General features: G+C 47.2%; 1 protein-coding gene and 1 pseudogene across 1 annotated transcript; one reads left to right on the forward strand and one right to left on the reverse strand.

Annotated features, from left to right (window-relative positions):
• Positions 1–76,770: 76,770 nt before the first annotated feature.
• On the reverse strand, positions 76,771–76,844 carry LOC146797079 (small nucleolar RNA SNORA17; annotated as a pseudogene).
• Positions 76,845–102,542: 25,698 nt separating this feature from the next.
• SLC35A2 (solute carrier family 35 member A2) lies at positions 102,543–223,928 on the forward strand. Its single transcript, XM_085629708.1, has 4 exons — positions 102,543–102,703; positions 191,744–191,926; positions 203,320–203,471; positions 220,678–223,928. Exons 1-4 carry the CDS (start codon positions 102,640–102,642, stop codon positions 221,347–221,349), a joined length of 1,071 nt encoding a protein of 356 aa, XP_085485834.1. The 5' UTR covers positions 102,543–102,639; the 3' UTR covers positions 221,350–223,928.
• The last annotated feature ends 64,430 nt before the right edge of the window (positions 223,929–288,358 follow it).

Raw genomic sequence — 288,358 nt, forward strand, 5'->3', positions numbered from 1 at the left:
CCCTGCTGATGGTGCCCAGGGGTCAACTGACACCTCTACTTACCTGCCCAGCTGTTGGTCACCTTCATCCAGCCTCCTGGTGTGAGGTTGCAGTCTCTTTGTGCGACCAAGATTTCCATTGGCCAAGGTTGGGCGCCCACTACTGATTTGCACCCTGCACCCGGCCGCCGATGTGCCGCTGGTGGTGTAGGACTTGTGCTGACTTGTGGCCTACCCTGTGCTTGCTTGAATCCCCAGGGCCTTTGCTCTGAAACCGGGGGTAATTACCTGCACCTGCACCTCTTGTGAGTGCCCCCAGTGTCCATTGACTAACATTGGGCCAAGTGACCTTGGCACTCGGCCACCCCAGTGCCGCTGGTGGTGCATTACCTACCTTGATCTGACCCCTGCTGCCTGTTGGTCTAAACCGACGAAGACTGGATGTGTAAGTCGAGTACTTACGTGTAAATGTACATCACGGTTTCCTTCCGTAGGATTGCATTGAATTTCTTCCTTTTGCACTAAATGTCTATCTGTTACATTTGCTAAGTTTTCTGCTGTTTGATTGACATTGGCCAAGTATTTTTAATACTCCTGTAAAGTAATTCTATGCCTTTACAACCCACTACCTTCTGTATTTGAAAGGTTTTGAAATCCTTAAAACTGTTAATTACCTTCAACTGAGTTCCTCTTGGTTCTAAAATAAAAGAAAAAAGTAATAACTATTTATACAAAACAATTGTTCTGGATTCTGTCTTTGAGTGTGTGTAATCATTTCTTGCCTGAGTGTGTACAACAAATGCTTAACAAAGCCCTCTGATAAGCCTGACTGCTTGACCACACTACCACAAACAGAGCTGTTAGTATTATCTACTTTACCCTCTGTAGGCCTCTGTGGATCCACTGGACTTTGTGCACACTATACCTTACTTTGCTATAGTATATACAGAGCCAGCTTCCTACACCATTGTTTATAATGTAACTTTCTGTGGAAGGAGGAAACTGATTTTACTTCCTGAGAACTGAATCTTTCTAGCAGGGAGTTGGGAGAGAATCAGTAAAATGGCAACACATGTTTCATGGCTCCATTTTCTGTTTCTGCTGCTACAGCGTGCTTATTAATTAGCATAAATAATTTCCACATGTGTAAGATTTGTGTACTTGTTTTATTTTGTATTTCTAAAGATATATCTAATGTTTATTTCGTTTATCTATATTTATTTTATTTTATTTAGGAGTGGGTACAGTAATCTCAGTATTTCAAAGGCCAACACTTCCCTTTTGTGCGTTACGTAAGAGTGGGAATAGTAATTCTGACCACACCAAACTCTGACACTTTCACTACTGGTACTTACGCTGGAGCGGGAATAGTAAATCTGAGCACACCAAAATCCGACACTTTCACTACTGGTACTTACGCTGGAGCGGGAATAGTAAATCTAACCGCACCAAACTCCGACACTTTCACAACTGGTACTTATGCTGGAGCGGCAATAAGAAATCTGACCACACCAAACTCCGACACTTTCACTACTGGTACTTACGTTGGAGCAGGAATAGTAAATTGGAGCACACCAAACTCCGACACTTTCACTACTGGTATTTATGCTGGAGCGGGAATAGTAAATCTAACCGCACCAAACTCCGACCCTTTCACAACTGGTACTTATACTGGAGCGGCAATAAGAAATCTGACCACACCAAACTCCGACACTTTCACTACTGGTACTTACGTTGGAGCAGGAATAGTAAATTGGAGCACACCAAACTCCGACACTTTCACTACTGGTACTTACGCTGGAGCAGGAATAGTAAACCTAACCACACCAAACTCCGACACTTTCACTACTGGTACTTACGCTCGAGCGGGAATAGTAAATCTGAACACACCAAACTCCGACACTTTCACTACTGGTACTTACGCTGGAGCGGGAATAGTAAATCTAACCGCACCAAACTCCGACACTTTCACTGCTGGTACTTACGCTCGAGCGGGAATAGTGAATCTGAACACACCAAACTCCGACACTTTCACTACTGGTACTTACGCTGGAGCGGAAATAGTAAATCTGAGCACACCAAACTCCAACACATTCACTACTGGTACTTACGCTGGAGCGGGAATAGTAAATCTGAGCACACCAAACTCCGACACTTTCACTACTGGTACTTATGCTGGAGCGGCAGTAAGAAATCTGACCACACCACACTCCGACACTTTCACTATTGGTACTTATGTTGGAGCAGGAATAGTAAATCTGAGCACACCAAACTCTGACATTTACACTACTGGTACTTACGCTGGAGCGGGAATAGTAAATCGGACCACCCCAAACTCCGACACTTTTACTACTGGTACTTAAGCTGGAGCGGGAATGGTAAATCTGAGCACACCAAACTCCGACACTTTCACTACTGGTACTAACGCTGGAGTGGAAATAGTAAATCTAACACTACTGGTACTTACGCTGGAGCAGGAATAGTAAATCTGAGCACACCAAACTCCGACATGTTCACTCCTGGTACTTACGCTGGAGCAGGAATAGTAAATCTGAGCACACCAAACTCCAACACTTTCACTACTGGTATTTACGCTGGAGCGGGAATAGTAAATCTAACACTACCGGTACTTACGCTGGAACAGGAATAGTAAATCTAACACTACTGGTACTTACGCTGGAACAGGAATAGTAAATCTAACACTACTGGTATTTACGCTGGAGCGGGAATAGTAAATCTAAACACACCAAACTCCGACACGTTCATTCCTGGTACTTACGCTGGAATGGGAATAGTAAATCTGACCACACCAAACTCCAACACTTTCACTACTGGTATTTACGCTGGAGCGGGAATAGTAAATCTAACACTACCGGTACTTACGCTGGAACAGGAATAGTAAATCTAACACTACTGGTACTTACGCTGGAACAGGAATAGTAAATCTAACACTACTGGTATTTACGCTGGAGCGGGAATAGTAAATCTAAACACACCAAACTCCGACACGTTCACTCCTGGTACTTACACTGGAATGGGAATAGTAAATCTGACCACACCAAACTCCAACTCTTTCACTACTGGTACTTACGCTGGAGCGGGAATAGTAAATCGGACCACCCCAAACTCCGACACTTTTACTACTGGTACTTAAGCTGGAGCGGGAATGGTAAATCTGAGCACACCAAACTCCGACACTTTCACTACTGGTACTAACGCTGGAGTGGAAATAGTAAATCTAACACTACTGGTACTTACGCTGGAGCAGGAATAGTAAATCTGAGCACACCAAACTCCGACATGTTCACTCCTGGTACTTACGCTGGAGCAGGAATAGTAAATCTGAGCACACCAAACTCCAACACTTTCACTACTGGTATTTACGCTGGAGCGGGAATAGTAAATCTAACACTACCGGTACTTACGCTGGAACAGGAATAGTAAATCTAACACTACTGGTACTTACGCTGGAACAGGAATAGTAAATCTAACACTACTGGTATTTACGCTGGAGCGGGAATAGTAAATCTAAACACACCAAACTCCGACACGTTCACTCCTGGTACTTACGCTGGAATGGGAATAGTAAATCTGACCACACCAAACTCCAACACTTTCACTACTAGTACTTATGCTGGAGCAGGAATAGTACATTTGACCCAAAGTCCAACACTTTCCCTGCTGTTACTTCGGTTGGAGAGGGATTAGTGAATTTGACTTCTGCAAGTTTATTTTAGTTTATTTAAAAAAACAAATTAAGGTACGTTTGTATTGATTTAATTTTTGAAGTAATTTTAATTTACATGCCTGTTGACCTTTGATTACATACCCTAGAGGATGACGGTTTCTGGGCTGTTAAGTGTACAGAAGAGGGACCCTCTGTTAAGAAATCAAGGTTCCAAGGGCAGGGAAAATACAGCAATGCAGCGAAAGTCCCCTTGGTAACCAATTGAAAATAATACATACAAGAGATGGATATAGGCCAAAAGAACATGTAAATAGAAATAAATGCTTTATTTGTATTCACAATTAATATGATGAATCTGATTAAATTCCTGATATCACATGTAGAATGTGTTAACAACAAGAATACAATGATCTCACAGCACTTCGTTCATATGTCTAGGTTTCTGGCCTGTTTCCAGGTAGCCTGGGGACTAGTTAGGGCACTTCCTCCTCAAACAGTGGTAAGACTTGGTCTTGGAGGTCAGGGCCATTGCTGTGTTTCCCTGTGCCTGAATCCCTGTGCCCATGATAGCTGACCATCTGCCAGGCACCTATCCACTCCGAGCTGTTGAGGCAACATCTCGTGAGAAGACGCAGATCCGAGCTGACGCACCGCGTCCTGCTGTGTCCTTTCACACCCCTTCCACTTTTTCCCAGATACCCACCCATATTCTCATCAAACCTAACTGGTGGTCTTGAAATGTCAGGAGCAGGGTTGACATCTGAGTCCTGTGACATACTTGACAAACCATGACTAGCATATTCTCACCGGCTGTTTGTGTTGTCTGTGTTCTTTATGTTGGTCTGTGACTCTATGTATGTCTGAATGATGGTCTGTGACTGTATGTATCTCTGAATGATGGTCTGTGACTGTATGTCTGAACGATGGTCTGTGACTCTATGTATGTCTGAATGATGGCCTGTGACTGTATGTATGTCTGAATGATGGCCTGTGACTGTATGTATGTCTGAATGATGGCCTGTGACTGTATGTATGTCTGAACGATGGTCTGTGACTCTATGTATGTCTGAATGATGGCCTGTGACTGTATGTATGTCTGAATGATGGTCTGTGACTCTATGTATGTCTGAATGATGGCCTGTGACTGTATGTATGTCTGAATGATGGCCTGTGACTGTATGTATGTCTGAACGATGGCCTGTGACTCTATGTATGTCTGAATGATGGCCTGTGACTGTATGTATGTCTGAATGATGGTCTGTGACTCTATGTATGTCTGAATGATGGCCTGTGACTGTATGTATGTCTGAATGATGGCCTGTGACTGTATGTATGTCTGAACGATGGTCTGTGACTCTATGTATGTCTGAATGATGGCCTGTGACTGTATGTATGTCTGAATGATGGTCTGTGACTCTATGTATGTCTGAATGATGGCCTGTGACTGTATGTATGTCTGAATGATGGTCTGTGACTGTATGTCTGAACGATGGTCTGTGACTCTATGTATGTCTGAATGATGGCCTGTGACTGTATGTATGTCTGAATGATGGTCTGTGACTGTATGTATCTCTGAATGATGGTCTGTGACTGTATGTCTGAACGATGGTCTGTGACTCTATGTATGTCTGAATGATGGCCTGTGACTGTATATATGTCTGAATGATGGTCTGTGACTGTATAAATGTCTGAATGATGGTCTGTGACTGTGTGTATCTCTGAATGATGGTCTGTGACTGTATGTCTGAACGATGGTCTGTGACTCTATGTATGTCTGAATGATGGCCTGTGACTGTATGTATGTCTGAATGTTGGTCTGTGACTCTATGTATGTCTGAATGATGGTCTGTGACTGTATGTCTGAATGATGGCCTGTGACTCTATGTATGTCTGAATGATGGCCTGTGACTGTATGTATGTCTGAATGTTGGTCTGTGACTCTATGTATGTCTGAATGATGGTCTGTGGCTGTATGTCTGAATGATGGTCTGTGACTCTATGTATGTCTGAATGATGGCCTGTGACTGTATGTATGTCTGAATGATGGCCTGTGACTGTATGTATGTCTGAATGATGGCCTGTGACTGTATGTATGTCTGAATGATGGTCTGTGACTGTGTGTATCTCTGAATGATGGTCTGTGACTGTATGTCTGAACGATGGTCTGTGACTCTATGTATGTCTGAATGATGGCCTGTGACTGTATGTATGTCTGAATGTTGGTCTGTGACTGTGTGTGTCTCTGAATGATGGTCTGTGACTGTATGTCTGAACGATGGTCTGTGACTCTATGTATGTCTGAATGATGGCCTGTGACTGTATGTATGTCTGAATGTTGGTCTGTGACTCTATGTATGTCTGAATGATGGTCTGTGACTGTATGTCTGAATGATGGTCTGTGACTGTATGTATGTCTGAATGATGGCCTGTGACTGTATGTATCTCTGAATGGTGGTCTGTGACTGTATGTATGTCTGAATGATGGCCTGTGACTCTATGTATGTCTGAATGATGGCCTGTGACTGTATGTATGTCTGAATGTTGGTCTGTGACTCTATGTATGTCTGAATGATGGTCTGTGACTCTATGTATGTCTGAATGATGGCCTGTGACTGTATGTATGTCTGAATGATGGCCTGTGACTGTATGTATGTCTGAATGATGGCCTGTGACTGTATGTATGTCTGAATGATGGTCTGTGACTGTGTGTATCTCTGAATGATGGTCTTTGACTGTATGTCTGAACGATGGTCTGTGACTCTATGTATGTCTGAATGATGGCCTGTGACTGTATGTATGTCTGAATGTTGGTCTGTGACTCTATGTATGTCTGAATGATGGTCTGTGACTGTATGTCTGAATGATGGTCTGTGACTCTATGTATGTCTGAATGATGGCCTGTGACTGTATGTATGTCTGAATGTTGGTCTGTGACTGTATGTATGTCTGAATGATGGTCTGTGGCTGTATGTCTGAATGATGGTCTGTGACTCTATGTATGTCTGAATGATGGCCTGTGACTGTATGTATGTCTGAATGATGGCCTGTGACTGTATGTATGTCTGAATGATGGCCTGTGACTGTATGTATGTCTGAATGATGGTCTGTGACTGTGTGTATCTCTGAATGATGGTCTGTGACTGTATGTCTGAACGATGGTCTGTGACTCTATGTATGTCTGAATGATGGCCTGTGACTGTATGTATGTCTGAATGTTGGTCTGTGACTGTGTGTGTCTCTGAATGATGGTCTGTGACTGTATGTCTGAACGATGGTCTGTGACTCTATGTATGTCTGAATGATGGCCTGTGACTGTATGTATGTCTGAATGTTGGTCTGTGACTCTATGTATGTCTGAATGATGGTCTGTGACTGTATGTCTGAATGATGGTCTGTGACTGTATGTATGTCTGAATGATGGCCTGTGACTGTATGTATCTCTGAATGGTGGTCTGTGACTGTATGTATGTCTGAATGATGGCCTGTGACTCTATGTATGTCTGAATGATGGCCTGTGACTGTATGTATGTTTGTATGTTGGTCTGTGACTCTATGTATGTCTGAATGATGGTCTGTGACTCTATGTATGTCTGAATGATGGCCTGTGACTGTATGTATGTCTGAATGATGGCCTGTGACTGTATGTATGTCTGAATGATGGCCTGTGACTGTATGTATGTCTGAATGATGGTCTGTGACTGTGTGTATCTCTGAATGATGGTCTGTGACTGTATGTCTGAACGATGGTCTGTGACTCTATGTATGTCTGAATGATGGCCTGTGACTGTATGTATGTCTGAATGTTGGTCTGTGACTCTATGTATGTCTGAATGATGGTCTGTGACTGTATGTCTGAATGATGGTCTGTGACTCTATGTATGTCTGAATGATGGCCTGTGACTGTATGTATCTCTGAATGGTGGTCTGTGACTGTATGTATGTCTGAATGATGGCCTGTGACTCTATGTATCTCTGAATGATGGTTTGTGACTGTATGTATGTCTGAATGATGGTCTGTGACTGTATGTATGTCTGAATGAAGGTCTGTGACTGTATGTCTGAATGATGGTCTGTGACTCTATGTATCTCTGAATGATGGTTTCTGACTGTATGTATGTCTGAATGATGGTTTGTGACTGTATGTATGTCTGAATGATGGTCTGTGACTGTATGTATGTCTGAATGATGGTCTGTGACTGTATGTCTGAATGATGGTCTGTGACTCTATGTATCTCTGAATGATGGCCTGTGACTGTATGTATGTCTGAATGATGGCCTGTGACTGTATGTATGTCTGAATGTTGGTCTGTGACTCTATGTATGTCTGAATGATGGTCTGTGACTGTATGTCTGAATGATAGTCTGTGACTCTATGTATGTCTGAATGATGGCCTGTGACTGTATGTATGTCTGAATGTTGGTCTGTGACTCTATGTATGTCTGAATGATGGTCTGTGACTGTATGTCTGAATGATGGTCTGTGACTCTATGTATGTCTGAATGATGGCCTGTGACTGTATGTATCTCTGAATGGTGGTCTGTGACTGTATGTATGTCTGAATGATGGTCTGTGACTCTATGTATCTCTGAATGATGGTTTGTGACTGTATGTATGTCTGAATGATGGTCTGTGACTGTATGTCTGAATGATGGTCTGTGACTGTATGTATGTCTGAATGATGGTCTGTGACTCTATGTATGTCTGAATGATGGTCTGTGACTGTATGTATGTCTGAATGATGGTCTGTGACTGTATGTCTGAACGATGGTCTGTGACTCTATGTATGTCTGAATGATGGTCTGTGACTGTATGTATCTCTGAATGATGGTCTGTGACTGTATGTCTGAACGATGGTCTGTGACTCTATGTATGTCTGAATGATGGCCTGTGACTGTATATATGTCTGAATGATGGTCTGTGACTGTATGTCTGAATGATGGCCTGTGACTCTATGTATGTCTGAATGTTGGTCTGTGACTCTATGTATGTCTGAATGATGGTCTGTGACTGTATGTCTGAATGATGGTCTGTGACTCTATGTATGTCTGAATGATGGCCTGTGACTGTATGTATGTCTGAATGATGGCCTGTGACTGTATGTATGTCTGAATGATGGTCTGTGACTGTGTGTATCTCTGAATGATGGTCTGTGACTGTATGTCTGAACGATGGTCTGTGACTCTATGTATGTCTGAATGATGGCCTGTGACTGTATGTATGTCTGAATGTTGGTCTGTGACTCTATGTATGTCTGAATGATGGTCTGTGACTGTATGTCTGAATGATGGTCTGTGACTCTATGTATGTCTGAATGATGGTCTGTGACTATATGTATGTATGTCTGAATGATGGCCTGTGACTGTATGTATGTCTGAATGATGGTCTGTGACTGTGTGTATCTCTGAATGATGGTCTGTGACTGTATGTCTGAACGATGGTCTGTGACTCTATGTATGTCTGAATGATGGCCTGTGACTGTATGTATGTCTGAATGATGGTCTGTGACTCTATGTATGATGGTCTGTGACTGTATGTATGTCTGAATGATGGTCTGTGACTGTATGTCTGAATGATGGTCTGTGACTCTATGTATCTCTGAATGATGGCCTGTGACTGTATGTATGTCTGAATGATGGCCTGTGACTGTATGTATGTCTGAATGTTGGTCTGTGACTCTATGTATGTCTGAATGATGGTCTGTGACTGTATGTCTGAATGATAGTCTGTGACTCTATGTATGTCTGAATGATGGCCTGTGACTGTATGTATGTCTGAATGATGGCCTGTGACTGTATGTATGTCTGAATGATGGTCTGTGACTGTGTGTATCTCTGGATGATGGTCTGTGACTGTATGTCTGAACGATGGTCTGTGACTCTATGTATGTCTGAATGATGGCCTGTGACTGTATGTATGTCTGAATGTTGGTCTGTGACTCTATGTATGTCTGAATGATGGTCTGTGACTGTATGTCTGAATGATGGTCTGTGACTCTATGTATGTCTGAATGATGGCCTGTGACTGTATGTATCTCTGAATGGTGGTCTGTGACTGTATGTATGTCTGAATGATGGTCTGTGACTCTATGTATCTCTGAATGATGGTTTGTGACTGTATGTATGTCTGAATGATGGTCTGTGACTGTATGTCTGAATGATGGTCTGTGACTGTATGTATGTCTGAATGATGGTCTGTGACTCTATGTATGTCTGAATGATGGTCTGTGACTGTATGTATGTCTGAATGATGGTCTGTGACTGTATGTCTGAACGATGGTCTGTGACTCTATGTATGTCTGAATGATGGTCTGTGACTGTATGTATCTCTGAATGATGGTCTGTGACTGTATGTCTGAACGATGGTCTGTGACTCTATGTATGTCTGAATGATGGCCTGTGACTGTATATATGTCTGAATGATGGTCTGTGACTGTATGTCTGAATGATGGCCTGTGACTCTATGTATGTCTGAATGTTGGTCTGTGACTCTATGTATGTCTGAATGATGGTCTGTGACTGTATGTCTGAATGATGGTCTGTGACTCTATGTATGTCTGAATGATGGCCTGTGACTGTATGTATGTCTGAATGATGGCCTGTGACTGTATGTATGTCTGAATGATGGTCTGTGACTGTGTGTATCTCTGAATGATGGTCTGTGACTGTATGTCTGAACGATGGTCTGTGACTCTATGTATGTCTGAATGATGGCCTGTGACTGTATGTATGTCTGAATGTTGGTCTGTGACTCTATGTATGTCTGAATGATGGTCTGTGACTGTATGTCTGAATGATGGTCTGTGACTCTATGTATGTCTGAATGATGGTCTGTGACTATATGTATGTATGTCTGAATGATGGCCTGTGACTGTATGTATGTCTGAATGATGGTCTGTGACTGTGTGTATCTCTGAATGATGGTCTGTGACTGTATGTCTGAACGATGGTCTGTGACTCTATGTATGTCTGAATGATGGCCTGTGACTGTATGTATGTCTGAATGATGGTCTGTGACTCTATGTATGATGGTCTGTGACTCTATGTATGTCTTAATGATGGTCTGTGACTCTATGTATGTCTGAACGATGGTCTGTGACTGTGTGTATCTCTGAATGATGGTCTGTGACTGTATGTCTGAACGATGGTCTGTGACTCTATGTATGTCTGAATGTTGGTCTGTGACTCTATGTATGTCTGAACGATGGTCTGTGACTCTATGTATGATGGTATGTGACTCTATGTATGTCTGAATGATGGTATGTGACTGTATGTATCTCTGAATGATGGTCTGTGACTGTATGTATGTCAGTTCAGCCTGTTGATCTGTTCCAGTTCAGTTCAGTTCAATTTTCTTTTTTCTTTAATGAAAACTCAAACACACCATTAATACAATAAAATACAAATCAATATTATCAATTTTTAAAATGAAGAAACAATACATGAAATGTACATACAAGCGGGCCCTCGCTGCAAATAATAAAGTTGTGTTAGTGTAAAGAGTGTACCAAACCCAATTACTGTTTCCAATTTTGTTAATCATCAAATTAAGAAAATTGAAAATGCAGGCACAGAAACGATTAGCGGCACCGGTGTTGTCTTAGACCTGTAGTACCCAGCCACCTATGCTGGACCACCCTTCAGATGGCCTCCTCAACGTCGTCGCCAATGGACAAATGCATAAAAGCCGACTCAGGGTTTCTGCGTTTCAGTTAAGGAACCAACAGCAACCATTTGTTTCTTTACTAAGGCCTCTGGTTTCAAAACATTTGAATACACCAATGTACAACAACGTGAATCCCACGAAACCAACACCGATCAAGGGGATCAGAAATTCGAATAAATATCTTTGGGGACCAAGACTTAGGCCAGAGTCACAAAAACACTCCCCTTTGGGTAGCTACAATTCCATCACATTCATACTCAAAATAGGAACCTTTTATTACCAAAATATAAACAACATTAATCCCACAAATCCCAGAACTTCAATATGGGTCAATGGAACCGCACATATTTATTTTTTATATATTAAAAAACGTGAAATCATATATATATATTCATAATCCGAAATGCGTCGGCTGGAAGTACGGGGAGTTCACCTGCTAACCTATGTTGAGGAGCAGTCCTGGGTGTGCCAGCCACATAGGGGTAACCTGGATAATTATATATATATGTATATATGTATATATATATATATATGTTTACAAAAAAGAGAGTTGCCCCTGTAGGTGAAATGCTCGCAACAGCCGGTTGATCCTCACGAAAGTAGCTTCATAGGAATCCTTTTCCCAGCCAAACATGCCTGACGCAAGCTGCGTTTCGGACCACCGCCCTCATCAGACGCATTACGTGGTTAGAATGTCAAATGCACCAACGGAAATTCCTTCTTTTATTTTGGTGATATGGAAATCCAAACTGCAAGTGCAGTGCTTCATGGGAACCGTAGTGCAAAGTTATAATAAATTAAGCCCAAGTGGGCCGACATCGCCACTTCACCCGCAAATTATCAAATGGCGAGGACTCCATAGAGGCAGCTTTCTTTTAATACGAGTCCGGTTGTGCCACACCTGTCCGCCCAAATAAGCAGACTGTGGCCCTGCTACAATCCAGCAGTGGTGCATTTCGCGACCGGGCTGGCCGCTAATGTGTTTACAAAAAAGAGAGTTGCCCCTGTAGGTGAAATGCTCGCAACAGCCGGTTGATCCTCACAAAAGTAGCTTCATAGGAATCCTTTTCCCAGCCAAACATGCCTGACGCAAGCTGCGTTTCGGGCCACCGCCCTCATCAGAGGCATTACGTGGTTAGAATGTCAAATGCACCAACGGAAATTCCTTCTTTTATTTTGGTGATATGGAAATCCAAACTGCAAGTGCAGTGCTTCATGGGAACCGTAGTGCAAAGTTATAATAAATTAAGCCCAAGTGGGCCGACATCGCCACTTCACCCGCAAACTATGAAATGGCGAGGACTCCATAGAGGCAGCTTTCTTTTAATACGAGTCCGGTTGTGCCACACCTGTCCGCCCAAATAAGCTGTTGCGAGCATTTCACCTACAGGGGCAACTCTCTTTTTTGTAAACATATATATATATATATATATATATATATATATATATATATATATATATATTACCTACTGGCGGTCGCCAGTAGGTAGTTATAGTTAGGACCACGTTTCCATAGGAAATCCGCAACATTCTATTTTGAATAACTTTTGCGCCGGTCGACGAATCCTTGCGAAGTTTTCAAAATAGGTGGGGCGCTACGCTCCGCTCCTACCCTGAAAGTCTCGGGGCGATTCGTCAAGCGGGGGCTGAGATAAAAGGGGGGTCCCAAAACGCGTTTTTCCCATGCATTTTTCCATAGGACCTTTAGACACAGCTACAGCCCGAACGGCTGAACAGAATTACTTGAAATTTGGCAGAGAGGTAGTCCTCAGGTCAAGGAAGTGCCTTTTGTAGGTTTGGTGTAAATCTGTTCAGTAGATTCTGAGAAAATAGCGTTTAAATCAATATATATATCTGAGCCAGCTTACGGTGCGCTTACGGTGCGCTTACCGTACGCGTACGGTGGCGTGCGCGAGCGCGATTCTGATTGGCCCTTAGATCTTAGTAAACATTCGAATCGGTCGAAACCAGGAAGCGGCGGCCGCCATTTTCTCTCTCGCACTCTGAGTGGGGAGCTGATAAACAAATGCCCAAAACATATAAAGGGGCTGTTTAGACAGCGCCCATGCACATAACCATGGTAGTTGAATCTTCAAAGATCCCCCAAGGCAAAAAACGGTAATTTTTTATTTTTCGAAAATTTCACCGATTACGCTTACCGTACGCTTACCGTACGCGTACGGTAAAAAAATTTTAAAAAAAAAGAAATCCACACTCTCTCCACCTCGTGTGCAAATGGTGGCCGAAGTCCACCATTTGTGCATGGCATATAAGTGCTGAGCATTTCCCAAAAAAATTTCAACAGATTACCTAACTTTCTCCACCCCGTGAGCAAATGGTGGCCGAAGGCCACCATTTGTGCATGGCATATAAGAGCTGAGCATTTCCAAAATAAATTTCAACAGATTACCTATCACAAGGAAGCGCATAATATGTCCTCCATGTGCGCACGGTGCGCGAAGCGCATCGTGCGTACATGGCCCATCTAGCGTAACGTGGGCACGCGGTGCGCGTAGCGCACCGCGTGCCCACCGCGCGTGCACGGCACTAACTGCGTAAAGTGGGCGCGCGGTGCGCGAAGCGCACCGCGTGCTCACTGTGCGCGCACGGTGCGCGAAGCGCACCGTGCGCGCACGGAACGAACTGCGTTAAGTGGGCGCGCACGCCACGAATGGCGTAAAGTAACTTAGCATTTAAAAAACCGTACAAATTCACTGAAAAAACCATAGGTTTCCCACACGTTATAGTTAGGAATTAGCATTTAAAAAACCTTGCAAATTCACTGAAAAAACCATAGGTTTCACACATGTTATAGTTAGCGGAAATTTTACTGATAAAAAACCAATGAAATTCCCCCGTTATAGTTAGTGCAGGAAACTATAACTCACGCGACCGCAATCTTCTGCTGATGACATATGTGTCTTTATGAAAAAAAAATATTTGTAATATATGTATAGCTAAAAATTTATGGAAGAAGACATGGGCAAATAAGTGTCTAAATACAGTATTAGCATCAGCAGAGGATTGCGGTCGCGTGAGTTATAGTTTCCTGCACTAACTATAACGGGGGAATTTCATTGGTTTTTTATCAGTAAAATTTCCGCTAACTATAACGTGTGAAACCTATGGTTTTTTCAGTGAATATATATATATATATATATATAGATATGTATATATAAACAGAATTGATTCTGCAGTTTTATCATATCAATACGTTGTCCAAATTAGCACAAACACAGAATTACTAGAACACAATGTTTTAGCAGCAATACAGTTTGGGAGAACAAGCAAGAAAGTTATTTCTAGTCATAGAAGCACCACACCAGTCTGACACAAATCAATTGTTATATATAGAGATAACTTATTCTCTTATCATTTGTCTCATATAACAGTTGTCCCCAAAGATCTAGGGTGGGCTTTATCATCAGAGCATCGACTCGTTTCGGTGGGTACTGTTATTCAACCGCCACCTTCTTCAGGAAAAGAACAATAACTCCCAAAATTCAAATCCTGGTCTGCACTTTAAAATCTTCCAGAGAAATATATAATCCACGATAGGAACATTTCTTGATAACCGGAAGGGAATATATCTTTGCCTCCCTGTCCCACAAATGCCACGGGAATCTCCAACAGCCTTGTTGATAGAAACCCAGTAAAACTGGAAGACACTAAATGAATCCAGTCCCTTCAAGGCTCTCTTGGTGAGCGAAAGGCAGTTCTGGATGATATAACCTTCCTCTAAGTTCCTTTCTCCAAATTAGAAAGTCGCTACTGACTTATGTAGCGATCCTACATTAATATCTGCATTCAGAGGTAGAAACACGGGGTGTACGCCTCCGTGTGATCATCTTCACGAAACGCATCGATGCTCTGCGGACGAGACATCTGTCACAGTTGTGATGGAGTAACCCGTTCGCTGGGATCTAAATCAGGCCCTAAGTATGCAGTATAATTTCAAAAATGTTAACTTTTCGTGATCATCAATTATACTTAGAAATGTATTGTTTCCCTCAATACATTCTTTTATACATGTTCTTAACATTTTTGTCCATGTTCCAGACTCCCATAAGTGAACATTCACTACTAGGCTTTCTTTACACTTATAAAAGTTGTTCCGTTTTGTTGTTTGGTCTGTGTCGCATAAGATCCTGCCAGAGCTGAATCAGCGATGAACCAGGAGGTGGCATTTCTAGTCGAAGTCTATACTGAAGGCGCGCTTTCATGACCAATTTTCCACAGCCTCTCGGACCAAGCTGAAGCCTCATAAAAGCCTCCGGGGTGGAGAACCTTAAAAAAAACAATCGTCAACCCACAGATCACTAAGCTTAAGAGAAACCTCTGCTCAAGTAGGAGAGTCGTACAGCATAATCGGTGATACCTTTGCATTGAAGGTATTCAGAAGAGGCAATATAGGTTGTCCACAACAACGACAGCTAGCAGCTTTTACTTTTGTTTTCTCATTCATATGTTGGCCCCAAATTAATGTGGCATTTTAGGTGACACCAAGGTATACATAATTATGCACGGCATCAAATTCTATGCCGTCATTCTCCATGCAAAAATTGCATCTATGTCTTCCAATTTCTATTCAAGTTTGCCATTAAAGCATTATCAGTATTATAAGCTGAGAAACAGTCCAACAGATGATGCAAGAAAATGGGTGTTTGGTCTAGGAAGAGCAAATCATCGGCATACATTGGGATGCGAACCCGTACAGTACCGGGGTGGATTTCCCCCACAGTATATTCGCATGGGATGGGGTGGTGCTGAGGGAAGGAGTAGCTTTTTTTCTAGCAGTGGGAAATTCTTTATGCCCAACCCGTCAAAAAAGGGGGGATGAGACTTGGCCGCTGCAGCCGAAGTCTCATGCGATTTTGCTGGGCGGTTTCAGCAGCTGGAAAAATTGGGTGAATTTCTTTCACACCCCGTAAAAATGGATGGAGAAAATCCTACGCAGTAGTAATCAGGAGAAACTATTTAACACATAAAAGCATTTTTTGGTTTCGTTTCATTAGACTTATAATCAGGCCATCTACGGTGAAACATTTAACATTACTTAAAGTACTGGCAGGTCAGAAAGCTACTGATTAAAAGGACACATCTTTAAACCCTCCTTCATATCAAGTTTTTTGCAAACTGATCATTATTTCTCGTTCCCACTCTAACCCGTGTGTTGGATACAATTTAGTGATGTCTTTGGAAGACCCCCATCAATGCCCATGGCATCCACCTTCTTCCATAGCAGCCTGTGACTAATCCTATCAAACGCGGCTGTAAAGATTACTTCCGGATCGCAATGGCTTCAAAGCGTATGAGAAGCCACCATTGTCCTCCATACCCAAGGTTTTCCTAAAACCAAGTTGTTTAATGGGTAACACATCAGCATCTTCAATCCAGGCGGGAGGATAGATCAACAGAAGTTGTGCATAGGTTTCACTCTCCGTTTCCAGTAAAGCAATTAACCGCCAGTTGCCTGAATGGCATTTAACTCCTTTTTTTCCATAAACCGGGAGCAGGTGACTGCCTAAGCATGAGTCAAGAGCTTTCTAACACATATGGCCTGAATTAGATCTCGGAGGACGGGTTATTCGGTCAGAATGGTGACGGATATCTCATCAGCCTAAATATAAATCCCATTATATCCTATGGCATTTATATGTTGGTGGACAGGATATCCATCACCATTTTGACGGAGTAACCCGTCTACCTAAATCTAAATCAGGCCCTTATTGACAGACTGAAATACAACTAGTAACACAGTATCCTAGCAACCGACATCCACCTGATAAAAAACAACCGGGAACCCACCTGGACCTGGAGGTCTCAAGAGCTTCACCTGTCTTACTGCCCCTTCAGTCTTGGATGTCATGGTCTCCTATAATTCACCTGTTCAGAATATTATTTACGCCACATCTCGGTTTCATACATATGCTTCCCATAGAGAGAGTCAACATGCGATGCCCAAAGACCTTCTTTAACAAAGCACTCTAGCCATCCACAGACTTTTGACAACCTTTTGCTACAACTGTCTAAAAACCCTTAACATTTTTAACCACATGGATTCAATTAGCTTCTACCATTGTTTCCTCACAAATCTTGTTTTGTTAGGCCTCGCTGTCTCTTATACTCGTATTTACTCCTATCAAAAATCTTCGTAATAGAGATGCAACCTGACAAAAGTTGCATCTTATGGGTAAGGGACTGTTTAAGTAGTCTAATACACACATTGTTAAACCATGATGGGTTTAAGTGGTTTAACTTCGCAGTTGCAACACAAAATTGTAATCAAGAACTTTATTCCTCTCTCTTATTGAATTAATGGGTGCGGTGTGCTGCTGTATCATTATCTTGTCTCCCATTTAGGCTATAAAGTAAGAGACCTTATAAGCAGCTGACATCAGACTGTCCTAATTTACATTTCTGTTGCTTAATATATTGTGACTCCCTGATCCTAAGTGCCTCGTTCTGCACTTTAATCATGCGTGCCATAAACCAAATCGCCATTGAAAACCCCAGTCATTATTCAGGTTTTTGCCCATAGAGATTGACATAATTGTGCATGAATGCACTTAAAAGATTGAGCAGTGTTACCCTACCACAGGTATATAAACATTCCATTTATGAAAGAATAAACATGACCACATCTAGTCTGAACTGATACTCACTTACCAGACAAAAACCTTTATCCATCACTTACCAGCAAACAGACTTTATCCATCACTTACCAGCAAACAGACTTTATCCATCACTTACCAGCAAACAGACTTTATCAATCACTTACCAGCAAATAGACTTTATCAATCACTTACCAGAAAATAGACTTTATCAATCACTTACCAGCAAATAGACTTTATCAATCACTTACCAGCAAAGAGACTTTATCCATCACTTACCAGCAAATAGACTATATCAATCACTTACCAGCAAATAGACTTTATCCATCACTTACCAACAAATAGACTTTATCCATCACTTACCAGCAACAGACTTTATCCATCACTTACCAGCAACAGACTTTATCCATCACTTACCAGCAACAGACTTTATCCATCACTTACCAGCAACAGACTTTATCCATCACTTACCAGCAAACAGACTTTATCAATCTCTTACCAGCAAATAGACTTTATCAATCTCTTACCAGCAAATAGATTTTATTAATCACTTACCAGCAAATAGACTTTATCAATCTCTTACCAGCAAATAGACTTTATCAATCACTTACCAGCAAATAGACTTTATCAATCACTTACCAGCAAATAGACTTTATCCATCACTTACCAACAAATAGACTTTATCCATCACTTACCAGCAACAGACTTTATCCATCACTTACCAGCAACAGACTTTATCCATCACTTACCAGCAAAGAGACTTTATCCATAACTTACCAGCAAATAGACTATATCAATCACTTACCAGCAACAGACTTTATCCATCACTTACCGCAACAGACTTTATCCATCACTTACCAGCAACAGACTTTATCCATCACTTACCAGCAACAGACTTTATCCATCACTTACCAGCAAACAGACTTTATCAATCTCTTACCAGCAAATAGACTTTATCAATCTCTTACCAGCAAATAGACTTTATTAATCACTTACCAGAAAATAGACTTTATCAATCTCTTACCAGCAAATAGACTTTATCAATCACTTACCAGCAAATAGACTTTATCCACCACTTACCAGCAAATAGACTTTCTCCGTCACTTACCAGCAAACAGACTTTATCCACTACCACCCAAGATTCCGCAGTTCCAAGTGGCGCTGATCTTAATATCAACAGCCCTCCTTTGGTCCTACTTTAGTTTGGCGAGGGATTCGCTAAGCTTTCACAAGTTTGATATTCACTGTAGGCAAAAGCTGAAGGAAGCCAAACTTGTTGTCAACAAACGAAATAGAAAATAGCTAAATATTGGTTAATAACTGTAGCCCATAGTCGTTTCCCAAAACTGGAAAGTTCCCTGTCAATAAACACTATTATTCAGGACTTTCTAATTTAAAGTCCATACAGTTTCTCTGTGAGAGTGACATCATGAACAGCATGTGAGTGTGCAGCAGATGTTCCATCCTCCTCACCTAGAGAGACGGACTTCCTAATCTGTTTCCGTGAATTACTCTGACTATCCACATGCAATCCCTGGTAGTCGCCTCTGACTCATCATGGTTATCAGGATTTTTAATTTGTACCAAATGGATCATTCCGGCTTCTTTCGTATGACTGTAAACAACTTGACTATTATGTTACACACAGCTGGTACACATTATCCCTCCTCTGTCTTACTAGCATTACGAGTTCCAAACTTCTCATATAAAGTTAGGGTTTTACCTTCTTTTACAGAGACTAAAGCCCTTCTGTACTAATGTTTTACGCCAAAGACACTAAGGGGCATATTTATCAAGCTTTTGCAAAACCTAAATGAGATTTATCAAGCCACACACTGCCACTTTGAGTGGCCCTGAGTGACTTGATAAATCTAGAGTAACGCAACGCAGCGCAAATCCCATGCCTTGCGTGACTCTGCGGCAGTAAGGCGTTCCATGGGTGGAGGGTGGGTGTTCCCACACATCCATCCATTTGACACAATCCTAGATTTACCAACATTGGTAGGCCTGGGAATGCGTTGGAATTGTACGCCTCCCCATCAGAGGATTAACGAGGAGAAATATCTTTATTTCTCCTCATTGGTTCCTCATTCTCATTGTGCTGCATTCCGCAGCACACTTAGAACGAGGAAAATGCCTCTGATTATTTTTTTTGTGCAGGAAGGTGCACCTTACTGCACAAAAACAATCCTGCTTGCAATGGTGCAAGGGTGCCTGCATTGGCGCTAGGCAGCAAAAATGCATCGGAGCTAGGAAAGGACATGAATGCACCGTGTAATGGTAGACATGGCGCATTCCCGCCCTTTTCCTGTCGCGCAGTGCAGCGCAGCAAGGTTGCCTGCTGCGTGTCGCTGCGTGTTGCTGCATGAAGTTTTGATAAATATAGGCCAGAAGGAGTGAGAGCCCTTTGATACATCAGACCCCTAAGTTCTTGATGCTCAGCTGTGGCTTCTTCAAAATAACTGGGTACACGCATGACTGTTCTTCCACTTGGGTCCCCACATCCATTAACCGTTCATCAGAAGTTAAAAAGAGATCGTCTAACCGAGTGTCATGTAGAATTACTCTTATAGCCTTGTTCTGTGGGCGGCATCTGGGTGGCAGAAATCCTACTGTAGCGAGGTCAGATGACTTCACTACAATAGAGCCTAGCATTAAACGTAACAAAGTTCCCCAACTTGATATATCGAATTCTCCCTGAAAAATGTACATTGGTGTAAATACCAATAGCCTGACCAGTGCTTGTCTCTCTGCCTAGCTCCGGCCTTTCCTGGCTTTGGCGATCAATTGTTCAATAATGTCTGTGCTAGTGGATTCAGCTATAAAAAAAAATCAGGGGAGATCCTCCAGGTATCTGTATAAAACAGGTTTTGTTAATTGAATCACAGATCATTGGTTCTTTGTGTATCATTATTAGTGTGAAGTTAGTCTGGACTCTTATAGTCTTAAAACCAGACTATTTAGGGTATCATCTGTATTAATACCAGAATCTACCCCAATTACCTTGCCAGACAAACCATTGGAAAGGGAAACAAGTCATGTGGGTCAATAAATTTCCCGCCCAGTTTCATTATTACAGTTTCACCCTCTATGAGATGAAGATCCCCAAAAACAGTAGTGTCAAATAGGTAACAACTCTTTGCCCCTTTGGCCATACATGTAATAGTTGAGACATTACAACTTGGCAGACCATCAGCTTTCTGTCTAACTTTGTGCTAGTTAGTGGCTTATATGTCTGAATTCAATGAGTCATTTTCACTCTGTCTACATATGCCTGTATGTTAGGCCCTGCACTGTGATTGTGCCCTTTCTGAAGTGGTCTCCATGGCTTGGAGTCTTACATATTATTGGAGCCGTGTACACAAGTAAGTCATGGGCCTCCAGCTCTGCCTGTGTTAGTTTATGGGAATCAGCATGTACATTAACGATGCATGAGCTTCCATAAGTGATCCATGTTCTTCCTGTGCTCAAGTCAGCCTCCACACATTCCTTTTCATTCCATAGGTTCATAAACCCTTCCTTTACTGTTGGCACTTGGCTTTGAATATCTAAGCTGACATCCTTCTGCATTAGGTTTGCAAATGCAGCAACTCTTTCCTTTGTTTTATCATAAAGAGATTTATTAAGCCTTAAGATATCATGGCTCGCTATATTTAAGACCATCAGGTTACCACAGTCTGTCAACATTAGACACACTCCCTTGATCGGCTGAGTACATTCCGTTAACCTTTCTACAACTCCTATAGAATGCACCATCTCGGCCACCGTATTCGCTATGTTCTCTAAGACTACGATTTGGAGGTCCATTTGACCAGATTGTACAATGGCCATAGTAGTTAACATAAAAGTCAATTATGCAGTTGATGTTGTAGACACCCTTTCTTGTTCACTGGCCCCACCATAAGTATAACAGTTCTTCCGTTAGACTAAAGGCCCGATTTAGATTTCGGCAGGCGGGTTACTCCGTCACAACAGCGATAGATATCCCGTCTAATGAAATATAAATCCCAACAGTGACTGACATCCCCTCTGCCGCAATATAGATCCCATAATATCCTATGGGATTTATATTTTGACGGACGGGATATCCATCACCGTTGTGATGGAGTAAACCATCCACCGAAATCTAAATCAGGCTCTAAGATTGGACACCAAGCTTATTGGATGTGGCCTCCCTTCTGGAAACTTGTCTTATAAAACCCACTAACAACCCTCTGACAAGGTTAGTTGCTTTCACAACTAGATGTGACATACAATCCAGCAGTCATGAATTCACTAACTCATTCATTTGTCTGTCACGTTTAACTGAGCCTTTATGTCGGAGGCTTCTTTTCTGGCAGCCTCCAGGGATGAATCCAGGTCATCTGTTTGGCTCCGAGGATCTGGAACCCCCTTCCCCCCAATGTCAGGGTGAACCCTTCCACAGTCTCCTTCAAAAAAGAGGTCAAGGGGCTCTTGATGAAGAAATTTCTGCCTTAGCCTAGCCTAGCCCCCTCATCTGATTCTGGGACCTTAGCCTTGACTTTGTCCCAGCCACCTGGTTCTCGAGTTTGTCAGACAATTCTAAAATGTGTTTTTGTCGCTGTGTTGATTCTGTTGTGTTTGCTTTTCCCTCACGAGAACATTGGACACTTGTAGACGTCGACCTTGTCACTTTGTATATTCTGTTTTGTTTGCTTATACCCTTAGTGATGCATAATCTGTAAAGCGCTCTGATACCCTTGGCGGTCATGTTCACGCTATATAAAACTTTCAAAATAAAATAAAATAAATCTGTGAGTGAACCAACATCAAACCGTACAAATGCCCCCGTCTCCTAAGGAGCAGATGAGAACAAATTGTCCCTTAATTCGAGTGGAGGATGGTTAGATGCAGTGCCCTCCTTTGTCTGAATTCTAGCATTATTGAAGAGTTGAGGGGGTAAACTTTGGGAGACCGGCTCACAGACACCCCCATTCTTCTTTGTTTGGAGCTGTGTGCTTCTCTGCACTGCTCTAAAACACATAGTTCATAAAGTCTCTATAGTTGGGACATTTCTAATAAGTTTCCATGTACTGAATCCAACTTTAGTAGACGGAAACTTATTGGAAATGTCCTAACTATAGAGATTTTATGAACTACATGTTTTTTGACTAGGCTCTCATATTGAACGAATAAGAATGTTGCTTTATGTTTCCTTAGTTATACTTTATACACCATTTTCACACTGCACGAGCACTTTCTGAGAGCACCACAGCAGAAACCATTGTATACTTGATTGGTGCAATGTTTTCGTAAATGGACATCTATGTTTTTTAACTCCTGTGTGTGTTTTTGCAATATGTTTTTACAATGTCTTCTTTTCATACATATTAAGTGATTCCGACAGAACCATTTTCATGCGATATCCAGAGCCTAGGTTCTGAGGGACACAGGGTAACCCATAATAAAGAGCAGAATTGTTTACATATGGCACAGGGTATTGAGCAACCCATGGGCATGCACTGGTTATAATGAGATGTGCCATTCATGGGCAGGCACTGGTTAGAATGAGATGTGCCATTCATGGGCATGCACTGGCTATAATGAGATGTGCCATTCATGGGCATGCACTGGTTAGAATGAGATGTGCCATTCATGGGCATGCACTGGCTATAATGAGATGTGCCATTCATGGGCATGCACTGGTTATAATGAGATGTGCCATTCATTGGCAGGCACTGGTTATAATGAGATGTGCCATTCATGGGCATGCACTGGTTATAATGAGATGTGCCATTCATGGGCAGGCACTGGCTATAATGAGATGTGCCATTCATGGGCATGCACTGGCTATAATGAGATGTGCCATTCATGGGCATGCACTGGTTATAATGAGATGTGCCATTCATGGGCATGCACTGGTTATGAGATGTGCCATTCATGGGTATGCACTGGCTATAATGAGATGTGCCATTCATGGGCAGGCACTGGTTATAATAAGATGTGTCATTCATGGGCATGCACTGGTTATAATGAGATGTGTCATTCATGGGCATGCACTGGTTATAATGAGATGTGCCATTCATGGGCATGCACTGGCTATAATGAGATGTGCCATTAAGCTGGAATCCTGAGAGGTGACACCTGTCAGGGTGATCGAACAGTAGGCTGAGCGGTGACACGTTGACCACCTTTGACGAAACGGCATCTTACCGGCCGCCCCGACTAGGTGCACAGCTTCACTGAATGAGGCCTTCGAAACTGAACAAGATTCTGACTCCAGTCAGTCATTTACAGAATTACCCCAGAGTACAACAGCTGCTGTATGATGCAGAACGAACCGCCTTTTGTGAACGAACACTGAGTTCCATAAGAGGAGAACGTTTTAAATATTTACCCCACTTCTCTTAGTCTGTAGCTTTACCCCCTATTGATCTTCTTTTCCACAATCATTTGATTGAAAAATAGTTGAGTCAATCCACCTAAAAAGCTATTCTATGGCTCATGATTGGTAGGGACTCTGTTATCGCGGACCACGACAGTTGGGGTTTCACACTGGGAACTCCTTGACAAATACAATAGGAAGGGTTTTTACATTAAGAATGTAATGACAGACACTAGAGGAAGAGGATTTATATTTTGAACGATTTTACAAATACAATAGGAATGGGTTTTACGTTGTCACCTTTTTAGGTCCGGCCACAGTACGTGCTTGGTGTCTCCAGAAAGAGAGTTAACGTTCATGTCAATGAATACTTTGGGTCTGCTTAAATTGTTTGTTGGGCCTCTCTATGTTTTGTGAACTATTGGACAATCTCAATAGCAAGATGTTTTTCATTGTGAGTCTCGTGGCCAGTACAACAGCAAGGGATTTTACATTGTGAATGCTTGGCCAACCAAGGAGCGTAACATGTTCATCTGTCTGACAAATCCAATAGGAAGGGGTATAAAGCACATGTCCCTTTTCTTGCTCTGGCATCGGAAAGTGTGTGCTATCACGAGAGGCAGGTTTAAGGTTCACGTCAATGTATACTTGGAGTCAACCTAAAGTGCTTGATGGGACTCCCTAGGTATAGACTGCACCCTCATGCTTATTTATGTTCATGTTAAAGCCAATAGGTCTGATTTCTTTTGTATTAAATGTGGTGGCAAAGGCATTGGCCCTCTCATTTTTTTGCTTTGTAATGATTTGACAAAGATTATACGCTTAACCTTTTGAGTGTGGAAAGCCTCCTGTTTTCTAATAGGCCCAAATAGGATCACTGCTGTTTTTTTAGGATTAAAGTCTACTGCTATTCAAAATAAAGGAGAGGAGAGATTTGAAAGGGAAAGAAACTGTCTGGGAGAAGACCCAGACTTTCCAACTCACATGGTGTTACAGTGTGTCGCACGACATAGGCTCTGTTCATGCACTCTCTAAGTGAGGTCTGATATCACATGATGGGAGACAACGTGAGCTGGAACCCCCTGCACAGAATGGGTTTCCAGCCACAGCGTTGAGGCTGCACACAGATGATATCCATCTCGGGTTTTCCACCCTGCCTAAGACATCAGCAACAGCCTCATAAAACGTTGTTGTTTGTTTGGGGTACAGGGAGGGGGTAGTGGCTCTCAGACAGTGCTTGGCCAAATGCCCGGCTCCCTTTCCATGGCCCAACCCTCAGAAGCCCCCTTCTGGCTGGTCAGAGTACTAGAGTAAGGGTCCTGCTCCCTCCCAGACCCTGCCCTCTCCATGCCCCTTCCTCTCACTTCGAGATCTGTGGTCAAAGTTGGCAGGACAGAGACTGGTACAGAGAAGGAGGAGAACATCTCTGGGATAGTTATCAAGGGGAGCTCAAAGCAGAAGTGGGAGAGAGGGCTTCTGGGAAAGGATAGTAGCTAATGGTAGAGAAACTTCCTGGGAGAGGGAGTGCCCAAGGGCAGCCCAGAAAGAGGAAAGGTGCCCTAGTCATGGAAGATTTACCAGTGGAAGAAAAACATTCTGCTGGGAGGGGAAACTTGCAAAGAGGAGGGCGCAAATGACAGAATAGCTCTTCAGTCAGGAGTGGACGAAAAGGAGAAAAACTTCCTGGGAAAGGAGACTTGCCAAGCAAAGCCTAGAAAGGGAAGAGAGCCCTCAATAGGGAAAATGTACCTGGGGAAGACATGTTCCTGGGGGAGGAGTCTTCTCAAAGAGAAACCAGAAAATAGAGAGTAGTTCCAGTCACAGGGATTTACCAGGGGGAGGAAATATTTGTGGTAGAGCAGAGTTTCCAAGATAAGGGGAGAAAGAGAAAATTTACGAGTGGGAGAGAAAGTATCCGGGAGGCGATAGTTCTCAAAGAGGGAGAGGAAAGGGGAGAGTAGGTCCCATGAGAGGGGATTTACCAAGGAGAGGGAACTTTTCTGGGGGGGAGAGTTTCCAGTGGGAAGCCAGAAGGAGGACAGAAGCCCTCAGGAGAGAGAGTTTACAAGAGGGAGATGACAGTTCGAGGACAGGAGATTTGGGAGTGTGTGTGAGTATGCATGTGAGTGCAGAGATCGCTGAAGGCGGCACTCAGTGGCTATGGATGGAATGCTGATGGAGCAGCTGTTGAGATAACAACAGCTCAAGCCAGTCTCCAAACTACAGCGAGTCAAGTACCCAAAACAATAACGTAAACTGCAAAGTGACGAGAACTGATTCCTGCACCAGGGTGGAAGGAACATGAACCGGTCCACTTACATTCCACAAAAGTCAAATAATGCACCTCATGATCTCAGAAGCAGTGTGGAAGATCAGCTTAGACCACGACACCGGATGGGAATGGTGAGACGTGGGGGGGGGGGTCGGATTGAAAAAAAAAAAAAAAGGATTTTCCTGGAACGGCTGGTCGCTGCCTCTCCTCAGTCCTTTTCCATCTTCCTTCTTCCTGTCTCCAGTCCTGGCCGGCAGCAGGAAGGACCCGGGCACACAGGCTCCCCTAAGCCAATAACAACGCTGCAATGCAGTGTTGTGATTGGTCTGAGCTCGTGGTTCGGCGCTCACACGGGGACAAGGAGCCTGTGCATATGCCTCACCAGGCTGTGTAATGCAGCCTGGTGGGCAACATGCAAAGTGCGCATGACGGTTTGGCCAGGCCAAGAGGGCCGGCCAAACTGTCATGCGCGCTTAGGGAGTGTACACCACTCCTACCCCTGCTCTGGCCAGCCCCGCCCCACCACTGACTGCAATAGGAAAAATAAAATGATAATAACAATATGTTATTATCCTTTTATGTTCCCTTTTGAGAAATGGGGCAACTCTCCTCCACCTAAGCGGAGGAGCCGCCACTGATTAAAGAGAGACAATATTTTAGGGGAACACTTATAAGTCCATCTTCAGCATCGAGGGTGTGAAGGCAGAGGCACTCAATGCTAACTCAATGCAGATAAACCCCCAATGACACAAATATATCCTAATGGACACTATGCAAGGCTGCCCGGGGGGGTTGCGCAGCAGCCACCCTAAAAGGGCAGCCGCCTTAGTGCCACAGGAAGGCACTGGTCTAGTCCCTGGGCCACGGCCAGGGAAGACTTCCGGCCAACCCATTTCCGGGGAGGGGGGAGGGGACAGGGGTATTTAGGCTGTCCCCGCCCATCCTTCGCCCTCTTTGTCCCTCGCCTTGCATGCAGCAGCACAGCGTGGTGCTAAGCCAGGATACCCAGGGATGTCTTAGCGTTGTCCCCTTGAAGAACTACGGCGCCCCATTAGTCCTACGGACGGTTGTGGGTCTGAGCAACCGGGGGCTGCCAGAAGATGCTCCGCCCACCTCTTTCGGGGGGGCGTGAGTAAGCAAGTGGACTGGTGGTCCACGGATGGGAGGGGTGACCCCTCCCAAGATTTGGTATGCACCAATTGGCGACTGCCATGGTGTAAGTTAGGCTTATCAGACGGGCAGGCGGCATAGGGGTTGGCCTGCCCTGGGATCGCCCGTAAGATAACCCACCATGTTTGCATATTGGTTATGCTAATAAACCTGCAGCAATATTTCTCCACTTACAAAAGTGTTGTGTGGTTTATTAATGTATTATGTGTGTTATGTGACTACAGTTGCCGATATTGGCACTAAGATTAGGACTGACCAGTAATAACAGCAGCAGACTGCCCCAAAGAGACTATTGATGAAGTCACGAGAACAGCCACAATGACGCAGTCACCCATTATCCAAGGGCCTTGAGATACCGAATGGCAGGGCTACTCGGGAGGGGGGGCAGAAGATTTGGAAAATAAGGTGAGGGCAAATCACAACACTTGCAGACCAAGCACGGAAAAGCTGGCAGAAGGAAAGTAAACAAGGTAGCAAGTTATGCTAACATCCTGCAAGCGGTCAACACCGCCAACCATACTTGAGATTGTAAACAAAAATGTAATATAGCAAGTCTGGTTTGCTTTTCGGACACCGGCGGTCCAAGCCTGGAATCAGCTTCCAATCATCCTTCGCAGTACCAAAAATGAACTGCACGTTCGATGCAACTGAAAACCTGGCTCTGCGCATCAATATAATGGACCTTGATCTGCAATATCCGTCGTCTTTTAGCGCCGTGACACTCTCCAGAGCAGCTGTGCATTTTATAAATATGTTCATTCATTTAATTTAGTCACTGATATGCATGAAGAATGTTTTGTCCCACCTGCAAGTGGTGGCCTTTAAGAAATGTTAATAAAACTGTGGTCTTATAGCTCCAAAGACAGTCTCCTTGGAATAGTTGGTCACTGGTTACATGAACATTGGTAGGGTGGGGGGCTCGAGTGTGTTGTGTCCTCCCCAGCATCGGAGCATGCAAATGAACATACCACACATGGACGTCTGCAACAGCCGCCTTTATGCCTCAGCAAACGATCAGACTCTGCACTCTCATCATGTCATAACAGTTAATAACCACACCTTAACACCTCCCAGCAAGTTACATCCTTCCTCTGTTGAGTCCACCCAGAACCACAAGGGTCTTAGCGCACATCGTCCCACGACACTAGAGAGAGCACAGTTTATACCCAGAGACAGTGGTTTGTCACATGGGTGGTCAGGTCTCTGGTCTACACACCTGCCTCTTTGCTTTGCCTTCTCGTGCAGTGGCAGCGACCACAAACAAAGGGTGATGATGCGGGTGGAGAGAATGCGGGAGGGGTTGTGTCAAGCGGGGTGGTAGGAATAATATATTCATTTTTAAAAGAGTACCTGAAACCGCCGCCCACCTCCCGCATTGCATCACGCCTCCTCTCCTCTTCCTGGTCCCAGCAGACTCCCATCCAATCACCGTGCTGCAGAGCAGCGCAGGGATAGGCCTGAGCGGGCTGAAAAGCTGCGCCGCTCAGGTCAGGGAGTCTGTGGGGTTTCTCCAGCCCGGCTGCTCAATGCAGTCAGGCTGGAGAAACCTATGTGCACATGTGTGTTTTGGCCAGCCAAAACACATATGCGCACTTAGGGAATGCACATAGCACTGCTCTTCCCCCTCCTATGCTTCGGCCCCACCCCTCCCTACAGCGCTCTCTCAGAGCCGGCAACGACAATGATGCTAGAACATCCTTTTATTTGTCGTTCGCTGGCTCTGAGCCAGGCAGTGGGGCGTCGCTCCTCCACCACTGCAGCGGAGCCACTGCTGTTCTCTTCCTCCCTTTCTCTAAGAGGTGTGGCGCAGCGGCCAGGGCGACTGACTCCGGAATCTGGGGATCACGGTTCGATCCCCGGAGCCAGCGGCAGATTAGCCCAGCACCATGTGACTCTGGGCAATAGCTTGCTTAATCTTCCCGACGGCCCCCAGCGCCTAGAGACCCTTGCGGGTGATTGTTCGCGCTTTACAAAATGTGGATTAAAATGTGGATTTCTCTAGTCATGTTTTGCTTTCCTCTTCCACTCGCCCCTTTAATCCGGTCTCCCTCTCTCCAATCCGCTGCTCTCTTTTGATTCTACTTCCGCATGCTCCCTGTCTCCACCCTCTCCTCTTGCACCACTGCCCTCTGTTCTTTCAGCTCTGTGACTCTTCCCCTCTCTTTCCAGATTCTCACAACAGGACAATGACGCTAGTCTCTTTGTTTTACGCTTTGTGTGGTGCAGATGCTGCGTTTCTGGTTATAGTGTGTAAGCTTCACTGTCACATGTGCTGGTCTCTGTGAGGGATGCTCCAGGTCTACCCTGCGTTGGTGACATGCGCTGCACACTGACACCCAGGTGCTTGAGTAGCACTTTATAAAAATGCACAACAAATGCATAAATGCACGCAGACAAGAGAGAGCGATCACAAAATGCCTCAGTGGCAAGGCGAGGCCTCATCTGACACAGGTTGGACAAGTTCTTCGAATCCCTTCATAATACCTTCACTGACTCCAGTGTTGCTAGGCAACAGGTTCTTTCCTTTTCAAGGCGCCCAAAGAAGGCAAGCAAACAATGGTGTGTGCAAATACACCTGTCTTTGCTCAGTGCAGGAGTCACATCACAAACTGTTCTCTAGAAAGTTTCTAAGTATGACTCTCAGCCCCCCTTTCAGAGCCTGGACGTGCTCCCACAAGGATGTGGTAATGCCACCCCTGCAAACAGCTCGTGCACCCTTCGAGGCGCACCGGCATTCGCGCCGGCACATCTCGATCTGCCAGTTTTCTGCCAGCAATGCTGGCACCACTGAAAGGACACCTAACCGAAAAACATGCAAGAATATAGGGTGCTTTCAAGTTACTATAACCAACTATTCAGTGGCATAACATAGACCCCCTCAGTCCGGGGGGGGGGGGGAAGGGGGGTCCCCAAACTCCAGCGGCCCACTCAGCACAGTACCCTGACCCGAGAGCTCCTGATTAAGACCGGAGGAGGCACCTCCATATACCTTGCAGGGGGGCCCCCTCAGGTTTCATTATGCCTCTGCAACAATACATGGGCGTCGATTACGGTTATGGCCGTTCATGTAATTATGAGTAATTTGGCACAAAAATCCTACCGAGAGTAGCACAGGTCCCACAAACTTAGCTGGGACGAGTGACTGCTGCTGTCCATGTTCTGTTGCATTTAACACAGATTTCAATGTAATTACAGCACAGTAAATTATGGGAGTTACACTCACCCTTAGTATAAAGCCACATCCTAATGCCATAGTAGAACAGGGTGGAGCAGGAGGACAGGGAGGAGGTGGTGAACAGGGTGGAGCAGACGAACAGGTTGGAAGAGGCTGCGGTTACTAAGGTCGATTATACAACACCAGGGCAGAGGCTCTCCCATTCGGGTGAAATCTAAACAGGACGCACAACACACAGGAATTCAGCCCAGAAAGACTGAACATGGACTCCCCCAATGTCCTTAAAGAGAAAGAGGTAGCAATAAAAATATAAAATAGGCATTCTGTCAGTGGCACTGCGTGGAACATGTGGCCGCCGCATGGACTGCTGCGTGTTCCCCCAAAGCCAAGCAGTGAAAGCCTCTTACAGGACCTATATTACTTTTACAAAGACCTAAACAGGTTCTCTCCTGCCAACACAAATCTGAGGTTAAAGACACATAGAATACAAAGTTATTTTTACAATCATTTTATTTTTTTCACTTTTTAATTTTATGAAATAATCTGCAATAATAACATCAAGTACTTTATATACAGTGGACACATATTGCAAATAAATCATCAATAACAAATGTCTTATTCAAAACATGTAACTACCCCCACTAATTTGAACACACACAAAGAAGGAAGATTTCTCATCATACTCACTCCTACAACCATACATCAGTCATCCTCATACTGTTAAAATAGCAAAAAACATTCAAAAATTGTATAAGGTCAAGTGAAATCAGGTGGAGAGAAAACAAGCACTTTAATGATTGTTTCTGATGGTATTGAGTCTCCTGGGACCTCTCTATCGTGATGGTAGTATTTAGGGTCTTGGCCCCCAAAGCCCACATTCTCAAAATGGCTGTCAAAGACAGCTACCACTCTGCCAATGGACACTGCCCCATGTCGGGTGTCTGCATCGGGTGTCTCTCAAACAACTAATCATTATTCAGTGGTTTGAGACCACAATATCAGTTGCAAACCAATGATGCATAGCACTGCGACTTGGACGAGGGCGAGGAACATGCCCCCCGTCTGACAAATCCCAGTGCGTAGCAAATAGTATATTACAAGCTGAAAGCTATTTCTGACTCACAGTGTGCCTTTAATACATATCGACTTGAATTTTTGTGGTTGTAAAGCCTGTGAGTTTGCACTTAGCAAAATTTGCGACTGCAAAATGGCTTCAAAGAACAGGCTCACGTGTTGACTTTCTTCTTCTTGATCTGCAAATTGAAAATCTCATTTAGATCAGGTGAGTATTGTAAATTTCATCTGTTGGGGATGATATAGCCTCAAGTTCTGGTACACACAGCTGCCTTCTCAAGTGCCAGCAACTGAAGGGAAAATATACGAGAAAAACCAGGGATCGCATCAACTTCAAGAGCAGACATTACCAGTGAATGAACGGTTTTGGAAGCGTTGGCCAACTTTGGAAAGGAAACTGAGAAACTTTGCAGTCTTACTCGACTTCCACTCAAGCCTCTGACAAAGGCGGTGTTGTATGACGAAAGAGGAAAGACCGTGCAATGTTTCGCTAGAAGACCACAACTCCAGACACAGAAGCCTTGGAGACCTGATTTATTAGGTAGCAATTGTAAGTCAAACTGAGCCATCTTAATGTCTTTGTGAGGACCAGGAAAGCCCTATCGACTTGTATCCGGAGCAGTGTGCACAAGGGCCCGTTTCTCTCACTAAGAGACAATAGGACAGGGGTCTACAAACTGGGACTGGGCGCCCCTAGGGTGATCTCAAGGGTTGCCGGGGGGGGGGGGGGCTGCCAGGCTCTGGCCAAAGCCAGCTTTATGCTGATAACAGTGCTTTGTTTTAGGCGGGAAAAAATGAGTGTAGATAAGCCGCTCTGAAATGGGCCATTAGTAACATCTTTTGTCACTTATAACCTGGTTTGGAGAAGGTGTCAAAAGGGAAGGAACTCCAAATATTCTTCAAACCCCCCCCAGCCCCATTTCTAATAAGCACACGGTGGATACTTTTACACGTTAGTAAGGCCTGCCTGACAGGAATAGTATGTTTGGCAATCATGCATTTGATTGCATTTTTAAAACGGTAACAGAACTTCGCTGCAATGTTTAAATAAGTCTAGACATATTTAAACATTGCCAATTTAATAGAATAATTGTGAAAAATTCTGGGGGGGGGGGGCAATGATTTTTTTTTTCACAGTGGCGCAGCATTGAAAAGTTTGAAGCCCACAGCAATAGGAGCATAGGGAAGGGGGCGCTGTGGCAGTATCGGGGATGACCAACCTGGAGCAGATTACCTTGAAGGTGAGTCTGGTACTTTAACTCATTGCTGTCTCTCCTTCACATCTAGTTGAGACCCCAAAAACCTTCTCGGATAGATGTTGTCACTTTAAGATGTTTCTGTAGGACCACAGCATGGGTGCGAGCAACCGCCGGACAAGGAACTGAAACCAGCCATGGCAATCAGCTCTACCGGCCTAGGGGAGGGGAGGGGAGAGTGAGGGGAGGGGAGAGCACCACTCCTGCTCCCGCTTTTGATTTGGGCGGTCAATATTGCAGCATGGCTGCAAAACTGGCCCCCTGTAACAAAACCAGCCCCCACCCTTCCGGACCACAGGGAAAATGCCTGGTGCCTGCTACAGCCAGTCCGGGCCTGGTCTGTAAATGTAAAAAATCCGTATTTGTAAAGCGCGAACTACTCACCCTTACGAGTCTCAAGGCGCTGGGGGCTGTTGTGGAAATTAAGTGAGCTATTGCCCAGAGTCACATGGTGCTGAGCTGAGCTGCCGCCGGAGCCGGGGATCGAACCGTGATCCAAGTCAGCTGCCCTGGCCGCAGCACCATACCTCTCCACTCACTGTGAGCATCCCTTCACATGCCCAGGCTATCCCCCTTCTCATGCATGAACAGCTGTCACTACTGAGTTCCTGCATCTTGTTTTTATGATGCAGAGCTGAACCACATCCTATACACTTTGGGGATAGCTGGGTGGTTGTTGAGAAGGAGAATAAATAAATAAATAAATACTGATATTTGTAAAGCGCGAACAGCTACCTCACGAGGAGGTGTCCCGGCGCTATAGACCGCTGGGGAACCCATCCTGGCTATCCCTGTGAGATGGTCCCTTTCTGGGTATCTCCAAGGTGAAACCAGGCATTCCCAGCATCTGTGGGGGGCCGTTGTAGAGATGAGACAAGCTTAATGCCCAGAGTTGCCGAGTGTGTTCCTGGTAAGAGTAGGTACCGAGGCATGAATTATCGAGTCCGTTTTGACCCTGGTCCACAACCCTGCGGCATCGGGAACTGAACCCTGGTCCCTGGCCAATTCTCTGCTTACGGGTCTGCCGCCTCTAACCAGTGAGCCACACCTCTAATAGCGGTACTGGAAACACCATGAAGACAATTTTCCTTTGCTTGTGCAGACCCCTCTTCCTTCTTACAAACTGGAAACCCGATTTTAGCATTGAATCATACTTATGTTTTACACAGTGCTTCAAACTGCACTTTTACTATTTCTAGGAACAATAAATACCAAATGTTACTATTACCCAGTGCTTTAAATGGGAAAAAATAAGTGCAGGTACTCATTAATATGAGCTAGAGGCGTGGTGAGTGGGCGGGGCTAGGGGCGGGGCTTAGGGCAACATATGACGATACATAATGACTTCTACATCAGTTGCAGCAACTATGAAAAACACATGAGAAATGTGTTTATGTAACCAACACAGGTTAACTCATTACACAAAATGAAACCCAAAAAGGATGATATGTTAACAGTTTATCGTTCTGTAATATTTGCTGCTTCTTAATGCCATGCTGTTATGTGGCACAATACTATATGCTCTCAAGCGTGCACACACACGCACACGCTCTATCTCTCCACATTCCCTCTAAAATCTACTGAGTGTCCTGATTCTCTCCCTTTTATCTCCACTTGCCTCTAATCTTCACCCAGCCTATAAACTTCTCACTAGTTCTGCTCCTCTTTTGCTTACTCTCCACAAGTCTTACATTTTCTCCCTGGTTTTTCCGTACTTGTCTCCTGTTCACCCCTCCATGCTGCACTCATCCCCTAAATTCTGGAAAATTAAAGTTAAGAAATGCACCAGATTTGACTTTACAGAAATGTGTGTTAAAATACAATTTTTGAGACGATTCATGATTTCAAAACTCAACCACCTCACGTCTTTACATTCATGCCTACTCCTTCCGTCCTCAAAGAGAAGCAGCTCCTGTCCTGAACAAAAAGATGAAAAGAAAACCGGCTCTGGCGAAGGCAGAGGATTTTGTTGGGCTGTCACTGCTTTAGAATGGCCAGTGCAATCAATATCCTGACTGAGTGCCCGTCCCAACCCATTTACACACCTGATGGAGAGGGGCGGGTGAGGCTAAAGCACTTTCAGCAGAATAGTCCTCGGGCACATGATCGACAGTGAACGGTCTGTCTAGACCCTGCACTGTTAGTCACAGCGTGACGCACGGTAAGCCCTCTGCCCCCTGCAGGCTCAGGCCATTCACATGGGCGCTGCTGGAATCTCCAGCAGGGACTCAGCATGAGGCTTGGCGCTCCTACAAGCTCCTGAGAAGCAGAGCGGCATCTGCCCTGTGCTAGAGGAGATAAATAACCGGAGCCTGCAGTGCCATCTACTAGGGTACCGGTAATCTCCCTGGCGAATGAGAAGTGCCGGTACTGAGGGCCAGAAAATTCAGAAGTGCCGGTACTCAGTACCGGTGAGTACCGGCCCATTTAAAGCACTGGGTACCGGTACTCTCCCTGGCGAATGAGAAGTGCCGGTACTGAGGGCCAGAAAATTCAGAAGTGCCGGCCCATTTAAAGCACTGCTATTACCCAATTTAATGGTACTCAGTTTCATAACCTCAGAAGGGTTGGAGTTTGACGTTCCCAGCTGGGATTCAGATTTGTGAGCTACGGGTCACAGAAGATGTCCACAGTGAGCACTAACTCACTGAGCCACCTTGCTGACTTCATATTCACATAGACAGCTTCAAGCAAAGAATACGTGTAGACATAGCCAGGCAATAACAGCGCATATGCTAGAATATTACTTCTGAAGAGTAAAGTTTACAAAAAGTATGAGCAGCTACCTACCGTAGCTGTCCTACAAACTGAGTAATGGATGCTGTAGGAACTTGTAAGGAGCACCAGGGCAGACAGTGACCACTGGACTCAGACTGTGCCAATCAGAGCCTTTTACCACTGATGTCCAGGGATGTACCATTACTTTTGTGCAGTGGCGTAGGAAGGGGGGTGCGGTGGGTGCGGGCCGCCCCGGATGTCATCACTGAGGGGGGTGACCAAATGGCAAAAATATGTACGTATTTAAACTTTTTAGCTCAGTCAATAAACGTAACAAACTGCGGCTGAACTCGACGCGGGGGGTGACGCACTGGGTACTACCTGACTTTGCTCAACACTGCTATGGTGACCAAAACTAAGCCAAAAGTCCATCCCTTTAGCACTTGGCCCTAAGGCAGCAGAGTCGAGCTGTTCACGTCTCACTCGGGGAAGTGGGCTGGCATTAGAGACTCTGAACAAATCAGGTATCGAAGGTCGGACCTCAATGTCCAGCCAGTGCTGACCCTTTGGGAAGAAGAAGCACTTTACTCGAATCCCACTCCACGTAATCTGTACGTAACGTCCCAGCAGGCATCACGTGGTGCTGGTCATTGCCAGCACGTTTCAGCTGTCACTGGGGTGAGGGTCCAGGCTTTTCTACGACACAACCTATTTATGGGAAGCCTTGGGCAGCAGTTCACAATTAGTCTCTGAGATTTTCCTCTGCAGGGGTGTGGAATACAATACGTCTTTGTGGGCGTGTCACCTGGTTGGGGGCACCTCCTGGTTGGTCTGCACTTTGCTCCTTGCTTCTGGCTTCAGCCGAGTGCACAGTGCCCTTTGTTGTCCATTTGCACAGCAGGGACTGCAGACAACAGCTGCGTTCTCTGGTGTTTAAGCAGGGCAGCGCGGGCCAGCAGGGTGTGCACTCGGGGCCCATGGAGAGCTGCGACCTCTCGAGGCCCTTCCAACTCATGCAAACGCTGCCTCTATGGCATAGATACTCACAATCCTTTTCCCAGGGGCCACAATGTATGGTCTGTGGGGCGCCTGAAGGCCGCATTGATGGATGGGCGTGATGCTTGGGGGGGGGGGGTTATATGGTGCAGGATACTTTATTTGCTTCTCTTCCTTTCCTTTAGATAGCTTGCAAATAAAAGCTTCCTCATTTATTTAACATCTTTCTGAATGTTAGTGCTCTCTGAATTAAACAGCAGCCCAGTGTTGCTGTTAACCCAAGGGCCGCATGTGAAGGTTAGGAGGGCCACAGGCGGCCCCCGGGCCGTACTTTGCGTATTACTGCTCTACATCATGGTGTTACAGGTAAGTCGTGCAGCACCAGACACGAAGGCTCTGGTGGAGTTGAGGCGCTCACGGCTTAGTGGAACTTGTGCTTTGGGTTTTTCCTCGGGCCAAGAAAATAACTCACCACCCAAACAAGCGAGACGCCCACCCGCAATTGTAATGGTGCGTACTTAGATCCTGATGCAGGTGCTCCATTGACGTGGGTCTTCTCGGGCACTCTTGATATCCTTCATGGGGCTGCAGACTGCGGTCTGGTTTCTTCTAGACCCTTGGCACTTAGCTGCCCTAACGGAACTCGGATAGACTTGAGTTCCTCGGTACCCACCTTCCACAGGGGTACACAGTCTGTGTAGGGACGCCCGAGCCTCAACCTTGCAAAGTGGTGCAGGTCCTTCCATTGTGTAGCAGTGACGTCTTCGGCTCATCCTGCCATGTCTTATTCACTGCCCCTTCTTCTGACCACCATCTTTTAATGGACACCTCCAGGGTCAATCCTGAGCTATCGGTAAGCTCTGTCTCCAGAAGAAGGGACAAGGGAACCCCGCTGGGACATCTTAGTTGAAGTTTCCAGGTTTATGGTCCCAAAAGTGGCAAGGGGAGTTGGTAAAGAATACCCCAACCCTTGAGCCGAAGGGGTGCTTGGTCGCCACAACTGTGGAGAGCCTAGATCCCGAGTAAAGAAATAATGGCAGACTGACTATAAGTTTCTGCTCTATCTTTATACTAAATAAGAGACAGTAGTTGTGTATTACAACAGTCAGCTCTGAGACTGGTTCTAGGCAGTTGGCACTTTTGTTGATTTAACTCAAACTGGTCCAGCCAAGCTCTTTATTAGAAGATGCCAGCAGGATCATGGGCTGTTGCTGGAGGTATCTCAAAGGAAATACACAAAACAAAGGGGCACAAGAAATGCTGTTGCACTTGACTTCCTGCTCACCTGTCGGGGAAGGGGTTGCCCTTGCTGTGAAGGATGTGCCAGGAAAAGGCAGGAGAAACTCCTTAAGCTTCAAAGGGTCCTTAGAAGTCTGACCTACTACAAAGGTTCCCTGGAATGTCCTGGAGACCAGCAATTCACATCTGCAGTCTGGGCTCTCTCCAACTTAGGTACCACCTGAATGTAGTGAATATAAAATGTACTCCAGTGTCTCTCTGGCAACACACACCACACATATCCTCTAGTCTAGACATACAAAAGAGAAGACACAGACAGCAGCCATATCCCACAAGGATGGATGAATGAAAGAAGCACTCAGCTCCAGGGGGCTGGCAGAGCAATTTCAAGATGGTGGGAGAGGCTGGTAGCTGACTCTTCCTAGCACGGACAGGTAACAAAGGCCGGCCTTGCCACTATAACTCCATTGCTTCCACCACTGTAAGTGCTACAACCTTGTGATGTCGGGCCTAGGGCCTAGAAATAAGTCACTGGTCCACACGTGTAATGTGATAGTGGTCAGTGGAATGCCTGCCCACGCCCAGCGCCCTGGGCTTTTTATTCAAGCTCATGCGTGCCGTCCGTGGGGACGTCGGGCGGACCCAACTACAGCCACGCTAAAGGGGGGCGTGACTCTGACACACACACACGGACCCTCGGGCGATGGTTTGGTCCGTTGTGCAAACACAACATTCCTCCTTTACCCAAAAATGAAAAACAAACAAACATGCCGCCTAACGCGGCCCAACAGCTTTAACAGTCTCTATGAGTCTCATGAGGGAAAACAATGGAACAGTCTTACTTGGTCTTGGTGGAGGTGCAGCATACCATCACTCCAGGGGTTGACAGCGGGCCACAAAGTCTCGATACCGCTGGGATGGTCGCGGGCACGGGCGTAGATGGTATTTGCTCTGGCTGCGCCCGTCCGGTTGGGTGTGAAACATGTCCTCTGAACTGCCCGCCTCCACCGTGTCCGGGCGGCTTTGCGTTCCGTGTGGCACCTCCTCTCTCTCGGTTTGCGTGGTAGAACTCATTCCTGCACTCTCCGCCACGCGTGGCTCATCAGCTCCTGTGGGATTCCGAGGGCCGGGAGATGGCGCTGGTTGGTAGTCTTCTATCTCCGGAAGGTCTTCCTCCACATCATACGGGACTCTCTTGAAGAACAATACATTTCTAGTGACTTCTTCACCGCCCCTGATCGCCGTGATCAGGGTCCCTTTGACATTGGTGACAGTCCACGGGGCTAGCTCGAATGGCAGGCGGAATTTTCCTCCGGGGTGGCGGTCCTTCACTAGCACCCGGTCACCGACTTGGATCGTACTGTCAGCGGCTCTCCTCTTCCGGGAGGCTTCCTGGTTGGTCTTTGTTCGGTGTTCCGTGGAGCGGTTGGGTGGGTTTGGTGACGACTCCCACACGGGGTGGTGCGGGATGGTATCCCGGATTGCTCGGCTCAGACACAGGCGGCTCGGAGGGACTCCTGTGGTGCAGTGAGGCGTCAGCCTGTATTCGCACAGGAATTGGTAGAGAGCTAGCTCCAAGTTTAGGCCCTCTGCTAGGGCGATCTGAATAGTTTTGTTTAGAGTCCTCATCAGTCTCTCAACTTCTCCATTTGCTTGCGGCCACCTCGGGGTTATGCGTCGGTGCTTGATGCGGTGGGACTGCAGGTACTCGGCCAACTCAGCGCCGTTGAACGGTGGACCATTGTCCGTGCACAGCTCACCTATGAGTCCGTGGGTGGCCATGATTTTCTCCAGCTTGGGGATCACCTCCGTTGCGGCTGTTGAGGGAAGGATCTCTACCTCTGGGTACCGCGAGTAATCATCTACCACCACTAGCATGTATCTTCCTCCAGGTAAGCTGCCAAAGTCAGCACTGGCTCGTATCCATGGTGAGGTAGGGCCCTCTTCAGTGATTACGGGTGCTGGGGGGTCGGGTAGGCTGGTCGCCAAACACACAGGGCATCGCTGGACCGTGTCCTCTATCATCTTGTCGAGTCCCGGGAACCAGAGCTTGCACCTGAGGCGGTTTTTTGACTTGACGATGCCTTGGTGGGCGCCATGCACCAGGAGGGCGGCTTGCTGGGTGAGGCTGCTAGGCAGCACCAGGCGGGGGCCTCTCAGGAGACAGCCCTCGGGAGACACAGACAGTTCGTTCCTGACAAGGTGGAGTGCCTTCAGTGATGCTTGAGCCTCTGGCGTGCGAAAAGACGACGGACTTTGGAGCGGCTTCCAGTTTCCTGACGTGACCGCTCGGATAGCCATCTGGAGACAATCGTCCTCTTTGGTAGCTAGCGCCACTTCCTCCAGTGACATCGGCAGGGGTCTGGACCTTTCCACAATCATCCGGACATACTCCTCTGTGGCTGCAGCTTCCGTGGCTTCCGCGTCCGTAGCCGGGCGGGCATGTCTGGACAGGAAGTCGGCTGGGTTTCGGGCGCCTGGTCGGTACTCCACTGTGAATTGGAATTCTTGAAGCTGTAGTACCCATTTTTCTATCCGCGGGGGAGGGCGTGACGAGGAGCCCTGGAACAGCGGGACCAAGGGTTTGTGATCTGTGATCACCACGAACGGGTGTCCATACAGGTAAATGTGGAAGTGGCGGCACCCCCACAGGATGGCGATGGCCTCCTTCTCGATCTGCGAGTACCGCTGCTCCGTCGGTGTGAGGGTTCTGCTTGCATACGCGACGGGGGCCCACTCTCCACACCTCTGCTGCTGGGCCAGCACGGCCCCTAGGCCTGTCGGGCTGGCGTCCACTATGAGTTGTGACTCGAGCCGGGGATCGAAATACGCCAGGGTCGTGTCGGCTGAGAGCGCCTCCTTGGTTTTCTGGAACGACTCTTGCTGTGCCGGGCCCCACTCCCAGGTGGCGGAGGCTTTGGTGAGGTCGCGGAGGGGCCCAGTGAGGTCGGACAGGTCTCTGATAAATCTCCCGCAGTAGGTGACCATCCCAAGAAAACTGCGGACAGCCGTCACGGAGGTAGGCGCGGGGGCCGCGTGGATGTCCTTGACTTTATCCGGATCCGGGCCTTTTCCTTGGTCGGAGAATCGGTATCCGAAAAAGCTGATGTCCTTACGCAGAAAATCGCATTTGTTCCTGTGGAGGGTTAGGCCTCGCTCCTGAAGCCGGGAAAACACTGCTCGGAGGCGTCGGATGTGTTCGTCCAGGGTTGGGGCGTGGACTAGAATGTCGTCACTCACGTTTAAGACGCCGTCCAGCCCTTGTAGGACGTTCTGGATAATGTTCTGGAACACCTCCGCTGCGCTCGATATCCCAAAGTTGAGCCGGGTGTAGCGCCAGAGGCCGGCGTGTGTGGAGAAGGTGGTAATTGGGCGGGAGTCCGGGTGCAAGGGGATCTGGTGATATCCTGATCTCAGGTCCATTTTTGAGAACCACTTTGAGCCCGATAGCTCTCCGACTATGTCATCTATGGTCGGCGTCAGGTGGCGTTCGCGCCTGATGGCAAGGTTGGGGATGCGCATGTCAACGCAGATCCGCACTGCATCCGGCTGTTTCGGCTTCTTGGCTACTACGATGGGTGACACCCATGGGGTGGGTCCGCTCACTCTTTCAATAATTCCTGCCTGCTCGAGTGTCCGTAGTTCTGCTTCCACCTTGGGTCGTAGGTGAAACGCAATGCGTCGGTGCCGGAGGGCCACCGGGGTGACTGTCCTGTCGATGTGGAGGTGTATGGCGGGTCCTTTGAGACACCCGATCCCTTCAAACAGGGCCACATGTTCCTGCACCAGGTGGTCCAAGTTGCGGGTTTGGACGGTGAGTGCAAAGTGGATCAGACCCAGGTCTTGGGCTGTTCGGCACCCAAGCAGGAATCCCGTTCCTTCCTGTGACACGTATACTTTGGTTTGCAGCCGAGTGGTGTCGTGGGACAGATCTGTCCTGAAGGCCCCGCACAGGCGTAGGGGGCGATGGGTGCCGTAGGCGTATACTTGCACCCTCGTTGGATGGAGTGGCGGTGCGCTCCTCAGCGTCCGGTATACACTGGCGGCCATCAGGTTGATTGACGCACCGGTGTCGATCAGAGCGGCTACGGCCTGGTCTTGTACAGTGACTGTGCACATGGGTCCTGTCGAGGGCGTCGCTGCCAGGGTGTGGAGCATCCGCACGACATGCACAGAGGCTACGTCCGCCTCGTCGTCGTCGTCCATGTCGCTGCTGGTGGAGGTGCTGGGCAGCTGTCTTACCCTCCCAGGGGGGCCTCCTTGCTTCTTTCTTGACGTTGACAGGCACACACTCGCGAAATGGTTGGCTTTGCCACATGCGCTGCAGATTTTGCCTTGGGCCGGGCATGCTCCTCTGTGAGGTGTCACTCCTCCGCACCACCCACGGGCTCGGCCGGGGGACGGCTGGACTGGTCTCGGGTTTCTCCACTGGGGCTGCTTCGTGCGAGTGTCGGCCACTTCCGTTTTGAGGGCGCACACCGGCTCCGTTTTGATTGCGACCGCCGGCTTCGGCTCCATGTGCGCGGCTCTGGCCTTGGACAGTTCCTTTGAACGCCCTAGCGTGAGGATGTCACGCATGGGCATGTTGTCCGCCTCCAACACCCTCTCGCGGAGTTTGGACGACGCGCAGCCTTGGATGAACTGTGCCCGGATCTCATCGTCCGCATCGGGGAGAGTGCACGTGCTGGCTAGCTTCTTCAAACTGGCGTAGAAGACGTCTACCGACTCTTCTGGGAGTTGGCGGGCCTGGCGGAGCAGGAATCGTTCATAGTCAGCGCTTGCGAACGGTTCAAAGTACGCCGTGATAGCGTCGCGCAGCGTGGCGTACGTCATGGGCGGCCCACCTTCTACCACGTCTTTTGAAATGTCATGGATCGCCTGACCTCCGAGGTGTAGCAGCATGGCATGCCTCCGCACAACCGCGATGTCCGCCGCCACGAAGTAGTTCTCCAGGCGTTCCACCCACTTCTTCCACCGTGTGGCTTGAGACGGGGGGTGCCGGTGACTTCGAAGGGCTCCAGGGGAGGCACGTTGGCCATGGTCGCCGAGGATGGCTGCGGGGGGCGTCACTCGCTCTCTTCGGGGAGTCACACCAACCACCCTGGCGTCGTCCGTGGGCAGGTAGGCTGCGCTGAGGGCCAGGGACTTCTGGGAAGGTGGCAGGGTCGACCAGGGACCTTCCAGACAGCAAAAACGGGCCTCACGCGAGATGCGTGGGGAATGGCAGGCCCGGGCCTCGTGTTGCACGCGAGATGCGTGAGATTTGGCAGGCGGGTCCCAGCGCTCCGCGCGTGCAGGCTCCGCAGGACAGGGAGGCTTCCGGAGAGGGAGGAGGCAGTCGTCGGGGCCCGAGGGAGCCGCCGGGAGCACAGCCAAGCAGGTGAGGCCAGCAGGGGGACCTCGCAGGGCGTCCAGAGGCAGCGCGGGGGCCGGGTCTGCTGCAGGTGGTGTGAATCGCTCCTTGGGCAAGAGCGTGGGTTTGAGATCGCGCGATGGGGTGGCGAGACCACCTCGTCGCCAGTGTGATGTCGGGCCTAGGGCCTAGAAATAAGTCACTGGTCCACACGTGTAATGTGATAGTGGTCAGTGGAATGCCTGCTCACGCCCAGCGCCCTGGGCTTTTTATTCATGCTCATGCGTGCCGTCCGTGGGGACGTCGGGCGGACCCAACTACAGCCACGCTAAAGGGGGGCGTGACTCTGACACACACACACGGATCCTCGGGCGATGGTTTGGTCCGTTGTGCAAACACTACAAACCTGGCCAACTGGCATGTGTCCAGAACAGTAACAATGGTACAGATGGTGTGCCCCCACAGATTACAGAGCCCCAGCAAATCTGTTAAAAAAAATGACAATAATGTACCTGATCTGGCAGAATGAGAAAATAATTTTACGAACTAAAATATATGATTTTCGAGGGGGGCGTGGCCAACTGCCATGGGAAAAGGCTGCGCATTAGCTCGGCTCCAGCGTACCACTCCCGAAAAATCCGAAAATAGGCATCATGCCCCGAGCGTGAATCGCTGTAACAGAGGCCATGCGGTCCTAATAACTCAGGCATTCAGTGAGCCGAGTGCCGCAAAGATTGGGCGGGTGTAAGCGGAGTTTTGTCCTGATCTGGACCAGCGATGAGTGAGACATGGAATGCGCCACAACGAGCCCGGCCGCCCAGAGACGACGAAACCACGACCGCTGCAGAAATAGGACACACAACCAGTACCTGGACCCCGCGATCACCGAGAGACCGTCGCGCCCTGCAGGCTCCCTGCTTATGATCTGTGCGGCTGGCGGCCGCCATACTAAATGATATTCGACCCCCGTGGGTGGCTCCCGGGACCTGAGCTGCCACTGAGGAGCGGTGAGGATGCGCGCACACCTCCAGTGACGGCCAGAAAGTGAGAACTGCAGTGGGGGTTGGGCAAATTGCAAAACTTAATTGAGTGCTCCCCCCTCGGATATTGAGTGCAGGGCGGATTGGGCTCCCACTCAGTAGAGGTCTAACTGGTGCATTCCGACAGGCCGGACTGGGCCGTGGCCCTCGAGCAGGCGGCGGAGAGTAGCCAGCATGGCCTACATTCCTCCACTGGCATCGCATCACTCACCGAACAGAGAATGGCGAGCGACCGCGGCGGCCGCAATGCGATGCAAACAAAACTGGACAAATATGCGTGGCAGAAAAGCCAAGACGACGCACAGGAAACCCCGAAACCGGCTGGAGACCAACAAGACCCCACACTGCAAGACGTCTTGGTAGCCATAACGACCGTGCGCACATCCCTACAAAACCAGATCGATACCGTTGCCTCAGAGTTCTCACTGATTAGGGCTGACATGCGGATCATGAACAATCGTATCAAGGAGGTGGAATCCACATCTCAGGCCCTAACAAGGGATACCACCCTCCTCAAACGCCAAGTCGCAGATCTCCAGGCTGGCCAGGACAGAATGGAAAGCCAACTCGACGAATATGCAGGTAGGATTCAACGTAATAATATCCGCATACTGGGGGTCACAGAACAGCGGAGGGGCTGGCGGCGGATCTATTCGTGGAGGAACTGGTGATGCACCATCTTCAACCTAAGGGCCTGTCCAACTACTTTTCTATTGAAAGAGCACATAGAATACCGGGCGGAAAACCAAAACCCGGCGCGCCTCCCTGACCCATTCTGGCAAGAGAATTCAATTTCCGAGACAGGGACATAATACTCCATACAGCGCGAATGGCTCCCCCGGTCAGTTTTGAGAACAGTAAAATAAAACATTTTTCCCAGACATTACGCTTAAAGTGCAAAGGCAGCGCCACAGCTTCCTGGAAGTGAAACGCGCCCTGCGTGATCAACAAATTAAGTACGCCGTGTTGTTTCCGGAATTATTATGTGTCGAGTCAGAGGGAAAGACATGGTTTTTCAATAGCCCAGAGGAAGCATGGGACTGGCTCAATGGATGACGCACTGTCGGCAAGCGAAACAGCAAGGAAAACCGCACCAGTGGAAAGAAAGTCAGGCCAGGTTGCCAAGCAGGAACTTCGACGGACACCACAATGGCGCGCAAGGCTCACTGGATTTGGACCAGGCAGATGGAACACAACGTGACATTTGCTCACAGCCAAAGTTGTCAGACCCCTATCGCCCGTATCTGACACAAGTTTACCCTGGCGTTAAACTGCGTCATACCATAACTCTGGTGTCACTTGGCGCTATTGCTGGACGCTTCAAAGATATAATTACAGCCTGATATGGGGTAAAGTTACTTACTTGTTTTAACCAGTATGATGTCGCGTTTAGTTCTAACAACATGAGACTTAGGGAGTGGGGCTGGATCACGTTCCCCAATATTCCAGGGGTGGGCAATAAGCACTGTGCAAGGTTAGGGTGGCGGGAGGTTCAGAGCCCGCAATGCAGGGAGGTGGGGAGGGGGGAGGGGAAGGGACAATTTTGGGGGGTGGGCTTTGTTTGGTTAGTTTTTATTGTTATCTTATTGTGACAGCGGTGAGGGATGTGACATCATACAACTACAGCCTGGGCTACTGGCCTATTCACACCAGCGATTGAAAATTGCACATACGCCCTGGGTGAGAGGCGACCTAAATCACCGTATGAATCATGTCCGACAATAGTATGAACAGAACGCTCCGTATCCTCACTTGGAACGTTAACGGGCTGGGGGACAAATTAAAAAGAGGGGTTGTACTCCAATACATTAAGCGACAGGCCCCCGATATTGGCCTGTTGCAGGAGACTCATTTAATAGGTGGCACGTGTAAAGCATTAGATAGATGGGGATACCGATTGGCTGCTCATGTAGGCTTTACTTCTGGTTCGAGAGGAACCGGCATCCTTATTCGTAAACAATGCCCATATATAATACATAACACATGGGTTGAGGCCCAGGGTAGATTTGCTGTGGTGGCTGGGACATGGGGAGGGAGGCCACTTAACATACTTTCAATTTACGTACCCCCTGCATTGAAAAAAAAACACGCTAGCCGATCTGGGCAAGTTCTTGCTTAACCTCCCCATGGGCATTCTGGTGCTGGCTGGCGACTTTAACCTGACAGTAGATGGTCGAGTTGACCGACGGCCTCCTAGACGAGACACACATGACACCTCACACCGGAAGGATTTCCTCTCGGCCTTCGGCTTAGTTGATCTCTGGCGGCATTTTAATCCCCTGGCGCGCCATTTCACATTTCACTCAGGGGCCCACGGTAGTCAGTCTAGAATAGACCATCTGCTCACACATGTCGGTGATCTTTCTAATTTTACAGAAGCTAGGTGCTGGGTGCGCGGTATTTCTGATCATTTTCCTGTCCTTACCCAGATAGCACTGCCACATGAGAATAGACGCACTACCCTGACAATAAACCCATGGTTGTTTGAAGATCCCACACGTCAAAAGTGAAATATTAAAACGGGTGGATCACTACTTCACGGAGAACGCAAACACAGTTGATTCCCAACAGATCCTATTTGGAGCAGTTATTAAAGGCCAAGCCCTCTCATTAATGGCAGGACATAAGTAAGAGCTGAGGGTGGGGATAAAGGCCTTAAAACATGAGATTCGAGGGCTGGAGGATATGGTGGCAACTACAGACGATGATCTAGCCATACACACTCTTAGCATGAAAAGACAAGACTACAGACAGCTCGCAACAGAGGCAGCTAGATCAAAACAGAAAGCTACATTACACAAAATCAATGAGATGGGCGACAAAACGGAGAAATTGCTTGCATGGCTGGAGAGGCGGAAAGCCGCACATAGATGGGTGCCCCTCATTGAGGGGGAAAATCGAAAGTTGTTGAGAGACCCGCAAAATATTGCTGAGGCTTTCACATCCCACTTTGCCTCAAAATATTCCTCCACCACCACCACTACCCTTGCTGACTCCAGGGACCTCCTGGCCACCGTTCCAGTCACTGCTCTTTCTCCAGATTATCGTGAATCCTTGGAGTGTGATCCAACAGAGGAGGAATTAACACTTGCCATACGATGGATGAAATCGGGGAAAGCTATGGGTCCCAACGGGCTCCCACTAGAGCTGTTCAAGCTTGTGACCTCTAAGATAACACCTGCCCTCCTAGCTATGTACCTAGAGAGTTACCAGAATGGGTCCCTTCCTAGTGACTTGATGCTGGCCTCTGTGGTTGTTATACATAAGCAAGGTAAACTAGCGTTGAGGTGCGACTCCTATCGACCAATCTCACTGTTAACTGCTGAAGTTAAAATCCTCGCTAAGGTATTGGTCAACCGGTTAATTCCTGTCATCTGTAAGCCTGTACACCTGGATCAATCAGGCTTCGTGCCTGGTCGGAATACGGCCCTCAAAATTAGGAGATTGCATGGGGTAATGGGGAGGATTAGTACAATCCAAAGAAATGCTGCCCTGCTGTCATTGGATGCAAAAATGACATTCGATACAATCGAATGGCCTTACCTATTTGCTTCCTCGAGCGCATGGGTTTTGGCCCCACATTCATAAAATGGGTAAAATTGCTTTTTACAGGACCGACCACCCAAATAGTTGTCAATTAACACACATACCCGGCGATTCCGGTTTGAGCGGGGAACTAGACAGGGCTGCCCCTTGTCGCCCCTTATGTTTGCCCTGATACTGGAACCATTAGTGACTTGGGTTAGGGCCGACCCCATTATCAAGGGGCTGAAAAGGACTGAACACCACGAAGACGAAGTCTTACTATATGTCACCCAAACACCAACATCTTACAGGTCCCACGGCCCAAACAGTCGCAACTTGGCACCGAGCAACAAAAACACTAGGGTGGCACAAGAAAATAACACTGACCACTCCTCTATGGGAGACCGAGACTCGGCACGCTGAGTAAATGCCCGGGGTTTGATAAATGGGACGTAATTGGCATCTCTTCAGTTTGTGATCTCTGGAAGCAAAACAAGATAGTTCCATTTAGAGACCTACAAGAAGAATATCAACTGGCTGGGTTGGAGGCTTTCCGATATTTACAAACACGCCACGCTATAGCTACCGCTGTGATGAGCGGTGAAGCTTTGCCTGAGGCATGCCCACTCGAGGATAGACTCCTAACGGAGCCCATGTCACGTAAAGCAATACCCCTTACATACCGTAAATTAATAAATAATAAGCCAGACCTGTTAATACGTCTCCAGCAATTATGGGAAATGGATATTGGGAATCTGGAGGAGGACGACTGGCAGGAAGCACTTTCTTACCCCAGAGTAGTTGCCATTCCTATGAGGTTACGGTTAATTCAGCTAAAACTCCTGCACAGGACATATCTCTCTGCAAGCACGCTGGTTAAAATGGGACGAAAACCTGATCCTGGGTGCCTTAGGAGGTGCGCTAAGGAAGGCACCTTTTTCCACACACTTTGGGATTGTCCAAACATCTGCCCATACTGGGAGAGGATCATCTCCACACTTAAAGAGGTGGGTGGGAAAGACATCACCTCTTCCCCACGACTCTGCCTACTAAATATATGGGAGGCCACCGACCTAACCCAGACTGAACGTACGTGGGTCTCACTGGGATTCACCCATGCCAAGAGAAAAATTGCTCAGACTTAGGGGACTGGGGATTTGCCTGCATACCGGAGATGGGCAAATAATATGGAGAGTGCAATAATTGCGGAGAAAGAGGTATTTAAACACAGGGACCGTCCTAAGACATGGGATCAAAAATGGGCCAATGGAATGCTTGAGGGCTGATTTATGTGTTTCCCCAGCAGAGGAATTTCAAAGGGAAAGAGTGGGAATTGATCTTAACTCGAGCTAATGGTGTAAGGAAAATGCGTTTCAATCCGTAAGTTCCAATCAAACATTGCTGTACTGTTGTAGTAGCTAGATGTTATGTGACCTCGCATTCTGTATCAGTGTACTGTCACACTGTCCAATAACAAAATATAAAAAAAAGAATTATATTTTTTCAGAACATGACAATTAGCCACGGCCCATGCAGGTAAGGGCGGTGGGGCCAGGTGAGGGGGGATCTTGACAGACGTTGAGGAGGAAAAATTAAATACATAATTAATTTTCCCTCGTCATCGACGCTCAAAATCCCCCCACACCCCCACCCGCCCCCACACCTCTTACCTGGACAGGCCGCAGCTGATGACAATACAACAAACTATACAGCTGGCTGCAGTGGCTTTTTACCATCTTATCACCAGGAATACAAAGGCCACCTTCACAAGATTAATCATTGTTTTGCAAGCCTCATTTCATTGAACCACAAGGTCTTTGTAAAATCAGTCTATCTTCTCCCTTTGGTTGAGGTGAAACTCAGTTGAGACTTTAAGAAGGAAAAAAGGAACATCCAGGACTAACTGCCTCCTCTTTTAGGGAGACTGGAGGGAACTTTCAAAGAGAAAGCCTGAAGCTCACTTCCCCTTCCAGCTAAACTAGCAATCAAAAAGTTTACTTCCTAGGGAAGAGGGTCTAGGTTGCAAGATACCATTGTGACAAATCTGTATTGACTGTGACAATGCAAAATAATTTTGCCTCAATCTGTCTAAACTCACAACCCACCTCGAACAATACCCCATACAGAACAACACTAAATCGGGATTCAGAAAAAAAACAACATCACTCAGCGCAGCCACTGATGACATTCGAAACATCCTGGACCAAGGAGAACAGCAGCCCTCATCCTGCGCAACCTCTCCAAGGCATTCGACACGGTCCCCCACAGCGCACTCATCAGAAGACTCCAAAGACCTGCACTCAAATGGATCTGCGCCTTCCTCACTGAAAGAACCCAAAAAAGTCAGAATGCCATAAGAGACCAGGAGCATGATCTATGGGTCCCTCCAGGATCGCCTCTCACCCCTACCATGTTCGACGTTTCCATGACTCCACTGCCAACATCATCCAATCCCAAGGCATCACCCTCATCTCCTATGCCGACAACACACATCTTCCTACTTGATGGACAAGACAACCACCACCACAGCCAACTTCACCAATTGTATAACAATGGTTGCAGAATGGATGAGAATCAACTGCTTGAAGCTCAACTTCGACAAGATGGAAGTAGTTGTTTTCGGAAACAGGACTTCCCCATGGGACGCCACCAGGTGGCCAACAGCGCTAGGACCAACACTCAATGATTGCACCAGAAATCTGGGGATAATCCTGGATACCAAGCTGAACATGACAGTGCTCCAGCGGAAAAGGGCAAATTTACATATCCTCCCTGCGTCACAGACCCGTCATCACACTTACTCATTCACACACGCATTCATTGGTGAGGCCCATAACACCAACACTCACATGTCTCACTCTAGTCTGCACACAGGAGGGAAAGAAGCGCTGGACATGTGGGGGTACCTTGTTACCTATCGGGAGAAATTTCTTTACATTATATACATTATATACATCAGTACCTATAGAATCCTAACTTTAACATCAAGGCACTCCACCACTTGGTCGATGGACCAATTAGTTGGACTGGTTGATGGTGATTTAGAACCAGCTAAAACACATTTAAAGCTCCGGAACCTTTCGGTTAACTCTCAATACCTTATTAAAGAATCACAAACTCATTTCTTATTAATCAAAGTTTAGTTTTATCTAAATGAGTTCACTCTGTGTTGGCATATTCCGGATTACAGTTCAAATCATGTTTCTACTGAGCGATTTCTAATCTTTGATCTTGACCATAAATTGACATAACACTTATATTTACCTAAATTTGAATATTGGCGACCACCTCCAGAAGAACCCGTCAACCCACAGCAATAATCAAAATCCCTTCAGATGGAATCGTCCTTTTATAATCAAAGAAAACCCAGGTAAGTCCAGGAAATCTCCTTCAGCACGACGCAGTCCCCACGATTTAGCCAAGGGATCAAGCGATCGTGCCAACGAACCAACAATCCAGCAAATCGACTCTCCACACCAACAGCCTAACCCCTCTTCCCAATCCCTTTCTTTTATACCCTTTTCTCCTTACTTTTAGGACAATGCGCAACAATTTAGGGATAGAAAGTGTTCTGATTGGCTAAACCCTCTGAAAATTGCAAGTCTCTTTAATATTCCCATGTTTGCCTGTTTCCCATGAGACCGGGCATGACATTTCTCAATTGTATTCTTTTTGGTAGTTTCACAGGCAAAATTTCCAAAGTAACAACATGCAAGTTTTCCTGTAGAGGTCTTTCATTGTCCATCGGTCATTCACACTAGTTCTTATCTTGGCAGTCCTCCATGTTCCTATCGTTGACAAGGAACATCTCGGTTCTCGTCGGAGGTCGCTTGGAGATCTTCAGAGCCATCCGAGTCTGCGCAGTAGACATCTCGCTCACATGATGGTGGCCACTTCCGAACTCCATTTTAAGTACTGCGGCCTAGTAGGCCCGAATGCCAACTTAAGCGAAAATAAACATAACAGTAATTAATATATAGAAATGAAGATTCTAATGTTAAACCCGCACTAATCCCAATATATATTAGTATTTGCCTAGCTTGTAGCAACATTTAAAGCAATAATACTCACCATTCTGCAACACTGGAAGCACAAACCATCACAAAAGCACCATGAATCGTGCAATTCTCTATTTCACCGCATCCTAAGGTTAGTTTGCGTACCACAGTTTATCATTTAGTTAGTTGCCATGCAATTAGCATTTTAGTCCCGCGTGTATCTCGTGATTATTAAGGTGCAGATGTTGATTAATTATACCACTCCACACAATTAGTACAAGTTAATATTTAGAATGATTACGTAATTAATATTTCATGCAAAAATAGAGGAGGTATACAAAATGTTGCTTTACCTGCTCCATCAACAGCACCAGTCAATGCAGTGAGCACTACCTGCATTCACATCCTACGAATGCTACTAAAAATCTTCAGGTGGCTGCCACAGTACACCAGATGCACTGTCATGCAAGCACTCATCACAAGCAGACTAGACTATGGCAATGCACTCTAGGCCGCACCCTCCAAGCAGCTCCTACAGACTGTAGGGCATCTAGGACGCTGCCGCACGACTCACACTCAACCCTCACCCCACCTCAGAGACCTCTATTGGCTCCCCAGTCACAAACGCGGCCAATTCAATCTCCTCACACACACACATGCAAAGCTTTGCACAACGCTGGACAAGCATACCTGAACAGCCGTATACACTTTCACCCACCTGCCAGACACCTACACTCAACTTCACTCTCAGTCGCACACCCCTGCATTCACAAAGGCTGAGCGGGAGGTCGCTCTTTCTCCTACATTGCACCCAAAACATGGAACGACCTCCCACAATACATCAGAGCCTCTTTTTCACTTCTGAAGTTCCCCTAGAAGCTGAAGACCTGGCTCTTCAAATAGCTCTACGGGGGCCACACGCCTACACATCTGCTCAAGCGCCTGGATACCCTCACGGGTGATTAGCGCGCTACACAAATTGACATAACATAACACCTTTTCTGAACTAAGATGAGAGTCGGGCCCAAACACAGAGCCAAATCTTTCAAAGGCATGTCTGAAACACTGCAATATCACTTTGGGAGTAATGGTTATTCAACCACATCACAAAGTACCCTTAAGAGGCTGTAGTGGCTACTTGTGAGGACGAGTACTGTTTGTTTGCAACAGTGTCTTTCAACCTGACTACGTGCAGTTCCTGGTCACTACAGACTCTCAGGATTACACTAACTCTACACCTGGGGTTTGTGCCAAATAAAACTTTATCATTGAGGGACAACACATACCTTTATTCTTTTGTCCACTTTAAAGGTAGTGAATACAGCTTATATTTCTTAAAAGCTGGCAGAAATCTTGCAAACTATGCTGCCCATTACCAACATACCTTAGATGGACATGAGGGTCCATCTTGGGGATATAGCAGGAGTCTGACTTACCCCAAATTGATCCGATCATGTTTATGTTAGAAACGTGTACACCTTTGCTCCATCTTTAGAGCCATACAAGTAGTGAACAAGTCTCCTTACAAGAAAGGTCCATCAACAACAAGGAAAAACAAGCTTTGTTAGCTAAGGGAGGAATCTGTAAAATGCTTTCACAGAGCAGCAAACTTTTCAGCAGCATCTTTTAGCCCAGAGGAAAGGCAGGGGTTCTGGTAAATCCTGGATATCTGGGAGCTCAATGGTTGCATTCTTTATCAGCATTTTGAGATGGACGGTATCCGTCTTTTAAGAGACTTGCTAAGAGAAAGAGATTGGAAGGTTACCATTGAGCTCAAGAGCCATAGGGAGTGGTCCCTATATTCCATTTTAATCAGTAATTTCTCATGCTTTACTGGAGAGACCAAACCTATGAGCTTACTGCCCTACCCTTCGAGCTGTCTTCAGCCCCACTCTGCTTCCTCAAGGCAATTAAACCGTCAAGGAATACTTAAGATTCAAGGGGGGAGGTGTATGCTTGTTAATGTAGCTAGATGGCATGATTCTTACATCGCAGGATCAGCAGGAGTTGATGACTTGGTTTCATCATCAATGTAAAATTGCCTTTCAGCCCGAATCAACAATGGCGTTTTGTGGATTTCACATAGATTCTGTTTCAAAACATCTGTAACTTAAGACATCAAAGCCGACATCTATCAAGAAGTTGAGAGCAGTCCTGCTCCAGGATCAGATATTCCTAAATCTCCTTGCTTGGATTGCAGTCTTTTGACATCATCTAGCTAAGTGTTCCTCCCTGTCCTCCGGGAAAAGAAAACCTAAGCTCTTCGAAAGGGTCTGTCTTATTCATTTGAAGGAACCCAGCCTTGAATGGTAGTGCCAGTTTCTGGTCACTTTCAGATGTCATCATCAAATTGGATGCCAGCAGATGGGATTGTGGCACCAGATACAACTCCCTCTCTACACGAGGTCGGTGGTCTTAATGACGAGCTTGAGTTGCACATTAATTATCTGGAATTGCTGGCAGCCACATTCACCATGAAAACCTCCTCCCCTCTGAACAAAATCTACTATATCCTCTAGAAGAGGTACAATCTTTTGGCTATTTTACATACAAGTTGGGGGCATAAGATCCTGATGGAGATCACAAAGGACTTTTAGCAATACCGCCTTTAACACTGGTCGTCAGTGACAGCAGACTACCTGAATGAATACAAATATGTATAAGGTGCACATATACCTCAGATCGAAGTCTCCCGGCGCTACGATAAAGAATGGGAAATGCAGCTCCTAATACAGGATATGGTTCCATTGAATTAAATTATGATATTGTGCCAGTAGGTTTTTCATTGTTTCCTGAACTTTACGTCCGAAGTGAGAAAAGCAAGGCGTTCTATGCCCTACAAGTAGTACTGGGTTAAACAAATGTGATTACAGGCAGGAATACTCAGGATCTGAAAGAACCAAGCAATTAGAGGCTGAATGTGGAATTCTTACAGGCGTTGATTAGGAGTTGGGGACATTGACCCATCGATCTTTGTTACATCTTGCCTGAATCACAGGCGTTTATAGTTTCAGATTGGAGAAGACTTCCATCCCCTCCATTTCTGTTGATCCCAAGAATGTAATTGCCAGCCAGATGGCAAAGGGTAGATCTAGTCTTACAGATACCAGTCTAGAATGAACAGGTATAGTTTCCACTCCTCCTAGAGATATCATGGAGTCTCCTGATTGACTGTCCGACTACACCAGATGGCATCTCTTTCAGTATTCCTAGGAGAATTAAATATAATGTTAAATATATTCCTCATCAATAAACAAAGAAAGAGTGATTCCAAATGATAAGCATTACCTGAGTAGGCACAGAGTATTTTTAAAAGAACCCTCACTCACCAACCTAGTTAGTGACATGCTTCATCATAGGGTTCCCACCCGAGGGGCCGAGTGCCTCTCGGGTGTGCTACGATGCCTGATTACAGCGGAGCAGGTTTTTTGGACTGTGCAAGGAGTGAGAAATAACACTGTGAAGGTTAAAATTACCTTTACTTGTCCTGAACAAATTTAATAATGGAGAAGTAAGGTAAGATTAAAAGGTAGTGAGAGTGGATGTTTTAGTTGGTTTAATTGACCAATAACATCCTAGGTGAGTGATGGCTGGTCTACATGTTTCAGCCTCCTGACGCAATTTGCGAGGCTTTCGTCAGGACCAGGTGTGCCACGGGGGTATGCACACGCTGAGGTGCACCCTCATCTGTGGCAGAGTTTACCGTTAGCTTGCGGTTTTGGACCTTCAGTGTTGTCTGAAGGAAAAATAAATCTGAAAGAGAAAGCACGTATCAGGGTATTTACGCCATCTGGTTAGTTGACTGCGGCGCTGTCATATAAAAGGTGCTGACATATGTGCTGTTCATCCTTGTACTCAACGGGCTATAATGCCTATCGTGATAATCGTAAAGCGCATCGGTATTAGCACTATCCATTCAGTTTCAGAGATTATTTTTTTGCCAGGTATCGCGTAAATTCAGCAATTTATTCAGTGCACTGTGCTGTATTAAAATTCATGGGCCACTCGTAAAATACGTGTGGTTGATTTTGACAATCACATTGTGATTAAGAGGGAAATAATGAATCAAGACCGAGTCGGTGGGTGAGGTTGGTAAATACTAAAATGTGGGGGAGAAAAGGAAGAAAAGGCTTACATGGGCTGTAAACGAGTGATACCCCATGGATCCAAGCGGTGGGCTATTGTCACACACTGTAATAGAGGGCGAGATAGTATATTAGGCAAAAGCGGAAAAACGGCAAGTGAGGGAAATACCTCGAAGTAGGAGCATCCTGTTTGCGTAATCACAACGCCAAGTCCAAGCGCCCGCTCGACACCTGGTTCTAACCCAATCAGGGACCCCATGGATGCTGGAGGGTCCCTGACGGGTGTATTTAAACTTCTGTAGCTGTGTTCAGAGGCGTGTCGCGTCATCACGCAAAACGTGAACGCTTGTAGCATCTGCGTCGTCATGCATGCGTGTAGACGCGACTACCTTGGCAAAAAGGGACTAGAATGTTAACCCCATTCTGTAGTTAGTATACTGTAAATCTTTATTACCCAATGACAGGCCAAAAAAGAAGACAAAGATATGGCCACCGTGATTCGATGCGCAAACATGTCTCATAGGGTTGTGTGACGAGGAGGCCCGTACAGACGAGGATGGGAGCCTACCTCTGGTAACAGAGTGCGTGAACAATCCCCTCTCCCCTCTCTCCCTCCAGCAGCCTGAAGCCTGGAAAGCGGAACTTCACACACGAGCCTCTGGAGAAAAAGGGGGCCCATGTTTCTTTAACTGGGCCGAGTTCTCATCATGCCCAGCCTACACCGATGACGTAGAAAAGGAGAGGAGCTCAAATCCAGGAAGTAGGGAGAGTTGGGGGTGTTCCTTATCCAACGACGACAAGAACGAGAGGAGAGAGATTGCTGGGAATGAACGTGAGAGAGAGACAGACGACGGCGGAACGTCTGCGAGACCGACCCCGAGGGTACCGGAGCCTGGAGGCCAACGACTCTGCGACTCGCCCCGCCACGTTTCAGGAGAAGCGTGGCTCCAACAGGTACGAGCACGTATCTCGGGTTGGGCGGGACGAAAGGGGCTGACAAAACCGTAAAAGCCGACTTCCCTTATCCCCTATCCCGAACACCACCGACACCTAGAAGTTTGGAAAGAGCACTGTGTGTCTCCTCACTACCCTTCCCTCACATAAAGCACAAAGTGAACACCCGACTGATTCCAGTCTTCCTTTTCTTTTGTTTCTCATACGCCGTGTCACTGAGAGCTGTCCTCTGGAGTGGACCAGACGAGGAAAGATATTTCCTAGAGGCCGTGTGTCTCCGGAGAAAGAGTCGGACTCCCCCTTACCTTGCTATAGACCGGCGACTTATAGAAAAAGGGTCTTAAGACCAATAAAACCTTCGTTACCATCTACCGCTGTCTCTGTGTTTCCATCGGTCCTGCCACAGGTTGCCACGTATAGTGTCAATTTTTAGTAGCCACAAAATGGGAAGAATCACGTATACGTATAGGCACGACCACCTGGGTAAAAAAGGGAAACTTGGGGTTGCCTGCATACAATGACAATTAATAACTGTCAAAAAAGTAGGAAGAATAGGACTATTTCTAATGCCTGCATGAGGATTAAAAACAAGCATAGTGGAGTGGTGTGTGACATGGGCCAAATGATGATCTTACAAGTTGTGCTCTACTTTACACTAATAAAGTCTGAGAGTCTGATCTCTAACCTATCTAGCAAGGTTGCTCGGATGCACAGTCACTGGTATAGTGTGTGTTGTACGGACTGTGGAGATGTTACAACCGTCAAGTTCTTGGGGTTATAGTCTATAACCGCGAGCCTATTACCATAACGGGGTCTAATGGAATGACTGGTGTCAACTTACTTCCATCAAGGTCTAGTCCCTGTCTTGGGGTTATAGTCTGAAACCAAGAACCAGTTACCATAACGAGGTCTAATGGAATGACTAGTAGTCAACTTACTTCCGCATAACAGAATTCCAAGGGATGTTGTCGTTAAGCCCTTGTTTGTGCGTGGAAAGTCTGTAAATCCAGCACTGTTCTTTTTCAAACAAGAGTTTATAGGTATTGGGGCTTGGTTTGATCTGTTTAATTACAGTCCATTTAAGGTCATTAGTGTTATGATTATTCAGTAGGAAGTGTTCTGTCATGCGAGTCGTGTTCTTTTTACAGCGGATGTTACTTCTATGCTCGCAGACGCACTGCTTCACTTTCCTGCTGGTCATACCCAGATATCGGAGGCCCCAAGGGCATGTGATTAGATATACCACGTTTGTGGAATTGCAATTAGTGTGTGATCTCAGCATCCAGGTTTTGTTAGGCTCGAGATCTAGGTGTTTAGTGGGGCATGTCAAGTGAGAGACACTGGGGAGTCCCCATGCGTTCAGTACTGAGGGCTTGCGGTCACAGTGTGTTACTCTGGGGTGGGTGGACACCAGGGAGTCCTTCAAGCTTCTAGTTCTATTAAATGAGAAGATTGTTTTTTCCCATTTACTGTTATTTGTCTGTAAGATTCTCCAGTGCTTGTTGATCGATTTGGTCACTACATTAGACGCTGTGCTATAGGTGGTCACACAGGTCAAAGGGGTTTCCTTCGTGTGCCTCGGCTTATCTTCTAATAGAGCTCCCGAGGTTGGTTTCTGGCTCGTTTCTGGCTTTTGTTGAGGATTTTGTCCGGATATCCTCGATTTCTCTGTTTTTTAGTTAAATCTGTAGCTTGAGTTCGGTAGTCCTCAAGTTTGCTGCAATTTCTTCTTATGCGGAGGTATTGTCCGTACGGCAAGTTCTCTCTCAACGTCCTTGGGTGAAAACTAGAAAACTCTAGTAAATTGTTCTTGGCAGTAGGTTTATAGTATGTCCTCGTCTCGAGTTTGCCATTTTCTTTGGTGATGATTTTAGTCGAGGGCTCCCTCCCTCTCCCCCAGTGCGCGGCTACCTGGCATTTAGCAAATAACAGAAGTGGTGCATGTAGTTTGCGTTTCTTAATGGGCGTATCCTTGACGTAGCCCAGCAGTCCGAATAGGGGGGATGGTGATAGGGACACACCAATAATCTGATTAATTGATGTGAAAATCGTGGACCAAAATGAGGTAAGAGTTGGACAATCCCAGGCCATGTGTAGGAAAGAGGCAGGGGCAAACCCACAACGCCAGCAGCTCTCATCCTCTTTTAGCCCCATACAGTATAGTCCTATAGGAGTTCTGTAATACCTATGGAGGAATTTGAAATGTAGCAAACGGAGCCTATAGTTAGGTGATAACTCAGTAAGTTGACAGCAGCAATATGTCCATTGTTCCTCGGTTAATGGGAAAGGGAGCTCGTCATTCCATGCCTGCAACGCTCCGGGTTGCATCACTGGAGTAGTTCTTTGCATGCGTGTATAAAGGCGTGTAACAAGTTTGCGTGGTGACGGTGAATGCAGCAAATTTTCTAGGGCTGAGAGGGTTGGTGGGGGCGCCGTGAAGTTATCATGTAAAGCACGACAGGCGGGACGTAATTTATGATAGAGAAACATTTCAGCAATTGGTACACCCTGACCCTCGACCTCAACCGGGGGGTTCCTGAATGTGTTGTCTGGATAAAGGACCACAAACGTGTGCAATGTCAGCTTCTGTGCTATTGTCTTACTTATCCCGTCTTTGATGTTTGGCAACATTGGGTTTTGTGCTAATGGAATAGAAGGGGCATATAGTATCCGGGCACCCGCCCGTCTACGCAACCCATCCCAGGCCCAGCGTAGAGTTTCTGTTGTGTCAATGTCTTCTCTAGGGCGTCTATATGGCTGATATAACGCCATCTGTATAGGAACAGGCGCTACCGCGTCAGTATCTACTGCCACATGCGGTTGAAATGATGTTGGGTAAACCCAGTAATGTAAGAACTGTGCTTGCGCACAGAGTGCATATAGTTTCATATCTGGAGCGCCCATACCCCCCTGTGTTAACGGGAGGGTCAGTAATTCCCACGACACTTTAGCCTGCCCGCCAGCCCACACCAGGGATATCTTCAGGGAGCATAATGTTTTTTAAAAAGCATGCGTAAGTATGATCGGCAGATTAACAAAAAGGTATAAGAACGTAAGCAATACTACCATTTTAGCCAGGGCAATCTTCCCAGCCAAAGATAGCAGTAGCTTTGACCATATCGCAACCTTATCTTCCAGCCAGTTCACGGCACGGCCATAATTCAACCTCCACACCTCCTGCAGGTCACGGCTGATCCAGATGCCAAAATATTTAACCTTCTGGGCTTCCCATTTCAGCGGAAACTCAGAAGTGATAGCCTTAGTGTTATCTGTCAGGGGAAATATGACTGACTTAGCCCAATTAATGGATATACCAGCTAGCCCTCCAAATGTAATGAATTCTCTGAGAATGGGGTCCAAATTTATTGCGGGGTCTATAAGATACAAAGTGACATCATCTACATTAACGTGAGATGAGGAGGCTTCTGGTACTGAACCCAATCCCTCTGGCCGTATGATGTTGTCTTATACGTGCGGCTAGGGGTTCCATCGCTATTGCGAAGAGCAAGGGGGACAAGGGGCACCACTGCCGTGTGCCTCGTGAGATTGGGAAGGGTTCCGACAGGAGACCATTGACTCCTATTCGAGCGGTAGGCCTAGTGTACAATAATCGGATCAGGTTAATTAAAAGGGGACTAAACCCCATGCGGCCTAATATCGCAAAGAGATGTGGCCATTCCAGTATATCAAAAGCTTTAGTAGCATCTACAAATACCGCCGCAGCCTACACATCCGGGTGTAGGTAGTGTAGTACCGAAAAAACGGTCAGAAGATTATGAGAGGTAGACCTACCAGGGATGACCCCGACTGGTCCGGACGGGCAATATGGGGGAGCATAAGTTGCAATCTGTTGGCTATCAACTTAGCTAGAATCTTGACATCCACGTTAATTAACGACAAAGGTCGATACGAGTCGAGCTCCGTGTCGGGTTTCTCAGGTTTTAACAAGGTTGTTAAATGGTAGTGGCAGTTTCAGTCGATAACCTTTCAAGTATTTGCCCGGCGGTAATCGCCTCTTATACCACTCGATAATTTACCAATGAAAGAGGCAGGCGCCGGAGACTGGAAGGCAGGAAACAAAGTTTTATTCCGTCGGAGCAGAACACATCAGATCAGACAGCAAGGTATCGTCACGAGGTGCTCTAACCGCATCTCTGAGACCTGGTCTCTTATACACCGGTTTATTGCTTTATTACATATAGTACATTCTTGAGATTCTCTTGATGCCTGAAAGAACATCCCCTGAAGCCCCGGCTCAGATCCGATCCCACACATAGTTACAGTAGAGGTTCCCACCCTACCCGCAGTGGGAGATGGCTATCGCGCAGCAGGGAATTCCGCTAATTCCCGGGGGTGTGTGCAACCGGCCGGGTCTCAGGGGGTAGGGGCTTTGATCTACTGTAATCCCTTTGATGCGGGGTGTTTCCCTTACAGTAGGGGCAATAAACTGCATCCGCAGGGCTAGGTGATGGCCTGGGACCAGTTCGGACAATGGGGCGCAGAGGAAGGGGGTTATCAAAGGAGAGGCATGACCATGTATGGGTTGTCGGTCGGAAGTGGTTCCGTAGCAGGGTCGCGCAGAAGGAGAGGGTTTATGGCCTGTATGAGAGAGCGGGGGTGGCCGGCGCGCGGGGGATGCTTGCAGCGTCAGGGGAACGCGCTGGCGAGTGACAATGAGCGGGGAGAGAGTGGGGTGCCTAAAATGGCGGCCGTGCATTCGCTGTGCGTGGCGCTGGGGAGAGGCAAGATGGCGCAGATAATGTTCAGTTTGCACGCTAAATTTCCACAGTCCTCCCTTTTAACATATCTCGCCAGCTTGCCTGGCCGTCATTTATTCTTCGTTAACCTTCAGCTATAAAATCGTTAATGTCTTTCGTACATTCCTTAAAGATACAGAGTTTTTAGGGCATGCAGGAGTAATCTGACACATTTGCTTATAGTTATTTACAGGTGATAAAGTAGGCGAGGAGGTAGTACATACAGAGTTACAGTGTAGTCGTGTACATGGCTGGTGTTGTATGGATGTTACTATACAAAGTTACATTTCCTTAACTTCTCAGTGTACAGTCGGAAGTGATTGATGCAACACCATAAAAACTTGATAAGAAGATAGTTAGTATAAAAAGGTGGTTGGGAGAGGATTTTCGACTTTGACATGGGTTCTTCTTTCCAGTGTCCTTTTTATGAAGAGCTATCACTGGTAAGCTCTCATTGTTGTTCTTCTTTCGTTGGCACTGTTGAGCACCGGCGGTGGAGCTAAGGTCCAGCTCAAATCCAATTTCTCACGTTGCAGGGTGTGATCATTCATTGTTCTCCGATCACAGCCCTGTTCATTAACACAGTTCACCATAGGTACTTTGAGACAGGGTACCTGCCTTTTGTTCTTATGTGGGTAGGTCAGATTCATAATCCATATAAAAGATGGTGAGAGAGAGAAGGGTGTGACGTGCTTCGGGACGCCGAGGGAAGAGGGGGTGGAGTGGGATCAGATCATAAATGTGGACCAAGGGGAGCAGAATCTTCCAGCACTGGGCCCACCAATCGGGCCCGACGGGTTGAGACTTCAGGCACGCTGGTCGGTGAACAGGGGGTCTCGATGTAGCCCCTCGCGCTTATCATCCTGAAAATGGTGTCTCGTCCCACGCCCTTTTTGCTTCGTAGCCTCCCCCTTGGTCGATGTCATAGATGTTCCAAGGTCTGCAGCCAGGCTGTGCGTCACGTCCGACCCCTCCCTTCCGATGGCAGCACGTTATCTTTAAATGGGTACAAGAAACAAAAGTCTTAGAGAGTTGGCAGGGAAGACATTTACATACTTCATCCTCTCTCCCAACCACCGAGTAGTCGCGGACATGTTTTTATCGGTTGCTGCATGATTGGTGTCTTTTAACTCTGATGTTAGTGTGTGCGTTACTAATCTATTAATCATTGCTGTGGTGCAAGTTTCTGTGGGTGTCTCTGTCCATCGTCTGGCCCCCTAGGTGCCGATTCCTGCGCCCGATACTGGTTGCAGGGAGCCTGACATCTGTCAACCTTCTAGGCTATTAAAAATTCGAACCGGCTTCTCCGGCAGAGGCTCGTTCGTCTCAACACAAGTTTTGTTAATATATATATTTCCTTCCGAGGACTGCTAAGTTTATGAAAAGAAAGTGCGAGGTGCTACTGTCACGGGTTCATGAGTATCCATTTCGGGGAGGAACATAGGCTAAGCATTATTTTTGCTGGCGACAATAGGTAACCCTTTAACAGTTTAGGCGATGTATTATTAGTGAGGCGGCTAATATAGGGCTGGGGTTATCTTGGGAGGGCGGAGATGGTGTCCCTTAAAAACAAAAACCACTGACATATAGTCCCCGTGTTGAGGGTCAGATTGGGGGACATCAGTCGTCTTACCTGTCCTTTCTTTCTCAGCCGATTAGGCTCAACATTTGCAAAAAGGAGAGGTAGTAACGTGGTAAAGTATGGTCGTTTTGTTTCTGTCAATTTGTTCGAACACCACCGTGTTCAGGCCAATTATACACTTTACCGAAAAGGTATGTGTCGTTAATTTATTCAAGAAGAAAGAGGGCAAGAAAGAGCCTTTTTGTGAGGGAGGGGGAGAGAGAGAGAGAGAGAGAGAGAGAGGGAGGGAGAGAGAGAGAGAGAGAGAGAGAGAGAGAGAGAGAGAGAGAGAGAGAGAGAGAGATGTGCATCAAGTAGGCTATTTGGCATACATACGACACAAAACGAGAGAGACATGGGTAAGAAAATAGGCCACTTGGTGCACACACAACATGGAGTAGCATGGGTCTGTTCCATGTAAGAAAACACAAGCGGGGAAAAGACATAAATTCGGTGATCACGTACACACAAATGCCGGATAGGGTGTGACAGTACATGCATCAAGTGCAGAAACTTAAGATGGAGACTCAGGGCTACGTCGAGCATCGGGACCTCTCCTTTCCTGTCCTCTTTTTCTATGCTGCGTACTTTCAGTATTTTGTAGTTTATCCTAGGGGGTGTCGGACCCTTTATCCTCCTCCCTTTGATCGGTGGACGAGCGCTTCAATCATACAGTGACGCTCTCTTCAAGTGACCCAAATATAAAACGCATACACATTCATGCCGTATAATCGTAGTACACACGCACAATCATATCATACACTTTTTCATGTTCCTAATGGTGGTCTGTAACTTTACGCACTATCTCACAACGTTTGTCTATGTTTTTCCCTGATATTGAACTCGGTGCGGTCCATGTCCACTCCACTCTTCAGTCGGAACTTCGTTGTGACCTATAGAGGGGAAAAAAGAGGGGAGGGGATGTGCAGTATTCAAAGTACCCCAGCGCGCGCAGACACGAAAAAGTTCTACTTACCACGTACCAGGCTAGTCGCAGGAATGGGTGATACCACAGACCTATTATTCTCTTTGTCCGAGACAAAGATGCTCTAATTTATTTCATTTCCTAAATTCGGGTTCCCTTGTCATATATGCATTTCTCAATCGGTCGTGTATTAGGATGCAAGATACCATACCTTGCGTTCGGCATATACCCTGAGCTATGGTTGACCATGGTTTAACAACTCTTGGAAAAGATAGGTGTGATGGGTACAAATTCCGTCAATCAAAAAGATTCAGGCAAATGGGGACTGCATTATCTGTTTTCTATTGCTTGGGGGTAACAATCATTTATTCAAATGAAGAGATCTCTATCAACCTATGTGATTAGTCATGGCACTGATTCCGTAATTCTTTCAAGAGACCCTTTATTTAAAACAATGTCAGCATACAAGATACGGGCCTACAACCGTTCAGGCCGGCCACGTGGTGGGGAGGCGTCGAGTGTCATGAGCAACGCTACTACGGCATAAAATCGGTTCCCTTGCCGCCCCTCCCCGACCATCATGTGTGGAAGCATCGCATATATATATATATATCTGTTTACCACAAATGTCACGTGACTGGGACGCCACAAGGGTGTGTAGGCCTCTCCTACATCGGCGCCATCTTGGGGCGAAGTCGGGCCAGAGTACAGTCTAAGTCTTTCCATGAATTTGCTGTTGGACCAGAATCCCTTTCAGTAGTTCGAGAACTTTCGTTAGCGTCAATTTTTGCGTTAGCATGGCGTCACTGCGACCCCGTAGAAATGCCATGGTTCGTTCTTGGGGCGGGGCAGGAGGCGGGTTCTTCCGCCAACGCTTCGAACCAGTCTTTCTCACTGCACTAAGCGGAGGCAAGGTGGCTGCCGTCCGGGGCAAAGAGCAATGGCGGCGGTTTGTCCTTACCGGAAGTCCGCGGGAGTCGAGTGTCAAATGACTCCAGCCGATTCTGCAAGGCTGAGGGGAGCATCTTGTCAAGGGTGGGGCCCATGCCCAAGCAGACAAGCTTTCGAGTCCAGAATTGTCTCACGGTGGGCTTTAGGCCTGGATCCGGAGGAGTCGACCGCCGGAGTTCAAGGGCAGCAGTAGCAGCAGCTCTTCGGTACAGTCACCGGAGAGGAGTCAGCAGCAGTAACAGCGGCAGTTCGGATGGTACTGCCACCGGGGTGATTCCAGTAGCAGTGACGACAGCAGTTTGGATGGTATCACCACCGGGGTGGGTCCCCGATTACCTTGCTGCGGGGGCCCACTCCTCACGTCGGGTGCTAGCGGCAGTCCTGGTGAACCCGGTGCTTGGGTGGTTGCCTGGCGGCCGCGTGCAGGGGCGCCGGCTCAGCCGAACGGCGAATGAAGTGGCAGGGCGCAACTCAGCTGGCTAACGTGTGAAAGATGCGGTTGGGGTGCCCTCGTCTGCTGACGAGCCTCCACCTGGGGAGGCGGGGGAAGCCCGTCCGCGTCGCTTCCCCCGGCCAGGGCACCCCTCCGTTATTGAAGGAAGAAGAAAAGAATGGGAAGATCCACTCGACGTGGCAGGGTGCGATCCAGCAGACCGATGAAAAAGATGGTTGGGTGCAGCTTAGCTGGCCGGCGAGTCAAAGACGGTTGGGTGCAGCTTAGCTGGCCGGTGAGTCAAAGACGGTTGGGTGCAGCTTAGCTGGCCGGTGAGTCAAAGACGGTTGGGGTGCCCTCATCTGCTGGCGAGCCTCCACCTGGGGAGGTGGGGGAAGTCCGTCCGCGTCGCTTCCCCCCGCCAGGGCACCCCTCCGTTATTGGAGGAAGAAGAGAATGGGAAGATCCGCACAGCGTGCCAGGGTGAAATTCAGCAGGCCGATGAAAAAGATGGTTGGGGAGCCTGGCGAGCCTCCACCTGGGGAGGTGGGGGAGGCCCGTCTGCGTCGCCTCCCCCCGCCAGGGCATCAGCCCTTATTAAAGAAAGAAGAGAAAGCGGAAAGGCCCGCACAGCGTGGCGGGCTCCGCCTTGGGGTTGCCAGAACTTCGGCGCTTCGTATAGCCTCCGGCCTATTCGCACAGTCGTCCGCCACTGAGGTCAATGGATTTTTGCATGGCTTTTATAGCCCAAAGCCGACTAAAAGAACCGCCCAAAACAGGCCAATGTTGCAATTTCGAGGAAGGAGAGGCGAGGACGGTGTCACGTGGACGTTAAGGCTTTGGGATGGAGGTTGCAGCAGACTGTCATGTAAATAGTTGTTTTAAAACGTGTTTTAACCTGTTTACCCTGTTGGTGTGTTTGTTATATCCTATAAGTTATTAAAATGTTATAACTATACTACTTCGTTGGAGTGTTTGTACATATTTGCAATCTGATGACGAGCACAAGGAGGTTACTGTGCAATCGGAAAAATAACATAGCCCAATTGTGCGCGATCTAGCCCTAGTTTGGTGACGTCGATGGTGGGTGTCAGCAGGCTTCCGTTTGTGCGGGGTTTTGTCATGCTTATTGGGCGGGGTGGGCAGTAGGGCAGACATGTTTAGGTAGCGAGAGTAATGGAGTCGGGCTACCTCGTGGTCGTCTCGACCGTGAGCTTGACTCCTTCCCTTGGTTCCATATGTCCCACAAAGGGCTAACTCCTAGCGTTACTTTAGTTTTTGTAAGGTCAAAAAGGATCCTACCAGTGCCTTTACTATCTTGTCGATTCCTGTTCGTTCATCCTTCGCTAGCCGATTCATTCTGGTGGACTCTTTCTTTCTCATCTCTGGGTCGTCTAACGTTATAGCCGACGTTGTGTTCAGCACAGGAGGCTCGGCCGGCGCGGAGGCCGTGAGGACCGAGGCCCCTGTACTGCTTTCGCTCGTGTTCGGGGGTTGTAGGTGTTGCACTACTGACTGGGAGGGTGCATATGGAGGGGGCATGTAAATGATCGGGGGACCTAACAGTAATTCATCATTCGTTCGCTGCTTGGAGGATAACTCAGGGTAGAACAAAGAAGGGGTCCTAACAGCGTACTGGCCTGAGGTTTCGGGCTCCTGTCTTAGTTTAGTTTCCCTTCTCTCCTTTATGTCTTCTTCTAACTTTCTAGCGGCAAGGTGAGCTGCCTTTCGTAATTCCTTTTCTGCTTTTACTTCTTCCCTCTTTTTCCGTTGCGTTGCTTCTTTGCGCCACATGCCGATACTGTCAAGCATAGTAGGCGTCGTCTTATTGCTACGCAGAGCTATTTCTAGCGCTTCTATCTTATGGTCGTCGAAGGATCCCATCAGTGGCCACTGACTCTCGGGGTCCTTCTTTGTATATTTATGCCATAGCTTGGTATAAGCTACGGCGACTAGTCCATATTTAGTGAACATGTCCTTATTAGGGGTGCCCTCCAGTGGAGCCGGATGGTTCACCTCTAATAAGCGGTCCGGGCAGAACCAACTACCAATCAGTGGGGAGAAGATAGGCATGACGGGTTTCAACGGGGACAAAAGTCAGCACTACCTATCTTTTCACTGCTTGCAAAGACTAGACAGAATATCTCTATTCTTCGTTATTTGTAAGCAGAGAATACCTCCAAAGAACCAATATCGAACAACTAGTGTTCGGACAATCAATCAATCAATCAATCAATGGGAGATAAAGATAGGCATGACGGGTTTCAACGGGGACAAAAGTCAGCATTACCTACCCTTCACTATTTGCAAAGACTAGACAGAATATTCCTATTCTACGTTATTTGCAAACAGAGAATATCTCAAAAAGCACTATTCTCCAAAACAATCAATGTTCGGACAATCAATCAATGGGGAGATAAAGATAGGCACGACGGGTTTCAACGGGGACAAAAGTCTGCGTTACCTACCCTTCACTATCTGCAAAGGGAGAGAGAGAGAGAGTATTTCTACTCCTCCCCGTTTGTAGACAGCGAATATCTCAAAGAGAACAATCAATGAGCACAATCAATGAGCAATACTAGTATTTCCAAAGCTTTAAACAATCAATCAATTATTTCGCATTTTGTCGTGTATCACGACCTTACCCGGACCGCGTGGACAGTTTCTCGTCTTCCGCCTCCAGCGCCCGATCGTCCTCTACTCTCCGTATTTGCCGCGGCACTCCTGATGGTTCCCAGTCAGGACCGTAGATCACTCGAGAGAGGTCTGCTCGGAACCAGTGAAGTTCGGATGATCGGCTGCCAGACGAGGGTCTATTGGGCAGGAGTTCTCCCGATCGTTGCAGTCGTTCACTCTGTCGTCGGGACCTCTCCCACTGGATCCACGTGTCGCTGATGGGCCCCACGTTTGGGATGCCAATTGTTAAATGGTAGCGGCAGTTTCAGTCGATAACCTTTCAAGTATTTGCCCGGCGGTAATCGCCTCTTATACCACTCGATAATTTATCAATGAAAGAGGCAGGCGCCGGAGACTGGAAGGCAGGAAACAAAGTTTTATTCCGTCGGAGCAGAACACATCAGATCAGACAGCAAGGTATCGTCACGAGGTGCTCTAACCGCATCTCTGAGACCTGGTCTCTTATACACCGGTTTATTGCTTTATTACATATAGTACATTCTTGAGATTCTCTTGATGCCTGAAAGAACATCCCCTGAAGCCCCGGCTCAGATCCGATCCCACACATAGTTACAGTAGAGGTTCCCACCCTACCCGCAGTGGGAGATGGCTATCGCGCAGCAGGGAATTCCGCTAATTCCCGGGGGTGTGTGCAACCGGCCAGGTCTCAGGGGGTAGGGGCTTTGATCTACTGTAATCCCTTTGATGCGGGGTGTTTCCCTTACAGTAGGGGCAATAAACTGCATCCGCAGGGCTAGGTGATGGCCTGGGACCAGTTCGGACAATGGGGCGCAGAGGAAGGGGGTTATCAAAGGAGAGGCATTACCATGTATGGGTTGTCGGTCGGAAGTGGTTCCGTAGCAGGGTCGCGCAGAAGGAGAGGGTTTATGGCCTGTATGAGAGAGCGGGGGTGGCCGGCGCGCGGGGGATGCTTGCAGCGTCAGGGGAACGCGCTGGCGAGTGACAATGAGCGGGGAGAGAGTGGGGTGCCTAAAATGGCGGCCGTGCATTCTCTGTGCGTGGCGCTGGGGAGAGGCAAGATGGCGCAGATAATGTTCAGTTTGCACGCTAAATTTCCACAAGGTGATAATGATCGCTTCCCGCATCGTTTGGGGCAGTATGCCCGACTCTTGGGCCTCCTCGTATACCACCAACAGATGAGGCGCAAGCTCCTCCACATATATTTTAAAGAGTGCGGTTGTCAGGCCATCAGATCCAGGAGCCTTGTCTAGGGCATACTTTTTATTACCTGAACCACATTGTCTGGCAGGGGTCATTAGTCTTGTGTGTATTGTGGCGGACAGAGTAGAGCAGGCGCTGCTTAACTTCAGCCGTATCGCCCTAGGGAAGGCTGCGGTGGCAGATCAGGCCGCGCAAGCCCAAAATGGCGCCCACGAGTCTCAGAGCTCTTCGCAGTCTCATCACCGCTCCGGCTTACCCGCGTGCTGTAGCGCCGCACAACAGGGCCGCGCCTCGGGTCCGCCCGTCACTGCAGGCCCGTCCGTCACCGCAGCAGGAGACGTCCAGGCCAGCGGCCACTCGCCGATTTAACCAGGTGAGGCCTGTATTCCATCTGAGGGTCTCCTGCCGCTCAAGATGAAGCCCACATGTCTCGGAGCACCTCGTAGTCTCCTCCCCACTCCGGTCTATCCAAGGGCCGCAGCGCCGCTCAGCAGGGTTGTGCCGCGGGTCTGCCCAGCACCGCAGGCTCATACAGCACCGCAGCAGGAGGCGTCCAGGCCAGCGGCCACTTGTCAATTCAACCAGGTGAGGCCTGTATTCTGTCCGAGGCCACGGTCTTGAGTAGCTCGGGTCTCCCGCCGTGCGATGTCGGGACCCGTCCTCGTCTTCAAGTCTCTCACCTCAGGGCATGTATCTCATCGCCAGAGCGGGGTAGGCAGGCAAAGTCGGCGCCGCTTGGTGTAGCAGGTTTTCCGCTACAGGTGGGTAGGTTCCGGCAGGACCACAACTCCCTTTTTGTACGGATATGTCAAGGATAAGTTCTTGGCCGACGGAGCTCACTCACAGAGCGGCCATTCCGCAGCTCGGCAGGCCACGCCCCCTTCAGGCTTAATCTTGAAGGAATGTAAAGCAGCTTGTTTTACCAGAATATCACCTCCTAAATGACTACGTCAAAAGGAGAACGACACAGTAGTTGTATAAAAATATGTATTTATTAATACAACACTCTCTACTAGTCTCTATTCGAGACTAGTGCACAAAGTACACAATACTGAATCAATAGAACATTCGTAAATAGCTAATTACACAGCGGGCTCTAGGGGGAGACCGAACCATATACAAAAAAATGGTATAACAATAACGACTTGACTAGACACAGTGCCTAGAGCACGTAGAATCGCTGGGACCCCAAGGAACCACCCAGAGGAGTGACACAGGGAGCCCACGGAGTACGGGTGCAGTGTGGAAACACGAACACGTGCTCCGTACAACTCTATTGGAAAGTCACAGTTGTAAAGTTACAAGTTAAGGACACTTCTAAGAGGACTTCGAGCAAACCCTTTGGAACATAGGAGGTTCAAAGGCCAACCCACCAGTGAGTACTGAAGTACCCGTGAAACCTATCCCAGAGGAGCCGGGTGCATAGGGGTCAAGTGATGTTGGAAACCTTCGTTGTTTTCATTGGAGAGTTGCAAAGAAGTACTATCGCCAGGAGGGCGAAGAGTGTCCGGTGGAATCCAAGCCTGGATACAAGATAAGGGGAACCTGAAAGCAGAGGGGACAGAGTCTGGGTCACTTCAGGTGACCAAGGGCTCAGTAGTCAAATGCCCACCAATTGAGTGCTTCAGGAGTGAAGAAGGGTTGCTTGACTCTGCAGCCACGGGGATCAGGAGATGAGCTGTCCCACGAAAGATGTCGAGAGCTGAGGGGTCGATGTCCAGCTGGAGCACCAACAAGCCTTGGCAAATGCAACCTGTGCAGTCAGAGAAACAGGTTACGGTGTGGACCAGCAAGGTCCAGGGGACTCTCCAAGCAATGGGGAGTCAAGGCACGTCTGGAGCAACCAGGTAAGCCCAAGAACAAATAAGGTGACCCTCGCCAGGACCCACAGTCCAACGGACCAGGGATCGCGAGGAGACCTCAAGCAAGTTTGCAAAATACCAGCCCACAAGACACTCGGTGAGTGGAGGCCGGATATCTTCGGTGCAAATACTGCTCGGAGTCAGGACTACATGGAGTCCAATGCACAAGCTTGGAAATAGTCAACAAGCATATGCAACTGCAAATGTACGCGGTGCACAGGGGGTTCGGGTTGCACGGTCCCCACGAGGGATACTGGTTTCAGAGTCGCTGAGAGGGCAGATCTACTTCAGGGACCTTCGGAAACCCACCTCCTGTGTTGCTGAAATCTTCGGAGTCCTCAGGAGCTCGGGAGAAGCAAACCGGTCAGATGCGTTTAGGAGCCCGCTTTTGCAGGGGAGTAACTCCTTTACTCCAATGGAGATTCTTCAGTCGTCAAGCGTCGTACAGGCAGTCAAAGTACTTTGTTTCTTCTTAGCAGAATCTTGTCCAAGTAAAATCTAAAGTCACGTAGTCAGGTAACCCACTTTATACCCATGGGAAGGGGTGGAAAGATTCCGTGGACCCTCCTAGGGGAGGGGCAGGACAGAGGGGTGGCTACACCCATGTCCTTTGTCCAGTTTCGGGCCAGAGCAGGAGCCAATGGCTCCCAGAACTGGTTTGAGCTGGACTATGCACAGGGACACCAAATGTGCCCCCAGTGCAGACTTTCTGGCACTCTCAGAGTGCACCTACCCAGCCCCAAAACACCAAATCCTGTCTGGGAGGTGGTCACACCTCCCTGTGACAGAATGCCTATTATCATGCCTTCCTCTGCTCAAGCTTGGCTCAGCAGCAGGAGAGCAGAATCGTGTCTGTGGCTGGAAGCGTCCATTTTGTGCTGCCCAGGTCGAGAAAGCTGGTACCAAGTAGACCGGTGACCCACATATGTCCCTTTGGAAAGGTGGAATCATACCTCCCACACCAGTTACTGGTGTGGAGGTATGATTTCAAGGTGTTTGACACCAAACATGACATGTTTCTAAGCAGCGTTTTAAAGTTAGCATTTACCGCAAGGTTATAATGCACATAAATAAATATGTCTGGCTGCATCACAGACAACCCCGGAGAATGGTCTTCGAAGACTGCAGAGGGGCTCTGCTCATGCAAGGGCACCCTCTCACGTAAAACCCAGCCCCCTGCCTTCAGGATTGAAAAGGCCTGCCATAGGGGTGACTGATAGGTTTTTAAGAGTAGTGATTTAGAGAGATAAAGTGAACCTATATCTTAAGTAAGTGGTGCCAGCACCAGCTTACACAGTCTACTGTAGCAGGCCTGTCGTGTCATTTTGAAAGGTGTCTCAGGGGTGGCATAATACATGCTGCAGTCCCTGGGAAACCTCTGGGGTACCTAGGCACTGGGTACATGGTGTACCATATACTAGGGACTGATAAGGGTACCCCAGTATCCAATCTGGAGGGTACCTAAACTACATACATAGCAATTTAAGGGAGAAAACAGATAGACTAGGGTCCTGGATAGCAGGATCCCAGTCAGACTTGTCAAAAACCAGCAAAACACCGGGAAAAAAGTGGGTGTAACCATGCAGTCAGATTCTACCTTCCTACAACCCCTTTGACCTGTGTGACCACCTATAGCACAGCGTCTAATGCAGTGACCAAATCGATTAACAAGCACTGGAGAATCTTACAGACCAATAACAGGAAATGGGAAAAACCCCTCTTCTCATTTAAAAGAGCTAGAAGCTTGAAAGACTCCCTGGTGACCACCCGCCCCAGAGTAACAGACTGCGACCGCAATCCCTCAGTCCTGAACGCATGGGGACTCCCCAGTGTGACAGGGCATTTTCCATGCGGGAATTGCAGCGTCTGTCACTTGACATGCCCCACTAAACACCTAGATCTCGAGCCTAACAAAACCTGGATGCTGAGATCACACACTAATTGCAATTCCACAAACGGGGTATATCTAATCACATGCCCTTGTGGCCTCAGATATCTGGGTATGACCAGAAGGAAAGTGAAGCAGCGCATCTGCGAGCATAGAAGTAACATCCGCTGTAAAAAGAACAAAACTCGCATGACGGAACACTTCCTACAGAATAATCATACCACTAATGACCTTAAATGGACTGTAATGGAACAGATCAAATCAAGCCCCAATACCTCTAAACTCCTGTTTGAAAAAGAAACGCGCTGGATTTACAGACTTTCCACGCACAAACAAGGGCTTAACGACAACATCCCTTGGAATTCTGTTATGCGGAAGTAAGTTGACTACTAGTCATTCCATTAGACCTCGTTATGGTAACTGGTTCTCGGTTTCAGACTATAACCCCAAGACAGGGACTAGACCTTGATGGAAGTAAGTTGACACCAGTCATTCCATTAGACCTCGTTATGGTAATTGGTTCTCGGTTATAGACCACAACCTCAAGAACTTAACGGTTGTAACATCTCCACAGTCCGTACAACACACACTATACCAGTGACCGTGCATCTGAGCAACCTTGCTAGACAGGTTAGAGATCAAACTCTCAGACTTTATTAGTGTAAAGTAGAGCACAACTTGTAAGATCATCATTTGGCCCATGTCACACACCACTCCACGATGCTTGTTTTTAATCCTCAAGCAGGCATTAGAAATAGACTATTCTTCCTACTTTTTTGACAGTTATTAATTGTCATTGTATGCAGGCAACCCCAAGTTTCCCTTTTTTACCCAGGTGGTCGCGCCTATACGCATATGTGATTCTTCCAATTTTGTGGCTACTAAAAATTGACACTATACGTGGCAACCCTATGAGACAGGTTTGCGCATCAAATCACAGTGGCCATATCTTTGTCTTCTTTGTCGGCCTGACATTGGGCAATAAAGATTTACAGTATACTAACTACGGAATGGGGTTAACATTCTAGTCCCTTGTTGCCTAGGTAGTCGCTTCTACATGCATATGTGACGACGCGGATGCTACACGCGGTCACATTTTGCATGATGACGCAACACGCCTCTGAACAAAGCTACGGAAGTTTAAATACACCCGTCAGGAACCCTCCAGCATCCACGGGTCCCTGATTGGGTTAGAACCAGGTGTTGAGCGGGCGCTCGGACTTGGCGTTGCGAGTATGAAAACAGTATGCTCCTACTTTGAGGTATTTCCCTCACTTGCCGGTTTTCCGCTTTTGCCTAACATACGATCTCGCCCTCTATTCCTCTATTACAGTGTGTGACAATAGCCCACCGCTACCCACTTGGATCCATGGGGTAACACTCGTTTACAGCCCATGTAAGCTTTTTCTTCCTTTTCTCCCCCACGTTGCATTATTTACGAGCCTCACCCACTGATACATTATTTCCCTCTAAATCACAATGTGATGGTCAAAATCAGCCACACGTATTTTACGAGTGGCCCATGAATTTTAATACAGCACAGTGCATTGAATAAATTGCTGAATTTACGCAATACCTGGCAAAAACATAATCTCTGAAACTGAATGGATAGTGCTAATACCGATGCACTTTACGATTATCACAATAGGCACTATAGCCCGTTGAGTACACGGATGAACAGCACATATGTCAGCACGTGCGTCACTGCACCTTTTATATGACAGCGCCGCAGTCAACTACCCAGATGGCGTAAATGCCATGATATGTGCTTTCTCTTTCAGATTTATTTTTCCTTCAGACAACACTGAAGGTCCAAACCCGTAAGTTAACGGTAAACTTTGCCACAGATGAGGGTGCACCTTAGCGTATGCATACCCCCATGGCACACCTGGTCCTGACGAAAGCCTCGCAAAATGCGTCAGGAAGCTGAAACATATAGACCGGCCATCACTTATTCACCTAGGATGTTATTGGTGAATTAAACCAACTAAAACATCCACTCTCAGTACCTTTTAATCTTACCTTACTTCTCCATTATTAAATTTGTTCAGGACAAGTAAAGGTAATTTTAACCCCTGCGATGCTCATGACGAGCTGGACTCGTCATGGCACACAGTGGTCGCGTGGGAAATCCCTCTGGTGCGGGCACCAGAGGGATTCCCTTTATGCTAAAAGAGCCTCGGGAGCTGAGGAAGAGCTTCCCCAGCTCCCGAGGCCCCCGCCCTGGTTTCCCTGAAATGACAATCGGCACGCACGTCGCGCTGACGTCATTTCAGTGAACCCGAAACTGAAATGAGCCAAGAGGCTCATTTCAGTTTCAGTTTCTACAGGCTCAGGGGGCTATCTCAGCCCCCTGAGCACGTAGAAACTCTGAAGAGGTATCGTTGGAAAGGGGAGAATCTCCCCTTTCCAATGGTACCCCTCCCTAGTGGATCCCTGCTTGGGGGTCGCCCCAGGAGGGCGATCCCCAAGCAGGGATCCACCCACTAGGCAATAGGGAGGGGGGAGGGGGGAGCGGCCCCTTGGGCAAGGGCCTTTGCTTCCCCATAATTATTTTGGCACCATTAGTCTTTCTGCCCCCCCCCTGGAGGGGTAGAAAGCCCACTAGACACTAGGGATTTTGTTACGGGGTATTCATTAGGGGTGGGGGCTGCCCAAAACGGGCATGCTGATGCCCCCACCCCCGGGCACAAAATTAGTCTTTCTGCCCCCCCTGGGGGGAAGATGGGCAAGTAGCCCCCAATCTGCCCCCCGGGGGGCAGAAACCCCACTAAACGCCAGGGATTTTGTTTTTGCACCATTTCTTTTTAGGGTGGGGGCTGCCCGAAATGGGCACGCCAATGCCCCCACCCCACCACCATTACAGCCTTTCTGCCCCCCCTGGGGGGTAGATGGGGCAGTAGCCCCCAATCTGCCCCCCCGGGGGGTAGAAAGCCCACTAGACACCAGAGATTTTCTTATGGGGTATTCATTAGGGGTGGGGGCTGCCCAAAACAGGCATGCCGATGCCCCCAGGCCCCCGGGAACAAAATTAGTCTTTCTGCCCCCCCCCTGGGGAGCAGATGGGGCAGTAGCCCCCAGTCTGCCCCCCCCCCGGGGGGCAGAAAGCCCACTAAACACCAGGGATTTTGTTTTTGCACCATTTTTGTTTTAGGGTGGGGGCTGCCCGAAACGGGCACGCCAATGCCCCCACCACCATTACAGCCTTTCTGCCCCCCCGGGGGGATAGAAAGCCCACTAGACACCACAGATTTTCTTATGGGGTATTTATTAGGGGTGGGGGCTGCCCAAAACGGGCATGCCGATGCCCCCACCCCCCCCGGCCACAAAAGTACAGTCTTTCTGCCCCCCCCGTGGGGCAGATGGGGCAGTAATGTCCAATTTGCACTCCCGGGGGGGGCAGAAAGCCCACTAAACGCCAGGGATTTTGTTTTTGCACCATTTTTGTTTTAGGGTGGGGGCTGCCCGAAATGGGCATGCCAATGCCCCCACCCTCCACCACCATTACAGCTTTTCTGCCCCCCCCGGTGGGGGCAGAAAGCCCACATGACGCCAGGGATTTCTTTTTGCGCAATTTTGTTTTAGGGTGGGGCTGCCTGAATGGGCACGCCAATGCCCCCACCCCCCACCACCATTACAGCCTCTCTGCCCCCGGGGGTAAAAAGCCGACTAGATGCCAGGGTTAGTTTGGGGCATATTTGAATTAGGGTGGGGGCTGCCCAAAACAGGCATGCCCATGCCCCCACCCCCTCCCCCGCAAAAATGACAGCCTTCCTGCCCCCCCTGGGGGTCAGATGGGGGCATTAGCCCCCAATATGCCCCCCGGGGGTCAAAACGCCCAGTAGATGCCAGGGATTTTTTGGGCAAATTTTAATTAGGGTGGGGGCATTGGCATGCCCGTATTGGGCAGCCCCCTCCCTAATTAAAATTTGCCCAAAAAACTCCCTGGCGTCTAGTGGACTTTTAGCCCCCCCTGGGGGGCAGATGGGGCATTAGCCCCCAATCTGCCCTGCCGGCGGGGGAAAAATGCCCTCTAGATGCCAGAGTTTTTTGGGGGGCAAATTTGAATTAGAGTGGGGCAGCCCAAAACGGACATGCCCATGCTCCCTCCCCCGCAAAACTTTCAGCCTTCCTGCCCCCCCGGGGGGCAGATGGGGCAGTAACCCCCAATCTGCCCCCCGGGGGGGCAAAAAGGCCAGTAGAAACCAGGGATTTTTTTGGGCACATTTTTATTAGGGTGGGGGCATTGGCATGCCCGTTTTTGGCAACCCCCACCCTAAGTAAAATTTGCTCAAAAAAATGCCTGGTGTCTAGTAGGCTTTCTGCCCGGGGGGGGTGCTGAAAGTCCAATAGACGCCAGGAAGTTTTTTAGGCAAATTTGAATTAGGGTGGGGGCTGCCCAAAACAGGCTTGCCCATGCCCCCACACCCTCCCCCGCATAAATTACAGCCTTTCTGCCCCCCTGGAGGGCAGATGGGGGCATTAGCCCCCAATCTGCCCCCGGGGGGCAAAAAGCCCAGTAGACACCAGGAATTTTTTGGGCAAATTTTAATTAGGGTGGGGGCATTGGCATGCCCGTTTTGGGCAGCCCTCATCCTAATTAAAATTTGCTCAAAAAAATCCCTGGTGTCTAGTAGACTTTCTGTCCCCCCCCTGGGGAGCAGATGGGGGCATTAGCCCCCAATCTGCCCCGCCGGGGAGGGGCAAAAAGCCCTCTAGTCGCCTGGGATTTTTTTGGGGCAAATTTGAATTAGGGTGGGGGCTGCCCAAAACAGGCATGCTCATGCCCCCACCCCCTCCCCTGCAAAAATTGCAGCCTTCCTGCCCCCCCTGGGGGGCAGATGGGGGCATTAGCCGCCAATCTGCCCCCCGGGGGGGCAAAAAGCCCAGTAGACGCCAGGGACTTTTTGGGCAAATTTTAATTAGGGTGGGGGCATTGGCATGTCTGTTTTGGGAAGCCCCCACCCTAATTAAAATTTGCCTAAAAAACTTCCTGGCGTCTATTGGACTTTCAGCCCCCCCCCTGGGGGGCAGATGGGGGCATTAGCCCCCAATGTGCCCCACCGGGGGGGCAAAAGCCCACTTGACGCCAGGTTTTTTTTGGGGGTAGTGGGGCTGCCCAAAACGCGCATGCCCATGCCCCCACCCCCTCCCCTGCAAAAATGACAGCCTTCGTACCCCCTCTGGGGGGCAGATGGGGCAGTAGCCCCCAATCTGCCCCCCACCCCGGGGGAGCTAAAAGCCCAGTAGATACGAGGGATTTTTTGGGGCAGAGTTTAATTAGGGTGGGAGCTGCCCAAAACGGGCATACCAATGCCCCCACCCCCACCAATTACAGCCTTTCTGCCCCCCCTGGGGGGAAGATGGGGGCAGTAGCCCCCAATCTGCCCCCCCCCGGGGGCAAAAAGCCCACTAGACGCCGATTATGCTGGCTTTTTTATGTGTGGGGCTGGGGCCCTACGTTTTGGGTCCTTGCATGTCGCGGGTACTTGTGCCTTCCACACAAGTGAGGCACCATTTTTATCGGGAGACCTGGAGGAATGCTGGGTGGTAGGAAATTTGTGTGAGCCCGGTGATGCCACACTTTCCCACACAAAAATGTGTGAAAAAAGTGATTTTTTTCCAGCTAAAATTGAGGTTTGCAAGGGATTCTGGGTAAGGAAACGTTGGGGGATCCAAGCAAGCCATACATCCCTGGAAGCCCCTGGGTGTCTAGTTTTCAGACATGTGTGGGTTTGGTAGGTTTCCCTAGATGGCCGCCTAGCATGTGGCCAAAAACCCAGGTGACCCCCTAGGAAAACCAGGTGGTTTTCAGATAGGCAATTTTGATGTCGCCTCACTACGTTTTGGGCCCTTGCCTGTCGCGGATACTTGGGCCTCCCACACAAGTGAGGCACCATTTTAATCAGGAGACCTGGGGGAATGCTGGGTGGTAGGAAATTTGTGTGAGCACGGTGATGCCACACTTTCCCACACAAAAATGTGTGAAAAAAGTGATTCTTTTCAGCTAAAAATTAGGTTTGCAAGGGATTCTGGCTGAGGAAACGTTGGGGGATCCACGCAAGCCATAACTCCCTGGAAGGCCCTGGGTGTCTAGTTTTCAGACATGTGTGGGTTTGGTAGGTTTCCCTAGATGGCCGCCGAGCACGGGGCCAAAAACCCAGGTGACCCCCCCTTGGAAAACCAGGTCGTTTTCAGATAGGCAATTTTGATGTCGCTTCACTACGTTTTGGGCCCTTGCCTCTCGCGGGTACTTGGGCCTACCACACAAGTGAGGCACCATTTTTTATCGGGAGATCTGGGGGAATGTTGGGTGGTAGGAAATGTGTGTGAGCCCGGTGATGCCACACTTTCCCACACAAAAATGTGTGAAAAAAGTGATTTTTTTCTGCTAAAATTGAGGTTTGCAGGAGATTCTGAGTAAGGAAACGGTGGGGGATCCACGCAAGCCAAACCTCCCTGGAAGCCCCCGGGTGTCTACTTTTCAGAAATGTGTGGGCTTGGTAGGTTTCCCTAGGTGCCGGCAGAGCTAGGGTTCAAAAACTACAGCTAGGCACCTTGCCAAAAAAGGGTCATTTTTCAATGCAAGATTGAGGAGTGACCACGTTGCGTTTTGCGCCGTTTCCTGTCGCAGGCACTAGGCCGACCCACACAAGTGAGGTACCATTTTTATCGGAAGACTTTGGGGAACGTGGGGTGGGTGGGAATTTGTGGATCCACACAGATTCCAGAACTTTCCACCACAGAAATGTGGGGAAAATGTGTTTTTTTTTTTTACAGTTATTTAGGTTTGCAAGGAATTCTGGGTAACAGAACCTGGTGGGAGGCAGTCAAGTCACCCCATCCTGGATTCCCCTGGGTGTCTAGTTTTCAAAAATGTATAGGTTTGCTAGGTTTCCCTAGGTGCCGGCAGAGCTAGGGTTCAAAAACTAAAGCTAGGGACTTTACCAAAAAAGGGTCATTTTGCACTGCGAAATTGAGGTGTGTCCACGTTGCGTTTTGCGCCGTTTCCTGTCGCAGGCACTAGGCCGACCCACACAAGTGAGGTACCATTTTTCTTGGAAGACTTTGGGGAACACGGGGTGAAGGGAAATTTGTGGATCCACGCAGATTCCAGAACTTTCCACCACAGAAATGTGGGGAAAATGTGGTTTTTTGACAATTATTTAGGTCTGCGAGGGATTCTGGGTAACACAACCTGGTGGGAGGCAGTCAAGTCACCCCATCCTGGATTCCCATGGGTGTCTAGTTTTCAAACATTTATAGGTTTGCTAGGTTTCCCTAGGTGCCGGCAGAGCTATGGTTCAAAAACTACAGCTAGGCACTTTGCCAAAAAAGGGTCATTTTACACTGCGACGTTGAGGTTTGTCCACGTTGTGTTTTGCGCAGTTTCCTGTCGTGGGCACTAGGCCGACCCACACAAGTGAGGTACCATTTTTCTCTGAAGACTTTGGGGAACGCGGGGTGGGTGGAAATTTGTGGATCTATGCCGATTCCAGAACTTTCCACCACAGAAATGTGGGGAAAATGTGATTTTTTGAAAATGTTTTAGGTTTGCAAGGGATTCTGGGTAACAGAACCTGGCAGGAGGCAGTCAAGTCACCCCATCCTGGATTCCACTGGGTGTCTAGTTTTCAAAAATGAATAGGTTTGCTAGGTTTCCGTAGGTGCTGGCAGAGCTAGTGTTCAAAAACTACAGCTAGACACTTTGCAAAAAAAGGGTAAATTTTCCTTCACGTTGGGTTTTGAGCCATTTCCTGTCGTGGGCACTATGCCTACCCACACAAGTGAGGTACCATTTTTATCGGGAGACTAAGGGTAATTCAGATTTGTAAAGCAACTGTTATTACCTATTAATTTTTGATGCATTTCTCCCTTCCAAATGAAAGACATTGTGTAAAAAAGAAGTCCTTTTGAAAAATGACCAATAATTCTCATGCTAGTATGAGTATTCCCAATTTCGAAAATGTGCAAATATGTACTGTTTCTAAGCTCTATAATTTGTTCCCATTTCAGAAATACATAGGTGTCTTTCATACCGATTTTTCCATGTATACATTTTCCCACAATAATTGCTATATACCCGGTACATAATAAAAAGCCATTGCAAATTGCTGCTCAGTTTTTGACTCTGGGTTTGTCAGGTTCTTGGTGAACCTACAAGTCCTATAAATCCCCACAACCAGAAAGGTCCAGCGGATGCAACTGTATATTGCTTTCAAAGAGCTGTCATAATTAGAAGTTGCAGGTGAAAATGTTGACACCCAAAGGCTGTTTTTTGCAACTAAATTTCAATTTTTCCTATATTTAACTGTTAGTTTCTATAAAGAACCCTTGAAGGATCTACACAAAGGACCCCTTGCTGAATTCAGAATTTTGTCTACTTTTCTACAATGTATAGCTTTCCAGGATCCATTATTGCTTTCATACCCATTTCTACCATTAACTGGAAGGAGGTTGAAAGCACAAAAGATAGCAGAAACAGGCTATGTCCCAGAAAAATGCCAAAACTGTGTAAAAAATGTTGGTTTTCTGACAAAAGTCTGTCATTCCCTAAAAGCTTGGGAAATGGTGATTTCAGCCCCACAACCCCTTTTTTGATACCATTTGCAGGGGAAAACCCAGACGCTTTCATTTACAGCCTTTTTTCCCATTTTTCCCCCAAAAAAATTCTGGGACCCCCCCCCCCCAGGGGAATCCACAAACCCTGGGTACCTTTACAATCCCCATGATGTTGGAAGAAAAGCATGCAAATTTGGAGTGGATACCTTATGTGGTCAAAACATTACAGGGGCCTAAACGCGCACTACCCCAAATAGCCAAAAAAAGGCTTAGCACGGGGGGGGGGGGGACAGGCCTAGTAGCGAAGGGGTTAACCTTCACGGTGTTATTTCTCACTCCTTGCACAGTCCAATAAACCTGCTCTGCTGGAATCTTGCGTCGTAGCACACCCGAGAGGCACTCGGCTCCTCGGGTGGGAACCCTATGATGAAGCATGTCACCAACTAGGTTGGTGAGTGAGGGTTCTTTTAAAAATACTCTGTAACTCCTCAGGTAATGCTTATCATTTGGAATCACTCTTTCTTTGTTTATTGATTGACTATAAGGGGAAAAAGAGTGGCTCCACAATACTTCCCTTTCTCTCTCTGTGTTTATATAAAAAATATATTCCTTATCCAAATTTCCCATATGACTCTAAGCTTTCTGTAGTGCATTGTCTCTAAATCGGTGACGATTATACCATTGAGTTCAGAACAAATTAAAAGGGTCAACTCAGTGGCAGCCACCACATATCTAAAGTGATGGGCAGGTGGAGGGGGCGCATGGAGGGGCCGATGTGGGGGGGCAAGGGAGTGAGTGCTTGGGGGGAGTTCAATAATATATTTTTTATAAATGTATCTGAAGGAAAGCCTGCTTTGAACTGCTCCTTACCTGTCTTAAAACGTCCTTGGCACAAGTTAGACATAAATAATTTCTTGGATTTACTGTTAAGCCACAAGCCTCAGCTTCCACCCGATATTGATGATGCAAATACGGTTTTTCAGGATTGGCTGACGCAAGTTTTGGACAGTTACATCCCTGCCAAATTGAGTGTTAAAAAAAGAGGACAGTCTAATCCCTGGTTTAATGATTCGCTGATTAAAGCTAAAAAACACTGCAAACAACTAGAGCGCGCCTGGAGGCGCACTTATGATGTTGAAGCAAAAAATAAATACCGAGCGTCTATTAGGCTCTATCATAAACTGGCCCGGAGAGCTAGAGCAGAGTTTATAGCCGGTAAAATCTGGGTGAGCAATAACCCCTCTAAAACAATCATCACCCTGCTCAAGGTTATGAAGCGCTCTGGGTTGAAGGTTGACTCACCTCTCACCTCAATTCACCAGTGTGACGATTTGGCCAGTTACTTTTTGAATAAGGTGGAAAAGATATATAAGAGCTTCCCACCGGTCACTGGCATCACTGACCTTGTGGAAAGGCATGGGGATATTGGATCCACTGTGGTTAGAGTACTTTCGTCTTTTCCCCTGCTGTCTCTCACTGAATTTGAGTCCCTCTGTCTGAAAATTAAGTCAGGCTCCCTAGCCGACCCTTTGAAACCTGTCCACTTTCGTCAGTTTCATACCCTTATTACGCCAGTGAGTAGGGATTTGGTCAATCTATCTTTAACCGCAGCGTCCGTACCATCTGCGTGGAAGCACGCTAAAGTTATACCTCTCCTGAAGAAACCGTCACTGGATCCATCTGATCCGGGTAATTACTGTCCTATATCCCAGCTGCCATTTCTGGCAAAGACGGTAGAATCTCATGTAAATACTATTCTTACAGAGTTTTTTTGAGCAAAATGAAATCTTAGATCCCTCGCAAAACGGTTTCAGATCTCGCCACAGCACCGAAACAGCTTTGTTGGCAGTGACTGAAGAAATCCGTGGTAGCCTTGATGTCGAAAATTCTGCGGCCTTAGTTCTTTTGGATTTAAGTACCGCTTTCAACACTGTCTCCCACGTGATACTTTTAAATCCTCTTCAGGAGATAGGAATTAGGGGGTCGGCCCTGGCCTTGCTTCGTTCTTTCTGGGAGGGTAGATCCTTCTAGGTCATGGTGCCAGCTTTCCACTCTCTGGAGTACGCCCTGCAACAGGGGCTGCCACAAGGCTCAATATTGAGCCCCTTACTTTTTAACATTTATGTTCAACCCATAGCGGTTGTGGCTAAAAGTAGAGGGTTGTCGTTGGTGTTATACGCTGATGACACCCAATTGGTTATTGCCTTTTCTAAGAAATGTAACCACAACCTTGTGAAATTCAAGGAGGACTTGTTTGTGTACGCAGACTGGGTGGCTTCAAATTGCCTGCCGATGAATGCTAGTAAGTCAGAAATTCTGTTATTCGGGAGAGACCGTGACTTATGGTCGGAACAATATTGGCCAGACCGACTAAAACCAGCACCCCTGCCTAAAGAGGCAGTTAAGAATCCAGGCGTTTGTATTGATATTGATAGTGGTCTCTCCTTTGATATTCAATCCAAATCAGTAGCAGGGACCTGCTTTGGGCTCCTGCGAGGATTAAAACCTCTACTTGGTTTCTTTGATTCAAAAATCTGCCAGACCATTGTTCAGGCTACGATTTTATCTTACTAGACTATGGCAACTCTCTCTACTTAGGCGCCAATAAGTCCAGTATCTGGCGTCTGCAGAGAATACAGAATGCAGCAGCCCGTACTCTTCTTGCGCTACCGAAATCTTGCTCAGTGTCTAAGTTTCTACCTAAGCTACATTGGCTGCCAGTAGAAAAAGAATCCAGTTTAAAACGCTGTGTGTGGCTCATAAAATTCTGACTGAACAAGCACCGCCAGGGTTGGCAGATCTGCTAGCCTTCTATGTTCCGTGGCGCACTCTACATTCAGCTGACCAAGGGTTGGCTTGTATTCCCTGAGTCTTAAGAGCCAGAGCTGGAGGCCGCTGCTTTAGAACTCTCTCGGCCAGACTCTGGAACTCTCCCCCAGTCTCCATCAGAGGGATCCAGAATCACCTTGCCTTTCGCAAAGCCATAAAGACCTGGCTTTTTCCGGCGTAATTCCTCTTCAGCTTCTATACTCACATGTCTTTGGTTGCGCTGGGACGCCCCGTTGCTGGGGCAGCCATGCGCATTACAAATCTTATTATAATAATAAGCTGCCGGCCACCTCCCATGTCACGCCTCGGTGGTCTTCTCCCTTCATCCTTGTCCCAGCATTCCCTGGGGCAACATCAGACTCCCTGTGCAGTGAGTCCACGCACTGCTCTCATGCTATTATTTTCCTTTGCGGGACTCCAGCCAGGTCGGGTGGGGCGGGGCTGGGCTTGCCACCGTCAGAGGGAGCAGGAGTGGTTTGCACTCCCTCCCTAAGTGCGCATGACCGCTTGGCTGGCCCTCTAGGGCAGGCCAAACAATTATGCGGACTTGGGATGTACTCCACTGGACTGTGTTGCACAGCCCAGTGGAGAACATGCCCAGCCTCCCAGGTACTGCCTGAGCAGTCAAACAGGCCGCTCAGACCAATCACGATGCTGCTCCTGCAGCGTGGGGATTGGCTGGGAGAATCCGGGAGCCTGGGTGCTTCCGGTGACAGAGAGCGAGGACGGAGGAGAGATGTGCGGCGGCGAAGAAGATAAGTTTAACATTTTTTTCATGCCTCCCCCCACTTGCCCAAACACCCCCGTACAGAGGCAGCCGCCACTGGAATCCCTGTCCCTGGGAACACATTTTCCCACTACTAGGCTTACATTTAACATATCAAAGCATTCTTGGACTTGTAGTCCTAGTTTGTTTCAGTTGAACCAAATGTACAACCACACTAAACAGCAATGATTTTTAAAATCCAAGATTGGAATTTTCTGTTGCTGTAACATGGATCAATTTGATCATCATATGTACTTTCATCATCATCATATATGTGCTGCAATGTTACTGCATAGTTGCCAAGAGGTCCCATGTCATGTGTGAGACATTCAGCCAGTCCTTCTTTTCCCAAAAACACTTTGAATACCTAAACCTGACGTTTTGGTTTTGTCATTCTACTGCCTGGATTAAAAAAACACATGAATGGCGACTGCAGGTATGAAAAGAGGTCATGATTACCTAAAGGTTTGACATGGGCATTTATCAGAAGTTTTTTCCAAATAAAAACAAAGCAAACCGAGATTATGCACTAGGTAGATGGTGTCTGGTTAAGAAGCACACACTAAGGGCCCTATTATGATGTTGTTCCGAAAGCCTCCGACCACAGGTCGGAGGCTTTCCGACTGAAATGTAAGGTTTACAGTCAGACCGGTCGGAGTGTAAACCAGCCGGTCTGACCGACTGCCTTCCGACAGGCTCAAAGAGTTCATCAGCCAGTCGGAATTGCAAGGTAATCCATTAAGGACGGCGTTTCCGCTGTCAGGATTACGATGTCGGTTGCAGACAGCCTGTCCATGCCGGTCTTTCTGACATGGAAAGGCCATCAGAAAGTGACTTTGGGGGCCCCTAGCACGGCCCCTTTGCCTCCGTGGTCTACGGCTGTGGGCATAGGTGCCCCCCTGTAAATCCCTGTACCGGGTGCCTGCCACACGGTGCAGAGATTTACACCAACTCTAATTTCTCTAGGGGAGATTGTGCTGTGGTCAGTTTCCGACCGCTGCACAAGCTCCCATAGAAAAATGGGAGTCTGCGACCGCACCATGTGCGGTCGCATCTTAATAATGCAGTTGGGACTCCAGAGGTCGGTCGGTCCTTGTTCCGCTACGATGTCGGTCGGAGGCACCTCCGACCGACATCGTCATGAGGCCCTATGTGTTGTGTTTAGGCACTAAGCACCGCATAATTCCATTACACAGGACATGACCAAAACAAGCCTAGCAGCAGAGGGGTTAGGCTGTAGAGAAACCACTATTGAGAGGTGTCTGGGTAAACAGCCCTACTTTCAGCAGTCCACCGCAGCCCTACTTTTATTCTTCCCTAGCCCTTCTTACATTGGGAGCATATGGGCGGGATGTTTTCAGAAGAAAAATTAGGGGTATTTTTCTCATGCAGTTGTATATCCATGAAAGATATCTTCGATGGAAAGAAATCTTAACTAACATGACTTTAGTTTAAAAATAAACCATGAATCTCCTCCCTAAATCAGCGTTTTTGACATGTATGTGCCACCTTTGGCCTTCCTTCTACCCTTCTCCTGTATCCTCTCACTCCCTTCTAAAATACCCTCCTCACCAAAGTGCCAGGCATACGTTTACAGCCCAGTACACGATTCAAATACTGAATGTACAGGCAGCTGTGACTATTGGAATGTGGGACAGCTTGCTGTCTTCATTACCTCGTTCAGCAACACACCCACTTGAGCATTTATATTGAGAAACGCCTTGAAAATGCCCCTGTTATGTCACATCGCATCTGGCATAGGTAACTAGAACAAAAGTGTGGGTTTTGCAACCCGAAAATGTTATGTAATTACCCTGAAAGCATCTTCAGACATATTAAACAATTATCTGACACAATTAAAGATTGTATGAGAAAATAGTAACCAGTTTTTTGCTCAAGTCTGCATAGATTGCATTTTCTTTAGCCATTAGGATGGCATAGTGAGGTGCAAGTTCATTGGTGATCTGAAGGACATTTATGAGTAGCACAGCCAATGAAGTTTTATTTTTCATTGCATTCTGGGATTTGTAGTCCTGTTTTATCCAGTTATAAAATTGGGTAAACCTATTTTCTGCTAAACTCTACATAGATAGCATTTCCTTTAGCCATTAGGATGGCGCAGTGAGTTGCAAGCTCATTGGTGATCGACAACAGATTACCAACTGATCAGTTCCATTTGTGAGTAGTACATCCAATTCAGTTTTGTTTTTCATTGCATTCTGGGATTTGCAGTCCTGTTTATCCAGTTATATAATTGGGTAAACCTGTCCGACAAAATATAAATCAGAACCATTGTCATTAAAGACTGAATTTTGTTTCCTGAGACTGAAGCTCATTACCCAGCATTATATTCAAAACTGCTGCTTGTCAAGTGGGGGAAACAGCCTTTACCACGAAGGCATTTCTACGCGTTACGTTTACAACGGTACACGTACCTCGTAAACGTCTTCACAACGCGTATTGCTTCCACGACCGTCTTTACCACGCAAGCAACGTCATCACGGAACGTCTTCTTCCTCATCCGAAAAAATGCGTCAGTCCTTTTTTAGTGTTGGCGAAGACGTGAGAAAAAGGCAAAAAAAAGAAGAAAGGGGGATTGGGGGGGTCTCCCCCCCCCCCAAAAAAGAAAAAGCAGGGTAAAGGAAAAATCGAGGTAAAGGCAATGCGTAGAAAAAACATTCAGTTGTAACGCATGCGCAGTAAAGGCATGCGTTGCAACGGAATGCGTAGTAACAACATATATTCGTCAGTGGTTACTGTGCCACCTCCGTTAGAATGGGACAATGGAGAGAGTTTGCTGAAAACTATTCGGAAGCACTAGGTGGAGTGAAACTGTAATTAAACAGGAAGAAAGCGTTACTGATGAGTGCATTATGAAAAGAAGGTCAGCATGATATACATATGCTACCAGCTGCTGTGACTGTGCATGAGGGGTTATAGCAGGTGTTTAGAAAGAAGTCAAATTTAAACTTGAAACCAAGTTTGCAAAGTCAATCAATGGAGCCACGACAAATCACAAACTCTACACACAGCAACAGAAACCAGACAGTGGAGGGGTCTGTGGCAAGGTTAAGAGAGCTTGCCATGGAGTGCCAGTTTGGCAAAACAATGGCTGAATTGATTAAAGACCACCACTTAATTAAGCAATGTTACTGGAAAAAAATGCAAGAAAGGTTGTGGGCGGCAAGTAATCCATCACTAAAAGAGGGGCCATTGCCATAGAGAAAGTTGTGGAAGACTCTAACTTATTCATGAAAGGGATGTAATGCCAGGAAGGAAGAATAATAGAGGTAGCTGTAATGCAGGACATGTCCAGAGGCATATGATGGATATATCACCAGGTGCGAGTGGCAAAGGGGCAGCAGGGAACAACAAAATGAGCAACACACAATGATTGGTCCAAAGGTGTTCCAGGAGTGTGAGAGTAACTATCCTAATCAGACTCTAAAAATAGTTTTGCTGTGGGGAAAATGAGTAGGAAGTAAGGGACGAGGGGTCACTTTGCCTGCATGTACAAGGTGGGGAGCAGGAACAGATTAGGTTTGGTGGGAGTGAAGAGTCCGATAGGATGAAGTTTGTGGCAAATCTAGTAGAAAACGAAGAACAGACCAAGGGCTGTGTTTAAGATGAAAGGATGCGGAATAATCCTGATGAGGGATTGGGTTTCATGTATACAATAATTGCTCAAGTCATGTTTTCGTGGAGGTGGCTTAAGGTTAAGTTTCAGAGCAAAGATATAGACCTCAAATAATATTAGGGGTGGGGGACATTGATATGTTAGGATATATGTCGACCAACACTGTGCTCAGAACGTTGCACTTTGATCAAAAATACTTGGCCAGGACTGGATTGTTAATATTGGAATGGGTCTACCGTTATGACCTGCATACATTAATCACAGGGCACCAGATCAAGACAGGGTGGTAAAAAAATACAAATCTCGATGATATCCTGGGTAATTCCAAATCTGAGTTCAGGAGGCGGCTAACATTCTAGAACAGTATGTTAAAAAATAATCTTGGAAGAGGGTGCAGAACCTGTTAGGCACAAAGTTATGTGGGTGCCCATCATTGCGTAGAAGGAGGTAATGTGCAAGTTAGAGGAGATGGATCAGGGGGCTATTATTGAGCCTGTGGAAGCCGCAGAGTGGCTTTCACCAGTAGTCGTCATTAAGAAGGCTGGTGGCATGTTACAGTTTTACATGTGTCTACAGTCCCTCTCCTGGTATAGAGTGCTGAACAGTTTTCCCAAATTGAACTTCATTGAGACAGTATTGTTAATAAAAGGTGGAAGGTATTTCTAGGAGTCAGATTTGAGGCGGGCTTATCGCCACATCTAATTACATCAAGAACCAAGAGCCCTGACAACCTCCATTACTACGGTAGGCATGTCGCATTTCATAAGTCTACCTTTCTGCCTTGCTTATGCAGCAAGAGACTTCCAAACAAGTATGTCTGAAATATTTTGGGACCTGGATTGTGTTATATTTTTCCAGGATATCTTGGTGTTTGGGTAGACCACTGAAAAGCATAACATGGCATTAAAGCAGGTATTAGGTGAGTTGGGGGAAACGGGCATGACTCTATGCAAGTAAAAGTGTAAATTCTTGGTGGAGGAGGTGTGTATCTTAAATACACTATTTCAGCTGAGGTAAAAGGAATGGTAAAACACTTGAGTAGGGATGGTCCAAGATGACGTTTTCAAAAGGAATTAAGGAACCCATCATTAATGGCAATATTCAGATACCATTTGAGGTAAAGAAAGCCACAGTTGTGACTGTAGATGCTAGTGGCATTGGAAAATGGGTTTACTTTCGCAATATCAAAGTGAAACAAAGAAAACAGTTGCTTTTGCTTCTCAATCTTTGATCAAATCTTAAAGGAACCATTTGATTATTGAGGGATGAATGAGTGGAGAAGTGTGGCTCAATGGTTAGAGCGGCAGACCTCGATGCAGAGCACTGGTCCGGGACCAGGGTTTGATTCCTGCTGCGGCAGGGTCTCGGGCTATAAATTCCTTGGACCTGATATTCTCGCCTCAGTGCCTATTCTAATCATGGGTCCCACGCTGCAACTCTGGGCAATAGCTTGCTTAATCGCCCCAACAGTGCTGGGATGCCTGGCTTCACCATGGGGGTGCCCTGGAGTGGACACTTCACACGGAAAAAGCCAGGAAGGGTACCTACAGCGCTGAGATACCCCTAGGGGTGATTTGCACGCTATATAAGTACATATACATTTACATGCATTGGTGGTTGCAAGGAGCACAGAATACTTTTGCACTTGGAGAAGAGCAATTTAGACTCCATTCTTTACATGTTATCAATGCACAATTATGCATTTGTATTTGACATTATATTTACTGTGTGCCTTGATAATATTACCGTGTGTGAATGTAGGAGAGTAGGGTCTGCTTTCTATGTTCACCCCCACTTTTTGCTTTTGCTTTACTGGTTTTCGACTTAGATGTGGCTGTGGGCCTGCTAATCAGACACACAGCCCTGCTGTTCTCTCTCTAAATTGATACTATGTACTTTAGGTGCATAACCCATTTGGATAGGATCACCTTATTGGCCCCTGTACAGTGTACCTTAGGTACCCAGGGCATAGGTGTACCCTAGGCCTACCAGGGGCTGCAGCATGTATTATGCCACCCCTGGCCTGGCCTTCCATTATGACACAACTGGCTGATCACTCAGCTGGGGCAAGGCTGTGTAATCACTCCTTGCTTAGGTGCAGTATTCCTATACCTATCTTACATATAGACACATGTGTAACTATCAGCCACTCCTATGGCAGGCCTTAACAATCCTGGAGGCAGAGTGGTTGGTAACATGTGAGATGGTGCTCTAGCATGAGCTGAGCCTGTCTGCAGCTTTCGGAACCATGTCCTTATAGCTGTTCTATGATATAGCCTACCATATACTCTTAAAGTGCCTTATAATCTTAAACGGTTATGGTAACTATGGTTTGGCTTTATCAAAACATGTCGTGTAAGGTGTCTAACATTTTGGAATAATACCCCCATCCCATTTCTGGGGATGAGGATATTATCCCTCCCTTCTAGAGGGAGAAGACATGTTGTAACCTACTTACCCGGTTAAAGTTAACCAGAGCCCCAGCATCACAAAATGGATGCTGCTGCCACGACACAAGTCTGACCTCCTGCTGCTGGGAGTGATCCCGGCAAGGGAGGCTTGGACAATAGGTTTCCTGCCTTGGGAGGTGCGAGCACCACCCCAGACAGGCCTTAGTGTATTGGGGCAGGGAGGGATGAATGAAACAAGACACTGCCTGGGACACACAAGGTGCTCCATGCATAGTCCAGTTCAAACCGGTGCTGGGGCACTCCAGCCCCAGTCCTGGCGCGAAACTGGACAAAGGGAAGGGGGTGTAACCACCCCCCTCCCAGGTCCCACCCATAAGGCGTGACCTAGCAGGCAACCCAGCCCCCCAGATTAGTATAAGAGTGGTAGCTGGGCCCCAGGAGATTAGATTATCCTGAACCTGCAACTTGAACAGAAACTCTGGACCTTCGACATTCGACGAAAGAAGAAGACTAAAGAATCTCCCTTGTGGCCAAGGAGTGGCTACCCTGTGCAAACAGGCACCATCAAGAGACTACCCTTTGCTTTGCTGAAGTTCTACGAGGGACCGACTGCAGAGCCCGACCAGAGCCTTGACTTCCAGACTTCTCCGACCCTGATCCACATCCACAGCCGAGCTGAGATCCGTGGAGGCGACGAGAGACGTGGGACCGGCTACCTGGGAAAAGTGGCGAGTATCTTCCAGCGCAGCTTCTGAGGCACCCTCGAAGTTGTGCACCGGGGATTGAGAAGCCCCAACCCCAAGCACCATCTGCACCGAAGATCAGCCCCCCACACTCCACGAGTCCTGCGTGGGGCCCTTCTGCATTTTCCTGCTTGCCGCGTCTGTCCGTTTGCTTGCCCGTTGGCTAGCGGCCTTTGTGACGACACACCTTGAAATCTTCACTGCTGGTTTGGCTCCTCCTGACTGGCTCCCGCTTCTTTGCAAAAGAGAAGCACCCCAGACTTTCCTGGTCTGCACCAGAAGCAAGTCCTCCGTTCTTCATGGGTTCCGCTTGCCAAGGCTTGGTGAGTCCTAGTTCGACTTCAACGCCGCCGACAGCAAGAGCCTTCGTGGGACAGCTCGCCTCCTGGTCCTGGTCGTCCTCGACGTCTCCTGGTACCCGTGGCTGCAGCGACAAGCTTCACCTTTCACCTGCAATCTTCACAACATCGCCTGGTTCCTTCCTGGTTCCACGTGGTCACTGGCTAGTGACCCTGACTCTGTCCCTTCTGCTTGCAGGTATCCTCTCTTCTTGATCCCAGCCTTGGGATCCACCGGACACTCTTCACTGACTGCCTGTCAGCAACTTTCCTTCAGGCATCCATAAAAGTCCACGACGAAACCCGACGCAAGTTCACACCCATGCACCCGCAGCCCGTGGGCTAGGTAACTTGGGTACTTCGGTGCTCACAAGGGTAGTGACTATCCTAGGGTCTAGTTTCCGAGGCTCAACTCTCTAGCTGCTTCAGAAGTATCCTTAAACTGTTAATTTCTAACTGCTAGTAATTCTATCGACTTTTACGCATTACGCGTGAGTGTTTCCACTCTGCACCTGAATCCCGTGGGCCTCCCACTTCCTAACTGTTGCTAGTGTAGTGTAGCCCCAGCGATTCCCTAGGCCTAGGCCTATCCTATTTCCGTGACAGTGGTCCTTATACCACTTCTTTAGTATATGGTTTGCGTGGCCCTTAGGGCCTAACTGTATTACTTACCTGTGTGACTTAATGTATGCTTGAATAAGACTGTGTTGTACTTACCTCTAATCTCATAAAGAGTGCTGAGGGTTTGACTAGAATAAATACACTTTATTTTATATATATATCTGTTGTGGTGTCCTTTCATTTGGTATTCAAGGGATTATATATGGTATCACAGCTGGCTTCACATGCCATTCAGAGTTTAGCCTAAGACTGCTCTTGTCCATGCTACCACTAGGATAGCTGGTCTATAAGGTTGACTTTACAACCAATCACCATAAGGGTTGTTTGGACTGATGTAAGGTGTACACTAGAACTAGTGACATCATACATCAGGCCAACTTCTCACATTGGTGAGCAGCGGTTGGGATCTGAGCTTGCTGTTGTAATACCATTGTAATCTTGAGATACTAAATTGAAAGATCACACAGATATTGTTTAGGTACATATAACATAGATTATAATACTTAAGTCCTACTGGACTTAGTGGTTGTAGGTTGAAGGGAGTAACACACCCTGACTACAACTACTAGAGAGGTTTAGTAGAAACAACTAGTGTAGGTAGGTGCACACACCACACCCTCACTAGATCATGTCTCTGGGAGGAGATCAAGGAGATGCTCTCTCAGGAGGGGCAGGTCTGAAGAAGACCCCCTCTAGATATGATACCCTAACATTTCAGGAGATGAGACAATTGTGTACCTCCAGAAAGTTAAAACAGGGTGCAAACCCTACCCTCCTTCAGCTAGTACAACTCCTAGAGGAGTATGATACTCTTAGGGCCTCACAGGCCAGTACCCTAGGTACAAAGGAGGGTCTACCCACCACAGATGAGTCAGATGGGACTTCAGATGAAGAGGTAGACAGCCAGGGCCAAGTAGGAAGACTTAGCCAGGCTAACCTAAGCTTACATGGGAGTTTGCATGGGGTCCCCCCATACAGACCCCCAAGTGGGCTTAACCAGAGAAGCAGGAGAGACAGATCCCCTTCAAGGGAATCCATCCACTCCCATGTCTCTAGCATCTCTAATGCCTCTTCTCACAGGGGAATGACTTCCCCCGAGAGAAAGGAGCATGAAGCCAGAATGAGGGAAGCTAATCTGAGGATTCAGAGGGAAGAACTTGCCCTTGCCAAGGAGACGCTTGCTCTGGCTAGATAGCAAAAGTTAAGTGGGTCAGAACCCACTGGTGGCAGCAATATCCCTAAGGCTAGAGACAGGCACTATGATAATAGAAACCTGAGCAAGATTGTCCCTCCCTACAAGTGTGGGGATGACATCCACAAATGGATAACTGCTTTGGAGAGAGCTTGCAAAGTACAGCAGGTACCCCAAAGTCAGTGGGCAGCTATCTTGTGGCTCTCCTTCTCTGAGAAGGGTAGAGACAAGCTCCTCACAGTTAGTGATGAGGATGCAGACAATTACACTGTCCTGAAGAGTGCTCTAATTGATGGGTTTGGCCTAACCACTGAACAATACAGGTTGTTGTTCAGGGATACCCAGAAGACACAGACTCAGGACTGGACTGACTTTGTAGATTGTGCCACTAAGGCTCTGGAAGGCTGGCTAGTGGGAAGTAAGGTTAAGGACTATACAGGATTGTATAATTTGATCATGAGAGAACAAATACTTAACAACTGTCAAAACCAGCTACTGCATCAACACCTGATTGATTCTGATCTGACTTCTCCCCAAGAATTGGGAAAGAAGGCAGATAGATGGGTCAGGACTAGAGTTGAGCAGAAAAACCAGAACCAGGGCGGTGATCAGAAAAAGGCAGACCAGAAGGGTAATGATCAGAAACAAAAAGACCAGAAGTCTTCACCAGGCCCCCAAAAGGCTCAGGGGGAGGGTGGTCCCAAAAAGGATAAAAAGAAAGATGGCCAAAAGAAACCATGGTGCAACTATTGTAAGTCCAACTCACATTGGTTTAGTGAGTGCACCAAAAAGGATAAGCCCCCAGCCACCATTGCCCCTAAGGCAACTGTACCCCCTAGTCCAGCTGTAAGTGGTGGTTCCCAGCAAGAGGGTGTAGTAGGGTTAACCCTGGGAACTGAGGAGGATTCTGGCCTAGTCAGAATACCTACTCAGGCTGTTCTGATCTGTGATGGGGACTTAGCTTTGTTCTCTACTGTAGGCCCCAGTAACCTGGGCAAGTACAGACAGACTCCTTTTATCAACCAAAGAATGGCTCAGGCCTACAGGGACACTGGGGCTAGTGTCACAATGGTGACACCTGCCTTTGTGGACCCTGGACAGATCATACTAGGTGAGAATTACCTAGTGACCAACGCTAGCAATGCCACTACCTCCCATAGTGTGGCTATTGTTAACTTCTCCTGGGGAGGGGTAACTGGCCTCAAGAAAGTTGTTGTTAGTTCAGACCTTCCTGTAGAGTGTTTACTGGGCAATGATCTTGAAACTTCAGTTTGGTCTGAAGTGGAGTATAGGACCCATGCAGAAATGCTGGGGATAGATGCACATGTCCTTGCTGTGACCAGGTCACAGGCCAAAAAGTGCACCACTGAACAAGTGATGGATCCTGAAACTATGGACCAGTCACAACCCAAGAGAAAGAGCAGTAGGGTTAAGGCTGTGCCTTCCCCCCTGCCTCAGGTGGTGGATCAGCCCTCCCAGGAGGATGATTCTGAGAGCCCTGAAGGAACTGTCCTAAAAGAACTTGAACCTGATCAGGTTGAGTTTCTTGGGACAGGGGGACCTTCCAGGGCAGATCTGAGGCAGGCTCAATTAGACTGCCCCTCTCTTGAACCCCTCAGACAGCTGGCTGCTGCTGAGGCTGCAGGGAATGCTCAAGGTACCCATAGAGTGTATTGGGATGAAGGGCTACTGTACTCAGAGGCTAGAGACCCCAAGCCTGGTGCATCCAGGAGGTTGGTCATACCACTGAAGTTCAGAGGCTTCCTTCTTACCTTGGCCCATGATATTCCCCTTGCAGGACATTTAGGCCAGAACAAGACTTGGGACAGGCTTGTCCCTCACTTTCACTGGCCCCATATGTCAGAAGATACCAAGGAGTTTTGTCGCTCCTGTGTCACCTGCCAAGCCAGTAGCAAATCAGGTGGCACCACAAAGGCCCCCCTCATTCCACTACCTGTGGTGGGGGTTCCCTTTGAAAGAGTGGGCATAGATATTGTAGGACCAATGGACCCACAAACAGCATCTGGGCACAGATTTATACTGGTGATCGTGGACCATGCCACCAGGTATCCAGAAGCTATTCCCCTGAGGACCACAACAGCTCCTGTTGTGGCGAGGGCCCTGCTTGGAGTATTCTCCAGAGTGGGCTTTCCAAAGGAGGTCATTTCTGACAGAGGTGCCAACTTCATGTCAGGATACTTGACTGCAATGTGGAAGGAGTGTGGTGTGAACTACAAGTTCACCACACCCTATCACCCACAGTGCAATGGGCTTGTTTAGAGATTCAACAAGACCCTAAAGGGAATGATAAAAGGTTTACCAGACAGGCTTAGGCGAAGATGGGACATCCTTTTACCCTGCCTTCTGTTTGCTTACAGAGAGGTCCCACAAAAGGGGGTTGGCTACAGCCCATTTGAGCTTTTGTTTGGGCATCCTGTAAGAGGACCCCTATGTTTAGTAAGGGAAGGATGGGAGAGACCTCTCAGACAACCCAAACTTGATATAGTGGATTATGTACTTGGTCTCCGCTCCAGGATGGCAGAGTATATGAAGAAGGCTTCTAAAAACCTTGAGGCAAGCCAAGAACTCCAAAAAGCTTGGCATGACCAAAAGGCTGTGCTGACTGTTTACCAGCCAGGGCAGAAAGTGTGGGTGTTGGAGCCAGTGGCCCCAGCAGCACTCCAAGACAAATGGTCTGGACCCCACACTATTGTTGAGAAAAAGGGAGAAGTCACCTACTTGGTGGACCTTGGGACTCCCAGAAGCCCCCACAGGGTGCTTCATGTCAACAGATTGAAGGCATATGTTGACAGGGCAGACATGGGCTTACTCATGGCTACAGATGAGGGGCAGGAGGAAGAGAGTGACCCTCTCCCAGACCTGTTGACTCAGAACCCTGATGATGACTCAGTTGATGGTGTGGTCTTTTCTGACAGCCTCACTGTCCATCAGCAACAGGACTGCAGGCAGGTTCTGCAATCCTACAGACATATGTTCTCTCTGACCCCAAGTCAGACAAACTGGTGCACCCATGAGGTGGACACTGGTGACAGTCTGCCTGTGAAGAGTAAAATCTACAGGCAACCTGACCATGTCAGGGACTGCATAAAAGTTGAGGTACAAAAGATGTTGGAGCTGGGAGTCATTGAACCTTCAGAGAGCCCTTGGGCTAGTCCTGTGGTCCTTGTGCCAAAACCTCACACCCAAGATGGTAAGAGAGAGATGAGGTTTTGCGTGGATTACAGAGGTCTCAATGCTGTCACTAGGACAGATGCCCACCCAATACCTAGGGCAGATGAGCTCATTGACAGACTGGCAGCGGCTACGTTTTTGAGCACATTTGACCTGACAGCAGGCTACTGGCAAATCAGACTAGCTGAGAATGCAAAGGCCAAAACTGCTTTCTCGACCCCAGGAGGACATTTTCAATTTGTGGTAATGCCCTTTGGTTTGAAGAATGCACCTGCCACTTTCCAAAGGTTGGTGAATCAAGTCCTTACTGGGTTGGATGATTATTGTGCAGCTTATCTTGATGATATTGCTGTCTTTAGCTCCACCTGGGAGGATCACCTGGTCCACCTGAGGAATGTTTTAGAGGCCCTGCAAAAGGCAGGCCTCACTATCAAGGCCACTAAGTGCCAGATAGGGCAGAGCAAGGTTGTATACCTGGGCCACCTAGTTGGTGGGGGTCAGGTTCAACCACTGGAGAGCAAGATCCAGACCATAAAGGACTGGACTCCTCCAACTACCCAGACTCAGGTCAGAGCTTTTTCTTGGGCCTGACTGGGTACTACAGAAAGTTTGTTAAGAACTATGGGTCCATTGTGACACCACTTAATGACTTGACCTCCAAGAAAATGCCAAAGAAAGTTCAGTGGACAGTAAGCTGTCAAAAAGCATTTGATGACCTGAAGCAATCCATGTGCAGTGCACCTATTCTGAAAAGTTCAAACTACTCCAAAAAGTTCATTGTCCAGACAGATGCTTCTGAGTTAGGTGTGGGAGCTGTTCTTTCACAACTTAATATAGATGGTCAAGACCAACCCATTGCTTTTATAAGTAGAAGGCTGACCCCTAGAGAGAAACGGTGGTCAGCTATTGAGAGGGAGGCCTTTGCTGTGGTTTGGGCCCTGAAGAAGCTGAGGCCATACTTGTTTGGCACTCACTTCAAGATTCAGACAGACCATAAGCCCCTCTTGTGGCTAAATCAGATGAAGGGTGAAAATCCCAAACTTCTTAGGTGGTCCATTTCCCTACAGGGGATGGACTTCACAGTGGAACATAGACCTGGGACTGACCATGCCAATGCAGATGGACTCTCCAGATATTTCCACTTAGAACATGAAGACTCAACTGGTAAAGGTTAGTTTAATGTCCCTAAGTTTGGGGGGGTTGTGTAGGAGAGTAGGGTCTGCTTTCTATGTTCACCCCCACTTTTTGCTTTTGCTTTACTGGTTTTCGACTTAGATGTGGCTGTGGGCCTGCTAATCAGACCCACAGCCCTGCTGTTCTCTCTCTAAATTGATACTATGTACTTTAGGTGCATAACCCATTTGGATAGGATCACCTTATTGACCCCTGTACAGTGTACCTTAGGTACCCAGGGCATAGGTGTACCCTAGGCCTACCAGGGGCTGCAGCATGTATTATGCCACCCCTGGCCTGGCCTTCCATTATGACACAACTGGCTGATCACTCAGCTGGGGCAAGGTCGTGTAATCACTCCTTGCTTAGGTGTAGTATTCCTATACCTATCTTACATATAGACACATGTGTACCTATCAGCCACTCCTATGGCAGGCCTTAACAATCCTGGAGGCAGAGTGCTTGGTAACATGTGAGATGGTGCTCTAGCATGAGCTGAGCCTGTCTGCAGCTTTCGGAACCATGTCCTTATAGCTGTTCTATGATATAGCCTACCATATACTCTTAAAGTGCCTTATAATCTTAAACGGTTATGGTAACTATGGTTTGGCTTTATCAAAACATGTTGTGTAAGGTGTCTAACACTTTGGAATAATACCCCCATCCCATTTCTGGGGATGAGGATATTATCCCTCCCTTCTAGAGGGAGAAGACATGTTGTAACCTACTTACCCGGTTAAAGTTAACCAGAGCCCCAGCATCACAAAATGGATGCTGCTGCCACGACACAAGTCTGACCTCCTGCTGCTGGGAGTGATCCCGGCAAGGGAGGCTTGGACAATAGGTTTCCTGCCTTGGGAGGTGCGAGCACCACCCCAGACAGGCCTTAGTGTATTGGGGCAGGGAGGGATGAATGAAACGAGACACTGCCTGGGGCACACAAGGTGCTCCGTGCATAGTCCAGTTCAAACCGGTGCTGGGGCACTCCAGCCCCAGTGCTGGCGCGAAACTGGACAAAGGGAAGGGGGTGTAACCACCCCCCTCCCAGGTCCCACCCATAAGGCGTGACCTAGCAGGCAACCCAGCCCCCCAGAATAGTATAAGAGTGGTAGCTGGGCCCCAGGAGATTAGATTATCCTGAACCTGCAACTTGAACAGAAACTCTGGACCTTCGACATTCGACGAAAGAAGAAGACTGAAGAAGTTCCCTTGTGGCCAAGGAGTGGCTACCCTGTGCAAACAGGCACCATCAAGAGACTACCCTTTGCTTTGCTGAAGTTCTACGAGGGACCGACTGCAGAGCCCGACCAGAGCCTTGACTTCCAGACTTCTCCGACCCTGATCCACATCCACAGCCGAGCTGAGATCCGTGAAGGCGACGAGAGACGTGGGACCGGCTACCTGGGAAAAGTGGCGAGTATCTTCCAGCGCAGCTTCTGAGGCACCCTCGAAGTTGTGCACCGGGGATTGAGAAGCCCCAACCCCAAGCACCATCTGCACCGAAGATCAGCCCCCCACACTCCACGAGTCCTGCGTGGGGCCCTTCTGCATTTTCCTGCTTGCCGCGTCTGTCCGGTTGCTTGCCCGTTGGCTAGCGGCCTTTGTGACGACACACCTTGAAATCTTCACTGCTGGTTTGGCTCCTCCAGACTGGCTCCTGCTTCTTTGCAAAAGAGAAGCACCCCAGACCTTCCTGGTCTGCACCAGAAGCAAGTCCTCCGTTCTTCGTGGGTTCCGCTTGCCAAGGCTTGGTGAGTCCTAGTTCGACTTCAACGCCGCCGACAGCAAGAGCCTTCGTGGGACAGCTCGCCTCCTGGTCGTCCTCGACGTCTCCTGGTACCCGTGGCTGCAGCGACAAGCTTCACCTTTCACCTGCAATCTTCACGACATCGCCTGGTTCCTTCCTGGTTCCACGTGGTCACTGGCTAGTGACCCTGACTCTGTCCCTTCTGCTTGCAGGTATCCTCTCTTCTTGATCCCAGCCTTGGGATCCACCGGACACTCTTCACTGACTGCCTGTCAGCAACTTTCCTTCAGGCATCCATAAAAGTCCACGACGAAACCCGACGCAAGTTCACACCTATGCACCCGCAGCCCGTGGGCTAGGTAACTTGGGTACTTCGGTGCTCACAAGGGTAGTGACTATCCTAGGGTCTAGTTTCCGAGTTTCGACTCTCTAGCTGCTTCAGAAGTGTCCTTAAACTGTTAATTTCTAACTGCTAGTAATTCTATCGACTTTTACGCATTACGCGTGAGTGTTTCCACTCTGCACCTGAATCCCGTGGGCCTCCCACTTCCTAACTGTTGCTAGTGTAGTGTAGCCCCAGCGATTCCCTAGGCCTAGGCCTATCCTATTTCCGTGACAGTGGTCCTTATACCACTTCTTTAGTATATGGTTTGCGTGGCCCTTAGGGCCTAACTGTATTACTTACCTGTGTGACTTAATGTATGCTTGAATAAGACTGTGTTGTACTTACCTCTAATCTCATAAAGAGTGCTGAGGGTTTGACTAGAATAAATACACTTTATTTTATATATATATCTGTTGTGGTGTCCTTTCATTTGGTATTCAAGGGATTATATATGGTATCACAGCTGGCTTCACATGCCATTCAGAGTTTAGCCTAAGACTGCTCTTGTCCATGCTACCACTAGGATAGCTGGTCTATAAGGTTGACTTTACAACCAATCACCATAAGGGTTGTTTGGACTGATATAAGGTGTACACTAGAACTAGTGACATCATACATCAGGCCAACTTCTCACAGTGAACATTTAAACAAAATAATGAATTCTAACCACTGAGAAACTGAAGGAGAGGAGCACCAAAGCACAGACAGGCGAGGCTATCATAACGAAACACTTCCAACTCCGTTGACATGGTGTCACATTCCGCTGCCTCAGAGCATTCCTCCTTTAAAGGTGCTCCTTACCCCTCCTGGAATCAACACTCATAAGGGTCTTGTGATCAGTTCTCAAAATCACATTTTAATGCCCCAAATATAAGTGTGATGGATCTTTTTAAGTGGACTGGGACTGTCTGTGCTTTGGTGCTCCTCTCCTCCAAAGCACAACAGGATATGGATAGACAGGGCATGCAGGTCACCAGCTATCCTGTGCCCCTGCCATCACAAAGGCCTAGTGTACACCTGAGTTACAGCGTGCCAGACCTGTATACAAGAGCTATTGGCTTTCATTATCGCAGTTGTCAAGATGTTCACTTCTTCAATGAACTGCTTCCAAGTGAATACTGATAAGCCGGATTAGACAAATGCAAGATCCAGTTTATTTAATTAATATCTGCACTTTCTGAAGCCATTTGAAACAGACCCTCTTCCTTTTACAAACATAAACATACTTCAAGTTTTGATCCAAAAAGGTGCAGCACTTGTAAGGTGTAACCCTATTCTACAAATACAAAGGTAGTAAATTTGCTCGCCCTTTGGAGCAGTATTCTCTCTCAGGTTCGCTTAACTTCAGGTTTTTCTGAAGACGCTCTAGTTTATCCATTAGCTCAGACTCGATGGTCCTTTCCAGACGCTCTACCGTCAGCAGGACTCGTTTGAATGCCATTCATTGTCCCAGGAGCCACTCTACACGTGCATGGACTCGCTGGTGGGGTTCCTCGCCAGTGACGCGCAGATGACGTGGCACGCAAAAGCCGGAAGCAGGCGGTTGCCGAGGTGACGCCGCAGCAGGAGGAGGAGAGCCTCGGTGGGGCTCTCAGTCGCCACCATGGCAGCGGCTGAAGCGGCCGTGAGAGGAGAAACGAAAGAGCCGGAGCGGAGGGAGACTGAGGGTGAGAGTCATGGGACCCGGGCACAGACACACGACGGAGGACCAGCAGCTTGGGGCGATTGCACACTGACAGGGCGACTGAAAGCGAGGAAGGACTGCACACATAGGGCAAGAGAAAGGAAAAAAGGACAAGAGTCACAGGGCAAGAGAAAAAGAGAAGAGACTAATAGTGTGGCAAGAAGGCTGTGCTAACATTGCGAGAGGAGAGGGGCAAATGGGGCAAAAAAATGTCACTGCAAGAAAAAACGAAACTAAGACAGGACAATGGGGGTAGGGGGAACTATACTGGTACGGTCAAAGTAAGATAACCATTATTGCACTGATGGGAAGAAGAAAAAAATGAGCATTGGCAATGCCAATAGATCATGCCTTTGGGACCTTTTGGCACCGCCAATGGTTTTTAGTGATGCTGTACGCCAAGGGTAATCACAAACATTTTTCCCAAGAGCCAAGAACGATGTTCTGTGGTGTAGCTGAGGGCTGCATTGATATCGGCGGCGGGGGTAGGGTAAAGGTGGATGTAAGTTGGGTGTATGTGAAGTGGAGGATGTACATAGTGTGGACTGTCAGTCGTAGAGTTATTTTGAGGGTTTCATTCCATACTTCTCTATCTAAATTATGCCCCATCTCTATAGAAGAGACACAGATTTGACTATACTGTGCTATGCTGTATTGGAGCCGCTGTCCCTTTACCGCATTCTGGGGAAAGCTTGCTACCACTAACTTTAGTGATACAAATGTGCAAAGGAAGTAACTTGGTTATGGAATTGGGAATTACATAGAATCTTTATACTTTACAATTTTGTTATTCTTTAGTCTCTTATCTGTAAACATTAGGAATGCTTGGAAACGGGCTCAGTTAAGGTAGCAAGTGCTATAAAAATCCACTGGCCTGTCAAGACTTACACTATAAGTGTTTCTGGTGAAAAGAGATTTTTTGTTGATTCTTCAAATTGACGTTTGAAATGTTCGTGCATGCACTTCCTTTATTGCTTTTAATTATAATACTGTGTAGCATTAGAATATTGTGAAAAGTCATCTGAATGTGTCCCTGCACTTATTTTCTGCAGATCCTTATGAAATTATTTGTTTTGTTGTGATGTGAATTACAAATAGTATAGTAATCTGTAAAAATGCTTCATTGATGAAGACTAGTCTTTTTCAGAACTTGTGTGATAACTCTCAGCACTAAAGTAAAAGCTGAGAAGTGCACACCAGATATTTCAGTAAATGCTATTTAAATTATAGTGCGCTGCTTCCTTTAAGGTCTATGTAGAAATAGAATAGTTGAAAAGAAGTGTGCCAACAAGGGCTAACGCGTGAATTACATTTTGCAATTTGCTATAACAAATTTAATTAGTGTTACATCACTGTAGTCATAGGGATTGTGACAAATCCATGTCTTACACACAAAATCAAGAGTAGCCAATGTATTCAGCAAGATAGTGGTAAGGATAAGTGTGTGGTGCGTTTTGGAGCACTCTTCCACTAACATATCACTAAAGCAAGGTGGCTCATAAAACTATACAGCGCACAAACGATACTTTGTGAAAACAAAGACGCCTTTAAATCTTGTTTTAGTCATGTCACATTTGCTGTGTGCTTAAAGATAGAAGTCTTATGTCAGCGTATGTCTTCTTAGAAATTGCTGCTGATTTTATCCTGGAGATTGTTGTTCACTTTAGTCTGACTACAAGTTTGCAAGATTTTATAAAGTGAAAACTATCTGGCAATCATGCTGGAGTACATGGAGCGTAAACTGAAAGCCTGTAGGATGTCCGTTTTACATAACTTGAAAATAATCTGTACACATTTTTCAAAATATACCAGCTGCCAGGAAAGCACATTTTTCTGGTAATTCTGAAGTGTGTTGGAAAAAAAGATTTTGTAGGATCAAAACAATCACAACACTTAACTTTGATATATGCAAATGATAAATATTTAAATAAACCCGATTTCCATACATTATTCTTTTTACGCTACATAGTTTTATCGGTGAAACTGCATATCAGTGGGAAAGTTTTTGGCCATTTCAATGGGAAAAGTCCAGTGTGTAAATGACAGTGCTCTACCACATCATGCTGTAGTAGTATATCGATTGAAAGTGAGAGTTTTTAAACATGAACTGAGAAATATTTCTGCCTCCGCCCAGTGGACAGTGCTATTAGTGATCTAAGAGGCAAGCTATGTGCACCCTATATGGGCTAGATTCTTGTTATACAAGAAAGCAAAAAGACTCAAAACTTGGCTCTTTTCTGGACTCTGATTTTTATCCTGCTGATTCCCTCTCTTCTCCTTTCTTCTCACTCGGAGGTTCAGGTTCTAGCGCCGGGACACCCCCTTGGGGGTAGCTGTGCGCTTTACAAACTACATAAATAAATAAATAGTCTATTAAATCAAACAATAGAGTTTTGTGTACGGCATACATGCTGAACTCACATTTTTGAAGGTGCTTACATATGTGATAATAAAGAAAAATGGAACTCAGTGAAATAAAATATTTGCCTAGAATCCTACAAATTTAGACCAGAATATGGGCCAAGCGCATTACGGCTAGGTTTAGTAGATTTTTCAAGTCTCCAGACCCGAAAGTCTGGTATCATTTTTATGACTTCTCCAAGCCTGCATAAGCAATGGGCAGAATGCATTCCTAGATTACTCTTTCCGCAAGTCCCCAGTATGTCTTTGAAACCAAACACTTGCAACCTAAAAAGTGAACTATCAACTCCAGGAAATACAGACCCTCTCACCCCACAGGGTAAGAAAAATAGAAAGAACTGCACTGAAAAGGCAAAAGGAGGAGAGGAAAAATTCCAGTGAGGGCAATAGAAATTGTAAATATTTCAACTGTTTGTGCAAAAAGATAGTAAGTCACTCAGAACAAATAAAGGGAAGGGATGCACTGACGGGGAAAATAAGGAAATGAAAGATTGCACTGAGGACAAGAGAAGGAAAAAATGATTCTTTTGGTAGGGCAAGAGAAAGAAAAGTGCGACCAACACTTGGGGCATGAAAGGGGGAAAATATTCTGACATGGCAAGAGGAAAGAACTGCCCTAATGGGGCAAAAGGAAAAGAGAAAGGACTACATCGAAGGTGAGAGAAATTAACACAACTATACACTCATATCGGAACATGGAGAGACTACAGAGACAAGGCAACCAGAATATGAAAGGCTGCCATTGGACAGGAACAAAGATCTACAATAAGACAGTACTGAGGACGAGACTAACACTTACAGATCAAGAAAGTTATATAGACGGGGCCAGAGGCGTTCACAGACGTTGGTGAGATAAGAAACACTAGACACTATGATGGCTTGGCAAAAGAAAGACAGAAAGGACTGAAAGGACAGTGCAAGAGAATAGAGTGCTTACACTGTCAAGGTGAGAAACTCGCTAAAGTGGCAGGGCAAGTGGAGAGAAAGAACCTCAGTTACAGGGCAACAACCTAAAGGCAAGAAGTAGAGCAGCTACTATACTTATGGAAAGGAAGAAACCCTGCCTCGGGAATGCAAGAGATATTAACAAAGACTGCATCGACATAATAAGAATAAGAGACAGGACTTAGCTGATAGGGCAATAAAGCATTTAAGAGAGGAGGGCCTCAGAGTGAAAGAGCAACTGGCAGGGTAAGAGGGAAACCGCTACTCAGATAATACAATAACACACCACAATTAACAGGTTAAGACACAAAGGCATTAATAAAATGACAGCATTCGAAGTGGAAGACAGATTAGAATGAGAAAAAGTCAGAAAATTATTTACACTGACAGTAGAGAGAGAAAAATAAAGGACTAACTTGATAGAGCAAGAAAGCGAAAACGTTGGTGCCACTGATCATAGAGCAAACAAAAAGAAAGAAGGCACTACATTAGCTAGGCAAGAAAGTGTGTACTATACTGACCTAGGAGTTGAAAGTGAGTACAGTAGAATATACTGCAGTACCTCTTTAGACTGGCGTAGCATACCCATATTACCCAACCTGTTACAACATTCTTTAATATTTGTGATGCTTCATTTGTACATTTTAGTTGAATAAACATGGATCCAGTTCTGTTGTGGAGTATGTATTTGCTATGACTGGTTTGTTTTGTCAGACCTTTTAAAGTCAAGCTTTTTTGTACGTCGGTTACTGTGTTTTTTTTTTTGGATACCTCATGTTGTCACAAGCTGCAAAGTATGTGATAGGTTGATGCCCATCTCATAGTTTTCACTTAGTAACAGGAATCACATTGGAACTTTGACGTGCATAACTTTTTTATGAAAGTCTGGGATTTTCATTGGAAAATCTCTGAAGCTGGAACTTCTTGCTACTTCATATATGGTTCACAAAGGCCTAAGGGCCACCAACTATTTTACCATAAACATCAGGTCTAGTAAAACAAAGGCACCCAAAGCAGAATTGTAAAACATGTCTAATGTAGATACTACAGTATTTAAGCAATTGCAAAAACTACACATTGAGGAACTCTTAAATCAAGCTATTGTTAAGCAAAAGAAAAAAGAGGGCCCTACTAAAAACTCGGAATCAAAGGATGTCCAAAAGGATGAACAGGAAATACATGCAGTACTTTTGTTATCCTACCTTGACTCAGAGAAGCCAAATTAGATGCTCTACTTATCAAGGAAAGCCCAACTCCGAGCTTTTTTGTGAGAGAACTTGCAAACTGCACAAACATGTCAAAAGAATGCCCACAGTTTGGAGACAAGTCCAACCTCAATCCAAAATAAATAATCCTGTCAACAAATACCAACGGATCAGAGCATAGTGAGGACAAGAATGTAGAAGAAAGTCAAGGTGAGACCTGTGAGCTAACACCAGGCCCAGAGTAACCAAGCAATAAAGTACCCTAAAAGGAGCTGCAATTCACAGTTGCAGGAATCTTAAGTACCCAGCAACAAGCTCACTGAACACCCACTACCATGGGGTTTGAAGCAAAAACGTACGATCATTCTAAGACCTGAAGTGCAGATATTTTTCCCTAACTGTTAAGGCGCATATGAAAACAACGAACACGGATGAACCATTCCTATTTGAAACTCAGGTGTGATAAGGGCAGAGGAGAGTGGCATCCCATACCACGGCACCAATCTTCCTGAACATATAAAAGAACATGAAGCAATTGTTACCTTCACACTGTTCCACTGACCCAGAGGTCACTGCGACATCCCGAATAGAGAAAACATATTGCAACTGATTAAATCACTTCCCGGCCTGGATGTTGTGATTTCGTATGATATTATCGCTGTAAGGCTTCTAGACAAAAGAGCAGGAGAGCGTGGACAAACCAGCGGAGACCATTGTTCCACTCATATTCTAGTTAAGGACATATCATCATATGAGTGAGGCTTACTGAATTGGGGAATAAAAGTAGCAGCCGAAGAACCCAATCTAGAAGTTCTAGAAATATCTTCAAAGAAGCAGAGGATCACAAAACTTAGTCACCTATAGATCCACTCAAACCTGAGCTTAAATCATATAACGATGGAAAAAGACGTCATAATTCTCAGAAAAGTGCACTACAAACCCCAGGGCTCAAGTGGGCTAAACGATGAAGAATAGATGCTAAGGTGTAGCCCGATGCTCAGGACATATTGTTTGGGGTCAAGGACAACAGGTTTTTATGTGTATTTTGTCCTTGGGACAAGTAGGTCCAACCCCCTGCTGCACAAACCCTTTGACTGCTAGTTTGCAGTGTCTCATTATGGATCAGGGAAGGGCACTGTCTGCAGTTAAGGTAGTATTTTTGTCCATATGTTAATGCTGTTCAAACTTGTATTTATCATTCATTAATTGAAAGCCTTTATTATTAGGGCGAGCGCTCTAAGTAAATGTTGTAAGCTCGGACTGCACTACTGACAGTGGTTCCAGTATAAAAATGTGTACATACGTTTTTAAAGTTTAGCAATATGAAGCTATGCTTTATGCTCCCAGAATGCTCTCTTATTTGATGCAAATATTTGCAGAAGCTTGAAAGCAAGATTGATGATTCTTTGCTTTCAAAATAAAATGTTCATAAAAAAACGAAAGCAGGGGGGAAAAAAGCATTTTGCTAAACTACTATAAAATTTCAGGTACCATTTCTTTGCATCATCATTTTGTAACTTACTGCATGCTAGTATTTCCCACAAATATTAATAATGGGATATCGGTGTAGCCAGTTTCAATAATAGAAACAAAAATAAACCAGCATTGCCAAAGCCAATAGGTTTGAAATTGGTGGTCAGCTTTATAGTTTTGTCAATGTGGGACTTGATTTGGCATGGTTTTTGTAAATCCTTATTTGTGTGGGAGCTGCCAGGCCCTCGCCATTATAACAAACATTGGCAAAAGCAAAAATTGTTTTTGGTCTCAAAAAGCACACACTGCCACAGAAGTTACTGGCACTAAACAAAACTACTTTGTGTGCCGATATGCTCCTTGTGAAAGAGCACAATGCTGTCACTCACAATGAAGCCAGACGATACAGAGAGGCAGAATTTTAATAAACACAAAAGGTCACAGTCAACGCCAGACCTAATTAGTGGCCCAATTATTAAAGAAAGTCTCAAAAGTGCACCCATGGTAGATGTCCTTGCATTAAGTGCAGCTATTCGGCTTTCGTGAATTCCCAAGAATTTACAGAAGTAGGACAAGAACTAGTACTCCTAGAAAATATTTGTGAACTGCATTTTAGCATGAGTGAATATGCATTTGTAGATTTACTCATGTGAAAATCTGAGTGTTTGCAAGTTCACTTTCCCTTCAACCACTTTTTTCCCAACTCTAGAAGGTTTTCATCTGCCATTGTCAGGAGTAAATTACCAACGTTTCTCATAATGGGAAAAGATTAGCGAAGAGTTGTTGAAAACCCATAAAACATTCAAGGTAGTAGGTTTGCACAAACTCAAAAGGGCATTCTAACCCTGGAACTATGGTTTACCACTACCTTCAGCCCCAGTATGTAGATCTGCAGAAACGTGGCAACATAAGGGCATTGCAAGTATTCAAACACTGCTATGGTATGAACCCTGGCATAATCAGAGACCCTTTATCAGAGCTTTTATATAATGAGATTGCTGGCATAATTTATCGCTGCACTACATGGCACCAAAGGGGCAAGTGGATTTTGTTACAGGACAAGTAGGTTTATGAAGCAACCTGCCACATGTACAAGTACATATTTTATTAAATTCCAAACCCCTGAAGGTGTAATATTGCTGGGTGCAAACAAAAGCAGAAGGATGAGGATTGGAAAACTTTATAAAATTGTTTGATATAATGTTGTTTTCAAGCAACATGGGCCATGGAGGTCACCTTTATGGATGGCTACACTTCTTGCACTGTCTCAACAATCAACAGCAGGAAAGGAAGACCAAAAGAGATGGTCTTGGAATCTGGGTTGCTGTGGCCATTGTAGCCAAACTCCATGAATACTCAGCCCTCAGAAATGATGTTGACAGTAGGAAAAGGTGACTCGGTCCCTGATTATATACAATGTCTATTATCTGCCAAGTCCAAAGAAAACTCACTTGGCTCAACTTTCAAGACATTACAAAATGAGACCATGAACTGAAAAGAAAAAAACAATGGCTATGGACTTGGGACCATTTTTATCTGGCTTGAATTTTAACCAAAAACTGGATAAAAGTCTTGCTGGGATGGGCCTCATGAAAAATAGAGAATATATGGAATTTATCTTCGCTCAAGATGAACTGGATCAGAGGATCCAGAAAGGGGAGTCGATTTTCTGCCCTCTTGACAATATGCAGCTTATGTATGTTAAATGGCGCACTAAGTGTGACACCCCAACAACCATTGCCTTCAAGGGAAAAAACAGATCAGGCCTTTTTAACTATGTTAATTAACATTGAGCCCTGGGAAATGGCATTTGATATGAGTGTGCAGTAAAGATAGAAAGTGACAATGGCCCCCTCACAGTGCATCTAGATTTAGATGGGTTTATGTGGTTGCCATCGCAGAAAAGTGCATCTGGCTGCAGATGAGACGTACTAGTAGACTATAAAATGAAGACCGTAGACCTATGATCGCCTTAAACCATGCATGGAGGTATCTTTAGCAAAACAGTTCAGAGAAATTGTAGAGGAAGGAGAAGCTGCAAACCAGTTAGTAGCTGTTGTTTTAAAAAATTACTGTAACTTCACTACTCTCACCAACTTATAAGAAAGCATATGCAAACAAAACCTATAGTAATATGGGAAACCTGGACTAGTTCGACAGAAAATGCCTCCGGAAAAGCAGGAACTAACCCAGGCCATGAAGTGGCAACACACAACAGCGGCTTGCTTCAAACCATTCTTTTCTTCTCCTTTATTAACATTTTATACTCTTTCCTTTACAAAATTAACGTTGGTTTGTCTGCCATTGTTGATCCAAGATCAGTTCCCTAAGCAGGACATCCTGGGATCAATCCAAGCCTGTGGTACCCAGGTCGGAAGACTCACAAGATAGTAAAGGACTCGTGGTATAATCACCATTTTAGTCAACACAATGCAAGCCTTGATGGGCAGTTGCAGGGTCCACCAGAAAGACACACTGCTGTGCAGTGTACGCATCACTTCCCCCAGGATTGCCCTCCCTGATACGCATGATACACCTTGATTCCCAAATATTTAAGACCTTGGGATCCCACTTGATTCTAAATCTAGCCAACGTTGCATGCAGCCTCTCAAGTCCTGTCAAGACTGGGAAGGCACACTGCTTACTCCAGTTCACCCAGAGGCCGGAGCTCCATCCAAAGTGTTCTAGTAAGACAACGTTCCCCGGGACTCCAGAACTGGCATCCCACAAGTAAATAAGAATGTCGTCCACATACAGGGAGATAACGTTCCCCACCCTGTAGCGGAATTCCCCGCCCCATGCCCTCCTGCCTCAGCACACAGATAGACAGTTTGATTGCCAGTGCAAACAACAGAGGAGCGAGAAGTACATTCCTGTCATGTACCCTTGCCAGTCTCAAAGGGCTGTGAAAAATACCCTCCCATACACACCCGCACTCGAGGGCCTATGTATAGCAGAGAAACTCATTTATTCCAACCATCACGAGGGACATCCTGGACATGACCACCTGCAGGTAGTCCCAGCAAAGGATATCAAAGACTTTACGTATGTCTATATATAGAACTAGCGCATTGGGGAATTGCACCCCACCTATGGGTTCCAGGGCTTGGAAGAGTTGCCTAAGGTTCTCAGGGGTGTTAAGGTTGGGGATAAACCTGTTCTAATCCTTCCTCATGTATCAGTCCATGGAGGTGGGGCAGAAGCTAAATGGCCAGGACCTTATTAAGGATTTAATAACACAGGTTCACACATCCGTGGCGTCGCTAAGGGGTTTAGGGATGGACACTATCTAGGCCTCCCTGGTCATGTCAGGAAGAGAGCCCCACTCCAAGGCGCCTGCCTACATCACTGCCAGCTTCAGGACCAGCTGTGAGACAAGTGTTATAAAATTCAGCCGGGAGACTATCCGCTCCAGGTGTTTTGCCGCAAACCATGCAGTAATGGCTTCCCTGATTTCGGAGTTGAGGGCTTCCAACGCATCCCTAGCATCATCCAGAAGCCTCTACAGAGTCACCCAGCATAGGGAGAAATCCAAAGCCTCCCCCAGGTAGTGGGGCATCAGGCTAGTAGAAAGCCCAGTAATATGCTGCAAACGTTTCATGGACGTCTGTTTGGGGATCAAGCAGTTCTCCGGTTTGTGGCAACTCCACCCTCAGCGAGCACCCACCTATATTTTGGTAGTTTTCTTTACTTCTGTTCCTTTTTGGAATACAGCTGTCTAGCAGTTGTTGGCCAGTTGCATGGTCCTTTGCTGTGGTTGTCAGTGTTTTCCCTCATTTCACGTTGCTCTCATTCTCCTGCTCCTTAGTGTTTTCTTTGGCCTGGAGCTGCCTGTTTAATTTGTGCTTTCCCCACCTGTTCACAATTTACCATTAAAGATCCCTTCACCTTCAGTCCACCAATCATCCATCAGCACCACACCTCTCTCCATCCGTTATTTCACTGTTCACCATACACCCACCATTAACTCATCCATCAATCATTCATAATCTCTTCATCATCCACTGTAACATCACCATCGAGGCACCATTCATTCACCATTCATTCACCATTGACCATCCAGTCATACACCACTTATCCAATCACCTGCCTTAAGCCACTTGACGCAAGTAGGCCCTCTAATGATCATTCCGAAACTGGACTAAACATGTTGGAGGTGGCACCCGGAGCTGGAGGCAAAACTATTATCAAGGGCATTTTGGTGTGTGTAAATTGGTACTCTTATTCTATTCTTTTACAAACTCTTCCATGCCTTTGGGAATTGGCCAGAAAACTTCCTAAATGGGAATATTCAGGTAATATTCTTACGCACTTAGTGCCCCTTTTGCATGTTTACTGATATAAAGTTGGACTATTCACTAATTCATGTAAGGGCACGTCAAAATGTTCTCCTGTAGTACTACTTCCTGTACTCGTAAATGTTTTTGTGAATCAGCCCCAATATGTCTCCACTGATATTGGTTACTATACAATAAAGTGACCTTCAGATTGGGATCCAAAATGGCAGAGGTGTCCAACGAATTCAGGGGGAGTAGGCCAGGCGACGAGTCAAGTTATAGACACTTTTCTTTAGGAGGTGAGCCTTTTCGAAATAGTGTATTCAGCTTTTCGCGTTAAATGATGTGTACAATATACACATGTAATGCAGTCTGCCATTTGGTTTTGTTACCTCAACAGCTGCACTCAATGGGACCTTCCTTTTGTGATCGTTTTATCATATCAGCCTCTCCACTCTTTTTTTCCTTACGGCCTAGTCACTTTGTTTATCTGCATTGAGGCATTACGGTGGAAACTCGAAGATGTTCGAGGACAATAGAAGCTTGTAACAGTTCTGTGTATCCCTGGGAGCTTGCAGTGCCGGTGCATACTTTATCTGCAGTGTATGTGAGGGAAGGGTGTGCTGCTGCTGCACAAGCTGTATCCATTCAATGTGTGTGAGGAAACGGTCTGTGCTGCAGCCCCACTGCAGCTGTTCTATGTGAAGGGAAGGATGTGCTGCTGCACATTCTGTATCTGTTCTGTGTGAGTGATAAAACATTCAGTGCTGCTGCCAGTGCCTCAGCTGTTCTTTGTATGTGATGGAAGCATGTGGTGCTGCTGCACACTCAATGTCCGTTCTGTGTGTGTGAGGAAACGTTCAGTGCTGCAGCTGTCCTTCTGTCCGTTCTGTGTGCGTGAGGAAACGTTCATGGCTGCTGCCAGTGCTGCAACTGTCCTTTGTATGTAACGTAAGCATGTGCTGCTACTGCACATGCAGTGTCTGTTCTGCGTGTGTGAGGAAATGTTCAGTGCAGCTGCCAGTGCCTCAGCTTTACTTTGTGTGTGAGGGAAGCATATGCTGCTGCACACGCAGTATCTGTTGTGTGTGTGTGAGGGAACGTTCAGTGCTGCTGCCAGTGCTGCACCTCTCCTTTGTATATAAGGGAAGGGTGTACTGCTGCACACGCAGTGTCTGTTCTGTGTGTGTGAGAAAACGTTCAGTGCTGCTGCCGGTGCTGCAGCTGTCCTCTGCATGTGATGGGAGCATGTGCTGCTGCTGCACATGCTGTGTCTGTTCTGTGCATGAGGAAACGTTTAGTGCTGCTGTCAGTGCCTCAGCTGTCCTTTGTATGTGACGCAAGCGTGTGCTACTGCACATTCTGTGTGTGACGTAAGCGTGTGCTGCTGCACATGCTGTGACCTGTGTGTGAGGAAAGATTCAGTGCTGCATCTGTTTGTATATGAGGGATGCATGTGCTGCTGATGCACATGCTGTGTATGATGTAAGCATGTGCTGCTGTACATGCTGTCTGTTGTGTGTGTGTGAGGAAATGTTCAGTGCTGCTGCCAGTGCAGCAGCTGTCCTTTGAATGTGATGTAAGCTTGTTCTGCTGAACACGCTGTCTGTTCTGTGTGCATGAGGAAACGTTCAGTGCTGCAGCTGTCCTTTGTATGATGTAAGCATGTGTTACTGCACATGCTGTCCTGTGTGCGTGAGGAAACGTTCAGTGCTGCTGACAGTGCTGCAGCTGTTCTTTGTATGTAATGTAAGCACGTGCTGCTGCTGCACACGCAGTGTCCGTTCTGTGTGCGTGTGGAAACATTCAGTGCCGCTGCCAGGGCCTCAGCTGTACTTTGTATGTGAGGGAAGGGTGTGCTGCTGCTGTGTACGCAGTGTCTGTTCTGTGTGTGTGAGAAAACGTTCAGTGCAGCTGCCAGTGCGTCAGCTGTCCTCTGTATGTAACATAAGCATGTGCTGCTGCTGCACAAGCTGTATCCATTCAATGTGTGTGAGGAAACGGTCTGTGCTGCAGCCCCACTGCAGCTGTTCTATGTGAATGGAAGGATGTGCTGCTGCACATTCTGTATCTGTTCTGTGTGAGTGATAAAACATTCAGTGCTGCTGCCAGTGCCTCAGCTGTTCTTTGTATGTGATGGAAGCATGTGGTGCTGCTGCACACTCCATGTCCGTTCTGTGTGTGTGAGGAAACGTTCAGGGCTGCAGCTGTCCTTCTGTCTGTTCTGTGTGCGTGAGGAAACGTTCAGTGCTGCTGCCAGTGCTGCAGCTGTTCTTTGTATGTGACAGAAGCACGTTGTGCTGCACAGTCTGTGTATGACATAAGCATGTGCTGCTGCATATGCTGTCTGTCGTGTGTGTGTGTGTGAGAATATTGTGTATTGTGTAGTCGAATATTTACAACATGACGCCGATTCTATCAAACATTTCAAACAAGCCAGTGTAATATTGCTGAATAGGTTTCCTTGTACTCGTGGGGTTTTATTGTAACTGATTCATGTAGAGCCTGTAACCACCCTTAGCCCGTCCCCGCCACACTCGGAGTTGGTTCGTCTGTGGATTTTCTTGGTGACTCGGCTAGCGATAGGCCGGAGTGCAGTGCATGTATTATTTGTGGATGTATGACGTTACAACGCACACTTTTACAACGCATGCACTTACAACGCATTTTTTACAACGCATAATCCATTACAACGCATGACATTACAAGGCATGACACTACAACGCATTTTTAAAAAATACCTTTACAACGCATTACCATTACAACGCATACTACCTTTACAACGCATACCATTACAACGCATAATATTAAATTACATTTAAGGTAAGTATTAGATAGTATAGGGGTAAAAATTACTATTCTAACTCCAGGGGGTGCAACAGTAAGGTAAGTGTTGGATAGTATAGGGGTAAAAATTACTATTCTAACTCCAGGGGGTGCAACAGTAGGGTAAGTGTTGGATAGTGTAGGGGTAAAAATTACTATTCTAACTCCAGGGGGTGCAACAGTAGGGTAAGTGTTGGATAGTGTAGGGGTAAAAATTACTATTCTAACTCCAGGGGGTGCAACAGTAGGGTAAGTGTTGGATAGTATAGGGGTAAAAATTACTATTCTAACTCCAGGGGGTGCAACAGTAGGGTAAGTGTTGGATAGTATAGGGGTAAAAATTACTATTCTAACTCCAGGGGGTGCAACAGTAGGGTAAGTGTTGGATAGTATAGGGGTAAAAATTACTATTCTAACTCCAGGGGGTGCATCAGTAGGGTAAGTGTTGGATAGTATAGGGGTAAAAATTATTATTCTAACTCCAGGGGGTGCATCAGTAGGGTAAGTGTTGGATAGTATAGGGGTAAAAATTACTATTCTAACTCCAGGGGGTGCATCAGTAGGGTAAGTGTTGGATAGTATAGGGGTAAAAATTACTATTCTAACTCCAGGGGGTGCATCAGTAGGGTAAGTGTTGGATAGTATAGGGGTAAAAATTACTATTCTAACTTCAGGGGGTGCAACAGTAGGGTAAGTGTTGGATAGTATAGGGGTAAAAATTACTATTCTAACTCCAGGGGGTGCATCAGTAGGGTAAGTGTTGGATAGTATAGGGGTAAAAATTACTATTCTAACTCCAGGGGGTGCATCAGTAGGGTAAGTGTTGGATAGTATAGGGGTAAAAATTACTATTCTAACTCCAGGGGGTGCATCAGTAGGGTAAGTGTTGGATAGTATAGGGGTAAAAATTACTATTCTAACTCCAGGGGGTGCAACAGTAGGGTAAGTGTTGGATAGTGTAGGGGTAAAAATTACTATTCTAACTCCAGGGGGTGCATCAGTAGGGTAAGTGTTGGATAGTATAGGGGTAAAAATTACTATTCTAACTCCAGGGGGTGCATCAGTAGGGTAAGTGTTGGATAGTATAGGGGTAAAAATTACTATTCTAACTCCAGGGGGTGCATCAGTAGGGTAAGTGTTGGATAGTATAGGGGTAAAAATTACTATTCTAACTCCAGGGGGTGCAACAGTAGGGTAAGTGTTGGATAGTGTAGGGGTAAAAATTACTATTCTAACTCCAGGGGGTGCATCAGTAGGGTAAGTGTTGGATAGTGTAGTGTAATATTATGCGTTGTAATGGTATGCGTTGTAATGGTAGTATGCGTTGTAATGGAATGCGTTGTAAAGGTAGTTTTTAAAAATGCGTTGTAGTGTCATGCGTTGTAATGTCATGCGTTGTAATGGATTATGCGTTGTAAAAAATGCGTTGTAATGGTAGTGCGTTGTAAAAGTTGCGTTGTAAAGGTTGTTCCCCATTATTTGTCGCCGTGCATGGCATGGATGGGTTCAGTAGAAGCTTCATTGTTTAGTCTTAACTCAGCTGTTCTTTAAACTAACTGAGCCTTGCAGAGTGAGGTTTTGTATGTCCAGGGAAAGGCAGTTAATCGACCGTTTTATGCAGCGCCAACATACTGAATTCCAACTGCTTTTGAGAGCTTCGAGGCACGATAAACCGACGGAGGCAGCAGCCAATAACGGAATAATACGAAGAAACGAATTGTAGCTTCAAGATAGGGTTCCCAGTGGTAATGACTCACGAGCAGTCATTTGTTTTGAGCACAGTACCTCACAGTGACTTTTTTATTATATTTTGTGAAAAATTTAACAGCAACGTATATATAGACAAACAAGATGTCTTATACAGCGTTGCTCTTCAGATATGCTCAATAATGTAACATGTCATCCATGTTAAAAAATGATTAACAAAAATACATAAATATTTGATATAGTTACATTTCAGCACACACGGGATGATGTACAATGTGCAAATTTACTAGACAAAAGTAGCACTGCATTTACATCACACACTGCTAAACAAAATAAAAGGGCACATTGGTTGAAATGTGGTCCATTCACAGGTTTAGCATCGAAAACTGCCCTCCCCCAGAACCAGAGAGCAGGGCCCTGTCCTTCAAAAGGAACAAACCTTTCGATGATGCGCCCGTCAATCAAAGCACAGCCTCCCAGGGAGTGGAAAGCTTGCACACTAGCCGCCTTGATGAGGATAGGAAAGGCTGCAGTGTGTTCATACTGGGGCACGAACAGCCTCCCAGGGAGTGGAAAGATTGCACTCTAGTCGCCTCTATGAGTAGAGGGAAGGCTGCAGTGTGTTCATACTGGGGCACGAACAGCCTCCCAGGGAGAGGAAAGATTGCACACTAGTCACCTCTATGAGTAGAGGGAAGGCTGCAGTGTGTTCATACTGGGGCATGAACAGCCTCCCAGGGAGTGGAAAGATTGCACACTAGTCGCCTCTATGAGTAGAGGGAAGGCTGCAGTGTGTTCATACTGGGGCACGAACAGCCTCCCAGGGAGTGGAAAGATTGCACACTAGCCGCCTTGACGAGGATAGGGAAGGCTGCAGTCTGTTCATACTGGGGCACAAATAGCCTCCCAGGGAGTGGAAAGATTGCACACTAGCCGCCTCTATGAGTAGAGGAAAGGCTGTACTGTGTTCATACTGGGGCACGAACAGCCTCCCAGGGAGTGGAAAGATTGCACACTAGCCGCCTTGATGAGGATGGGAAAGGCTGCAGTGGGTTCATACTGGGGCATGAACAGCCTCCCAGGGAGTGGAAAGATTGCACACTAGCCGCCTCTATGAGTAGAGGGAAGGCTGTACTGTGTTCATACTGTGGCACGAAATGCCTCCCAGGGAGTGGAACGATTGCACACTAGTCGCCTCTATGAGTAGAGGGAAGGCTGCAGTGTGTTCATACTGGGGCATGAACAGCCTCCCAGGGAGTGGAAAGATTGCACACTAGTCGCCTCTATGAGTAGAGGGAAGGCTGTACTGTGTTCATACTGGGGCACGAACAGCCTCCCAGGGAGTGGAAAGATTGCACACTAGCCGCCTTGATGAGGATGGGAAAGGCTGCAGTGTGTTCATACTGGGGCATGAACAGCCTCCCAGGGAGTGGAAAGATTGCACACTAGTCGCCTCTATGAGTAGAGGGAAGGCTGCAGTGTGTTCATACTGGGGCACGAACAGCCTCCCAGGGAGTGGAAAGATTGCACACTAGTCGCCTCTATGAGTAGAGGGAAGGCTGCAGTGTGTTCATACTGGGGCACGAACAGCCTCCCAGGGAGTGGAAAGATTGCACACTAGCCGCCTCTATGAGTAGAGGGAAGGCTGCAGTGTGTTCATACTGGGGCACGAACAGCCTCCCAGGGAGAGGAAAGATTGCACACTAGTCGCCTCTATGAGTAGAGGGAAGGCTGCAGTGTGTTCATACTGGGATACGAACAGCCTCCCAGGGAGAGGAAAGATTGCTCACTAGTCGCCTCTATGAGTAGAGGGAAGGCTGCAGTGTGTTCATACTGGGGCACGAACAGCCTCCCAGGGAGTGGAAAGATTGCACACTAGCCGCCTTGATGAGGATGGGAAAGGCTGCAGTGTGTTCATACTGGGGCATGAACAGCCTCCCAGGGAGTGGAAAGATTGCACACTAGTCGCCTCTATGAGTAGAGGGAAGGCTGCAGTGTGTTCATACTGGGGCACGAACAGCCTCCCAGGGAGTGGAAAGATTGCACACTAGTCGCCTCTATGAGTAGAGGGAAGGCTGCAGTGTGTTCATACTGGGGCACGAACAGCCTCCCAGGGAGTGGAAAGATTGCACACTAGCCGCCTCTATGAGTAGAGGGAAGGCTGCAGTGTGTTCATACTGGGGCACGAACAGCCTCCCAGGGAGAGGAAAGATTGCACACTAGTCGCCTCTGAGTAGAGGGAAGGCTGCAGTGTGTTCATACTGGGATACGAACAGCCTCCCAGGGAGAGGAAAGATTGCTCACTAGTCGCCTCTATGAGTAGAGGGAAGGCTGCAGTGTGTTCATACTGGGGCACGAACAGCCTCCCAGGGAGTGGAAAGATTGCACACTAGTCGCCTCTATGAGTAGAGGGAAGGCTGCAGTGTGTTCATACTGGGGCATGAACAGCCTCCCAGGGAGTGGAAAGATTGCACACTAGTCGCCTCTATGAGTAGAGGGAAGGCTGCAGTGTGTTCATACTGGGGCACGAACAGCCTCCCAGGGAGTGGAAAGATTGCACACTAGCCGCCTTGATGAGGATGGGAAAGGCTGCAGTGTGTTCATACTGGGGCATGAACAGCCTCCCAGGGAGTGGAAAGATTGCACACTAGTCGCCTCTATGAGTAGAGGGAAGGCTGCAGTGTGTTCATACTGGGGCACGAACAGCCTCCCAGGGAGTGGAAAGATTGCACACTAGCCGCCTTGATGAGGATGGGAAAGGCTGCAGTGTGTTCATACTGGGGCATGAACAGCCTCCCAGGGAGTGGAAAGATTGCACACTAGCCGCCTCTATGAGTAGAGGAAAGGCTGTACTGTGTTCATACTGGGGCACGAACAGCCTCCCAGGGAGTGGAAAGATTGCACACTAGTCGCCTCTATGAGTAGAGGGAAGGCTGCAGTGTGTTCATACTGGGGCATGAACAGCCTCCCAGGGAGTGGAAAGATTGCACACTAGTCGCCTCTATGAGTAGAGGGAAGGCTGCAGTGTGTTCATACTGGGGCACGAACAGCCTCCCAGGGAGTGGAAAGATTGCACACTAGCCGCCTTGATGAGGATGGGAAAGGCTGCAGTGTGTTCATACTGGGGCATGAACAGCCTCCCAGGGAGTGGAAAGATTGCACACTAGTCGCCTCTATGAGTAGAGGGAAGGCTGCAGTGTGTTCATACTGGGGCACGAACAGCCTCCCAGGGAGTGGAAAGATTGCACACTAGCCGCCTTGACGAGGATAGGGAAGGCTGCAGTCTGTTCATACTGGGGCACAAACAGCCTCCCAGGGAGTGGAAAGATTGCACACTAGCCGCCTCTATGAGTAGAGGAAAGGCTGTACTGTGTTCATACTGGGGCACGAACAGCCTCCCAGGGAGTGGAAAGATTGCACACTAGTCGCCTCTATGAGTAGAGGGAAGGCTGCAGTGTGTTCATACTGGGGCATGAACAGCCTCCCAGGGAGTGGAAAGATTGCACACTAGTCGCCTCTATGAGTAGAGGGAAGGCTGCAGTGTGTTCATACTGGGGCACGAACAGCCTCCCAGGGAGTGGAAAGATTGCACACTAGCCGCCTTGATGAGGATGGGAAAGGCTGCAGTGTGTTCATACTGGGGCATGAACAGCCTCCCAGGGAGTGGAAAGATTGCACACTAGTCGCCTCTATGAGTAGAGGGAAGGCTGTACTGTGTTCATACTGGGGCACGAACAGCCTCCCAGGGAGTGGAAAGATTGCACACTAGCCGCCTTGATGAGGATGGGAAAGGCTGCAGTGTGTTCATACTGGGGCACGAACAGCCTCCCAGGGAGTGGAAAGATTGCACACTAGTCGCCTCTATGAGTAGAGGGAAGGCTGCAGTGTGTTCATACTGGGGCACGAACAGCCTCCCAGGGAGTGGAAAGATTGCACACTAGCCGCCTTGATGAGGATAAAAGGCTTCAGTGCGTTCATACTGAGGTACGACTGAGAGCTCTTTGGCTGAGGCGGAAGTGGGCTGTGACAGTGCTCAGATTACAGGCTCATTCCTTCCTGGGCCTCTGTCCTGTGTGTACACAGTGATGGGTTGTAATCACCAATTCTGATTATATACAACACGTTCATAGGTGTCACTCAATCATATCAAACTGCAAACAAGTACTCACAAAGCCAATGTGTCTGGTATGTTGTAGTCATGTTGCGACCCTTGACCTTGGTTGAGGCCGGTCGCTCCCCACGCCGTGCAGCTCCACCTGACGGCGCCCGCCATTGCCGCTGCTGAGAGTCTGTGCTTCAGGGTTCGAGACCTCCCTGGGTTGCTGCTTGTCGCTTGGTATTTCTGGACAGTGGTGCTGTCGTATTTACACTTGTATTTTCATTTGTATTTCATTGTATTGTATTTTTTGTTACTTTGCCTGTTTTGCCCTTGCTCTGTAACTGCCCGTTACACTGTTCACGCCGTTCCCCCTCCTGCCGCCGCCCCCTGCGTCCCCACCCCCTTCTCTCACTTCCCTTCGCCTTTCCCGCCGCTGCGCGGCAGCGAGCCAGAGGCGCGCCAAAGCCAAGCCCGTCTGCGCCCGTCCGCGCCTGCACTGCGCCCAGCGCCAGAACCCCTGGACCCCGCGAACGCCACAACACCAGACTCCGCTACAACGCCAGCACCCTCCACGCACTCAACACCGGACGAAACCACACCTGCTTCCAGGCCGCCCCGAAACAGACCCACGGACGTGGCCTTCCTGACCGAGACCTGGTGGAACGACTCCTCGACACCCGACATCGCCATAGCCATTCCGGACGGCTACAAAATCACCAGTAGGGATCGCGCCAACGGAATCGAAGGAGGCATAGCCATCGTCCACCAATCCACCCTCAAGGTCACCACCAATGCAGATGACACACTCTACTCCGCCGAACACCTGCACTTCCGGATCCACACCGACCCCAACACCACCCTCAGAGGAACACTCCTCTACAGACCCCCCCGAACTCAGTTCAGCGACTCCATCGCTGACCTCGCCAGCACCCACGCACTCACCTCCACGGACTACATCCTCCTCGGGGACCTGAACTTCCACCTCGAGAACAACAACGACGCCAACTCCACAACCCTGATCGACAACCTCGCCAACCTCTGCCTCAGAAAGCTTATCACCGCACCCACCCACGCCACCGGCCATACGCTGGACCCTGTCTTCTCCACAGGCACCCACGTCACCTTCAGCCACACCGCCGATCTCCACTGGACCGACCACCACTGCGTCCATTTCACCTTCAACAAACCAACCACTCACCACCGCACCCAACCGATACCTCGCCGCTGCTGGAGCAAAGTCACCGAAGACCAGCTGATCACCACCCTTGCCCAGGACTCACCCACCGACCCCTATCAACCCAGACACCGCAGCCCGCAATCTCAGACAGTGGATCGACAAATGCGCCAACACCCTCGCCCCGCTCAAGAAACCCTCCAACAGCCACGCCAACAGGAGAGCCACCTGGTTCACTAACGAGCTCCAGACCTCCAAACGCGTATGCCGGAAACCAGAGAAGATATGGCGCCACGAACGCGCACCGGACAACCACACAGCCCACAAGGAAGCCACCCGCAGACATCACCACCTCATCAGGTTAGCCAAGAGATCCTCCTTCAAAACCCGCCTGGATAACAACTCACACTACAGCAAAGAACTCTTCAGCATCGTAAAGGAACTCTCCAACCCCAGCGCCAATGACATTCCGCCCTCACAAGAACTGTGCGACTCACTAGCCGTCTTCTTCCACCGCAAGATCGCTGACATCCACGACAGCTTCAACACCACGACTGCCCCGCCTACGCCAGATCCCACCTCCTCTGGGAGCACCACCTGCACCAACCACCTGACCTCCTGGTCCAACGTTAACGACGACGACGAGACACGCAAGGTCATGAACTCCATCCACTCAGGATCTCCGTTAGACCCGTGCCCACACCACGTATTCAACAAAGCAGACGCAGCCATCGTACCCCAACTACGGAAGGTTATCAACATCTCCTTCGAAACAGCTACATTCCCGGAAAGTTGGAAGCACGCCGAAATCAACGGTCTCCTCAAAAAACCCAAGGCGGACCCCAAGGACCTCAAGAACTTCCGGCCCATCCCCCCCCACCCCCCCCCCCCCCACCCCCCACCCCAGCGCCTTGAGACCCTCTCGGGTATGTAGCACGCTTTACAAATTCTCTGATTGATTGATTAATTAATGTTCGTGGTTTTGGGATATTTCTGGATGCTATAGCCGAAAACGTCCAAAAATGCACCGAAATGCGAGCCAGGCAGCATGCTGTGTAATGCACAGGAATGTTTAATGCCACACCCCTAATTCCTTAGGCCACACCCCTCCTAGAGATCCACTTAAAGCACTGTGGTCCACAAAAGGCTTCTGCCTACAAACAGCTAAAGCTGTTTCATAGGCGAGACTTGACAATGACGGTGATGTAAAACTGTGGAGTCCTTGAAGTCCAATCTAAAACTTATGGAGCAGAAAGAAGGAGCATCCACTCTGCGGCACTCTCTGCAGTGACGGTGGGAAGGCAGGCGCTCAGCTTGTGTTTCGCGGCAGAGGAGGGAGTAGTGCACAGCACTTTGGAGAAAGACAGCCGAGGGCCTGAACTCCTCCATTGTGACACGCGAGGCATGATTAGATGTCCAAGAGCTATTGGTGCTGTAGCATCTTTTCCCTTGTGAACTTGATCCAGAAATTGTGCAGGTCATTTGCTCTCTGGCGAAGCGGATGCACATGTTCTCCTACTGGGAGCCAGAAGCAAAGGAAGAGGCACCGGAAAGAGACAGCGTCTTGGTGGGGGAAGGCAGCGTACTAAAGTACAGGGCGGAGGAAGCAACATAGAGGTCGGGGCAAGCAAAATGGGGCCCACAGGTGGTGGGGGGGAAGCAACACAAGGATGTGGGGAGGGGGAAAAACTAACAGGGAGAGAAAGCATCTTGGAGTGGGGGGGTAAACTGGTGAGAGAGCAATAGGAGTGGGCCAGGGAGAAGCGCACGCACAAGAGGGAGAGTGCAACACAAAGCACTTAGTGAAGAAGTGAAACACACTAAACAGTCAGTTGGAAAACAAGCCCTCTTTTGGAATACTTACACAAAGAGAATAAATTAGCGCCTGAAAAAGGAGCAGTGGAAAGGCACCACCACAACTAATGTACCCATGCTCCAGGGGAGGGACAAACGCAAGAAGAGGAAGGAAAACCACACAAGCTAATGAATAGGAAGCAAGCAAATGAGTGACCATGAAGCCAACCAATAGCAAGCGATGGGTAGACTCGAAGCCTATTGTACGCTAGCAATACGTCTCACAGCAGACCGCGTATGTGCGGTCTTGTACATGAGGCCTAAAGACACTGACAGTCTGTCGAGGAAGAAAGATTACGCCATGACAGCCTGCCAACAGAGAGGAAAGACTTCATTCTGACATCATGCTGGAGGAGATGAAAAATAGCATTCTGGCATTATGCCAGGGAGACAAAACACTACGGACCGAAAGTAGAGTGAGACTTCTCTGTGTCCTAGCATATTCCTAGTATTTGCCCTGAGTGGCGTCCTCGGGGCAATATGTTCTGGTAATGCAAAGATGCAACTTTTCAACCCTTTTTAAATTTTGGAGATTTTTAACTTTCCCCTAAAATTCCAGGGTTGAAGTTGGAATTGAAAACTCAAACGTGCTTCTGATAGCCGTCCAGATCAGAGCATCACTGTGACTCCCTACAAAAGGAGAGGAAAGACTTCACACTGAGAAAGAATTCAATATTAAAGCCTATAAAGGGCAGGAAATAATTCTCGCTGACAGACTGCCAGGTGAAAGGAAGTGTTACAACCTGATGGTGGGAAAGAAATGATGTACCTTTCTAGCCTGTCGGAGGCAAGACTACATCCTTACAACCTGCATGAGGACAAGAAAGACCACCCTGACAACCTGCCAATGTAGAAGAAAGACTTCCCTCTGATCTCTGAAACAGTGGCTTAAAAACGCACTCTGAAAGCCTCCATTAGTAGAACAAAGACTTCCCACTGACAGCATGCAACAGGAAATATAAAACCTCACTCTGATAGCCTCCCAGAGTAGAAGAAAGACTTCGCTCTGACAGCCTGCCAGGGAGAGGAAAGACTTCACATTGAAAACCTACTAGGATAGAGAAAAAACATCACACTGACAGCTAGCCAGGGGAGAGGAAATATTACACAATGCTTGCTTTGCTAGAGAAGTACTACTATAGTCTGCTAGACTACATGATGACCGCGTACCAGCAGAAAGGGAAGATTACACGCTGACAACCAGCCAGAGGAGAGGAAAGACTACGTCATGGCTGCCTGACCGAGAAGAACCAGTGCACACTGATCACCACTAAATACAAATTAAGTCTTCAAAATCTGGGAATGGAAATGTTGCCCAAGCAGTGCTTAATTTGTACAACAAAAAAAAAGTGCCACGGCCCTCGCCAGGAGGCCACTGCAGATTGTGACACCTGTTGCCCAGCAACACCATTTCTAATCTCCACACTCTTACAAGTGTGATAACTCAGCCCACTGTAGGCCCCCAAAGCTATAAGAATGGCTTGGGCGGCAGTCAATAGACTTTCTTTTTTTTTTTTTTTTTTTTTTTTTTTTTTTTTTTTACTCTTTTTATTGAACATTCGCTAGGCACATCACAAAAATCAGTTCCATACACAGGAGGTTGAGCAAGTATTCATATTGAGGTACATGACAATTGCAGAATGGGAGGCAACTCCCCGTGCAACAGTTTCACCTTCCCAAACCCTCACCGACCCCGTGGAATAAATTTGTCCCTCAACTAGACCCGGGTGTCACTAACTTTGTCTATATCGGTCCCATTGGGCCCTGATCTTTTCCCATTTATGTGGGCACCCTCTACTCTGGTATACAACCTTCTCCGCTAGTTGACACCAATCCATATCTTGTTTCCAGTCCCGCACCCCTGGAGGGGAAGCCGCTCCCCACGCTCAAGCAATGTTCCTCTTTGCTACTGCAGAGCTAACGTAAATCAATAGTCATTTTAGCAGCGCCACCATGAGGTAGACTGGTAGAAGCGCTGGTGTTGACAATTTAGTGCCAGTGCTGAGCACTGGAAACCACTGCGTCAAATTAAGCACTGTGCACAAGTATGAAATCCCATGTGAAAAATGATAGGCACTGATATTTTATTTGTAAAACCTAGTTTACGAAAGAGGCACAGATAATGCAGTTCCAGTAAGATGTTGGTAGGAAGCGCAAAACACATTTCAGAATTCGAGGCCTTATGAGAGGCTGGCAGTAAAAACAATTCTGACAAATTTTTTATAAAATTATTAAAAGCAAAATGTAATATAGAAGTGTGATTGGGAAGATACCATATTCCGTGCAGGTTAATCTTGCCTTCGGTTTGTTCAGTAGAGGGAAAGACAGTGGCATCTAGGTCTGTAAAAAAGCAACGGATAAGTGGCAACAAGGAGGGCATTATGGCTCTGAGGAAGGTGTTGTACCAGTAGTTGACGAGCGTACAGAAGTTGAATAGAACAGGGTTGCAAAGATTGTTCCAGGAAGCTGGTTAAAACAAGCACCTGCTAAGCAATAGCTCTCACATTTATGCATGTTTGAGCTATTGGCATTGTAAATGACAATGCCTTATCTTTATGTTTTGGTTTTTAAAACCTAAATAAAAGGCATTGTCATTTACAATGCCAATAGCCTAAACTCTCGCAAATGAGAGACCAATTGCATTCCAAATGCTCGAAGGCATCGCTGAGTTGCTCCCTTCTGTCTCCCATGGCCCTTGAAGAACTCCCCTTTGCTATGAGTTAAATAAACAAGCCGGTGGTAACAACTGCACACGAGACCCTCCTGCAGTAAGAGAAACTAATTAAAGAAAAAAGTGCTTACAGACTAAAGAAGACGTACCGTGTAACAACCGAAGTAAAAGGGCCATTCCTCATGGGAGGTTACAAATGAAGACAAGGCGGTACTAAGGAGGGACTAACAAGCCTAATAACAAATCAGAAGCCAGCATTTACGAAGGACAGTGACACAAGTCCATGACAAATATGGGTGGAGAGTGGGCGGTGCTTCAAGTACATACTCCAATACAGCATGACTTGCAAAGCAGCGCATGCGCTGCCCAGGCACAACCTAAAAATACTACAATTACTGTATAATGTGTTAAAAATGCAAATGCTGTAAGCGAAACTGAATTTGTAATGCGGTATTTACTGTACAGGGAGCAGTAAGCCTGAGGGGGAGCTGGTCCTGTTTTACCTGTATAGGTGCACTCGTTTAGAAGCCACATGTTGCCTTGTAAAGAAACTAGGTTTTAGAAGTAAGAGTATAAAAGCAACATCTTGACCGAAATTAATCTGGCCGGACAAATTGATGGACAGCAGATCAGGAACTGAGCTGCTGGCCAGATGTTGAAACGAGTTTAAGCAAACAGTTACGTTGTTTTAGAAGATTTACCACTGCACCATCCCATGTATATTTTGACCTGGATTTTGTAGTCCATCACGTCGCCATCCATAAGCTTCAAAGCAGTGCTTGGCTCCTAACATGTGAGAAACCACGAGGCAAGGACGGTTTCTAGGCACCCAACCATAAGTGCTGGTCCAAGATTTCCCAACCTCTGTATGGAACCCTTAAAAAGACTTTGATAATCCGCGAATACCGAAGCAGCTCCAGATTAAATCTCCTTTTTGACATATCGGACAAGTTGCAGTCGCTCTTTCTTTTGCCAGAGAGGATTTCTTAGAAATTCCTCTCCAGCGTCTCATTTTTCCCTCTTCTGCATAGCCAACAAAGTCTGCAGAGAAACAGGTGGAACACTCACCAGCTGCTTTGCAGCCTTTTGCTAAAACTAGGAGCACAGTGAGGACGGTGTGCCCCAAAAGTGGACTTCGTTTTGTTACTTGGGCAAAAGTCAGTCTTGAGCGAGTGGGTGCATTAAATTGTGGGTACACTGGTGGGCTAAGCACGGATAGTTTGTGTGGCTCCGAACTCCTTAAAACATTTTTCTTGCAACTGCAGGCCTTCCATAAACGTGAAATTATACCTGCTTTCCTCTTTTCTCGCAGTGATGTTTATTTTTTGCACACCTGATTATGTTAGATTAAATCAGAACACACTATAGTCGCAAGCACACATAAATTCACCCTGTGGAGGAAAACATTCTTGCTAATAGCAAAGAGACTGCAAGAACCTGCCAGGAAGCTTGGGTAGTAAATGATGAATTCTGAGAGGTAGTATAGAATATGGCTGTCTTCATAGGGCGTGCCCAAAGATTCTGCAAAAAGTATATCGTTTGCGGTTGGAGCTGTCTCTCCAGTATTTTGAGCTTGTATTCTGAAGTGAATTGTCCAACTATTGTTCAGTATGACAATCCTGACGGGTGTGTTTGGTAGTCTGTGTCATTGCAGCATTCCAAATAGACCTACACACCGAGTCTTTACCTCTGAAACCAACCCCTGCTAATGTCTTCACATTTAAGTTAAAGAGATGGTAGTTTCAAGGAGTAACAAATAACAACACAAGTAAGAGATTGACACACAAACCCAGAAGGCTCTTGAGTTTCATCTTAGTAAATGCATGAAAACCTTGTAAGAAGTGGTGGAATGGAACAACCTACACCCGGCAGGCTGATCGCAGAATGCGAATTTGTAGAGAAACCCTAAGGTCTTCACAGTTTAAAACATCATTGTAACATTTGAATATTTAGCTTGTTGAGCAGTTATGGTTTGATTGTAATAAAACGTGGTCTTCAAATACATCTTCACATCCTCCCCGCCGGAGCCACTTTCTTTAAAAGCTGGCCGCTGCCCGATACTGGTTTATTTGGAGAGGGGCTTGAAGGGCATTACGTTCTTTGAGTGGAGGCGCCGCGGCATTAAGCAAGTGCAGGTGTTCGGAATGAGCCATCCTAGCCTTTGTTTTTCACAGCAAGCTTCCAGATCATATAGGAGTCTTGAGTCCTGTACAGCTGGGCACTGTTTGCCTTGACACAACAAAGTATTGCTGGTGCTTGAACGGAGAAACTCTCCACACTTCTGGCCAACGGGTGACAGCCAAGCGAGGTATCTTGTACTATTTATCAAAAAGAGCGAGTTAAACATACTATTACATTTAAAGGTGTGGAGTGTGTAGTTCAGTCCTTTGAAATGAACGTAAGCATTTGGGATGGTTAGTACCGACCCCTATTCAATACAACTTTGGATTATTCTCAGGTTCCAAAAGCAGTAGGTAGCCCTGCAGTGTTATTTTTAAAGTTGAAAACATTTATATTTTTGGTTGGCTTTTATGAGCATTGGCCCCTGAAAATGTCTAAAGTTTCCTCGGAGGATGTGAATGTTTTTGCCTCAAGAAGGGAGATGTGGACCTCTTTGTTCCATTTTAATCGAAGGAAATACATTGAATTTCTGAGAGTGCCAGAGATTGTCATTAGCTATTGGATCGAGTGCGTGTGCTGCCTGCTGAGCGTGGCGTTCAGGGGAGCCGGTCTGGAGAAAGAGGTGAGATGTGCATGTGTGGTCTCTGTGAGACCCACCGTTCATGTTGGCCATTCTCAGGCGAGCCAGCACAGTCTTTCATTGTTTTAGGGTAATGAAGAAAGGACTCTTGAGTTCAGTAACGCCGCCACCTGTTGCTGGTGGCAGTAGAGTATGTGGTGTGCACGCTGAGCATGTCCATTTTAAATGTTGGAATCTCCTCTGTGGAAGTACAATAAAGCTTCTCTGTGTGTAGAGGGGTTGGGAGAACCTGTGCCTGCACAAATACAGAAGTGCTGGAGGAACTTGTAAAATTGAGAAATTTGCTTGGTAAATGAGACCAGAACATGAACAGTATTCCTTGTGTTTTCTTTAATTTTATTTTGTGAAAGGGAAATAAGGAAACCAATAGCCCGGTATTCTTGAACGGATTTTCATCACTGTTCATTGCACTGGAATTACATTCGTTCAACAGAGTCTTCGTAGAACGTTGTAATTTTTATAACCTTATGTATGGAATAGTCAGGGGTTCTTCAGTGTCTATTACAGTATCTTCTGGTTGGAGGACCAAAGTAGGGCATGCGTAAAGATTCCCGACTCGATCGGCTGACTTCCTACGCTGTGGAAGCCAGAAGGTGGACTTTCTACACGTGGTGTGGCACTGCCCAGTCATAACCCCTACTGGACCGAAATTTTAGATAAACTAGAAAGAGCCACGGGATGGACAGTCCCCAAAGAGAGGAGTGCTGTTGGGACTACTACCTAACCCCAAAAATAAAAAGCTAAGTAGGAGACTGGTAATGCTAGGACTTATACTGGCGAAACGACGAATCGCGATATCCTGGAGAAGCCCTAATTAACCTTGCATAAAGGTGTGGTTAGGTGACTGGTGTGAATGGGCGACGGTGGAGGCAATACGTATGAAAAGGGTCAGACATGACGAAAAATTGGAAGACGACGTAAGTGCCTGGACAGCAATGATAGCAGACAAAAAAGACATGTAGACGGCAATAACACCCAAAACGAATACCCCATAGTAATAACATTCCAGGAATAAGAGAGGAAAATATGAACCAGAACTAAGATCGAGTACAGGGGTTAAACAAAGAATCTAAGAGGGATATGACGGAAGGTCTAAGATGCTGAGCTGGCTGGGCAGGGTGGGGGGGGGGGAACAAATTAAGGAAGGAAGAATTTTGATGCTGATTACGTTTATAGACTGAGCCGGGCAATGGAACGCAGTTGAAAATGTTTAACTCTATGACGGTAAGAGGTGTAACATGTCTAGAAAGTTGCTGTGGTTATGGAAATACTTACGAAATAAATAACGGTCCTAATGCTTGAATAAAATGCCAATCAAGATATGAAAAAAAAAAAAGTATGGCTGCATAAAGGCTCTTCCGTCATTTATTCCTTGACTGGCAGACCTACAGAGAGGTCTCTGTCTGCTAGTCTCACTCTAGCCTCTGCCAGTTTCCTGCTTTGAGGGGCTGTAAGGCTTATTCATGCCCTCTTTTATTCCTGATGATGTTGTCCTTATGGGTACTTTTCAGTAGGACCTTATAGGAAACCCAAGAGGTTGTGAATTTACTGTGAAAAAGGCCCCCTTCTTATAAATAAACACCTAAGATATCCTGTTTTTGGAGTAGAGAAGTATTAAGGAAGTGTGTTGGTTCAACAACACTAAAGAGAGGATAATGTCTTCAAGAGGTGACTTTCAGAAGATTCTCAAAGTTGTCCATCCAAATGAAATTTGTTATTATGAGTACATCATCTGCTCTGAAGGTAGTTATTCCATTTAACTAGTTTTGTGGTGACTACTCTGTCCTTTCTACTTAAAAAGCTCCTCTGCTCAGAATCGTTGTTCTTTTAAGGTGTTGTATCCCTATTTTGAGGTTCAACGAGATGTGAGTGAGACCTAAAGCATCAGGAGTGCCTTTCTTTCAAAGCATCTTTAGTAGTTAACAAGTCAGTTTTTCCAGGCTGCTTAAGATATTCATTTCTAAATGACCCTAGAACTCTGGAATTGAACAAGCACAGTTGCGAGCTTTTCTTGGGCAGAGGGAGACTTGCAGACTTAATAAGATTAGTGGAATTATTGTGTATTCTGAACGAGGAGCTCCGAGAAGTTGGCCGACTCACTTAAGAGATTGTTATTGCTAATTTGCACCCAAATGCTTGCTCCTAGGAGCACTGGTTTGTTCAATCAGAATGTAAATCTTCCCAGAAGTATTTTATGCACTATTGATGTCCTCCATTTGAGTGCTGCTCCACTAGGGCTCAAAGGAGTTTTTACATATCTGGAAAAGATGGAGAAATACTCCTAACGAATGTGAGACTTTCCAAGCACCTGCTCCGCCCTCCAGGTACCTTTTCTCTTTGTTGCAGTGACCCTTGCCTGTGGTGTGCAGTTGTCCCCACCAATCCCCGCTTGATTGTTGCATTACTGTCCCCACCCAGCTGAATGCAGAGCGCTCTACTCTTTCTCTGACCTAGGTCCTTCGCTCAATAAATACCTCAAATGAAAACAATAGAATACATTTTATAAGTAATGATGTCAAAATTTGGCAACTCCTACCCAGACTGGCGAGCAGAAACGCGTTTTTTGTAAAATGTTTAACATTTAGCAAAGGTGGATTTCTACGCCAAATTTAACCTGACTGAAATGAGAAACAGGATATTGAGTCAAAAAAGCCCTACATTGAATGTTTGGAGAGTTGAATTCATATTTAGGCACCAAGAGTGTTTTTGTAGCACTCGGTCAACTCCCGTGAAGATCAACACACTAATAATGAAAAATGCATTAAAATTGGCTAGTGACAGGATGGTGTAGTTAAACGTATAAGTAAGCTGAGTGTTTGGTATACTATAAGACTTATGGGTTGTGCGAAATATTCAAACTTCAGTCTGGGGCCAGAGTGTGAGAGAGATCTGGTTACTACCTGGTGGAGCTTACCTTTTGAAGATATTGTTCTCTCTTGGACTCAGCTGCACACACCGCTTTCTCTTTACTGCCTTAGTGTGAATGTTTTCGGTGGCTTACCCATGGAGATTTCAGTCTATTGGACTCCACTGTACACGCGGCTTTCTCTGTACTTCGTTCAGTGTGGATAGTTTCGGTGACTTAACTTTTGAAGATATTGTTCTCTCTTGGACTCCGCTGCACACACCGCTTTCTCTTTACTGCCTTAGTGTGAATGTTTTCGGTGGCTTACCCCTTGGAGATTTCAGTCTATTGCACTCCACTGTACACGCGGCTTTCTCTGTACTTCGTTAAGTGTGGATGGTTTCAGTGACTTACCTTTTGAAGATATTGTTCTCTCTTGGACTCCGCTGCACACACCGCTTTCTCTTTACTGCCTTAGTGTGAATGTTTTCAGTGGCTTACCCCTTGGAGATTTCAGTCTATTGCACTCCACTGTACACGCGGCTTTCTCTGTACTACGTTCAGTGTGGATGGTTTCGGTGACTTACCTTTTGAAGATGCTGTTCTCTCTTGGACTCAGCAGTGCACTCTGCTTTCCCGGTCTATATTGCCTTCGGTTTCGGTGGCTTACCTTTCGAAGCTCTCAATCTCTTTTGGGCTCCTACAGTACACGCTGCTTTCTCTGTATTGCCTTCGTGTGCATGGTTTGTCGTTCAGTGGCTTACCTTTTGAAGAGTTCGGTCTGTCTTGGACTCGGCTGTACACGCTTCGGTCACGTTGACATAAGACTAGCCTAACAATGGAAAGGTTGGTTCGAAGAGAGCATGCAGTTATCCAGGGCATGATGCAAGCTATGAGCAAATGCCAGTCTGCTGCAAAGCTCTCCCTTGAAGCACTGTAGTTTGTCAACCCTTGTTGAAGTCCGCGTCCCCTTTCCTGAATGGGAGGAAATGGCTGCCAAGCCCACAGTGAGGACTGCTGGCTTAGTTCAAACTTCCAGACTTCACTCAACAGGTAAGGTCATGGCATTTACAAACACCTACTAAATATCCTTAGTGGTCTGTGCAGTCGAGCGATTGATCTTCCTGTGATTGTGTACGTGGCACCCTTTCCTCCTTCGTTCTGCCATGCCCGTTATTGAACTCAGTGGCAGGAAATAATGCGGAGTGACAGGTTAGATCTGAGCAACTTCAAGCAATCAGTAGTGTGGAGCAAATGCCGAGACCAGGTCTGTACTGGGAAATCCTAGGCATCTTGAGTATTTTAGTGAAACATGTAGTCATGCAGGCCGTAGCTGGAGAGCTTGCTCACCGTGTTCCATCTGAAAAGGCAAGGCTTGACGTGTGCAGTCAGTCAGTCGTCTTTGCAAGACCTAGACATTGATGCATTCCAAAGCCTTGCTTGCTTGAGTCCTTGTGGCGAGAGAGGAAGCAGCACTTGACTCTGCTCACAGCTGATTTTGTTGGGCTCATCTGTGGCAGTCTGATTTCCTTACAGGCAAAGCTTGTCATTGATGTACTTTAGCGTGCCAGGGTAGGGCCTGGCATGGGCAGCTCCATTAATGTAACATCGCGATGCCGAAGAAAAAATATTATATCTATGAAATTTATATCATTGCTGCAATATGTTGGTCTGAGACGGTAACCTTAATGAACACCTCTGCTCCTTCTGAACTGATTTTTTTTTTTTTTAGTAACCCAGGAATCCGGGGGAAAGGAGAAATGTTATATGGAAGGCCCTTCAGCCAGTTGAGGAAGTAATGCCTTGTGTGGTGGTTCATATAATCTTCAGGAGAAGCACTGAATCTGTTGTATAGGCCCCAATACACTCTCATACAAGCAGACCGGTCTGTGGATGCAGGAACACTTAATAAAGTGTTCTTCACACCCTTAATTCACAATGTGGACAGTCCGTTTTCTGTCGACCCCTTGCCCCAGAGAAAATGCCAACTGTCTTCCCCTGGTCTGTCGATGTATTTGTCTTAAGAGAGCTGGCCTCGGTTTGCTACTAATAAAGAGAATCGTAAAGCAGGAACTGCATTTTTTTGCACCTTCCATTTGGATGACATATTGTCTGCCAGGAATCCATCACCCTACACGTGCACGCCTATTTTGGTGCCCCCAACCCATTCTACTGTCATTGGTTGTGCTCTCTGGTGGCGATCGAAGGGAAGTGCCTTTTTCATTAGGTTGTATCATGCTAACCTCTACCACAAAACATCTTTGATAGATTGTGATTTCAGCCCTTTGGATGTCTGGTGTCTGTGTGCATGGTGGTTGCGGCATGGGAGAATGCAGATGTAGCCACAGATACACATGCACACTTGTAGCCTTGATCTAGGGTTATTGCCTGGCCTGCTGCCTCTACTAAATTCACTTTAGCAGGTTCTTCACGTTGTCCTCCCATTTAAGTGCTGGATACAGTCATGAGTTAAGTTATCTCAAATAAATGTGGTCTCCTCGACAGAATGCTGCTTTATTGTCTCCGATTAATTACAAACCCATGCTCTTATTGAGTTTGGCACCCCCATGACATAATTGCTGGCACTTTTTCCTTTATTTCTTCCTCTAACCAGGTATCTAGCTGGGGGTAACCTTAGAAGCCCGTCGGCGATGCCCACATGGGAACCAAAACCCTTGTGAATACTTTAACGTAAAGGGCAGAACTGCAAACTGTGTGGGAGAGTGCAAACTTGAGGGACTTCGGCATCAGATTGAAAGACACCAGGCATTCTCCCAGATTGTCTGGTAGTAGAGTTCCCATCTTTAAATGTCTACATCTCACAGATCTGAGCTTTTCAGATCCGGGGGGATATCAATCTTCCCATAATTTTATGTGCCAGAAAAAGTAATTCTGCTCACCGTGAACCTTTCTTTATGAAATGCGATAGCAAGGATTCCACGTTTTTACTAATGCAGTCCTCCTGGTCTTTAGTGATGTAAATGAAGGGCTACCATAGAGACCAGGCAGCTGAGAAGCCACCCACTGTTATTTTGGAAAGCAGCAGCCGTCACCTTTCTAGGGGTAAAGTTAAACATAATTCCCAGGAGGAAGCTTATGTAGGGACACTTCCATTCCTGCATTGTCACCTCGTTTACTGGCAGTAGTAGAAGTCCTGGCTGCTTCTGGTTCAGACACTGGCTTGTCAGTGTTTTTTGAGGGCCTTGGTTCTGTAAGCTGTGATTAATACCTTTGGTTCATAAGAAATATAATTTTTTAGGTCTCGCCTTGCTATCGCGTAAGCGATCGCAAAGCGAGACTATGGTAAGGGGCTCCCAAAAGTGCTCCGAAAAGCGGATTGCATGGCGAGCACGCGCACAATCACGCGCATCGTGCCGCCATGCAATCCGCTTTTGGGAAGCGCTTCAGCCCACTGGCGCCCTCGGCATCAAACTTCAAAGGGTCCGCTCCCCCGCCTGTAACGCACTCCCCCACCCCCGCAAAGCGCGCGCGCGCGCCACTCCGCCGCGTCACAAATTTACTTTCACTTTTGCGGCGGGCGCTCGTTTATTTCAGCAACACAGTTTATTTCAGTAACACAGTATTTTGTGTGCTTTTGATACATGCACAATGGCCACCACTGCCTCATGTAACGTAACTTTTGTTTTAGTGTTTTGAGTATCTGCCATTTATTGAATTTTTTTTACCTCTACGTTACCCTATATGCTCTTTTAACCTGCACACGTCACTTTTTCCTTTTGTAACATATCGTTTGCTACCTCTTGTATTTTGTTTGCTCTTGATACTTGCACAATTGTCACTATTGCCTCTTGTAACGTACCGTTTCATTTTGTAACATGCTCACTTGTAATTTTTCTCCTTATGTATCATTACTGCTCCTATTGTGAAGCGCTCTGACACCTTCGGATAAAGTCCGCGCTATATAAAAACGCATTAATGAAATAAATAAACAGCTCGTGCCAGTTTCCCGCCGAGCGTCCCTTCCCTATCCTATCTCGTATCTCCATCCCACCGCTGGATGCACAGTATACTCGTTTAGGAATGTGGAACCAATTGTGAAAGACAGTAGGGGGCCAGACTACTAGGAGAGCAAACTCAGGAACATCTTTTGCAATATCCCCAGTGGCTGCCTTGGTGACCCTTTCTGAAAAGGGTCTTTGCAGCTTGGGTTGTCAGGTTGTACCAGAAGCAGGTTATTCAAGTACAATGGAACGCAGAATAACAGCGCCACTGTGAAGGTTGCCTGAGTCACTTCTTTCCACTACAATCGTGTGAAATTCCACTGTGCTCGCTGTTAAATTCTGATACTGATGCTAGCCATGATTATTTTTTTTCCCCACAAAAACAAACCTCGTACGGTCGAAACAGCCAATGGAGCACCCCATTAGCAGGGAGACACATCCATACCAAACCCACCTACAAAGCTCGTAAGATCTGCTTTTATATTGCAAAATAATTTGCTTAACCAGACACCTGCTAGTCAATTTTTCTTTTCTTGTCCCCTCTCCCAAATGGAATTTCGCACGGGTGCTGTAGGCTTCGGTATGCCCCTTCTGGCCCTCCTGCCTCACCATTGCCACCATCTCTGGCGCCCTCGGCATCAAACTTCAAAAGGTCCGCTCCCCCGCCTGTAAGGCAGTCCCCCGCCAAGCGCGCGCCACTCTGCCGCGTTACAAATTTACTTTCATTTTTGCGGCGGGCGCTTGTTTATTTCAGCAACACAGTTTATTTCAGCAACACAGTATTTTGTGTGCTTTTGATACATGCACAACGGCCACCACTGCCTCATGTAACCTAACTTTTGTTTTAATGTATGGAGTATCTGCCATTTATTGCGATTATAAAACTAAAGCAAGTTTCACGCTCGCTGCTGACATCAAGTGGGACGGTATATTTACAAGACTCAATACTAACGAGAACTCACCCTACTATCCTTACGCACTCGGTACATAGCATACCATTCAGAGTGAGTGAACGTGCAATTACAAAACGAAAACGAGTTTCACGCTCGCTGCTGACATCAAGTGCGATGGTATATTACGGCACATATTTCTAACATTAGCTCTGCAAACCCTACGCAGTCAGTACATGGCAGAGCATTTATAAAGAATTCCTAAAACCAGAGGTCAAAACTAGATTACAAGTGAAATCGCTGAGCCCATATTCAGTATGACATAAGCAAAGCTTTAACAAATAATGCTTTGTTTTGTGCAGATGCAAAAAACAGCATAAAGGGCTGACCCATATTTAGTATAGTACACGCATAGCTTAAAATAATGTTTCGTGTTATGCATATGCCTGTGCAATTTGAAACTGAAGCGAGTTTCATGCTCACTGCTCACATCAAGTAGGATGGTATATTTACAGGACTCAATTCTAACAAGCACTCACCCTGCTATCCTTACGCACTCAGTACATAGCATACCATTGAGAGTGAGTGAACGTGCAATTATAAAACTGAAGCGAGTTTCACGCTCGCTGCTTACATTAGATGTTAAGGTATATTTAGCGCACTTAATAAGGACATCAACTCACACTGCTATGCTTACACAGTCGGTACATAGCATACCATTGATAGTGAGTGAACGTGCAATTATAAAACTGAAGCAAGTTTCACGCTCGCTGCTGACATCAAGTGGGACGGTATATTTACAAGACTCAATACAAACGTTAACTCACCCTGCTATCCATACGCACTCAGTACATAGCATACCATTCAGAGTGAGTGAACGTGCAATTATAAAACTAAAGCGAGTTTCACGCTCGCTGCTGACATCAAGTGGGACGGTACGTTTACAGGACTCAATACTAACAAGAACTCACCCTACTATCCTTACGCACTCCGTACATAGCATATCATTGATAATGAGTGAACGTGCAATTATAAAACTAAAGCGAGTTTCACGCTCGCTGCTGACATCGAGTGGGATGGTATATTTACAACACTCAATACTAACAAGAACTCACCCTACTATCCTTACGCACTCAATACATAGCATACCATTGATAGTGAGTGAACATGCAATTATAAAACTGAAGCAAGTTTCACGCTTGCTTATGACATCAAGTGTGATTATATATTTACAGGACTTAATTCAGACATTAAATCACCCTGCTATCGTTACAAAGTCAGGACATGGCGTGCCATTTGTTATACATTTATAAAGAGACAGGGAAGAACTGTAAAACTGCATAAAGCGCTGCACCTATGTACACCATAACACTAGTGTTTTCTACCCGCGTCCATACAACACCCAAGCAGCCACTTCGCATTGTCCTATAATTGGGAATAGGATGTGAAAAAGAGAGACAGAAAGTCTGGTACAGTGTGAAGTGTCAGCTTGTTTGCGCCAGCTGAGAAACGATACCAGGGCAAGATAATTAAGTGCTTTAAGATCGGCAGTAAAGATTGCAATCTCTTTGTTCCCAGCATCAGTGAGATGCAAATGAACAAACAGCGTGACGCCAAAGGCCTTATTTTTTTTAAACCAAACCAGGTCACTGCTACAGTGAAAGGAACAACAAGCATTTGCAATGCAATAGGTCTCGCATTTACGCGAGTTTAAGCTATTGGCATTGTAAATGACGATGCCTTTTATTTATGTTTGAAAAACAAAAACACAAATAAAAGGCATTGTTATTTGCAATGTGAATAGCTCAAACTTGCGTAAATGCGAGACCTATTGCATTGTAAATGCTTGTTGTTAATGTTGTTTGACCTGTTTTTCCAGATCTGGGTCATCGGTTCGTGAAAGTGTCTGATGTCGTATAGGGAGTCAAAAACATATCGCAAACCTTTGTGTTTAAAAAGTGTGGTTCAAGAACCTGAAGTAGCTGATTCTCGAAAACGAGCATAATTGCAATTGGTTTAGTTCCATACAGTGGAAAACCTGAGAGTATAAGTACAGTGACTGGTTCACAAGCTGCTAGGTTCGTTTTGCATACCTTTATACTATTTGCAATACAATATTATTGAAAAACCTATATCATCCAGTGGAAAAAACTTTTATTAAGAGGCATTGGCTCTAAATACAAGTAACAGTATTTGGGTGGATTTATAGCACAATACATTTGTACGCAAATTTGCAGTTCATGGCAGATCCACCCATTTCCTTGCAATTAGAGGTTAAACCTCTTGGAGTGGGAAAGTAGCTGCTGCATCCAAAGCCTCATGCAGTTTTCTCATGCGGAATTACCACACGGTAAACTCTGGTCGGGTTCTTCTACCCCTGGAAAAACCAGGTGTGGAAAAAAACCTACCTGCTCGGAATCAGCCAAAGTGGAATTCTGTGCCGCAGTTCCGCCTGGTCTGACTGGTAATGAGGGCCTTTATGGTTTGGATATAAGCAACTTGGCCTACGGGTCAAACCTGGATGTAATGAAGCATGGAGTTGCGACTCAGGAGAGTGGAGATGAGCCAATAACCTTTAAAATGACTCGACTGCTAAATTACAGGTTCCCAGCTGACTTCAGGGAACGTTATGGTGGTGTAAAATAATGGGTTTCAGGCGCCGTTTGTGAAATAAAATAGGATTCATTCCTACCGCGATGGTCTTTTATTTCTTGGCAGCCTTTTAAAGCATCCTTAAGAGTGTCACTGTTTATCCAGGTGGCCAAGTGAATGGAGGCACTTGGATCACACAACGGTATTTAATTTCAGTGTCTATAACAGCACGTTTAAAACAAGTAAAAGAAGCTGTGGTGGGTACGAAATGTGCCATAAACGTGTACTTGAAGGTGCTGTTCCAGGACGCCACTCCCACTTTTTGACTGTGTGCCTGCCTACCTTGGAGTTCTGAATGAGTTGCCTGCGCCCTCGCCCCACCACACACCGGGTCAGTGTCTAGAACCCCTGATTCCACATACCATCAGATTGTAGCGGGGCAGTCTACTCTCTGTCCCCTTGTTCTCTTGTTGTTTCTTGGAATCCCTCCTACATCCCAGGTTGAATTATGCTTGGAAAATCAATTGACGATCTTTTGAGATTTTAGCAGAGTACTTGCATTTGAATGGCATGGGCAGTTCAGATTCATCTTGAAACCCACCTGTTTGCTAGAAAACAAAAGTGGTTAGCTCTGCCATTGGACTGGATCTTTTTATGCAAACGTCACTTGTGGGGGGTAGATTCCCTAGAGGTTGCCTACGAAGTGAAATACCTGTGGTATTATTGTATGGAATGGAGTGTTTTCTGATGTGATGACTACAACTCCTGGAAAAAGAGGAAGGCTTGCTATCTAATTGTCTCTTGGCATTGCAGCAAAATCTGTCATCACTCCGCCTGAACTGAGGGCTCAGCGGTGTATTATTATAAAAGGGGCATCAATAAATTCTCCTTACTTGGGTCTTCCTCTGCACCTCATCTCAAGGGTCGCTTAGTGCATGTGTGCACCAGGAACTACTCTGCGATAATGAGGCAACTAAGTGTGTTTTCCCTCTCTGGAAGAGAAAGGACAAATTAAGCTACATTCGGACATTCCCCAGTCGTACTATATGAAGGCGGTATTAAAGATGTGCACCAAAGTGGTAATGAGAATGCTCTTTCCACAATCCCCAACAGGGAGCGCAATCTAAATTGAGCACGGCTAACCAGGACTGATGCAGGTTTACCTATATGCCAAATAATCTCCCGAGGTGAGGAGAGTTATGATTAATGTTAGGAAGGTGGGTATGAAGAAAAAAAAATGAGTCTATTTGACTAGAGATTTGTTAGCAATCGTAGACATGACATGGTTTGAGTGGAATTATGAACACTATCTAGTTTGCTGATTGTATTCTTGTTCAGACAATAGTTGCATTCAATATTGTTCGTAAAAGGAAGTATGTTATTGTGGATGCTGTGTAACTAAATACCAAGAATAAATACAAAAATCTCCCCTGGGTCTGTTTCTTTGTCCTCCGGTGTTTTGTCTCGGACTTTCTACACTTTGTGTATCCTATTGCCCGCTCTGCCGCAGGTCTGTTTTCTAAGACAGGAGGAGAGAATGCAGTTTTGATTATTTTTGTGTGTCCCATTTCCTATCTATTGTTATGGTGTTTGGCATATTAAGGATCACCTCAGCTTCTTATCAGTAACTTAAGGCCCTGCTCAAAATTTTCTGGTCCTCCGGAGTGGGTTTTGGGATACAGGGACAGCTCCAGATGGGTCAGAGATATTTCTGTATTTAACACCCCTATGCCCCCTTACGCCCACCCATGCTTCTGACCCTGACGCCTGCCCAATTTCACTTTAGCACTTAATGCTTACAAAAAATTGATCAGAGAAACCAAAGACTCCTTTTATTTATCATATTCTAAAAAGAAGCAACTCATCTAAGGAGGTTTTTTAATTTGTCAGAAGTTATCTTGAACCTTCAGGAAATAAGTTTGTTATAGCTCCATAGGACAAACACTGTAATTCCACATTACATTTTTTCTATATCTGAATTTAAGACACCTTTGTCACATCAGCGCTCTTACAGTTTCACAACACTCTTCTGCCTACTGGTGATGTCCCTTTCTCGAACTCTTTCTCTCTCCTATCTACCTCTGGCCCTACTGCCCTAGCCTGGTCCATCAAACCAGGATGTCCTCTCCATCTCTGTCCACCTCACATCTTTAATCTAGTTCTAGATTCTGTTTTCCCTGTTCTGACTTCAGTGATTAATGCCTCATTTGCTACTGGTCAGGTTACTTCTGCGTTATACCTCTTCTGGAAAAAACCTTCTGCTGTGCTAAGCAGCAACAAACCTATCTCGCCGCTTTTGTTTCCTGTTAATATCACTGAGAAAGAGATCAACAAAGAGCATGCAGAATATATTGAAACTAGCCACCTACTTGACATGTACCAGATGGGATTCCACCCCATACATGCCACAGAAGCAGACATCTCATCTGGTGACCTCAGATTATTGATAAAGGCGGCAGTGCTGAACTGAGCCTACCCGATCTCCGTTCCGTTTTGATACTGTTTCACACTCTGTTGTCCTTCAGCACCTCGCTAAGTTGGGCATCGGAGACCAAGTCCTCCAATGGCTTACCTTGTCCTTGAAAAACAGATTTCCAGTCTGTACTCGTACCTCCTTTTCACTATTAACCAAAACCTAAACCTTGCAGATGTCTTAAGGGCTCCTCTCTGAGCCCAAGTGTCTTCAATTTATATCTGACCCTTCTAGCTCACCTCATCTCTCCCTTTGGGGTCTCGCGTGTGTCCTACATGAATGATGCACTGATTAATGTCTCTTTCAAGGGCAGCCAGGGTGACACTTTTTAAAGATTCAAGTAGTGTCTATCTGCAGTTGCATATTGATGAATTACAATACTCTTAAACTCAGCTGTGATTAAACAGAAATTTATGATTCTGAAATCATTCTTCCATCTGCTCCTCTCTCTGGTGTCCTTCCCAATCAGGTTCTCCACTCTTGCCATCAGACTCAGTGAGAAATCTCTTTATTATATTGTTTTCATATAGTGCTTTCCACGCCCTGGCAAGGCCTAGAGTGAATATGAAGACATTCCGAATAGCACGGCCAGGTTATCATTTGATCTTAAGCCTTCATATTCTCAATATCATAAAACGCGAGTGTTACAAATAAATTATGATTCGCAAATACGAACAATAGTTGTGATATGCAACTGTTAATAATTTAAATACCGTTATTGTAGAAATAGCTAAGACATAAAAGTCAAAGTTAGTGTAGGAGAGCAGGTGTGATCGACTCCCTCTCCACTTGATCTGTCTGTGTCCGATCTTCAGGTTGTGACGAAGGAGGAGGTTCGGCCCTCAGGAGCTGAGCCTCAGGACACCTAATCCCAGTCCAGTGCTCTTTCTCCGCAGCACACTTACTATATAAACCACTACCCATCATCATATATATTTGAGGATTTCCACCGGTAAGTTAACCCTATCTGGGAGGCCACTAAAGCACCACAAGGATGGGAAAGATATTTTTATTTAATTTAAAAATGTTTAAACTATTCATAATTTTTGACATGTTAATCATTAACAAATTCACCAAATATGTGGCCGTAGTATATCATTTCTTTGTCAGGAATATTACTTCCGGCATTCTAAATGTGTATTAAAGCCACTGTAATATTAAAGCCACTGTAGTGAGCCATGTTCTAAAACATTATTACGGCAAAAAAACTGCAGTTATTCCATTGCAACTGGGTAAATAGTTCAGAATAAATTCTACTTGTGTATAAAAAATCAGCAGGAACAAAAAAATCATAGCTACAGGATAACATAACCTGATATGCATTAATGTTCTTTACTTGTACTGTACAAGATAACTCCGTGAATTGACTGACTCCTACGGATATCACCGTGAGGCCTGCAGATTCAGATCCAAGCAGGCCAGGCACAGTATTTTAATCTACAATTCCTCATGTTGTTGCATAAAGATAATACCTGTTGCTTAGGTGCTTATGCACAATTGTGTGCTAGGTAAATAGTAAGTGTAATGGTGTTCTCATCAAGTAGGCGTTTGCTGATATGGTAAATAGCGTTTGCTCTTGCCCGACACGTTCCCTTTCCCCGTGCTTCTAGTCGTATGATGATGAATAACTATCCTTCCAAGAAACAATTATACAAACACCTCCATTTAAAATAATTTAAAACTGCTGTTTGAACGAAACCTGTATGTCATGATCCTATATTTCAAGTAGTGAAAGATTATCCCTTTCGTGGGAATCTTCTTGGGGTCTTCAACTGGAAAGGAAAAATAACATAATTATAGAGTACTAGTAACATTGTGTGGAGCGCTTCTTTTCATTCCCGGCAAAAGTTACTGCCCTGTTAGCATATGCAGCTGTCAATCGCCAGGTTTGTGGCAAGAATTAGATGATGTATGTGTTCTTATAAGATTAACATCGGATATCCATGATTGGTTGAAATGTGGCCCAGGAGACCGCTTCAGTATTGTTTTTCTCAAAACTTTCTTATATATTATGCATGGATAGTGGGACTTTGTCAGCGGTTTTGTCTATTGGTCTTTAAAATGGTCATTCACGTTTTGCTTCTGCTCATCAAAGCAGACCGCTTTGGACAGAGTGTCAGTCTATTATTCTCATTGGCTCTCTTCACTTTAAGTGACTGCGCAAAGCCTGTACACAGTTTTCACATCCACCTCTAATAGTCCCTTTCTTTTTGGTGACAAAGCTAGTTCAAAATGCATGTTTAAAAAAATATTTTATATCTAAAATGGCAAATTATTTTGTCTGCACATAAGGTGTTTTTTTTTACATCCTGCTTTATTGTTATAAATGGTATAGGCGGCGTTGCACACTGTAACTCCTGCGATTTTAGAGCTTTGTTAGTCTTTTTAAAACCTTGTCTCCTTCACAAATAATAATCATAATGTACATAACACAATTGAAAGGCTTGTTGTATTAAAAAAAACAATCACTAGTAAAATGCTCACATCAGTGATGCTTTTTTAAATTTCCAATTTTTATTTTAAGTGTATGGTGGCCTCATTTAGGTGATGGCATCGTTGTTTCTTTTTATTAATGTGGCATTAGCTTGCAAAACAAAAAACCTTGTTGCTCTGGCCGGATCTTTTGGCTTTGCTAATACTTGTTTTTAAGTGTTGTTGCATGGCACGACCAACATTTCCAAGATTAGTAAAAGTTGCATTTTAAAAATGCTGCTTAATGTGTGCAAAGCTGTTTGAGTGCATGTGAGTCACTTGAGGATTTCAATTATGGGTATTTCTTTCTTTATTGTCATACATAATATTAAGTTTTAAAGTGTGATGTGCTCCAGTTTGTTACATTTGGAAAAGTATATACTGCATGTTGACGAAACAAGGCTAACTGCTGAAATACTGGAAACAATTGGACCAGTGTATAAGTAATAAAGTGGGGGGGAAAGACTGAACCTGCTTCGGGTGCTTTTAAGGTGCACAGGAAGAGTCTGTACGTTCAAAAGACTGCGATTCCTTTGAAAAAAAAATAATAATAATAATTGGGCATATCCTTGTACCTTGAGAGATTATGAGGGGAGAGAAAGCTTGCAGACATTTTGTGTATGTTACTTTTCATCTCATCTTAATTATGGAAGGCGCATGAAAAAAAAATTCTTTAAGAAATTGAGTTGCAGGTTTTGGAGTAACTCGTTGAAAACTGAGCAGATTTTGTAAATTGCAGTTAATTCGGTCATCAGTTATTTATATGTGAATCCGGTTTATTACCATGTAACAATTAAAGTCAAGACTGTAAACCTATTGTATTTTGGGAAATCTACCAAAATCTGCTTTGCAGTAAGGAGAATGTGGTACTAATGCCACAAGAAATTTAAACAAAAGCACTGAGGGGTTTAAATCTAGTTGTTTATCCGCTCTATAAAAAGTAAAGTGTCTTCTTACATTTTGAATGCCCTTGGCTGGGGTGAACTGGCCATTCTGTCACTCTGGAAATTTCTCGATGGGCTGTGGGTTATATGGCTGCTCTCGGAGCAGAAAGGGCTGCAGCGACCTTCCTATCATTGATTCCAGTAGGCAATGTGTTTTATAAATTACATTTAGTACACAATATTTATGACCGACAGTATTCTGCCTTCTATAGTCTGGTACCATACTGTGTCATAACCATTCCTCCATATCCCCATTGTAGCAGCGTCCCCTGCAGTGTGGAGCTGGTTTGAACTTTTTTGCCAGTCCTGCCCTTTCTTTAGCATAGAGTTTTTGAGGTTTCTTTAGGGTGACCTAGCGTCAAGGCGTAACCAGATTTTGGGTCCCCTGTAGAATGTGATGAGGGGCAGCTGAGTCTCCCATACCTCACAGATATTCATTGGCCTTGGGCTGAATGGGGACTCCTGATGAGTTGGCACCCCCCCCCCCCCTCCGCCCCGAAGAGTTTGTGTGCCCTCGCAGCTTCAGGGACTATGTGAATGTAACTGGTTTGGTTAGTTTTTTAAACTGTTTAACAAAATCAATAAACAAACACTAGTTAGTCATGTGGCTGCTTCCGTAAAACCCGACCTTTTGTATTGCTGGTTCACCATTCATAACCGCTGTGTGAAACCCAGTCAGGTTGCACTGGGCAGAATGTGGACTGGTTCTTCCTCTTACATCTGTGCCTGGATCAAAATAACGCAAATGTTTAAAAAAACGATTAAATGTTAAAAATCCACACAGAGCAGCAGTTCAAATACTACGGCCTTGTAAATTTGATTAAATGTGATGCCTCTTTTGGTATGTTCATGGGTGAGCTCACAGGCAGGTAGTACCATGCTGCAAATCTCAATGGACTTGTGAAATTTACCCTCTGAATTTTACACAAATAAGTAAGGCTAAAATGGTAAGAATGACACGTAATGATTACTTGTATTATCATTTTCATTTCATATTTCAATGTAAAGCTCCGTTCTAGTCATTGCTTGACACTTTCTTTTCTCATTTCCTGTTCAAGCCTTTAAGGATGTCTACATGAATAAAACACCTTTTAAACACCTTTTTAGGTCTCGCCTGCGTAGGCTGCGCGCATGCGCAGTCTCGCTGGTGAGATTTAATGGGATGTGGGTATTTCTGTAAGGGGCATTAAGCCCCGCCCCTCTTTTCCATTGGCTGGCGTCACCGTTTATGCTAAACGGTGGCCAGCCATTGGAAAAGAGATGTTGGTGACGTATTTGCTTGGCTTTCTGAGCCGTCCCATTTGGACGGCCTGGCCCGCTTTGCGTTCGTCGCAAAATGCTGCTTAACTTTATGGGGCCAAACACATGGCCCCATAAAGACAAGAAACCCATTAACAGGCGAGGCGAGGCCGCCCAAGTGGCTCGGCAGAGAAAAGCACGAGCAAATACGTCATGGCGATCTGCTCCGTGCCCGCGGTCAACCCCCGCCACCAAACCGCCACAAACCGACGCCGCTATGTTGAACAGCAGCTGCCTTCTTGGAGGAGCGAAGAGGAGCATCGTGCTGCAGCTGAGCGTGTGCTGCGGAGGGCCACGCCCCCCCCCCGCTCGGGGAAGTAGACTGCGGGTGTAGCGAGGGCTACAGCTCGGACTCCAATTCCTGCCCCTGCAGCCCGACTGCGGAGTCTCCGCGCTTCCTGGTACCGGAAGTCTCCCCGCCTGCCACCACTGGTGTAATTTAGGAGTCGGTGAGTTCACAACTACCACGGAGAGTGTGTACTAACACAGTCAGCGGCCCAATACCCTTCATGTGTGCGTCCTCCTATTGCCCTGAATCATGGCTTTCACACCTGAACTTCTCTTTGGCGGTCATGTGTGGGTGCTCTTACACAAAACATCCCCAAATCCTCTGTGGGTGAGCACTGCATACATGCATCCCCCCGGAGTCCTTGCTGGGTGCACAAACATTAATATATTTACTGTTGCAAAGAGTGTGTTCACATGCATTAACATCCCATTGTCCTCAGAGTGTGCGCTCATACATTAAAAGTCTGTGTTTCCACTAGCATGAGGTCACACTATCACCCGAGAACCTCCTGAGCCGGAACATGAACTCACACCCTGCACACCCACGAGTCTGTAGTGACTGTGTTCACGCAGATCGTCTAGGAGCACATACGAGTGTTTGTTCACACTCAACATACAAGGGCATGCAGTGAGTGTCTATTGACAAGCTGAGCATCTGCAAATACTTAATGAATGTGAAATCACACAAAGAACATCAAAGAGCCCGTTGTGAGTGCCTGCTCACAGTGAATATTCAAGTGTCTGTAGTGAGTGTGTGTGACACTGGATACTGAGCAGGATGTTGAGCAGACGCCATGTCGAAGTCAGCAGCTCTGACTGTTACGCCACACCACCCCAAGTAAATATGCTTAGTTAATAATGCCAACACCCCTTCCCATTTGAATATTGCTCCAGAGAGCTGCTAGAAGACATCTTATCTAAGTAGGCGCTTGCAAGAAATTGTATTTGTATCTAGCACTTCCTATCCCTGAGGAGGCGGCTTCGATGCACCAAGCCTTTGTTCCAGAGCCGGAATCCCCTCTCTGCTTGGTCCTCGGGAAAGGATGGTGGCCCTCGTACAGCACCGCCCAGCAGCCTCTTAAAATGCATGGATTCTGCAAGCAGCTGAACTCGCACTGCATCAAAGAGTGGCGCTGCGGGTGGTCAAGGTCCCGTTTTCAACCCGGTGGTTAGAACCCCTTGACGTCACAGCCACACCCCCGGGTTATCTTCGTAGTTCTATGTCTTTGCATGAGGTTATTAGCTGACCCGCTGTCTCGAACATCAATAACATAGAGAGGTTACAGGAAAAGGTGCATAAGAAGGAACTGATGACAACCAAGCACGTGAAGACACAGGCGCAAGCACAGCCGGGCATACACACATACGCGCAGCACACACACATGCACGCATACACCCAAAAACATGTATATACCCTTAGCGCAAACACAGAGCCACGCGCACAGCCACGCGCACAAACACGCACAGATGCAAACACGCATGCACAGTTTGACACAAACTCACACATGCGCACAAAACACTCACCCAAGGCGGATTTCCTTTGTGCTGTCAAATGGGCCTTCCTCTCCCACAGCGGCACACGAAACAGGGCCTTTCAGGGGTAAATAATATGTGTCAAATCTACACGGGAAAGTAGGCCACAAGCCGCCTCACACTAGCCACTAGTGCAGTGTCTGATCAAACACATGCCATCTTGGGCGACTAAATATACACACACAGGGCAGGCTGTGTGGGAGCTCTCACTGTATTTTTACTTGTGACATTTGACACCACCAGCTGGAGTAGCGGAATATAAATGGAAGAACCAATAAATAAAATAAAAGACACTCCGTGCACTGGAAATAATAATAAACAAGCACTGGCACAGCCAATAGGTCTCGTGTTTAGAGAGGGCTATTTGCTTTGTTAACGTTTTTAATGTGTTGCAGAGCATTGTGAATGTTGCGCAGCATGTTTAAAAGTTATAAGTAATAATTAAAGTGTTATAACCATTTGTCACTTTATATATGACCTAGAAAACATTATATACTGAAGTATCGTAATACAAGCATTTGCTATGCAATAGGTCTCGCATTTATGCGAGTTTAAGCTATTGGCATTGTAAATGACAATGCCTTTTATTTATGCTTAAAAAACGAAAACAAAAATAAAAGGCATCGTCATTTGCAATGTCAATAACTCAAACTTGCGTAAATGCGAGACCTATTGCATTGTAAATGCTTGTTTGTTGATGGAGCCTGCATTGGCTTTATTGCTGGCAAGCTTCCTTTGTTGTCCCAACAGAGTAGGGGCCATTGTAAGAAGGGCATTGCACCTCCCTTCCTATTTACTGTGGACAGTATAATGTTCTTTTTTTCTGTCAGTCACCACCAGGTAAAACCCGAAAAAACTGGGTGCGTTTTTGACTGGGAAATCTAGTATGTTGGTAGGATCCCCATCAAAATAGCTGCCTAAACCTTTAAAGTCTAGAGTCCGGTTTTGCAATTTCATGTTAAAGGAGAAATTATCTGATCTTACTCGTACTAGTAAGACAGTGATCATAGAAAATGTATCTATCATTTTTTGGGTAGATCTAGGCAAGAGAGCTGCACGTACTAGAAACAAAATCGGACATTTTGAGACATTGATGCAAAAGTATATCCGCTGTATTGAACTAGGTGGAAAATTACGTTAAGGGAAAGTGAAGCATTGCTCTTTTGTGAAGGCGGTACTATGGAAAATATTCTGATGCAGACTCTTACATAAATTTGAATTTAAAGAAAAGAAGGGCAAGAGTCAAGCAAGATTTGAATTATAAAATGTGATGAAGTCTGAAACATTACTTGATCTCTCTAATGTTGGATTTGTGTGAATGAGGATTTAAAGAAGGTTGGGTAGCTCTGCAGCATATCTGTGAAGCTCAGGCTAGAATGGGGGGTGGGGCGTTCGAGGAGGATAGGAGGAAAGCATGGGGCATTTGAAAATCTTTAAGTTAAAGAAAGTGTTGAATAAAGGCAGGAGAAGGAAAGTGGGAGTTTATACTGACCATAGAGTGGATGGATGGAAGAAAGGATGGTTTCCAAAACAAAGAAGTGATCTGGGGCATTACGAATGCAGACTTAGAAAGTGAGTGGCCTTTTGATTTATGAGTGGACACTGCCGACACAGACTCCGCCTCCCTCAACCTCAGGCAATGGATCGACGACTGCACCAACACCCTCGCCCCGATCAAGAAACCCTTGCACAGACGCACCGACAGAAAAGCCATCTGGTTCACCGCCGACCTCCAGGCATCCAAGCAGGCCTGCCGTAGGCTAGAGAAGTGGCACCACGAACAGACACTGGACAGCAACAGAGCCTACAAGAGCGCCATCCGCAGACACCAACTCATCCGAACTGCCAAAAGGACCTCCTTCAAAGAGCGCATAGACAACAACGCACACAACAGCAAAGAGCTCTTCAACATCGTGAAGGAACTCTCCAACCCCAGCTCCAACTCCGACATCCCGCCATCGCAAGACCTTTGCGACTCCCTATCCACCTTCTTCCACGGCAAGATCACAGACATCCACGACCGCTTCAGCAACCAGGCCCCCCCAACAGACAGATACCTTAGACTCACCGCCCCCCAGGCACATCGACCCCTCGCTTTCTTGGACCCACGTCAACGACGAAGACACCATCAAAATCATGAACACCATCCACTCAAACTCCCCCATCAGACCCCTGCCCGCACCACATCTTCAACAAAGCAAACTCCACCATCGCACCCCATCTCCACAAGATCATCAACAGCTCCTTCGAGACCGCCCCCTTCCCGGAGAGCTGGAAGCACGCCGAGATCAACGCCCTACTCAAGAAACCCAAGGCAGACCCAAGGACCTCAAGAACTTCCGGCCCATTTCCCTCCTCCTGTTCCCGGCGAAAGTCATTAAGAAGACCGCCAACAGACAACTGACCCACTACCTGGAGGAGAACAACATTCTGGACCCGTCTCAGTCTGGATTCCGCAGCAACCACAGCACCGAAATAGCCCTCATCGCTGCCACCGACGACATCAGTGCCATGATGGACAACGGAGAAACTACGGCCCTCATCCTCCTGGACCTTTCGGCTGCCTTCGACTCCGTCTGCCACCACACACTCCGCACACGCCTCCACAACGTAGGGATCCACGACAAAGCACTGGACTGAACCACCTCCTTCCTCACCGGCCGAACCCAGAGTGTCCGCCTACCCCCATTCCGCTCTAAAGACACCAAGATCATCTGCAGCGTACCCCAAGGATCGTCCCTCAGCCCGACACTCTTTAACGTCTACATGGCACCGCTCGCCAACATCGTTCGATCGCACGACCTCAACTTCATCTCATACGCCGACGACACCCAGCTGATCCTCTCGCTCACCAAGGCCCCCACCACCCCCAAATCCAACCTCCACGAAGGAATGAAGGCCATCGCCGAATGGATGATGAACAGCCGCCTGAAACTGAACTCGGACTAGACGGAGGTCCTCGTCATCGGATCCACCCCCTCCGCCTGGGACGACTCATGGTGGCCGGCCACACGAGGAGCTGCACTGACGCCCACTGACCACGCACGCAACCTGGGAGTCCTCCTGGACTCCGCGTTGTCAATGACCCAGCAAGTAAACGCCGTCTCCTCCCCCTGCTTCAACACCCTCCGCATGCTCTGCAAGATCTACAGATGGATCCCCACCGGAACCAGAAGGACGGTCACCCAGGCCCTCGTCAGCAGTAGACTGGACTACGACAACGCTCTTTACGCAGGAAACTCAGCCAAACTCCAGAAACGACTACAACGCATAGAGAACGCCTCCGCACGCCTCATCCTCGACATTCCCCGCCACAGCCACATCAGAGCCCACCTGAAAGACCTGCACTGGTTCCCCGTCAACAAGAGGATCACCTTCAAGCTCCTCACCCACGCTCACAAAGCACTCCACAACACCGGACCAGCGTACCTCAACAAACGACTCCCCTTCTACACCCCAAACTGCCATCTTCGCTCCGCTGACCTCGCCACCGTCCCCCGCATCCGTCGAGCGACAGCCGGCGGCAGATCGTTCTCCCACCTCGCCGCGAAAACCTGGAACACCCTCCCCATCTGCCTACGTCAGACCCAGGACCTGCTGGCCTTCAGGAGACTCCTCAAGACCTGGCTGTTTGAGCAGTAGTAGCCCCACCGCTCATCCCCCCCCCCCCCCCCTCCACCCCCCCAGCGCCTTGCGACACTCGTGGGTAAGTAGTGCGCTCTACAAATGAATTGATTGAACTGATTGATTGAGTGCATGTATTACAATATGGCGATGAACCAAGCCCCACAATTTTGTGTTTTTTGTACAAAGAGATCTTCTGTCAAAGACATTCGTGCTCTTTAACCCTGTCTCATAAAAATCCAGCAGTGGGGGACAACCAACTCCCTTATGTTAAATCTGCAAAACACAGTTTGTTCTCATTAGGAGACTCACTCAAACTAGAGGGTGTTCACACCTCCGTCAACACAGTATTATTTTTGGGTTCACAATTGATAATTAATTGCTAACACCTCATATAAACAAGTGAGCTAAATCTGAAACCTGGCGGCTGTCTGACACCATAAACATAAAGAGAAACAAGTGACTATCTGTTCGTGCCAGCGCTGTGACTTCGCTGAGATGGATTTGATGTTGAGCTACGTACACACACGCCTGAAGCTTAAACTGTGCTTGTGCCCAAGAGCCACAAACTCAGTATCAAATAGTATCCTGAATAGGAATTTGTTTAATATCCTGATTTTCGAATACGCAATAGAAGAGCTTGAGTCCTTTGGCGAGGGACTAGAGATCAGGAAAATAGACTAGAAATGTTTACAGCTTCAATTAGCAGGGTAGCGCTTCCTTGAAGGTGTAAACAAGAGTCGGTTCACAGGAATACTGCAAGAATGTGAAAACGTTTCTGACTTGCAAATTTTACATTTACAACATAGGTAGGATAAAACATTGCGAAGAGAAAGGATTAAAATTAATTTTCTATCAAGCGTGCTCAAACTAAATTGGAATTCCGTCTGTTCGGGCAGGTGTTTAGAATCTTTTATATGAAGTCTTGACATTGAATGAAATTACATTGTGACGGTCTTCATATTCTACCAGGATGGCACTCGCACTCTACAGATAGAGATGCAGTTCTGGTTTAAAACCATAGTCGTCCTAAAGGTCTTTTGTAGAGCAAAATCAAAAAAACAGTCAAACAGTTTTAGAATTGGATTATAAGCATTATTTCTGATTAGGTGGGTGTAAAGCTGCAGAGCCAGAGGACCAACCATATAAGTATGGTACAAAAATAAATATAAAACGAGGTGCTATAAATGGGCACTCAATCACGAACCTTCTCATTTGGGAGGAAAACGAGGAAGGGTTGTCCCACTCCTGTATCCTTGGCAGACTGGATAAAAAGGGACCCCTTGATAAGGGGATAGAGGTCATGCGATACCTGAGAAGAGTGTATCTCGTATGCAGACGACATTCTACTCTATGTTCCCGAGCCTATGTAAACTTTCACTAGACGCAAAACGATATTCTCCTTGTAAGGGAAGTAATCCTGCTTTTGAATAAACCGGGAGAAATCATTGCGGTATTCCCTGAAGAAGTGCGTCCCACCAACACTTGTACCTAAACCCCCTCAAAATTGGGGGGAAAAACAATTTTAAAGACCTCTTAATTTGAATAATAAATGATTCAGATAATTTCTATGCATATAATCTGACTTCACTATTGAATGGGCTGGCGACTGAAGTGGCACACTGGAGGAGACTCTTTCTCTCTCTATTGGGTCGTGCAGCACTGTTTAAGGAGATAGAACTGCAGTGATTTTTATTTTGACAGAACATGTCCTATGAAATGGCAGATAGATTCTTTAAAAAGCTAGATGAAATGTTCTGAACATCATTATATTTGGACAAACCCCCCTCGCCGTTGCAATCAAGTGGCACACATCACTCTACACAACAAATCTTTGCAGACAGGCTAGGGTTGCCAGATAATATATGGTATTATAAAGCAGCTCCGATATTGATGGTGAATGAAAGACCCTTTGAGCTACAAACTAACTACGCCTAAATAAATGATAAACATATCCTAGGTAAGAAAGGATATGGCTGTACGTCATCTGGGGAAAGGCTACAGCACACCCTACCACCAGCCTCATTAGTGCTGGTGCATCTGTGGTATTAATCCGGAACATGAAAAGCAAAAGAGGTGGGAAGGAATACTATTGCCCAAAATGTCATTGTGGGTAGGATCCATCCTGTCGGGGTTGAATGGCCTAAAGGGCCTTCAAGGGTGGGACACTACAGGACTCTCGACGCTCAGAAATATATAGGCCGGACCTGCCACAGTATGATTCTTAAAACTAAATGCAGACTACATATTGGTGGACTCGGACATTTCCATACTTGCAAATCAGTCCTGCTCTACACTTGTGTACTAGGCATAGCTTGATGGCCATAAAACTCGACAATTTAGGCTCCTGGATTCACATGTGACAAAAAAGACAGTATCTTCGACATAAACCCCCCGATGTCCAGTACCCAGATAAACACCAAGATCTGCCGAAACACTGTGAAAGATGCAGGGGAGAATCAGAGCAATGAGGAGAGGCCTTGATGAACCTCACAGGTTTCAACATGCTCACATTTCAGACAGTCACAATTTAAAACTTTACACAGGATCGATTATACAAGAGTCCAGATAATTAAATCTGGCCGAGTTACAAGCAATGTCTGCCTAAGGTCTGTGCAGAACGGGGGACCTTCATTCTTCTAATAGGAGCTTCCCAGTGATGGGGGAAATGCATAGCAGGCACCCAGAGTCCTGGGAGTGGTGATGGGCATGTGATTGAAAATGGAGGCTTACACAATATTACTCAAGATATGGAGAACACCGCAATTAACCAGACCTAAAGCCGTTTGGTAATCAGAGCCTAGTAGTAGCAAAGGGGCACATTGAGAAAAAATGTGCATCCTCCGAACTCTCAAGGATCACGGACTGGAGGAGCAGCACTGTCTGGTGACTAGCAAAAGAACATGTGCTACACAATGGAAGAAGTTCAAAAACATTTGAAAAGATATACAGGTGAAGATGACGCAGTGTGGGCTGACATAGGAAGGTTAGACGGTATTCCAGATCCTATGGGTCTGTCAACATACATTAAATACCTCGAATTGAACCGTAGGTGGCTTTAAAGATAACCTTAAGCGTTCTCACTACCCTGGACACACTGGCCTGAGCACCTACGTCTTGCTTATTTGTAATATTTTGCATACAATAAATGTGTGCACCTAAAATGTGGAATGTACATATGACAAATGTGCTGTGATTGTCCTCGTAACACTGGTTTTGCTGCTAATTTTGTAGAAGGTAAAAATCAATAAAATATGTATTTACATTTTTTTTACTATCAGTGCAAGCTTTAAGCAAATGGTGAATATATCTTGCCCATATATTGGCAGGACACTTGAAAGCTGTTTATTTTCACCACATATTTCCTTTACAACATTTGCTCTATTGAATGCCACAGTCTGTTCTAATTTGTTTGCAGAGCCGTTCTACACATATGCTTCTTGGTGCTTTAGGAAGACAAAACCTTACAGTGACTGGGGAAAAGGGGCATTTATTGAAAGCAAGATGTTCAGCTGGCATCTAAAACAGAGTGCATTTGTTTCTGCCTTCATCTCAAAGGGAGAGAGTTCCATAGTTTGGACACTGTATTGGAAAGCACACAGTCTCCATAGGTGACCATTCTGGTCTTGGTGGTGGCAAGCAAGAATTGGTTTGCCATCTGCGGAAGGATGATGTTTAATAAAGGAAAATGCCTTAGAAGAGAGGAGGGAGATATGAGATATAGGGCTTTATGGTCAGTTGATAGGTCCTTATTGGCTACCCTAAATTGAATTGTAGCCAAAGCAAATATTGCAGTACTGATGACATATGTGACCTACCTACAGTTTTTGTAAGCACTCCTGCCACAGTATTATGAACTAGTTGCCCTAGACATGCAATTGTATATGAAGATATATGGTTATTTGAATTAGCCTAGAAAAGACGTGATTGAATGATCATGTTTGCTACTGACATATGCAAAAAGAGATCTGAGAAGGGAAAATCTTTTTAGGATGCAAAGGTGGGTTAAACATGTAGACAAAATTCATGGACTTGGTTTCCAGGGACCGGGTCCTGCCCACAAGAACTCCTAAATTACACATCACTATTGGAGAAAACCGGGGGACTGTCCATTGTATCTGGCCATAAGGTTGTGTCCGATTCTGCAACTGCTGAAGCGGAGGTAATTAAAACCTTGGTTTTGTTCAGGTTCATCCTGATGAGTTTGTTGGCCATCCATTTCCGAATAGTGGTGAAGGGCTCTGTTGAAGCCATATCTGAAAATATTTTTGGAACAGTTGATCTGGCAGATTGTGAGAAAATGCAGAGTCTAATACATCCCGTATTTAGCTTTTTTATTGTGGAGGAATCTGTCATCCGTGTCCATTTATTGTAAACAGTTATTAAAGTTGCATATAATAAAGAAATTATAGTTATGCTACAGAGTTATGACGCTGAAAAGATGTTATGTAAGGTCATTTCTTGATGCCACTTTCAACAAATGAGATGGTGAAGAAATGTCTGCGCATTTTACAAATACCATACCATAATGTTTGTGCAAGCATTGTTCTAAATCAGTGTCTCAGCTAACTGTATTAAATGGGAATGCACCACAAGAATACATACCAGCGGTTTATCAGGAAAAATAAGATGGAGCATGATACGATGACTGGATTTGGATTAAATTAGTGCTATGTGCTGATAACACTGCCTTATATACATGTGATCAAAATAGGAATTGTGTTGATTGAGGAATATTGATTTTTTTCAAATGTCTCTGGCCTGAACATTAATGCTGGGAAAAATTTAATTCCATGATTTTGAATAGGTTGTTTACTATAAATGTAATATACATAATTGAGGATTCTGGTTAAAAAGGCAAACAGTTGACCATATACACAAATCTTGGTCCTCTTTTGCAGAAGATGCATTTCTTTTGCTTCAGTCATAGTAAATTATTTAGTAAACTTAATATTTTACCTTTTTAATTTATTTTTTGAGACATGTAATTGATAATATAAGAAACCTGAAGCAGTGCTTCATACGTTTGTTAATGTCGCCTGAAAAGACTCCGTCCATTGGACAGCAGTAATTGATATGGTTGAAATTGAAGGCTTGTTGGTCTCTAAGGCAAAAGGTACTATTATTGGGCTGCAGTGGTGAAACATTCTCAAGTATGGGTACAGACGTATTTTCTTGGAGGCAATCTGTATAACTTGTAAACCATTATTTATATGAATGCAGACCCCACACTATATAAGTAAATCAGAATTAAAACTGCGTAGAATTTGGCTACAGCCAACAGATAGATATTTCGGAATCTATTTATTTTGTGGCTTTTTCTAGTGTTGAAGTTGGCCAGACCAACTTCAAGGGCTGTGCATGGCTGAAGAAAGGTAGGGTAACTGAACGTCGGTAGAGGTATTGTCACTTCTTCAGAGATTGTGTGCTTACCAAGAGATCGCTGCTGCAGGGGATAATCAGTGTTGATGTAGTCCAAAGGCCGTTTGAAACTGATGTATTTGGAGGGCTTTCCTGACTCTCAAAAAAGCCTGATTTCAGGCATTGAGGTAAGGGAAGCGCAGTCGAGAGGGATGAGCCTTGTCCATGTACTGTTAGGGAACCCAATGCATTTGTTTCCTGCTGGGGTGACCGAGTCTGTTTTTTGGTTGGCTAACTCTAGACACTTGCTTGTCCGATGCAGAGTCAAGAGTGGAGAAGTAGGAACATTTTCGACTTCATAGGGTCTTGTGTATTATATATGAAGCCTTTATTTGACCCTATGCTTGGTATGGACCAAGTATAAGGACACCAGAGCTGATATTATCTAGGTGCTTAAATTCTTGGTTGCGTTGGCACCAATTTAAAGTAGAAGAAGCGCAGGAGGGAGGAAGCAAAAATGGTGAAAGGTGTTTTTGGTCATGCGATTCACCCATGGATTCCATGTTTTGCAGTTTGTAAAAAAGCAAATGGAGGTCCCAAGGTGGGCAGCTTTTAAAAATTGATTTTCTGGTTGGGTAGGGTATGCACCTAAGCCAGGCAGCTTCCACCACTCTAGGCAGGATAAGGGGATTGCACGTCTAAAATAACCCATGCTCACCCACTTGGCAGCTGGGCATGTGCAGTCAGGCTTATCTCAGAGGCAATGTGTAAAGCATTTGCACATAACAAACCGAAATACAGTGAAAACACTACAAAAGGACACCACACCAGCTTTAGAAAAATACCCAATATTTATCTTTGTAAAACAAAACCCAAAACGATAAAAAATACTACATACAGTGATCAAACTACAAATAAAGCAAAAAGACTTTAGAAACTGTTCCTTGAAGTCGATAGCTCAGTCCGAGGCTATGACGGTGTTGTGGGCAAACAAATCCAACCGCTCTGGATGCCTGCGGCCAGCTATGGTGTCGTGGAGACCTATAAAACAGTACCTTTGAAGATGCAGGGTGTCGGACCTTGTGGTGAGCTCCGAAGGAGCGCCTGTGCCGGGAGTCAGTGTAGGAGCCGTCGGGCCCTTGAAGTCACGCACGTCAAACTCTGTGAGTTTGAAGTCAGGAGTGCAGTCTTCTGGGCTGTGGTGTGAAGCAGAGTGGTGCGATGTGCGGTGCCCTCAGGTCGCGGTGCAGGCAGTGGCTCGGTGACAGTCATCCAGCGCTGTCTGTAAGATCAGGGCTATGGTGCAAAGCGGGGTGGTGCTCGTTGTGGTGCTGACAGGTCATGGTGCAGGCAGCAGCATCATCGTCGCTGAAGTGCTGTCGTCTGTAAACCCAACGCTGTGGTGCGAGACGGGGCAATGCGGTGTGTGGGGCCCAGAGGTCGCGGTGCAGGCAGACGTGTTGGTTGGCGAACTGGAGGCGATATCGCTGGCATTGGTGGGCCAAGGCTGCAGTGTAGGACGAGGCGGTGCATTGTGTAACTTACGAGCGGTGCCCCCAAACCCCTTGCAGGCAGCTGTGTCGATGTCCGCTTGGAGTGGCGGCATCTGAGACCAGGGCTGTGGTGCGAAGCCGTTCTCCATGAGCGCTGTCCACCGGTCACTGTACAGGCAGTGGTGTCAACAACGTTGTTAGTGATACCAGGGCGATGGTGTGAAGCAAGGGAGTGTGGTGCCCACAGGTCATGGTGCAAGCAGCGGCGTGGTGGCGGTGAGACCAGAGTTGCAGTGCGAAGTGCGGTGGTGCCTTCTGCAGTGCCTTCAGATCACGGAGCCGGCAGCAGCGTCGTTGATGGCGTTTGGGTACCGTTTTCCACTATGGCAGCTAAAACATCCAGTTTCGGAAGCCGGTACCCAGAAGATGTTGAAGTCTTTGATTTCCCTTAGACTTCCTACAGGAGGCAAGCTCTACATCAAGCCCTTGGAGATACTTAGGATGCAGAAAGCACAGTCCAGTCCTTTCCCTGCTCAAGACAGAAGCAGCAACTGCAGGCCAACCTAACCAGGCAGCAACAACAACAAAGGGGCAGTACTCCTCCTGGCAGCTCTTTCAGCTCTTCTTCCTGGCAGGTTCTTTAGTCCAGCAGTAATCAAAAGTTCTGGGGTCAGGGCCCCAATATTTATACCACATTTCCCTTTGAAGTTGGCACGAACAAATTTCCTCTAGCACACATAAACCAGTTCAGCCCGATTCAGGCCAGGTTCACCACAAGAGGTGGAGACAGCTTTGTGAGAGACAGCCACAGTCCATTCAGGTGCAAGCAACAACTCCCATTACCCAGCCTGGCTATGAGTCACCCAGGTAAGGCAGGCCACACCTCAACCCCCCACCCCTTGTGTCTGTCTAATGTGAATAAACATCCCCTGCCCTGCTCCTGTCACTCTAAACCAGACAGGGAATACATAAAGGCAGAGGCACACAGTAAGGTTAAGTAAGAAAATTCCCACTTTTGTTTTCAAACACACAATATAAAAGTCATCTTTACTAAAAGATTTATTTTTAAATCCTGAGTTTAGGCATACTAAACTCAATTTCTCCATCTTATCCCAATGGAAAGTTATGCTTGTAAAATGTTAAAAGGCAACTCCCATGTTCACCTATGGGAGAGAAAGCCTTTCAATAGTGAAAAACGAAATACACTATCAGGACATATAAAACGCACCAGTACATGTCCTACCTTTCGTGTATACTGCACCCTGTCCATTGGGGTACCTTGAGCCTACCTGAGGGAAGGTTTGGGCCTGGCAAGTAGTGGATGCACAGATAGATTGTTCTGTAAGCAGCAGTTATTTTGCAGATTGTTCTGTAAGCAGCAGTTATTTCACAGAATCTTCTGTAAGCGGCAGTTATTTCAAAGACTGTTCTGTAAAGTGTAAGTAGTAGTTATTTCACAGATTGTTCTGTAAGGAGCAGTTATTTCACAGAATGGGCTACAATACAAAACATATATTTATTACTTACTCTGAAGCCAAGAGAAAAGCTTTACGTTTTTTATGGTTAAAGTGGATGTTATTTTCTAGTATATATTTCTACAGCAGATCCAGCAATCTCTAGATGCCTCATTCTGCAGCTGCATGCACCGGCTAGAGTCCTGATGGCAACTAGTTAGAGGTGTGTGGGCCAGAAGTCAGCAGGTGACAAGTAAAAAGGGGAGGAAGTCAGCAAGGGAAAAGGGTTCAAATATGGCAGCTGTGAGAAGGTTCTGGACTTTCATTCTTAGGATTGGAAGGCCCGAGTTCACGCATTGCGTCCGCAGCGTGAGGCGAGGTCGTGAGCGAGTAGCTAACACGAAATAAAACACATTTAAGGTCCCCGCTCCATGCCCAAAAGCGCAGGCCAGCAGCCTGTGAGTATGGCTTTAAAGCAGGCTGTGCTGCCAGCGTTGAAACATTCCCTTTTCCTGAGGGGACTCTGTGTAGCACAAGGGGAGCAATTCAGTTTTCTCGAGGTAGGTGTTTTTCATACGTGTTTACTGTTGCAGACAAGGGCTTCCTTGTAGTCTGTTAGTGAAAGGATGAAGAGAAGCCCAGGCACACCAGTGTATGCCGGCCCTGGAGAGGGGAGAACAGCCTACCAAGTAAAGTTGTGGCGTGGGTAGGCCTCAGCCGTTCTATGAACACACCTAAGGACTGTCTTCAAGCCGTGAGGTGCAGGTATCCATATGAACTGATCAGAAACGGTAGCCTGGCAGGAGGGTGCGCGCCTCAATGTGTCCGGGTAACTACAGTTCGGTGCTCGAGGGTAAAATGTGGCCACCTAACAACCCAAATATTACCAATGGGGTTTAAAATGTACAAAAAATGTCCGGAGCATTCAAAGTAACATAAATGTCCTAAGTTGTTGTTTTTGTTGCCCTTTATTAGACCCACAAGTACTTTCTTGAGTCCATATTTCTTTACATCCGTCGATGCACAGAGGTAAAGCTTCTTAGTCACCACTGTGGGGAAAAACAATCAAAAAAGCCAACGCGGGTTTAGTCATAAGGGTACAGTCACCTTCGACTTCCTCGGGGCTTAAACGTATTAGAAGAAAACTATGCCTCCTTTGTTCGGATGTTTTGAATGTATATGCCTTCTGTGGTGACTGAGAAGCTTTACCTCTGTGCATGAACTGATGTAAAGAAACATCGACTCAAGAAAGTACTTTTGGATCCAGTAAAGGACAGCAGAAACCACACAACCCGTATTTGGACTATGTTTTTGTTACTTTCAATTCTCAGACAATTTGTGTGTATTAATCTGAACTGGCTCGTGCACAGTGCCCTCCCAGCCATCCACAGATCTGGCTCATGCATCGAGCCCCTCCTGGCCACCCACAGAACTGGGTCATGGACTAAGCCCTTTCCGGCCATCCACAGAACTGGCTCGTGCATTGTTCCCTCCCCAGCCACCCACAGAACTGGCTCGTGCATTGTGCCCTCTTGGGCATCTGTAGAGCTGGCTTATGCACTGTCCCTCTCCCGGACATCCCCAGAACTGGCTTATCAGTGTGCCCCGCCCGGCCATCCACAGAATTGGGTTGTGCACTGTGCCCTCTCCTGGCCATCCACAGAACAGGCTCCTGCACTGTGCCCCCTCCCGGTCATTCACAGAGCTAGCACATGCATTGTGCTCCCCCAGCCATCCACAGAACTGGCTCATGCACTGAGCGCCTGCCGGCCATGCACACAATCGGCTCTTGCACTGTGCTCCTCCCGGAAATCCACAGAGCTGGCTCCTGCACTGTGCTCCTCCAGCCGTCCACAGAACTGGCTCTTGCACTGTGCCCCTCCTGGCCATCCACAGAACTGGCTCCTGCACTCTGCCCCCCTTCCCGGCCATCCACAGAACTGGCACATGCACTGTGCCCCTCACGGCCATCCACAGAACTGGCTCTTGCACTGTGCCCCTCCTGGCCATCCACAGAACTGGCTCCTGCACTCTGCCCCCCTCCCCGGCCAACCACAGAACTGGCACATGCACTGTGTCCTTCCTGTCCATCCACAGAACTGGCTCCTGCACTGTGTCCCCTCCCGGTCATTCACAGAGCTAGCACATGCACTGTGCTTCCCCGGCCATCCACAGAACTGGCTCATGCGCTGTGCTCCTCGAGGGCTACCACAGAACTGGCTCATGCACTGAGCGCCTTCCGGTCATGCACACAAACAGCTCTTGCACTGTGCACCTCCCGAACATCCACAGAACTGTCTCCTGCATTGTTCTCCTCCTGGGCATCCACAGAACTGGCTCCTGCACTCTGCCCCCCTTCCCGGCCATCCACAGAACTGGCACATGCACTGTGCCCCTCACGGCCATCCACAGAACTGGCTCTTGCACTGTGCCCCTCCTGGCCATCCACAGAACTGGCTCCTGCACTCTGCCCCCCTTCCCGGCCAACCACAGAACTGGCACATGCACTGTGTCCTTCCCGTCCATCCACAGAACTGGCTCCTGCACTGTGTCCCCTCCCGGTCATTCACAGAGCTAGCACATGCACTGTGCTTCCCCGGCCATCCACAGAACTGGCTCATGCGCTGTGCTCCTCGAGGGCTACCACAGAACTGGCTCATGCACTGAGCGCCTTCCGGTCATGCACACAAACAGCTCTTGCACTGTGCACCTCCCGAACATCCACAGAACTGTCTCCTGCATTGTTCTCCTCCTGGGCATCCACAGAACTGGCTCGTGCACTGTGCCCCTCATGACCATCCACAGAACTGGCTCCTGCACTGTGCCCCTCACAGCCATCCACAGAACTGGCTCTTGCATTGTGCTCCTCACGGTCATCCACAGAACTGGCACCTGCACGGTGTCCCTCCAGGCCATCCACAGAACTGGCGCCTGCACTGTGCCCCTCACAGCCATCCACAGAACTGGCACCTGCACTGTGCCCCTCACAGCCACCACGGAACTGGCTCCTGCACTGTGCCCCTCACAGCCATCCACGGAACTGGCTCCTGCACTATGCCCCTCATGACCATCCACAGAACTGGCTCCTGCACTGTGCCCCTCACAGCCATCCACAGAACTGGCTCCTGCACTGTGCCCCTCACAGCCATCCACAGAACTGGCTCCTGCACTGTGCCCCTCACAGCCATCCACGGAACTGGCTCCTGCACTGTGCCCCTCATATCCATCCACGGAACTGGCTCCTGCACTGTGCCCCTCATAGCCATCCACGGAACTGGCTCCTGCACTGTGCCCCTCACAGCCACCACGGAACTGGCTCCTGCACTGTGCCCCTCACAGCCATCCACGGAACTGGCTCCTGCACTGTGCCCCTCACAGCCATCCACAGAACTGGCTCCTGCACTGTGCCCCTCATGACCATCCACAGAACTGGCTCCTGCACTGTGCCCCTCACAGCCATCCACAGAACTGGCTCCTGCACTGTGCCCCTCACAGCCATCCACGGAACTGGCTCCTGCACTGTGCCCCTCATAGCCATCCACGGAACTGGCTCCTGCACTGTGCCCCTCATAGCCATCCACGGAACTGGCTCCTGCACTGTGCCCCTCACAGCCACCACGGAACTGGCTCCTGCACTGTGCCCCTCACAGCCATCCACGGCACTGGCTCCTGCACTGTGCCCCTCACAGCCATCCACAGAACTGGCTCCTGCACTGTGCCCCTCACAGCCATCCACGGAACTGGCTCCTGCACTGTGCCCCTCACAGCCATCCACAGAACTGGCTCATGCACTGTGCCCCTCCCGGCCATCCACAGTATTGGCTCCTGCACTGTGCTCCTCCAGCCACTCACAGAACTGACTCTTGCACTGTGCCCCTCCCAGCCATCCACAGAACTGGCTCCTGCACTGTTCCCTACCCAGCCATCCAAAGAACTGGCTCATGCACTGTGCCCCTCCCAGCCATCCACAGAACTGGCTCATGCACTGTGCCCCTCCCAGCCATCCACAGAACTGGCTCATGCACTGTGCCCCTCCCAGCCATCCAAAGAACTGGCTCATGCACTGTGCCCCTCCCAGCCATCCACAGAACTGGCTCATGCACTGTGCCCCTCCCAGTCATCCACAGAACTGGCTCATGCACTGTGCCCCTCCCAGCCATCCACAGAACTGGCTCATGCACTGTGCCCCTCCCAGCCATCCACAGAACTGGCTCATGCACTGTGCTCCTCCCTGCCATCCACTGAACTGGATTGTGCACTGTGCACCTCCTGGGTATCCACAGAACTGGCTCATGCAGTGTGCTGCTCCCGACCATCGACAGAACTGGCTAGTGCACTGTGCCCCTCCCAGGCTATTGGCAGAACTGGCTCGTGTACTGTGCCCCTCCCATGCCATTGACAGAACTGGCTCTTGCACTGTGCCCCTCCTGTCCATCTACAGAACTGGCTTATGCACTGTGCCCTTCCCGGCCATCCACAGAACTGTCTCATGCACTGTGCCCTTCCCGGCCATCCACAGAACTGTCTCATGCACTGTGCCCTTCCCGGCCATCCACAGAACTGGCTTATGCACTGTGCCCTTCCCGGCCATCCACAGAACTGGCTCCTGCACTGTGCCCCCTCCCGGTCATTCACAGAGCTAGCACATGCACTGTGCTCCCCCGGCCATCCACAGAACTGGCTCATGTGCTGTGCTCCTCGAGGGCTACCACAGAACTGGCTCATGCACTGTGCCCCTCCTGGCCATTGAAAGAACTCGATCTTGCACTGTGCCCCTCCCAGCCATCCACAGAACAGGCTCATGCACTGTACCCCTCCTTGCCATCCACAGAACTGGCTCTTGCACTGTGCCACTCCAGCCATCCACAGAACTGGCTCATGCACTATGCCCCTCTCGGACATCCACAGATCTGGCTCATGCACTGTTCTCCCTCAGCGAACCACAGAACTGGCTCTTACACTGTGCTACTCACGGTCATCCACAGAACTGGCTTGTGTACTGTGCCCTTCCCAACCATCCACAGAACTGGCTCATGCACTGTGCCCTTCCCGGCCCTCCACAGAACTGGCTCCTGCTCTGTGCCCCTCCCAGCCATCCACAGAACTGGCTCGTGCACTGTGCCGCTCCCGACCATCCATACAACTGGCTCTTGCACTGTGCCCCTCCCGACCATCCATGGAACTGGCACGTCACACTCTCAGCTGGTAGATAGAGATTCAATTGTTACAAATCTGGGCACTTCACCTCCTTCCAGCCACAGTGCAGCCTTGGGCACCAAGCCTCAGGCTGCAGTTCGCCTCCTTTCATCCACAGTGGCGCCTTGGGCACCAGGCCTCAGGCTGCACTTCGCCTCCTTCCGGCCAAAGTGGGGCCTTGGGTACTAGGCCTTAGGCCGCACTTTGCCTTATTCTCTCCACAGTGGCGCCTTGGGCACCAGGCCTCAGGCTGCACTTTGCCTCCTTCCAGACACAGTGCAGTCATGGGCACCAGGCCTCAGGCTGCACTTCGCCTCCTTCCAGCCACAGTGCAGCCTTGGGCACCAGCCCTCAGGCTGCACTTCGCCTCCTTCCAGCCACAGTGACGCTTTGGGCACCATGCCTCAGGCTGCACTTCGCCTCCGTCCAGCCACAGTGCAGCCTTGGGACCAGGCTTCAGGCTGCACTTCGCCTCCTTCCAGACACAGTGCAGTCATGGGCACCAGGCCTCAGGCTGCACTTCGCCTCCTTCCAGCCACAGTGCAGCCTTGGGCACCAGCCATCAGGCTGCACTTCGCCTCCTTCCAGCCACAGTAACGCTTTGGGCACCAGGCCTCAGGCTGCACTTCGCCTCCTTCCAGACACAGTGCAGTCATGGGCACCAGGCCTCAGGCTGCACTTCGCCTCCTTCCAGCCACAGTGCAGCCTTGGGCACCAGCCCTCAGGCTGCACTTCGCCTCCTTCCAGCCACAGTGACGCTTTGGGCACCATGCCTCAGGCTGCACTTCGCCTCCGTCCAGCCACAGTGCAGCCTTGGGACCAGGCTTCAGGCTGCACTTCGCCTCCTTCCAGCCACAGTGCAGCCTTGGGCACCAGCCCTCAGGCTGCACTTCGCCTCCTTCCAGCCACAGTGACGCTTTGGGCACCATGCCTCAGGCTGCACTTCGCCTCCGTCCAGCCACAGTGCAGCCTTGGGACCAGGCTTCAGGCTGCACTTCGCCTCCTTCCAGACACAGAGCAGTCATGGGCACCAGGCCTCAGGCTGCACTTCGCCTCCTTCCAGCCACAGTGCAGCCTTGGGCACCAGCCCTCAGGCTGCACTTCGCCTCCTTCCAGCCACAGTGACGCTTTGGGCACCAGGCCTCAGGCTGCACTTCGCCTCCTTCCAGCCACAGTTCAGCCTTGGGCACCAGGCCTTAGGCCGCACTTCGCCTCCTTCCGGCCACAGTGGAGCCTTGGGCACCAGCCCTCAGGCTGCACTTCGCCTCCTTCCAGCCACAGTGCAGTCATGGGCACCAGGCCTCAGGCTGCACTTCGCCTCCTTCCAGCCACAGTGGCGCCTTGGGCACCAGCCCTCAGGCTGCACTTCGCCTCCTTCCAGCCACAGTGACGCTTTGGGCACCAGCCCTCAGGCTGCACTTCGCCTCCTTCCAGCCACAGTGCAGTCATGGGCACCAGGCCTCAGGCTGCACTTCGCCTCCTTCCAGCCACAGTGGCGCCTTGGGCACCAGCCCTCAGGCTGCACTTCGCCTCCTTCCAGCCACAGTGACGCTTTGGGCACCAGGCCTCAGACTAAACTTTGCCTCCTTCCATCCACAGTGGCGCCTTGGGCACCAGCCCTCAGGCTGCACTTCGCCTCCTTCCAGCCACAGTGACGCTTTGGGCACCAGGCCTCAGACTAAACTTCGCCTCCTTCCATCCACAGTATCGCTTTGGGCACCAGGCCTCAGGCTGCACTTCGCCTCCTTCCAGCCACAGTGCAGCCTTGGGCACCAGCCATCAGGCTGCACTTCGCCTCCTTCCAGCCACAGTGACGCTTTGGGCACCAGGCCTCAGACTAAACTTTGCCTCCTTCCATCCACAGTGGCGCCTTGGGCACCAGCCCTCAGGCTGCACTTCGCCTCCTTCCAGCCACAGTGACGCTTTGGGCACCAGGCCTCAGGCTGCACTTCGCCTCGATCTGGCCCTAGGTGTGCTGGCCCAGTAACTGATTCTTTAGTCTGCATCTTTCACTGCCTTTTCACTGCCTCCTCCTCCCCCCCACACCCCCAGTAGATAGCAGGCTTGTGGGGCGCCAGATCCCATTAGCCCGTGTACCCCTTCGAATTATAACGGCCAGTCCCTTCCTCGACAATGGGAAGGGGCCGTCCCACATCTACTTCTCTTGAGGCAGGGGCTCAATCCTGTGATGTTGTTCAACCTCCTCCTGCTTCTGCGTTCTGGTCATGGCCAGTGTGCCTTCTCTCGGGCCAACATATTCTGAGAGCTATTACCAGCCCAAGAATAATATCATACACTGGCTATTAAGAAGGGCCAAAGCAAATGATGCCTTTGTTAATGAAATCATCATGGCCTGCAGAGTGGGGTGGATGGGCAAGTCAAACAAAACGTGGAATGGGGACTTTATTGTATTAATGTTTCTAACAGGAGGCAGGCGGACTATTTTTAAAATAGGGTCATTCAAGGTCCCTCTTCCAGCCCTAAAATATCCTTACTCCCTCTGGGCTCTTTCTATAACGCCTTAGATTTGGGGTTGGTGAGATGGGGCGGTTGCATCGATTCCTGCCCAAGGTGTGGGAGTCAGCCCTGCTCATCAGCAGGAGGAGGCCCCTGGCCTATCATTGTCTAATGGCTTTGACATTCTAAGCGAGTTTGATACTCAGGATTGACTCCCCCCTGGGCTGGATAACATCGTTACTAGTAACCACCTAAGTAACTTCAACGCCTTAAAGGTCACCAGCTGGGGTTTAGAGGGGTCTTCTAGTACATTTGATAATGAAATATGCAAAAATGTATTCTGTTCCTTTGACATCATTTGCCTTCAAGAAACCTGGGTCATTGTAGGTGGTTATGCTTAATTTGTCTCGAACGCCACTCCCTCTGTTCATGGCAGAGCTGAAGGGGTTAGCCACTATTATCAGTTTGAGCCTCCGCTGTAAAGTAAAGGGGTCTTATCAATCTCCTAGGCACTCTCTTGGTCTTTAGAAACTCACACAGGGCCTTGATTGTGAATGTTTATAATTCTACTTCTGCCAGGAGTGAGCATGATGTGAAGTGTGATCGTGGACACTTGTTATATGGTTTTGGTTCTAGCGTATCCAGCTTTACAGCTTTGATGCGGATAGGTGATTTTAACTTGTACCCCTGTATGGATTGTTCTCTGTATGGTGCCATTGTAGATGCTCCTATTGGTATGGACCAGGCTCACCTCAAGTACTCGCCTCAGGGGGATATGTTAAATAATCTGATGTTAGAACCTAACTGAGTGAACCTGTTCAGTAAGGAGGGGAGGGTGTTAATGACCCAGACCGATTCCAACTTATAAGGGGGCAGGCTCCAGCTCAATAATCTACGAGATGTTTGGTTCTGCCTGCCTCTTTTCCACCCTTATTAACTTTCACGTAGTTTGGCACCCATAAAGTGACCATAACCCTTTGTTGGCCGTTTTCCTGTGGTCTATGATACCCGTCAGGGCAGATTGTTTATATGAGGAATCCGTCAGCTCAAAAGATCAGGGAAGATGGCTTACATGGGCGAAGATGTTCCCTGATGATTTTAATTTACATCTGCTCTCTACCTGTCCATCTGATTTGTATATTTGCATAGACTAGGAAGCCTCCGGTGTCAACGGTTTGGCTGCCTTTTCTAGTCTCATGAGATGTATTAAGACGGCCCTTCCTCTGCCTAGTACTGCACCCCCGGTATTCCCATTTAAATGGTTTGACAAGCCATGTTTCCAGGCTCCTGGAGTGCTAATGGCTTCCCTGCACAATCAACCTCGGGTCCATGAAGAAGTCAAAGAGGCTAGGCACGTAATGAGAGAAAGAAAGCCCTAAAGCAAGAGCTATGGGATCATCTTCTAGGAACTAGTGCCTTGCAGAACAGTGCAGCTTTTTCGGGTACAGCAAACCACCCCTTGTTCTATCTGCAGCAAACTTCGGTACAGACTCTCACCACTACCCCAGATGCTTGGTTCGGTCATTCTGTGGCTATTTACAGCCTTGAGAAGGACATGGAGCAATAGGTTAGCGACTGCGAGGACTGTAGGCTCACCTTTCAGTGGGAGCAAGTAAGGAAAGTTATTTGTCTCTCCCTGATTGTAAGGATCCTGGATCGGTTAGGGTACGGGGGAGCCTGTTAAAATCTACCATTGACCTGTGGTCCATATGGGACTCAACATCTTAATACAGCTACTCGCATCAGACTAGTTGGCATCACTCGGTGATCGTTCCATTTTTAGGTCTCGCCTGGCGAAAGCAGCGCATGCGCTGCTCTCGCCATGGAGAGGACCTTTCAGAATCGACGCGCGTCCAGCTGGGCAAACATCCGCCATCCGAAAAGCTAAACATGCACGCGTAGTTACAAAAAAAAGCACGTGCATGTGGACAGCCCGACGCTATCTTTGACACGCGCGTGCATTTTTTGTTTGTACGCGTGCTTTCGCTTTTCCTCCCTCCCCCTCGTGGGCCCCTAGGTACCGGCACACGCGTGTAATGCTTTTTTTCTCGTGGAAGTTTGATGTTAAGTATTTCGCCGCCTCGCTGTGTTGTCTAATTTGACATAACATGGCCCATTGTCTGACCCCCACGCCACCGCATCTATACCAATGTGTATTCGGATATAAGCCCCCGTCACCGTATCTGCTCCCACAACCCATGATCTCACCCAAATGTCTCCCTGAAACGCTTTTATATGTGTCACCCCCATTAGTCTATTAAGGGCCCCTTATATGCCCTTACCCAGGGGACAACGGCCTTCTGGTAGCCCCCCGCGCCACCACTCTCCCACACCACCGACCAAGCCCTGGACCTGTGCTCAATGAGCCACTCTGCCCGCATGATGCTCACACGCCCCGTTTCTGCTCGCAGCACACCTGCAGCTCATGTTCCCATATAAACATGTTTACGGCCCTGGTGAGTCACATCTGTTCTGCATATGTCCCATTAGCTGCCATCCATCCTTCCACGCATTCACCCGTCTGTCTGTCTGTCCGTCCATCCATCCATCCGTCCATCCATCCATGCACGCATCCATCCATTCTTCCACGAATCCATACATCAACCGTCCATCCATCCAAGCAAGCATCCTTCCACACATCCATGTAGCCACCTACCTATGTACGCGTGTGCCCTGAGCTGCATATATGGACTCCATGCGCCCTGTTAGCAGCTCACCTTATGCCTCCTTCTCTAACCCGCACTGGTCCTCGCGTCTGCCTTGTATCACCTTGCGCAGCCCTCTTTCACCTTTAAGGTCGTATATATGTGGCCTCCTCTCTCTGCTTCGTATGCCCCCTTTAGTTTCTCCTCTGCTCCATCATCTGTGCCCCCAGATGTATCGTTTCTTGGCACTCTGTAGCCCTTACCTGTCTCTAGTGAGCCCCCCTTATCAGAACCAAACGCATGTTTCATTTTTGCAAAGCTCCTGCATTGCCATCACTTGCACGCCAAACATTCTCCTGATGCCCCGCCCCCCATATGTGTGTAGTGGGGGGCAGCCAGCATGATAGAGAAGCGTCTGGAGAAAGTCTGCTAGCCCAGGGATAGTAACATGCATAATGGACGAACGAAGACGTCCCGTTCAGTGGAAGGGAATGTTAATGGCGTTTTATATGTTATGGTTATACAATGGCTATGGCGGCTAGTATAGCGCTTACATAGCCTGAGAGCTGTTCTGGTGACCCTTAGCGCTGGCCCAGGGAAGCAGGCCCTATATAAATACAATTATAGTGTGTCCCTGTCTGACCCCTAAGGCTGGGGTGTCTCGGGGTTTATTTCATCCGGCCTCGCATGCACTGCTCAAGCTTGTCTCTTGCAGATGTATCCTCTCTCACGCTGCTGAACAAGCGCCTAGAGGCCAACTCCTCCTGTCCCTTGCACACCCAGCTCTCCAGCGTGCCCTGACTCTGGGCGAGCTAACGCCAAACCGCTTCCGTGCCCTTTCCAGCTGCGAAATGCCTTTGCACACTGAAGCGTGGCGAAATCTTAATCCGCGCGGTGCCTCGTGGGAAATGCGCGTGGAACGACACCTGTCGGGGTTATTGCTGCGCAGCACTAGACAGCGGTGCCGGAGTGTGGGGCGTACAACGGGAGCAGACTGCACAATGCTGCACACTTCATCGCGCCTCATAAGCCACTCAGCTGTTAATGCACACGTTTGTGTTGGCGTTTTACTTGTATGCATGTAGGTGGTGCTTGTATAGTGCTGACATAGACAAAACTCATCGCAGCGCTATAAAATGTCCTCTATTGCCATAATGATAGACCGAATTAATGTCTTGCTGTTGCAGGAGAGTCTGGTTTTGGGAAGAACTTTTGTCAATTGTTCGCTTTTCTTTCTTTGGCATCTGAAACATTTATTTTTCCTACCAATTTCAAATCGGAGTTTACATAAATGTGTTTTCGTTTTTAATAAATGGTAAGGTAGAAGCACAAAGTATAGCAAACAGCAGATCTTTTTATTTCTGGGCGACGTTCTTTGCAGTCCCTTCCTATGAGTCTTGGTTGGGGCTTGGGGGCGGGAGTGAGCGATAGATTGTAAAATAAAACCAGCATTGAAAATGCAATAGGTCTCGCCTTTGATTAAGTTAAAGCCATTTGCTTTGCTAATGGTATTGTATAGCAAAGCAAATCGCTTTAACTTAATTAAAGGTGAGACCTATTGCATTTTTAATGCTTGTTAAAAATGGGAATAGGAAGGACCCTGCATGCTATTGTCCGAATTTTTGGGTGGATAGTAAAGTGAAAATTATAGGCAGAGTCCTCCTAAACCGTCTCACTCTGTGGGCTAGCGATAGCAGTGTACTATCAGAAATTCAGTATGGGTTCAGTTCTGGGCGGGGGACTGTAGAGCAAAACCTAAATCTCTATCTGCTTATATCAAAATACACCAGGACGGGGTGGGGGGGATCCACTTGGCCTTCATGGACCTCAGCTCTGCCTTTGATAAGGTTAACAGAGCTAAGCTCTGGCCTACGCTGGGGTCAATGGGGGTCGAGCCGGCTCTGGTCGCCTTCCTGCATGATCTGCACGAGTGCCTCACTGGTTCCGGCTGGTATGGGGGCAACGCATCCAGTCCTATTGCATCCAGTCCTTTAGCCTAAGGGGAGGGGTGTGCCAGGGTTGGATTCTGGCCCCCATTCTCTTCATTCTTTATATTAATGGTATGGAGTCAGCCCCTTTAGTCAGGGGCGTTACACAGGCCCCCGCATCCCCCGCAGTGCGGGGGGGCCCCAAACTCCAGGGGACCCCTCAGCACTGCCCTTCTGCCGGGGAGCTCCTGAAAGAATCCGGAGGGGGCCCCTCCACGTACCTTGCAGGGGGGCCCCCTCAATTATCATTACGCCACTGCCTTTAGTACGTGGGACTGACCTTCTGTGCGTGCACTGTCATCCTTTGCCCGCATTCTTATATGCTGATGAAGCTGTTTTAAAAGCTCAGGCGACTAACGGTCTGCAGCATCTTGTAATCTTTCCGTAAATTTCATGGATGGACCTGATCTTTCTCATAACTATTCCAAGTCCCATGTTAAAGTTATAGGACCTAGAAATACCAGCTCCAAAAAATGTGCTGTGAAACGTCACCCCACTTGTAGAGTAGAGACCTTTTCTTATCTGGGCATCCTAGAGGATTCCCACTTTTCCTGGCAACCCTTACTCTAGAAAAATACCATGTTTAAAAAAAACACGGATACTATTCGCCACCCTTTTAAACGCCTAAGCCACGCGCAAATCGAGTCAATTCTTAAAGTACATACGGCTAAATTCATTCCTGCCGCCAGCTTTGGGTGTGACATATGGTGTACATGTCCCCCGTTCCCTTGCAGGTGACTGAAAATATTTTTCTGAGCGGTTTATTAAATACCTCCCAAGCTATTCTCCGTGAGATATTACATGAATAATTGGGGGTGGGGGTACATCTCTGATCTCTCTTTTGCCTTCGACCCCTGCTTTTATGGCTATCCCCTTGGCTGAAGGAAGAGTTCAATCTTCACTGATTCATAGAGCAGGACTGTGTGAACCTGGACCACATGTCACGCGCTCTCTGGCTCTCATTCCTCAAGAGACATTTTACTGAGTTGGTCAGACAGGAGATTTTTGTAAATCCTGACTATATTGTGAAAGGGGATATTGCGTGTCTGAAGCAGGCTTTTCACTCTAGGGTGGCAGCGGAAAAAGGGACCATTGCTTTGACTAAAAGCTCGAGGCGCCATTTTAGTATAGTCCAATGCTTGAATGGGATGCAGCCATATTTGAATAGGGGGTTATTCAGCCGCCACTGCGGGTTGTTGACCTATTTCAGGTTAAATTCGTTCTAGCAGCTGATGTTTGCAAAGGGAGGTCGGATTAAAACTGCGCAGCCGCAAGCCTGTACTTGTGATAACTACTCACTCCCTAATCCATACACAATGCATATAGTGCTGATATGTCCCACAGGTAATAGTTTACGCCATCAGTTGCTTTCACCTTTGGATTTCAGTCGGGCGAGACCAGCTTTTCTGTTTTTACAACTCTTACAGTCACAGGATATGTGTATTTTTCTCTCACGTTTTTTATCTGGCATTTTACATTGCAGTTGAACTTAATTTCCATTTCTATTGTTGAACTGTTATTTAATTGGTTATTTGTGGGCGTACTTCCGGTTGCATCATAGTCTTGACTGAGCATGTGCATTTTTATCCGAGAACTGCGTTGAAACATTTGTTTGCTATGGTGTTTTATTGTGTTTCATCCGGAGGTGTACCCTCTTTAGATGATTGTATTGTTTATACTCTTATGATTTTAAGACCGAGTCGAATACAGTTAATTGATTCATTGATGTCAGGAGCGTGCCGCATGCAGTGCTGGGGGCGCTCTCACTCCTCATTAATGTAGCCTGTGTCTCTCTCCCCCCCCCCACCCCCTCACACCTCCCCTGCTGGGGACTGGGCTGCCCTCATGAGCCTCTGTTGCACGTCTTTCTTCTATGCCCCTCCGGGGTGCTGACCCGGGGCCCCTCCTGCAGGTACAAGCGCCGCAGCCCGGGCCGTGGAGGCAGGCACTCCCCGACCAGGAAGCGACGGTGTGCCAGGTCCGGTTCGGCAGCTGCTTGCCAGGGTCCGGCCTCCCTGTGAGCTGGCACGTGGAGGAGCAGCCATTGGGCGGGATCTCTCAAACGGACGCTGTTGCACAATCCCCGCCCCACCTTACTATGTGATTGTGTGCTTTGGTGGGTGCGTGCCTTTGCGCTCTCTGCACACCCAGCACGTGTCCAACGTGCAGCTAGATGCCTTAGTGGCTCTGTGGTCCCACCATCTTTGTGTGTACTGCCTCGCTGGCTGTGTACTCCAGCAACTTCGTTTCTAGATGTAAACAATAACAAGCATTGGAAATACAATGGGTCTCGCATTTGGTTGAGGTAGAGCTATTGGCGTTGTAAATGACTATGGGGCTGATTATGATCTGGCGGTCTTCTGACCGCCAGACTTGCTGTGGCAGTGCAGGTCCACACTTTTGCCCGTTACGATGTTCACCGTCACATCGGCAGTGGACCGCCAGGGAACAGTCCTGGGGTTGGCACAGCTGCCCCACAGCACAATGCCCATGCCGTGCTGTAACTTTTTTCCTGTTCTCATTGCGATGCCTGTTTTCCAGGCACCACCATGGAAAGGGCAAAGGACCACCCGCCGTGTTACGAGTTGAACTCTATCAATTCTTAATACGGAGGGCAGTCCTTGTGTGGGTTTGGCGCAGCTGTGCCGGCGGAGAGCCAGCGCAACTGTGCCAAACTCTTAATCGGGCCCAATGTCTTTTACCCATGGGTTATGGAGTGTACGCATGTGGTAGGGTGACCAGACGTCCCAGTTTTCCCCAGACGGTCCCTGTTTTTGGAGAAGTGTCCCGACACTTTTCTCCAAGTGACTCAAATGTCCCAGTTTTCAAACAGTGTCCGGGTTTAACACAGAAATGGCCTGGTTTTTCATTGTTCCGGTTGAGCATGTGCACGCATGCTCACTTTGCACTGTTTACGGCGTGTGACGTCACTGAGGTGAGCGCTGTAGCAGGAAGGGAAATCCTTTGAAGAGAGACCTTTTCTCTCCGGATTTCCCTTCTCTTTTTACACGCAGCGCCACCTACGTCATCGTGCCAGCCATATTTGCACAATTGCATATCATCAAAACTGAATCTTCGCTAGAGGAGGAAATATGAACTTTCTGAACTTCTGTGATCTGTAGAGGCTGTGTGTTTGCTGCTCCCCCAGATATCCCACTAGAAGTACACGAAACAGAAACTTTAAAGTATTTCTGAATGTTAGGATGAGTGTCCGATAACACATGTGGTAATGACGTCCCCAACGTCCTTCTCAAGCTCCAAGCATTCATTTCTACCAGTTCCAAGATCAGAACAGAAATCCAGGGAAACGAAACACTGGTGATCAGGTAACAGGCTGAGTCGCTATTTGAGGCCTTCATTCAGTGGCTTCAGGTTAAACCTGCCTTGGCTATTAAATCTGCTCATTGTTTCCAACATGTTTTTCAGTTTGCCTAGCCCATGTCTCTTACCAAAAGTTTCTACTTTGGATAAAACAATATTTCTGCGTCCTGTTGCTTGTATTCATAGCCATACAAACTTTTCAGTAGCCCTTATGCATACCGTGCAAGGATTAATGTATTGCTCATTGCATGTTTTATTCATAACCAATTGATGCATGCTCTGTGTTCTCCATATCAAAGCTATGACTTGACCTTTTGACTGATCTTTCAGATCACGGCAAACTGTTTAGCTGGAAAAGACTTAAAGGAGCAGGGTTAATGCCTGTGGGAGAGGCGAGCAGCGCTGCTCGAGCTTTTTGCTCAGGTCTTCACACTATTGCACTATGAGATTATACCAATGGCTAGAGTGCACTATGCATACCCCAGTAAGGTAACATGACATCCCAGCAGTGACCACGCAAATGTGGGAGGACGGTGTGGTCAGCCAGCCTTTGCGACCCTTAAGACCCTAAGGCAGTAATACCTGGAGAGAAGTGTTTTTCTTACATTGGTCCATGGCTGCCCTTTGGCAATTTAGCATTCCGCAGTTTACCTCCCATGCTTTCATGTTAAGAGCAACTAAGCAACATGAGTGAGTTGTACTTTACGTGGTGCTGACGCGCAGCTATAGAAACGGGCATTGATAAAGCTAGTAAATCTGGCGTTTGCTAGCCTGTGGTGTGTAATTGATTTTTTTCAAATATATGCTATAGTCCTTAAAAGTGTAAATGTAATAAAAAGTACTAATGCAGCTGCGTAAAGGAGAGGGGTGCCAATAAAAGACCTCGGATTTGTTGTCTGTAATGCTTCATCACGGTCTGTGGAGGAAGCTGTCCTTGTAGTCTCTTTTCATGTCTGACAGCTGTCAAATAGTCCTACTTTTATGTCAATGGTTACTGCAAACTATAGTCCTACTTCTATGTCTATGACCTGTCCCCGTTTTTTGATTGAGAATCTGGTCGCCCTAGCATGTGGTGTGTAGTGGAATTATGTATTGGGTTGGAATTGTGTGTTGGGTTGGAATTGTTAGTTGTGGAATTGTATTGGGTGGACTTGTTTGGTATGGAGTGGATTTGTGTAGTGGATGAGGCATGGTGTGCAGTGGAAATATGTTGATAGTAATTATGTGGTATTGAGTGTACTAGAATTATATGGAGTGGGATTGTTTTTTATGGAGTGGAATTATGTGGAATTGTTTTTTGTGTTGTGGCGTGGTATGTAGTGGAGTTTAATTACGTGGCGTGCTGTTGAATTTTGTGCAAAAAGAACAATTGATGGACAAAATGCAGAACAATGTCATACATTCACCCCAATGCAGAGATCTGGGCCTAAATCCATTGTTTTTTGCTCCCCATGCCATTCCAGTTTAGAGCCAGCCATATGTAAATCAGTCTGGACCCTGTTCCCTATAGGAACAGTCCAGCCTGAACTGCCAGGCCAGTTCCTCCCTGGACTGGGAACAAGCATCCTAGGACTGGTTTTGGGGTATCACCCCTCGTCAGCCAGTCTAGCTTAACTCCAGTGGCATGGAGAGCACGGGACCCACGTCGGGCCATACCCGTCTCACTTGGGGTGACATGTGCAAAAAGAACAATTGATGGACAGAATGCTCAATAATATCATACATTCATCCCAGTACAGAGATCTGGGCCTACATCCATCGTTTTTTTGCTCCCCATTTTGTGGCATGATTGGCATGGATTGGATGTATGTGGTGTGTTGTGTAATTGTGTTGTTGAGTTGGATTATGCAGTTTGGTGATCAATTAAGTGGTGTTGATTAAAAATGTGTGGAGTTTGATCGTGTAGCGTGCGACTGTGTGGATAGCGTTCCTTTTTTGGTGAAGAAAAAAACAAATAGGTAGGAGGTCTGTTTTTGGCTGGTTTAAAAACAACTACTACCACAATCCATCAGCTAAAACTCCGATTGTGAAGCCCAAGACTCTAGAGTCTGGACTCTAGCGTCTTGGGCTTCACAATCGGAGTTTGAGCTGATGGATTGTGGTAGTTGGAGCCTGACTCGCTCGCCTCTGCTGTGAATAAGTATGGGGGTGCCCATGAATACGGAACAGTGGAAATGAGCAAGGGAAGGCGCCGGAAAAGGTTCCAGGCTCGCGGATACGGAGTGAGGAAACGCGCAACAAAACACAGTGAGTGGCATGTTTTTGCTCCAAATTTTATTTACAATTTAATTTGTGCGCATTGAACTTACCTGAACTCAAAATTGTGCAGTGTTCCTTGGAATTATTTTTAGACCGCTGCTTTGGGATTGAATTATGAATTAAAGATCACTGCGCATGCTCGAAGACAAATGGCCGGAGGACGACGTCAATAAATTACGTGGTCTTGAAAACACGTGGTCATTTAAAAACCAGCATTGGCATAGCCAATAGGTCTCGCCTTTGGGACCTTATAAGTGTTTAGCCATGCAACAGTTGCATAACTAAATACTTATAAGGTCCCAAAAGCGAGACCTATTGGCTATGCCGAGCGGCCGTGCGGCCGCAAAAGTGAAAGTGATCGCGATCAAACATCAAAGCGGCCCAGCGGCCACGAAAGTGAAAGTAATCGCGGTAAAGCGCGCGCGCCCGCGCACATGCACTGTAGCTCTAGGCTGGCTTGGTAGCACTTTTTGGAGCCCTCTCAATAAGTCTCGCCAGACCAGCGCATGCGCTGGGTCAGGCGAGACCTAGTGAGCCGGTATATTTGACTCCCGTAAGCAAGGCTCGTGGATGGAGCCGAAACACGTTGGGTTGGGACTGGCAACATCGCCTATCACTCAATGAATGCTGTCTAATAAAGCGCTGTGATCCTTTGGATCTGGCTGCGGGGCATTTCTTGTAAGGAGCAGTGTTGGATATGTCGGCGTGTGACTCTGAACCCGCCACGCCGTGGCCGCCCTGCTAAGAGTTTGTGCTGATATCTGTCTGTCTGTCTGTCTGTCTGTCTGTCTGTCTGTCTGTCTATCTATCTTTATTTTGAAGGGCCAGGAAGCAAATTGCTGCCTGCCCTCTGCCTTAAAAAAAAAAAAGATGCTTTAGCTCTACTTAAATTTTTTTATTTACCGATCCATTAAGGATTGCTTAAAAAAAAATATATATATATTGGTGCCCATGCATGTGCTCATGAAATGACAAAAAGCAATGTTATTGGCTTTTTTTCTTTTCTTTTGTCTGATGCTTTGCATCATCAGCAAAAAATGCTTTTTGCTGATGCTGCACTTCATTGGCAAACAGCACTGGCAAAGTCAGTAGATCCAAGAAGTGAGGGTTTGCCAGTGCTTGTTTCCAAAGCACTTTGACTGGCTGGATGGCTCCGATTCCATAAGAGTACACTGACACACCAAATCACCCGTTCTGTGGTGTACTATGCAACACTCCGAACATGAGGTACCATATAATTAGAGGCGCCCCAGAGAGGAGAACTTCAGAGAAATATTTCCGATCACTGATCACTCACTGGAATAGGATGGATGCTCTTGTGCTCTCTGTCTCCTGCTGATCACTGTTGCAGTTTGTCTTCCTGATACGTAAAGTGAGTAGTTTAAATATTAGCAAGGCTCTGTGGTGAACATGAAGTGTAGTTGTAGTGAAGTATAGTGCAGTAAATAGTAGAAGACTTGGATACTTCAGGAAGTATATTTATTAGCCACAGCTGCTGCAGTCCCAGAGTAACTGTGTAAACTGGAATCTTTCCTCTGCAGCCTCACACAGTACATTCTACATTCCAATGACATAGTACTATGATGAAATGGATGCCAGATCACCACAATATCTCCCTTCTTTACAACAAATAAAAACAGAAAAACAATAAATAGAATAACATAGCGTAAATTCATCAATTCATAAATATACATTTGATAATTAATACAAATGAACATCAATCGCGAAATCTTAAAGGTTTGATAACATTTCGTCTATTACTCCTACGCTCGAGTTCAGGATGAGAAAAACACTTTGGTTCAGAAACAACAATGTCAGAAGAGGAGGGTGGAGGAACACGAGAATGCAAAAACGGTTTGGATGAAAGACAGGCCCATCCTCGTCGCCACATTGTAGTGAAGTATAGAGCAGTAAATAGTAGAAGACTTGGTACTTCAGGAAGTATATTTATTAGCCACAGCTGCTGCAGTCCCAGAGTAACTGTGTAAACTGGAATCTTTCCACTGCAGCCTCACACAGTACATTCTACATTCCAATGACATAGTACTATGATGGAATGGATGCCAGATCACCACAGTAGTGCATGGTTATCTGGAGTCACTGCAGAGAGAAACTACATGTGCACGCGGTTTGTTCCACCCCGTATCTCCGGGGACCTTTCATTTCCATGTACCAAAGGTGTGGGATCGCAACAGCACACGCTGTGCCACCCTGTGGATTGCACCCTGTAAGCCGGCGAGGGCGTGGCCAGGCTATGTGTTTGTGCTGATCTCTTCATCAAGAAAATGATTTGTTTGTCACTCAGAGCTTCAGAGGTCTGAGTCTGCTCTGCACTGCACTAGCAGGCCCCCGGCTGTAGGCACGTGACTGCACCTGCACGCTGAGCAGGACTTGGCCCAGTCTGTGCGTGGGTGACGTTCCCATGATGACGCAAACCGTACATGCCTTCAGACTCCATTCAGGCGGGAGACTCGATCTTCGAAGCAAAAAAGTAGCTCATTTTTCTGTAATCTTCCCTTTTCCACCTAAAATTACCTCTGATCAATGTATGTCCGTGGGGAAAATGCTCATGTGAGCGTCATTCGGAGCGACGCAGTGGGATGCATGGGCTAGGGCGGGCTGTTCCTGCGCCCAGGAAATATGCAAGATGTGCTGGAAATAACCTTTTCACTGTGGTGACGTGTCCTTGTTCCTTGTCCACACCCTTACACAAACAGGAACTGCTTCTAGTGTGTTATTTGACTACATTAAGGAAGCAAAGTTGCCTCCTAAAGAATTTGAAGAAAATTTAACACCATTGCCACCCTTTGTCCAGACTCCTCCATCAGCATTGCTTTCTCAAGCTTGCACGAACATCCTACTAATGGTCCTTCTCCGTTGCCCATCTCACCCGCCTTCCTCAGGATCCCTCTCACCTCTACCTTCCGCTCGTCTTACCTCTCCAGGACTCCCTTCATCTCTCAGCTAGGACTGTCAGCCCTCTGTCGCGGGACATCTCTTATCTCCCTGGTCTGGCTTGACTCTTGTCTGACCGCCCTAGATCACCGCTTGCCAGTTTTCCCCAGGACACCTTTTGCCTGTCTACCCCAGGATGCCTCCTACCAATCTGGCTTACCCACGTCATCTCGTATCTTGCCTGCCTCCCCCGGGACACACCTTGTCTGCCTTCTGTAGGACCGCGTGTCCACCCCCCAAAAGAATCCCTCTTGATTGGCTCAGCCAGGGCCATCTGACATCTCTCCCAAGAAGCCTCAACATCTCTCCTAAGAAGCCTTTACTGCTCTGCCCAAGAGAACTGGAGGCCCCATGGCATTGCTTGCTCACCTGGCCAGGGTCACGTCTTGCCTTTCTACCCCAGGATGCCTCCTACCAGTCTGGCTTACCCACTTCAGCTCGTACCTTTTCCTGCCTGCCCTGGGACACACCTTGTCTGCCTTCTATAGGACTGCTTATCCACCCCCTTGAAGAATCCCTCTTGATTTCCTCAGCCAGGGCCCTCTGACGTCTCTCTCAGGAAACTGCTACTCCTCCGCCCAAGGACACCACCTGCCCCAGGGCACTTCTTGCTCACCTGTCACAGAACTCCTGTTGCTCACTTGCCCCAGGACACCTTCTCCGCTTCTGCCACAGGACGCCTTTTGCCGATCTGCCCAGGGCTCCTCGTGTAAATCTGCTTGAGGAGGCCTCTAAGGACCCTCAGCCACCTCCCACATCATGGCCCAATTTGGCTCTTGCCCGCTTGTTCATAAGACCTCTGCCTAAATGCAACAGGGTATCTATGATCTGCCTGCACATGTTACATGTTGATTGCTTGGTTTGTCTCTTCCAGAAACTTTTTAGCATTTCAGCAACCTTCCACAGGACCCTTTCTTGGCCACAACTCCAGTACCTCTCACACCTGCCTGCTGCTTAGGACCTTCTGACCTGCCTGCTTCAGGATCCCTCTTGCCGTCCTCAGGATCCCCCTTGCCACCCCAAGGATTCCCCTGCCCCCTCCTCGTGACACCCAATCCCGTGACACCTCCTCTAGTGCTTCTTACTGAAGCCTCCTTGCCTGCCTCCCCATGGCTCTCTTGTTCATCTCCATCATAGTGTGAATAGTCCCCCCTCCCCCCCCCCCACCCACTGCTCCTCACAGTACCCTCTGCCTATGTTTGCTTTGGTGTGGCGCACTAGTGAACCATCGCCCGTGTGTACACTGCGGTTCACCTGCCAGGATTTATTCACCTCTGGTTCAACAAAGCACAGATTAGGTTTTGTGGAATGCGGTTTGTGCAGTAACATAGCCCGCCCCAGGTAGCGGTGTGCTCTGGTAAGTATTTATTTGCAAAGGTGGGCCATATATCATCTTTTCGTTTACCCCTGGCTCAGAGACTCTCTTTGAGTGTAAAACCTTTACATGGTGTACAGAAGGTCAGGGTGAGCTGCCATCGTTTGTCACCCTTGGCACAAAGACCATTACATTGTTTCCCGCTGGCATTCCGTTCACCTGCAGTCTCACCCGTGATGTCATTCATGCACCCCCCTGGCACTTTAGGGTGTGTCGCGGGGAGAGGTTGGCACTGCTGTTTTTAGTGCCACTGAACGGAGTCTTTCTCGAGCCTCAGCAGGCCCGTGCTGGCCAATGACTGGCCTTAGAGAGTCAAGGGGTAGGACCTCACTTCCTGCTGCTGCCCGGTACCCACCACACACTGGAGGAAGACCCTCTGCCTCTCCATGCCCCATTCTATATGAGTCCTGAAGTCTGCCTCACTGACTGACTGACATACTTATAAAGCGCTCGATTGCCGAGGCGTCTTGGCGCTAGGAGTGACTTGTTCCCATGCACAGGTTCGCCAAGGTTAGTGTTGAGGGAAAAGCCAGGTCTTGACCAATTTCCTAAACAGAAGTCTATTAGACTGTAGTCTAATGGTAGTAGGTTGCATGTTCCATAATTTGGCTGCTCGATGGCAGAGGCTTTTGCCTCCCCATCTGGCTTTTATTATTTTAGGAACCTGTACTAGCCCTGTGTTGGCTGACCTGAGATTCCGTCGCGGGGAGTACCAGGAGAAAAGTTTCTGAATGTCCATGGCTTCCCCTCCATATAGTGCCTTATGCACAAGACGGAAAGCTTTGAATTCTACTCGCTGTAGGACTGGAAGCCAGTGAAGCTGCCTTATACTGGCGGATGTGGGATGGTGTTTTGGAATGTCAAGTAGTACTCGTGCTGCTGCATTCTGCAAAGCCTGCAATTTGTCAGTCATGCCTTTGTCAATGCCCAGGAATAGCGCATTCCCATAGTCGATTTTCGAGAGGACAAGAGCTCCTATTACCGTTTTCCTGAGGCTTAATGGAATATACGGCAACATTGTATGCAAAATGTTCAATGTGAAAAAACAGGAGGAGGTTAAATAGTTGATTTTTTTTTGCAAACTTTAGTTCCTTGTCAAATATGAATCCGAGGTTTCTAGACTTAATAGCAGGAACTGGGCAATTCCCCGTCTCGGAGGGCCACCACAATTGGATCCTTATAGAATGGCCCTGGCCAAACTCAATAACCTCAGTCTATTCAGTATTAACTTGGAGAAAATTTGAGTTCATCCAGGCCATAGCAGAGTTTAGACAATTGCGAAAACTGGTGGCTGTAGCGTTCACAGTCTGCGTGACAGATACTAGTATATGGGTATCATCCGCATATGAAATTAACTTAAGACCGTGATCTTTAATTAATCTAGCCAGAGGGGTGACGTATATATTGAACAATGTTGGAGACAAAGCCGATCCTTGTGGAACACCACACGGGAGGCAAAAGCTTCCAGATTTAAGACTATCCCAGTAAATCATCTGCTCCCTGGATCCCAGGAAGGATGATAGTATGGTTAGAGCCGGCTCTTTGATACCTATTGCCTTCAGCAGCGGCATCAGTACCGAATGGTTAACGGTATCAAATGCTGCTGATAGGTCAAGCAGAATGAGGATGCCACCACCCCCATCCATCTGTCTACGGATCTCCTCTGTGGCCATGATTGTCTACGGATCTCCTCTGTGGCCATGATCAGGGCTGACTCGGTGGAGTGGCGCAATCTAAAGCCATGTTGGGTGGCATCTAGGATTTTGTTACAATCTAGGTAGTCGGTGAGTCCCTGGTTTATAGATTTTTCTAAGATTTTAGCCAGTATAGGTAAACACGATATTGGGTAATAGTGTTTCACCTCAGTAGGATCCAATGTAGCTTTCTTCAGGATAGGCCTAATACAAGCCTTTTCCCATGACGGTGGAAAGGTCTCGGAGCTAGTAACCTCATTTAGGAGAGGGGTCAAATGAGCGCTAATTTTCCCAGAGACCAAGTGCAAAATAGAAGGGGGACATGGGTCAGTAGAAGAGCCAGACTTGGTCAATAATAGCAGCTCATTTACTTTCTCTATCATTAGAGTGGAGAACCTTGACAGGCTACCATGAGTTGGATTATCCTCCCAGGTATCTTCATTGTTTCCACTCGAGTTAGGTAGCAACTTGAGAAGTTCGTTATAGACTGTCTGTAGTTTAGTCTGGAAAAAGGTATCTTGCCAACAAAATTTTGGTCAGGAGTGAATTGCCTATTTTTTTTTTTTAATAGCTGCCTTATATTCCTCTAGAACTAGATTATAGGCCCTTTTGCGTTCCTCACTATAATCTGTCCTCGAGTCGTTCAAAACGTCTACATTTGGAATTGATAAGCCTGAGATCTGCGTTATACCAGGGTGCCAACGCTTGATTTGTTTGAAGCTTCTTAGTTACTACTGGAGCTAATAGATCCACTCATGACCTAATCCAGTCATCAAATTTGCTGGCAGCCCAATTGGGGTCAGAGACGACATTAGGGGGGTTCCTCGCAAGGACTGCTTCCAGTTCACTTTTTGGGATTCTATTCCAAGGTCTAGATTTGACCTGGGGTAATCTGTTCTGATGGGGGCTGCTGTTAGGAATTAGTACATTGAAATATATTGCTTTATGATCGGTCCACGGCAGTGGCAGCGTGTTGACAACTTAATGTTAGGATTATTAGTAAATATGCCATCCAGGGTATGGCCCGCCTTATGCGTGGCTTCAGACACAATCTGTGTTAAACCATAACCTTCAAGATTGTCCACCAAGATAGCAGTATCTACATTGCTGTTTGCTTCTAGATGGAAATTAAAATCCCCAAAAATTGTGAAAGTGGGAGTTTCTAAACATGATTCTAAAAAAGTCTGGAATGAATGAGTTAAAGTGGCCTGACCCCTGGCGGTCGGTAAAGAAGTAGCCCCGGGAAGGACAGGGAGTTGTAACATTTAATGTTAAAAATCACAGCCTCTGCTTCCAGTTGTTGAGTGGGCTCCATCCTAACACTAAGATGAGACTGATCAATTATAGTTCTACCCCCACACCTATTTCCCCTCCCTGTCTGCACAGGCTACTTGATAACCCACAGTTAAGGGGACATTCCAATCAGGTTCTGATGTGGCGTTCACCCAGGTCTCTGTTGGAAAACGAGATCTGGGTTTGAGAGTTGCATCAAACATTCAAATTCATATCTGTGCTTTATCACTGATCTAGTGTTCAGCAGAATATAGCTAATTGGATCTGCAGTAGGGCACTGCAAGGGGCTGGCACCTATGTGGATGGCCGCTCTGCTTGTGCCTTGGTGAGTTGGCTGTACTAGAGGGGCACCTATCCTTTTGGTGCTATCATGACATCCCTTTGTTAAAGGTGGTGGGGCTGTACCTGTGTTGTTATTACCAGCTGTATCTTTACTAGGTAAATACATAGCTAGAAGACCACACAAATTGCATTTAGTTGGTCCATTATTGCCATACTCTATCAGTATGGTCGGGTTGTGGCACTCAGATTGAGTAGTTGATCTCTTGTGAACGGGCATGGGTCCTGGCGCTGGGCGCACTCTGAGCCAGTCGGGCCAGCCTTTGTCATGCCTTCGGCATGCTGGCGGCGTGTCTGCTGCGCAGTCGCGTGCTTTATGGAATTAGGCCAAAATCAACTAGAGCTCTGACCTGTCCTGGCGGGCCCGCTCTTACATAAGGACACCGCGGTCGCGCATACAAAGTTTACACACGATTAAGAGTATTCAAATAAGTTATTTCTTAAAGTGCAAATGTGCAAGTTTAAAACTTTAACATTCCCCAATTACTAATCAACTCGGCCGCGCTGTGTGTCTAGGGCACTAACGCGTCACCTGGTGCGCGATCACGCCATTGCGTGCTTTATGGAATTAGGCCACAATCAACTAGAGCGCTGACCTGGCCTATCAGGCACGCACTTGCATACGGGCAAACTCGGTCGCGCATACAAAGTTAAAACAGTATTAAAAGAGTATTAAAATAAGTTATTTCTCAAAGTGCACTGAGAGGCGCATGTCCCATAATCCTACTACCCCCTTCTGAGTGGAGTGGAGTGCAGTGACCGGTGCAGGGTCCAGAAAGGGCGGGAGAACTACTTCTTGTGCTTCTGGACTCCTTTCATGTGATGACATACCTGGCCATGTGAAATTGCACGTGGCCTATGCAGGCCACACCTGGCTTTGGGTAGGAGTTGTATAATGGTTGTACCTGGGCAGAGGCTAGCCATACCTTGACCTAGGATAGTTTTACCTGGGCATAGGATGGGTGTCCCTGGGTCTAGGATGGCTGTATCTGGGCATAGATAGCTGTGCACAAAATGGCTGTAATGATTGTTGTACTTTGGGATAAAAGGGTTTTTCAGTGCCATAAAGGATAGCTTTCTTCTCTGCATTTCAGTCGTGTAAGGGATAGCTCTGCTCTGCGAGGTTTGACCACGCATTGCATAGATACCTGTGGCATAGCTCTCCTGTCTGTGTCTGGTGTACAGTCCGAGAGATAGCTTTGTTCTCTGTACTTCAGTCGTGTAAGGGCTACTAATGCTGCTAAGTGAGGCTTGACCACACATGGTATAGATACCCTTGGGCATAGGTCTGCTGTACGAGTTTGTGTCTGAAGTACAGCCTGACGGATAGCTATGTTCTGCAGCCATAGCCTGTAATATCTGTGTAACTCTGTGGATCGCTTTGCTGTTTCACACCTGAGCCTGTAAGGTATACATTCCATAAGGCAGTAGAGACCAGTGTCCGATATTGGTACAGTCTGATAATTCGCTTTTCTCTCTGCAGACCCCAAGGGATAGCTCTGTTGTGTAAGTTATACCATACTGTACATTCCAGATGCAGCAGAGACCAGTGTCAGATATTTGTACAGTCTGATAATTTGCTTTCCTCTCTGCAGCCCCCAAGGGATAGCTGTGTTGCATAAGGTATTTGCAAGTCGAGAAATAGCTCTGCCATTGAAGGAGTAAGTGTGTAAGATTTACAACCTTGGTTCATAAATAGAACTCCCACGTCAGTCTAATGCTTTAATCTTCTCAATTACGCACTGTAGGAAAGTGCCTCTTTTTGCTTGTTTGGCCCCCGCTTTTTGCCTGATGAGATTTCGAACTGTGAGTGCGCTGGATCATCCCTGCTAACCAGGTTCCCAGTGCCAGATCTCTTACCTCAAACACTGTACCACGGTTGGCACAACTTCAGCTACCCCTGTAAGCCCCTAGTAAATTGTACCCCTGATACCTAGCGCATGGGTACTGAAGAGGGCCCTCTGTGGCTGCAGCACTGGTTGTACCATCCCAAGGGCCCCTCACCAAGGCTATGCACTCTGCCATTGCAGATTGTGTCTTTATACACAGCCCTGTGTTCCATGCCATCCATACACTGCATATGATATAGGCAAGTCACCCCTACTGCAGGACTTGAGCCCTAAGGCAGGGTGCACTATATAGCCTATGTGAGAACATATCAGCACGAGCAGATGTGCCCCTACAATGTCCAGCCTATTCTGAGATGTTGCAAGTGTAAAGGCATAAAGAGTACATGGGCTGGATACTTGTCTATACAAGTTTCCTAGCTCCATGATGGCTTCACTGATTTCTAGGATGTTTGGTACCAAACATCTTGTCTTAATAAATTCACCACTGGCATCAGTGAGGATTGATAAATAAATTCACACAGCAGACCCTTTTTAGATGGTCCCTTGAAAACCTATCCAGCACTGGTGTGGTACCTGACTTATTTTTGCCAGTTTGCCAACACCAGACATGTTTCTGGCCTCAGGAGGTAAGAGCCAGTGCTCTCAGAGGACAGAGACAAAGCCTGCTTTGGGTAGAGGTGCTTCACATCCTCCAAGACAGGATGGTCTTCCTGAGCGGGAGGCTTCAAAGGCGATGCCACCTTTGAAATCCAACCAAGGAACCTCCAGATATTCAGGGAATCAAGCCCTTTTTCCTGCTCCACTTTTGGCAGATCGAAAGGCAGGACAATTAGTTAGATTAGGAGGACGGTCCCCACTTAGCCTGTACCACAACTAATGCGGGGCAGGCCACGTGAACCCCTCTCCTGAAATTCTACCATCTTGGGATGGTTAATAAACAACCTATCAGGGCTAGGGTAGTGCCTCTTCCCGTCGGAAGTGGTCACTAGAGGGTGTAGACACCCTAAAGTAAGGTAGCCCATTGGCTCTTACCTGCCTCCCCTTGTAACACCCCTACATTGAGTATTTAGGTGGCACCTCAAGACCTGGACATCAGATTCGATGGACAAGAGAATACCAGGACAAATAAGACCCACTGCACGAGAACTGAAGCTCTGCTGCAGAACAAATTAAGGCGCCAAACCCTGCCTGCTGCCTCAGGGACTTGGCAATCGCTACCTGTTGTGTCGTTCTGAACCTGGAAGGAATCCATGAACCCCAGAGCACTTCCAGCCATCAAGAAATCGAAGAGAAGCTCTCTTGGATTAAAGGTATCACTCCCTGCAACTGATCCCGTGAAGTCCGGTTTGTCAACTTGCTGCTCTCTAATGACCTTGATGCAGCACCGAAGCAATAAATGGTAAACTGCTCCAGAAGGTCAGATCTAACTCCAAACCAAGTTTAGAGTGTCAAAGACCTACCGGAGCCGCAGCAAAAACCAAAAGTCCACCCTGTACTCCCAAAGCACCAGAAGCAAGCACCCATAGAGGGACCTCAAGATACTTCCTGAGTGGCTCAGCTGTCCCGAGATCACCTCTCCAAGTTGCATGTCCTGACAGCGAATACCTCAAGATGCATGATGTCCGGCTGACCTTTCCGCTCTGCACCTGGCCCCACCACCGACCAACCAGCTGTGCTCCCGTGGGCCCCACAGCCCTTTCGACCTCCTCCCTCCAAGGAGTCCCACCAAACTTACCTGTAATTCCTCCTGGGCAGTGTGTTTTCAAGTGACACCCTTCATCTTTGTGCACCCACTTCCAAGACCCCCCGCACTCTGCTACTGGCTGATCCAGGACGCTCCCGAACTTCTCCTGCTGGAACTTTGAAACTGTTCCCGACACAAACCTAAAACGAGAAGGTGAACTTCTTGAAAGCATTACCTGTTTTTTTAATGATTTTTCTACTTTTTACCTTTTGTTTTAAATGGTGCGTAATTGCGCACAAAAGTGATATATTTTCTGAAATTTGAAAAATCATAACTCCGAAAGTACTTACCTTAGAACTGTGTTCTTGGTCCTAAAATTACATAAAAATCAACATTATTTTCCTACATTGGTCTTGGATTTATTCTCGAGTGTGTGTCTCATTTATTGCCTCTGAGTACAACAAATGCTTAGCACTACCCTCTAATAAGCCTAACTGCTCGTCCACGCTGCCACAAAAGCAGCATTAGAATGATCTGCTTACCTTTTGGGGATTCACTGGACTCTCTGTACAGTGTACTTCATTTTAGTGCACTATATAGAGAGCTTGCTTCCTACACGCACAACCAGTGGCCTAATTCTGAGAGGTGAATTAGCCATTTCCTTTATATATTTTCACCTCTTCCCATATAGATTCATTTCGTTCAGTACATTTTGTCTCACCACAAATGTCCCCTTGTGCTGCGAAACAAGGCTGTTTGAGCCAAATGAGACTGCACTTAGAGGGCTGGTAGAACATGCACCAAGCTGCACCGCTCATATAAGATATGATATCCAACCAATAACTTAATCACCCAGACCCATTGGCTTTGTCTGTCGTTGTTACTATTGTAGAGATACCACCAACCGAAGAGCCTCTTATCATATTCCAGTACTTACGTTGATTTGCTTTTTTGTCTAACACATTCTTATCTCTGGTTACTTGTAGTCCTGAGTCTTGGGCATAGGACTGACAGATGCATCTAGAACCTTCAAACAAAGCAGATAGGAGACCAGGCATGTGTAGCCCGTTTCAAGCTTTGCCCTTAGTTCCCTTTCCCAGGTAAACTGAAAGCATTGCAATGTATGTGGTGTTCCTAATGTTGTCCTGTCCGCTCCTAAGATAATTAATCCAAAGTCATTGTTTTATTAGTCAGGGTTAGGACATGTTTCAGTTTTTTAAACTCACTTTTTGTTGGACTCCAGTTTATTGCACTTGTGGAGGTGCATGGTTTGTGCCAAGCAGTGCTCTGTGGTACTCACTTTCTGCGTTTCCTTCCTCAACAGCCAACAGGAAGCTGAAGTACATCAGCCTGGCCGTGCTGGTGGTGCAGAATGCCTCCCTGATCCTCACCATCCGCTATGTCAGGACCCTGCCGGGGGACAAGTTCTTTGCCACCACGGCGGTGGTGATGGCAGAGGTGCTCAAGGCCGTCACTTGCCTGCTGCTGATCTTCCTGCAGAAGCGAGGTAAGTGCCCTGCTGTGCATCCATTTTGCGTCACCTGGCATTACATGCTTATCACTTCTATTGGTTTACACAGCCACTGGGTTTTGCAGTGTGTCGGCCTGGGCATTAGCAGTCTAGTAAAATCCCAAGGGATCTGTGGGATCATATTTCACCTTGCCCCCAGCTCCCTAAGGCTATGTTTCAGCAGACACTGCTTCTTCAAGGAAACTGGTATGTTTCAGCAGACACTGCTTCTCCAAGAAATCTGTAGTTTTCAGCAGACACTGCTTCTTCAGGGAACCAGTATGTTTCAGCAGACACTGCTTCTTCAAGGGAACTGGTATGTTTCAGCAGACACTGCTTCTTCAAGGGAACTGGTATGTTTCAGCAGACACTGCTTCTTCAGGGAACCGGTATGTTTCAGCAGACACTGCTTCTTCAAGGGAACCGGTATGTTTCAGCAGACACTGCTTCTTCAGGGAACCGGTATGTTTCAGCAGACACTGCTTCTTCAGGGAACCGGTATGTTTCAGCAGACACTACTTCTTCAAGGGAACTGGTATGTTTCAGCAGACACTGCTTCTTCAGGGAACCAGTATGTTTCAGCAGACACTGCTTCTTCAAGGGAACCGGTATGTTTCAGCAGACACTGCTTCTTCAGGGAACCGGTATGTTTCAGCAGACACTGCTTCTTCAGGGAACCGGTATGTTTCAGCAGACACTGCTTCTTCAAGGGAACTGGTATGTTTCAGCAGACACTGCTTCTTCAGGGAACCGGTATGTTTCAGCAGACACTGCTTCTTCAGGGAACCAGTATGTTTCAGCAGACACTGCTTCTTCAAGGGAACTGGTATGTTTCAGCAGACACTGCTTCTTCAGGGAACCGGTATGTTTCAGCAGACACTGCTTCTTCAGGGAACCCTGACATGCTCATGCCCTGAATCACTGAGATTTCTTGTAGTTAGCAGTTTCCTACATCCCATGTGCTCTGTCCCCTTCTACCTCAGCAGTCGGTCACAGTGCTTGCCACACACAGTACTGTTGTGTTGAGTTTGCAGCCTGGTCGTGGTGTCCGGTGTTGCTTGCATAAGCTCAAGGTCGGTAGCTTTTGGGTGTGGACCTCCTGCAGTGTGTGTGACAGGCTTGCACTAGCACTCTCATTTTTGTTCTGCCTGACAGTGGCTCCGAATGTGTTTTTGGGGCTGGGGAATAAATCACAGTTCTGTACTTCTGCATAGGGCTGCACCGTTCCTCATTGTGATTCCCCTAGTACAGTAAATGTGTGTTTTTGTGTATGCCTGCCCATCCGGTTTCTGTGCCACTCACTGGCTCTGACTACATTGGTGTATGTTTAGGTCTGCCTAGAAGTCTGAACCTGGGCAGTCTGGTCACTCTGCCACAAACCCCTTCCTCTACCAACAAACAAATGCTGAGATGGCTGCAGGTTTTAATGTAAGACAACACACAGGTGGTACATTCCCTGTATTTTCTTCACATTTCTGGCATTTGTTAAATTTTTCTAATGCAGACCAGAGCTTCACATTAGTCATCCTTTTTGATTCTTTAGCTCTGCAGCTTGGTTGTCATTGAGGCCTTTCTTTGCCGTAGGTCCTCTTACTGTAACCTGCTTTAACTTCACCGCAGTCAGCCTCTAACAAGGGCTTGGCTGCTAGTGGTTTCTCTGCTTTGGGAGGTTACCCTAGAGTCTGCTGAGTAGGAAGCAGCGCCCCCACGAGCCTGGGGTGTCTTTAATCTGTACAGCCTGATTGTTTTTTTTTTTCGCTATCAGATTTCTGCAACTTCCTTCTGTAGTTCATAGCCCGATGCGTCCTTCTTTCAGGAGTGGGTGGGACAAAGGATCTTTTCTCGCTAAGTGCACCCGCTGAGGCCTCCTGTTGGGGGTGTGGGATCCTCTATACTCTCCCCTCTCGTGGAGTGATTGGTTCCCTTTCAGCAGAGCTGCACCTGCTGGCCCGCCCAGCCTTGCTACTTTTAGTGCCTGTCTTGGCTGAGTGCCCCTTGCCTCCTACTTCCCCCACTTCCACCAGACACTTGGCTCACATTCTTCTTACAAATTACCTTCTCTTTTGTCCCACTTAATGTTCCTTCAGCTGGGGAGGAACACTGCCATTTTGTGCATGGGTGTGGCCCATCCACTGGGTTATGGCTAGGCTCCCTTGACACTCGCTTTGTGTGCCATAGCTCTGCATTAGTGAGTGGTTAGGGTCCAAGCGTACACTCAACAACTTCCACTAACCAGTAGTAAATGAAGAGCCAGTTAAAAATGTATCCCTTTGAAGACCGAATTGATTTGAGGGATGGAGTTAAGGCGATAATCAAAAATGACACCCAGGTTGGTAACCTTTTTTGAGGGTGTCAGTCCAATGCCAGATTTAAATGCTGTGTGAAAGGGGTGCAGTCCAAGGCTGCGCCCTGGAAGGGGTTGTGAGCAGTATTTAGTCCGTTTTTCAGCACTTCGGCATCGCCCATTTCTTAGAAGATACCAAAGATCTCCTTTGTGTTGTTCGCTCCATGAATGCCTTGGTCAAAGTAATCCTTATTTGTGCATTTCATAGCCTTATGGCAGCAGTTCTTAACCTGTGGTCCGAGGATCCATGGAGGTCTGCAGCGCCTACTCAGAGGTCCGTGACCACTTAGAAAAAGAAATATTAGGAACAGATTAAAAAAGTATATATAAATAGAGAAGCAAAATGTCAAATTTAAAACGTTAAAATATTCTGTACATGTAAATCAATTTGAAATTGGAGGCTTAAAATTAAGTTGGTATCCTCAGATTTATTCGTGGGAGCAGTGAAAGTGATGGATGGTTGATGAGTGCCCGCAATTGAATTTAGGAAAGCTCCACTTTTCCCAACTAAAATTAAAATGTTGATTTTTGATGTGCTTGTGAATTAAATAAAATATTTCATAATGTTTCTTTCATTAATGCTTCTTTCTGAATTTGTGTGTATTGTGCGGTTCAAATGATCGAAAATGCTTAGGCTGAGGTCCCCGTGTTCCAGTACTGATTCAGTGGGGTTTCCCGGGTTCCAATAATGATTCTGTGAGGGACCGCGGATTCCAGTAATGATTGGGTGGGGTTTTCACAGAAGTCAAAGATAAAGAACCACTGCCTTATGGTATCCCCCTCTTTTTGATACTGGTCTCCTGCCTTCTTGGGTAAAGTGGTGCGCCTTTTTGGTTCAAGATTATATTTTCCGAGGGGAGGAGCCTAGCGCGCAACCAAGATGGCCGCGTAGGTGCGAGGCTCCCGAGGACCTCCGCGACCTCCTGAATTAATCCTGGTGATATCCTGTCCTTGTTGAGGGGACTGTGTCGGTGAACCCGAGCTGAGGCGCCACCCGTTTTTCGGGTTCGAATTGGACCCCGGACACCGGTGGGAGCACCGATCGAAGGTTGCGGCCTTCTCCGCGCCGGCCCCCCGGATTGGAGTAGTGGGGCGATCCGGGGACAAAGTGAACAACAGCGGCGGGCAAGACTGGGCGACTCCCGTACCCCGCGCTTTCACTTTCGCGCCCTCCTTGCCCTCAAGCGAGGTAGGGTTGCGGAGCGGGGTGCGGTGGTGTGGCCTTGTCCAGGTGCCCGGCTGACCCGCCGGCTGTGGGTCGTCCTGCGGTCCAGTGGTCGCCCTCCCCCCCCCGGAACCCGTGAACTGGTTTATCGGCCCGTTCGAGGAGATTGGCACGACGGTGGGAGAGCAAGCATGTCCACCAAACAAGATGGCGACCGGGCGAAGGTGAAGACGACCCGCCGTGGCCCGGCGCACCAATCCAACAGTATGGACCGCTACACTCTCCAGAAGGGATCTCCGGAGACATCGCGCACATCCCCGGCGGGCCCGACGGAAGCATCTGCTCAGCCGGTGGATCTGACCCTCCGGGACGTCATGGGCGCCATCGCAGAGATGAAGGCCTCGGTGGACCAGCGCTTCGACACCCTAGCGCAAAAAATAGACTCGGTCCTTGTGGATGTGAGCCTCGTGAGGGCTGACTTGTCCAAAACGAATGACCGGGTCGATTCCCTGACCCACACCACAACGAGCCTCACGACGGATGTGGTGGCCCTCCAGAAGGAGGTGCGCCGGCTCGGCCAGGCGAGCGCCCTGATGGACCGGCGACTGGAGGATTCCGAGGGTCGGGCCCGGAGGAATAATGTTCGTATTGTGGGGGTGCCGGAGGGACGAGAGGCGGAGGCGGCAGATCTTTTTGTGGAAGAATTGATCCTTACCCATCTCCAGCCCCGGGGGCTGAGTAAGCTTTTCGCGGTGGAACGTGCTCACCGGGTCCCTGGAGGCAGACCTAAGGCCGGTGCCCCGCCACGGCCTCTCATTGCCCGGATTTTTAACTTTCGGGACAGAGACGCTATCCTGCAGACCTCCAGGCAACAGGGACCGGTCAAGCTTGATAACATGGATGTGCATTTCTACCCAGACTTTACTCCGGCGGTCCAAAAGCAGAGACTGAGTTTTCTCGGTGTTAAACGTCGCTTACGGGACCTAAACCTTAAGTACTCAATGCTTTTTCCAGCTAAGCTGAGGGTGGAGGTCGATGGTCGCACGCACTTCTTTGACCGGCCCGAGGCGGCTGGGGACTGGTTGGACACTCTGCCTGGAGATCGGGGCCGAGGGGGTGGGGGGGGTGCGGTCGGCGGGGAGGGCCCGCCGGATCAGAATTGAGGGGTGAATAATAGGCCTTGCTCGGGACAACATTCCTTTTCCATTTATTGATCGTATATGTTCCCCTCCTATGGAGGTCGATCGGGGTCTGTTGGGGGCTTCCCTCCTCCTCTGGGGGACTAGTTAGTTTTCATCTATGGGGCGACAGGCACACTGCACTTTGGGGGGGCTGTCTGGGCTCATGCAGGGGTGCAGGGAGGGGGGAGTTCTGTTGGGATGGGGGGGTGGGGGGGGTGTGTTGTTTGTTTGCACCGCAAGGCAAACCCGCTACTGTATTGTTGCTCTCAAGATGCTCTGTGGGGGACGACTGATTGTTTCTACGTACGATGGGTGTAGGGATTTGACTGTGTTGTCATGGAATGTTAACGGCCTGGGGGATAGGATTAAGCGTGGTGTGGTCCTGCAGTTCTTGAAACGTATTTCACCAGATGTTGTCTTCCTGCAGGAGACACACCTTATAGGTAACTCCTTTCAGGCTATGAATCGGCGGGGCTATCGTTTGGTGGCCCATTCGGGCTTCACTTCGGACTCGCGGGGGGTGGGTATCATGATCAAGAACTCGCTCCCGTTGGAGATCGATGAGGTGCGCCATGATGAGAGGGGACGCTACACTGTCCTGGTGGGTAGAATGGAGGGTAGAGTGTTTATTTTTATATCAGTGTACGTCCCGCCTGGGTTACAAGCCACTACATTTGCGGACCTGGGGCGCCTCCTCCTGGACCTTCCGGGTGGCCTGCTGGTGGTTGGGGGGGACTTTAATGCGGTAGCTTCTGGGTCTATGGATCGTCATCCCCCTAGGGACCTCCCCCGGGCACAGGCGTGGCTGCCCGGCCTTTTAGACACACTGGGCCTGGTGGATTGCTGGTGACTAAAGCATCCCGCACAGCTGCAATACACCTTCCACTCGGGTGCCCATGGTAGCCTCTCGCGGCTTGATTACATCCTTGTCCCGGCGGCCTATGCTGGGAGGGTGGGGGAGGTGTGCCATCTGGCGCGGGGTATTTCAGATCACTCCCCCTTGCTGTTACATTTTGATGTCTTCCCGAGGGGGAGGGCAGGGTGGCTCCAATCAATGCATGGTATTTGCGCGACCCCACCATTCGGGCCGACTTGATCAAATCCTTACAGCGATATTTTGACGAGAATATGGGGTCTGTCCCTTCGGCCATCTCCCTGTGGGAGGCTTTTAAGGTAGTTCTCAGAGGGGAGGCCCTCTACTTTATTTCCCATGCCCGGAGGCGCGAGCGGGAGGAAGTGACCCGGGTGGAGGCCGAGATTGCGGAACTGGAGGGTGACCTGGGGAGCGGGGTAACGGATGCCAAGCTGCATGTTCTACACCTCAAGCAGGCGGCCTATAGGGCCCTCGTCACGGAGGCGGCCAGGGGCCTCAGTAGAGAGCAGCAGGGGCGATTGTATGATGTGGGTGATAAGGCTGGCAAATTGATTGCGTGGTTGGATAAGAGGGAGAGAGCGAGTCGTGTGGTTCCTTTGATTGAGAGGATGGATGGTGCGTGTGTCACCGAGCCGGAAGCCATTGTCTCCTGCTTCGCGGATTACTTCCGCGAGGTGTACTCCCCGGTTTCCCCCTGCTCGGAGGAAGATTCCCATGCCCTGCTTCGGGACATCGCGCTGCCCTCCCTTACGGTGGAGGACAGGGATTTGCTGGACGCTCCTCCCACCTCGGACGAAATAGCCCTGGCTATTCGCTCGGTTGCATCCGGCAAGGCCATGGGCCCCAATGGTATCCCCATCGAGCTTTACAGGCTGCGCCCGGATGTACTAGCGCCCCACCTGCGCGCGATGTTCCTGGCGGCCCACTCGCAGGGTTCCCTCCCGCCGGACCAGCGTCTGGCTACAATCGTGGTGATCCACAAGGAGGGGAGACCCCGTGAGCGGGTCACATCCTATAGGCCGATCTCGCCCTTGAACGCGGAGCCCAAAATCCTTGCCAAGGTGTTGGCCAACCGGTTGGTCGGCGTGGTGGGCGATCTGGTCCACCAAGACCAATCTGGCTTTATACCCCACCGCAACACGGCTCTTAATCTGCGACGCTTGCACGGGGTGCTTGCGCGTGTCCCGTTTGTGCGGGAGCCGGCCATCTTGGCGTCCTTAGACGCCACCATGGCGTTTGACACGCTGGAGTGGCCATACATCTGGGCGATGCTGGCGAAATTCGGATTTGGACCGGGATTCATCAGCTGGGTCAAATTGTTGTATTCGGGCCCATTGGCGCAGGTGGTGGTGAATGGGCGAGTCTCGGCCCCGTTCGCGCTGGGGCGGGGCACGCGTCAGGGTTGCCCCTTGTCGCCGCTCCTGTTTGCACTGGCCTTGGAGCCCTTGGCGGAGTGGCTACGGTGGCACCCTTCTATCCGTGGTCTCCGCTGGACCCCCGAGCATGAGGACCGCGTGTCCCTCTACGCCGATGATATCCTTTTGTATCTCGCCTCCCCGCGTAAATCGCTGATTGTCCTGGTTGATGTTTTGCGCTCCTTCGGTCGTAACTCAGGCCTCGTCATCAACTGGGCGAAATCCTGCGTATATGTGCTTTCCGGGGAGGCTCCGGCCCTACCACGGGACTGCCCGATCCAGATTGCCTCCCAGGGGTTCCGGTACCTGGGTATATATATTACTCTAGACCCGGAGGCCCGCTATGAGCGGAACTTGCTACCCCCCCTCCAGCGCTTGAAGGAGGACGTTGCGCGTTGGCGGCGTCTTCCGCTTTCGCCGCTTGGCCGAGCGGCCTTGTTTAAGATGATGTCCTTGCCGCGCTTTCTGTACGCCCTCCAGAACACTATGGACTTGGTTCCGGCGCGCTACTTCCGTGAGGTGGAGAGCCTCCAGCGGCGCCTGTTCTGGGACGGGAGGCCGCGCATTGCTCTGGCTAAATTGACGCTCCCGTGGTACGATGGGGGGGTCGCCCTCCCGGACGTTAAACGGTATTACTGGGCCTCCCAACTAGCTGCAATTAATCATGGCCTTTACGGGCCCGCCTTGAACCCGGCATTTGAAATGGACAAGATGCTCCTGCCCGGTGGCGATTACAATCGAGCGCTCTACTCTGGCGCGCCCGACTCCCGTCTGACGGGACCGACGCGTGTCATGGTGCGTGTCTGGCACGCGGCTAATGCAGCTATGGGGTGGAAGGACCGTTTGACCCGGGCGTCACCGCTATATGCGTCTGAGAGGTTGGGCTCCCTGTGGACATTGAAGGGCTTCGAGAAGTGGGACACGATCGGAATCAGCACGGTGGGAGATCTCTGGACGAGGGGGGGATTCAAAACTTTTGAGACGCTGCAGACGGAGTTTCAGCTGCAAGGCAGTGAGTACTTTCGGTACCTACAAGTCCGCCACGCGCTGGGCTCCGTCTTTCCGGATGTCGCGTCCATTCCGGAGTCTTTCCCCCTGGAGGACAGAGTGCTGGATGGCCATGTCCCAGACAGCACAATCTCCCTGATATATAAAAAACTGATCAACGACAGATCGTGCCTGCTGACTAACCTCCGCGAGGCCTGGGTGGCCGACGGGCTGGAACTGGACGACGAGGATTGGATTTCCGCGGTGGCCTCTCCGAAGGAGGTGGCCATCCCGGCTCGCCTTCGCTTCGTCCAGCTTAAGATCCTTCACCGGGTTTACGTGACGGGGCCAAGGCTTCTACGTATGGGCTTTGCTGGTGACGGATTGTGTAAGCGTGGCTGTGGTGCTTTGGCAACCTTCATGCACATACTGTGGGAGTGCCCAAAGGTGGAGCGATTCTGGCGTGGTGTGCATGAGGTTCTGCGTGTGGTTACGCGTGTCGCGCTGTTGCCTGAAGCGAGGAGATGCTTGCTGAATGTGTGGGAACCAAATGATTATTCGGTCCCGCAGACGCGGTGGGTGACTCTGGGATACATGATAGCTAAGCGGGATATTGCTCAATTGTGGGGATCCCAGAGGCCCCCGGCGGTGTTGGCCTGGAAAGAACATATGGATTGGTGCATGTTTCGTGAAAAGGTGGTGTATGTGGCGAGGGGTAAGCCTGGGGCGTGGGTGAAAATCTGGGGCCCCTGGAACGCCTACCGTGGGGATATTTGTGAGCCGCCACTGCTACCGGCTGCCTCGCCAGCTCCGTCCCCCTAGCCGCCCCCCTCTCTCAGCCGTGGGCACGTGGTTCCCCAGTCCCTGATCTACTCCCATTCCCCTCTTCAGAGTTTTGCTGCTGGTTGGGATCCCCCACTTACGGAGCACGTGCCGTCACTTTGGATTGCGGGTTGCCTTGCGGGTGTGGTTTTTTGTGTTGTTCTGTTTTGATAAAAGGAAACCGTATTGTGGGCTTGGGGTTATACGGCCTGCGCTATTGATGTCTCCTGCTTTACCAATCTGCACCGCCAAGAGACTCTTACTGTATGTATGTCATATGCTTTTGTCACTCTAGCGGCCGGCCGGGTGGTTGTAGGCCCATAACTGTAACCTTTTCAAAATGCAATAAACGGTTTCAAAAAAAAAAAAAAAAAAAAAAAAGATTATATTTTCCAATTCTTTCGGCCAGCTCGTTGTTCCAACATTTAATCAAGGGCTTATTATTAGGTATCTTTTTTTTTCTCATACAGCTGAGCCAGCAAGTCCAGTGTGTTAGGTGTTGGGGCTCCTTCCCTTCATTACTCCGAGCACTTGGTAAATGTATGCTGTATAACACAGTGGAATGGTAAATTCCCTCTGGTTTTTTTGTGGGAAAATTGGTTCCACAATGTTATTCCTTGTTCTGTGGGGTTTTACTCGTGTTTGCATGGTACTGGGGCACATTTACCAGTTGGGAACAGTAAACCGTGTCCCTGGTACTGTAGAACATGGAAGCCCAAAAAGAATCCACTACAGTAATCCAGGATTGATAACACACATGCAGCCACGATCAGGGCATGCATTGGTACAGGGAGAAAAGGGAATGCCCGCTTTATCTATGGTAGGTTGTTAAAACTGGGACATTACATTGACTTGGCTTGTGAACTAAATAAAAGCTTATGTCAATCGCCATTTATACTAGGCTTTTCATGGAGGGTGACCATAATATTAATCCAGTTGCCATTGTTCCAGTGCTCATTGTGCTTACAAAAAATGTAATTTCTGTTTTATTTGCATTACCTGTAAAAAAGTTAAATACCGTCCAACTCTGGACCTCATGAAGACCCTCCTGTGATCCGTGCACTGATTCTGACAACTTTGGGTCTAACCCGATGATGGCGTGCGTAGCCTCCGCCTAGGATGAGGCATGCGATTCATTTTGATAACGGTTGCATAGAGATATTAAAAAGCAGGGCGGATGAGTGTGAGCCTAGCGGTGCCCACACAGGCAAGTTCTAGCCTCGGTGTTAAAAGGCTCAGATCTGTCTGCCTGTACCCCATCTTTCAAGAAGGATCGAACCCCGCTCAGTTCAGTGCCTGCAGTCACGGCCTTCCCAACCCATTGATTAAAGAGAAGTTATGATCAACTATATCAAAGGCAGTGGAAAGTTCTGAAAATATTCCCATTGGCATCCACCAGCTGCCTAGGTTTGCCATGAGTTCTTGTGTGGCTAAGAGGAGAGCAGGCGGTGCACCTCCTCCTGGGTGAATTCTGAATTGACACTCATCTAAAGCATTCATTCTCCCCTAATAGCGGGAGAGGCATTCTGGATGCAACAGTCCCAAAGCTTATAGACTTTTTGGAACATTTCTGAATAAAGTTATCAATCAACAGAAAAAGTTAACAAGTGCACGCCAGGCCAGGATCTAACAGAGACCCAGATGTTATTCCTTTTAGTGCTGTTTCCATTGTCTGCTTCTTCAGTGTGCTAAAATAATGCCTCATTTGGGGAGGAGGGTCCGACTGTTCTCCAGATCCTCATTCTCGTTTACAAGAAGATCTTGGGATAATTCGATGTCCGCATCTATAGCTTGAGTTTTAGAGTGAAAATACTGAAAGTGTATCACAGAAATCTTGTGAACAAAGCAAAGAATATGCTGCAAATTTGGGATTCACAAAGGCATTTGGGATCAAAATCCTCTTTGGTGTGAATTTACTTGCATCCTCCCTATATTTAGCTAGACAGCCGGACTGTGCTTTAATGAAGCCAACTGTCTGGTAAATATAAAACTAACCTCCTCCCGGTTGTGAATCTGCCAACCTCCTTCTGCTGGTCAAGACCATAAACCCACTGTCCAAGACCTGGTTTTTCAGAATTAGCTCACATAGTTCACCTCCTAGTAGTTATTTTGTTAATAGTTCTGTAGATTAAAATCTCCCAGTATATGTGTAAATACATATGTAGATTACAATCACCAATATATGTAGATACTTATGTAGATTAAAATCACCCAGTATATATGTAAATACATACGCAGATTTAAATTACCCAGTATATGTAGATACATATGCAGATTTAAATTACCCAGTATATATATAAATACATAAATGCAGATTAAAACACCCAGTATATATGTATGCAGATCCATATGTTGATTAAAATCATTCGCCGCTATGGCCATATTTGATTGTGGGTGAGTGGCTTTTAGAGTGTGTCCATTTGTTGAAGGATGTGTTCTGGGGGTGGAGCCTATTACAAGGATTTATAGTGAATTGCCCCTGGTGGTGGGCACAGAAGCACATTCGATTTACATCTGGGTCACTTCCTTGTGTTCACTTGAAGCCCTAATGTTCAAATCTGGTCTTTTATGAATGTTTGATTCTTCTTCCATCTATCTGTAGGTAACGTAAAGCAGTTTGTGCTCTTCCTGTACGACTCCATCATCCTACAGTATATGGATACCTTGAAGCTGGCCGTCCCATCCCTCATCTACACGCTTCAGAACAACCTGCAGTATATCGCCATATCCAACTTGCCCGCTGCCACCTTTCAGGTAAGCCGTGCCCTCCGTCTCTCACAGGGCCCCCGGGTCAAATGTGCTTCATTAGTAAATTTAGTCTGTGTTCCAAAAGTGGGAGAGTTGCGTATTTAGATGTAGGAAGTAGCTTTCTAATTTCAAGTACCCTAGAATTTACACATTGTATGATGGCCTGGGAATCTGTAGCCATCATGGAATAGTACATTTTAGGGTACTAGAATATAAATAACTAGTTACCACATCAACATTTCTACAACTTCTTGGGAGGGTGTACAGATGGTAAATTTTAGGGTAGCCATCAACTTTCACACTTCTGTTTCCAAGCAAATCTATAAATACGTTGCCTAAGTAAGGAGGTTGCCATTAGTAATCAAACTAACTTTAGACAAATACTGCACAAAATTGCCATTTAAACAGTAGTAATGGACCAGAGTCCACGTAATCCTCAGCGTTGTCCTTTATATCTGTGAAGCCACTCTGTGCTCTGCAGTATGACACATATTTGTCTGATAATCGCCCAGCTGGGTTGAGATGGTCTATCGGCGCAACGGAGCACTAAACGACGGGAGATCCAAGGAAAACAAATAACATGGTGGGATATCCAGTAAAAACGGGTAGCGTGGTTAAGTATTTTGAAGGGAAGAGATGAGCTGAGCCCAGATTGCCGGACAAACATCAATAAATTTGTTTCTTGTGTTTTTTGGTCCTCCTAGTTCGAGAAATGTTGTAATTAGCGATTAACTGAAACTTTGGGGGGAGCTAACGGGATCAATCTATTTTGACCCACAAACCACTGAAACAAAAGAATAACCCTTTTATTTCCCCCTCGCAGTTTGAGTGAATCACTCCATACATAGCAGTATATTTCCCCCAGGCAGAAAACAGTTTGGGCCACTAAGAACAGCATTTTCTGTTTTTTTTTTAAATATTATTACTTGTGTTTTTTATCAACTGCGGCAGCTGTTGCCCATCCGGCATGTTTCGAGTTGTTAATTCTCACATTTGAGTTTTTATTGTCGCTTTAGATTTTCTTTTGGAGGCTCGATGTTTTTTCTTCAAGTCTTATTACTTTTGTTTTCTCGGTCATGTATGTCTGTACAAAAGAGCCCGATGGATAATGGGCAGCCACATCCTGCCCCCCTTTTCTGCATTTTTGCCTGCCCTCTGTTTTTGTTGCCCAGTGGGTACATCTAGTGCCGACTCGAAGACTTGCTACAAATATGGTGTTGCTCCCTCAACAGCCTAGACTCTGCTGGAACGGGGGTACACCCAAAGTGTACCTCATAAATTCCAATTATGGACAGACGATATTGGACTATTCATGAGCCTCTTGCACACAAGATACCATCCCTTGATTTCCGAAGGCGCCATGAGTGTGGCTTCAAGGGTCCATTCACATAGATTTTTCAGATACACTCATGTTGCAGTATGAATCGTGCATCATCGAATAACATCAGGAAAGACTATGTTGAACTCCTTCCTTATTTTCGCTGTTACTTAGAAATAATTGAGTCCGAACCGGAAGAGCTAAAATCTCCATCCTCCTCTTCCATGTCACCTCAACTGCGCAGTATGTTTTTTTTCATCAGGACGAGGCCACAGGCTCAAGGTAGTCCTTGAAGAGCACCCCAAGTGTGTTGGCCCAGGCCTTTACGGGTCCAGTGATGACGCTGTTGGGGCAGTGGTTCTTGAAGGTCCGGCTGCGCATCATCAAAGTGAACACCCTGGGGCACAGCTTGTTCCACATTGAGCGGTTGATCACGTTTCGGCAGGTTATGTTATTTGTTAGGATGCCTGAGGATAGCAAGGGAATTCAAATTTGTGCGACCGTAGTGGAGAGGAAAGCTCGCTATGAAACCTAGAAAGAACTCTGTCTGATCCTCAAAGGATCTCGAATAGAGGATTGTATTCCCTCCTGCATCGTAGGAGCGAAGCTGAATAATGACTGACTAGCTGCCCCGTTTGGTTTTTAAGTTGTATCTCTCCACATTAGGTAGCTTTCATGATCCCATTGTTACCTTAAAAGAATCTTACTCTGACAAGATGTTCTCCATTAGAGGTTTGGGATCTTAAGTCATCGATCTGGTATTTGAATATTTTATTGCGATTTCCACATCGGTTATTTGCAGTTTATCATGACCATCTGGTTTTCTTGGCTTAACTTTAGGCAAGTTTGTTTCTGATTTCACTTCCTGCCATTGTTCCGATAACATTCCAAGTGAGACAGGCAGACCAGCAAAGACAACAAACTCTGAAGTGCTTTTTTTGGATATCAGATCACCATCAATGAGACGAAGTGACCGCAGTGAAGACACGAATTCAAAGCACTTTCAAGCAGCTTCAGACCACTTTGCCTCCTCAGACATCAGCTTCATCCACATCATTTTTTCAGCCTGAAATAAAACAAAAGGAGGCAAGTCTCCAGCTCCGCCTCCTTTTAAGGAACCAGGTTACGTTTGTTGCATTTATAAGTACACTTACGCTAAGCTTCTTGGCGCTGAAAGGGTAACATAAAATAGCAGACGTCTTTGGCATGGGAATGCTTGGTCTTTTGATTGAACAGCAGCCCGTTAATTGCTCTCTTGAAATTTGCCAAGTTGGGTTTTGCCCAAACAATCGCACAGGACATCCATATTTTCACTACAGCAAATGAGAACGACGTGGGATAGAATGGATTTTAATCAACCCTCTGCAGGGCTTTAGGCCCTTTCACATACCAATCACTGTTGCAATCAGTTGGCATAATGTTTGTCCTCCTGCATCCTTGATCCAGTTGTCATCGATGACTCCTTCTGTTTGGAAGGACTTTATGATCACAACACCGCCATCAAGGTGGAAATCTTCATTGATGGCCCAGTTGGTGTGGAACAAGCGGTTGTCATCAAGAGCACATATCCTGAACAGATTTTGGTGGCCCTGGAGACACAAAGGAATTCTTGTTCAAAGACACCCAACAAACATTCTGTTCTGTATACAAAACCAGGAGAACAAAAATTCTTACTAAGAAATAAACCTGCTCAGATGCAATCTCTGACTGTACACCTCTTACCAGGATCCTTAGTCCTTCCCTATGGAGTTCATTAATATGGACTTATCAATTTCTACTGCCTTGAATATATGTTCAGAAGGTTATGGGGAGGAACGTATCATTTGGTCTCTTCCTTATATTGGCAGTGGCTGACGTTACATCTTATACAAAGGTTATAAGGAATGCTGCAGACTTGCTCAATGTCCCCGGTAGATCAACAGTCAATTTTACGACTGTAGGATCCTTTACCGAGCCTAAATTTAATGGTCCTTTACTCCGAGTATGTTTGGGGTGACAGCCGTGATGGATACATGATTATAAATCTCCTCTCGTGAACACACTGTTTGAGATAAAGTTCCTGCAGATTCTGCTGTGGTTTTGGCAGCAAAAAAAGAAGAGCATTTTCCGTGTCTAGAAACCTTTTGTCAACAGTGCGTGGATCCGCCTAATTGGAAACAGCTGGGCACCACCAGCACCTGAGCCTCAAAAGGGAGTTCGGTTGCAAAGTCTTGGTAGACGGGCATGAAAGGTTCCTCAGGGCTAAAATGGTGCAAATGAAACCAACCTCTTGTTCGTTATGTGGTTTCCGGCACTTGAAGTCTTTGCTGAAGGTCAGATGGTTCCAGCTGCACAATGAAAACGCAAGTAAACTCCATGGATCCTCTAGTCGGGGACAGTGTGCAGAGTTGTCACCCATTGGATATTCTGGAGTCTGACTAAGAGGGTTCAAACTGGTGGTTCAATAGGACTTCATCTACCTGTACACCTACGCAACACCCTTTTTTGGACCATGGGTATGCTTTGACTTGTGTAATATAGTATTAAAAGCTGTCTGGTTTGAGACAAAGATGACTTTAGCAAAGATTTTCGTGTGAGAATTGAACCCCTTTTTTCAGGAGGCTGAAGCCCTCGTATATGCAGCATCAGAGACACCAAAGGCCTAGGTGCTCCTCTGTAAGAGTAAAAGGTCCAGTTTCTCCTCTGCTGAATCATTTGTGAAAACCCCAATCCAGCATCCTGGAGCCCAGTGACTACCATCTCTCCGCATTCAACACCCTAGTGTGAGTGAAAGCCTTCAAGATAGTCAAAGCTTACAGGCAGCCTATGCGATATTTGAGTGCTTGCTGTTACCCATAATATATAATCGGGACATTGCAGTTTAAATCCATACCACTGTAGGTGCCCTGATATAGCACAGTTTCAGGTACTAATGACCGGTTGTGTGCTTTGCAAGTGCTAAGTGTCAATAACTCAGGAGGCTGCCACTGTATGGTAAGGAGGAAGTAGAGGGAATTCACAGTTTCGATCAGAAAGCTGGAATGCACTCACTGTGCACCTGAGTACACGGAAAGTCTTGACTGCAGGCTTAAGATGTACTCTGAATCTAAGATCTATCAGGTTAAAAAAAATAAAATCGTCCAGCATGAACTCCATGGAGCCAAATATTTAGCTTTGTAGGGTGAACCACCATCACTCCTACACCTACATTCGAGTACCATCTTCATACAAACTATCTGTGGTTTTGAGTCATGACTTGTCAAGTTACAGGTTATCAATTTAACGTGCCCTCGTTCAGCCTGCAGGCTCCTGAAAAAGATATCTTGTGCAGTGGTAGCTGCTCACCTCACTTAAGTTTCCGCTATACCCCATTTCCACTGCACTACAGAGCTTATGTATTTCAGTCTTTCATACTACACTCCGGATCAAGTACTCCCCCACTGTAATTAAGAGAGGTACTCCGCCTCTGTACTTCAGAATTACCCTCTGTGAATGCACACCGAAGTGCTGGTCTACCCACGTTGGTGCGACAGAAGTAAGCTTGACATAGCAAGGCATTATTAGAAAACCCTATGGTCTAGTTATTTGTGGTTCACCAATGTTTGCTTTCAGGTAAGCATGTGTAGAAGCTTTCACATATTTATGCAATAGTCAAATTTATGTAAATGTAATGCAATTTTCCACTACACGTGTCGGCCCCTCCTGGAATTGAAGATGACATCTGCATTTGGTCAACTTGGAGCCTTTGCATCAATATTTATATATCAGTAACTGTCAAAACAAGCGGATTACTTTCCATCATGGGTAAACCTGCTCAGGTTCTAATGGACCATGTGGTAGTGCAGCAAGCAGGGCAGAGTGTGTTTGCGTGTGCTGTGCCAGGAGGCGCTGAGATTATGGTGATTGCTGGACCTTCGTGGATTTTTCATGACGCTGTGTCACCTGGCGGGCTCCCTCTATTCCCAGACCAGCAGATGTCATCCGACCAATGAGCGGCGTCTTTGTCAGAATGTGGTTCAAGGCATGGTTTGACTGTGGTGGATCTTTACACCACCGCAGAGAACGCTCAATGTTGTCTTTTGATTTTCTGCCATGGGGCTCAGTGGGGGACGTGTTCTGCCTTCTGTGGAACTCCAGTCTCCTTCATTCTTTTCTGCCTCTGCCACTGCTTCCCCTAGTTCTGTAGAAGGTCATTAAGGACAGGCTCGGCTCAGTCTGATAGCCCTAGACTGGGCTCAGAGGGGCTGGTACTCTGAACTGATGGACTCTGTTCCTCTGCACTCTACTCCACCCTCCTATTATGGAGGACCTGCTGTCCCAACAACAGTGCAGAGTTTTTCATCCAAACCTGCACAATCTGCTCCTCCATGCATGTAGATTGAGCAAATCAGCAGAATGGTTTTGAACTGCCTGAAGAAATGGTAGAAGTGATTTGTCGGCTTGTCATCCATCCTTCATCGATCTATTCTGGCCTATGAGCAAAATGTGTGGCCTTCTATGAGGGCTGTTGGCTTATTCCACTGTACACTTTCTGATGTACTTTTAATTGCTTTGTCCTTGGCTCGGCAAGGTTTTTCCATGGGCACTGTTAAATGGTTACTTTCGATCATTCCGGATTTTTTTTGATAAGCCACTCTTGTGTACGTCACCAGGTGTGATGCATGCTTTTTATAATTCTACTTGTGCTTCTTTATGCGCCTTCTCTTATTCCACAGTAAGGCCTTAATTTGGTTCTTACATTCTTGATCTGCACACCTTTTGAACCCATGCACAGTTGTTATTTAGGGTAGCTGACCTTAAGTCTGTTTTTCTCATAGCAATCACTTCGCCACACAGCGTCAGTAATCTGCAGGTGCTGTGGCTGAAACTATGTGTACCATCTTCTTCCATGACAAGTTGGTGCTCAGGAATCGGGCATCCTTTCTTCCAAATGTTGTGTCATCCTTGCATGTGTGTCAGTCCATCATTCTCCCCGCTTTCTTCTCTTGGACAAATTCCAAGAAGGAGAGGCTTCATCAGATAGATCTGAAGAGAGCCCTTAGTTTCTATAGGGATTATACTAAGTGCACGGTTTGAAAGACTGGGTCTTTGTTGAATTCACACTTACAAAGAAGGAAAGGGCAATTCAGAAACAGACCTTATTGAGATAGACCATCCACCGTATCAAAATGTTCCTTACCTTGGCAAGAAGGAGCCAAGGCCGCCTCTACATCTTTGGTTCCAGTCCTAAACATCTGCCAGGCCGCTGCTACTTGGGAGTAAGTCCACACCTCCATCGGGCACTATTCTATGGACTTTCAGGCCCACAGACCGAGCCATTTTGTCCTTCCGGTCCTGCAGGACTTCTGGTGTAAAGTCCACTCCTCAGACCCACCACCTTTTGGGAGTACAGCTTTAGTATCTGTTCAAAAGGTGCGGAATCTCTGGCGCGCCCGACGCTCGGCTGACCGGCCCCACGCGTGTCATGGTGCGTGTGTGGCACGCGGCCAATGTGGCGATGGGGTGGAAGGATCGTCTGACCCGGGCAACACCACTATACGCGTCCGAACGGTTGGGCTCCCTGTGGACTTCGAAGGGCTTCGAGAAGTGGGACATGATGGGCATCAGTACAGTGGGGGATCTCTGGACGAGGGGAGGATTTAAAACGTTCGAGATGCTGCAGACGGAATTCCAGTTGCATGACAGGGAATACTTTCGGTATTTGCAGATTCGTCATGCACTGGGCTCCGTCTTCCCTGACGTTGCCTCCATCCCGGAGTATTCCCCCCTGGAGGATAGAGTGCTGGATGGACACATTCCTGACAGCACGATCTCACTGATCTACAAAACACTGATCAATGACCGCTCGGGATTGCTGACTGCCCTTCGTGAGGCTTGGGTTGCCGATGGACTTGAGCTGGACGACGAGGACTGGACCTCTGCGGTGGCCTCCCCGAAAGAGGTGGCCATACCGGCCCGCCTTCACTTCGTCCAGCTCAAGATACTCCACAGAGTCTACATGACGGGGCCAAGGCTCCTGCGTATGGGCTATGCTGTGGACGGGTTGTGTAAGCGTGGGTGTGGTGCTTTGGGGACCTTTCTGCATATACTGTGGGAATGCCCGGAGGTGAAGCGATTCTGGCGTGGTGTGCATGAGGTCCTGCGTGTGGTTACGCATGTGGTGCTGCTACCCGAAGCGAGGAGATGCCTGTTGAATGTGTGGGAACCTACCGACTACTCGGCGCCACAGACGTGGTGGGTGACTCTGGGATATATGGTGGCCAAGCGTGATATTGCTCAACTGTGGGGATCCCAGAGGTCCCCGACTGTCTCGGCCTGGAAGGAACATATGGACTGGTGCATGTTTCGGGAAAAGGTGGTGTATGTGGCGAGAGGTAAGCCTGGGACATGGGTGAAAGTATGGGGCCCCTGGAACGCCTACCGCGGGGGGATTTGTGCTCCGCCGTTATTGCCCGATCTGTCGCCTGCCCCATCCCCTTAGCCGACTCATCTTCCTTGTTCCGGGCATTGAGTTTACCCAGCCCTAGTCCTGATCTCTTCCCCTTCTTGATACTCCCATGGACTGGTAGGGTCCCCCTTCTAGGGGAGCACATGCTGCTATTTTTTGATTGTGGATTGCCTTGTGGGTTTGTTTTTCTGGTTGTTCTTTCAGTTTAAAATGAAACCGTATAGTGTGGTCCAGATGGTGTGGCTATCAACGCTGTTAACTCCTGTGCTTCTTCCTCAGCCGCAATGCACGCTCTACAATGTGTATCATATGCTCCTTTTGTTCACTAGCGGCCGGCCGGAAGGTTGTAGGCCCATCTTTGTAAATTTTTTTGTGTTTTGTAATAAACGGTTTCAAAAATTAAAAAAAAAAAGGTGCGGAATCTGAGGTTAGAATAATCCATCAGAAAAACAAGTTACTTTCCTTTGGTAACGTGTAGGGTTATGAGTCAAAAACTCCTCCTTAGTTAGTTTGAAGTAAGAATAGTCAGAGTACTTTGATAAGTACAGGGTTTTGTTTTATTTGTTAAAACATAAGAAGTTCTTTTTCAAATAGACCAGCATTCAAATTATATCCTTGATTTTTTTTTTTATATTATTTCTTTCTTCACACTGAAACAGAGCTAACAGCCGACACGTGTTTCACCCAGTGGCTTCTGTGGGAAGAACCGTGTTGGGATTATTCCTGGACCACGACCTCTCCGAACAGATAAAAAAATTCGATCTGCTTTATCGTGAAGAATTATTGAATATAAAATGCCAATGCTACCTCGAATTCTAAGCCTTGAAAAAGCCCTGGCCCAATTTTAGCCACTGGATGAAACATGTGTCGGCTGTTAGCTCTGTTTGGACAAGTGCGTTGCTTGTTCTAGCTCTGTAAATGGTTACCCGGGTTTGACCTCACGAAGATTGAGGTGGCGAGTACCTACCTCAACACTAAGAGTCATAAAGCACTCTTTAAAACCCCGGTCCTGACGAAAGCCTCTAGAGGATCCAAGAGGCTGAAACATGTTGACCAACACCAGTGCGTCAGACCAGTAACTTGGTCTACATACGAACAACTGCATTTTTTAATTTCCCATGTCACTCTTCTTTTAATAAAACTCACACTAGTAGCGACATGAGGAATTTTATTTTCACTTTATTAGAGTTCACAAACCCACCCTCTTTTCATTTCTAACCACTACTGAAAAACCAGTTGGTCTTCCTCCTGGCGGAGGTCAGCATATTGACTAAGGAAAGACCCAATGATCATGCTGTTACAGTACACCGTGGCGGAGAATCAAGATATACTGCCCTTTTGCCAGTGTACGTATATGAGGGTTTTTTAAGACGGTCCACACGCGACTTAAGACCCTGGCTACACAGGACAAGTGGTCCCTTTTCCCCCCTTCTTGATTTTTTGGCTCTAACCATTGGAAGCCGAATGGATCACAGCTTCTCCTTCCCTCCCCATTGATTTTTGAATGATTAACCAAGCAGCCACATTTTGCACCAGCAGGAGTTAATGAAGGGCATTTGGGGCAGCCAAATTGATGGCATTCCCATAGTCAAGTGTTGACTGTTCAAAGCATTTACTATTGTAATATGTTAAACTGAACCCTTGACTGTTAGCAATGACCTGCAGGATGCCTTTGGTGTTTAGCTTGCGCAATTCACACTGTGAATGAACTATATTTTACAAATCGCTAAGTATTGATTTTTGTTAAGTATTTGACCCTTTGATCATTTTGAGAGTAGCGCTCTTGCTAGGCATTTGTGATAGTTGCATAAGACATTTCACCTTTGTGTTCTGTGCAGCGTTCACGGTTATGTTATTATAACTTGTGTTAATATAACTTATAAAGCGCACGTTAACCAAAGGTTCCTGGGTGCTAGAACAGCTAAGCTGATCAGACACTCGGGGGAGGGGGAGGTGGGGGGGGTGAGAAAAATGGAGGAAAGGTGTCTTCAAGTCAAAAGTGCAGAAAGATTTCTAAACTGGTTCTTCAAGCGGTCATTGGCTTCGCTCTACCTGGACTAGCAGATAGCCTCACAGCTCCAGTGCCTTTTTCTGGCTCATGCTGCGAGGATCTCGGAATACTTTCTGGGTTTCGGTGCCCAATCTTTCTTTATAATTTTTACTTCCGGATTGAATATTTTGTACTTGTATTCAATGTCTTTAAAGTCAAACGTAATGTTTTCTCCACAGTGTGTCATCTGAGAGGAAATGTTTCATTAGAAATTCATCTCTTTGTCAAATGTTCCTCATGTGGAAAGAATAAAGCTTCTGTTGACTCTCGCCCTGTTTGTGCTGTCTGTTTACCTGCCTGACACTCAATAAATGAGTGTGAGTTTTGTCATAAAGCAACAGAAAGTTCTTAAGCACAGGGAAGGCAGTCACCCCAGAGGGAATCTTGAGAAGCTGGGAGCAGAAGAAGCACGGGGAAACAAGCCAGAGATGGGGTTCTCTCTGCTGATACCAGACCACCTTGTGAGAAAGACTGCCACAGAGGGAGAATGAGAAAGAGGAGGCGAAAAATCATTGTCACCACCATTTCAGACACTCATGCCACACCTGGGAGCACCAGTTGACGTTGAGACCCGAGTCAGCATGACTTGTTCACCATCAATGGGATTGACAACAGTGCTACCGACATTGACCTTTGCCTTTTGGCCCCCACTCAACCAATGTCTCCTCTACTGATGTTGAGGCCAATGCCGACAACATAACCACTCAGCGGCAGAACTTTCACACTCTATACCTGTGTCAAGACTATTGATTCCAGCAGACAACCCTGGGCAAGAAACTTTCTCCAAGGCCTGCAGCTTTTCTTGTCCTCCCATTCCACCCAAGTCCGTCTAGCCTCAAGGTTCAGTGTTGGCGCTAAGAGCTACTTCAATGTCACCTCTTCCAGCATTGTCACCTCAACCAACTTCTCCAAGACAGCCTCCTCCTCTGAGGCACAAAGGAAGATCTCCTTTCATCTCACCTTCAATGAGTCATTCAACTAACTCCTCTAAGTCTTTTACTCCAATATCTCTGGCAGCATCACCCATGAGATCATTACCTGTGGATGACATTTTAACTTTCTAGGAGGAGTGGGGCACAAAGTTGATAATCCAGCTGCAGGCTATACAGACATCGGTCTCTGTGATAACGTAGGGCTTCTCCAAGATCTACTGTACCCTTGGTCTCTTGTTTTTCAGAATTAGCTGAAGAGCAGTTTTTTACACGAGCTGCAATTAAGGTAGCAGCTCTACGGCTCCTGAAAAAATATAAAGCCTTTGAACAACACCCGGTTTATTTGATCGAAGACCCGAAGTTGGATTCAGTTATTGTATGGGCTGTCAGAAATAAAGGGGCCTCTGCACCGAAAACATAAGTTCCATCAGAAAAGGAAAGCTAACGACTTGATGCAGCGTGAAGAAAGGTTTGTGGTACTGCAGCTGTGACTATTAAGACTGCAAGTGCTCAGAACCTCTCAAGGAGGTACAATAGAGCACTTTGGGAGTCTCCTGTCTACTTTTGCAGATGACCTCCCAAAGGGGAGGAGACAATGTTTATTGGCGATAGTTTAAAGAGGGGCAAACTGTTTCCAACCATCCATCTGTGTAGGATTGATTCTACAGATCTTGCTATTGCAGAGTTTTGTCTTGGCGTTGTATTCAGTAGAGCATCCTAGCTAGGAAACATTCCTGGTGGAAAACCTGTGATTGGAGGAAAAGATAAACATTTACTAATCACAGTACAGGCGAAGAATACGAGACACCAACCCAGATTAAAGGCTTTTTCCTCTCAGTTGCCCTTCGATCCTTCTGGTCGGACACCGCAACAACCTCATCAGTCCCAGTACCATTGTAGAGCCAGTCGAGGAGCAACATTTGTTCACAATTCACACACTGAAGATCCCACTCCCCTTCCTCTGTTTGTCACTGTGGTGGGCGTGAGTGTATCACACCATCCGGAGGGTGGAGGTTGATAACCACTGACAGTTGGGTCTTGCAGATCATTCGAGGCGGCTACACCATCCAGTTCAAAGCTCCGCCTCCACCCGTATCTCCAAAACCGGTGCCGAAGCCTCATTTGCTGCAATTAAGAAAGAGGTAAAATCTCAACTCCAGGAAGATGCAATAGAACCCGTTCCTCCATCTCAAAGAGGAAACAAACTCTATTCCAGATATTTTGGGACTCCCTAGAAAGGCCCCAAAGGGTAATTCTGCCAATCCTTGAACTAAGACAGTACATCAAGAAATAAAAGTTGGGGATGTTCGCTCCGCATCAGATATAGTCCCAGCTTATGAGAGGAGACTGGACAAGTTCTGTGGATCCGCAGGATGCTTACTTTCACATACCAATGGCAGTAATGCACTGACATTTTGGAAGATTCATAATAGGAAAGGCTCATTATCAGTAGAGAGTTCTTCCTTTCAGACTGAAATCTGCGCCGAGAGCATTTCCCAAGGGCATGTCTACATGTATCCACAACTGGACAAATGGTTGATAAAGGCATGGTCTGCTCATCAGGCACATTTAAACTTCAACACCACGGTCAACTTATTATGAAACCTAGGCTTATGCATCAACCTCAAATAAATCTCCAGTACAGCGTCTTGACTATCTGGTAGCTATTCTTCACACTCGAAGGTAAAGTGTGGCCTTCGGAGGAAAGAGTGTGTACCATTTTGCAAAAATGTCAGATTGCTGCTGACACCCCATCCAATGGCTCAACAGATGTCATCCCTGATCTGATCAATGATGATATGCATTTTTCCTGTCCCCAATGCCAGGCCTTAACATGGAACTGTTAAAATACTACCTAGAAGATTAGTGGTCCCTATCTAAAGACGAATGGGAAGACAAGTTGGTTCTCATGACAGAAGTCAAGCAGTCTCATGTTGGTGTAAGAGGAGCCGTCTCTTTAAGGGCACTCCTTTCCATCAGGATCTGCCTTGTCGGACTATTGTGACTGGTGATGAGATGCTCACCTGCAGGATCCTGCTGCGCAAGGACTGTGGTCAGACAGGCAACAACTTTACCGCACAGCCGCCCTGGAGCTGAGCAGCCCCTCGAGCCTTGAAAGCATTGCTCCATCTCGGACTTAGAGCGCGATCTTGATACAAATGGTCAATACAACTATCTAAAGCACTTTCGAAACAAGCAGGGGATCTCTCTTACCTGGCTTAGATCTGTAAGAACTTGCACTTTGCGAGTTCCCTTCCCTGTCCGGTACCACTTCCCTTTAAAACCCTCTGTCTCGCCCAAGCCCCCAATATAACTGTCAATATCAACCTTTGAACCGGGTGGAGTAACAATACTTCCAAATGTGATAGTGAAAGTACTCCCTCCGCTCTCTCCGGGGGTCCAAAAAGATTATTAAAACTATACAGTCGGCATGTTATCTTAGGTTAGTTTTATTTATATAGCGCATTAATGCCCTGAGGCGTCGAAGCGCTGTTTTGTTTCAGCTGCGAGTGTAATCAAGACTGCCGGAAGAGTTACCAAGATTTAAATTACCAGGTCTTTACAGCCTTTCTGAAAGAAAGAAGACTGGATTCATTTTTTATGCACAAAGGAAGTGTATTCCATACTTTGGATGCTTCCATCACAATGCTCTTTCCACCCCATGGTTCTTTTTGAAATCTGGGCAGTATCAAGAGGCTGGCAGTGGCTGAACAAAGTTTCCTAGCTGGAACATACTGCTTGAAACTGTGGCTCAGAAAGGCCAGGCCCAGATTGTGGATTGCTTTGTAGGATAAGTAAAGTACCTTAAAGGATATTCTCTGTTTAATGTGAAGCCAGTGTAGATCTTTTAGATTTTGAGCCACTCAACAGAATTTGGGGATTTTCCGTAGGAGTCTGGCCGCGGCGTTTTGTAGTACCTGGAGTTTGTTTAAATTGTGTTTTCGAGTGGTCAGAAGCAAACTGTTACAGTAATCTATTTTAGACAGAACTAACTCTGTAACCAGGGTTTTTTGCAGGTTAGGCGGTATGAAATGTAGGACTTTTACAATTATTCTGCGGATGTTGAACATGGAGGAGGTGAGTGTATTTACTGGATCTGTAAAATTAAGTGTAGTATCAATGATCACTCCTAAGTTTTGTTTCTTTTCCACTGGAGGGGGAACTGGACCCATAGTAGTTGGCCAGACTGCAGGGCCCCAAAAATGTAATTCTGGACCCAACAGTAGGACCTCAGGTTTTTCAGAGTTCAATTTAAGGCAATTTCTAGCCATCCAATTATGGACAGCTATCATGCAACTCTGAAATCGGTTTCGGCATGCACAAATTCGGAATAATCAATGTTGAGTAGTATGCAGTTTGGGTCAGACCGTATGCCAGCAAGCATCAAGAGTGTTTTCCAGCCATCTTTTTCATACTCTTCGCCAGATGTCAACATGGGTCTTCATTTTCCTTAGTCATTAGAATGGAGACCAAGTGACGCATTCTGATGTGAATTTCTCGTCCCTGCTCCAGTGTGTTAATTATGTGTTTTGGAATCTCTTTGAAATATTAGCACAAAGGGATAGACCCATCTCTCTTTCGCTATCTGTTCCTCAGTTCGCCTGTGATTTTCAGCCAAGATCCCCCTTTGTACAGTATGGTTTGGACTTCCTCGATAGTTGTAGCATCGAGTTTCTTTGCCTGGTTGGTTAGCCTGTCCCAGGATCCTATCTTTCATTGTTGATGAGGCCAATTTTACTAGTATGTCTCTCGGGTGCGCTTCTGGTGCCGTCCGTCCTTGAGGCTCCTTTTTTGTGGGGTCTCTTTATGTGGATTGAGAAGTCCATTTTCTCTCCCAGAATGTCTTGGACCAGTGGCTGACAACTCTACTATCTTGTCTCCTGCATTTTTGCACATGTTCCTTCCTCCTAGTTTTTCTCGTCAAGACCTGTCTTCCAGATCGTTTCATTTGTCACTCGGCTCTCTCATTTCGTCTGAGAGCTCTTCCGTTTTCAGTCGTGTTGCTTCGAGAGCTGCACCGGTAGCCTTGCTGGAGCCTTCATTTGCACTCACTTGCTCTCCAATAGCTTGGATACCACAGGAGATGCCTGAATGCCATTTCCATTGTGTGATGTGGCGAGCCAGTCTGTGAAAGCACTGCTCAGTTTCTCTTGGAGATTGGATAGGCATCTTGATAGCGTCTTTTGTCAAGGCTGTTTATTCCCCTTTCTTCGTTCCTCCTGGTTGCGATCGAGTTTCAGACTCCACGTCCTTTGTTGCTTTTTTCCTTGTAGTGCCTCCTTCTAGCAAGACACCCGGTCGCGTTAGTTGCCCTGATAACTGATTTCCTCGTGGGGTGTTTTGTTTCCGCTGTTGTTTGCATTAGTGAGTATCTATTTGCTCAGTGAGCACCTACAAAGGAGTTTGATCTGCTTGATCCGAGCTAGCAGCCTCCCCCCAGAAGATCTGGTAGAATCTAAACACTCAAAGAAGCTCACTGAAGGCTAATACATGTTTAATCCCCCAAAAATCGCAGTCAGCAAAAAATTAAAAGTGCAAATTCATCATTTCAATGCATCATCTTTTCATTGTCTGAGCCGTTAAGACATACAATGCTAAATTTACTTCCATTTTATCTTTCTTTTTTACATTTTCTATAACGCAGCAAGCTGAGGATATAACATGGTACACCGTGAAACTTACAACGAGCAGATGCCTACCCCTTCTTGTGGGGAGAATGCAAGTACACCCTGTAACTTAGATACAGTGACGTATGGTAGAATGCGGACTTCAGTAAATATGTAGTTTCACACTTGTCTATGCCAAGTTCAAAACGAGGCTGCCCTTACTGGAGCAGTCCGGCTCAATGCGTAATGTACAACACTGAAAACAAGATGGCAGAAGGTGTGAATGAGCAATAATAGAAAGGCTATCAAGCACTTCATGCAGGGTGAAGAGTGATTTCACATGGATTTTCGTTCTTCATGAATCCCGGAAAGTCTTTGAGGACCGCTTTGTGTCTCCGTCACCCCGACCAGAATTATGTGGATTTCCTTGTTTCTTGTGTATAGTCTGTGTGACTCGGGTGGGTGCCTTTAGAGGGATAGTTTCACTTCTTGTCTTTTTGGTTTTTTAATTCAGGCGTTAGTTTAGGATTGGAATCTTTTATTTTATGCACCTGTCTTTGTTCAAATTGTGCTGTTTGTAGCATATAGAATGAAACGCAGATAAGTGGCTGTCACTCCATGTTTCTGAGCTGTATTGTCTGAAGATCATACCTTAGCTTATGGCTTTTCAAAGTTAATGTCTGCACTACAGGCAGTGCAGTGGCATGCACTGATTGTGGGTCTATGCATGGTTGAATGGTCATGATATGGTCCATCTCCTTTTTCATGATTCAGCTCCTATATACATGCTTTTCGGACAGCCCAGTGTGAAACTGAGAACAGGAGCGTTGGGTACAGTGCTTATGGGAGGACATTGATTCTAGAGGCACCTGTGTGTACAATGATTTTTTGTTTTCGAATCTTGATACCTGATTAAAATTCTGATTCGCTCCCAGTGAATGAGGGTGGCTTAATGGTGGTGCCTCTTGCCCTGGACAGAGGCTCCTAGTTCAGCTGCAAGTCTGTGGACCACTCCCTAGCTATGTTCATTGGAGAGTGAGTTGAGGGGAGCCATGCTTCCGCAACCGCAGTGGGAGGTGGGCCAGTGGTTCAACTGCAGGTGGCCAAAGGGCCTATTAAGTGGCTTACCATGGCCCTAGTGGGTCATAGCAGGGGCATCCATCACAGAAAAGTGCTTCGATGTAGAGGTGGCACTTACTGCTTTGACACCAGAGGAATCTGAAGCAGTAAAAGTGTAGCAAATCCAGGATTTTCGGTTTCTACTGAAAAGCATATATTGCGTTCTGTGGTGTTTCATCAGTTCTGATCTGTTCTAATTAAAAACTGGAACCCAAGTTATAGGTAAGTACTTGATGATCTGTCTAGTAACCCCCCTCTCCTATTGCCTGCGCCCTTTGCTCACCTAGCCTGTTCCCAGCACTTATTGTACTGACACCTTTGTGTGAGCAAAGGAGGCGGCTATTACAAGTGGTTCAAAGAGAGTTTATCTAAAGTGTACTATTTTGGACTCTGATGTTAGAAAAGGCCTTTCAAGAAGTTCATTGTGGCCTGGCATGGACTCCAACTCTGTATTTTTCGAGTCAGATGGCATTTCTCTTGGGTAATCTCACCACCTCATGTTTTCACACTGCCCTTGTGTTGTACTGCGTATTGACCCGTATCAACCAAACATGTACCTGAAATGAACGTCTTGTGGCACGGTGAGATGTTACCAGTCCAGCTGCACCAAGTTTGTTTCTGAGGCTTTGCTGCTTTTTTGGAAGTCACTTCATTTAAAATGCATAATCCTAGTGGGGTTTTGAGTGCATAGCGTGAATAGTAGCTCTGCAGCTGAGGATCATGTCTCTGCCTGTTACCGTTGGCTGTTTTGTTTTCCAGGTCACATACCAGCTGAAGATCCTGACGACCGCCATCTTTTCTGTGCTCATGCTGAAGAAGGGCCTGTCCCGGCTGCAATGGGTGTCCCTGATGCTGCTCTTCACAGGCGTGGCCATCGTGCAACTTGAACAGACCGGCAGTAAGAAGGTACAGGCTGCAGACCAGAACTATCTTGTGGGCCTGGTTGCCGTTATTGTCTCGTGCCTCTCGTCGGGCTTTGCAGGAGTCTACTTCGAAAAGATCCTGAAGGGAAGCTCGGCCTCAGTCTGGCTGCGCAATGTTCAGCTGGGCATTTTTGGCACCAGCCTGGGACTGCTGGGAATGTGGTACAATGATGGGGCCGAAGTGGCTGAACGTGGGTTCTTTTTTGGGTACACGCCCTACGTGTGGACAGTGATCTTCAACCAGGCATTTGGTGGCCTGCTGGTGGCCGTGGTAGTGAAGTACGCAGACAACATCCTGAAAGGCTTTGCCACATCTTTCTCCATCATCGTCTCCACCGTGGCCTCTGTTTACCTCTTCAACTTCCACATTAACTTGCTCTTCACATTGGGCGCCGGACTGGTGATTGGAGCAGTTTACATGTACAGTCTGCCCAAGCCTCCTGCACTGGCACTGCCGCTCTCCTCCGAGAAAGAAGGATTCCTGCCAAAGTCAGTGCTGGTGAAATGACACTTCTCTCATTCTTCTTCTGAGCTGCTTCCTTCCTTCTTCTCTAGCCACCCTTAACCCTGGAGTCTGCCGCTCACTAACCTCCTTTCATACACCACTACATTCTCCTAACTGCATCAACAGATTAACCTTTCCAGCGTACTAAATCAGTAATCTGTTCTGGAAGGGAAATATTTTCCAAGCCATAGGGGACCTGCTTTTAAAGGTCTCTGCGTTGAGAAGCAGTGGGGCTACGTGGCTGCAAACGTGGGCGAAGCAGGTTCAGGAAGAAACCTGTCTCTGAGAAACTGCTTTGTGCGGAGAAAACGCCTGGTAATGGTTCTTCTAGAGTGACAGACAAAAATCGAGAAAGGGGATGCCAGATGTGAGTGTTTGAGTTTTCCTCCAGTCGTGTCAAATGCTGACATTGGATACTGAGGCTTGTGCCCCCTCGACTGTCCTAAGAGCTGAAGCGCTACCGATGTATAGTGTTGAACCAAGGCAGAGCTTGGTGGCAACCACACTGGGACTTGGCGCCCTCCACTCAGTGCGTGATCTCTGCCCTTCCCAATCAGGGAGGTGGTGCTTGAGTGACAGGCTTTACAAACTCTGGTGAAGGTTTATCAAACTGATAGTTACGCTGACCACAATCTGGCTTTCACAGCCATCCATGAGAAGCTGACCACAAGCCCCTCAAACAAACACTGGCTTTGATCACAATTAAATCCTACTGAAATTATATTTTTCAGTTGTGCTGCTGCTGGGGAGGGCAGTGCAGGAGTGTACATGGTGCCACGCCCACCACATGCAGCCCACAGAATCTGGCAGCCATGCATTGCATGTGGGCGGCCTCTGGGGAGTCTACGCTGGTTGCTCCTGGGTGAATCTCTTGCAGTACTGCCTGGCCAACAAAAGTGGTGGCTGTGTCCCTGGTTAATGTGTCACCACGCCCCTCAGCAAGTAACAGCCAATCATACATAGGCATAGGAAGGAATCCCATCTATCGACCCTCATGCCCTCCCCACCACACTGGCTCACTTGGGACTGGAGCAGGCAACAATGCTGCTGTCCTAACAGAATACAAGAGTTCCTTCCCACACAAGGGAGCTGGAGTTAGTATTTTTATGTTCGGCACATTTGCCCTCCCCACACTCGCCGCCCCATTGCCTCTTCCCTTGCAGGTCTGTATTGATTCCTGGGGCTAAGAGTGTGCTTTTTGAGAGGCAGGTTTCCTGTAGAATGAGTGAGACTGCTGGGCTGTGCTGTGAGTGACCAAGCTGGCACTTGCATTTGTATTAGATGAAATTACTAGAGTAGGTGGATAGGAGAGGAGGGGTTCGTAACACATTTAGGGTGCCAACACTCAGCAACGACACAAACTGACCACCAGTAAGCACTACATGGAGGGAACATATAAATAACATTTCATAATCACAACATATAGAGACCAAGTCACTTAGCAGACCATTGGCAAGAATAACAAAACACACCCACCCCAAAAAGACTACAACTAGGAGAAACTGGCACATGAAGACACACTCTTGTACAATCATCCAGAAAATACATAGGAGTGAGAAAAATAATTACTCTCCTCGCCGACCCAGGGTCCCCAGAGAGTAGGACTGAGATGCATCCACATAATCAGACTAGAAGGGAACTATACTCTGAAGTAAGAATGCATGTGGCAGACTGGGAACCATACAAAGAGCAGGGCTGATGAAACTGAAAGACAAGCCCATCCAAGAGAAGTGGAAAACATACTGGACTGTGGAGCACACATAGAGCTACATGATGACCAGAAAAAAGGGGACTGATGGGAAACACACAACCACGGGGACAAGGGCCGTAGAATGATTAAATGAGGAAAACACACTAAGCGAACAGCTGGAAGATCGTAAAATTTGAAAAAGATGATTCACACAATCCTAAAAAGATAAATGTGGACATTTCTCCCGACTATTTAAAAGCCAGAAAGTGTTAGGACTGAGGAAATAATACACAGTATGCAGAGGCCAGAAAAGGACAGGGCTGAAGGGACCACTTGCACAACTGGCCTAGGACAAGAAAAGGAAAGAGCACATATAACGTGAAGTCACAAAGCCAGCTATAGTGTAAATAAAAAGAGGCTTGAAGAGAGAAGATACACGTTGCAAGGACAGAATACAGCCTGCCTGTGCACCATAATCCACCTCAGCTGACAGCCTGAAAGGCGTAGAACTGAGGTAGAACTGCACACACAGACACCCACACCACTGCCCTACAGCCCCTTCACTCCCCATCTAGCGTGCACCCCTCTCCATGATAAGTCTCCAGTCAGTGCTACGGAACATCTCCATCCCCCCCGGGACCCTCCTCCCGTCACTCACTTCTAGTTGAGGCACCAATGCAGAAAATCCAGGAGCGGCTACACTGGGGTCGTTTGTTCTTTCTTTGGCAAGCAGCAGAGGTTGCGGGCACCTCCACTCGAATCAATCAACAATCAATGGGGTCTGTCTGTGGTTATTGTTGGCGGGGATGAATAATGTTCAGTGTTGGAATTGTTTCATTATGGATACTTGTGCCAACACCTTTCAGAAATAAATTTATTTCTATTTGTTAAAGAGTCAAGTGTTGCTGCTTTTACAAGGGACGGTATGTTTAGTTTTCAACCCAAGTGACCAACAGTACACTGGTGAGGTCTCTCCTAAGGTTTCAGTTGCCCTTCATCAGCAGATGCTGAGGGAGGCTCTCAGTCACACCGCCTGTCAATACCTTTGATATGTATGGAAGCTACAGAGCACTACCACTGGTTTACAACAAGTTGAAGGTCTTTCACCATTTCAGACCATTACTCTTGTGCCTTCAGGTCTTTCGCTATCAACTCTGACTGGGCTGTCTTCATTCATTACTGTCTCAGATCATAGCAGCTTGAAGGCTGTTCACATCTACGCTGTGCTGTCTTCATTGATTACTGTCTCAGATCATAGCAGCTTGAAGGCTGTTCACATCTAGGCTGTGCTGTCTTCTTTCTTTACTGCCTCAGATCATAGCAGCTTGAAGGCTGTTCACATCTAGACTGTGCTCCATTTATTCATTACTGTCAAAAATCATAGCAGCTTAAAGGCTGTTCACATCTAGGCTGTGCTCCCATTATTCATTACTGTCTCAGATCATAGCAGCTTGAAGGCTGTTCACATCTAGGCTGTGCTCTCTTCATTACTGGCTCAGATCATAGCAGCTTGAAGCCTTTTCACAATCTAGGCTGTGCTCTCTTCATTACTGTCTCAGATCATAGCAGCTTGAAGGCTGTTCACATCTATGCTGTGCTGTCTTCATTCATTACTGGCTCAGATCAAAGCAGTTTGACGACTGTTCACATCTAGGCTGTGCTCTCTTCATTACTGGCTCAGATCATAGCAGCTTGAAGGCTGTTCACATCTAAGCTGTGCTCCCATTATTCATTACTGTCTCAGTTCATAGCAGCTTGAAGGCTTTTCACATCTAGACTGTGCTCCCATTATTCATTACTGGCTCAGATCATAGCAGCTTGAAGGCTGTTCACATCTAGGCTGTGCTCTCTTCATTTTGTACTGGCTCAGATCATAGCAGCTTGAAGGCTGTTCACATCTAGGCTGTGCTGTCTTCATTCATTACTGGCTCAGATCATAGCAGCTTGAAGGCTGTTCACATCTAGGCTGTCCTCTCTTCTTTCTTTACTGGCTCAGATCATAGCAGCTTGAAGGCTGTTCACATCTAGACTGTGCTCCATTTATTCATTATTGTCAAAAATCATAGCAGCTTAAAGGCTGTTCACATCTAGGCTGTGCTCCCATTATTCATTACTGTCTCAGATCATAGCAGCTTGAAGGCTGTTCACATCTAGGCTGTGCTCTCTTCTTCATTACTGGCTCAGATCATAGCAGCTTGAATGCTGTTCACAATCTAGGCTGTGCTCTCTTCATTGTTTACTGTCTCAGTTCATAGCAGCTTGAAGGCTGTTCACATCTATGCTGTGCTGTCTTTATTCTTTACTGGCTCAGATCATAGCCGCTTGAAGGCTGTTCACATCTAGACTGTGCTCTCTTCATTACTGGCTCAGATTATAGCCGCTTGAAGACTGTTCACATCTAGGTTGTGCTCCCTTAATTACTGGCTCAGATCATAGCAGCTTGAAGGCTGTTCACATCTAGGCTGTCCTCTCTTCATTCTTTACTGGCTCAGATCATAGCAGCTTGAAGGCTGTTCACATCCAGGCTGTGCTCTCTTCATTCTTTACTGGCTCAGATCATAGCAGCTTGAAGGCTGTTCACATCTAGACTGTGCTCCCATTATTCATTACAGGCTCAGATCATAGCAGCTTGAAGGCTGTTCACATCTAAGCTGTGCTCCCATTATTCATTACTGTCTCAGTTCATAGCAGCTTGAAGGCTTTTCACATCTAGACTGTGCTCCCATTATTCATTACTGGCTCAGATCATAGCAGCTTGAAGGCTGTTCACATCTAGGCTGTCCTCTCTTCTTTCTTTACTGGCTCAGATCATAGTAGCTTGAAGGCTGTTCACATCTAGGCTGTCCTCTCTTCTTTCTTTACTGGCTCAGATCATAGCAGCTTGAAGGCTGTTCACATCTAGACTGTGCTCCATTTATTCATTATTGTCAAAAATCATAGCAGCTTAAAGGCTGTTCACATCTAGGCTGTGCTCGCATTATTCATTACTGTCTCAGATCATAGCAGCTTGAAGGCTGTTCACATCTAGGCTGTGCTCTCTTCTTCATTACTGGCTCAGATCATAGCAGCTTGAATGCTGTTCACAATCTAGGCTGTGCTCTCTTCATTGTTTACTGTCTCAGTTCATAGTAGCTTGAAGGCTGTTCACATCTATGCTGTGCTGTCTTTATTCTTTACTGGCTCAGATCATAGCCGCTTGAAGGCTGTTCACATCTAGACTGTGCTCTCTTCATTACTGGCTCAGATTATAGCCGCTTGAAGACTGTTCACATCTAGGCTGTGCTCCCTTAATTACTGGCTCAGATCATAGCAGCTTGAAGGCTGTTCACATCTAGGCTGTGCTCTCTTCATTCTTTACTGGCTCAGATCATAGCAGCTTGAAGGCTGTTCACATCCAGGCTGTGCTCTCTTCATTCTTTACTGGCTCAGATCATAGCAGCTTGAAGGCTGTTCACATCTAGACTGGGCTCCCATTATTCATTACAGGCTCAGATCATAGCAGCTTGAAGGCTGTTCACATCTAGGCTGTCCTCTCTTCATTCTTTACTGTCTCAGATCATAGCAGCTTGAAGGCTGTTCACATCTAGGCTATGCTCTCTTCATTTTTTACTGGCTCAGATCATAGCAGCTTGAAGGCTGTTCACATCTAGACTGTGCTCCCATTATTCATTACTGGCTCAGATCATAGCAGCTTGAAGGCTGTTCACTTCGTAGCTCTGCTTCATTCATTTATTAATCACACTGTCTCCAATTATGAAAGCCTGAAGGTCTTTTAGTGTCAGATTATGACTCCATCTATCTACCGATTCTGCGGGGTCATGAAATGTTAAATTACTTTCATACTATTGTGCATTGAGAAAAGTTCTATGCCTGCTGGATGTTGAAATGTTTAATTACTCTCATGCTGTAGTGCAGTGTGAGGAGCCGTTCTGTGCCTGCTAGTGCTGCTGGGCCATGAACTGTTTAATTATAGGCCTGGGCGGAGTTTGCGGAGTTCTGGTATGTGGAACTCCACGAAGTGCCGAAAAAACTCTGCTGCACTCCACGGAGTTCTGCAAGCGGCAAAATGCGGTAAGTCACCCTGCTCGGGCTGATTTTCAGCACTGGGAGTATGTCCCACGCTGTAAAATCAGCGCAAACCGCACCACGCACAGCACAACAGGGTGCTGCTTCTTTCTGCCTCTCGAGTACATTTTCTACTCAAGTGGCAGCCTCCTCAACGCTAGCGGCAGGCTGCTCACGTGAGTGGTAGCGACCTGATGCAACTGCCCGCATTGAGAAATCTCGCCAGGAGGCGGTCTAGCTTATGGTGCTCGTTGGCGAGCCGCACAAGAGGAAAAATTCAGCGTTGCGGAGTTTTTCTGATCTGTGGGCCAAACTAAGCGAACTCCGGTGGCGAAGCGTAGTTCACCGCCCACTCCCTATTTAATTACTCTCGTGCTGTAGTGCAGTGAGAAAAGCAGTTCTGTGCCTGCTGGTGCTGGGTGGTGAAATGTTTAGTTGCTATCATGTTGTAGTGCAGTGTGAGGGGCAGATCTAAGCCTGCGGGTGCGGGGGTCATAAAAGGGTTAATTACTCTCTTGTAGTGATACGTGAAGAGCAGTTCTAAGCCTGCTTGTGCTGGGTGGTGAAATGTTTCATGTTTCTCATGTTGTAGTGCAGCGTGAAGAGCAGATCTGTGCCTGCTGGTGCTAGGTGGTGAAATTTTTATTGATCTCATGTTGCGGTGCAGCGTGAGGAGCAGTTCTGTGCCTGCTGGTGCTGGGTGGTGAAATGTTTAATTGCTCTCGTGTTGTAGTGCAGCGTGAGGAGCAGTTCTGTGCCTGCTCTTGCTGGGTTGTGAGATGTATAATTGTTCTAGTGTTGCAGTGCAGCGCAGCGCGAAGAGCAGTTCTGTGCCTGCTGGTGCTGGGTGGTGAAATGTTTAATTGTTCTCATGTTGTAGTGCTGCGTGAGGAGCAGTTCTGTGCCTACTGGTGCTGGGTGGTGAAATGTTTAATTGCACTCATGTTGCGGTGCAGCGTGAGGAGCAGTTCTGTGCCTGCTGGTGCTGGGTGGTGGGATGTATAATTGTTCTCGTGTTGCAGTGCATCGCGAAGAGCAGTTCTGTGCCTGCTGGTGCTGGGTGGTGAAATGTTTAATTGCTCTCATGTTGTAGTGCAGGGTGAGGAGCAGTTCTGTGCCTGCTCTCGCTGGGTGGTGAAATGTTTAATTGAACTCGTGTTGAGGTGCAGTGTGAGGAGCAGTTCTGTGCCTGCTGGGTGGTGAAATGTTTAATTGAAATCATGTTGCGGTGCAGCGTGAGGAGCAGTTCTGTGCCTGCTGGTGCTGGGTGGTGAAATGTTTAATTAAACTCATGTTGCGGTGCAGCGGGAGGAGCAGTTCTGTGCCTGCTGGTGCTGGGTGGTAAAATGTTTAGTTGCTCTCATGTTGTAGGGCAGTGTGAGGAGCAGATCTGAGCCTGCTGGTGCGGGAGTCATAAAAGGGTTAATTACTCTCTTGTTGTAGTGATACGTGAAGAGCAGTTCTGTGCCTGCTGGTGCTGGGTGGTGAAATGTTTAGTTGCTCTCATGTTGCAGTGCAGTGTGAGGAGCTGTTCTGTGCTTGCTAGTGCTCTGTCATGAAATGTCTAATTGCACTCATGTTTTATTGCACGGTGTGGAGCAGTTCTGTGACTGCTGGTTCTGGGTGGTGAAATGTTTAATTGCTCTCATGTTGTAGTGCAGCGTGAGGAGCAGTTCTGTGCCTGCTGGTGCTGGGTGGTGAAATGTTTAGTTGCTCTCATGTTGCAGTATGAAGAGCAGTTCTGTGCCTGCTGGTGCTGGGTGGTGAAATGTTTAGTTGCTCTCATGTTGCAGTGTGAAGAGCAGTTCTGTGCCTGCTGGTGCTGGGTGGTGAAATGTTTAGTTGCTCTCATGTTGCAGTGTGAGGAGCAGTTCTGTGCTTGCTAGGGCTATGTCATGGAATGTCTAATTGCACTCATGTTTTATTGCACGGTGTGGAGCAGTTCTGTGCCTGTTGGGTGGTGACCTGTTTAATCGCTTGATATTGTAGTGCAGTGTGAAGAGCAGGTCAGTGCCTGCTGGTGCTGGGTGGTTAAATGTTTAATTGCACTCCTTTTGCAGTGCAGCGTGAAGAGCAGTTCTGTGCCTGCTGTTGCTGGGTGGTGAAATGTTTAATTGCTCTCATGTTGTAGTGCAGCGTGAAGAGCAGTTCTGTGCCTGCTGGTGCTGGGTGGTGAGATGTTTAATTGCTCTCGTTTTGCAGTGCAGCGTGAGGAGCAGTTCTGTGCCTGCTGGTGCTGGGTGGTGAGATGTTTAATTGCTCTCATGTTGTAGTGCAGCGTGAAAAGCAGTTCTGTGCCTGCTGGTGCTGGGTGGTGAAATGTTTAGTTGCTCTCATGTTGCATTGCAGTGTGAGGAGCAGTTCTGTGCCTGCTGGTGCTGGGTGGTGAAATGTTTAGTTGCTCTTAAGTTGTAGTGCAGCGTGAGGAGCAGTTCTGTGCCTGCTGGTGCTGGGTGGTGAGATGTTTAATTGCTCTCGTCTTTCAGTGTAGCGTGAAAAGCAGTTCTGTGCCTGCTGGTGCTGGGTGGTGAAATGTTAAATTGCTCTTGTGTTGTAGTGCAGCGTGAAGAGCAGTTCTGTGCCTGCTGGTGCTGGATGGTGAAATGTTTAATTGAACTCATGTTGCGGTGCAGCGTGAGGAGCAGTTCTGTGCCTGCTGGTGCTGGGTGGTGAAATGTTTAGTTGCTCTCATGTTGCAGTATGAAGAGCAGTTCTGTGCCTGCTGGTGCTGGGTGGTGAAATGTTTAGTTGCTCTCATGTTGCAGTGTGAAGAGCAGTTCTGTGCCTGCTGGTGCTGGGTGGTGAAATGTTTAGTTGCTCTCATGTTGCAGTGTGAGGAGCAGTTCTGTGCTTGCTAGTGCTCTGTCATGGAATGTCTAATTGCACTCATGTTTTATTGCACGGTGTGGAGCAGTTCTGTGCCTGTTGGGTGGTGACATGTTTAATCGCTTGATATTGTAGTGCAGTGTGAAGAGCAGTTCAGTGCCTGCTGGTGCTGGGTGGTTAAATGTTTAATTGCACTCCTTTTGTATTGCAGCGTGAAGAGCAGTTCCGGGCCTGCTGGTGCTGGGTGGTGAAATGTTCAGTTGCTCTTAAGTTGTAGTGGAGCGTGAGGAGCAGTTCTGTGCCTGCTGTTGCTGGGTGGTGAAATGTTTAATTGCTCTCATGTTGTAGTGCAGCGTGAAGAGCAGTTCTGTGCCTGCTGGTGCTGGGTGGTGAGATGTTTAATTGCTCTCGTTTTGCAGTGCAGCGTGAGGAGCAGTTCTGTGCCTGCTGGTGCTGGGTGGTGAGATGTTTAATTGCTCTCATGTTGTAGTGCAGCGTGAAAAGCAGTTCTGTGCCTGCTGGTGCTGGGTGGTGAAATGTTTAGTTGCTCTCATGTTGCATTGCAGTGTGAGGAGCAGTTCTGTGCCTGCTGGTGCTGGGTGGTGAAATGTTTAGTTGCTCTTAAGTTGTAGTGCAGCGTGAGGAGCAGTTCTGTGCCTGCTGGTGCTGGGTGGTGAGATGTTTAATTGCTCTCGTCTTTCAGTGTAGCGTGAAAAGCAGTTCTGTGCCTGCTGGTGCTGGGTGGTGAAATGTTTAATTGCTCTTAATTTAATTTAATTTAATAACGATTTCTAAAGCGCCTGGTGACCCAAGGGCATCCCCGCGCTGTGAGAATTGTGATCCTGTAGAGGGGAAGGGAGAGGGGAGAGACATTTATTGAGGGACTCTATTTCGGGAATAAATGAGTTTTTAATTTTTTTCGGAATACCATGTAGTTGGGTTCCAGTCTGAGGGGGCGAGGAAGAGCGTTCCATCCAGCAGCTGCTTGGACGGAAAATCGTCGACCTCCTGTACGAGTCTTTTTGAATCTAGGAGTGTTGGCCAGGTTCTCATTCTGGGATCGTAGGGATCTGGATGCTGTGTAGGGGGTGATCATGTTGCTAAGGATCGCCGGGCCAGATCCGTTGATCAGCTTATGCGTCGTGCACATGGCTTTGAATTGCACCCTTTGGCGCACAGGGAGCCAGTGCAGAGCTTTGAGGGCCGGCTTGGCGGACATTCTGGGGGGGGAGGTTGGCTAGCATGCGTGCTGCAGCGTTCTGTGTCCGCTGGAGTTTCGTCAGGGTGGCCTCAGGGGCTCCCAGGTAGACCAAATTGCTGTAGTCTAGGCGAGACAATACCAGTCCCTGGATGAGCAGTTTCCTGGAAGTGGGTGGCAGTAAGGGGAGAATCTTGCGGGTCGTGCGCATAAGCCCGAAGCAGGTGCCCGAAGTTTTAGTTGCTTGTGTCTTCATAGACCGCTCTGGTTCGAGCCACACCCCGAGTGTCTTAATTTCACGTTTCGGGGGGGGAATTTCCCCGAACACGTCGGGCCAGAGTGCTGGGGGGATGGTCGTCCATTGTTTCCCCAGGAGCATCACCTCCGTCTTTGACCCATTAAGTTTTAGTGATGAGTTACTCATCCAATTGTGGATTTCTATGAGACAATTGGTCAGGTTTTCTGGGTGGTCGATCAGTTGGGCTAAAGAGACGACCAGCTGAGTGTCGTCGGCATAGCTTACCATTTTTATGTCAAAAGGTGTAACTACGTCCTCAAGGGGGGCCATGTAAGCATTAAAAAGCGTCGGGCTCAGGGAAGAGCCCTGAGGGACACCGCTTGTAAGTGGAAGGGTGGACGAGTGGTGATTGTTGTCCCACACTTGGAACGTGCGTCCTGTGAGGAAGGATTCAATCCAACTGAGTGCCGTCCCGGTAAGTCCTGCTTCCGCCAATCGATGTAAAAGGACACGGTGGTTGACTGTATCGAAGGCTGCGCTTAGATCCAGGAGGATCACTGCCACCGACCCTCCTGAATCCAGTATGCGCCTTGCCTCCTCGATGACTGCAAGAAGGGCGGTGTCTGTGCCATGACCTGGGCGGAATCCAGTCTGGGATTGCCTAAGTACGTTGTTGGTCTCAAAGAATTGAGATAATTGTCCGTTGACCAGTTTCTCAGCTACCTTGCTAATCCCAGGGAGGAGTGAGATAGGTCGATAGTTTGACATGTCTGCTGGGTCGAGCTGGGGTTTTTTTTTGAAGTGCCTTTACCACAGCACTCTTCCAGCTGTCCGGGACAGAGCCCTGGGCAAGCGAGCTGTTGATAAGTTCCGTGACCGTAGGCACGATGATTGAGGCTACGGTTTTAAGGAACCTGATAGGTGCTGGATCCAGAGGTGATCCGCTTTTCATTTTCATCAAGGTTCGTTCTACCTCTAGGCAGGTTACTGGTCGGAATGTTGGCAGTGTGGGGCGTAGATTGCTTTTGACGTGGTCGAGGGATAAACGGCTATCCCTGTGACTGGGGGGACCGGGGGGTGGGAGGGAGGCCAGGATACGGGTGATTTTGTCGTTGAAGTAATTAGCTAGTTCATTACTTCGGTCGACTCTAGGGGTGATGGAGGAGGGAGTGTTGGGTACTTTGAGCAGCTCTTTTACAATTAGGAAAGATTCCATGGCTGAGTTGGACGATTCTTGTATCCGCTTGTCATAGTGTGAGGCTTTGGCGAGTCGGATGGCTTCTTTGTAGAGCCTGACTGTGTTCTGGTAAGCTTCTTTGTTGGCGTGCTGCCAGTTTCTCCTCCACAGCCATTCGGCTTTTTTGCAGTTTTTGCGAAGTAGACGGAGGTCTGTGGTATACCACGGGGCCGAACCAGGTTTGCCGTTTTTGTCCTCCCTAGTTCTAAGAGGGAGCACGGAGTCCAGGGAGGAGGTGATCCACTCTCTGAATTTTTTATCGGAGATGGTCGGATCTTCCGCGTATGCAGGGGTGGTCATTTTTAGGATCTTGGCCCATTCTTCAGTGGGGAGTCTGGACCAGGTCCTGTCCCTGCTGTATGTGGGCGGTTTTTGAGGTTTCTTGAAGGTTCCAGGTAGTTGGAAGGAGAATAGGAAGTGGTCTGTCCAAGGAAGGGGAAAAGCCTCCTTCGCTTGCATCAAGGGGGAGCTGGTGAACACCGGGTCCAATAGATGACCCTTGATGTGGGTGGCTCCGGAGTTAAGGAGGCGGATGTCAAGTGCTGCCAGATCTAAGATCAGGTCATTAGCTATCGAGTCTACCGGGTCATCGAGATGAATATTCAGGTCACCTGTTATCATGAAATTCGATAGAGAGTGGGCCTGGGTTGTTACTGAGTCCAGGAGGGAACTAGCGAAGGGACCTGGGGGGACGGTACACCAGTATTCCTGTTAGTGAGTTGGTTGGGTTTAGCTTGAAGGTAAACTGAAGACTTTCTGATTCGGGAATCTGCGCGTCACTGGTTTTACAGTGAAGATAATCCCGGTGAATAATGGCGACACCACCACCTCTACCTAGGGGGCGGGGTAGGGACTGAATTAGATAGCCAGGTGGAGTTGCTAGTGCCATGTCTGATTGTGAATGTGGGGCAAGCCACGTTTCCGTTAGGAAAAGGATGTCTATCTCCAGGTCTTCTATAAGATGGTTAATCTGTGTCGCGTGTTTAGGAAGTGAGCGACAATTTAGTGAAGCGAGTTTGAGGGAGGCGGGCTTGTGAGATTTTGTGGGGAGTGTGAGCTGGGCTGGTTTACAGAGGGAGCAGCGTGTGAAAGGTCCATTTAGATCATGGACATAGTCACAGGAGGAGGTTGGGGGTCTAAGACTTAGTAACTCTCTACGTGAGTAGCTTACCTTTGGGTTGGCTGTTTTAGGCAGGGGTTCTGGCCCTGGGCCCGGTCGTGCGCGGACGGGCGCAGACGGGCTTGCCTTAGGCGCGCCTTCGGCGCGCAAACGGCGCTCCCGCTGCGCTCGTCCGCTGCGCTGGTATGGCCGGCCCATTTGTAGTCTCTGGGGGTGGGCGTGGCCTCGCAGTGGGCGTGGCTACCGCCTTTGGGCGTTTCCTGAGTCAGCGCTGGTCGCTGTGTCAGGGGTGGTCGTGGAGGACTGTGAGAGCGCGTTTCAGGTCGGCGCTTCCAAGCAGGTGAGCTCTGAGTTTTATTTTTAAAATTAACACAAGTGAAAACAGTGCAGTTTTTAAAAACAGTGGGAACACGGTCCTCCGGCTTCCGCCTCAGAGGATACACAAGTCAAATGTCAGGTCCGCTTGTGATTAGCGTATTTGTAGTCTCTAGGGGTGGGCGTGGCCTCGCAGTGGGCGTGGCTACCGCCTTTGGGCGTTTCCTGAGTCAGCGCTGGTCGCTGTGTCAGGGGTGGTCGTGGAGGGCTGTGAGAGCGCGTTTCAGGTCGGCGCTTCCAAGCAGGTGAGCTCTGAGTTTTATTTTTAAAATTAACACAAGTGAAAACAGTGCAGTTTTTTAAAAACAGTGTGAACACGGTCCTCCGGCTTCCGCCTCAGAGGATACACAAGTCAAATGTCAGGTCCGCTTGTGATTAGCGTATTTGTAGTCTCTGGGGGTGGGCGTGGCCTCGCAGTGGGCGTGGCTACCGCCTTTGGGCGTTTCCTGAGTCCGCGCTGGTCGCTGTGTCAGGGGTGGTCGTGGAGGGCTGTGAGAGCGCGTTTCAGGTCGGCGCTTCCAAGCAGGTGAGCTCTGAGTTTTATTTTTAAAATTAACACAAGTGAAAACAGTGCAGTTTTTAAAAACAGTGGGAACACGGTCCTCCGGCTTCCGCCTCAGAGGATACACAAGTCAAATGTCAGGTCCGCTTGTGATTGTGCTCTTGTGTTGTAGTGCAGCGTGAAGAGCAGTTCTGTGCCTGCTGGTGCTGGGTGGTGAAATGTTCAGTTGCTCTTAAGTTGTAGTGCAGCGTGAGGAGCAGTTCTGTGCCTGCTGGTGCTGGGTGGTGAAATGTTTAATTGCTCTCATGTTGTAGTGCAGCGTGAGGAGCAGTTCTGTGCCTGCTGGTGCTGGGTGGTGAAATGTTTAATTGCTCTCATGTTGTAGTGCAGCGTGAGGAGCAGTTCTGTGCCTGCTGGTGCTGGGTGGTGAAATGTTTAATTGCTCTCATGTTGTAGTGCAGCGTGAGGAGCAGTTCTGTGCCTGGTGGTGCTGGGTGGTGAAATGTTTAATTGCACTCACGTGTAGGAGCTGCAGGGCAGGAGAATAATGGTTGAATATTGGATTGCTCTCATGTTGTAGTGCAGTGTGAGGAGCAGTTCAGATAAAGATGAGTTAGGTCTCGCGTGGAACTATTGTGGCTCCTTGTATAGAGCAGTTCTGTGCCTGAGGGGGCTGGATGGTGAAATGTAGAATTCCTCATGTGTGAAGCTGTAGGACAGGTGAAGAAGAGTTCTCTGTGTGCTGTTGCAGGGTGGTGAAACATTTAATTGCCCCCCATGTTATAATGCGGTGTGAAGAGCAGTTTCTATGCCTGCTGCTGGTTGGAGGTGAAATGTTTTATTACTGCTTGTTGTGGCTTTGCACCCCTAGGAGTTTTCTCGAGATAATTCACATATTTGTGCTTTTTTGAATGAGGGGGGCATGCTGCTTCATAATCTAGTACAAATATTGTTTCCACTCAGCTTTTGATTGAGGTAAAAATACTTACCACCACCATATAGGACTCCTAGGGTGCTCTTGGGTCAGTCTCCCCTCAAAACTAGTCTCTTGTAAAAGAGAGATTCCAAAAATAAGGCCAAACACTGCACCCAACCACCTCTGCCCAAGGCCGTACGCAGCAGGGGATTTGTGTCCAAGGCTGTAGGCAGCAGGGGATTTATGCCCAAGGCTGTAGGCAGCAGGGGATTTGTGCCCAAGGCTGTAGGCAGCAGGGGATTAGTGCCCAAGGCTGTGCGCAGCAGGGGATTAGTGCCCAAGGCTGTGCGCAGCAGGGGATTAGTGCCCAAGGCTGTGCGCCGCAGGGGATTAGTGCCCAAGGCTGTGCGCAGCAGGGGATTTGTGCCCAAGGCTGTGCGCAGCAGGGGATTTGTGCCCAAGGCTGTGCGCAGCAGGGGATTTGTGCCCAAGGCTGTGCGCAGCAGGGGATTTGTGCCCAAGGCTGTGCGCAGCAGGGGATTTGTGCACAAGGCTTTGCGCAGCAGGGGATTTGTGCACAAGGTTTTGCACAGCAGGGGTTTTGTGCCCAATCTTTGCGCAGCAGGGGATTTGTGCTCAAGGCTGTGCGCAGCAGGGGATTTGTGCACAAGGGTTTGCACAGCAGGGGATTTGTGCCCAAGGCTGTGCGCAGCAGGGGATCTGTGCCCAAGGCTGTGCCCAGCAGGGGATTTGTGCCCAAGGCTGTGCCCAGCAGGGGATTTGTGCCCAGCAGGGGATTTGTGCCCAAGGCTGTGCCCAGCAGGGGATTTGTGCCCAGCAGGGGATTTGTGCCCAAGGCTGTGCGCAGCAGGGGATTTGTGCCCAAGGCTGTGCGCAGCAGGGGATTTGTGCCCAAGGCTTTGCACAGCAGGGGATTTGTGCCCAAAGCCGTGCGCAGCAGGGGGTTTGTGCCCAAGGCTGTGCGCAGCAGGGGGTTTGTGCCCAAGGCTGTGCGCAGCAGGGGGTTTGTGCTCAAGGCTGTGCGCAGCAGGGGATTTGTGCACAAGGTTTTGCACAGCAGGGGATTTGTGCACAAGGTTTTGCGCAGCAGGGGTTTTGTGCCCAAGGCTGTGCGCAGCAGGGGTTTTGTGCCCAAGGCTGTGCGCAGCAAGGGTTTTGTGCCCAAGGCTGTGCGCAGCAGGGGGTTTGTGCCCAAGGCTGTGTGCAGCAGGGGGTTTATGCCCAAGGCTGTGTGCAGCAGGGGGTTTATGCCCAAGGCTGTGTGCAGCAGGGGGTTTATGCCCAAGGCTGTGTGCAGCAGGGGGTTTATGCCCAAGGCTGTGTGCAGCAGGGGGTTTATGCCCAAGGCTGTGTGCAGCAGGGGGTTTATGCCCAAGGCTGTGTGCAGCAGGGGGTTTATGCCCAAGGCTGTGCGCAGCAGGGGGTTTGTGCCCAAGGCTGTGCGCAGCAGGGGATTTGTGCCCAAGGCTTTGCGCAGCAGGGGATTTGTGCCCAAGGCTTTGCGCAGCAGGGGATTTGTGCCCAAGGCTTTGCGCAGCAGGGGATTTGTGCCCAAGGCTTTGCGCAGCAGGGGATTTATGCCCAAGGATTTGCACAGCAGGGGATTTATGCCCAAGGCTTTGCACTATAGGGGATTTGTGCCCAAGGCTTTGCAGTATAGGGGATTTGTGCCCAAGGCTGTGCTCAGCAGGGTATTTGTGCCCATGGCTGTGCGCAGCAGGGGATTTGTGCCCAAGGCTATGCGCAGCAGGGGATTTGTGCCCAAGGCTGTGCGCAGCAGGGGATTTGTGCCCAAGGCTGTGCGCAGCAGGGGATTTGTGCCCAAGGCTGTGCGCAGCAGGGGATTTGTGCCCAAGGCTGTGCGCAGCAGGGGATTTGTGCCCAAGGCTGTGCGCAGCAGGGGATTTGTGCCCAAGGCTGTGCGCAGCAGGGGATTTGTGCCCAAGGCTGTGCACAGCAGGGGATTTGTGCCCAAGGCCGTGCGCAGCAGGGGATTTGTGCCCAAGGCTTTGCACAACAGGAGAATTGTGCCCAAGGCCTTGCACAGCAGGGGATTTATGCCCAAGGCTTTGCACTATAGGGGATTTGTGCCCAAGGCTTTGCAGTATAGGGGATTTGTGCCCAAGGCTGTGCTCAGCAGGGTATTTGTGCCCATGGCTGTGCGCAGCAGGGGATTTGTGCCCAAGGCTATGCGCAGCAGGGGATTTGTGCCCAAGGCTGTGCGCAGCAGGGGATTTGTGCCCAAGGCTGTGCGCAGCAGGGGATTTGTGCCCAAGGCTGTGCGCAGCAGGGGATTTGTGCCCAAGGCTGTGCGCAGCAGGGGATTTGTGCCCAAGGCTGTGCGCAGCAGGGGATTTGTGCCCAAGGCTGTGCGCAGCAGGGGATTTGTGCCCAAGGCTGTGCACAGCAGGGGATTTGTGCCCAAGGCCGTGCGCAGCAGGGGATTTGTGCCCAAGGCTTTGCACAACAGGAGAATTGTGCCCAAGGCCTTGCACAGCAGGGGGTTTGTGCCCAAGGCGGTGCGCTGCAGGGTTTTTGTGCCCAAGGTCATGCGCAGCAGCGGATTTTTGCTCAAGGCCGTACACAGCAGGGGATTTGTGCTCAAGGCTGTGCGCAGCAGGGGATTTGTGCACAAGGCTTTGCACAGCAGGGGATTTGTGCACAAGGTTTTGCACAGCAGGGGATTTGTGCCCAAGGCCGTGCGCAGCAGGGGATTTGTGCCCAAGGCTGTGCCCAGCAGGGGATTTGTGCCCAAGGCTGTGCCCAGCAGGGGATTTGTGCCCAGCAGGGGATTTGTGCCAATGGCTGTGCGCAGAAGGGGGATTTGTGCTCAAGGCTTTGCACAGCAGGGGATTTGTGCACAAGGCTTTGCACAGCAGGGGATTTGTGCCCAAGGCTTTGCGCAGCAGCGGATTTGTGCCCAAGGCTTTGCGCAGCAGCGGATTTGTGCCCAAGGCTTTGCGCAGCAGCGGATTTGTGCCCAAGGCTTTGCGCAGCAGCGGATTTGTGCCCAAGGCTGTGCGCAGCAGGGGATTTGTGCCTAAGGCTGTGCCCAGCAGGGGATTTGTGCCCAAGGCTTTGCGCAGCAGCGGATTTGTGCCCAAGGCTTTGCACAGCAGGGGATGTGTGCCCAAGGCTGTGCCCAGCAGGGGATTTGTGCCCAAGGCCGTGCGCAGCAGGAGGTTTGTGCCCAAGGCTTTGCATTATAGGGGATTTGTGCCCAAGGCCGTGCCCAGCAGGGCATTTGTGCCCAAGGCCGTGCCCAGCAGGGGATTTGTGCCCAAGGCTATGCGCAGCAGGGGATTTGTGTCCAATGTTGATATTAACAGGGTTGAAAATTAAGTACATCCTTAAGTACCACAGTTACAAACTGAGATATGGTTCTGGCTCAAGTGTGTAAAACCATGGAGTTTGCCTCTATGGTTATGAGCAAACACACACATGCAGAACCCTTGCTGCCTGTCGTGCGCAAACACCACATTTGCCAGTGGACAAACAGAGTAAAGAGCTATCAAGACAACAACCGGACGGGTGGCGTGAGGTAAGGTGTCTTGCGTGCATTTATAACCATAACTGGGCAGTTTCGGTGGTTATACTTGCTTGAGTCCGAACCATAACTCAGTTTTTAACTGTGGTGTTTTTTCAGTGAATATTCATATATGGAGAGCATACATAATGGGTAGCTGTGTTATATGGGCCTATATGGCAAGCCTGGGGGTTTTGTGGCTTTTACAAACGATAAGGCCGAAGTGAAAGGAATATAAATGTCCCCTGAACTCAGAGCTGGCAGTACAGGGCCACATTACACCTTACTTGTTATATACTTTATATTACGTGATGTGCTAACTGATTGTAGTACTCTTAAAGATTTATAGCACTTGAACATCATCCGTTTAGTATTCATTGTTTGCCTGAGACGGCAGATATGTCCCTCAGGGTTTTGAAAAATGCGTGTTTCTTCTGGGGAGAACATGCTGATACTTAAAGGGCCAGATGTACAACCAAGAAAATTGCACATTGCAAATTGTGACTTTCGCGAGTCGCAATTTGTGAGGCGCAATTTCCGATGTACAACAGTGTATTTTACACTGTTTGCGATTCCTAATGGGGTCATAAATTGCGGGGCTCATTCATATCAATGAGCCTCTCACAATTTGCGACCCCATTGGGAATGGCAGCCCTCCCAGGGATGGTGGCCTACTGGGCTCAGCAGACCACCATGTCTGGGACTGCTTTTCATTAAAGCAGCTTTTTTTTTTTAATGCAGCCCGTTTTCCTTAAAAAAGGAAAATGAAACTTTTCAGTTTCAATTTTTAAACGCAGGCAGTGGTCTCTGGGACCACTGCCTGCTCTTAAAAAATATTTGCCAACATATTCACAAAGGGGAAGGGTCCCATGTGGACCCCTTCCCCTTTGCGAGTGGTTTGCCACCTACTTAAGGTAGGTGGTAAACTGAGAATGTTTTGTGGCCACAAATGTGGTCACAAAACACTAGTACATAGCATGTTGACTCGCTATTAGGAAGGAACGCCCCTTCCTCATAGCAAAAGTCGCAAATGCTATTTTGCGAGTCAGGGACTCGCAAAATAGCATTTGTACATGCTATTACCCCATTGAACCTCCCGTTTGCGGCCGCAAAAAAGGGTCGTCCATCTGGCCCATAATGTCTTTGTGCAACGTTGTGTGAATATAAATCAAATTCTAAATGTAAAATTAAAAACTATTCTTCTTTAAAATGTGCTCATCTTTTTAATACATTGACACTGTAGATTAGGTTTAACAAGACATCTCAAGAGAAAATCAAGTGAAATGTGGTGTAGGGTAGCTTTTTGCTGACAGGGCTCCTGTTTCACTGGGGAGGATTCATTGGTAGATGCGTGTATCAAGGATGGGCCTGCAGGGGGCGCTTCTCAGCTCTGGTAATTACTGTCATGAGAGCAGCAGTCTTTGTCAAGGCGTTCAGTGTGTTTTTGCCACCACTGAAAGACCCAATGCTGTGTTTAACTGTCTTATTAGTTCAGGAAATTAAATATTCTGCAAATGAATTCATCACCGTGAATTACTGGAAATATTTAAGAGTAAGACTTCTTTTCCAGTGGCAAACATTCTAGAAGGTGGCTTACCCATGGTAAGAAACATTGTACCGTGCATGGATTTTTAGACGATACCTGTGATGGTGAACTAGGATTAACGCTGAGTAAACTTTCCTTATGGCTGGTATGGAATTCAGCCTGTTTTCTTTAATGGAGGCCAGTTAGAACTAAAGTGAATGGTGACAGAAGTGGTGATCAAGATGCTATTGAAGAGATGGGGAGCTAGAGAAAGGGGCTGGAAACTAAACTCACAATGTCACACATATCCTGAGTTCTGTTAATCCGAGGGGCTGTGTGTAACGAACTCAGTCTCTATACCTTGCCAGTCGAAGGTAATGTTGTGGATAGAAGTTAATTTGGCCTTTTTCGCTTCATTCTAAACAGCATCTCATGTCAGAGTCAAAACGCTAGCATTGGTGAGCACAAAATAAACGTGACTTTCGTCTACCAATGATGTTTCCCCACAGCCCATAAAACTGCCTGGTGTCACCACCTTAACCTCTTTCATTTGCTGCTGGGCAGCTCAGGTAGGAGGGTTGCTGTGGCACACGCAAGGAGCATGCTCAGTGGGTGCTCATCTGTTAGAACTACTCCATTCCAGCACGAAAGGTGTTTGTACTGATGGGGTTCTGCCAAATTTCAACTTGACAAACAAATGCTTTTTATTAGGTCTCGCTGCTCTGGCGAAACTTTTGGTAACAGGGCTTTAAAAAGCTCACCACACGCTTTTGCTTGTGGCCTAAAGCTTGCGGTTACGCGCAGAGGCGCCATCTGGCTTTCCCCTCTCGTCATGGCTCATTAAGCGCATCGCTCGCCACTCGCCAGACGTGCCTCCTTGTTTTTTTTTTACTTTTAGCGTGAGGCACGCACACACCACTCGCGTGCTTGTTTTCTTTTTGTCCACTTTCCCGCTATGCTTTCCTTTAATTCCTCTTGTTTTAGGACTGGTGCCCTGCTTACTACTATTCTTATGCGGGTTTAGAATGTACTTGTTTCGTATAATTTATATTATTCATGTACTCTTAAGCCCGTATGTTATGTAACTCGTTCTATTGTAAAGCGCTCGGACAGCTTCGGGTAGAGTTCGCGCTACAAAAAAACGCATAAATAAATGTCCTGATGTGCAGAGACGAGCAGAATGCCCAGTCCTCGAATTAGGGAGCTCGTACGCAGCTTCTCGAGTTCCTCGCATTGACACTGTCAAGAAGAAACACTATTAAAATAAACAATGTCCTTCAAAATAATTGTGCCAAATAGACAGCCTCTCAACTTCCTCGAATTTACACGGCATCACAATAATACTGATAAAACGAAAATAATCCAGCACGAAAAATTCCTCACCACTCGTCTGTCACGCAAAGCTTGAAGTTTAACCTACAGCGCATTAACTAACACGACAACCCATCAACTGTAACTTACACGGTTCGTCCGTGAATCAGTCTAGTGTCTGTTGTTGGTCGTTTAACTAGTGACATTAACCGCCAATGTTAGAGCTTCCGGATCACAAAACAACCAATACGGTCTATGAACTTTCTCTGTGAGCAGTCTGAGTGTGGGGAGGGATTACTGAGGCGTAAAGTGACCTAGGATTGGAGCATATTTGTCACCTCAGCTAAGCCAATCACATTGTTCTTCATAGAACGACGAAAGCGGTGATTGGTTGTGGATCCCATTCTCCTCCTACAGTTGCTTGCTGCTGTCCAATTTTGTTGTGGTCTGTGCCTTTTTTAGGTCTCGCCTGAGACAGCACTTTAGCGCTGCTCTGGCGAGACTTATAGTAAGCAAGTTTTGGAAGTGCAAACAGTGGCTTTTCAGGCCTCCGAATACAGTGCATGTGCGTCGGCCGGGCGCGCGCACCATTTGGAGGCCTGAAAGCACTCGTTTGCTTTCACTTTCGCGGGCCGCACGGCAGCTTTGATGTGATCGCGATCGCTTGTTAAACATTCACTTCCCCTTCTGTGAAGAGCTCCATGGTCCGGCTGTCTCAGCCCTCATTCACGCCTCATTACATTCTGCTGTGTCGCTTGTTGTCCATGGAATAAGTGTTTCTCCTTTCACCTGTAAAAACGTTTGTGGAGGATCAAGTTGCATTTCACTTTATCCTCGGTGTCATCACCTTCATTGAACACAAATGTATGTTGTTACTCCAAGCAATTATTAAACCTTGACTGAAAGATACATTTGTTTATGATAAAGGTTAATATTCACTCATTACAAACACCGTAGAGTGTTTTCGTTTCCTCGGAGCATTTCACAGTACCAATTCATCTGTGCATTAATAATACTTTTAAATGGCACCACTATATGTAAAGGTGAACCGTAGTTTCTACACTTCCTATCCCCCACTGAGAATTTAATTCAGCGTAAAAAAAACAGTACCTCAGGGGTGTATCATAAATTCTTAAGGGCGGATATAGCCCTGGCACTCCTCCAGCACTTCGATGAACATTTGGCTGGGAGGGGTTATTCTTGCAATGTTTGCGCTCATGGCTGCAAACCGACCCTCACGATGGCTATAGTCAGCGTCCGATCATTCCGCCTCGGGTCGCGTTCTGCTGTTTGCCACAATATGATGTTTAATAGCCAGAAAACGACACAAGAGGTAAGAGCGCTCCAACTTAACGCTCCTTCGAATGAATTCGGCACCACCAACAGCCCCAACCGTCAAGCATCAACATACTGAGTTGACATACGTCAGGGCACGTTGCTCGGAACGAACCAAAACACAATACAAGAAGGGGAGCAGAAATAGAATGAACAGTGACTCATGGACTTAACAAATCGGGCTATTGCTTTAAGCATAACACGGTAGGTCTGTGTTTATTGTAAGTTAGATAAGCCATAAATCTTGCTGTGCAATGTCTGTGTGAGAGCGCCGCGCGGGGCTCTGTGCGCGGTCCGTGTTTATGATAAGACAACCACAGGCAAATCACAGGCCACAGGCGCGCGCACACGGTCACACCAACACACAAGCATATACCCACACGCGCAAACACTCGATCGCACGCAGGAGCAGCAGCACACGTCTTAGCAGAAGCACGACTACATAACAAGCATTTGCAATGCATTAGTTCTCGCATTTACGCGAGTTTGAGCTATTGACATTGCAAATAACAATGCCTATTGGCATTGTCATTTACAATGCCAATAGCTTTAACTTGTGTAACTGCGAGACCTATTGCATTGCAAATGCTTGTTCTTCGGAGGGGCCCTTTGATACGAGTTATTAGCGTACTGGACGGTATTCTGGATCTTAAAGTAGGGGGGAGGGGTTGTTGGTAGCCGTTTAAACTAGTCTGCGCCGCGGTGGTCAGCGAGAGCGAGGGTTGTGCCCGGTCACTCTTTCTCAGCGCGGTCTCGAACCAGGTCTGTTCAGTACTCGCTAGCGGTCCGCAACATTTGGAACTGGAGGTTTAGAGGGCACGGCGGTTTGTGTGCACGCACTTGAGACATATTTTGTATTTTTATAGCGCTTACTACACCTGACGAGGCGTCAAAGCGTTTTATATTAGAAGAGGTTGTCCATTGTGTCCCTGTCAAGTGGGTAGGCTGCTCCAAATAACAGCAATCTAATAGGTAACAGATACTTCTCAATACGTGAAAATCAACAGAAATGACCCCATAGTTTCATTTTAATTTTTCTCCAATTTTCCTTATATATGTCCATGTTTTATCATGAAATGATTTTCTGTGCTGATTTAAGTCTAGAATCCAATTTAGGATTTTCTTTTAACACCTCATCATTGGGTGCTGTAAAATCAATACTGCCAAATCGTGGAACACAGCCTTTCACCAGTGTAGTTTTATACAATCGTTGGCAAAACGAATAAGTTTTGCTTATGGGCTGTGGCAATCTGGTGGGAGTGGAGAAGAGGACAGTAAAAAAAAAAAAGCATTTACAATGCAATAGGTCTCGCAATAGGGAGATTTTGACCTATTGGCATTGCAAATGGCAATGCTTTTTATAATATTAAAAGGCATTGTCATTTACAATACCAATAAGTCAAACTGTAGCAAAAGCAAGACCTATTGTATTGTAGAGCGCAGTGTACATGAAACGGGCACCACGCTCACCAATAAAGTAGAAACAAACATTGGCATAGCCAATAGGTCTCGCCTTTGGGACCTTATAAGTATTTAGTTATGCAGCACAATATCCTTACTGCAACAACATTAACTGTTGCATGGCTAAACACTTATAAGGTCCCAAAGGCGAGACCTATTGGCTATGCCAATGCTGGTTTTGTAAAAGCGCTTCATACAGCACATTCTCTTTAATGGCTGCGGTGCCCCTTTCTTTAAAAGCGGCTCGTCAAAAGAAGGGGGTATGGCCTCTATTAACATGAAAGCGCGGCATAGGGCGCTTGTAAACAACAAAAAATATTTGCAATGCAATAGGTCTCGCATTTGTAAGAATTTAAGCTATTGTCATTTACAATGCCAATAGCTCAAACTCTTGTAAATGTGAGACCTATTGCATTGCAAATGCTTGTTTTAATGTTGGTACAATGGCTGTGGAGGGTTTCTTTGGCCTGTATAGTGTTGAGTCCTGTTACACCTGTAATGACGTCCCCACCACTTACGCCTCTCCACCCATGCAAGTCACTGACCAGCCCCTCTGCCAGGCTGCTTGTGTTGTGTTTCTGTCATCAGACAGACACTATGACCTGGAGCTCAAGGTGCCAGGGTGCGTGCTGTGCCGCCGTCCTTTAAGGCGACGCGGGTTCCAGTAATCACGAGGAGGCTGAAGGACAGTGAGTGCCTTGGTCCCCCGGTGTCCCCGGAGAGCATCCTCACCTGAGTTATATCCTCTGGCGCCAGCCTTGCCGCATTAGGAACGTGCATCAGCGTCTTCATTAATTCATTTTAATGCCTTCCTTTTTAAAGCCAAATTCTTTACGTTAATGTGACCTTCCCAACCCATCATGTCTGCAGACACATATCAATTCCAAGTGCCATCTACTACCTGCCCTTTTCTTGAAAAATGTTTTCCCCTTCACTGACGTTCAGTCCTTGCCGCAGAGTGGCTGCAGTCTCAGAGCCATTATTTTTTTTAAGTTTTACATTTTAGGGACTTTTACTGACCGCTTCATACTACTATTTCCATTTTGCACACTACTCAACTTTTCTTTTTTGATAGTGGCTCCCCTGTGAGTTTTTTTGAGATATTAACATTTCTTTCATCTGTTACTACTCTAGCAAGTCTTTCAGCATTTCAGGAAAGGAAAAACCAAATGAAAGGGTTAGGGAGCTTATCTCATTTAAATAGTATCCTTTTTGCCTAATTGTTTTCTAAATGTCGAGAAAAGAAAGACTGATTTGATATGCGGAAGAAGCTCACCCCCTGGGCAGCGTCCTAGAATGATAGAATCTAACTCCATGATCAGTCTCAAGATTGTGAAAAGCTCACTCCTTGACCATCCTAGATTGCCAGAATATCACTATCACTCCAGACCTAAGAATAGTACGAGTCAATAATTCAAACTCCTGCCTCGAGCAGTTCAACGAATGCACGGATGCTCTGTGATTCACTTTGGAGTACTTCAGTAAGTTTAGCGATGATCCCACGTCTCATTGGTGACTCATTGGTGACTCCAGACCTAAGGCTGTTGGCATAAGAATGGTATAGTCAATAGCTCAATTTCCTGCCTCGAGCAGTTCGACAAGTGTACCAATGCAGCGTGATTCCCTTTGCAGTACTTCAGTAAGTTTAGCGATTGGCCTACACCTCATTGGTGACTCCAGACTTAAGGCTGTTGGCATAAGAATGGTGTAGTCATTGGTGCCAAAGGATAGAGGAAGTGATCTACAAAGCAAGAGAGTGCCCCAGAAAATTGGAGAAAATATCGTCCCCCATGGAGAAACTACAAAGAAACAACGTTCGGGTCATGACGCAACCAAGGACAGTAAACGCAACACTACATAGCAAAATAGATGTACTAGGGCAGTTTCGAACCCGCACGAATTGGGGAGTTGCGATGGAGGACTAAGAGTCTTCTACTCGCCATGTTAAAGTGTTATCTTCTCATAGGGGTGGTTTATCATTTAAAATGATGTTGGTATTGTACTTTCAGCTGGAATACTATATGATGAGATTATTTAATAAAAAGATTTAAAAAAAGAATAGGTATAGTCAGTAACTCGAGCTCCTGCCTCAAGCAATTCAATGAGTGCACTGATGCAGCGTGATTGACTTTGGAGTTATGTTAAAACGGGATTTTTATAGCGCACGGCTACTCCGAGGAGTGTCCCGGCGCTTTAGCAAAAACCCGTGAGGTAGAACAGGGTAGATGGAGCAGCCAAAGATTACTGAGAGAAAAGCCATGTTTTCAGCTCCTTTCGGAAGGTCAGCAAGTTATTGACTTTCCTCAAGGAGACGGGTAGAGCATTCCAACATTGGGGTGCCAGATGACGGAAAGAGCGACCTCCAATTCTAGCCCGTTTGATGGAAGGGACAGTGGCCATGGACAAAAAAGTAGATCTCAGAGTTCTGCTAGGAACATAGAAGGCCAAACGCTTCCTGATGTATGTAGGCCCTATCAGATGGAGTGCCTTATAGGCAAGGGTTAATGCCTTAAAGGTGATCCTTTTGGACATCGAGAGCCAGTGCAGCTTTCTAAGCAGCTCAGATGCCCTCGCTCTCCGCTGCAGACCATAAATGGCTCTAGCAGCAGAATTCTGCACAATCTGCAGACGTGAGAGAAGAAATTTAGGCAGCCCCAGATAGAGCACATTCGCATAATCAAGGCGAGAGCCTATCAATGCCTGCACAATTATCTTTCTGTGGTGAAAAGACAGCAATGGAAGAAACTTACGAAGCATCTTCAGGATACCAAAGCATTTACCCACGAGGCCAAGGATCTGGGGTCTAAAAGAGAGACCATCATCAATCTGAAAGCCTAGATTTTTTACAGTAGACGAAGCAGCTGCCGGAGGAAACATATCGGCAGGCCACCATGTCTTCCAACTGGGGTCCGGGGGGCATCCAAAAAAGAGCAATTCCGATTTGTCGGAATTACATTTCAGACTGTGCTGCTGAAACCAGTCGAAAACGGCCCCCAGGCAGTCTCTGATCCGTAAGCCATCAAAGTCAGAGCCCTTTGCACAGGTAAAGAGGAGCTGGGTGTCGTCAGCATAAGATATAATCTGGGCACCGAACGCCTCCGCCACTGCCGCCAGAGGAGCCATATAGATATTAAAAAGAGTGGGGCTTAAAATGGAGCCCTGAGGCACTCCGACTTCCAAAGACGGCATCTCGGAGGAAAAGGGGGGTGCCCAGACTGTTTGCCGTCGGCCGGTCAGAAATGATCTGAACCAGTTTAGCACCGTTCCCCGAAGTCCAATCTCCCAGAGTCTTGAAAGGAGACCGTCGTGGGGAACGGTGTCAAAGGCTGCCGACAGATCCAGCAATACCAGGATGGCCTTTCCTCCAGTGTCTAAAACCTCCCTAATGGCATCGGTGATTTCAAGAAGAGCGGTCTCCGTGCTCCTATTCGCACGAAAACCCGATTGGGTATCATGCAGAATATTATTGCTCTCGATGAAGGTAGAAAGAGAGGCATGCACATGTTTCTCAACCACTTTTGCCAGAGCAGGGAGGAGGGAGATAGGCCTATAGTTGGAATGGATTAAAGGGTCCAGATTGGGCTTTTTGACTAGCGGCAGGATCAGGGCATGCTTCCAAGCTTGGGGGACTACTCCAGTGCTCAAGGATCTATTTAGCACTGGATTGAGCAAGAAATTCAAAGCAGGCGCTACTCGTCCAAGACATTTAGCAGGGCAGGGATCCTGCGGGGAGCCGGATTTCAGCTGGGAGAGGAGATCAAGTGAGGCCGCGGGAAGTAAAGGCGAGAATTCGGATAAGAAAAGACCTTCCACCCCCCAGGGTGGAGACAGAGCCGATCTAGTCTCGGGTGTGGATGCAAGGCTCACAGGGGGAAAAGTACCTTGAATGGATTTGATTTTAGTCGTAAAGAAGATTGCGAGTTGGGCAACCCAGGATTCAGTGTGAGAATGTGATGGCAGGATAGAAGTAGGGGAGACAAACTCCTTAACGATGCGAAAAACTTCTTTACTTATGTTTTCAGCATCGTCAATCCTTTTTTCGAAATAAGCTTTTTTTTCAGCCATAATATGGCTGTGATACAGCTTGATAGCTTCCCTGTATTTCATTTTGTCTCCGGAATCGTACAGGCGGCGCCATGCCCTTTCGGCTTTCTTACACTCACGTCGCATCTCACCAAGAGAGGGAGTGAACCATGGGGCAGAAACGCGGCGACAAGGTTTGCTAGACGTTTTCTCGGGAGCTAGCTCCTCAAATCTGTCCACAAGCCACCTCTGTATCAAATCCAGATCTTCCTCTAAACTACCGGATGGCTGACAGGGATGGAGAGATAGAGCGTGTGTCAGCATTTCAGAGGTCACCTGATGAAAAGGCCGTGTCATCCCTCTAGAGCATTTCAACGGTCTTATGGAGTACTTCTGTAAGTTTAGCGATTGGCCTACACCTCATTGGGGACTCCAGACCTAAGGCTGGTGGCATAAGAATGGTATAGTCAATAGCTCGAACTCCTTCCTCGAGCAGTTCAAGGAGTACACTGGATGCAAGCGTGATTTACTTTGGAGTACTTCAGTAAGTTTAAAGACTGGGATTGTCCGTCACCTCATTGGTGACTCCATACCAAGGTTTGTCACATAATGATGACAACAGGCAGCAACATGAACCCCTCCCTCAAGCAATCTGCCTGGAACATTTCAGGACTAGCAAGGTGCTTCTTTCGCTCCCTTAGCTGTTTAAGTAAGATTACATTAGCACTTAAAAATTGCAACTTGTACATATTTGCTTTTGTTCCCGGTTCTATGATGAGACTAGAAAATACTGTTTGAGTTGGGTGAAATAACATGCAGAATGCAGAGAAACCTTGTCACCTTTTGTTCAAACATCAACCGCAATGAAACTGCAAAAAGTGCATTAACAAAGACCTATTAAAAGACCAAGCTAAATACATTACGTGCAATCAAAATTGATAAAACTTTAATTAATCAGTAAGTTTTATTCATTAATTATAAGTTGTATTCTAGTTTCGTTAGACTTCCCTTAAAGCTATTGGCTTAATTCGAGGACTGCTTCCCTTTGGCCCAAACCCCGTTACCAAACTGTGCTGGAGTTCAGGTGATTATTTGCAGCATTAAAAAGGATATCCAAGGTGCAGAGCTACAAAGGTCTTATTCGCGTGGACATCCCCCAAAAAGATGTAATTTAAATGCTAAAACTTCAAAAACAAACTCGGCCCCAAGCCCCAGATGTCTGCAATTCCTGGTTCAGAACATACTCTGGATACCTCAGAATATTCTTTTTCACATTCTTTTTGTGCTGAAATCTTTTTCCATCCAGTTTTATTGCATATTGCTTCTTTCTATGCACTCTTTTTCTGCCAACGGATTTTACTCAACAGTGTGCCTAACTAACCCTCTGTGGCAACAAAGTCCTTGACGTAGTGTGAGACCTAGTTCGGTTGCATCCAGGGTGGTCAGAATTTACCCTGCATCATGGGCAGTTCAGGGGCGAGGCATGCTATCCCCCAGATGGACGGGGAGGTCCCCGTGCATTAAAACTAATGCCACCCTACAATGTATCCCACAGGGCTCACTGCATCAGCAGGACTCCGGTTCTGTAGAAACCATGGTTCGATGACAGCTATTCTCTGGTTCTATTGAAATACTGGTTCTGTGGCAGCTTGGCTGATCGTGCTATTGAAAACATGGTTTCTTTGACAGCTGGTCTGATGGTTGTATAAAAACCATGGTTCTGTGGCAGCTGGGCTGGTGGTTGTATTGAAACCATGGTTCTGTTGCAGCTGTGCTGATGGTTCTGTTGAAACAATGGCTCTGTGGCAACTGGTCTGATGGGTGTATTAAATCCATGGATCTGTGGCAGCTGGGCTGATGGTTCTGTGGCAGCTAGGCTGATGGTTCTATTGAAACCATGGTTCTGTGGCAGCTGGTTTGATGGTTCTGTGGCAGCTAGTTTGATGGTTCTGTGGCAGCTAGACTGATGGTTCTATTGAAACCATGGTTCTGTGGCAGCTGGGCAGATGGTTCTATTGAATCCATGGTTCTGTGGCAGCTGGTTTGATGGTTCTGTGGCAGCTAGTTTGATGGTTCTGTGGCAGCTGGGCTGATGGTTCTGTGGCAGCTGGGCTGATGGTTCTATTGAATCCATGGTTCTGTGGCAGCTGGTTTGATGGTTCTGTGGCAGCTAGTTTGATGGTTCTGTGGCAGCTGGGCTGATGGTTCTGTGGCAGCTGGGCTGATGGTTCTATTGAATCCATGGTTCTGTGGCAGCTGAGCTGATGGTTCTCTTGAAACGATGGTTCTGTGGCAGCCGGGCTGATGGTTCACTTGAAATCATGGTTCTGTGGCAGCTGGGCTAATGTTTCTATTAAAAACCATGGTTCTGTGGCAGTTGGGCTGATGGTTCTATTGGAAACGTGGTTCTTTGGCAGCTGGTCTGATGGTTCTCAATCAATCAATCAACAAAGCTTTATTTCGATATTTGATATCATAAAAGCACATTTACAGATTAAAACACCATTCATAAAAAAAAAAAATACCAAAGAGAAGTCATATAAAGACCTTTATTACGATAAATAGTTAAAAAAAGTATTAAACTTTAACAGCTTTGTGAATAATAAAAAGCATTTAGTACTAGTTAATCATACAGCCTTCCGCCTAATCAACCATGCCCAACTTAGAAATTTAGCCACCCCACACACTAAAGTTGTACTAGCGTCAGCCTTAAGTATTCGAAGTGCAACAGAGAGGTCCCTAGTTCCAAGCTGCAGGCACACAGGTTTTAGCCATTTCAATCTAGGTTTCGAATAGGAGGGCATAAAAAAGAAGGTGGGAAATGTTTTCATTGATACCTAAACAATTTGGACAATCCACGGGGGTTTGATGCGGAGGCTTCCACTTACTAGTGCGATCACGAAGAGGAAGGGTGCCCATCCTAATCTGAATGAAAAGGGATCTATCCCTAGGCTTCATAATAAAGTCTAGATAGGGCTCCAAGCGGGGGGTAGACTTATGCTGCCGAAATGCCTCAGTCAACCTGCCTTGGTTGGGGTCCCTCTGCTCTTCATTATCGACCCATGCCCAAAAGGCTCTCTTAATTTCTGCCTTAGATGACAATGCCCCAGACTCCCAAGCAGTTACAAGGCCTGTTGCCAAAAGAAGCTTCTTTATATTAGCTAACCATCCAATTTTATATGCTCCCTGGAGGTTCATGACCTCTCTTAGGCCGTCAGCGTACCTAGAGAGCTCTGGAATATGCCATAACCGCGCCCAGTATAAGAGAGGGCGCAGAATAACTAGGTCTTTAATAGAGAACCGACCCAAATAGCTCAAAAGTGGCTTGGTTGGCTGCCCCTCGGGAGCGATACAAGCTCTCTAAAGAACTTGTTTTCTGAAGTAACTAGCACATCTACACAACCAAAGCCCCAGAGTTCTGCACCATAAAGGGCACAGCCTACATACAGCTTTTGCAGTGTAAATTTCCAGAGCAAGAGCAATGGGCTTGGTTGTAGAGGCACGATGTTCCCTCCCTAGTACTCCTACTACCCGCTTGTGATTAAATGCCATTTTATCAATGTGAGGCTGCCGTTTAAGTTTGTCAGAAATTCTGATCCCCAAGTAGTCAAACTCCCTGACGCGCTCCAAAGGCGTCCCGTCAAGAGACAAAGTAGATCTAGACGATCTGCTCGGATTAAAATAAAGGAGCTTGATCTTGGAAGTGTTAATGGCAAGACCCCTTAGCTTACAAAACAGACAGAAGCGATCCAACAGCTTCTATAATCCTGCCGGGGTTTTCGATACTAACAGCGTATCGTCCGCAAAAAGTAATGCGGGGACTTTATCACCCGCCAGGACCCGGGCGTCGGCATTAACCTCGAGCAAGAAAGAAACTACACCGTTCAAGAAAAGCGTGAAGAGTGTGGGAGCCAATACACATCCTTGACGGACCCCTCTATTCACAGGGATTTTATCAGTTTTTTGCTCCTGCGACCCCCATCTAATGCGGGCATAATTACCATCATTCAAGAGATTCAAAATGGGCGGAGGAATCCCCATCTCCTGCAGGACCAGCCATAGGCGGTCACGGGGAACCAAGTCAAAGGCGGTCTTCAGGTCAATAAATGCCAAGTAAAGACCGCCCTTGCCAATGGTAACCACCTTCCAGTGTAAGAGCACCAGCCTAAATGCCTGGTCAATCGTACTTGTACAGGCCCTAAAGCCCGCCTGGAACTGTGAGATAATATTATTTTTGTCCGCCCATGAGAGGACCCTCTCCAGGAGAACCCTGCCAACCAACTTCTGTCCAGCGTCTATAGGACTAATTGGACGGTAGTTGGCAGGGTCCCCCCTAGGACCCCTCTTATAAATAGGAATTACTTCGGCCACCTTCCAAGAATTCGGGACCGGTGAGCCTTCCAGCAGAGCATTAATAAAAATCACAAAGTAAATGGCCCATCCCTCAATGTTAGCTTTAAATAGGTCGCCCGGAATGCCATCTTGTCCGGGGGCCTTAGCGGGTACAATCTTATTTATAGCAGCCTCCACCACCTCCTTCTCTATCTTATTAAATGAAACCAGAACAGGGTCGGTGGCTGTGGTGCCACTTAAAGACCCTAGGCCACCTGATTGCTCATCCCCTACATACAGTTTCCTAAAATGCTCGAACCACTCCCTATCCGTTATATGATTAGGAATTTGGTCCAGATCGCGGCCATTGGATCTTCTCACTAAAGTCCAAAAAAGCTTGCCGTTCTTAGACTGGCTCGCAGTTTTTAGACTGTCCCAGTGCAGTTCTTCCCATTCCCAGCATCTACAATGGCCTGCCTATATTGCAGTCGTGCCAGCCGGACGTCACCTGGGATGTTAGATTTAATAGCAAGGACCAAACTGGGTTTTTTCAATCTACAGTTTCTATTAAACCACCTCTGTGCTGGCTTGACACTCATCGGGCGCTTTATACTGGGGTCTACAAACAGACTGCCAGTCAAATCTATAGTGTCCACATAGATTGTTACTGCAGCAGCGGGGCCAGCCCTATCCTTACATGCTGCAGAAAGCCTGAGAGTCTGGTCATTGAGGATTTCTTCAAGGGAACTTAATCTTGGCTCATTCAAAATGAACTTAGGCCACTTGAGGAACCTATTACAGGAACCTATTACAGTTAGATGGTAAGACTGTCTTGGTTAGCATTCTCGGTCCAGTGATAGAGCTATGCTCCTTCCTATGCCACATTTCCAACATTGTAAGGGACAAAGGGTTATGATCACTATTTACTGATGGTATAATGACCATGTCATCCACAAACTTCCATGCCCTCCTGTCAACCAATATATAATCGATTCTACTTTGACAGGGGACCCTGTTATATGTAAATGCTCCCATTACATCAGAAGTCGTACGCCCATTTACTGCTCTTAACCCAAATTCTAACATTAAAGCATTCAATTGGATGACAACCGGTAACCATCTCTTCACCGGCTTAAGTGACAGAGAGGGGATGCCCCATCTGGCATCCTCATCATAAACTCCCAGGATGTCATCTGCTGCTAAAGGCTCAAATGAGCAATTGAGGTCACCAGCGACCAAAATAAAGGAATCAGAGGGACAGGAAAGGAGCATATCGGAGAGAACAGAAATGGTAGAGGATTTTGCCCCCCCTTGGGTACCTCTAGCATATATATTAAAGAGTTCACAGATATTATTACTCTTCGTACCCTTAAGAGAGAGTCTCATTACATCTAGTGTAGAACAAGGATGGTGGGTAATCTTAAGGTTGAGCTCTGCCTTAACCCATACCATAAGCCCTCCAGATGGACGACCACGACCTACCGAAGAAGCTGGGACACAGAAACAAGAAAAACCAGGCATATACAGCGGTTCGAGGCTCCAGGTTTCTTGAAATTTACAGAGGTCATACCCATCAATAAAATCATTCCAGTCTGGTAAAGAAAGCTTATTTCGTAGGCCCGCCACATTCCACGAAACAAGCTTAAAATGACTGGAGAGACCATCACAGGAGATTAAGGCACTTGGAGAATGGTCCAAGTGTCGACCAACAATATTGATAACCCTCTGTGGTACACTGGCAGGAATTGGTGATTCAGAACTCGGAAACTCGAGGGGTACAAAAAGACTAGAAGAACAACAGCCTGAGGGAAGCGGGGGACTAGTCGGTACTCCTGCTCTATCCTGGAGTCAATCGACAGCCTCCAGACTAATCAATCGATTTTGGATGGGGGTACGGTCTAAGCATAATAAAGGCCTTTGCCAACCCCCATGCGACAGCCCCCTCCCATTCCGCTGTACTAATGTCCACCCGTCTGCTAAAGATGTAAAATGGCCTGGAGGATAGAAGTAGGTCAATGGGAGAGAGCGAATAGTTACTCCTGAGCTGGGGTATCTCCAGTTACAGATATACTCAACTATATCTATATTTTTATTCTTGGCGTCCCGATACTATCCCTGTTGACAGCGCAGCTGTGATGATTCAGTGCCTGCGCTTGGCGCATGCGCGCTGACTTGCCGCTGGCGCGCCAAAGGCAAGCCCGTCTGCGCCCGTCCGCGCTCATCCCGCGCCCGGGGCCGGACACTCTGCTTGTCATCCTCCCGGGGGGAGAAAAATTTCGTCTAGGAAACAATTGCTTGATTTGTCAAAACCGAATTGTGCAATTCCGACCTGTTTTTCGCTAGACAGGATGCTGATAAAGGGTAGAAACCTCTGCGAGTCACAGTGCAATTCTTGTAAGTTCTTTTTGCCTAGACCGACACCTATAAAGTCGCTTGATATTTCTATAACACCAAGGGCTAACAGATTGGACATTTCTCAGGAGAAACAATCCATCAAAGCAGCCCTGATAAACTGCAGATCGCTGCCTAAACATGCAGCTGATCTGTGGCTGCTCCTAAAAACCTCAAATCTGGATCTGCTATTTTTAACCGAAACTTGGCTGCGAGAAGGATCTAACCCAGACATTTGCCTGACTGTTCCCACAGGCTATAGAATGGTTATTGCCAATAGAGCCGACAACAGACTTGGAGGAGGTCTGGCAATAATTTTGAAAGAAGAATGGGAAATCTCATATAAAAAAATAACTGAGCTGGGTCCTATTGAGGCCCTGTCTTTTCAAATTAAGCTCAACAAAAAACAGTCAATGGCAGGACTTCTGATCTATAGACCCCCTAGTACTCCGACTTCTTACTGGTCGCCTCTATTCGATTGCATCGCCAATCTATCATTACGCTACTCCAGCTATACTGTACTAGGAGATTTTAACGTGCATATGGACCTTGCTACGTGCCCTCAAACCTCCTTAGTAGATGATGCACTAAAAAGTTTAAATCTTGTGCAATTAGTTCATTCCCCCACCCACTCAGCGGGACACACTAGATCTCATTTTCTCTAATGACAAGGCCATCATTGTGGAAAAACCGCTACCAGTAATCTGGTCAGACCACATGCTAGTCACATTTAAGCTGGGACTAATATGCCCTGCTAAATACTATGGACCCACTGTAGAAAAAAGAAGAAACTGGAGGAAAGTTACTCTTGACTCAATGAGAAATGAATTAGCTAATACCACTCCTATTCCTTCCGGTAACCCCAACAGAGACTCCTCCCTGTTCAATACATGGATAACCTCTGCCCTAGACAAGATTGCTCCGATCAGATCCTGTAAAGTAGCTAGGAGCAAGCCTTCAGCGCCGTGGTTTAATACCGAACTCCAAATGGCAAAAAGTCATTGTAAAAAACTGGAACGCATTTGGAGAAAAAAATATGAAATCTCAGCTAAGGAGACTTATAAGGAAGCACTGAGAAAATTCCATACCCTCAAGCGTAAAACCTTGAAAGATTTTTTGGCCAAACAAATTATGGAGGCAGAGAACGCCCCTAGGGAGATATTTAAGATAGTAGAGAGTTTCCTGAAACCTCAACCCCTTAAAAGTATCATTCCGACATCCCCTCCGCTGTGTGAGGAATTAGCCTCTTTCTTTCATGACAAAATTGCGGCCATTTACTCTGCCTTCCCGATTACGGATGAGCAGGAGATGCCCTTGACTGGTCATTCAGGTAACTGGTCAGATTTCCATCGGTATGAAAAGGACGCTTCCCTGAGGGATCTTATGAAAGTCAAGTCTGGCTGCCCTTCTGATCCCTGCCCGGCTAGAATTCTCAAACTCCTAGCCCCCGCAGTGAACAACACATTGAACAATATCTGGAACACCTCACTCGACACAGGAATTTTCCCTACAGAATGGAAGAAAGCCTTTGTCCGTCCTATTCTAAAAAAAGAAGACTCTGATCCCACGGAATTGAAGAATTTTAGGCCTATCTCCCTGCTCCCCGCCCCCGCAAAGTTTCTGGAAAAGGAGATCCAAAGGCAGCTGTCAGACTTTCTCGAATCCAATAGCTGCCTACATGACTCTCAATCAGGTTTTAGGGCGGGCTATAGCACTGAGACGGCACTGCTGGAGGTGACAGAATCAATTCGGGAGACAATGGATACTGGAAGCTGTGCCATGCTGGTACTGCTTGATCTGTCGGCAGCCTTCGACACGGTCTCCCATAAGATTCTGCTCAATAGGCTCCACTCACTAGGTGTTACAGGGACCGTCTTGCGTTGGTTCAAGTCGTTTTTGGGAGATAGATCTCAACAAGTTTTCCTTCACCCGCACGTGTCGAGCTCTAGGACACTATTGCAGGGGGTCCCTCAGGGATCCGCCCTGAGTCCATCCCTGTTCAACGTATATCTGGCCCCCCTGGCATCCATTGTTGAAGGTTTGGGTGTACGTGTTGTTTCATATGCTGACGATACCCAACTTATCTTCTCCTTCAAAGAGCAAAATGAGAATGCTTTCACTAAGTTCAGGCAGTGTCTCCGTGATATTTCCTCTTGGATGACTGATAACTGCCTGAAATTAAATACTGACTAGACCGAGATATTGTTTTTTAATCAGCCGATCCCTCCTCAATCCGAGCTCTGGTGGCCATTAGAACTTAACCCCCCACCAATTCCGGTCAACTCAGCTAGGAACCTGGGTTTTAGAATGGATACCCAACTAACAGGCAAGGCTCAAATAGCCTATATATCCTCACAATGTTTCTGGAAAATGAAGGCTCTACGCAGGTGTCTTCATTTCCTTCCTATGGAATGCAGAAAGATGGTGGTTCATGCGCTTATCTCCTCCCAGTTAGACTATGCCAACAGCCTTTTCATTGGTCTCCCTGACTATCTCATGAAGAGACTTCAAAGAATTCAAAATGCTGCTGCTAGATTGATTAGAAATGTGCCACTAAGGTATCACATTACTCCCCATCTGCAAAGCTTACCCTGGCTGCCAGTAAAAAAAAGAGTGATGTTTAAGGCTCTGGTCCTAGCCCACAAAGCGCTCAGAGAGGTTGGCCCCCGCTATCTGATACAGAGGCTCCAAAAATATCAGAATGCCAGAACTCTACGATCTAGCAACTTGAACCTCCTAGCCATTCCATGCTATAGGAAAGCAAGGCTAGGAGGGAGAGCCTTTGCAGTAAAAACGGCTACGCTGTGGAATATGATGCTTAACCCCCTGCGTCAGATCAAAGCGGAACTGCCATTTAGAAAGGCCCTCAAAACTTGGCTGTTTGACGTATCCTCCTCCTTCTAACGCCTCGATCTCTCTCCCGTCCTCTTCCCGCCCCTCCTTGGATGCTAGCGCCGGGACACCTCCGTTGGAGGTAGCTGTTGCGCTTTACAAATGCTTAATAATAATAATAATATTTTAGGGTCATTGAAGTTGATCAAAATGCAATCCACCCTTATATTCTTGGCCAGGTGTCCTACCCATGGCACCCTCCTAACCATAAGTATTTACACACTACATGTAGTGGCAATGGTCTGTTTTTGTTTAACCAATGGACAACCCTGTTCCTCAAAGTTGTAGAAGATTCAACTTCATGCTTACCCAGTTCTGGGACCCCTGCTAGAATTACCATAAACTGACAGACTTCCGGGGGTAAATTCTGAATATTTTTCCTCCTAGGAACCTGGGCTATGGAGACCCCACCACCCTCACTAGACTGAGATGTGTTATGCTGGCAGGATTTACTAGCAGCTGCCACAGCTGAGCCCTTTATTGGCTTCAACTAGGACCTGATGATCCATAGCCAATGCTGAGGGGTCTTCCGGGACAACCGGGACATTCTCTCCTCTGGCTTTATCCAGTGGTTGGGAAACCCTGGTATGAGCATCCTTCTTTAGGGAATCCATGATTCCCACAAAGTCATGCTCCATCCTTATTAAGTGCTGCTCAATCTTACTTAATCTATCCTCCACTGGGCGAAGGAGAAGTCTGAATATATCACATATATTGGTCAGCTCGGGGACCATCCCCTCTGCCCTGTCAGCTTGGCTTGACCCCCCGCTTGCAGCCTGATATGCCGTTCTGGTGGATGATGAATGAGCCAGAGATGCAACTATATTTGCTGTGGTAACCGTATCGGGCTGCTCCAATATGGCAGGGATTGGTCTAGGGTTTCTAGTATATCTCGTGGCTTTCTTTTTCTTAGCAGCGTTGTTATTCTTCCCACCGTTATTGTTAGACAGCCCTTGCTTATACTTAGGAATAGCCCCTGGGTGTCTCTTCCGTAGTTGCCTGATGTTATTCTCCATTACTATACTGGAAACAAGCGGCAACATATGGGGAGAAGTCAATAACGAGTCAGAAACCGTAGACTGCTCCTCCGAGGGAACATGGGGTGTAACACAGGGTGATAAATGTGTAATGGGGGTTTCTAGGGTTGGTGATACAACAATACCACTATTTCAGCCATGGTGGGCAGGGGATCGCACATTAGCAATGTGCCCCATTGAAGACCTCCTGGCCATTGCAAGGTCCTGTGAAACTCGACGTTCCATTATTGTGATCTCCTGATCTATAACACTGTTTACCCTAGTAATAAATTGATCCATAGTTCCTGTCAGGTTGGCATTGACCACTCTACCTCTGGCCTCTTTTGGTGGCATAACGAGGCCAGCAAGTCAATAACAAAATAGGGAGCAGTACACTCACGAGTCAAACACCCAGGCGAGACGAAAGAGGGGTGGCCCGTCCCGTCCTTGCCCGGTCTTGAACGGGCTAAAACGGGTCCGCCCTTGGCCCGGGCTTCGCCCGGCGCGCGCCCACACACGTCCCGCGAAGCGGGGACCGCGAGTAGTTTTGTAGCTGCAGGCAGGGGCAGAGGCAAAGGGAAGAGGGCACAGGTGAGGAGATTATCCGGGCTGCTGGTCCTCGCAGTCCCTTGCACCAAACCGGGAGAAAAGTCCTTCCACTTCGAGCGGCACTGATGGTTCTGTTGAAACAATGGTTCTGTGGAGGTTGGTGGGGTGGTGGGTGTATTGAAACCGTGGTTCCGTGGCAGCTGGGCTGGTGGTTGTATTGAAACCATGGTTCTGTGGCAGCTGGTCTGATGGTTGTATTGAAACCATGGTTCTGTTACAGCTGTGCTGATGGTTCTGTTGAAACAATGGCTCTGTGGCAACTGGTCTGATGGGTGTATTAAATCCATGGATCTGTGGCAGCTAGGCTGATGGTTCTATTGAAACCATGATTCTGTGGCAGCTGGTTTGATGGTTCTGTGGCAGCTAGGCTGATGGTTCTGTGGCAGCTAGGCTGATGGTTCTATTGAAACCATGGTTCTGTGGCAGCTGGTTTGATGGTTCTGTGGCAGCTGGTTTGATGGTTCTGTGGCAGATAGTTTGATGGTTCTGTGGCAGATAGTTTGTTGGTTCTGTGGCAGCTAGGCTGATGGTTCTATTGAAACCATGGTTCTGTGGCAGCTGGGCAGATGGTTCTATTGAAGCCATGGTTCTGTGGCAGCTGGGCTGATGGTTCTATTGAAACCATGGTTCTGTGGCCGCTGGGCAGATGGTTCTATTGAAGCCATGGTTCTGTGGCAGCTGGGCTGATGGTTCTATTGAAACCATGGTTCTGTGGCAGCTGGTTTGATGGTTCTGTGGCAGCTAGGCTGATGGTTCTATTGAAACCATGGTTCTGTGGCAGCTGGTTTGATGGTTCTGTGGCAGCTAGTTTGTTGGTTCTGTGGCAGCTAGGCTGATGGTTCTATTGAAACCATGGTTCTGTGGCAGCTGGGCAGATGGTTCTATTGAATCCATGGTTCTGTGGCAGCTGGGCTGATGGTTCTATTGAATCCATGGTTCTGTGGCAGCTGGGCTGATGGTTCTATTGAATCCATGGTTCTGTGGCAGCTGGGCTGATGGTTCTCTTGAAACGATGGTTCTGTGGCAGCCGGGCTGATGGTTCACTTGAAATCATGGTTCTGTGACAGTTGGGCTGATGGTTCTATTGGAAATGTGGTTCTTTGGCAGCTGGTCTGATGGTTCCGTTGAAACAATGGTTCTGTGGAGGCTGGTGGGGTGGTGGTTGTATTGAAACCGTGGTTCCGTGGCATCTGGTCTGATGGTTGTATTGAAACCATGGTTCTGTGGCAGCTGGGCTGGTGAGTGTATTGAAACCATGGTTCTGTTGCAGCTGTGCTGATGGTTCTGTTGAAACAATGGCTCTGTGGCAGCTGGTCTGATGGGTGTATTAAATCCATGGATCTGTGGCAGCTGTGATGATGGTTGTATTGAAACCATGGTTCTTTGGCAGCTGGGCTGGTGGCTCTATTGAAACCATGATTCTGGGCTGATAGTTCTATGGCTCTGGTTCTATGTCGAGCAGGAACTCCTGACAAGGTGCATCACCGAGTATTTTCTCTACAGATGGTTACCTTCTTACCACAGCATCTTGTCTTCTTTTGTGGGTCTAAGTCTGGCCTTTCCTTTTTTTAAGAGGACAGGCACTGGCAAGTTGCTGCTCCTAGATCACAATTATTTATAACCGACTGACCAGTTGGCTCTCTAGCACTGTTCAAGTTCTACTAGGCCTCGCCAAAGTCTACACAGCCACTCCATGAACACCTCAGCTTGGTGTCAAGCACAACAGGAGCAAGCCAGCCCAGGTAAGGCCCAGAAAAAGGCCACATATCTTCTAGATGCAGATGAGGCTTGGCCTTAGCGGACTCTTGACAGTAGCCCAGCAGCAACCATCAAAGGGAGCACAGGATCGCTGTATCGCCTGACTGAAGGAGCTAGGGTAGGAACGTGAATCCACCAAGGGAGAGCTCCCAGGACAGTAGTAGCCTGAGCAGACTAGCCCAAGGCCCCCACCGTTCTAGGTTGTCACCATGGGTTCCACCATGGACTCCGACACGCACACTGCCCTTACCCTCTGCCCACGACAGAGACAACTTGTGTACACTCTTTCCACACATACCACATGCATATGGAAGCCTTTTATCCAGGGAATATCCGTAGACATTTCCCCGGCGACTACGCAGGGAACAAATCCTCTCTCTCAAATATAATTTATGCTGCCACCTCTACCAGCCCTGTTGACGCCAAGAAGGGAGGGTAGTGGTCAATCCCTGACAGAGGAGTTCACTTTGAGTGCCGCCTAAAAGCCTGTCTCTTCTTTTCACAGATGTGAAGCAGTGACAGGACATTCAGTTAAGCAGGGAGAGCCTCGGTGTCCCAGTAGGATTATTGGGCACACTGGCGAAAAAGGAATAACCCAGAAACTGCACAGGAAAAACATTGTAGGGTCTGGCCTTACCATCCCAACAGAATACCTGAGGATATGTGTCAGGCACGCCTGGTCTTCGCGAGATGTGGGCAGATCTCACGGTGTCCTTTAGGAGACCGCGATGAGGGTCACTGGTTGAGTAATATAGGCAGGAAGTTCTTCGACCAATGGGCAACAGGAACTGATGGAAAAATCGTCATTAGTTGCTCCAGAATTCTTCGGAATGTGAGATGTATGGTCATTTCCATCCATCAGTTCGGGGGCATTTCTTTCACTGTTCCCACTCAAAAAACATTCCTACTGCCCGTAGCATAAATAAGTGTGTGCATGTTTTTCGGGAGTGATCCTACCTCTAAACAAGAGTTTGCTGGGGGCGCTGGTTTTACTCCTGGGGCCACCCTTCAAGCTAGGCTCTTGGGCTGTATTTTTTCACACGGAAATGTAACCAAACCAGTCGCATTTCAATCACAACAAATCCCCCTGTTCCTTATTCTGTAATCTCGGGAATGGAACTTTGACCTTTGGAATAGTTTTTTTTATGTTAAATTGAGGGGCGCAAACACCTTTGAGAATCCGGTCCTTAGAAGAGAGGTCATTGAGGGTGTCACCCTAATGAGTGAGGGCTCTACAGTGAGGGTCTTTGGGTGAGGGGAAGGTGCAGGGTTGGCTCCATCGGCGCCATGCTGGCTGGCCTTTCCTTTCCACATGGTCCTTGAAGGGAAGCTTGGATCTGCATGGAAGTCCATGAGATTGCACCATTGGTGAGGTCAGGTGAGAAGTCCTCCAGGTCCACGTTGAAACACCGTCTTTAGGTCTGGGCCATTCTTAAATAAACGAGAACATCTGCAAGAAAAATCGACATCATTTTATTTAGTAAGGCACTCCAAAGCCATCTGTTCTGTTTCCTCGCAACCCCTGTCTGAGCCTCCTCCGTGCCCCCTCAGTGCTGACTGTTCATATTCCAGATGTTTTGTCCCCATATTGTTGCTTCACCGTAAAGCTCTCTGCTGTCCTTCTTAACGAGGTTCACGTATAAAACAACATGTCGGAATGAATTGCGAATTACTTTTTTCTAAGGTTATCCAACAGAAAGAATCTCAGAGCAGTGTGTAACAAGCATTTGCAAAGCCAATAGGTCTCGCCTTTGAGACCTGTTGGCTTCACCAATGAATATAGCAATGAGTTACTCTATTTACATTGCATTGTATTCCTTCAGAAATGTCATTTGTTTCCACTGGGAAGAGCATACAGTTTAAAGTCTTAAGTACAGTGCATAAGATCATGAATGCACCAGGAGCCCCCATTCTCTTTGAACTTTTGCAACCCTATTTACCCTCCAACCTATTTAATCCAATAAACCTGGCGATGATTCCATGGTTCAAAAGAAAGAGATTAGGAGGCCGCTCCTTTCAGGTTTTGGCATGGCCTTTTGGAATAGTTTCCCCCTTGACTTGAGGAATTCGCAGAATCATCTTTGCTTTAGACAACCGCTCAAAACTTGGCTGTTTTGCAACCTAGTGCCTTTCCTGGCGCCTATTTTCTACCTCATTTTGGCTGCATATTTCTGTTGTATGATGACGTATTTCACTGGGAAGCACTGGGAAGCGCTGGGAAGCCCCGTTGCTGGGGCAGCCAAGCGCTCTATAAATCTTGTCAACATAACATTACAAATTCAAAGTTTACACTTACAAAAATATGTTGACTCAGCAATTTTGTATTGGAATTGGAGTTGACTTTACAAAGTGTTGGCAAAGACAAGAGGTTTGGCTCTAACAGACTGAGCTATCGGGTCATCCAGTGCTTGCATGGTGCAGGGGATCTGAGCCTGAGGTGCCCGGGTGAGGTCTTGCTGTGGGAAGGTGTTCATAATGGGGCATGATTGCGAGATTTGGAGCGGAGACTGAAGTCTCTGTGAGTCAGTGGGGACGTTACAGTGTTCAGAATATATTCTCATCCAATCCTTGGTCTCTCTCCAGTGACGACTACGTATGTACCAATTTGTAATTACCAATTCTAATTATTTATAAAAAAATCATTGTTACTCATTTATATCAAACTGCTATCAAGCACTCACAAAACCAATAGTTGTGTCTTGTTTAGGCGTTTCGAAGGATGAAATAGCAGAAAACTCACAAAGAGGCACCAACGTGCAGGTCAATCCCCGTAGTGTGTAAAGCACTGGATTGTAGCTCACGTTCTAAGCCACACCCTTAAGTACTTAAGCCATGCCTCTTTTAGAGCTCCACCCCACTCATTTTTCATCCCAATAAAAACAATGTTTTTCACAATAGGCTTTTGGCTAGAACAGCAAGAAGCCGTCTCGTAGGTGAGAACTAAAAATTGTGATGTTGTAAAACTGTGGAATCCTTTGGAGACAAATCTAACATTTGTGGAGGGGAAAGGAGGCGTGACTGCTTTGCTCCTCTGCGGCACTTGATTCCCTCTGCAGCGGCTCTGGGAGCAGAGAAGCATATATGCTGTAGAGCATCAGAGGAGGTGAGGAGTTGTGCACTTCAATAAAAGAAAGCTGAGTGCCTGACCTCCCCTGACTCACCCTAGTCCTTGATTGCAAGTCCCAGGGCTCTTGGTGCCACCGTTCTGCTTTAGAAGTGAAGCTGTAGTATATTTTCCCCAACGAAATTGATCAAAAAGTTGTGCAAGGCAGGCAAGAGACTGCAATGAGGAGCGTGTTTGGGGCGGGAAAGGAGTAATCCGGAGGGTAGAATCAACGAGGATGGGAAGGAGGGAGCAACAGGAGGGCGGAGCGAAGCCACACGGGCCGTGGGTGGTGGGGAATGCAACATGGCGGGAGTGGGAAGGGAAAGGGAAGCAAGCAAACCAACAGGGAGAGAGAGCGCAACGTGGAGGAGGGAGAAAAAGTAAACTGGCAAGAGAACAATGAGAACCATGAGTGAAAACGCACACACGCCATAGAGTGAGCACAAATCAGAGCACTGAGAAGGTAAGAAAAGCACTCTGGGGAGACAGCGGGTAAACATGCACTTTCGTAGAGTGCTTAAACAAAAGGAAAAAAGAAGTGCTGGAAAAATGAGCTGTGAAAAGACACAAGTAATGCGTCCATGCTCCAAGGGAAGAACAAAAGCAGGAAGAGGATGGAAAGCTCTAACAAGTGAGCAAATGAGTGACAGTTTAGGCAAGCAATGGGCAGTCTCCAATCCCACTGTAAACTAACACCACACATTGAATGCGCTGTTTAGTAGGCGAGACTTAAGCAAAAGATGCAACATAAAACTGCGGTGAATCCTGAGGCTTTCAATGCCTAACAGAGAGCAAAAGTAAAAAAAAAATTGAAATGGAAAAGTGAAATTACTGAGTAAATTAAGTATTTATGCAGTAGATCTATTTTTTTTCAAGGTGCAAAGAAAGTTGCCTGTGAAGGCCCAGCTCATATAGTTATGGACTATGAGGAGGGAGACTGGAGAGGTTGTGGTGTTCTCAGCCTGTGGGCAGACTGTACAGTACAAATCGCACACAATTCAACGTAACAGACAATACTGACCTGCTTGGACGCCAGCCTCAAGTGGCCAATGCCACTAATGTTAACATATAAAGCCCAGATATGCCCATACCCAGAGTTGGATGGAAGCGTACATGGTCAGACTCCTACAGCGGATAGGAAACATCAACACCACATTTCAGCTCTTTTTTGTCAGAAGTGTAAAAAAATAAACAGAGGTTTCATGGAGAAATTCAGCAATCCTAATAAAGCCCCAACTGCTAACAAACTACACAATACCTTAAAGGCGACACTACACCCTAATCGGCGCACAGTAAAACTATTGAAAGAGCAAAACGGGGAAAACTGTTCAGTAATTGGTACAAACTGGATCTGGACATCTTATAAAAAGAAGTAATTTAGAGCAAAAATCGGCAAGATTGCATTGAGCAAAGAGCATGTAAGATACTTGGTGATGCCGTACAATAGCGAGAGGATGGAAATGCCACTTGTCATGCGTATCATGGAGGGCAGCAACCACACCATCAAATCTTGGCTAGAGACAAAAAAAAATGTCCCAGGGCGTTGCAACGAATCGTGGAGAGCTTACCAGTAGGGACCAAGCACGTGAAATCTTAGGGTTTTTGTGGACTCCTAAGTTTTGAGAATTCTTCCCTTCAGTCTGAAGTCTGCTTCTGTGGTCTCTTACCAAGTAGCCTTCTAGAGAAGCAACTGGCATCTAGCCGTGCCTGGAGGACCAGATAATTGGAGCACTCTCGAAAATGTTGGAACAACAAGCCGGAATGCCTGGATCTAATATCATTAGCAATCAACAGTAATTCACTTAGGACTCATTAAAACAGGAATGTCCTTTACTTGCTCAAAATGTGTTCCAATGTTCTTGGAACACATTTTGTCCACTGATCATCACTATATTCAAGCACCTACGTTTCTGTTATTCGTATTAGGTAGCCCTTGTGGGCTTGCTATCGATTTAATATCTGGCGTATATTGCAGCCTCTGTGATGTTTGAGGTCCAAAAGAATCTGGTCACCGGATCTCCTCTGTAGGCTGCTTCTCGTGATCTATGGACTTTTAGTTAAAACCTGTTGAAACATTCCCATCTCAGATCTGTGTTTGACTCGCATTAGGTCATTGTGGCTCGTACTGGAGAATCTGCTGTCGAAGCTCCAAATACTCAGGAGTTGAAAGCTTACTTTAATCCACTTGGACATAGAGTAGTCACATTTGTCTTTTCCTTCCAAAGCTCCAGGATAAAGCAAAGTTGCCCACTTGCACTTGTAAGAAGATGCTTCTTCTGACCCCGGAATGTCCTGCTAGGAAATAACAAATAGGAGTGTTTGTTAAGCAATGCTTTTTCAAATCTACCAATCACGAGACCTGTAATAGGAGACAAGAGAATTGGTCAACATTTTTTGTTTCTTTAATTTTTGCAAGATACTAGAATACATTTCAAGTAAGTCAGATTAAAAGAAATACCGGTGGCTCAGGTTGTGTACAAACATGCTGGTATTCTATCTTTCCTGTAATTAGTTTTAGCATTGAAAAACATAAAAATGGTGTCAACGATATCTCATTTAAAAACGATGATCAGAAGAAGAAAAAAGGCAATCCCTGTTTTCTGTGTTTAAATTGTAGCTATAATTATGCTCCGGTACCTGCCTTGCACGTCAGAACTCAACTGTAGCAGTTTCTTACATTCAAGCAGCACCACCATTTCTTTATTACATTTAACTATAGAAGACTTAACTTGCTTGTAATAAACACATTAGAGACTGGCTTTTATACAGGGATTGTACACTGCCATGTAATATAAAACCCTACATTGATGCAGTTAATTAAATACTGAATCAGATTATGTTGAACTCCTAAACCCTCACCTACGGTGAACATCTCTCGGAAACATCTCACTGCCTTCTTATCTTGTACCCGCACTTTATGAAGACCCTCGCCTGGGTCATACTGCAGTGCTGGTCCACATCACATACGCACCACCTGATAGTAGTGCCAAGCTCCATCTTTCTGTTCATTAAACCTTAACTCAAGGCAGCGTCTGCATAGATGGCTCAGGGACTTCCAGTCGGGGCAAAAAGGGAAACCCCACATCGCTGTCCTCAAGCTGAGATTGTCCACCTTACTCCACACTCCTTTTTAAATTTCCACAAATGTTAATGGCTAGGAAGGACAAAGTTCGAGGCATGTGGGCTGCTGAATTCATATCTGTGCATAGATCGCCGCCTAGTGTTGGGTCCGGATGTTTGCACGTTGTTGTCCTGGAAGAGTCTTCGAAGTATCCTTGGATAGGTGACTCCTCCCCTGGACTACAGTGCGCATGGGCATCCTCTCCATCCTCAGATTGTTTTTTTCCGCCATTGGGTTCGGATGTGCTATCTTAGCTCAAGTTAGGAAAATATTTTTTCGAGGCCAAAAGGCCTTTAGTTCGCGTCGGTACTGTTTATCGATCGGGTTTCGATAGAATTTGTTAGTTTACTAACTTTCAGCACCGACTGCTTTCGCATTTACCTGTCCATCGACGACTTCGACGATGGAATCCAGGACGCCGTTCAAAAGGTGTCCGGTATGCAATGCGAAGTACCCACACATCGACGTCCATCCGGTGTGCAACAAATGCCTTTCGCCGGACCACGACGAATCAACATGCATGGCCTGTGCCCGGTTCCGCTCGAAGAAGACTCTGCGGAATCGACGAGCGGCGAGACTCGAGGCGCAGCACGCGGCACCGGCCCCGACAGACATCTTCGGCGAGGCCGAGGACGTCGAGGAATTGGAAGTCTTGCCCTCCAGTCCCGTTTCCGAACACGAACCCGGATCGGACGAGGAAGGCGAGTCACTCTTCCACAGAGGTGAAGACGACACCGAGGTAGGAGACGACGAGGAGGCCTTCGGGGCCGAAGAAAGTAGCTCCAATGATGAACAAGGCCTACCTGTTCAAACCGTTCAAACACCAGTGCCACAGCCTATGGCTCCGGTCGAGGGATCGCCTTCGGGCCTTACCCGAGACCCATCCCGCAGTTCTCCGGCCCCGCCCTCGGGCCCGGCCTCGGACGTTCAGCGGCAGCCATTAATACATAAACAGGCTGGTTTCCCTATCACAAAACCGAAACCGAAAGCTGCTCAGGTTCCACCGAAACCGAAACTGAAAGTAGCGCTGGTCGGATCGAGGCCTTCGACGCCAGCGCACCGCGTCGGCACCGACCGCACCAAGAGGGACTTCGGTGCCGAACTTGAGGCGGGCGACGTTGGAGTCGACAAAGGGAAAAAAGCCATCGGCACCGACAAACCTGCTCGGCTACCGGCACCGACGACACCAAGGGCCGTACCGCCTGCTGTGACACCTAAGCCTCAGGTATCGAAGACTTCGACGGTGATCTCTTCACCCCGACTCGATGACCCTCCGGCACCGAAAAAATCTACGGCCGCCTCTACGAGCCTGGCCGGTGCCAAAGCCTCGAAGGCGCCCCAAGTACGACCTGGTGTGACGCAAGGCAGCAAAACCACACCTGTCCTCCAGGACACGTCGGGCTCCGGTTCGGTCGGAGCTCCCGCAGCCTCTTCGGTGCCGACCAACATTACCTTCGGCTTGCCTCCGTCAACAATCCCAAAAATGTTCCAACTCAGGACACGGGTCACCCAACCTACGGTCACACCTGCTGAGACGTCTCCAGCACGTATCATCGACGCCGGCACTGGCAGAATGATTCTCCAGGACCGAAGGATAACTTCGGAGCCGCCATTGGACCCTTTCAGGATCCCACTAAAAAGGAAGTTGCCTGCAGAATCGGAACCTCTCCTTTATGAACCCTTCCATTCATCCTACCAGGATCCACACCGGTTCTCCCCCACACGCTCCGATACAGACGCATTGGAGGACTACATGGCTGACCAAGTCCCCTACCATGTAGACACGGACCCTGATGACCAGCAGGACCCTGATCAAACTTGGGGCGACCCTGCAGACCCCAGTGCACCTCTCGATGCACAGGATCCACAACTCTATGGGGCAAAGACATCTCCTACGGAGGATACTGCAGCGTTCAATGCTCTTATCGAACGTGCTGCCAATAACCATGGGGTGCAGCTTCACTCTGATACCATCGAAGATGACTTTCTAATGGACACCTTTGCATCCTCAGAAAGACATGTAAAGACTCTGCCAATGTTGAAGGGGGTCCTCAAACCAGCCAAGGACATTTTCAAAGAACCCACCAGGGCACGAGTGATAAACCCCAGGATTGATAAAAAATACAGATCAGCACCTGGGGATCCTACTTACATCAGAGGACAATTACCACTCGACTCCATCGTCGTAGCGAATGCACGCAAGAGGGCACACTCGCAAACAACAGGTGACGCTCCTCCCCCGGACAAAGAGTCCAAGGTGTTAGAAACCTCTGGCAAGCGAGTTGCCGCCCAAGCTGCCAACATATGGCGCATAGCCAACACTCAGGCGCTCCTTGCTCGCTATGATAGAGCGCACTATGACACACTTGAGCAAATATTCCAACATCTCCCTGACCAGTTCAAGGAAGGCGCAGAAATGCTCATCAGAGAAGGACAGCTACTAACGAACGCTTCCATCAAATGCGCACTAGATGTTGCAGACACGGCTGCCAGAGCCATAAACACAAGCGTCATGTTGCGACGACATGCCTGGCTACGGATCTCAGGATTCAAGCCTGAGGTACAAAACAATATACTGAACCAGCCCGTCAACCCCGACTATTTATTCGGGCCAGAGGTTGACACCACCCTCGAAAAGATAAAAAAGGATACGGACACTGCAAAGTCCATGGGCGCACTACAAACTCAGTCCTTTCGGAGCGGCTCCTTTCGTCGCCCCGGAAACAAGGGAGCAGGTAGAGGACAGGGGTCACAACAAACATATAACAAAGGCAATACACAGACCACCTATGATAAAAACACCCGAGGTGGATATCGTGGCTCCAGCACAAAGGGCAGAGGACGCGGCTACGGCAACACCAGGTCCTCCCCCAAGAACAAGCAGTGACGCCCTCTCCCTTCCTCCCGACCACATAACACCTGTCGGGGGACGGCTACAAAGGTTCCTGTCCACGTGGAATTCCATCACCACGGACAGGTGGGTCAAAGATATTATAAAATACGGTTACTGTCTGGAGTTAACCTCCACTCCACCCACAATACCACCAAGAAGCCGTCCTATGTCCTCAGAGCACTTAACGCTCTTACAGCAAGAAGTGCAAAGTATGCTTCTAAAAGGCGCTATAGAGGTCGTACCCATCCACGAGCAGGGTGCGGGAGTGTACTCCCTCTACTTCTTAATTCCAAAAAAGGACGGGTCGCTCAGACCTATATTGGACCTGAGACCCCTGAACCAGTACATTCTTTCAGAGCACTTTCATATGCTCACTCTACAGCAAGTCCTTCCGCTTCTCAAGCAGGGAGACTTCCTAGCCACACTGGACCTCAAGGATGCGTACTTTCACATACCCATCCACCCCTCACACAAAAAATACCTCAGGTTCACTGTTCAGGGGCAGCACTATCAGTTCAAAGTCCTTCCCTTCGGCGTGACAACAGCGCCCAGGGTTTTCACGAAGTGCCTCGCTACGGTGGCAGCACATCTACGGAGGCAGCATATACACGTCTACCCCTACCTAGACGACTGGCTCGTTCAAGCGAAGTCAGCCCAGCAATGTGCAAGCCACATGTCCCGCACCATTCACCTTCTTCACAGTCTGGGATTCTCACTGAATTATCCAAAGTCCCATCTCCAGCCCGCACACGTACAACAGTACCTAGGTGCGACTATAGACACTCTGGCGGCCACAGCTCAGCCAAATTTTGTGAGGATCGACAGCATACACATGCTGATCTCCAAATTCAAACCCAATCACTCACTTCCAGCGCGAGTGTTCATGCAGTTGATAGGCATGATGGCCTCCTGCATCTTCATAGTCCCGCACGCGAGATTACATATGCGCCCACTTCAGGAGTGCCTAGCACGTCAGTGGAATCAGGCTCAAGGACAGTTAAAGGACCTAGTGTTGGTGAGCGGTCGGGCATACAACTCTCTGCATTGGTGGAACCCACAAAACCTTTGCAAGGGCCGACCGTTCCAAGAGCCTGTCCCGCAAATAGTACTGACAGCGGACGCGTCTCTCCAGGGATGGGGAGCTCATGTACTCCACTACACAGTGCAAGGACTATGGACAACACAACAAAAGAAGTTGCACATCAACCTTCTGGAATTGATGGCAATCTTCCTAGCCATGAAGGCGTTCAAAGTACATCTATGCAACAAGGTCGTGTTGATCCGGACGGACAACATGACCGCAATGTACTACATACAGAAACAGGGAGGCACACACTCTCCACAGTTGTCTCATCTGGCTCAGAGCATGTGGAAGTGGGCCATTCAAAGGAACATGTTCCTCATGGCGGAACACCTCCCTGGCAAGGACAACCAGATGGCGGATCTGCTCAGCAGACACAGCCACCAAATGCACGAGTGGGAGTTACACCCATCAGTACTCCAACCGTACTTTCAGCAGTGGGGTCATCCGGAGATAGACCTATTCGCGACAAGCGAAAACGCAAAATGCCCAAGCTTCGCCGCCAGATTCCCACATCCGCAGTCGCAGGGCAATGCGATATGGATGAACTGGTCCGGCAGATTTGCGTACGCTTTTCCCCCAGCGCCATTGATACCGCTAGTGGCCCGCAAACTCCGACAACACTCCCTGACACTCGTCCTAGTTGCTCCCACGTGGGCACGCCAGCCGTGGTACACCACCTTCCTCGAACTTTCCGTGGTGCCGCATCAAAGGCTGCGGATCAAACCCGCGCATTTGACGCAGAACCATGGAGAGGTTCAGCACCCAGATCCGCAACAGCTGAATCTGGCGATCTGGCTCCTGAAGTCCTAGAGTTTGGCTATCTCAACCTGCCACCTGACTGTATGGACATCATCAAGGAGGCCAGGAGACCCACTACCAGAGCTTGCTATGCAGCCAAATGGAAAAGGTTCGTCATTTATTGCGGAAATAATGACATCAACCCGCTGGACGCATCCATCCCAAACATCATCTGTTATCTCTTACACCTATATCGATGCAATCTGGCGTACACCTCTATACGTGTCCATTTGACCGCAATATCAGCCTATCTGCAAACCAGGCAGCACCTCTCTCTATTCAGAGTGCCTGCCATCAAAGCATTCTTGGAGGGGCTCAAACGAGTCATTCCACCTAGTCACCCACCGGCTCCAATGTGGAACCTCAACTTGGTCCTCACACGCCTGATGGGTCCACCCTTTGAACCTCTACACTCATGCGAGATTCAATTCCTTACCTGGAAAGTGGCCTTCCTAGTAGCGATCACTTCCCTCAGAAGAGTTAGTGAACTCCAGGCACTAACCGTTCAAGAGCCATTTATTCAGGTTCACGCTAACAGGGTCGTACTACGTACCAACCCCAAGTTCATGCCCAAGGTAATATCACAGTTCCACATGAACCAGACTATTGAACTGCCCGTTTTCTTCCAAAACCCACAAACTGTTGCAGAAAGGGCACTACATACACTAGATGTACGGAGGGCCCTCATGTACTACATCGACAGGACTAAACCATTCAGGAAGACAAAACAACTGTTCGTTGCCTTTGCCCCACACCACAAAGGTAACGCCATCTCCAAAGCAGGGATAGCCAGATGGATAGTTAAGTGTATTCAAATCTGTTATCAAAAGGCAAAACGCACATTAACTATTCCACCACGAGCCCACTCAACACGTAAGTTGGGGGCTTCCATGGCCTTCCTAGGAAATATTCCCCTGCATGATATATGCAGAGCAGCCACATGGTCCACTACACACACATTTACAAAACACTATTGCGTAGATGTGCAGTCAAAACAGCAGGCAGCTGTAGGACAGGCTGTTCTCAAAACACTTTTTCAGACCGCTGCAGCTGGCACGGGTAGCCGCCGCTAATAGAGGGCACTGCTATGTATTCTATGCACAGATATGAATTCAGCAGCCCACATGCCTCGAACTGAATATGCTACTTACCAGTATGCATCTGTTCTTGGCATGTAGGGCTGCTGACATTCATATCGCCCTCCCTCCTCCCCGGCGCCTGTCGCAGCTGCAGCTCTCAGAATTACTGCAAGCATGGTCATCACTTTCTGTATCTACTCCATCACTGCCACAATGGCGAAAAACAATCTGAGGATGGAGAGGATGCCCATGCGCACTGTAGTCCAGGGGAGGAGTCACCTATCCAAGGATACTTCGAAGACTCTTCCAGGACAACAACGTGCAAACATCCGGACCCAACACTAGGCGGCGATCTATGCACAGATATGAATGTCAGCAGCCCTACATGCCAAGAACAGATGCATACTGGTAAGTAGCATATTCAATACCCGCTATACATTGCATCACTCATTCCAATTGTCCGGAACAAATTATTCATTTGTACGGAACATGGAGCCGTCCATTCTCAGGAAGGCTGTCCACATTCAAAGGCATCCCCATTCCAGGAACAGAATTCTAGCCATTTGCCGGCTTGTCACTCACTCAGTGTCGCTTAATTGAGGGATGTGGCTCTTAAATGGTAAATGATGTGGTTTTTCTATTTTCGAAAGCAGTCGTACAGGCGACCAGTGAGTCTAACAGACTCCCATTAGAACAGTGTCCTGGTAAGCAGAAGGGGTTCTCCAGTGACGTTCCGAGAGAACCTCTCAATCTCATGTCCTACACAGTCACATCACACATCCCCTACACGCCGCGACCACAGGACTCCTATTAACAATGGCAATGAGTAGTCTAACAAAGTCATTTCAAAGAAACCAACGTTGCTTGCTTGTCATTGGCTGAAGACTTTGTGAGGAGCTTATTGAGACTTGTTCTGCCGCTTGAACTCCTCTGAGAAATCTCACACCTCTCCTGCCTTTACATCTCAAAGCATCTTTGAGATGGGTAGTCGCTCTCTTGAGGCTTGACTACACCGACTCCCTTTACCTCGGTCGGCCTTTTGTCCTTACTAACAGCCGCAAACCATTTAGGATGAACCATCAAGGCTTAGTGAATCTGCATGATCGCACTCATGGACCACTAAAAGCGCCGGGTCACGTCCAGAGCCTTTAATGAAAAATGTCCTTTATACCTCATGCCCAGAACGACCAAATGCCTGTCTGGATTGCTCTGGTCTTCAGATACCCACCTGGAAGTTCCAGGAGTTTGCTGGTCAAAGCTTCTTGGTCTTGGGTCCAACATTGTGGAAGCACGTACCTTCAGCTGTGACATGTGAAATTGACCTCATAGTCAGGAAAAACCTTCCAAGGCCTCTTTGTTCAATTGACTACCTGTTTCCCTACTCACATCAAATTCCTTTTGCATCACCCATTCCTTTCAGTAACTCTTGCACGCCTGACGTTCCCTACCACGCACTTTGTAGTGATTGTGTACGACTGCATGAGCATGCTACCAACAACTAATAAATAAAGTTGATGTTCCGTTTTGCTCTCCCTGCCTTGGAGAATGTGTGTGTTCTAAGCATGTTGTTTCATAGCACATGTGATCGATTCTCTCAAGTAGCTGCTTTGCCTCTCTTTGTCATCTACCTTTTGATATTGGTGATAGACTAGAGGCTTTAGAACAATAATTTACGTGTGTATTGTGTCACGTGTCTGGACTTGGAATGGACCAATGTTTTTTTTAACATCTGCTCCCCTCATATGTAATATTTGACTGTATGTCCTGGGAAGAGTGATGGTGAAGCAGGGAGTTGTGGGTAAAAGTTCATAGCCTCTGTCCTGTGAACGCCTTGTATATCAATATGAAAAGCATTCTCTGCAGCGTCTTGACGAGTGCCTCTCATGGTAGCGAGGATCTGCGGGAATGTTATTTGTGCAAGCCTTGATAGCCCATCACAAGGATGCCTCAGAGCTCCCTTTACACCTAGATTAGCCAGATCCTACCATTAACCACTAAATGTCCCGGAAACACCGCCCTAGTAAAGTGCATTGCCAAAAGCACGGTTGAACCATGGTCGTCCTTCTTTTAATGGGTCTGGTACAAGGATAGCTGAGGCGGTGCTGGCGGGACATTGAGTGGTTGATAAGAGCTTGGTCTTGGCTGGTCCTTCGAAAAGGCAGTGCTTTCTTCCACCACTCTACTCTTCCAGTGTCTTCATCTCACTCTTTTTTAGGGTTTTCTTCATCCCTACTCTCTTCTTTTGTCAGTGTTTTCCTATCTTTCTTTCTCCTTTCATTCTTTTCAGTGATTTCCTCTCCCTTGCTCTGGTTCAGTACTCTGAGGCTGGGTCCCAGTTCCCAAAAGGGTGCCCGCTTCCTGCAGCCACTGGCATGAAGGTAGCAGGGTAGCTCTTCCATGCCCGCCAGTAATCTGGGTGATGTCTCCGGAGCGCTCAAGCAGCCTGTAATTTCGTATGAGGGCATGCCATTCTTGTGCAGGCGTTCTTATAAGTTGGACACACAAGTTTGCTAGTAAATTGCAGTCAATAGAGCAACCTGTCTGGTAATTCTGGCCTTATCCTGCAAGGCCTTGGTAATCTGGAAACGCAGATGGGAGATGGTAGAGTGGGTAGGGGTAGGGAACTGCACTGATTTCAAACCATTCCAAAATTATTTTCATGGTAAGGATCATATAAAATTTCACTACAAAATGAGCCTCTACTGTGCTGAGGGTCACACTATATGGCTGTTTAGCCCGTCAGCTGGTTTAATACCGCTCTTGGTGCTGATCTTGTACTGTGACAAACTACTGCTCCAAATATGGGTTGTGGAAAAGGGAAGTAAAGAGATGTCTAACATTCAGGGAAGTCAGAGTAGTTTACTCCATGTGCATGGCATCTGGAAGCGGTCTTTCATTTTGGGCTAATGTTGTCAACTGATTTCTAGTAAACCTAAAGCGAGCTAGCCTCCACGGTGCTAAATGTTCAATGGGATCATAGCTGTTGGGTTTGGCTTCCAGATGTACATGGGCCAGGCCAAACAACGCCCTGTTGGATAAAAAGCAAGGACCCAGTATAGACTCTGAAGACCCTTGGCGATGTTTTTATTGCTGGATAATATTTGCACAGTGCAACATCTGTCCTTCGCAGGTCCTCTGATTCTCTTTCTCCTCTGGCCTAAAACCAATGAGGCTTTGGCAATTTGAACCTTTTGTAATTTACCAACACATTTCTGTAAAAGAATCAAGTACATATACCTGATAGAATCTAGTCTTGAATTTGCCACTTTTCGACCACTACGTTTTCTTGAGATTGTGGAATAAGGTACGGAATCTAACACATGCCCAGCTTTTGTTCTTGATGGAATGAGATTCTCACTGTTACATTCATATGTGGTATTGAAGACATGTATGTTTTGTGAGGCTAAAAACTCTTTTTTTCAGATTATGTTGCAAAACGTTGTTGGACATTACTTTCTGAATCTCTTGGAGACAAAGGTGTGGTGTCTTGTTCCATCAAATTGGAGAAAGGGCTTTAATCCAATAAGGTATCTTCCAACCTGGACATAATCGGGATGACGTTGCTGACAGCAAAGTTCAGTGGCCTAATAAAGGCACTTGACCTATTGTTCTGGGCCCCCGGTTAGCCACTGAACTCTGTGGTGACTTGCAAATATCCTGATTGTGTTAGGTTGGGGTGCTTCATCTACTCTTACTCAGCAAAGTATTGACAAATACTTAAATTTGTTTTGAATTCTTTGACCACTTGAAGACATTTTTGCTTTTCACATATGATTTGGCTTTCAGGGAAACATCTCAACGGCACACTGTTAGTCACATAGCCTGATGTGCTACTTGCTACGCCGCAGCTTCACCTGCAATTTCCAGGGCAGCAGCCTCTTGTAACTCATTTTCATATGGAGGAAGCTACCTCTCGTGCATGGGAAGTCTCTAAATCCCCGTTGATTGAGCCCTGTACTATGGCAACTCTGATATGGCCTAACAACAGCCATCCATTACCTTCAGCCTGTACGACGACATCGCAGTCACCGATAGCACGACTAGGATGTCTTAGAATCCTACAGCTGAATGATGTTCCCGACTTCACTGAAACGAAGCAAGAAAATCCGATTAAGAAACATGAAAAGGGAAAGAAACCAAGTTAAAAAAAAAATAGGCATTTTTGTTTTTCATTAAACCATTCCAATATGTCTGCCTCTTTGGAGTGTGGTAGTAAGTTACATTGGGAAGGTCAACCCTTCGGAATATTCGATTTCATCCAGTCCGGCTTGAGACGCAGAGAAAGATGGATTCCCTGGGTAATATTGATCATGAAAATCGGGTAACCGAAGTCTCTTCTCCCTACTTTATGCCACCTGATCTGTACCAACACTAACTAATGATGTAATGTGTTTTTTTTGTGTTTTGTTTTTAGTAACATCTCCAAACAGAAAGGCTCCTAGTCCATGGGCTCATGATGCTCTTCCAAGCAGTCTCTGTCAGCTCTCAGGATATCTTCGTTGTCTCCCTGATCACAGCTGGTCAAGAACTCAAACTTTTGCCGCTCTGCCTATTTTACAGTTCAGTGTTATGGCTCCTTCATTTCAGGTTGAAACATTCACAATGTTATGTTCACAAGTACTGTTGAACCTCTGTAGCATGCGCAACCCCACAATGTGAAAATGGACATGGTGTGTCTCACACAAGTGTTGCTGCATATGTAGAATACTGGACGCGAAGGCTCACTTTTCTGTAACATGCTTGTACATCTATGATATCACGTTATGGGTTCACAGAGTGTCGCATTCCTGCAGCATCCTACAGTCATGTGACTTTTAGTGATATTATTCATGGGTGCTAGGCCTGTCACTCCTCACATGCTCCATTCAACAGATGACGTATTGCCTTATTACGTATAGAAGACCTGTCCTACCTCTGCAATGCACTATGTTTATCTAACAGCGCAAACATGTCATTGTATACGTTTGAGTATTATCACAGTCCACTCATTTGACGATGAAAGCCTGACTGGCATCTCTCTAACATTCACTGTTTTGATGATATTAAAGTGTCATCTTATCTAAGTTGCCACATTTGTGAAGCACACTGAATTCTCCTGGCGTCATGGGAGTGTCAAGTGATAGGCATTAGGACTGACGCACTCTGTTTTCTCATTTATGTAGAAGTGTCTTTGGTACAAGGAGTGACCTGTATGTGCAAACACTCTAGTCTTCCGATTGTATGGAATGGTTATGTTACGGGCATCATGACACCACATGCATGTAACGCACACTGTCCTTTCAATGGCTTGAAACTACGAATGGTACGAGAACTGACTCTGCTCTGTAGCACAGCCCATCCTTTGAATAGCTGGTAAATGTAATCTACCAATTCCCCAACCATGTTCTGCTATGAGTACAAGTAGAGATACATCTCTGTAGCATACTCCATCCTTGTAGGGTAATTGAAGTGTCATCTTATGAGTACTAGGACAAATGCATCTCTGTAGCATACTCCATCCTTGTAGGGTAATTGAAGTGTCCTCTTATGAATACTAGGACGGATACAACTCTGTAGCATACTCCATCCTTGTAGGGTAATTGAAGTGTCATCTTACGAGTACTAGGACGGATTAATCTCTGTAGCATACTCCATCCTTGAAGGGTAATTGAAGTGTCATCTTACGACTACTAGGATAGATAAATCTCTGTAGCATACTCCATCCTTGTAGGGTTATTGAAGTGTCATCTTACGACTACTAGGACAGATAAATCTCTGTAGCATACTCCATCCTTGTAGGGTAATTGAAGTGTCCTCTTAGGAGTACTAGGACGGATACAACTCCGTAGCATACTTCATCCTTGTAGGGTAATTGAGGTGTCATCTTATGAGTACTAGGACAGATACATCTCTGTAGCATACTCCATCATTGTAGGGTAATTGAAGTGTCATCTTACGAGTACTAGGACAGATACATCTGTGTCATACTCCATCCTTGTAGGGTAATTGAAGTGTCATCTTATGAGTACTAGCACAGATGCGTCTCTCTAGCAAACTCCATCCTTTCGATGGCATGGAAATGTAATCTTATGAGTACTAGGACAGATGCATCTCTGTAGCACACTCCATCCTTCCAATGGTATGGAAGGTCATGAGTACTAGCACAGATACACCGGTCTAGCACACTCCATTCCTCCGATGGCATGGAATGTCAGAAGTACTAGCACAGATGCATCTCTAGCACACTCCACCCTTCCGATGGCACGGAAGATCATCTTATGAGAACTAGGAAAGATACATCTCTGTAGCATACTCCATCCTTGTAGGGTAATTGAAGTGTCCTCTTATGAGTACTAGGACAGATACATCTCTCTAGCACACGTCATCCTTCTGATGGCATGGAAGGTCATGAGTACTAGGACAGATACATCTCTCTAGCACACGCCATTCTTCCGATGGCATGGAAGATCATCTTATGAGTATTAGGACGGATACATCTCTGTGTCATACTCCATCATTGTAGGGTAATTGAGGTGTCCTCTTATGAGTACTAGGACAGATACATCTCTGTAGCATACTCCATCCTTGTAGGGTAATTGAAGTGTCATCTTATGAGTACTAGGACAGATACATCTCTGTAGCATACTCCATCATTGTAGGGTAATTGAAGTGTCATCTTATGAGTACTAAGACAGATGCGTCTCTCTAGCAAACTTCATCCTTCCGATGGCATGGAAGGTCATGAGTACTAGCACAGATGCATCGCTCTAGCACTCCATCCTTCCAATGGCATGGAAATGTAATCTTATGAGTACTAGGACAGATGCATCTCTCTAGCACACTCCATTCTTCCGATGGCATGGAAGGTCATAAGTACTAGGACAGATGCATCTCTAGCACACTCCATCCTTCCGATGGCATGGAAATGTAATCTTATGAGTACTAGGACAGATGCATCTCTCTAGCACACTCCATTCTTCCGATGGCATGGAAGGTCATGAGTACTAGGACAGATGCATCTCTTGCACATTCCATCCTTCCGATGGCATGGAAGGTCATGAGTACTAGGACAGATGCATCTCTAGCACACTCCATCCTTCCGGTGGCATGGAAATGTAATCTTATGAGTACTAGGACAGATGCATCTCTCTAGCACACTCCATTCTTCCGATGGCATGGAAGGTCATGAGTACTAGACAGATGCATCTCTTGCACACTCCATCCTTCCGATGGCATGGAAGGTCATGAGTACTAGGACAGATGCATCTCTAGCACACTCCATCCTTCCGATGGCATGGAAATGTAATCTTATGAGTACTAGGACAGATGCATCTCTCTAGCACACTCCATTCTTCCGATGGCATGGAAGGTCATGAGTACTAGGACAGATGCATCTCTCTAGCACACTCCATTCTTCCGATGGCATGGAAGGTCATGAGTACTAGGACAGATGCATCTCTTGCACACTCCATCCTTCCGATGGCATGGAAGATCATCTTATGAGTACTAGTACAGATACATCTCTGTAGCACACTCCATCCTTCCGATGGCATGGAAGGTCATGAGTACTAGGACAGATGCATCTCTAGCACACTCCATCCTTCCGATGGCATGGAAATGTAATCTTATGAGTACTAGCACAGATACATCTCTGTAGCACACTCCATCCTTCCGATGGCATGGAAGGTCATGAGTACTAGGACAGATGCATCTCTAGCACACTCCATCCTTCCGATGGCATGGAAATGTAATCTTATGAGTACTAGGACAGATGCATCTCTCTAGCACACTCCATTCTTCCGATGGCATGGAAGGTCATGAGTACTAGGACAGATGCATCTCTTGCACACTCCATCCTTCCGATGGCATGGAAGATCATCTTATGAGTACTAGTACAGATACATTTCTCTAGCACACTCTATTCTTCTGATGGCATGGAAGTGTTATCATCTAAGTACAGGGACAGATACATTTGTGTGCACACTCCATCCTTCCGATGGCATGGAAGTGTCCTCTTTGAGTAAGAAAGTGTGTACATCATTTTAATGCACTCAGTCCTTCCAGTTACATGGAGGTTTCCTCTTATTTGCACAAGGACAGACACATCTCTGTAGCACTTCCATCCTTCGAATAGCTGGAAAATGTCATCTACCAATTCCACAAATATGTCCTCTTATGAGTATAACTGGAGATAAATCTCTCTAGCACACTCCACCCTTCCAGTAGAATTGAAGGGTCAATCTGGAGACGTGACACACTTTCTTATGACAGATTATACACTCCACACGGCTGAAGGAACTCCATTTAAAAGCTGGATCTCCATGAGATTATCTTGCAGTGTAAAAACACCTTTACAGGCCAACTTCACGCATTGTATACCACAGGAGTGTTCATTGAATAGGAATCTCATATCATTGTATTCTTGGTAAAGCAGTGGCCAATTTCTACAATCTCTAATTATAGATTTTACGGTCTGCCTCCGATCAACCTTGTTACTGCTAATAATGACTTTTTGTATTTTATCAAATATTTTTTGTTTAAGTGTTAGATATTAAAATATGCAAAGGTGGGTTTCCAATTTGTAACCAATAGGTCTTCCCATACATTATCCTGGACTTGGTGTACAAGTGAAAAGTATGGGTGCCTTGCATATAATTTAACAAGTGTCTCAAAGCATCAGCACGGATTTTGCCAGACGAGAAATGTGCATAATCTGCGTTTTCTCCAAAAGCTTCTTATGGCAGAGTTTTGCAAGGCGGCCGTATGGACTTCGCTCTGCTCTCACCGCTGAGGCAGCAGAACTCCAGACCTTTACACATTTTTGAGTTCCAAGCACAGATATTTCCTCCTCTCATCATTGACACTGCTTTGTATCTTTCACAGGGAGTATTTACAATGTTCCGACCTCCTCCAGTAGGACAGCGGAGCACTTTACATAGGGCAAGGAGATATGTCCTACCATGAATATGGAGCTCTTTGTAGCGTGTGGTACTGATAGAAGATCAATTTTCTTCTCCTACAAATGTCCCAGTCTCTTCCCGGACTCTAAGTGTCATGCTGATTCGTCAGCTTTCGATGTACTTGATTTACCAGAGTGAGCATTGAGCCGTTGTAAACATCTGTAATCATATATTCAGTTGTTTTTCACTGAGCCATTCAAGAGGCTGTGTTTGTGTGACTCATAACAATGGCATTTTTAACTGCAAACATCAAGGAATATTTTGTTTTATAAGTTAAGATCAACCTGTTTTATCTATATTTACTGCAGGGGAGATAATGTTTTATATTTTATGTGAAGTGTTTTTGAATTTGAAAGCAAAGTACACTATTTATTGTACTCCTAGCACAAGTGCCTTCTACCTCTCCTTCGTTTGTGAAAAGTGACCGTCTCAGGCTAGCACCGCAAACTCATAAAAATGTCATAGGATCAGCTCATCTCTGGTCGTGAACCACAGCCTCCTCTATCATTAGTCACTCTTCTGAACTACCACCTAATTCCACCCATCCAGAAAAAGCTGCTTGGCAATTAGCAGGAAACCAGTGGAGACTTTGCCCTTAGGTGAATGCAGTGGGTGCTGGGCCAGTCATGGAAACCCAGAAGAAGCTCCCTTGGCACCACAGTAACCATACAATCATTTGTTTCAGAATTCCATTAGATGCTGAGACTCCAAACAAATTAAGTCGGCACGCCCTTGATTCCACAATCCACCCAGCACAAGTTAGATTGGGTGCCATCCATTGCTCTAAGTCACACCTTGGTGTAAGACCATCTGTACATCACTATTGATGCACCATACATGCTCCTAGTCTTTTTAACTAACGGTGATCTGTAATTCTTTCATCTATGACTTGTTCTACTCAACCAACAAGACTTTAAAAGCATCCTTCGAAGACCATACAGCTAATGATCGAACCAGCCTATTGCATGGAGTTCTGCAAAGGAGTTAGTACTGCATGAGGAGTTGTGTTGCAACTTTCCTTATCAATGGAGTGGGTTCATGGCCCAGAATCTAAATTACACATACTCAAATCTATTGATTTCCTCCACCCCAAGTGTGGCTTGCAAGATTCTAGGGAATCGTGGCACCAGCATAAAACTTATTGCTTAGCTTAAAGCAATGTAACTCCCTCAAGCACCCAAATCTACATCTCTGTAATCCAGAGTGAAGTTGGAATTGTCGAATAACAGCATAAAAGTGAAGAGGAACTAAACAACTGTGGTTAATCTACTCACCCAGTCCTGGATTCCAGAATCACTTTGACTTGTATCCTATAGAAGCTGAAGTTGTCTTGGTTTCCTCTCCCTCCAACAAATGCACCAGAGCAGAGTATCAACCAGGGAGTGCTCAAGAAAACACCATGCTATATCTGTGCCTGGCTTACGCTACGCCACCATATCCTTCGCTGTTTGGCAAGGAAGTTTCTTCTCACGCCAGGGTCTATGTACACTCCTTCCTTCCACAAACACATGAATAAGCTCAGAGAAACTAGGTCTCAGAAGCAAGTTGATTTGAGGGATGGTAATCCTCCCAAGCCACGAATGGGATTGGATAGACCATCTTTCAACCAGTTCTCCGTTATACTAACCATGTACATAATAAACGTAAAAGTTGTTCTTGCTTATTTCCGTTATAAAGCTTTGATTTTCATGGCAAGATCTTCGTTTCAAATACTGTCGTTTATGACCATTCTGAGATTTGTACTGCTCGTCTTTAATGACAGCCACATCCATATGAACTGAAAGCATTTTTTTTTTATCTATTGTTTATTGTTAACATATCTGTTATAAGAGGAGATTATCTGTTTACTGATGGGTTGTTATAATAAACATATTTGTATTAGTTGAAGTGCTTTCTTTCACCATTGTAAATATGTGTTTTATTCAAAGAAAGTATCTTCCAACATGCACTTTTTAATACCCTCGTCCCTTTAAAATGTGGTGGACTGTGTGACGATTGCCCATTATAATACCTTTCTTTATAAAGATGGAATTAGTATCTTTTTACTGAATGTCCTACATAAAGCTATTCAGTTCCAGAGATCTGGCAAGTTATAACAGATATTTGGGAATTTGTAGTGAGTGTGTGTTGTGACTGTCTGTTAACAAGGCAGTACGTTTTTACCCATTCTCTTAAAACATGTTAGTTGCTAAGAGAGTACCTTTTTTTTACCTGATTCTCTGTTAGAAACATGTCAGTTGCGAAGAGTACCTTTTTACTGATTCACTATTAAAAACGTTAGTTGGTCAGAGTCTTTTTATTTTTTTAATTCTTGTTATTGCATATGATATAAAAATAACAATTTGACAGTTCAGGACCAAATGTGACATTTTCTGGGCTCCACATACCATCTGGTTCAATAATTATAGGTACAGAAACATTCCACATTTTGTTACCATAGTGATGGCAATACAAATCTACATTCTTGACATTCAACTCGAGTCCACAGAAGACCCCCTTAGGGGCGGATCACAAATGTTCCCTCTGTAGGTGTTCCACTTGCCCCATATTCTTTCCCTCTTCTTGGGCCATCCCCAATGGATGTACGCCGCCCTCTCAGCCACCATTGCCCCATCCATGTCCCTTCGCCACTCGTGATAGGTCGGACCTGATTGAGCAAGAGTCTTTTTTACTGATTCTCCGTTGCAAACATGTTAGTTGGCAAGAGAGTAGTTCTTCACTTATTCTCCGATAAAAACATCTTAGTTCCTAAGAGAGTACCTTTTTATCTGATTCTCTGGTAGAAACATGTCCGTTGCGGAGAGGACCCTTTTACTGATTCGCTATTAAAAATGTTAGTTGGTAAGAGTCTTTATACTAATTCTCCATTACAAACATGTTAGTTGGCAAGAGAGTAGTTCTTCACATATTCTCCGATAAAAACAGGTTAGTGGCTAGGAGATACCTTACTGCTTCACGAGTAAAACATGGTACTTGCTAAGAGAGTAGTGTTTCCATGATCTTCCATAAGAACATGTTAGTTGCTAAGGCAGTGCCTTTTCCATATTCTTCATCAAAACCATGCTAGTTGGTACGTTAGTTGCAAAGGGCGAGTATTTTATTCAATACCTATTGCAAATGTCCATTGCTATATCAGTATAGGCAACAAATAGTCTCTGTACCCTCGGTTCCAGGTATGGTCCTGCCTTGATGCACTTTCTTACCTCACGCTCTAGGTTTTAATGTATTTTGAGGTGGAACGCCTACTTCTTTCTTCCTCGCATTCGCGACTTTGAGAATCATGTGTAGAAATGTGGCAGTCCGGAAAACATTCATAGCTTATTCAAAAAGCATGAGACCGATCGAGGTATTGGTCATCCCTCTTTTCACAAGAGAAAGTGTATGGTGTATATTCGGTGTTGCTAGAACAGAATTCGCCACAGTTTCTAATGCTCTACTCCTTAGAGGGTTAGAGATTTCTAGGCGTCACCAGGGAAATATTTGTGAGTTACAAATATGAGTAAATCTACACCCATGTGAGGTCATAACCCTACAGGTATTCTTTCTCATTCAACAATAGACTCTACCGTCTGGTCTCACCGCCCTCCTTCACCAGAGCAGTTGACTGGTCATAGCTCCTGAACATTTTGGGGGAGCAGCCCAAACAATGTCCCTAATTCTGTGCATCAAGTCATTCAATCTTTCTTGACAAGTATCATATTCTCTAAGCTGCTGCAACGCAGTGAGTCTAAGGAAACTTCTGCAAGTAGCCGCGGCAATCTCTTTATCGAACTGGGACATATTATGCCTGCAAGAGATTTGGAGCATAATAACTCGGAGGATAAAGGGCTACCAAGAATTCAAAGTCCCAGCTATAAAGACATGCAAATAAGGTTGTAGATCAGGTGGTCTTTCTATCTACATATCCACAGCTGGTGATACTATGGTTATACCATTGACAAAGGGTTGTGCCGATTTTTAGGCAATCCTTCAGGACAAATGTCGGAAACTAAAAAAAAAGATGTAGCATTTTATTAGTAACACAAAGATGTTGGACGGAATGCTGAACATTGTCAAATATTTGCTCCTGTTCACAGATCTGCGTGAAATCCATTGTTATTTTGCTTACCAATCACCATACCACCCTGGTTGGAACCCAGCCATATGCAAATCAGCCTTGACCCAGCTCCACCTGGGAACAGTCCTGTCCGAACTGCCAGGCCATCCCTGGACCAGAAAACAAGCATTCTGGGACCTTTTTCAGGGTATCACCCCCTCATCAGCCATGTTAGCTTGATTCCAGTGGTATAGCGAAGAGTGGACCCACGTCTGGGCATACCCTTCCCACTTAGAGCGACTATGGCAACAAAAAAATTTGGACGGAATGTTGAACATTGTCCATCATTCATCCCTAGTCACAGATCTAGGTTATCTTATCAGTAAAGGTTTATCTAAATATGCATGAATGTAAAGCAGCTGCAATCCTCTCTGACCCTAGAGCTGGGGAACCCTCTGGATAGCCACGATAAGTCCATCTTGATCCATTCAGTAATGCCAAGAGACATAAATGCCTTGAAAAATAATCCAGTAAGAGGTTTGAATAAGCACACAGGAAGATCCAGACCCCAGGTAAGTACTCACAGGTTGTCAGATTCGCAGAGGCAAATTGGGAGTGCGTTCAGCAGGGTGCAAAGACCCAAATGATGGGGCACTTTTAAATGAGCTAGTTCACACGGTACCACCAGTCATAATCGTACAACCTCAAGCCGAAGGAACCCATTTTCATAACACAACAAACAAGAGTCCGAGTCAGCATTATTCTTACAACCTCAACATCTCGCAAGTCCACTATCCCGCTGACAGTAAAGGTAGAGTATCGAGCACGTTTTTTTAAATACGACAGAATTATCTGCCCGCTGGCAATACCCGGTATATAATGGCCTCTGTCCCTGATTCCTGGTGAGACTCCATCCTACACCTGTTATTCTAGAAGGGAGGTAGAACCGATCCATGTAGTTATTGCCCTGTTAGATATTGAAGACAGGCTACACCAGGTTACAACTCGACTATCTTGAAAAATGGGCAGGAAACATAATATCCCCTTCGATCAAATAGAGTTGACGCCAAATTGTTCCATCGAGGATAATATTGTAGTCCTTACTCTTATGTCCCCTCACTGTATTCAGCGCACACCATTATATGCATGTATTATTGATTATAATGTAGCATTTGATGTTGTAGATAGAGGGGTTTTATGCAACACATTGAATGACCAGGGCCTCCAAAGTTAGTTCTTTAGAGCAATAACCTCTCTATGTACAAAGGCCTGAAGAAGAATTAACGCGATGGCAATCACATCTCTAATTGGTTATCCACTCAGACGTTTGAAATAGGCTGCTTTCTCCCTCCAGTTCTTTTCAACGTTTACACCGCTGGCCTTGGTACAGCATTAAGAAATGCTAGAATACCCCCCACCCCCCTCCAATCAACATACTCAAATATTCTAGTATGTGGATTATCCAGATATACTGGATCAAACCTGATGGACCTTAAGATGGCACTGGATGCACTTGAAATCTATAATAATAATAATATTAATAATAGAAATAGATTAGAGACCAACCTGAGCAAGAATAACATTATGGT

Source organism: Triturus cristatus, chromosome 10 (assembly GCF_964204655.1).
Source record: "Triturus cristatus chromosome 10, aTriCri1.1, whole genome shotgun sequence".
NCBI lineage: Eukaryota > Metazoa > Chordata > Amphibia > Caudata > Salamandridae > Triturus > Triturus cristatus.

What these genes read in the sequence shown, in the direction of transcription:
- SLC35A2 (XM_085629708.1), top strand. Translation starts at nt 102,640, where the DNA reads ATGGCAGCGGCTGAAGCGGCCGTGAGAGGAGAAACGAAAGAGCCGGAG. An exon ending in GGAGCGGAGGGAGACTGAGG is followed by an intron (nt 102,704 to 191,743) that starts GTGAGAGTCATG and finishes CTTCCTCAACAG; the next exon opens with CCAACAGGAAGCTGAAGTAC. An exon ending in TGCCCGCTGCCACCTTTCAG is followed by an intron (nt 203,472 to 220,677) that starts GTAAGCCGTGCC and finishes TTTGTTTTCCAG; the next exon opens with GTCACATACCAGCTGAAGAT.